Source organism: Hydractinia symbiolongicarpus, chromosome 1 (genome assembly GCF_029227915.1).
Source record: "Hydractinia symbiolongicarpus strain clone_291-10 chromosome 1, HSymV2.1, whole genome shotgun sequence".
Classification (NCBI taxonomy): domain Eukaryota; kingdom Metazoa; phylum Cnidaria; class Hydrozoa; order Anthoathecata; family Hydractiniidae; genus Hydractinia; species Hydractinia symbiolongicarpus.
Genome location: NC_079875.1, coordinates 4,023,962 through 4,289,942, shown reverse-complemented (window position 1 = coordinate 4,289,942; position 265,981 = coordinate 4,023,962). Strand labels below are relative to the sequence as shown.

At 33.2% G+C, this 265,981-nt stretch overlaps 21 protein-coding genes and 3 long non-coding RNA genes across 39 annotated transcripts in view; 10 read left to right on the top strand and 14 right to left on the bottom strand.

Annotated features, from left to right (window-relative positions):
• The first annotated feature begins 3,554 nt into the window (after positions 1–3,554).
• Positions 3,555–17,093, top strand: LOC130631522 (large subunit GTPase 1 homolog). Of its 2 annotated transcripts, none has more exons than XM_057444404.1 (16): positions 3,555–3,794; positions 4,872–4,998; positions 5,075–5,195; positions 5,374–5,460; positions 5,957–6,043; positions 8,253–8,313; positions 11,727–11,809; positions 12,450–12,531; positions 13,353–13,673; positions 13,752–13,853; positions 14,021–14,164; positions 14,337–14,460; positions 14,718–14,797; positions 15,207–15,344; positions 15,546–15,580; positions 16,047–16,157. In XM_057444404.1, exons 1-15 carry the CDS (start codon positions 3,684–3,686, stop codon positions 15,549–15,551), a joined length of 1,674 nt encoding a protein of 557 aa, XP_057300387.1. In that variant the 5' UTR covers positions 3,555–3,683; the 3' UTR covers positions 15,552–15,580; positions 16,047–16,157. The 2 variants fall into 2 exon arrangements, with proteins under 2 accessions (XP_057300387.1, XP_057300386.1); XM_057444403.1 differs by having other exon boundaries at positions 3,559–3,794; positions 15,542–15,580; positions 16,047–17,093.
• A 629-nt stretch (positions 17,094–17,722) lies between these two features.
• Positions 17,723–30,640, top strand: LOC130631725 (PWWP domain-containing DNA repair factor 3B-like). 2 transcript variants are annotated; one of them, XM_057444420.1, is made up of 13 exons: positions 17,731–17,896; positions 18,103–18,161; positions 19,088–19,161; positions 19,230–19,294; positions 20,258–20,352; positions 21,812–21,872; positions 22,147–22,216; positions 22,332–22,478; positions 22,881–22,959; positions 25,450–25,495; positions 25,827–25,955; positions 29,184–29,285; positions 30,442–30,640. In XM_057444420.1, the coding sequence occupies exons 1-13, from the start codon at positions 17,894–17,896 to the stop codon at positions 30,511–30,513; spliced, it is 1,002 nt and encodes a 333-aa protein (XP_057300403.1). In that variant the 5' UTR covers positions 17,731–17,893; the 3' UTR covers positions 30,514–30,640. The 2 variants fall into 2 exon arrangements, with proteins under 2 accessions (XP_057300404.1, XP_057300403.1); XM_057444421.1 differs by lacking the exon at positions 30,442–30,640 and having other exon boundaries at positions 17,723–17,896; positions 25,891–25,955.
• Positions 26,942–28,489, bottom strand: LOC130631851 (uncharacterized). Its single transcript, XR_008982125.1, has 2 exons — positions 27,590–28,489; positions 26,942–27,374 (listed from the first exon to the last, which is right to left on the bottom strand). It is a non-coding gene; the product is annotated as an uncharacterized LOC130631851 (long non-coding RNA).
• A 963-nt stretch (positions 30,641–31,603) lies between the features above and the next one.
• On the bottom strand, positions 31,604–34,165 carry LOC130631683 (uncharacterized). The gene is made up of 2 exons (XM_057444417.1): positions 33,338–34,165; positions 31,604–32,945 (listed from the first exon to the last, which is right to left on the bottom strand). Exons 1-2 carry the CDS (start codon positions 33,920–33,922, stop codon positions 32,154–32,156), a joined length of 1,377 nt encoding a protein of 458 aa, XP_057300400.1. The 5' UTR covers positions 33,923–34,165; the 3' UTR covers positions 31,604–32,153.
• Positions 34,166–49,258: 15,093 nt separating this feature from the next.
• LOC130643328 (probable ATP-dependent DNA helicase RecS) lies at positions 49,259–49,948 on the top strand. The gene has a single exon (XM_057449625.1). The coding sequence runs from the start codon at positions 49,259–49,261 to the stop codon at positions 49,946–49,948; it is 690 nt and encodes a 229-aa protein (XP_057305608.1).
• Positions 49,949–50,065: 117 nt separating this feature from the next.
• LOC130642058 (bifunctional 3'-5' exonuclease/ATP-dependent helicase WRN-like) lies at positions 50,066–50,840 on the top strand. Its single transcript, XM_057449439.1, has 2 exons — positions 50,066–50,076; positions 50,213–50,840. Exons 1-2 carry the CDS (start codon positions 50,066–50,068, stop codon positions 50,838–50,840), a joined length of 639 nt encoding a protein of 212 aa, XP_057305422.1.
• Positions 50,841–54,101: 3,261 nt separating this feature from the next.
• Positions 54,102–63,458, bottom strand: LOC130631651 (m7GpppN-mRNA hydrolase-like). The gene is made up of 9 exons (XM_057444415.1): positions 63,328–63,458; positions 57,791–57,942; positions 57,520–57,647; positions 57,219–57,317; positions 57,063–57,143; positions 56,209–56,280; positions 55,912–56,024; positions 55,205–55,470; positions 54,102–55,128 (listed from the first exon to the last, which is right to left on the bottom strand). Exons 1-9 carry the CDS (start codon positions 63,408–63,410, stop codon positions 54,587–54,589), a joined length of 1,536 nt encoding a protein of 511 aa, XP_057300398.1. The 5' UTR covers positions 63,411–63,458; the 3' UTR covers positions 54,102–54,586.
• Positions 63,459–67,117: 3,659 nt separating this feature from the next.
• Positions 67,118–96,958, top strand: LOC130631490 (early endosome antigen 1-like). Its single transcript, XM_057444401.1, has 38 exons — positions 67,118–67,325; positions 76,522–76,613; positions 77,154–77,295; positions 78,425–78,521; positions 78,800–78,912; positions 79,936–80,120; positions 80,514–80,556; positions 81,139–81,254; positions 81,833–81,925; positions 82,146–82,277; positions 82,637–82,729; positions 82,933–82,993; positions 83,793–84,129; positions 84,417–84,520; positions 84,933–85,057; positions 85,520–85,752; positions 85,889–86,019; positions 86,307–86,521; positions 87,234–87,479; positions 87,846–87,950; positions 88,416–88,541; positions 88,758–88,925; positions 89,192–89,257; positions 89,634–89,726; positions 89,997–90,062; positions 90,158–90,191; positions 90,459–90,553; positions 90,664–90,837; positions 91,249–91,347; positions 91,821–91,955; positions 92,351–92,514; positions 92,777–92,894; positions 93,421–93,618; positions 93,935–94,003; positions 94,337–94,460; positions 94,879–94,957; positions 95,338–95,416; positions 96,166–96,958. Exons 1-38 carry the CDS (start codon positions 67,193–67,195, stop codon positions 96,214–96,216), a joined length of 4,734 nt encoding a protein of 1,577 aa, XP_057300384.1. The 5' UTR covers positions 67,118–67,192; the 3' UTR covers positions 96,217–96,958.
• A 1,531-nt stretch (positions 96,959–98,489) lies between these two features.
• LOC130631548 (uncharacterized) lies at positions 98,490–100,509 on the bottom strand. The gene has a single exon (XM_057444405.1). The coding sequence runs from the start codon at positions 100,491–100,493 to the stop codon at positions 98,730–98,732; it is 1,764 nt and encodes a 587-aa protein (XP_057300388.1). The 5' UTR covers positions 100,494–100,509; the 3' UTR covers positions 98,490–98,729.
• A 111-nt stretch (positions 100,510–100,620) lies between these two features.
• On the top strand, positions 100,621–108,279 carry LOC130631699 (transcription termination factor 3, mitochondrial-like). Of its 2 annotated transcripts, XM_057444419.1 has the most exons (6): positions 100,621–100,862; positions 103,301–103,403; positions 104,075–104,359; positions 106,860–107,084; positions 107,375–107,424; positions 107,514–107,753. In XM_057444419.1, the coding sequence occupies exons 1-6, from the start codon at positions 100,771–100,773 to the stop codon at positions 107,599–107,601; spliced, it is 843 nt and encodes a 280-aa protein (XP_057300402.1). In that variant the 5' UTR covers positions 100,621–100,770; the 3' UTR covers positions 107,602–107,753. The 2 variants fall into 2 exon arrangements, with proteins under 2 accessions (XP_057300402.1, XP_057300401.1); XM_057444418.1 differs by lacking the exon at positions 107,375–107,424 and having other exon boundaries at positions 107,514–108,279.
• A 451-nt stretch (positions 108,280–108,730) lies between these two features.
• On the bottom strand, positions 108,731–114,722 carry LOC130641242 (uncharacterized). The gene is made up of 5 exons (XM_057448352.1): positions 114,607–114,722; positions 113,608–114,499; positions 112,905–113,544; positions 108,967–112,796; positions 108,731–108,799 (listed from the first exon to the last, which is right to left on the bottom strand). Exons 1-5 carry the CDS (start codon positions 114,720–114,722, stop codon positions 108,731–108,733), a joined length of 5,547 nt encoding a protein of 1,848 aa, XP_057304335.1.
• Positions 114,723–116,007: 1,285 nt separating this feature from the next.
• On the top strand, positions 116,008–124,141 carry LOC130631783 (ARL14 effector protein-like). 2 transcript variants are annotated; one of them, XM_057444426.1, is made up of 5 exons: positions 116,008–116,090; positions 120,968–121,130; positions 121,282–121,303; positions 122,721–122,866; positions 123,600–124,141. In XM_057444426.1, the coding sequence occupies exons 2-5, from the start codon at positions 121,096–121,098 to the stop codon at positions 123,805–123,807; spliced, it is 411 nt and encodes a 136-aa protein (XP_057300409.1). In that variant the 5' UTR covers positions 116,008–116,090; positions 120,968–121,095; the 3' UTR covers positions 123,808–124,141. The 2 variants fall into 2 exon arrangements, with proteins under 2 accessions (XP_057300409.1, XP_057300408.1); XM_057444425.1 differs by having other exon boundaries at positions 116,010–116,090; positions 121,282–121,594.
• Positions 124,142–125,595: 1,454 nt separating this feature from the next.
• On the top strand, positions 125,596–127,398 carry LOC130631809 (uncharacterized). Its single transcript, XM_057444427.1, has 2 exons — positions 125,596–126,219; positions 126,470–127,398. The coding sequence occupies exons 1-2, from the start codon at positions 125,596–125,598 to the stop codon at positions 126,539–126,541; spliced, it is 696 nt and encodes a 231-aa protein (XP_057300410.1). The 3' UTR covers positions 126,542–127,398.
• LOC130631825 (uncharacterized) lies at positions 125,763–127,924 on the bottom strand. Of its 2 annotated transcripts, none has more exons than XM_057444428.1 (2): positions 127,392–127,924; positions 125,763–125,893 (listed from the first exon to the last, which is right to left on the bottom strand). In XM_057444428.1, the coding sequence occupies exons 1-2, from the start codon at positions 127,922–127,924 to the stop codon at positions 125,881–125,883; spliced, it is 546 nt and encodes a 181-aa protein (XP_057300411.1). In that variant the 3' UTR covers positions 125,763–125,880. The 2 variants fall into 2 exon arrangements, with proteins under 2 accessions (XP_057300411.1, XP_057300412.1); XM_057444429.1 differs by lacking the exon at positions 125,763–125,893 and adding an exon at positions 127,266–127,288.
• Positions 127,925–131,373: 3,449 nt separating this feature from the next.
• On the bottom strand, positions 131,374–140,157 carry LOC130631464 (uncharacterized). Of its 2 annotated transcripts, none has more exons than XM_057444399.1 (2): positions 140,042–140,157; positions 131,374–132,534 (listed from the first exon to the last, which is right to left on the bottom strand). In XM_057444399.1, the coding sequence occupies exons 1-2, from the start codon at positions 140,064–140,066 to the stop codon at positions 131,420–131,422; spliced, it is 1,140 nt and encodes a 379-aa protein (XP_057300382.1). In that variant the 5' UTR covers positions 140,067–140,157; the 3' UTR covers positions 131,374–131,419. The 2 variants fall into 2 exon arrangements, with proteins under 2 accessions (XP_057300382.1, XP_057300383.1); XM_057444400.1 differs by lacking the exon at positions 140,042–140,157 and adding an exon at positions 134,057–134,581.
• A 5,544-nt stretch (positions 140,158–145,701) lies between these two features.
• Positions 145,702–148,089, bottom strand: LOC130647111 (POTE ankyrin domain family member B-like). Its single transcript, XM_057453226.1, has 5 exons — positions 147,738–148,089; positions 147,216–147,347; positions 146,885–146,930; positions 146,624–146,730; positions 145,702–146,393 (listed from the first exon to the last, which is right to left on the bottom strand). Exons 1-5 carry the CDS (start codon positions 148,004–148,006, stop codon positions 146,327–146,329), a joined length of 621 nt encoding a protein of 206 aa, XP_057309209.1. The 5' UTR covers positions 148,007–148,089; the 3' UTR covers positions 145,702–146,326.
• A 270-nt stretch (positions 148,090–148,359) lies between these two features.
• Positions 148,360–151,522, bottom strand: LOC130640148 (disheveled-associated activator of morphogenesis 1-like). The gene is made up of 5 exons (XM_057447184.1): positions 150,809–151,522; positions 149,589–150,394; positions 149,012–149,104; positions 148,567–148,620; positions 148,360–148,489 (listed from the first exon to the last, which is right to left on the bottom strand). Exons 1-5 carry the CDS (start codon positions 151,520–151,522, stop codon positions 148,360–148,362), a joined length of 1,797 nt encoding a protein of 598 aa, XP_057303167.1.
• A 2,510-nt stretch (positions 151,523–154,032) lies between these two features.
• LOC130631408 (fibrillin-1-like) lies at positions 154,033–193,733 on the bottom strand. Of its 5 annotated transcripts, XM_057444395.1 has the most exons (61): positions 193,681–193,733; positions 193,534–193,586; positions 183,710–183,976; positions 183,312–183,487; positions 183,003–183,107; positions 181,229–181,324; positions 180,467–180,787; positions 180,177–180,302; positions 179,927–180,076; positions 179,400–179,435; positions 178,958–178,999; positions 178,643–178,765; positions 178,090–178,215; positions 177,374–177,493; positions 176,628–176,750; positions 176,316–176,441; positions 175,341–175,466; positions 174,910–175,062; positions 174,487–174,687; positions 173,778–174,020; positions 172,058–172,195; positions 171,878–171,931; positions 171,678–171,800; positions 171,380–171,532; positions 170,916–171,218; positions 170,111–170,239; positions 169,850–169,972; positions 169,463–169,585; positions 169,063–169,314; positions 168,722–168,818; positions 168,135–168,286; positions 167,474–167,599; positions 167,041–167,169; positions 165,443–165,571; positions 164,939–165,112; positions 164,604–164,672; positions 163,926–164,054; positions 163,641–163,766; positions 163,376–163,531; positions 163,130–163,297; positions 162,831–162,962; positions 162,342–162,590; positions 162,073–162,192; positions 161,579–161,704; positions 161,114–161,236; positions 160,436–160,564; positions 160,140–160,340; positions 159,567–159,695; positions 159,310–159,435; positions 158,794–159,033; positions 158,310–158,438; positions 157,968–158,123; positions 157,707–157,742; positions 157,344–157,472; positions 156,901–157,023; positions 156,609–156,725; positions 156,164–156,286; positions 155,801–155,926; positions 155,364–155,477; positions 155,180–155,282; positions 154,033–155,052 (listed from the first exon to the last, which is right to left on the bottom strand). In XM_057444395.1, the coding sequence occupies exons 3-61, from the start codon at positions 183,853–183,855 to the stop codon at positions 154,425–154,427; spliced, it is 8,751 nt and encodes a 2,916-aa protein (XP_057300378.1). In that variant the 5' UTR covers positions 183,856–183,976; positions 193,534–193,586; positions 193,681–193,733; the 3' UTR covers positions 154,033–154,424. The 5 variants fall into 5 exon arrangements, with proteins under 5 accessions (XP_057300378.1, XP_057300381.1, XP_057300380.1 ...); XM_057444398.1 differs by lacking the exon at positions 193,681–193,733 and having other exon boundaries at positions 193,538–193,554; XM_057444397.1 differs by lacking the exons at positions 193,534–193,586; positions 193,681–193,733 and adding an exon at positions 191,921–191,974.
• Positions 193,734–196,530: 2,797 nt separating this feature from the next.
• Positions 196,531–211,783, bottom strand: LOC130631364 (G kinase-anchoring protein 1-like). The gene is made up of 11 exons (XM_057444391.1): positions 211,550–211,783; positions 206,434–206,616; positions 206,155–206,229; positions 205,930–206,065; positions 201,200–201,237; positions 200,718–200,879; positions 199,891–200,013; positions 198,794–198,857; positions 197,839–197,909; positions 197,441–197,518; positions 196,531–196,697 (listed from the first exon to the last, which is right to left on the bottom strand). The coding sequence occupies exons 1-11, from the start codon at positions 211,766–211,768 to the stop codon at positions 196,656–196,658; spliced, it is 1,191 nt and encodes a 396-aa protein (XP_057300374.1). The 5' UTR covers positions 211,769–211,783; the 3' UTR covers positions 196,531–196,655.
• Positions 204,042–205,047, top strand: LOC130631397 (uncharacterized). Its single transcript, XR_008982123.1, has 2 exons — positions 204,042–204,347; positions 204,904–205,047. It is a non-coding gene; the product is annotated as an uncharacterized LOC130631397 (long non-coding RNA).
• Positions 211,784–212,296: 513 nt separating the features above from the next.
• LOC130631380 (gamma-interferon-inducible lysosomal thiol reductase-like) lies at positions 212,297–213,484 on the bottom strand. The gene has a single exon (XM_057444392.1). It carries the CDS (start codon positions 213,467–213,469, stop codon positions 212,546–212,548), a length of 924 nt encoding a protein of 307 aa, XP_057300375.1. The 5' UTR covers positions 213,470–213,484; the 3' UTR covers positions 212,297–212,545.
• A 1,027-nt stretch (positions 213,485–214,511) lies between these two features.
• Positions 214,512–244,587, bottom strand: LOC130631298 (high affinity cAMP-specific and IBMX-insensitive 3',5'-cyclic phosphodiesterase 8B-like). 6 transcript variants are annotated; one of them, XM_057444385.1, is made up of 28 exons: positions 243,662–244,587; positions 230,511–230,567; positions 230,035–230,169; positions 229,808–229,863; positions 229,420–229,476; positions 227,811–227,865; positions 227,350–227,438; positions 226,685–226,772; positions 226,382–226,483; positions 225,097–225,138; positions 224,248–224,336; positions 223,999–224,089; positions 223,797–223,860; positions 222,623–222,675; positions 222,004–222,075; positions 221,799–221,897; positions 221,030–221,069; positions 220,218–220,374; positions 220,045–220,138; positions 219,203–219,307; positions 218,739–218,869; positions 217,723–217,809; positions 217,475–217,610; positions 217,045–217,221; positions 216,720–216,800; positions 216,339–216,387; positions 215,970–216,046; positions 214,512–215,729 (listed from the first exon to the last, which is right to left on the bottom strand). In XM_057444385.1, the coding sequence occupies exons 1-28, from the start codon at positions 243,968–243,970 to the stop codon at positions 215,685–215,687; spliced, it is 2,637 nt and encodes an 878-aa protein (XP_057300368.1). In that variant the 5' UTR covers positions 243,971–244,587; the 3' UTR covers positions 214,512–215,684. The 6 variants fall into 6 exon arrangements, with proteins under 6 accessions (XP_057300368.1, XP_057300372.1, XP_057300373.1 ...); XM_057444389.1 differs by lacking the exon at positions 243,662–244,587 and adding an exon at positions 242,293–242,316; XM_057444390.1 differs by lacking the exon at positions 243,662–244,587 and adding an exon at positions 234,588–234,765.
• Positions 244,588–254,016: 9,429 nt separating this feature from the next.
• LOC130631271 (RIIa domain-containing protein 1-like) lies at positions 254,017–260,634 on the bottom strand. Its single transcript, XM_057444383.1, has 4 exons — positions 260,499–260,634; positions 256,266–256,342; positions 255,847–255,893; positions 254,017–254,775 (listed from the first exon to the last, which is right to left on the bottom strand). Exons 1-4 carry the CDS (start codon positions 260,577–260,579, stop codon positions 254,681–254,683), a joined length of 300 nt encoding a protein of 99 aa, XP_057300366.1. The 5' UTR covers positions 260,580–260,634; the 3' UTR covers positions 254,017–254,680.
• Positions 260,635–264,380: 3,746 nt separating this feature from the next.
• LOC130631287 (uncharacterized) overlaps positions 264,381–265,981 on the top strand; it is a 10,930-nt gene continuing 9,329 nt past the window's right edge. Inside the window, exon 1 of the long non-coding RNA XR_008982122.1 lies at positions 264,381–264,710. This is a non-coding gene — a long non-coding RNA (uncharacterized LOC130631287). The remainder of the gene's footprint in view (positions 264,711–265,981) is intronic.

Genomic DNA, 265,981 nt, shown 5'->3' with positions numbered 1-265,981 from the left:
ATTTTATATATTTTTTTTGTTTTTCATCATTTTAAGTGACAAGAATAACTTTAGCGAGAAAAAGTTGCCTCAAGACCGACCACAATGGTTTTGTTATTTTAAAAGTATGAAATAGGTGAAGGGTCTCCTTAAGAGACAAGAGAGGAGTTGAACGTCCTCCACCATACCTTAGTTTAAAGGGGCGATTGTGGAAGTCCCATGAAATGCCACATAGTGATGGTGTCACTTTAAAAAACACCCAGTCCGGTCTGTGAACGGTTGGCGCTAGGAAGGGCATCCAGCTGTAAAACAATGCCAAAACTCTTTATTAATGGCCGTAAGAATAGTTAATCAGACAAACTGCGTAAACGGGGCTGGAACTCTAAGGAGTGAAGGTGTCGCGCACGGTAGGACAGATGTCAGATGTGAGCATCGTCAGACCGTTACCCAGCTATCACATCACAAGGTAGATAACACTAGGTTGAGGATGGCTAGTGTAAATGTTGGTACTCTGAGAGGTAGAGCAGGTGAAGTAGTTGAAATGTTAGAACGTAGATCTGTTGATATGTGTTGTGTTCAGGAAGTTAGGTGGAGAGGAGCTTCAGTGAGATTTGTGGAAGGTAGGAGGGCAAGGTATAAGCTTTTTTGGATTGGTAATAGTGATGGATATGGAGGAGTTGGCATATTCGTTGCAGAGAAGTGGGTAGAAAAAGTAATAGATGTTATGCGTGTTAATAGTCATATTATAGTGATAAAGTTTTTGATAGGTAATAGGATTGTCACTTTTCTGTCAGTTTATGCTCCACAGTGTGGACTCAGTGAGGAAGATAAAGATAAGTTTTATGATGAGTTAATAGCAGTCACATCAAAGTTTGGAGACACTGAACTTGTCATGGTGGGCGGCGACTTTAATGGTCATGTTGGGAAGTCATCTGAAGGTTATAGAGGTGTGCATGAAGGCTATGGATTTGGGAGCAGAAATAAGGAAGGGGAGAGATTGCTTGAGTTTGGAATGGCAACAGACATGGTGGTTTGCAACACATCATTCAGTAAGAGACAGAGTAGGCTGATAACATATGAGTCAGGTGGTTGTAAGACACAGATAGATTACTTTTTGGTTAGAAAGTCAGACAAGAAAGTGGTGAAGGACGTGAAAGTTATATCGGGGGAAGAGTGTGTTTCCCAGCATAGGTTGCTGGTTTGTGATATTATCTTGAAGAGTGTCAGAGAAGCCAAGAGAAAGTACAGGCCCCGTCGAAAAGTCTGGAAGCTGAAGGAAGAGATTGTAGGAAGACAATTTAGTGCAAAAGTTCAGCAGTTAGCCTACAATAGTCAATGTGATAGTGACAATGTTGAAAGTACTTGGACTACTTTGAAGAATTGTCTTCTAGAAGCTTCTGATGATACCTGTGGGTGGACGAAAGGACCAGCTAGACATAGACAGACCTGGTGGTGGAATAATGAGGTTGACCAGTGTATAAAGGAAAAGAGGAAACTTTGGAAAGAGTGGAAGTCAGGTGGTAGTAAAAATATTTACTTAGAAGCTAAGCGTCAGGCTCGTACAGCAGTGTATAAGGCAAAATCAGAAGCAGAGAGAAACAGATTTGCAGATGTGTTAAGAAGGGAAGACCAGCGCAATGAGGTATTTAAGATAGCAAAGCAAATGAAGAAGACTAATCAAGATATTGTAGGTGAGAAGTGTATACGTAATGATGAAGGTGTTTTGGCTAGCACAGAGGAGGAGAAAAGGGTAGCTTGGAAGAATCATTATCAGAGGTTGCTTAACACTGAGTTTGATTGGGACGAGGATAATTTGTCTGATGATGATGTCGTAGAAGGGCCAGCCATGCAGATCAAGACAGAATGGGTAGTGGAGGCTATTAGGAAAATGAAGATTGGCAAGGCTGCAGGAGTATCAGGTATTGTTGCAGAGATGGTAAAAGCATCTGGATATATTGGAGTTGAGCTTATTACAAGTCTTGCTAACCAGATTATAAAGGATGGTGCTATTTGGAGTGAGTGGCAGTCGAGTGTAATAGTGAATTGTTTCAAGGGCAAGGGTGATGCATTAGAAAGGGGTAACTATAGAGGTTTGAAGTTGGTTGATCAAGTAATGAAAGTTATTGAAAGAGTGATTGATAAGTTACTTAGAGAAAGAATTGATATAGATAAGATGCAATTTGGTTTTGTTCCAGGGCGTGGCACTACAGATGCAATATTTTTACTCAGACAGCTTCAGGAAAAGTATTTAGGAAAGAGAAAGAATCTCTATTTTGCCTTTGTAGATTTAGAGAAAGCTTTTGATAGAGTGCCACGTAAAGTTATTTGGTGGGCTATGAGAAAATTAGGTGTGGATGAGTGGCTAGTTACGATGGTTCAGTCTATGTACAGCAATGCTAGAAGTCGTGTCAGGATTAACGATTCACTTAGTGATGAATTTAGTGTAAATGTTGGTGTACATCAGGGTTCTGTACTTAGTCCTTTGTTGTTTATTCTAGTCTTAGAAGCGCTGTCGATGGAGTTCAGAACAGGTTGCCCATGGGAGTTATTGTATGCAGATGATTTGGTTCTCATAGCAGAGTCGATGGAAGAATTAGTTGAAAAGTTTGAGAAGTGGAAGAAAGGACTAGAAGAGAAAGGGCTGAAGGTAAACACAGCAAAGTCTAAAGTCATGATAAGTAGCATTGCAGCCAAGTGTGACCTTGTAGTTGGAAAGTGGCCTTGTGGAGTTTGCAGGAAAGGGGTTGGTAGTAACTCAATTTTTTGTCAGACTTGCAAGCATTGGGTACATAAGAAGTGCAGTAGTATTAGTGGAAGGTTAAGAGCTGGCATACAGTTTGTATGCAAGCGTTGCAAAGGTGAGATTATAAAGAATGAAGTATTTCCAGCTTTAATGATGTACAACAGTGGCTCGTTAGAGATAGTTAACAACTTCTGTTACTTAGGTGATATGTTGGGCAGTGAAGGGGGTGTTGGAAGAAGTGTTACTTGCAGGATAGGTTCTGCTTGGAAAAAGTTTAGAGAGTTACTTCCTTTATTGACTAGCAGAGTCCTGTCAATTGAGGTAAAAGGTAGGTTGTATGAGGCCTGTGTAAGAAGTGTTATGTTGTACGGTAGTGAGACATGGGCAGTGAAGCAGGAAGATCTTGGCCGTTTAGAAAGGAATGATATGAGAATGGTTAGGTGGATGTGTAATGCCAGTCTGAGAGACAGAAAGAGTTCAGATGAGCTAAGAAGCAGGCTAAGTCTCTGTAGAATTAAAGATGTTATCCAGATAAGAAGATTGAATTGGCTGGGGCACTTGGAAAGAATGGAGGAGAATAATTGGGTAAGAAAGTGTAGAGACTTGATAGTTCCTGGGGCAAAGCCCAGAGGCAGACCGAGAAAGACTTGGCAGGAGGTTATAAGGACAGACTTGATAGAGAGGAAGTTGAGTTTAGATCTAACACAGTCTAGATCAGATTGGAAGAGGGTCATTAATATACCCCGTCCAACCCATGCTAGCATGGAAAACGGACGTTAAGCCGAGAATGATGATGATGATGATGAAATAAGCTGAAGCATTAATTTGTTTGAGGTTGAGATTATGTTTGGTATAAAACAGCTAGTCTTAAAATATAATATTCTGGAATAATTACCTATTTTATGCTGTCAAGTTTTTGTTTTACCTGCTCTGTACGTTGTAGCACTATTTTAGTTAAAATATGGGAAAAAATAAGAAGTCAAACACGAAGCATCCAGATTTGGGTAGAAGCTTAATCAAGGGAAAAAACCAAGCAAAAAGAAGTGTGCAAAGGGCTGGTAAAGACTCCTGGGTATGTGTTATCTTTCTTTATACTTTGTAACACTTCTATGTAATAAAATACCAATTCTGCCTTATTTCTGTGTTTGTAACTGTTGCATAGAAGGTCTTGTTTGTTAAACAAAAACTTTCCTATTTTTAGCACAACCAACAGATTTATTAATTTATTTAAAAACATTCAAAAGTGTGCACCTAAACTTTGTTAACATGCAAAAACCGTGCATGTAAAATCAATGCTGTCAATTCCATGTTATTATTAAAATAATAGTGCGCCTTACAAAGTTTAATGGTCAAATCAGATTTTTATTTATTCAAGATACTGTCAGATATAAATTTTCATCAAGTGTATATTTCACATTTTCAAAATAGAAGGTAAAAAATAACTTAACCAAGATATTTAAACTATATAGTAAACTATTGCGAATTGAAGATTAAAAAAATGAATTTTGCAACATTATTGTGATTTTTGCAATTTCTTTTGACATTTTCTAATGTTTTTTACTCATTAAAATGTTTCTTATCTGCTTTTTTTGGTTTGGTTTGGAATTGTTTCAATAGAAAAGAGTTTCTTATTCCATTAAAAATAATCTACAGTCAACATTGCAATTTAATCGTATGGATTACTATTTATTTATATTTTTGTCACATTAATTGCGAACTGCAAAAATTTATGTTGCAATAATTTATGCCACAAAAAAAAAATTTCTAAAACAATTTATGTCCCTGGGGGAATATTTCCTTGATCAATTTACCATAAACAAAAAGTGGTGCTTAAGAATAGAATCCATATATTCCTCCTTCGCTTTGTTACAAATAAAAATCGATATAATTAATATCAAGGTGCACAAATGGTGTACAGCTGTGTGCATGTGATGTGCGTTTTTATGTGCACAAGAATTTTATGCACCTAACCATTCTATAAGGCACTTGAAAGGATGTGCACCAAGATTTTAGATTTTTTGTTAACGTGTCAATATTTGTGCCAGCAAAATGCCAATCTGTATTAGAAATATTGAGCTGTAGAAGTCCAAAACAATTTTCTGAATCACATTCGGATAATAACATTGTTTTCTTTTCTTAATTTATTAAGCTGCATACTAGTGAAGTTCAAGATGGATACGATTGGAATAGATTAAATTTACAGTCAATAACAGAGCAAAATACACTGGATGAGTTTTTAGAGACTGCGGAATTGGCTGGTGTCGAATTTACTGCAGGTTTGAGATATATTGTTGGATAAAAATTTTGTAGCATAATAAAATATCTTACATGTATTATTTTGTTGTTTATTAGAAAAACTTAATGTGAAGATAGTTGGAACAGGTAGTGTCACTGGTGTGCTTGGTGATGCAGAGAAAGAATCAGTGAAGAAACTTCAAGAAGAAAATAGAAGCTTTGTTACGATACCACGACGGTTAGTGTTTGTGTTTAAAAGGACTCTTTAATCCCTTAGATAACCATGTTGAAAAGTTTTTCATTATTTCACTATTGACAAAAGTAATTAGTTCTCTTTTTCAAGAAATGTCTTAAATAAATAATTATTATTTGTTTATTGTAATTAATAATATGTAAGTTGTTGCAATTCTGTTTAGGCCAAAGTGGGATGTAAATACATCTTCAGAAGAATTAGCCCTACTTGAGAGAGAAGCATTTTTGACCTGGAGAAGAACCTTAGCATTGTAGGTACTTTTTGATGATTTCTCAGTAGCAGACAACAGTAATTATAGTTAAGCATAATATTTAATTTTGAATTTGTGGAATAGTCCTCTAATGATTGCCCCTCAGAGCACTATTTTATTAAATAAGCACCCTTTTTAAAAAAGAGATGCAAACCGAGGGGGTGCTGTGTTTAGCAGAGGTGCTGTATTATTTGCAAATATTTAAAAACATGGCATGCTGATTTTGCTTTTCAATGAATTTCAGCAATGTTTAAGCCTGTAATATGGTTGTATTACACTTTTTGTCCACTGTTAATCAACAACCATACCATGTCTAACCATGTCTCTAGGCATGTTAAATGGTGTGCATTTCAATTTTGGTTTGATTATCACAAGTCTTTTATAAGCCTATTAAGCAAAACTCTATAAATCTTAATTTTTTTAATAGACTGGATCAAAAGTATATTAATAATTTCTCTTCAATAATTTGATGCCCTTCTTTTTTTGTTTTCATCAGATTACAAGAAGAAAAGCAATTATTGCTAACGCCATATGAAAAGAATTTAGATGTGTGGCGGCAATTATGGAGGGTTATTGAAAGAAGGTAAGAAATGAACTTTTGTTGTTCAAACAAGTTTAAAGATTATTAACATTATTTTCTCTAGATTATTTTTAATACATAAACAAGCAGACAGATTTTTTGGCAATCTAGATCAATATTAATAAATTTTCATTTTTGAAATGTCTGGCTAAATTAATTTCAATCAATGTAGTAATAATTTAATGTATTTTGTGTATTGAAATTGGCACTAAAATGAGTCACTATTTAAACATAACATTTGGCTACAGCAAGAATATATCAATGACCATTCGTATTTAAACAACTGCAATAATCTCTTTTTTATAATTGCAGTGGGCACATTTTTGGACTGCATATTTAAGTTAAAATCAACGGAGTATGTAGAGGCCAAGTGGTACTTTCTAAATTGCCAAAAGAAATAATTCGGCTTGAAGACTCACACCACACACGAAAAAACTTGACCCTGGATTCTGAGCATTAGTTATATGGAAATGGCTTGTGGTTATGGTCATCCAAAATTTTTTGTTTCTTTAGCTTTGTAAAGGTTTATAGCTAGCTAGTTACAACCCTGGACATAATATATTGAGAAAAATGCAGAATTAAAAGTATCACAAGCAGATGCAATTAAGAACGCCTTTTCTATCTAAGTGACACTCACTGCAAACTTGTCAAATTTGACCATAGAGCGAACTCAGGACTTAAAAACATCCATATTTAATTAGGTCCAAAAGTATTTCGGACCTTCAAGATAGTGGAGTGGTTTTTTCCAGTACAGCTAATGGAAGTTTAGCCATGAGCCAAGTGATGGGCCACTTACACAGTCAAATGTACACTAGTAATTCCACTCGCCCAACTTTCACTAAAGCATTAAACCATAGCAGGGCATGTTACTTTTAAGTCTACCTTTGACTGTTGAAACATAGATCTAGATAATCATTTATGTTTATAAAAGGTTTTTTCATAAGTTTCATAACCATGCATAAAACTCACAGCTGTATACCTCAACTGCCACTGTGTTTGCAGCCAAATTCTAGAATATATGGTTGTTGTTAAACTCTACTCCATTGTGATTCTATCATGGATCAATTTCACTACCTGAGCAGAAAGCGGTATAAGAAACAAGGCCTGTGCGTCTGATGAAGCCCTTGTTTCTTAGGTCATCCCTTTGCCCACACAACATCCTTTCCCTACATACGATAATTCGAATCCTCCATTGGAGAGTAGGGACACCCAATCAAAAAACATTTTTATTAAATAGATTTTGCATATGTGTTTTTATTATAGTTTGTTACAGAAAGAAATGTTTCTATATGTTTGTTGTAACACTGTTATGCTGTTTTATGTTCTGTTATTCTTATCTTTTAATGTTACAAGGTTGATTGAAAGGTGATTTTTGTGAATTTTTGTTAATTTTTTTCTTTTGAAAAAATATGATTTAAATTTAATTTTTGAAGTCCCAAGCAGAGTAAACTGAGTTTAATGGTATTGGAAACAACAAATGAAAGAAGAACGCTTTACTATAACCCAAGTAATGAGTTAATGCTAGATAATGATTTAAATCATTTAATAGTGGTGCATCGTTTAGGTTCACTGCTCATAGAGCTTGCTCTGTGGTTGATCTGTGAATTGCTGTAGCTTTGCGTGTTGCACAAAGTAATAGAAGTATTCTAGCGTTTGGAGGATTCTAGATTTGGAGGGAAAATTGTCAATTTTTTTATCAAATTTTTTTTTGGTTTGTAACAAACGTTCATGCAAGCGCTTCATGCTTGCAAGTAATTGCTCATGATTAATATCAAGGCCTGAAGCATACTTTTGAAAAGTAGAACTTTTGCAGGCTCCCAGATGCAGGTACTCGCCAAGTAATGTTGTTTGTTTATTTCAAGAAAAGAGCTATAAAAAAATTCCCACACATTATTTTCACAGTTGTGGCTACACTAAGTAAAGTTTTAAAACTCACAAAATTATTAAAATTTTAAAGCATATGTATACTTCAACTTTTACCCTAAAATTTCAAGCAGCTAACCACCATAAATGTAAAACGATAAAAGTAACTGTGTAATAGCTGCAACCAGCCTGAAATTGTAAGTACTTCTGGATCCCTCCTAAGTCAGGTCTGCCTTAAGGTAGTTCATAAAAAATGAAGGAAATTTATCTTGGGTTTTTGGTAATTTTCTTCCTGATATAAAGCAATTTTATTATGAAAATGTTTAATGTATTGTTTATTTATTTTTAGTGATGTCATCTGTCAAATTGTTGATGCACGTAATCCACTGCTGTATAAATGTGATGATCTAGTAAGAAAACATGTTATTATGTTGGTTGTAATCTGGTGTTACATTATCCCTGATTGTTTTAAGGATACGCTATATCTTGCGAGCAGGATTTTTTAAATTACGTTTTAGTAAAAGTAAATCAAGTTTATTTATTCATACATCACTCAAAACTAGTATAAAAATAATTTAAAACTTTTAACTTCTAAATGATATAGAGATATCCTTTATTCAAAAAACAAATTCTTTTACAAAACTACTTCATTACCAGTTGTCATTCAATGTAGGCTTGTAAAATCTCTGGTGTGCGGGTCATCACATGGCAAAATCTTGTTGTTCTATTATTCAAAAACTGTACAGAAGTGGGACCTCTGGATTTCTTTATCTCACAATTGATGCAAGACTTTGGCTATTTTATTTGTAGTCAAGATGACAGCAATTTAGCTAGCTAGCTAGCTACACTAAAACAAAAGGCGAAAAATTAGAAAAAAATGTGTATGAATCAACTTTCATGGGACAAAACTTCCGGTATATTTCCATCTTGGTCAGACACTCACATTTGCTTAGATCTCAGATTTATTGAATAGTCCTGGTCCTTTAAATCCAGGAGTAAGCCTATCCATAGCCAACCTGACCATCCTAGTTGATTCACCGACTCCTGCCTTAGTTAAAAGAACTACGTAGACATAAATCTTTATTGTCTGGCCCCTTCTTCGTTGGTAACCAGGTCTTACACAAGAAATTAGCTGTGCGGTTCTTAATTAATGCAGAGGTGAACGCCGACAGAACACTGATAAAGCAAGTCTTCAAAAGACACACAGACACACATAATTATTTTTGAGCACAAGCGACTTTACAATTAATAATAATAATACAAACTTAAAAATTTCTTTTATATGTTTTAAGTTTTCTTTAGTGACGGCATTTTTGCGATTTAATTGGCTTATTAAAATGCGCAGCCTTTGTTTTTTAACAGCGTCTTACACACATTTATTACTTGTGGTAAGTGTGATCATGATTACGAAAATTCCATGATGGCACATGGCATATAAAAACAAAATGAAATAGATGCCAAACGAAGGTTGATTAAATGAGACAGATTATATTTGAATTATCTAGTTATTTTGCATATTTCGATTTTTAATTTTTGAGGTCAAATAGGGGAGATCTACAGAAAAGTGTTTTTTTTTGTTTTAAATGTTTAAAGGCTTTTACAGTCTCCAGTGTTGGGGCTTACTGGTTAAATCATTAAACCATTCCTTTCCAAGCCTGATGTTCTTTAGAATCGTGATAGCTGTATGTGTAAACGACTTCCTAATTATTTTGTCATTGCTGTAGATTTTTATCTTAAACTTTTATCATTGGGATGTAATATCTAGAGAGTGGTTCACTTTTTGGCGATAAGAGAAATTGCTTAATAACCAAGTAGGCTTTAACACAATAGCCCTATCACTTGCAGAGCTTTTAAAGTTTTGTAAATAAGATATAGAATGTAATAGATGGTTTACAAAAAAACAAAAGTAAGGAACGCATCTCAGTCTTTTTCAGGAATATTTAAGTAGGTGTGCGATGAATCGCACGTGCAAATCAAGTAAGGCGTGCTATGTAAAACGCACATGGAAAGGATGTTACACGTGCGATACAGGCTCCGGGGTTACTCTTTGCTGCGCATTCATTTTGCGGTAGAAATGTATGGGACGTTTTAAATCGTTAGGGTTAGGGTGATCGAGCGTCAACGTACAGCGACTCTCTCTATCTTAACTTCCTTTTCAACATGTTCGAAATAATAGTTTGCATGACTATACTGTCATTTTCATAAATTTATTGTTTATTTTTCAGGTCATCACTGTTAAACTCACAATATGTGTATGACTAACCTGTAGGTTATCTTCACAGTTCTCCTAATAACGCAACACCAAATAAACTCAATTGATTTACACACAACACAATATATACCACTATTATAAACACAATGATTTCACCAGCAAGATTGGTTCAACACAAGTAAACCCCACCACCAATTGATTCTTATTAGTAATCGCCTGGAATGGAAGATTACCAATTACAAGCAAATAGGCAAAAATATGCTTCGCTTTTGTTTTTAAAATTATTTGAATAAAAATAACACTTGCGGCATAAAGAAAAAACTCAATTAAATTCGGACCTGCTATGGTTTTCAATTGTTTGTCAAATAAAGAAATTATTTACAATTAAATCCATGATAAAATGTCTATTCCGCTTAAGTGCAGTTTTGCAGACTTGCTTTATCCGTGCTCCGTCAGCATTCACCTCCGCATTAGTTAAGAGACGCATGGCTAGATTTCTTGTGTAAGACCTGGTTACCAACGACGAAGGGGATGGGCAAAAGAAATTTATGTCTACGCAGTTCTTTAACTAAATCAGGAGTCAGTGAATTAGATAGGATGGTCAGGTTGGCTATGAATAGGCTTGCGCTTGGATTAAAAGGACCAGGACTATTCAATAAATCTGAGATTTGAAAGTGTCCGACCAAGACGGAAATCTATCGGACGTATTGTCAGACAAAAGTTCGAAACGAGCTACAAGCATGTCCGACCGAATTGGAAATGTGTCGGACATTATGTCTGACAAGACTCTAAAAATTATTTCGAGGCCTGCCATCGCACGCTGCAAAATGGATTTTATGGGTTGATTTTCTAAACTCAATATTTATTTTTCATTCGTGCGATTAATCACACGCCTAAAACTATTTAGGTGTGTGCCAAGGCGTGCGCGTGCGATCACACGTCCCTCCTGAAAAAGCCTGCATCTTAAAAATTTTTTTAAAATATCTTCAAAAATCTTCATACCTTTCAAGCATGTGAAAATTTAGAAGGTTGTCCTTTTAAATTTTATATTTTTCTTGAAAAAAATATGATCATCTAATTTTTTTTAAAAAAAAAACAATCATATAATCAAACGTTTTTTTTTTTTTTTATTTTGAAAATTTTTACTTAAGAGGGTGATAACTGTAAAAGAAAAATCAGAAAAAAAAGCTATTTAAAATAAGTCAACTTTCCAGTTCATAAAATAAATTAATTTAAATAAATTAATAATTTTAGCATTGGAAAGTTGTTTTTTCTGTAATATTAAATGGCTAATAAAAAAATCAGTTTTTGATACAAAAACGTTATCCCATATCTGTAAGCTTTATGGTTATATGTATTTTTGAAGGTGTGATCAAAGACCACAACATGCGTGGCACCACAAAATAAAGGAATAAATGCCTTTGAACCTTTTTTTATTTTTATTCTTTGTATAATTTACAAGAAACCATCTTCACACAATGGATAACCAAAAACTTTTGAATGTTCAAATTTTAATTTTCCATTACAGTGTTCTTTTTCAGGATTGTTTTTTAAAGTGTTATATTTGAGGCTTTTTTCTTTGCCTTTATATTACACTTTTTTCTTATTTAGGAATCTTACATAAAAGAAGTAGATCCATCAAAGAAGTTTATTATCTTGATCAACAAAGCAGACTACCTTACTGAAACACAAAGGTAGTTACATTTAAATCCTAACTGAAAAAAAGTACTTGGTACTGCACGGGGTAGTAATAAATAACCAAGAATAGTTTAAATTTCAATGCATCCTGGAATGCCTTTTCAATAGATATAAAATTTAAGGAGTAAATGTTTCATAATTTGCAGTTTTTTTTAAAAAAACTAACTGCAAATATTAAATTATCAGCAGTTTTTAAGCATTGTTAAAAAAACATCATAGTAAAATGAATAATAATAAAATGAAAAATCCTAAAAATATTGAATAAATGAGATAATGAGTATAAGTTTATGTTTAACTGAAACATTGGAACCAAACTTTACCACCTGTTTAATGTGTTCTCCTTTATTATTTGGATTCTAGTGACATGGTGTTAGAAACAGATTTTTTTCAGTACTTTTGTTTTACAAACCCTGTACATATTTTATGCAGCATTTTCATAAATCAAAACAAAATGTTCTCACAGATGATTTAAATAGATAGTGGTGTTTTTAATGATTTTGCAATTGCTGATGACATTATGCAAACAAATCCTGACTTCAGCAAGAAAATAATTATGCTATCTGTCTGTCTCGTATATTTGAAGGCCTTAGAAAGTCTGTACTAAACAAGGTTAATGATAATAGCTTGTACATTTAGATCTTATTGGTTAAACTATTTTAATACGCAGAGGTCTAAAGTTATATTTTGGTCAGCACTGGAAGAAGGTATGGTGGATGAGGTAAAATTTTATTCAAAAATATCAACTTTCTAAGGTAATCTAAATTCACTGTCAGCTTCATATAACAAGGGAAAAGAGATTTTATGTTTTCTGTGTTCTTTGGTGGTAGAGTTTGATGTGATACTTTGTTTCATTAATGTATACATCTACTGTTTCTTTTTTGGTAATTTTTCATGTGATGACTACACTTTTAGGCAATAAATAATTTTTAAAACAAAGATAATTTAAAAAGTAGTGCTTGTTATCTATAGATTTCAGTCGAAGTACATAAACCGTTAAAATATAATTAAAAAACACTCAGTTTTCAAATAATTTTTGGAAATTAATGTTTTGTTGTGTCACTTTCTTAAACAATTTATGGAAAAGGTTTAATACCTTGGGAGCATTACAAGAGAATTTCACCTCACCTGAAATGAAGCTTTGTTTTAATTCTGTGCTCAAGCAAAAATCACTTCAGTCCTTTCGACAGATAAGAAGTTTCACTGAAGGTGTTAAAAACCTTACATGAGGTTAAGCCAATGCGCATGTGCAGTTATCAAATATGGTCAGCATAAAAGATGACTGCAAGAAATTTTGCCCTCATGTAAATAAAACAGTATTTTAATTTTTTTAATATTTTCTTGTAAATAATTCCTTTAAAAGGAACCTTGATCCATGAAAAAGTTGGTGGGTGTTTGGTAGGTGTTGCGCCATGTCTCATTGGCAACCTAAATCGTTTGGTTTCTTTGTTTGTTGCACTAACAGTTACTTTGTAAATTATTATAGGGATCTGTTACATCAGTCTACTGTAATCTATAGTTTAACATAATTTTTCAAAATAGGAAACAACTGACATACAAGATAGAGAGCTTTCTGACGAAGTAAAGTCATTGCTATTAACACAATCGATTAATCAAGATGCAATATCAAAAGAGGAAGACTCGAGAATCGACAAGAACGTTAAACAACATGAAGAAGAAAATACTACAGCTTTCATAGACAGTGTTGTGGAAACAACAGAAGATTGTGAATGTCCAAAAAGTGATAACATTTCTGATAATAATAATACAGAACTTTTATCTCGTAAAAGACTTCTAGATTTTTTCAGATCCTTTGAACAAACTGATGCAAAAAATAAGAAGAGTTATTTAACTATTGGCTTGGTAAAAAATTAACTTTCATTTTTTTGCTATAATCTGATATGTTTCTTGTTACTTATACCTTTTTATTTGGCCATTTAGGTGGGATATCCTAATGTTGGAAAAAGTTCAACTATAAATGCTTTAATGCAGGAAAAGAAAACAGCGGTTTCGGCTACTCCAGGGAAAACTAAACATTTTCAGGTACGTGCAGAAATGCAAAGTTCTCTGACCTACTATGACTTTTTAAATGGAAACTTGGATATACTTGTTATATTACTACTAACTAGATAAAAAAACGAGAACTAATTTTCGTAATTTTGCAGCATTTTATAGCAATAAAAGGACTTTTGTCCTTTTCATTATTTTAGACATTATTCATCGATGACAACCTTTGTTTATGTGATTGTCCCGGCTTAGTGTTCCCAACCTTTGTTTCTACCAAAGCAGAGATGGTTTTAAATGGAATTTTACCAATTGATCAGCTAAAAGATTATATTGCACCATCAACAATAGTATCTTTTTATTTCGATATTGCTGTTTTTGTTGTTGTTGCTGTTGTTGTCATTTGTAACTTTATAAAATAACACCTTTTATACATGTCTGAAATGTAAAAAACAGCCTGGATTGGGACAAATATTGTTTTTGTCCTAACAGAAAATATTACTGTTCTTAACGTAAAACTAGCTTGCACAAATGATACCAAAAAAGATTATTGAAAATACTTATGGAATCAATATACCAAAGCCAAAAGAAGGGGAGAATCCAAATCGTCCACCATCAGCTGAGGAAATGCTGTCTAGTTATGGACGTAGGTGGTTTTACCTTTTTAAAATTGATAAACTAAAAAAGGCATTTTTAGTTTTTATAATCACAGTCATAGAACGCAGACAGTTTTTGGGGGAGGCCAAATCAAGAGAGTGGTAATTGTAATTTCCAGCGCATATATTTTTCCTAAATTTTGGGGGCTGTTGAAGGTAAATCGGGTTGCAATTTTCTCCTTTGTTAACCAACCATGTTAACAACTAGCACTGCTACATAATTGAAAACGATTTTTTACAACATTAGGAATGAGAGGTTTCATGACTAATAATGGTTTACCTGACTGTCCAAGAGCTTCCAGATATATTTTAAAAGATTTCATTAAGGTATGTGTGGAAGTTACTATTATTGTAGTGGTTTTTTAGATAGACAAATGTTTTGTAATGTGACCTGTTGGTAGTGGAGTACAATTAAAAACAGCAGTACATGGTGAACAAAAACGCGAATGTGAAAATAAGTTTTGTATCACTTGTTAGGCTGGAAGAATATTCACATGCTATTTAAATGTGTGACAAGTTGTATCAAAAAATCTTTATTCCTTCCCATTTTTTCATATTTATATGCCAATATGTAAAGTCAGCCCTTTTGCACATTTTTACACCACTGCCAGCGTAAGTTGATGGAACTAACTTTAGTAACTAACATGGTGGAGCTTGCCATGTATATTGTCAAAAATTGCCTCGCTGAACTTGCTAATAAGAATACACCTTCATTCTTTATTTTGTATCTTTATAGGGAAAACTTTTGTATTGCCATCCTCCACCAGATGTATCTGAAGACAAATATCAACCATGTACAATAAGTCAAAAATTTGTCGACAAAATGTTAATGAGAGAGGAAAAAGAATCTAAAAGAAAAGACAAAAATAACGAGGTACGTTTTGTAAAGACCTCTGTTAGTATTTCGATAGAGTTTCCTTAAAAAATCTGCTCTGTATCTGCTCTAAAGAATATATAAGCTAAGTTGTTGATAGTGATTCCATTGCAGTGTCTGATAATCTCTGATGCGAACAGCATAAGTTTTGTTTTATTTCGCCCTGAAAGTGTTACCTATTTTTAAACCTTTTTTAGGTAGATATGAATGAAGTTGACAAAGATTTCTTTTCAGAGGTAAATCTTTCATTTTTAAGTATTATGGAATTTGCTACATTTCTTGTATACAAATTTTTTTTTTACATTAATATGTAATTTTTAAATTTTGAGATAAAGTCTTTTGAATAACTTAAGCAGAGACCCAAAAACTGTACTTAATAAGACAAGGTGACCTGGAAAACCTCAAATATCTTTGATTCCTTGCAGAAAAATCTTAAACCATTTGAGTTTAAATATTATAGTTTAAATAAAGACATTTCTATTTATTTTTAACACATTGCCTTGCCACAGCTCACTGTGTTTGTACCCTTCTAATATTTGACACTGCCATCTTTGAGTCTTTGCCTGGATTGTACTTAATGGTTTTCCTGGTGTTTATGTGTGCAGGAATAACTGTAGGAAAAAGCCTTCAAGGGTTAGAAAAAACTGTAATGGAAAAATACCTTTTCAACTTTGTTTGTTTATTTTATCTTAATTTTTGTAGAAACCACCAGCAGCACATTTTAAAGCTCCCACGGGAAGCCAACATGGACCACAACTTATCATTGGAAATGACGTCATACAAAAACCTTGGAAGAGACATGGTAATAAAAACAAAAGAGAAAAGTTGAGAAGAATTTACAACAATAACAACTGATGCAAGTTCATTATATATCAGCACTGTAAATAAGTGAACCTGGACGTCATTTTGAGAAGTGGTGCTACAGGAAACGAAAACGAACATGAAGCAAACATATTTCTTTAAAATTTAAAAAGACTCTTTTTTTTACTTTATATCTAATAAAATAACGAGGGAATTGTTATTTTTAACATTTATTCAGAAAATACGGCATGCTATTTATTTACAAATATCAAATGTTCAACGACTTTGTTCAGTTGTTGAACTTTGTGGAGTTTTATATAGCTACCAATATGAATATTTCAAAGGGAGTTCTGAGTACAATAAAACATATTAAAAACTACATCAACAAAGACTTGTCACTTGAATAGTCAGCGATTTTTACATACTAAAGAGCTTCTTTTTTATGAAAATAGAATTGTTGATAAGTTGATAAACTTTTTGGTAGATATCAACTTCACGAACATAGAGACACCTTGCCTCGATTATTCAATTTAAATAAAAATCATGTTGGCTCAATATAAATGCATCCCACCTGCTTACTTAGGAAACTATTTACACACTAAACTCAATTCCTTGCTTTCCAAAATCTTGCTTTTCTACATCTGCAATCTTGATAGGCAGGGTTTTTTTCTTCCTATAACACAACAAATAGAAATTTCAGTGTGAAAAACCTTCAAAGTACAGAGCAATATTTTTTTTTACTACCAAGGTTGTAAAGGTGTCAAAATTTGTCCGTTATTTAGTAACATAACATGTTTATTGTTTAAGAAGAAACATGAAAGTATAATACAATTATAAATATCAAAATAGATTTTTACATTTGACAATACTGTATGTTTTGTTTTTCAATCTTACTTGTGATACCATTTATGTATGCTAACTAATACATTACATGCTGACTGTGTATAATACATTGCCTCTTTTTTTTGGAAATTATAAAAGAGAAATGAATTAAAGGAACATCTGATCCTTTATTTAAAAATTTTACCTTAAAAATAAGTAAAAACAAAAAAGTTATTGCATTTTTTGTGCTTTTTTTCAAACGATTTCCACCTTTGTTTTATTGATCAATCAAGTTTCCAAAAATCAGTTTCTTTTTTTCCTTTGGAAATGGTAAGAGACTCAAATTTTTATTTATCAGATTACCAGCTCAGTGATCAATCTTTTTGAACTGGGATGTACATTGTAAATTTTTGGAATGCTAAAAATTGTTGGCATCTACAGAAAAGTCTCAAATGACATTTTTTTGTTGTGATCTAAACATTGTATTTTTACAAATCAATTAAGGGATTAAAATATTGAAACTGAGACTGCAGGTGGTAAACTGACATGTTGGCTATGAATATAATGTTGGTTGAGTTTTAAAAAATTACAAACATTTATTAACCAATAAATATTTTTTAATGTAACTCAAAAATTTAAAAACTATATGTGGTGGAAAAAAAGTGTTTGTTTTATTTTAAGTATGTTCTCTAAACAACGATTTATACAGGACTTAAAATAATTGCAAAGTCAGTTATTTTCAGCTTTCCTCAGAATTAGGTACTTCACGTGATACTGTGTTATGATAACAACTAATTGATACTTGATATATGGGAATTTAACTAATTATTAATTACTGGATAATGTTAACATAGATGGCATTACTTGCTTCTTTAGTTCAAACAATAATTTAGCATATTTTATTGCTTTTCTGAAAATGGAGAACAATGGTAGGTAAATAATTTTATCTTTAGCTTTTGTGCTTTTCTATTTTGTATTTTAAGGCATGTGGCACAATATTATACAGTCCTACTACTCTACCAATACCAATTAACGTTTTGCTATTACTAATAAATTTTATTCGTTGCTATCAACTTACTATAGTGGCTTTAATAATAAGTAACATACAATTATTTTTTGTTTGTTTTTTGTGAAGGGTAAAAGAAAAACAAATACGTCAACAGAAGATGAGATACCAGAGAAGGTTGCCTGCAGGTAATCTGTTTGCTTGTCGAATCGTTATTATTGAAGAATCTTTTAAAAGTGCCAGTGCTGTGGTTTTTGATACGACCACAAAGGTGCCATCATGGTGAAAAAGGCTGTAAAAAATTTGTCTTGTAAAATAATTTTAAAAACAAGAATAGGTCAAGGGAACTATAAAGTCGACATATAATTTGTCAAGAATTTAAGGATACTGTAAGGGAAAGTAAGCATGATTTTTTAAATCACGACATCTTCACATGAATATATTATATTTAAAAGTATGAATATTTTGAAAGATCTTATCATTTTCTATAGGTTGATATAAGAAATGAAAAATACAAGGATTTATAAAGAGATAAATAAACATTAATTAATCAAAAGGAAAATTAACCGTTACATTGCATTTCTGTGTGTTCACAAAATTCCTTCTTTCGTCGACAGGAGTAAATTTAACTTTCTCATAAAAAAATTAATGGCAACTCCTTTTGATAAAATATAACTCTAAAGTTCTAAACAAAGGAAAACAAACTCTAATATAAATACAAATTTTATTTCTTTGTCCCTATTCTTTGACAGTGTTAAGAATTAGCATCCAAAAATAGGTACAAACACATTAATGCATTGTTACTGTTATGAATAGGTTGCGTATTAGAAAGCTCTCTTACACTCCTAAGTCCTAAAAGTTATAAAAACTTGGTATGTTATTTCAGTTGTTCCTACACAACACTAGGATTCTGAGTTTCAACCGCTTCCCAGTAAAAGAGGAAACACCCATATATTTTGTAAGCTTTGTTTTGAACTTTAGACTTAAGAATAACTGTCGTACTGCCAAAACGTCTATATAAATTTTTAGAGATATTTGTCAGAAAAAATGCTTGTGTTTAGGACAACCTATTTCACAACGATTGCTGACATTTTATTATTATCTATCTTTCCAGTGATGTTGAAAGACTTCAGGAGGATGAAGACGAAGATCTACCAAATCCATTTACATCTGTTAAAAAGCAACCCAGTATGTGTATATTCTCATGAATTATTACGTTTTCTAACAATTTTTAATTCATGTTTTGTTTAACTTAGGTGATTTTAAGGAAGGCGACTTGGTCTTTGCCAAGTTCGAAAAATATCCGTTCTGGCCAGCTGTTGTAAGTTATACTTTTCATATAGCACCCATTTTAACGTTATTTTTAAAATCGACAATCTTAACTACAAATACAGACTGAATTAATCAAACATTTTGTGCACAATTGCAGACATTAAAAATCCTATTTCCTACTAAGTAGTGTATATAATTTTTGTCGTAAAATAATGAAGTTGAATGCCTATTTCGAGTCGTTTATTCTCGAGATTGAATGTAGCTACAAGCATTTAAATTTTATTAACGAACAAAATTCTTGCTATGAAAAGCAGTTGCAGGCTGAATGATATCAGGTTTTCAGCTTCTCATGCATGGTTCAATATGGAATAAAACCGAATGTAAAAATACATAAAAAGCATTTAAATACTAGTAATCGCACTCAAAAACTGTAAAAGTGTTTAAAACATTGAATGTAATCCGAAATCTTAAAAATAAACCTCGCACAAGAGTGTTTTGGCATGTCAGATTTAATGAGCATAATTTTTAATCTTTCTTTTTATGGAGAAGTAGGTTTTCTGTTGGTTTTAAAAGGAAATATTTTTTATATAGGAAAAATAAACAAGTTTTGGGACAATAAATACGTATCTTATTTATTCACAGTCCCTTGTTCCTGATGTTATTAAATCCAGGTTGTGATAATTTTTTCCCTACAATATGCCGGAGTACTTAGTTAGCTAGTAAATTTAAAAAACAGCGCAGTACGTTGATAAGAATGAACTTTACATTTTTATCGTAGTGACCACTGTACTGAAAATTCACCAAAAAAATAGAATTTTTTTGCTGGGAATCTTGGAAATGTCCTTAGCCAAGACATTTATTTTCTTACAAACCTTATAAAAAAGACTTTTCAGTGGTTTAAACACTGTTTAAAGTCCAGGAAGTTGACATGGTTATCCGTTTTTTTCTTGGAATTTGAACTGAAGAAAAAGAAAAAAATGTCCTGAGAAATCTCGAAATTTTGTTTTTTTAGTTTTACAAATATATGAAGAGAAGAAAAAGAAAGCCACCATACGCATTAGTTCATTTCTTTGAAAGTGCAACTGAAGACAACACCAATAAAAAAGTGTATGTTTATTACGTCATGTTCTATTAATATATTTATTCAATCAATATGCAATTCATATTATCTCAACCCCAAGTACTAGATGTGGCTATCCAGTTTAATGGATAAATTCTATTACTCTTTTTGCTATGTTGTATAGTTATGATGCTTCCTCAGTTTTCATAACTATCTATCTAGACACCTGTCTATCAAAAATTTAGTTCTCATACCTCTCAAAGCCTTATATATTGGCCATTACTCGAAACTATCTATCCCTAAGTTTATATAAAATAAGAACTTCCGTTAGGGTTATGCTGGAACTTAAAACTGACAACATAACTTTATTTTATCAAGAGAAATCGTTTTGAAATTTTTTGACACGTGATTGAACCGGTTTACCGATTTACCCTAAAATAAAAAAATCATTTTTCAATAAGACATGGAGACAGCCAGGAGTTTTGAAGAAGGGTAAGGGCGGTGACATTCGTCTAAAACGCTATCGCCAATAAATTTAGGGGTCCAAAAAAATCACGATAAGTTAACCAATTTGGGAATTTTTATTCTGGAAGTCATAAAGGATGATTTTTCAAAAAAAACTGAAAACATTTTCACGTCACCGTGTAATGTCTTGCCGTGTGAGAAATTATGTACACATAATTAACGTGTTTTTTTGCTTTCTCCATATTATTTGATTATGCCTTTTGGAGATGTTTACCGTGTAACCTGTAACCTTATTTTCCCGTTTCATTTAAGTTGATGTGTTTTTGTATGACCACGTCTATTAGCAGATCCAGTCTAGATATATTGCATTCGTCTGTTTAAAGAGGAGTGTATTGGTATAGTATTTTTTCCGTTGTGCAACAAAAAAATGTAATATTTCGTGTATTGGTGTATTAAAAGATCCATAATGGCGGGTTTAGGCGATAAGAAGTATATTTACATTTTTGCGATGTACAGTTATGAGCGCGTTGTTTAAAGCGTTCTTCTAACAAAATATTTGTATTGTTGATCTGTCCAAGTGAAAATAGTTTTAATAAAACCAGGACTCTCTCTTTCATGTTAAATTGGATTTTAAATGTTCTCCAACTTCTAAAAACAGTGCTTTAAAACTTTCGCGCGTATCAGCAATAGTGTGAAAATTTTAGAACGAGGATATTTCAAAAAATCTTATAAGCATTTAGAAAAAAGATTTTGAAAATTCAAAGAAAAACTTATTTGTCTTGCATAGATTCTACTCGGAACGAGTGTTAAAACCGCAAGGGTGTTCTTGTTTTTTATCTGAAAAGCATGAGAACCCATATACTAGTTTTTATATTATTTTAAAGTTCCAGTTTGTTAGAGTTTCTCAATTTTTTCACTCCTAAGAACCCAACAATAAAAAAAGTTGTTAAATTTTAAACATTTTTTATTTTCACATATTTTTACATTACAAACTTTGCATTTGAAGATTAGTACATAAATGATCAATTTTATTTCTTTTAGATATAAAATTTCTCTTTCAAAGTTAAAATCATACACATGCGAGGAACGGGATGAGTTCATTGTAAGTTCGTTTTTATATATACAGGATGGTCACTACTTTTGGGAACTCCTAATAAAAAAACCTTACAACTGTGCAAATATGAGTGGACGTGGAACGGTGCAAATATGGTGGGGGCTTGGAAGACTCCTGGATATGAATTATTCTAAATCTATTCTCTTCTTTTCAGTCTTTTCGAACTAGCTAACTGCTGAAGACTGTCGATAGATGAGTGGCAATATTTTCAATATTTAAATTTTTGTTGAACAATATCAAAAATTTGTTAAATTTTTTATAGAAGGCTGGTGAATCCGAATCTGATTTTAACTATGGAATGGAGAAATGTGGTGATTATTTAACGAAGCGCGGTATTTATGTTCGTTGCGTTTGTTTGATCGTTCGTTCGCTTTTTTTCCTCCTCAATGGAATGAATTTTGTTATGGTAAGGCGTGTAACTTTCAAAAATCTTCTTCATTTATTTAGCATTGGGAAAAATTACAGATTTCTTTTACGCCGTTGACGAAGAAGAGGATGATAAAGATGAGGATGAAGAGGGTGATAATCAGGAGCAGAAGAGTGAAAATGACTTGGACGAAGCTAAAAATAATGAATCCGAAGATGTTTCACAAGGTATTCACGTCGAAGCTTTATTATCTGGACTAAAATGTCATAAGCTACCTTTAAATTTTGTCCTTGGGACGTGTCAATACAGTAGAATTATACCAGAAAATGTTGTTCGAGGGGGAGTTGTTGTTCTGTGCATTCATCATTAACTTATATCATGGCCTGCCTCTGTTTTCCATTAACTGATGTTGGTGTATAAAACGTGATCCATTTTATTGTGGTGAAGCTATTACTTCCAATCTTTTAAAGTAACACTTACATTCTTTTTTTCACTCTACTAGTCAAGGATGTTTTGAGTTTGCGTCTAAAAGCCAGGAAAGGCCAAAATTAGTTTTAGAAAAAAATATGCAAATTCTGTATAACAAGGCATTTGAGCTTACTTGCTTAAACAGAAATATTTGTATTTAGAGATTAAATCGACACAAATGAGTCCAATAAAAGCTATCATGTCGTATGATTCGAACCACAGATCGAGAAGAAACGCAAGGTAATACTAATTGACGAAACATAGCTAGAATATACATACTACTCAAAAAGTGTGCGGAATTATGCAGATCATTATCATAAGCAATTGAGCTGTTTCTATCTAAGTAACACACACACCGTACTTGTCAATATACACTAGTCGGCCTAATTTTTTTCTTTTCTACTTCTTTTACTGCTAAAATACTTATCATAAAAGAGAAAAGAGTCCGGCACGCCCTTCATAATTTATTTTAGCTGTTAGAAAAAACGATGCTTAAATTTCGCGCATAATCACGTAATTACACATAATTATGCAAATTTTTGATATATTTTTAAAAATGGTAGTATTTAAAACAAAGTCGAACAGCCAGCGTGGTACCAAACTAAAGTAAAGAGAACTTAGCTGAGTGTGCTCGCTAGTTAACTAATGTTTTCTACCACAAATGACATTGTGTAAAAATTTCTAAACCGAAAGTAGAGAAATGTATGAAGAAAGTAGCGAATTTTTAGCATTATTTACTTGGTCTCCACCACTGCCGAACTCATAGTTAGTACTTGCTAAGTTGATGCTGTTTTCCACTCAAACGACTACCTTAATGGCGTTATTTTCCACCCTTTGTCGTAATAAGGGTCGGTTTTTTAAAAGAAATTTGCTCTGACCGGCGTTATCTTCAAATTTTTTACGCGTTTTTTTTTTTTACTACCCTAATGCTTTTTCATGAGCATGTTTATGATATGAATGAGAAAAATTATGCTTTATCCGCTTTCAATTTCCTTTACCGGGTTTTCGCATAAGTTTGTAAGTGCTTCAGCTTCTTTGGCTGCTATAGAAATAAGAGCCTTTTGGAATCTGGACTTAACTCTCGAACCAACTGCATATAGTACAATGGATTGGTTTCACCGGGGTTAGCTGGACATTATAGTGCTTAACATTAGGGTAGTACATTATAGATACTCTTTTCCATTTTACTGAAAACTTCTTATGGTATTTTTTAAAATGAAACATTTTACGCTTTTGTTGATTAAGTTGAAATAATTTTGTATGGTCATTAGGTACATGTTGGACAAGACAATCATTCTTTTCTAAAGCCTCATTGATTTCAGGTTTTTTTTACCTCTAAACACATTAAAAATAAGCAAGGCTTCCGAATAAAAGGACATATGTTGTTTAGAATTTCCCTGGTAGTTCACAGAATGACTTATATCGACACCTTTGAGAAAATTAACTTTCAGATGATAACTGTTAGTTTCCCCTGTATATATTAAGTGGATCAGCAAAAACTCTCCAGAGAGTTTAATAGCAGATGTTCTATTAATTTGACGTTTATTATTTAAATTCCCAATTGGTACAGTTTCCGCGTTTTTCTCTGGGAAAGTGGTTTTTGCAAGACATGCGACTAAAGAGGCGTTTAATCGAAGTTGATGACAGGATCTTTGTGTTGGAAGGCTTTTTCTGCTATCTTTTTCTTCCCTGTGAAAGCCAAGTCGTCATACAGAGCAGAATTCGTTGATTTTTTCGCAGTTGTACCCCGCCGTTTAACCCAATTTATTATTTTGGGAATGTCTCTTGCATTTAATTGTAATAGTTAACTTTCCACCATTTCTGACCATTTTTCTGAACAGGTTGAAGAAAGCACACCATTTCCAATTGATATCACAACTTTCATAGAAGTTGTACAACCAGCTACTCGTAGATGTGTCAGAACTTGTTTGATTTTCGTCATCAGTTCTTCTGATACTAAAAATAGCTTACTCTTATGGTGACATAGCTTATGGTGACATAGCAGGTAAGAAGACATAGCAGTTGTTGCTAAGTTTTCGTTACAAAACTTTTCGTATTTAATTTCCAATCCCTCACTCTCGTACAGAAGCTTTGGAACAGAATATATGTAAATCGAACAGTTTTTGTGGCAACAGACACAAACGCAATTTCTCTTCAATTGAATCCGTATTGCTGTGCGGTAACAATAACACTTTTCGACAGAATTTGGTGCAGTGACAGTTGGTCATATTTCACGCGAGATTTCTCGATTTGTTCACTTTTTTTGCACGAGGGAGGCGCAGTGTCTCTCCCATTTCCGAAGGCGGATCAGAGATCAAGCTACTGTTACATTTTAATTATCCATGTAAGCGTATCTCAAAGAGGACGGAAGAATTTGTTATAATACCGAAACACAAGATGATGCAGTTGATAAAGACCTTTAAGATAACGTCGAACAAAAAAAATATTATAATTGATGTAGATGAATTGTTGTGGTGTTAAATGCGGCTCTTAATAGCGGGAACGCAAAATTCCGCCTTGACGAAATACGGGCCCACGTTAAAGGGGCTTGTGTTAAATCAGGGCTAGCGTAATAAGGGCCAACAAGGTATTTCCACTAATATAATGTCCAGAGTTCTCACTGAGTATGTTTTTTGTTTTTGTTTGTTCATGTTCTTATTATTTTATTTTGATTCAGTTTACAAAACAAACACAAAAATTATCTGAATATTTTATTTTATATTTGTTTAGTTCTTGTAATAAACAACTGTTGGAGTGGGTGAAACAGTCCAGCAAGGTATGATTTCAACAATAGAAATAAAAGATTGCTAATTTTGATCTTAGAGGCTTACACGAAAATATGTTATGCAGATGGAGAAAGTTTGTAAATGAGTCAAATGTAGATCATTTTAATATGACCATCTTTTTTTTTTGCGAAAGCTCATTTGAACTAATTTTTATTGAGTATAGTACGACCTAAAAATTTAGTATGGAACAAGCTAGACGGATACATCCTTTTTAACGTTATTCTTGTAAAAATAGGCTCCGTGTGTAACATAAGGCCGACAGTTTATGTGCGACCTAAAATGGACATGATGTTGCCAGCTGTAAAACTAATTATTTTTCAGCCATTTCTTTTCGCTGTTACACGTGGTGAGCAAACTTCTAACAGACATTCAACATTTATTAAAGGAACACAAAAAGAAAAAGATCGGTTAAAATGGTCATCCGGGTTCGGACCACTTGATGAAGACCAGGTGAGAAGTTTTTTGCTTATTATAAATTGGATGTGTTTCAAATTACGTTGGATGATCAGATGATGTGATGATTAGTATGTGTCATTGTCTTCATCCTCATCACTATCGACGTCATTTTTTTTATTGTACCTTTGAATAATTTTTGCAAATTTCATCAATATTGCGAAGATTTGGGTGGGCGAAATGACTTATTCGCGAAACTTTTGGAAAATTAAAAAAAGGGGATGTTTTTGTTTTTTCTTTTGTAGTTTTTAACAGTAAATTTTCTGTCCAATTTAAAGCTTCCTTGTCTTAATAAGTTGGTCTGAAATAAATTAAAATTGCAAATTAAATAAAAACAAGAAACCTTGACGGTTTAAAACACTCGTCGTTTCTGTATATGTGCATGTTCATGAGTATTCTATTACTTATATTTTGCGAAATAGCGACAAAATCGCTAAATGGACATATAGCTTTACGGCCGTAGTTCAGCGGGGGCGGGTTCAACTACCAAGTGAAAAGTTTTGTTCATCGGACGGACGATCATATATATTGCGCAATATCCTCAGATTGCTCAGAGCGCGCGTTCAAATACCCATGAACCGGCTTCGCAGCTGTGCGGTTCGTTAAGCACGGTCTCACGTCTCCGTAACACGTGACTATCCACACATAACTGTCTCACACTACGTTTCCCCGAGGCGACTATCCATACATCACCGCTGTCTTCGCGCTACACTTTCCTAAGGCTGAGAACGTTTCAATGCGTTGTTTTCACGACACATCGTGATCGAGATTTTCGAAAGAAAAATGATTTGAGAAATTTCAAAACAAAATGCGCATACCCGAAACTTTCTCACACCAATGTGTCATGGATTAGGAAATAGAAATAATTAAGCGAGTAACTTATTGCATCAACCAATCACAAGACTTGAAAACTTATCCGCGTAGAGAGATTTACCCATGGTTTCACAAATCGATTATAAATTTCATGATTAGTACGCAAATAATTTTGAGTCATAAATATTGTTTCGAATAATGCATTAATACATAAAAAATTAATACAAACATTGTTCCGCTGACGTTTTCACGAAGTAGCAACCTGCTCCACAAGATTGTTCTATAACATTCTGCAAGTCAATCGTATATGTCCCAGCATAGAACATAATGCGTTTTCTTTCCATTATAAGATTAGGCAAGTCTGCATGTGAATCGTATATGTCCCAGCATGGAACGTAATGCGTTCTTTTTCATTATAAGATTAGGCATGTCGCCATGTGCATCGTATATGCCCCAGCATAGAACGTAATGCGATTTCTAGATTACCTGATGGATTAATGCTCACGTGATGGTTCAGACGAATATAAAGGCTGCATACGATCTGTGTAGTCTTCAGTTGCACTCGCGTGACTGTTGTAGCAAATGACAAGCATTAGAGAAAAGCTATGAATGAGAACAAACAATTTTCAAAACAAGAAAAAGTATCGTTTCAGCAGTTTATAGGTTTAAATAACAACAAAATACTTTTGAGGTTCATTATTGCAAAACAATGAAAAAAAAATGAAGCTTATCTTAGTGTAAATATGAACTAAATATTTTCTAGCCAAGATAGGGTCATTCGTCGGAAACTTTATTACGAAATAATTGATATGGCTTACCCAGAACTTGCAATTTTCCTTGACAGCATGTTGTAAAATGTCTGCAGATGACTGTTAACTTTTCTGTAAATAACAATGACATTAAGAACATCAGATGAAAAGGACAGTTTGCGAAGTGAAACAGAACTGACCCCAGGATTATCATGAACATTATGAACCAATATATGCTTTCGAAAACACAATGAACTGTTTCTGAATTCATTTGTCCATGAGCTAAGAAGTAATGTTCATCACCCAAAAGAGCTGACGTAATACTCAGGAAACTTATAGCAATTTGAAAACGATCAATATTGATGTTGGTAACTCATAACATGCCAAGGGTCTGTTGAAATTTGACTGCTTAAAATTAGCATCACCATGTTCTAAGATGTTATCTAAATCAAATGACTAAATCAAATGATATTAAAAAAGAAATTCTTTTGAGTTGGGACCAACATATAGCTAGAAGAGCATTGCACATACACTGAATACCAGCAGTTTCACCAAACTTTTTGTCGCCTTGATTAAATGACCCATTAACTGATTTAATATGGTAAGCCGGACCTGGATTAGATTCAATATCCCCGCACAATAATAATAGAAGTTTGTGCAAGAAAGAAGATATCGTAAAAACATGGCAGAAAAACATAATTAGCTAGTTACATGAAATAAAATAATACACTAAGTCAATGGAATGATGAATAATATTCAGCACGACGTACCTTGGTACCTAAAGCAGCTTCCCCAGGTATTGAAAGTCTTCTCGATCTAGCAGTTTTAAATTTCAGTGAGTGAAGGCAGACTTTGCAGAACAACAACACACTAGGCACACTTTGTACAACAACAGTAGGTCAGTAAGTCTAGCAAGATAGCAGATTGCATGAAAGCAAGATAAATATTCCAGCGATACTTCATTTATATTCCGCTACTAATTTTTAGAAAAATTTCGTAGAAATGTGAAAACACAGCTAAGAGTGCTTCGATTCTCAGCGGGCAGTGCGCATGCTTCGACTTCAGCGGTAGCGATGCATAAACGACTGGTCTGTGGTCTGCAAACTACGGGTTAAGACACGCACAACATGATAAGAAGCGGGAAATAGGGTCGCGGAAAAAAAAAAGAATTATGGCGCGGGGGAGCGGGTAAGTTACGATATTCGGTCAGATCGCATGTCACTTTTGGTCGCACAAGCCGAAACCAATACACTCCTCTCCTCCGGGACGAGTGTAAAAACTAAAATTTCGGGAATTGTGTTTTTGGAGCTTGCAAAAAAAAATCAACTCAGGCATTTTTCAAGTCGATTTAGGTATTTTGTCAAGGACGATTTAGACGATTCAAAATAAATTATTTTTGCTATGAGCTTAACGCAAAAAAATTGGCTAATGTTGCTACCATGCTCGGCATATTCACTTTACGTAATTGGTGTAAAATTTAGCAAGCTTAATGTCAAACTAGCTGAATAAATGCTCACATTTTAGTTGTGACGCGACGTCGAAGTCGAAAGCAGTACCTAACAAATAGTCTTTACTTATCTCGTCAGTATTAAAAAAAGATATTTTTCATCTTCCACTCGATTGTGAAAGCAATTCCTCAGTAAAATTACCTCTTTGTTTTTAGTCTGACGACCTTCTACGCATGCTGGTCACGTGGTATCAGAAAGAATTTCCAGAAAGTAGCTTTAATCCGATCACGTACGTCTCCGAAGTTTGGTTACCCGAGGTACCCATTTCAAGTTAATTGTCTGTTTGCCTGCTAAGAAATTGTCAACGCATTTGATACACATGCAATACGCACTCGTTGCGCACCCGATACATATCAGATACGAACTCGTTGCGTACTCGATACATATCAGATACGAACTCGTTGCGCACTCCATACATATCAGATACGAACTCGTTGCGCATTCGATACATATCAGATACGAGCTTGTTGCGTACTTGATGCACATTCAATACGCACTCGTTGCTCATTCGATAAACGTTCGCTACGTACTTAATGCACATTCGATAAACATTCGCTACGTACTTAATGCACATTTAAAAAGCACTCGTTGCGCATTTGGTACACATCAGATGTGCACTCGATACACATTCAATACACGCTTGTTGCGCATTCGATATACACTCGATTTAAATTCGCTACACTCAGTACATATTTTATATGCACGCAATGCACATTCGATACGGACGCTTATTGGCCTGTATTTTACGTTAACCATCCTTTCCACATTAGTCGTAGATACGTACTGTTCAAGTTACTTGTTACCAGTTTTTTTATGCCAAACTATTTTAAATAATCGATAAACATTTAGTTAATTGTATTTTCATATTTTAATTTCTTTGGTCGAGGAATGCGAAATAAAAACGGGAAGTGTCAAGTGTTTAGTAAATGATTCTAAAATGCACAGAAAAGTCTCAAGGCTGTTGGCGCGTAAAAGAGAACAGAGATCGGCCAGTGTCATTTAAGATTCTTTTCAGGAGCAAGCTGTGAGTCAGCCATTATAGCATCATCGTTGCCGAAAAAGGTTACTAAGGTTACAATGTAACAGTTTGATTTTCATCTCTTTAAACGCGTCTTCTATATCTGACTAACAAAATGTGCAGAATAATGTGGTTTTCATGAACGGTTACAAAGATGACATCATAAACCCCTTCCGTTCCGAAACGGATGGATTGCCCCAGCTTCAGGAAATTATATAAGAGTAGCTTTTTTACAGGCAGCTTCGAATGTGTAAATTTTCCGTAGCCATAAACATACCCTTACTAGTTGCACGGATTCACCCGTTTTATACCGCCTTACGTGCGTCTCCTTACTTGCGGTACCATTTTGTGTAAGAGGCAGAGCTATACTGGTAATAAAATTTAGTTTCTTTTAGGCTATCATTCGTGGAATAGCGAAAACACAGCAGATTTCGTTAAGTGAAGCAGAACTCAAATATCTGAAATGAAAGAAGGTTTTTATCTCTAAAAAAACTGTAAATAAAACTTTGTTAGTAGGTAGATATAGTTATAAATTTTTTTAGGATTTCAAGTAGAAATAGAATTTTAAAAATAAAGATTGTATATTTAAAAAAATATCTTCTCTGCGTATCCACCCTTTTTTGTGCTAATTTTCGCGCATCAAGTAAATGTTGTGTGTGTAAAATTTAGAAAAACTACATGAACTTTGTATTTTTGTAAAACGTGTCTTCTCTCTGCAAGATTATATACAGTCTACAAATATAAAAAACCCGTCTAAAATATATTAAAAGTTGGAGCACATGGTAAAACAATAGAAGAATAATTACAAAATAAACAAACAAATGAAATATAACACATTATTTACAGTAAAAAATACACGAAAATTTTGCGTAAATGGTTTTCGTCTCAATCAGAAAATCTCGAAAGAAAATGTTTTGTCCGCTTAGAGATTTGATCTGAAAATTTTTCAAAGGTAATATGAATCTGTTTTGTGTTCTGCAGGCCCTCCTGTTCTCGCCATGAAGAGCAATTTTAGGTAAACCCTAAACGCCTGATCCTGGCGAACTTATACAACCATCGCACAATGTACACGCTGTTATTCTTCGTTGCGTTCTACGTTTGAAATAGTATAAAAATTATCGAGTAAAAATATTTCCTAGAAATTATAAGCTGTAGCTACATTCCAAGATGTAGATTTCATAGTATCGTATCATATATTTTCCTTCAAGGTGTGATATAAATTTCTGTTCTTATTATTTCAGCAATAAAAAAAATGACCGCAAATTATTACGCGCAAATCGGGTATGCACGAATATTTCTTCTATTTAAAATTTACTTTTCTAAAAATTTTAGATTTTTATGTTGCGATCATGATAACAACGCAATAAACTTTCGCGAAAAGGTCTAAAAATTCGCGAAAATTTTTGGCTTGCGAAATTAAATAAGAACATCAGCACTGATTTTAAGATGAACAAGACGTATGATATACGTAAACAACCTCGCCAATAAAGCTTACAAAAAGCTGTCTGTCAGATTGGAATGTGTTACGAAGTTAGACACGACATATTTTGCTATTCAGATAGGCAATAATAGTTGTTACGCACTATGCAGTTATTTTTCAAAATTGATTTGTAAGATCTTCTTTAGTGGTCTGCAAATTTTTGCAGACTACTTTCCAGGCATATTTGGGAGACCCTAATTCTGCCTACATTCAACTTTGGTGGAAACACCTTTACTTTATCGGTTAGTTAAATGATGCTTTTAAACACTTATATAACAGCAACAAAAAAAGTAAAAATAATTACCAAGGTGAGATTCGAACACACGACAACTCCCGTTTCGGTGCTCAGAGAGGCAAAAATTTCCATTCTTGTGGGACACATTTGTGTTTTAATACAAGCTCACGAGCTTGTAAAAAATTTCCATTCTTGTGGGACACATTTGTGTTTTAATACAAGCTCACGAGCTTGTAATAACAATTACTGTTTCGTGGCGACATCAGCGTGGTATTTCTGTGCTAAATTTTGAACTTTACATTTCTTTTTTTGGCACAAATGTTTTTCACCAGTTAGCACTTCGAGTTATCGCGCGTATCTTTTATAAAAATATGTATACCATCCAATCCATTTCACGTTTTCTTTTGTTGGTCTTCTTCTTGCCGACCTGAATATGTACCGTTAAGTACAAATTGTTTCGAAGTATCCCAGGAAGGGTTTAAAAGACATAATTTTGGCTCGTATTGCCATATATAAGTAAATATTTGCCAGTTAAACGGGTGTGAAATATAAACAACATATGCATTGTCTTTTAAGGTGTTCTCACTCAACTGCGCACCTCTATGTTTCCAAAGTAAGTTCATTTCTTCTGGATAAGCTCCATGAACCGCTATATAATTTTCACAAATGTTGACCTTATATTTTAAGCTGGGTAAGTCACGCACCGGGGGGTGATGGTGTACCCGTGCATCGTGTCGAAACAAGTCATTCATATCAATCTCTTTTGACCATGCAGCTATCATTTGATCTGCCCATGGATGACATAACATTTTGTTAGGGTCTTGTGATAAAAATAATTCTATAACATCCCTTGAAAATAAAATTATGCTTTCTTCTGGACGTGTTATGCCTGGGACATCATGTACCCATCCCCAGTGGAAATATTTTTCCATTGGGACTGGAATTTCATGAAGAAATTTTTTCATGCATATGAAGTAATCGTCATCCATTCTCAGAAAATAATCGAATTCATAATTCGTTACTGCATAGACCATATGATATAAAAACCTTTTACCAAATTCTATACCACCAGATAAGGTTTGGAAATGCATATCATGGTATGTATCGGATTCATTTTTGACGATGTCATAAAATTCTTGATTTTCAGTAAGTTCATCTGTCATGAAGATACATTCTGGTTTCACCTAAAAACAGAAGATACACAAATGAAACAAGGAATACACTGCAGAATTGGGAATACACTGTAGAGTTGGAAATACACTGTAGAGTTGAGAATACGCTGTAGAGTTTGGAATACACTGTAGAGTTGGGAATACACTGTAGAGTTGGGAATACACTGTGGAGTTGGGAATAAACTGTAGGGTTGGGAATACATAAGACTAGTTGATAGCCATGTGTTATTTCGTGAATCTTTATAACAGAGTAGCGATCCAGCTACCTTTTAAAATGGAATACAACCCGGTCCTCTGATTACCCGTGGCACATATCTCGAGCGGTCGCTATTTCGTGCAATTTAAGAACAAAATATTAAAAAAGTAGAAAATGCTTCTTGTGTGACCAAAATTGTTATCCTTACCTCTCCTGTAGGTTTGCATTGCTGCCACCATGTGTTTCGTATAGTTGCTCTTCTGTCGTATCTTCTTGGTCCAGTTGATACAATAAGTAATAATGTTACCTTTTTCTTCTTTCCTTTCGGTTTGATATTAAAATTAGCTAAATATGGATTATTTTTAATATAAACAGATTCTCTTGTAGGTTTCTTAAAGTTGGTCTTGGTTTTACTTTGTTGAATGGTATTTGTGACGTAACCAGGTTTCTTTAAGTTGGTTTTGGTTTTACTTTGTTGAATGGTATTTGTAACATAACCAGGCTTCTTTAAGTTGGTTTCGGTTTTACTTTGTTGAATGGTATTTGTGACGTGTACAGTTTTATTTGTAGGTTCCTTCAAATTGATTGAATTGTCTTTGCTTTTACTTTGATGCACGGTTGCTTGGCAATTCATAAAAAACAATAATGGCTTATTCATCACTTGCAAATACTGACGCCATGATGATAGATAGTGAGAATACTGCAACAGTAAAACAATCTGCATTATAACTATGGCAACTGCAACTCTTCTGCGACATATCTTCTCTTTGAAAGGTGTTATGTTAAATCGCATTTTTAGTTTACTATGTATTATACAATCTAAAAAATTATTGTCTGATAATTAAGTTCCACAACACGCATCTTTAAACAATACCGAATATATGTTTACTTAACTTAGGGGCTGTTAATATGGGAAATATTTCCTTAGGAACCGGGTAAATGTTTCAGCATGATATCAAGTCGAGATCTCGGGCTGTTAACAAACTCTTAACAAAATTTAGTTGCGTTCATATAAGGAAAAACATTTACCCGCCCACCGAGTTTTCGGGTGCGCATGATCGAGATCTCGGTAAGCGAGTAATGCATTTTTCCATATGAACAGAAGTTTCCTCGGTAGGCTAGTTAAATTTATGTCGATAAGGCATAATTTTCAAAAATAAACAATAGATTCTTATCACAATAAACAATAGAAACTTATCACATGGTATTTTTTCACCCGAGGAAAAGTTCTCTCGCCCATGCCATATGAACAAAAAGTAAAAATTATATATCATGCTGAAATATTTCCGCTAACCGAGGAAATATTTCCCATATTAACAGCCCCTTAAAAACAAAGTCAAAAAGAAGAGTACACAATTAAATAAAAGTCGATATTTTGATTTATTTACTAAATTATTATAAAGACACGGTAAAATGACAAGTCTAAAAGTGTAGTTTATATACAGTGTAATTTTCTCGATGCTTTGATCCCGTTATTAAGAATTGGTCTCTTTTTATATAAGTCTCTTTAAATAAGTGTTTTCGAGGTGTCCATATCTCGTGTCTCGTCTTGTGCTAAATTAAATTCGACTTGTACCATATCGACGTCGTTTGAAAGGATGGAGTTGATGAACAAACGTTCACAATGGTCAATATGTTTTTCCACCTCAGAATTTTGGCTGGAAGAATATTCTTTTATACGCTCGTATAACTTTCGTTCTGTCTTTGTTTATGTACGAATGGTTACTCTTTTTTCTCACGTTGATTTTGAATCTTCAGAAGATATGCATATATTCCTTTGTAATCTTAACATATCGGCAGGAGAAGGATTTTACATAAGTAACTTTAGCTATAAAATCATACAGAAAATATGTACTATAAGAAACTTCTAAAGAATAGTAAATATCACACTTCCTGTTTCAGCACTTTCCACTGCAACACGCTTGTTGAGCAAAAAAATCAAAACCTCCAACGAAATTTAAACTCTTACCAAAAGAATAACAAAGATGATGGTAATCTCTTTGTTTTGTTATTAAACGCATCTAATATTTCAATGTTCATTCATACTAGAATCTAGTTGTTGCTGAGAAGAGGATCAACAGTTTGCGATTAACGTTTGATTTGTACATTACTTTAAAACATCGTCAAAATTAATCTGTGTTTACCCTTAATAGAATAAATTCACGAAAATGTGTTTTCACGAATTTTTGTCAATTTCGTTATTCGCAAAATCAAATTCTCTCGAAATTCAGTATTTCAAATCCTGGTTTAGGGCAAATTGGAGAACAGTAAGTCGTTGTGTTTGCGTTAATTCACCAATTTTTCACCCTGTCCACTCTTTGTTTGTCTTAATAACAAGAATAATATTTTCTTTAGCTGGCATAGTCCCATCTGTATAAATGTGGAGAGTCGTAAGTTGATGACATCCCACTCAAAAACCCTTACGTCAATGACAGAGATGACGAGTCCTCTGATAAATTTAAGGACATACACATTGATGTTGATAAAGGATGAATTACCTTGTTTCCATGAATAGCCGTAAACATGTGCTACAGGTTTTTTCTTTTATAAAAATACCAGGCTAGAATTTCAGGCTAAAAACAATAAGTTTATTGTTTAGAACAACAGTGAAACAAGAATAATAGTGGGGGTCAACTTGCCATCCCGTGTGCATAGACTTGCTAGAAGCAAACTTTCGATTGAAATGGATTCATTAGGTGGTAAATATGCAAAAAACCATGGTGGCATTTTTGGAATCGCCCCTAAGTGGAAATTGATGATGTAAGCAATTTTACAGTCAGCAAAGTAAAAAATTCAATATTTTACAAACCAGTATCCTAAATCTGCAATAACTCGATAATGACATGTGATTAAAGGTTCAAACTTGTACGTTGGTAGATCTTATCAATTGGTAGTGTGCAATACTTAGAACGAGACATAATTATTACCATAATGGCATTGAATGTCTGAAAGTAAATACAGAACAAAAAAGAATTAAACAACAATGGTTAAAGGAAACAGAAGATTTGGAAAAAGTAAGGATAACGAATAAATGGATACAGATGTACATTGAAAAGAAGAACAGAATAAGTATGGAGGGAAAACAGTAAACAAAAATAAATGGAAGACTAGCCTTGCACCTTCACCACAGTAATTTTTATGCTTTTAATTGCTGCTAAGAGCTTGTTGGAAACGACAAAGAGGGAGAGCAAAAGAATCAAGATATTTAAATTACCATTGGAAGCGACGATAGCACGATATATTATATTGTAAAACGTCAATTTTCTTCCGATAATTTTTTCGTTTTGTTTTTGTAAACCCTTGTTAGAAGTTACTTGTTTGATATGACATCAAAGAACATTAGCTAGTAAAGCTTAGATGAAATATGTGCATAATGCGAAACAAAACGTGAAGAAAAAAAAGAAGATAAGAAAAATCTAAAAATCAAAAAGAATTCATTTACCTTATCGGTAAAAAAAAAGTCGGCAAAAAGTGACCAAATTTTGGCTAGGTGACTAAATTTTTTACCAACCAATTTTTTTACCGACCTTTTTTTTTGCCGACCGAAAATTTTTACCGACTTTTTTTTTACCGACTAGTAATATTTGCCGATTTTTTGAATTACTTTTTAACCTCCAATTTTTTAGTTTTTTGACTTTCCAAAGTAATTCCAGGGATTCTAATCAAATTTAGACTTTGTCGTTTTATGAAGCCTCATCCGCAATATTATACGGAGTATACACCAAATAGCGGAGCTCCGCTATATTATGTCTTTGTATACACTAAGTTTGAACCAATTGAACCAATAGCTTTCTCTTAAACCCACGTGAGATGATAAAAGCAAATAATTTCTCGGTTAATGATTGGTTCAATTATTTATGACCTTATTTGGTGGAGAGCTTTTTCACAGAGTTAGTGTATAATTATCCTGTAAAACCAAACCTGGTAAAGGAGAAAGAAAATTAAAGAAGTTCTTTTGAATTCCTACTGTTTAATTTAATGCTAACAATGGTATCTTTGTAATATAAACATCAAAAACAACATAATCAACAACAACAAACTGTTCATACAAATAGCAGAGAAAAATAAGTAAATATTTTAACAACGAAAAGGGTTTTTAATTCTTTCCAAGACAGCATTAGCAGATTCCACTGCTTCTGTTATACCAGCAGCTTTGAAGCCATTTAATATCATTTTATCTTGAGCACATAAGAATTCATAAAGTTTTGAAATCCATTTAGCATGCATCACCTTTAATTCGGTTAGATTAAGCGACACTTTAATATCTGCAGGTCTTATGCCTTTCTCCAACTGCTGGGAAACTTGATGAGAAAACCATTCATTGTAACAATTGGAAATGAACAATTTTGCTGACTTGTTCAAGGTTATATCCAGTGGTTGAAACTTATTTGTTAGGTTGTGGGGCACTATTATAACTCTGCAAGAATTCTGGACAGTTTGCCTTGACGACTCCATTACCAATTGCTATGACCATTTTTTCTTGAAATAGCACCTCCAGCCAGACGTACTCCAGTTATCACATCTCTCACTTTAAGCATAAGTTCGTCTGGTAAGAGGTTTGGCCTACCTTTCTTCTCGTGTACAGTAGATGAAACAGAGTGATTTTTGTTCTTCTGAATCTTTTTTTTCCAATTATTCACTGACGTTCGGAAGAAAGTATATTTTGGATACTTTTTCTTGAATTTCTCCAGTGCTGATTTGGTACGATTCAAAAGAGCGTATTCTCCAACTTTATTCTTTATGTTGCTTGGAACTGATGAGTATTTCTTTTTGGTTTTTGGTTGAACAAACGCTTTCATCTCTTTATTAATCGCGTTGATTTCTGCTCCATTAACAGTGCCAGATGCAGAAGTTAAAAACGTTGGTACTTTCTCAGGAGATTTCCCATTACAGCTTCTCGATGAAGATTTATAAAAATCTCTCAAATCTCGTACTTTAGCCATTGTTGCTATTCTTTTTTATCAATGTTTTGATTGATAAAGTGATGAAACAGAAAAGTTACATAATTTGATTTAAGTCCCTCCTTCGCTCCTTGATTGTCTCTTTTGTTTTTATAACGTAACAACAAAGGTGGAGAGCAACTTATTATGTCACGATAGATTTCGAAAGCATTCGAATGTTCGAACGTGTTTTTTTTGCACTCATTTTTTTCACAAGGCAAGTTCGTTGATTCATGTTCGTAGAAATATGCCTTCATTCGACAGAAAGATTGCAGCCAGAGGTTATCATGTTTACAAGAACACAACGTGGAAAAATGCTGAAGCAGGTCAAAAAGTCCAAGTACAAATTGAGACTAACAAATCGTCCAAAGAATGTGATCCTTATGCATGTGCCATTAAAATAAAGAATAATTTCTTGGATGACTGTTGGGCACATTCCAAGGGAAATTTCACGCCACTGTTTTTATTTCATCAAAGAAGGTGGAAGTATTTCTGGTCAATTGCTCTCCACCAACTACAAAGTGTCCCCGATCCCTGCAGGAGGACTTGAAGTACCGCTTCTACTTACTTTTACAGTGAAAGAAGACAGAATTTTTTTTCTAATGAAAGACTTTATCAACAACCTATACGACTATGATTACACTGGCGAGAAGGAAGACAAAAAAAACGACGGAGTGATGACGACGGCGAGAGTGACGACGACGAAATTGATATTGTTATTAACAACGATAAGGCAGAAGGGAGTGTTGAAGAAGAGAAAAATGATGAAAATGAAGAAGAAGATAATGCGAAGGAGCCGGGAGATGTCCAAAATATTATTGATAAAATCATTAATAAAGATGTTATTGAAATAGATTAGATTGTTGTAAAATCTTTGTTCTCTTTTAATTCAGCTGTGTCAAAAAAGTCGGCATTAAGTGACCAATATTAAAAAAATTAACCGGTAAAAAGTGACTAATTTTTGCTAAGTGACTAACTTTTTTGCCGACTAAATTTTTTGCCGACTTTTTTTTACACCGACTTTTTTTTTACCGATAAGGTAAGTTGAGTTTCAGATCAAAAAGCAGTTGTGTTGTAATGACCTCGTGTTTGAATTTATTGTCGACGCAAAATAAACTTTTACAACAAAACATAGGGAAAATAGGTATATAACGCATATTCAATGAAAAAAAATTCAATGATTTGTTAGTAAAATGTTTGTCTAATTTTAGCTTACACTTGTATTGCATTGTTATAGGAACAATGACACATAGGAACAGCAAGGATGAATATTCCAGAAAAACAAAACAAAATGCATGGAAAAATATATATCTGAAGGTAGTATTGTACAAAAATTTCACATCACAAATATTTTAACGTCCTGTTGAATGAATAAAGAAATGCTTAAAAAATAAGAACAGAAAAAGAACAATATCTAAGCATGTGAAAAAAATAAAAAGAACTTCAAAAAAGGGTATTCTTAATAGCGAAAAAAAAAAAAACCAGAAGACAAAGGGTTGATTACGGAAGAGCTTGATTATTACTTCCGACTTTAACGCAACAAGAATAACATCAGTAATGTCACAAAACAAGAATTAAAACAAACAAAGAAACAAACAAGCAAACAAAAAAACACAGATCAACCTATACATACAATTCTCGATAGCAATATTTAAGGTGCATGAACGTACTTGTCAAACTAAAGGATTGCTATCCTTGGGTTTAATGATAGAACAAACAAAATTCTTCGACCATCAAATTTCTCATACTTTAAGGAATACAATCTAAAAAACTAAATTTTGTAATTTTTGATTGAGTGAGAACAGATCATGAAATGAAACAATGTTATTAGCCTACTAGTCGTTAGCCCGTGAAAATATCCACGGGTTCGCCCGTCCTTTATATTAACTCGTCGCGGCAAAATGGATAAAAATATATCGCATTTGATATTCGTGTTTCCGTAACACCATTTTCTAACTCAGCGGGGGGTCTGCACAGAGACAGACAGACGGAATACGGCTATTATTAAAGAGACTAGTCGTTGCCCGTGGAAAAATCCACGGGTTCGCCCGTCCTTTATATTTACCCGTCGCAACAAAGTGGATAAAAGTATATCGCATTTGATATTCGTGTTTCCGTAACATCATTTTCTAACTCAGCGGGGGGTCCGCGCAGAGACAGACAGACGGAATACGGCTATTATAATAGAGACTACTATCACGTTCCAGAAATAATAAACTTTCTACAATAATATAAATACTGAACAGACAAACCGAAATAATATCTTCAATAATGTTATTATAATTATAATAAATAATGGTACAACCAAATATAATTAAATGAGACATATTAACTGTTAAGGAGCAATTAACATTACTTTGTTGTTCATTTATATTTTTCTGCGAAAAATAGATAAATTTAATAACCCTATTCTGTTCAAAATGGTTGCACCCAGAGCAGAGTAATTTTGTCACTTCGTGTTGACGGATGGACAAAAATGCGCGAAGTATTGATGCGAAAAATTTGTACGATGGGCGTAAATCTGCGGACCGGAATATGAACGATGGCTGAACTGGTGGATTAGGGCTACAGAATAGCCTCTATATTATTAATTCTGTTCTTCAGAGTCTACAAGAAAAAGGTCGTGCTACGGAAACACGAAATGTTATATTATAATACTCGCCGCATGTCTGTAAGCCAACTTTAAAAAAAGAGGTTTTATAATCTCTCATATATCAAAAAGACAAAAAACCCTTGGGGCGAGGGTGCGACGTTAAAAGATCATAGGTGCGATTATAATGGCATTAACAATTATATAAAAAATTTGAGCCTCTGATATATCAACAGAAGTACCTTATCGGTTAAAATTTCGTCACTTTTAACCGGCGAAATTTTATAACCAACAAAATGTTTTGACCGACAAAATTTTATAACCGACGAAAAATTTTGACTGACGAAATTTTTCACCAAAATTGAATTTTTTATTTTACGTGTTTTTATTCGTGTTTGAAGTCGACAGACCCTTTTAAAGTCATATTTGAAGCCATAAAAATGAGGTGTTAGAAAACTAAAATTTCAAAATAAATAAGTAAGTTTTCTCTCGAAGAAAGCGAAAAAATGTGTTGAAAATGAAGAAAAAAACACTTTATTATTATTGATAAGTATTTGTTTTGTCAAATATAAGTCGAAAAACTAACAAACTGTTTTCTTCTGAAAGGGGGTTAAAAATTTTCGTCGGTTAGAAGTGACAAAATTTCAGAAGTATTTCGTCACTTTTCACCGGCGAAATTTTATAACCAACGAAAATTTTGACCGAAGAAATTTTAACCGATAAGGTAACTGAAGGAGGTGGTGCTCTTTGACGTTATTAAAGATTTTATCTATCTGATGAAGAATTTAAAATGGCAGGTATAAATAAATAGTAGATTTAAAGACAGGAAATTCGTAGAGTTTTCTTACATTATTGTTACACGTCGACCACCATGGCGCCTACGGCTTACTTCTCTTCTAATTTAAAAGAACTTCTCTTCTATAATTCAAACAGCTCTCTTCTGTATTATCACACTTCTCTATTGACACTTCTGAGTTATCCCACGTGAATACTAGACAACTTTTTCAGGCGATGGTAACAAATTTAATTTTGTTACTATCGCCCGAAAATTTTATTTCGTCGCCACATCTGTGTAAGTGCAACATTTCTATCAAAACCAAACCAAAATATGTTTATTTCCATGGTAACACTTTAAAATGAAGATGGAGCATACCATAAAATATTCCAGGAACAAATGCGGGAAAACTCGTTTGTTTTGCTTAAAATATTTTTTGCTACAAGATGCTCGTCTCCAAACTAACATCTCATGAATATATGATTATATTTTTACGTCGGTGTGTCATGCCGAAAGTTGCTATGTCGAAGTATAAATAGTATTGTGAAAGTTCAGTTTAAATTTTTTACCCCGAAGATAAAAAGAAAAAGATCGCATAAAACCTTCATGCCGGCATGAGATCCATATCGCTCCATATCAATATAAAGTACGGGAGAAAGGTGGGAATTTAACCCACAATAATGTTTCAAAAATTAATTTTTACTTCAAAAAAAGAATACATATAACAACATCATTTCCTTGCCATTCAACAATACAATCCGTTGCACAAATTGTATTGAACCTAAAAGAACACTACGCTACCGTGGTCACCTGTAGAGAACATTCTAGTTCAAAATATTAAAGAAGAAAGTATTTTTCCATAATGATCATGTGAGCAAAGAACAATGGAAGTAACCGGACCGAAGAAAATTCGTTTGCCGCTCAGCGTAGTTTTTCCCACCGTACCTTCCAATTTTTCATTGGTAAGGAAAATTATGCTAGGTCTCCCCGTTATCATATCACATGGTTTCTGTTCATGCATTTTGTTCAGAAAGCGCAACCATGGCTAGTTTTTAATGTTTGACTGAATTTGTGCACAAAATGTGTCCGCAAAATGTGTTTTTAATAATTCATTTTGCAAGGAAAGGTGAAAACAAACCAACAAACTTAAAAAACATTTCATAAACGTAAAAAATGAGCTAAAGTTTGTAAACAGTGCATACAAATAAAACTTAACCAACATAAGATATTAATTAACCTTCAACGTATATCTCTGCGTCATCAATGTATTTTTTCACAATCTGGCTGGATAAAAACCCAAACAACAACAGAAAAACTGGGTTGATGATAATAACGTAGTGAAAAATAGATCACTAAAGTTGGCAAAGAATAAACCTTAGTAACGCTAGTTGTATAGTTAATATTGGAAATCAAACTGATACTAAAAAGGGTAATACAACAGTGAAAAAATAACAGATTCTGTACCTTTTATCGTGTCACAGCGCTCAACAACTTCTACACCGCCGCATCAAGATAGACTGGTACCACCACACTGCTACCACTAGACTTGAAACACTAGATTATTACCATTAGTTACACTTATACCGCTACGATGGAGATTTTTCTACTTAAAGAAATTAAAAAACAACTTTTATCTGAATATGACGGTGACACAGGGCCCTACGATCTTAAAAAAACAAACTTGTACTCAAATTCATAACTTATGAAAAATTAAAATTAAACCCTACGAAAATTGTTCGAAACTTAATTCTTTTTTTTTTTCATTAATTCCTTATAGCCAGGAGACCCAGTATAATTTTTTTTACCATCAGGAAATCGACTTTGCTAAGTAAGGTGCAGGCGCGAATCCAGGGTTAGTCAGATAAGTCGCGTGACAAGTGTAAATTTGACGAAAAATGCCAAGCGAATAATGTCGACGATCCAGGTGTTCCAGACGGAGCGCGTTAAAAAATCAGAAATAAATTTATTTACTGGGTTCTTAAACGATTTTTCTGCAGTGAGAATAGTGATCGCGTTTTTTGATTGGTAATTTTATTGTTCTTTGCTCATGTGGTTAATATCGGAAAATTTAAAGTGCGAATAGCCTCACTGACCTAAACAAATATAATCAATTCTTTAATTCCTTAAGAGGGTAAGACGTGACCTAGTCAACTTTGTGTTGATCCAATGATTGTAATTCGGGGTTTGCTATAAGTTGGATTTGAATTTTAGGATTTGCTCTGACATTTTGAGGTTAAGCTTTTGTTAGAAATATCCTCGAAAAAAGCTTAGTTAACTAGGCTAAATTCTTTAACGCCCTAAATATTCTTAAAATTTTTGTCTTTTTTTTTTGCCATGTGGCAACATCGAACAGAAAGAATTTTCGCTCTTTATTCTTAATTAGTACAAAAAAATTTGAGGTGACACAAAATAAAACATATACTATGTGCAAAGATCTTTTTTATTACTCTAATTTCTTTGTTCCCACGCTTCAGTCAAATAACATGACTATACTTGTGAGGTCCGTCTTGGTTCGCTTTGTTTAGTATCATCTATTTTTACCTATCGTATACCAATACAAATGATCATCCTTGTCTACAGAGTGTCTTTACCCCAAAGCTGTCATAACGGAGTGGTAAAAACGTCAGAAGTTTCAATACAATCATTTCTCTTCTCAAAACGAAACGTCAAACGTTCCTCTTTCTGTCAGACGATACTTTGGGGAATTTACTTAATTTAGCTGATAAAATTTAGGCTTCATTTAATAGACCTTTCCCGAATTTCCTAATTATGTCAAACTCAATTAAAGAGATCGATACTAAAAATGATTCTTATCCCTGATTCCTTAGCAAAAAGTAGAACAAATTACCTAATCTCGTAATCACTTCTATTTCTTAAGTGCCCCAAATGCAAATTGAAAGTTACGGTCAAACCCTTCATATAGCCGAGCTTTCTAAGAATTGGCTTGGTTTAAAAATAATTATTTCCTTTAAATTTAAATAAAATCCAACCAGAATATTATATTGCTCTAAAAACTATCTAAATATACTTACTTGAAGAGCATAGAACCATTATAAAATTTTGAATGACGTCATAATTATTATAATTTGTAAAATTCGGGAAAGGTGTATTCGACGAAAAAAAAACATGTTATCAACACAATTTCACATACAACGTTTTTAAAGGGATTCCTGCATTGAAAATGATATATATCTTTGTTTTGGAAGATAAAAAGTTATCAATCAAGTCCTTTGTAATTTTTTAATAATCTTTTTTCCTTCTTAAGTTATTCAAGATTTAAATACTAAAAAACGGAGAAGTTATGGTGTCATAAGTACTTTTATAAAAATGCTGACGTTCCATTTCTCATTAAACAAGAAGCCCTGGGGGCTCTAAGAATTTCCGCGCGCTACCTAAATATTTGATGAAAACCTGCTAATTCGTTGTGCTATTGTGCCAAACATTCGAAGGGGTTTGGTGCATGAATCTCTGAAGATAAAGCACACCAGTAACATTATATCTTACAACAAACGCAAACAAAACGAAACGTGTCATTAAACTCACATTTTAAAAGAAATTGCTAACAAAAAATACAGCCTATCATTCATGATTGAAAGTCTTGCGATTGAAACGTTTATGGTCTTAAACGGCATTAGTTGACAAAAAATCAAAATTTTGATGTGACCATCATTTTCAGCATACTTTTTTATTAACTGTGTTAATTTTTGTCGAAAATAAAGCAGTTTTAATTTTTAGATAAATTTTGGCCTAAAATGACATTCAGGTGACAAAAAATCAAACTTTTGTACCATCATCATTTTCAGCATACTTTATTTGTTAACTGTGCCAGATTTAGCCGAAAATGAAGTGGTTTTAATTTTTGGACCAATTTTGGCCTAAAATGACATTTAGGTGACAAAAATCAAAATTATTATGTCACCATTATGTTGAGCATACTTTTTTTGTTAACTGTGCCAAATTTTGTTGAAAACAAATACCAATTTTGGCCTGAAACGTCAATACGAGACTTCCCAGTAGTTAAGGAGCTTGGGTACGAAGTTTACATCTGTGACGGAGCAACGTGAAATCCCAGGGTCGATTTTTTCTCAAAAAATGCTCCGAAAGAAAAAAACGACGGATTTAAAGAATTTCCTACGCCTTCGGGCGCGGAAATTCAATTAAAGATCACTTTTAAGCTACAAAACTTCACACATGTCAAGATATCATCAAGAGCATAAGCCCACAACACACTGCTAAAAAGTTTCAATATTTTGGGAGTTTGCAAGATATTTAAAATATTAATTTATGGTTACTACTTTATTACATCATCAATGATGATGTCATAAGGTCTGATGGAAATCTTTGAAGCTGAATATCTGAAGAACAAAAAAAAGATGTTAAAAAAATTTCAAAAGACTTGATAAACAACTTTTTATCCTCATTAAGATACAAAAATATCATGTTCAATGCAAAAATCCCTTTAAACCAACCTCTTCCTCATGGCAGCTTGTATCTTTTCTAACAAACCGTCCGGAGATAAAAAAGAAAACAACAGGCGCTGGGAACAAGGTTGTCTTTAAACTACACCTATTACGCAAACGACAAGCAGTGCATGTTATTTTTTAAACAGGCTTCTTTCGTTCTTGCTCGGATAATTAGCATGAATTATCCATCAAGTCTACAATCGTTGCCAAAAGTGTTGAGACATTTTTGAAAATAGCAATAATACACAGATCCCCATCCTCGCACCCCCAGTAAAATGTTGATTTCCGAGTTTGTCACGCTCGTAGTATGCTGCTATGACCTGCAACATTGTGTAAAAAACGTAACTGATCCTTGTTCCCAGGGCTTTTAAAAACTTAATTAATCCTTGTCCCCAGGGTCGTAAAAAACGTAACTGATTCTTGTTCCCAGGGCCTTGAAAAACTTAATTCATCCTTGTCCCCAGGGTCGTAAAAAGCGTAACTGATCCTCGTCTCAGGGTCTTAAAAAATTATGAGAGTATTTGCACAATTGCAGCCTCGTTGTGACAATTACAGCACAATTAAATTTTTCTTCTTCTTATATGATTTCTTAAAAATATTAGTCAAAGAGACTTATGCAACCGAAAATATGTCTCTTACCATGTCATATATGTCAGAGTGTCATTCCATTGACAAAACAAGATAAACCTCGCAATTATAACTTTCGATCAACCTCCTCTTTAATGGTTACCGAAAGTGTAACGGAAATGTGCCCTGAGCGCTTGATCGGTCATTTACGGTATTGTTATGATCAACGTCTCATCCTTGTCCTCAGAGTCTCTCGGCCCCTGAGCTGTTGTTACGGAGCGCCCAATATTGAAATTAAAGATTGCCTCCGACATTTTAATGATGCCACCTAATTAAGTTCTATTCATATAAGTATTTAAGAAAATAACATTTGTTTTTTACAGAAAAGTTTAGTACAGCAAATAATTGTGAATAAACTTTCAAATTTTTTGCTGCCTCTATGCGACTTTATAAGGCTCACGCTTCTTCTCGAACTTTGAAATTCATAATGGCTGCGTAATTGACGTCACAGAGGCCAAAGGATTATAGGATACCTTCTATCGCAATCTGGTTCCCAGGACTTTTTGCCTCTTATTGGCACTGTGCTTATTGATTGATAGCCGTTCAATATGCAAAAAGAGACAACAAGTCTTAGGATCTAGGTTGTCCTACGGTGATAATCTGCGTGTCTAGAATCTTCTTGATATGTTTCGAAGCATAAAATAAAAAATATAAAAATATTTATGATAGATAGATAATTCAGTGTAATATTTAAAGGTTTTACCAAGATATGATCACTTATATATGTTTTTAGCCATTTAGGTTTTTTTGAGCATATTGAAATGAATGTTAATATTTAATCATTAAAATTATCATTGGTAACAGCAATTGTCTTTCAGAATCAGGGAGATGATGTCATAATTTAACGTAATCAGCGGTACCTCTTAGTCTGAAATCTTGACAACCGATCAAACTTTTTCAAAAAAATAAAATTCATTCCCAGACAACTTTCCAAGGTCTTTCATATGAAACAAACTTGTTTTTGAGTGTAAGCTTTAAGTACTGCAACAGTTATGTAATCCTCGGATGAATCTGAATGTTCTAATGTTGTACTTCGTTTCCAGTTTGCACCTAAACGTAGCGGGGATTTATCTGATTTATCGTGGGTGACATATGACAGTGATAGAGATGGGAAAAAAGCAGAACTAAGAATTAACCTTGACGCTTCGTCGTAGTATAAATGCAACAATTGCCGTCAAATGAGCACTAAAACTGAATGATTTTGGTGTCACGAACTGGAATCAAGTCATAGATATAACCTACACGGTGTGTACTTTTTAGCGGGATGTACGTAACATTACAGTAGAGTCTCCATAACTCGAACCTCTATTACTCGAACGTCTCCTTAACTCGAACGAAATCGTTGGCACCGTAAAAGTTTCCTAATAAACTCTTATAAAAAAACCTCTACTACTCGAACCTCCATAACTCGAATGTTCCCTTAAGTCGAACAGATTATTTTGTCCCTTGAAGGTTTTTGACTCCATAACTCGAATTTTGTGGCATTTTGAAAAAAATTGATAAGTTTTCCTGATCATTAACTCTTTATCATTTTCATATTTTAATGTTTACGTGTGTTGTGGGCCTTATATTGTTCGAATGCATGATTTAATGTTTTGTCTGTGTTTCGAACGACAACGCTTTCTCAACCAATTTTCAAAAACAGAATTTCATAGCAATCTGACAATGGCGTCTGTGGCAGGGTCAAAAAGAAGTAGAGCCGATAACAAGTCCTGTAAAATAAATTACAGTACCCTCAAAGAGCTTGAAAAAGGAACTGCTTCAAAGCGTTTTCTCGAAATTTGGGGAAGAAATGTTGGCTTCCCTAAAGGACTTAAATAAAAACATCAAACGAGATTATGATGATACTTGTAAACAATCAATTATAACTGATTTTTTTCAAAAAATTTGAGCAAAAAGCAACTAAAACGCTCTGTTTTTGTATTTCACCAACCCAGAACCCCCAATAAGTAAGACTAGGTACTTAATATACTGTTTTTGTTCATCTGGTAGGCAAATAAGGGAAAAATTTTGAAAAAACTTGAAAACCTCTACTACTCGAACGTCTCCTTAACTCGAACGGTTTCCTTTTCCCCCTGGCCGTTCGAGTTATGGAGACTCTTCTGTATATTTGCTCATGCCGATTATTGAGTTATCAAAAAATATATTCTTTAAAAATAATAATAATCAAATGAAAATGCGTTAATACCTCAACCTCGTCCCCAGGCCCATTTTTCTCTTTCTGACAATCTCGGACGGCGAGAAGAAATGATTTCTTCGCGCCGTCTCGGATATCAAAAAAGCGAAAAATTGCCCTGGGAACGAGGTTGGTTAATACCTGCATCACCCAACAAATTGCATTGGATTGATGGACCCCTAAATTTTTCCTATTCCTCAATTTCTTTCGTGCTTCGTTTTAGTAACACATTTGAACACCGTTTTTTTTCTTGCTCATTAAATAATACTTTTTTCTGTAGTGTTTTAATGATCCCTTTAGATTAAGGTCAACCTCGTCCCCAGGACCTCTTTTCGCTTTTTTGATATCGGGGATGGCGCGAAGAAGAAGGCCCTGGACCCGGCCGCTTTCTACACCCAGAAATCTTGGGTGTAGACTGCAGCGTCAGCACTTTTGCTAAATGTCGACAGTTCTTTATATGGATATGTGACATCCATATATGGGGTAAAACTAAGAACTTAAAATTATTTCAAAAAGTGAACGGCGAGTTAAAGTGTTAAAAGGGTTCCGTTTTTCAAAATGGACAAGATATTGCAATTATTTTGTAGATTGCAACAAACTTTTTTAATTAATAACATAAATAATATTATCTTAAAGCCACAGCAAGTTAAATGTTTTGAGCATCTTTTAAATGGATATGATGTTATTGGTGTTTTACCTACTGGATTTGGGAAATCCTTGTTGTTTCATTTGTTGGCAGACTTTTTGCCAAGAAAGAGTGTCCAAAATATAGTATTGGTGGTGTGCCCTCTTAATTCTATCATAGAGGACCAGTTGAAAGTTTTAGAAGTGAGAGGTACTGGTGCTGGGGTGCTTCATTTGGAGCTAACAGTTGTGCCTGAAAAATTGTTTTCGTGTGATGAGAATGGTGAGCCTGAAATACCAATTTCAATTAACAATGGCGAATTAAAACTAGTATTTGCTCACCCAGAATCTCTGCTTAGTGTCAGAGGACGAGAATTGCTAAAAAGTTCTGTTTACCAAGAAAATGTTGTCAGTTGTGTTATAGATGAAGCACATTGTGTAGCTAAGCATGTGGTAAGTAAAAACACTCCAGTGAATCATTTTTTTTGTGTTTTTTTTAAAAAAAAGACAGGGCTGGCGAACACTTTTATGCCAGAAACGAATTTTAAAATGTTTGTTATGCGACAATGTAAAACTTTATTTTGGATGTTGTCTCCACTTCACGAATCAATTCGCCTACCCTGACTTTGTCAATGGTGAACTCAAGCTTCCAGTGTGTATTTTTAATTATTATAAACAAAATATTTTTTCTCTCTCTACTTAAAACTACATACATACATACTATATATTATAAATAAAACTATGCCGTTCAAGTAAATTCATAAATTTAAAACTTTGTATATTGCTACATAATAACATATATTATATATAATGTGTATCTTCAAAAAATATAAACTTTTAATGTGCTTTATTTGATTTATAGGGGTGAGGATTTCCGAAAAATTTTAGCGAGTTGTCTACGTTAAAGGCACTTTTCCCAGATGCTGTTACATTGGCTCTAACCGCTACTGCTACACCAGACACTGTAGAATATTTGATTAAATCGCTCACCCTTATTATGTATAAAGTCATTGCTGTATCGCCAAATCGAAAAAATGTGTATTTAAACATACAAAGACGCCCAAACTCTAACTTGGGTTTGAAAGGATTTGAAGTTATTCTCAAACCGTTGGCTGAAAAATTAAACGTGCAAAGAGAACACTATCCCATGACAATAATTTACATGCATTTAAGATATTGTGGGTATGGGTACAAATTATTTGAAAATGTTATAAGAAATCATTATGTTGGTGACAATATTTGTCCTAGAGCAAGATTGTTTGCACAGTTTTATGCTTCTTGTACTACACAAATGAAAGAGGATATATTGAAGGAGTTAAAGAAGTCAGATTCACGAATTAGAGTAGTATTTGCTACAACTGCTCTAGGTATGGGTGTTGATGCTCCAAATATATCTAATATTATTCACATAAGTCCTCCATCAACATTAGAGTCATTGGTTTTTTTTTTGAAAGAGACAAACAAATGCCAAGCTTGTTTAGTCGGATTTGCAGCTAAATGCAAAATGTATGCATGAGATAAATTACACCTTTTTTATATATAAGCCTAGTGTATTTTAAGCACAGCCTTAACATATGCTTACTTTTTCTTATATATGCTTATGATGCTTACATTTTTGACACACCAAATCTATTTTGGTTTGGAAAGAGACATTGGTGTTCTTGATATTTTGTTCCTTTTTATTTTTTTATTGTTCTGTAAACTTTTAGGAAAATTTTATGTTCTATAATTTTTTTTACATAAATATGAAAGTATATATATGTTAAACCTTACCTGTTTGCTGCATCCACCTTCAATCAGCAAAACACTATTGATTCTCTGAATTAAACTGAGTTCATGCCATCTGTTTTTCATCAAGATTGCATATAAAAAACAATACTGTATTTTTAGCTCATTCGGAGAGTCAGCAATATCACATGATTTACCTGACAAAGTATTGAAAATGTCAACAACAAAAGGAAAATTACCACTTAATTCCTTCCACAATTCATCTGTTGTATGGCTTGACAACTGTGTATAATCCTTACTAAGTAATACAGATGAGTTGCCTTTACTTTTACACAGTTTCTTGCCAGCATTATTGATTTTAGTTGTTATGTCCTTTTTGAGTAATATATCCATTTGCGGTACTTGTGTGATAACATGTGATAAAGCAGATGGCTGATTGGTATGGATTGCTCTCTCAATAGCATTTTGCTGATATATATTAAAAGGTTCAGATGAAAGTTTGTCACTGTCTTTATTATATACAGATTTAATATTTATTGTTGATGTGTTGTTGTAAATATCCTGTGTTGCTATACTGTTGTTTGATTTTTCTTCAGATTTATTGTCAGAAACAGACATTTTTTCTTGGTTGATTTAAACATTGTGTAGTGTCCAATAACACCTTTTTTTTGTCCTGGTCTTTCCTGGGTGAAAAAGTGTTCAGCCGCTTAATGGAAACTTTTTGTCGGAGCTCGATTTGATTAGTTTGACATGACCTTCGAAATTCACACATTTTATTTATAAACGTGTGACAGTTTCTACATATTAACTTTGTTAAAAAATCCTCTTGTGTAATATCAAGTCCACATGTTCTAACAATTTTTTGTTGCAATTGTTTTTCTTTTGCTTTATTTGAAAATATAATCACCATATGCTTTTTTTCAAGGCTTTGGCACATACCCTGCAATGACATTCATCGTATTCTTTTCGTACATATAACTTCTTTGGTGTAGTTTGTACCTAAAAATATAATAAAAATTTTTTCCACAATTTTAAAAAAAATGTAAGCTAGTTATAGCCAAAAGTATATATACTTTACCTTGTTATTTTCTTTGTTCATTCAGAATTAAGTTTTTGGGATTACCAATTTGAAAATACCTTGTAGAGTACACAAACCTACTATTTCCCGCTATATTACTCTTAATTATTTTATAGATATACTATCATCTAGCTAATCACAACACCTACATTGGCAAAATATTTTTACTGCTAGCTAGTACTGAGCTTGCCACATAGTGTATATATATGATGTATATATTTGCAAAACTACATATCAACAACAAACCATTATTTTTCTTGTAAATAGCTAGCTACATAAATATCTCTATTCACTTCTGTAGAAAAACCAATTATAACATTTTATTTTATATTTTCAGAATGAAAAAATTGCCTCTTCTTTTTATTTTATTTTCCATCCAAGTTTCTTTTCCCATGTGCGCACCAGACACTCAACCAGACAGAGGGGCTACCATTTTTGTTTATAACTTGATGATACGGGCGACTCGTCTCACTCGCGGAATGTTTATAAATTTTAAGCATAATTAGTGAAAGTGAGGCTACCAATCATATTACAAATCCGACCGGCGGGGACCAGGGCCTTCTTCTTCGCGCCATCCCCGATATCAAAAAAGCGAAAAGAGGTCCTGGGGACGAGGTTGGATTAAGGTTAACTTGTTGTCGGATGCAACCTTTAAGCGCCTATATTTCGCTGCTATTACATTAATCAAAATAAGAGTGAATGCTCTGGAAATGAGGTTACAAATGCCTTAATTGTTTTGCATCAAAAATTCCGCTGATTTTAATTTTTGCGGATGATGTTAAGATGTTAACAAACGCTTGGTTTTTTAAGAAAGACTTTTCTTAATATGACTTTCATGCAAGTATACTTTAAATGATATCTTTGGTTATGATTTTTCGATGATAAAATATACATTTTTAGCGGTCTACCTGACTTGATTATTTTTTACGTAGTTTAGCGCTAGTTTTATTGGTTTTTACATAAATAGGTGCCAGAATTACTTTGAAGGTTGTAATTTGTGATGTAATTCGTAAGGAGTTTTAAAAGATTACTCATTGCAACAAAAATCAAGGTATCCTGGTTCATAGAAACTTGTTAGAGGGCGGATAAGATAAGAATAAGAACCACAATCATTACACTGCTCCCTTCTATAACCACGCAAATTTTTTTATTTCATGTGCCTATATAATTCTGTGACACTTAACCCAACTGGGGGGTTAATCGAACACTGGAAGGTTATTGAGAATATCATGCTCATAACGTCATCTCATTATCATTATTTTTACTGTTATCGGGGAGCATGTTAGCGTTATCTCTAATACATTACCTTCTACTACGACAATGATTTCAAGAGAACAGGGCGGAGACGAACAACTTTTTTTATAGCTTCTTAATGTCCTCCGTTACATGTGGCTGGTGATAAATCAAAATCGGATAAAGTGTAAGCCAGTTCGTATTCTTTTCTAATTTTTACGTTGCTTGCAAATGCGGCAACTTATGCAAGTACAGTAGAATCTTCTTAAATCAGACAAAGTTTCTCTATTTATTTGAAGATAACTGAAATGTTCAACATCTTTTTATGACTGTCTGCGCACGAGAGAAGACGGCGTTCTATGGAATATACTTTTATCCACTCGTTACGGCATGGGAACTCCCGTGGAATTTTACGCACGGGCAAACCCGTGGATTTCAGAAGCGAACGACTCCTTTCATTCGTCTCAAAAAACCCTGGTCACACCTAAAAACTCTTGTGTTGCTTTCTTTTTTTTGCGCTGACTTTTCTTCACTTTCATTTCTTCCACTTTCACCTCCTCCCAATCCATTTTTTAAAATGAGCGCGCAAAAAACTGTTGTTTTGTTTATTTGAAATCTTCAAAACTTATGCAAACATAAAAAACTTGTGGAAGTATTTTAATGTTATTTGCTATTGTAAATTTTGCTACGTGTAACGGGACCTTTATATACAGATGCAAGTAAAACTAATATTTTTTTTAAAAAGTAAAACTTTTTTACATTTAAAAAATAAAAAAAAAGCATTACATTATTTAAACTATATATAGCTTCAATTCACAACGGTGGAGAGTATAAAGCGAGGGCTATGAGAGAGTAAGTATGGAAGATAAAGTAAATCGGAAAATTTTATTCCTTTCATTCCGCCTGAAAAAAGGTTAAATAGGACAAATAACAATTATAATTTTTAGGTCATATGAAAGCAGCCGTTCGAAGCATATTTGGCGACATTATACTATTACATAAGGAACACGTACAATAAAGTAAAGCTGCACGAATGTTAGAAATAAACAAGAAAATTATAAAATAAAGTATAAAACAAAATAAAACCAAGAAGCAAAAACTAAGCTACTGTTTAGAAAGTCACATACACAGATGACGACCAAAATCCGTCACGACGTCCGACAATAAACAAACAGACAATGTCAGACAAAGCTACACTAAACGTCGTGACAAATTAAGTATGGCTACGTCAACGACGCTAAAATCTCGTCATAGTTAAATTTAAAATTTAAAAACGCTGACGAATCGAAACGAAAGTCACTCAGCCCACCGGGTTTAGTTTTTATATTGGTTTTCGTGTTGCTTCGGTTTTTACCACCTGTATTTTGTTCTGTAGAATACAGCAATTTTCGAGAAGGAGTACTCGCTGGCGAGTTTTTTGGCGAGTGATATGTATATACATTTTGTTGGCTTCTCGACAGAGAATCTTTTTGGTAGCCTGTATTCCGACTAGCTTTTTGTGCATATGATTCTGCCGCTGAACGTGAATGTCTATTTTGGTCTTTTTTGTGATATCTACTATGCTCGTCATTGTCTTTACGATGTTCTTTGTTGGAGCGAGGTGAAGCAAACTCGCTTGGGCTGGCATGATGAGCGCTATAGGCCTGTCCTTTAGAAGACATAGGTGAAAAATTCGTTTTGGAACGCTTTTCGGGAGTTGCTACTGGAGACATGTTAACTGTACCTGTCAGTAATCTCTGGATGGCTTCGGGTTGTGACTGAGTAGCTAAAAATAAGGGGAATTGAGGAGTATTGAGGAGTTTTGAGGTGTAGGGACAAAAATTAAACAAAAAACAACTTACAAGCCATGCCAAGCATACCCTTTAGCATTTCCTCATTACTTCTCTGAGAAAGTAAGGGATTCATCATAACATGCATATTTTTGTACTCTTCTGCTTCTCTCAATTTTCTTTGTTTAATCAATTCTTTATGTTCATCACTTCTTGGGCTACCATCTTTAGCCTGATAATAGTGTTGCGATGTATGTTGATACAGCATGCTAAGCGAAGAACTCATTGACAGACTTGACATACTTTTCTTCTTGTCAGATATCCATTTGCGTAGTGGTCTAAAACGTAATCAGAACCTTGCAGGTTGTCTGTCAATCTGACTCCTTTTTAAGCACATCTTACCTAAGGTTTTTAAGCACAGAGAAGCAAGAAAACACGTTTTTAAACAATACCATGGTTATTTGTAGGGTTTTTAGATTTTTCCTTTAGAAAGTGATCGATAATCATGGTTTTCTCAGTAGAGCAAAAACCCTGGATTACTTTATAGCCTTCTTTTTAACAGTTCCACATTGTGGTGAACTATTCTTGTGTTATAAAATCTTTTTAAGAAACAGCATCACGTCTTTATAAATGGAAGTGTACAGCAAAAAATGGATTTTATAAAAATTTCAACAGGAGAAAATTTAACACTATCGTAAACACAAAGTTTGCTAACCAGATATTTTTTAAATTTGTGCGTGCAAACAAACAAAAACAACGTCATAACAACGTCAACATACTTGATAAATGTATGAATCATGAAGAAGTTGTTTGCATTCAATCCAATTTCATCTTTGGGTGTCATATCTTTTTTATGTGTGGGTAAGTGAGACACGTTGAACCAACGGATAGCCTATAACAAACCCACAAGCACTTTCGACAATTTTGCCAACAATTGGTTTGATTGCAGCTTGTGAAAAGTGGTTTGAGAAACAACAAGAGAAAACTATTTCTTGGTTACGAACTTCAGGATAACATTGTCTCTAGTGAATCTATTCTTTAGGAAGAAAAGTAAAACAGAGCTGTATGATAGTTACCTTAATTTCACCTCTTGTATTCGGCTTGAAATTGTAGAACTCGTCTACACCAGCAACGATGTACAGCCGGACCTAAAACATAAACATTCCAAAAACATATGGCAGAAAAATTCATGAATATACTGTGAGGCAATAAATTTTTGCAACAAGAAATTTTTGTGGTTTTGCGGTCGAATCCCAGAAACCGCGAAATTAAAATGTCGCGAAAAATGGATTTAGACGCGAACTGCGAAATTAAAATACACTAAAAAACCCTATCTTTTAACACGTCCTGTTCGGGTTGCAGGTCAAATAATCAGTGTGGAGTTACCCAATAAAATTCATCAAAGAGTGCTTCCATACATCTACTGAAACGGTTATCAGCCCATTCTTGAAAATGACAGATGACAAATGACAAGCGACAAATCCTGGGATATGGTCCTTGCGCATCCGATTATAAGTGATAAACTTCACCGACTTATTTGCTGAATTCACAGAATAATTGTTATAATAACGAAATAAAAAGTGTACGACAAAAAGTAGATGTATTTAATTCTTTTTATGCCTGTGTTAACTAATTTCGACAAATCTAAATCGCGATATTAAAATGTCGCAAAATCCATGTTTTTTTCTCAAAATGCGAAATTAAAATGGCGCAAATTTCATGATCATGCTTCAACCGCGAAAATAAAATGTTGTGAAATGCGATTTTGACAAAAAAAACCCACGAAATAGAATGTCCGCGAAATTTCCTCCTGTGAAAATTTCTTCCCTTAAATAATACTCTGTTGAAATCCCTGATTTTTTTGTTAAAAAAAAACAATTCGCAAGACAAACAAACAAACATATAACCAAACAAAAAAACTTTTTCAAACCTGGTGATCATGTATATTATTTTCTAGAAATTGATTGGAATGCGCCAAAGGTGTAATATCATATCCTACTTCCTCGTACACCTACATAAAATGAAAAATCGTCATTTACTAATCACCTAACCAAATTATTGCTCCAAGAAAAAACAATTTACCAACCTCTCTAATTGCACAATCTAAATCACCCTCGTCTTTGTTGATTTTACCTTTGGGAAATCCCCAACTGGTTTTACTGTGGAACCCTTGAACCAGTAAGCACTATATAAAACAAACAGGTATTACCACACACACTAAGAAAAGTTTCAGTATAAGTACACAGATTTTATTTTATCACATGTCGTATATGATAAAATAAAATCTCCTAAAACTCCTAATTTTAAGTTAAATTTTATCCATACTATCTCAGAGTAAGGCCTCCTGAATGGAGCCTCCTAGCAAAGAAAATGGTGCAAATCTATACCTTTTCTAAAGATTCGTCAAGTAAGATGGCTCCAAACACAGGAACACGCACTTTGTACTTCTTCCAATTATCGAAGATTGTTTGTACGGATTGTTTGCTTTTGTTCAAAAACTGAAATTCAGTAAATACTGATAAAAATTGTTAAGGTGACAACATAATAAAACGCCTGCAATTACAACAATTTCATTATGGAAGAATAACAATGTGCCATCCATTTCATTTACTTGTTTTAACGAATATTCAAGAGGATATGGATTAATTGAAAAGATACTTATTGACATAAACGCTTTCATTCCACAAACAGGTAACTCTGTGTTGTCTTGACGACAGAAATCAATATAATACCAATGAGCCAGTTCAATTTGAAAACAAATACGAACCATGTCATTTTTTTCATTCTCGGGAATGTTGATCAAGAATCGGCTAAAAAAAAATTAGGAGAACTTTTCATCCTTTAAAACAAGACAATAAAGAAAGCTAATGTATATTTGATAACATGAGAAATATTAAGAAATATTTTAGAATTTAGTGAATTCACTGAATTAGACTGAACTTTGAGGCCAAAAACTTGGTGGGAGAAAACAAGGGGAGCTCCAATTATTTCAGGGCCCAAACTAAATTAAATGAAATCTCTGCAAAAAAATAGCCAGTTAGACATCACATTTTTTTTTAACAAAAATCCAGAATTATTTTTGTTGTCAAAAGTTTAGAGATAAAGTTGCTACTTGTTATAAAACACTGTCAAAAAAGAATTGTCAGTGTCCTAAAGATATTTAGGGTGTATTACAGAAAAAAATGTTGTAGGTGGAAGTTATCCAGGGTCAACAGACAAGTTTAAACATATTGAGTGGTTGACTTTTATAGAAGTTTATTCTTTTATCTTTATTTTTTCTTGCTCTAACATGATTTAATTTTTTTTGTATAAGCCAACCCACCCTTAAGTTATTTTCTTAACCATTATACTATCATCATCATTATCATTCTCGGCTTAACGTCCGTTTTCCATGCTAGCATGGGTTGGACGGGGTATATTAATAACCCTCTTCCAATCTGATCTAGACTGTGTTAGATCTAAACTCAACTTCCTCTCTATCAAGTCTGTCCTTATAACCTCCTGCCAAGTCTTTCTCGGTCTGCCTCTGGGCTTTGCCCCATGAACTATCAAGTTTCTACACTTTCTTACCCAATTATCCTCCTCCATTCTTTCCAAGTGCCCCAGCCAATTCAATCTTCTTATCTGGATAACATCTTTAATTCTACGGAGACTTAGCCTGCTTCTTAGCTCATCTGAAGTCTTTCTGTCTCTCAGACTGGCGTTACACATCAACCTAACTATTCTCATATCATTCCTTTCTAAACGGTCAAGATCTTCCTGCTTCACTGCCCAAGTCTCACTACCGTACAACATAACACTTCTTACACTACCTTTTATGCTAAACTAAATATAATATATAGCAACGAAATTAAAATTTACTGATATTAAAAGATCTATATATTGACTTGGCTGGGGCACTTGGAAAGAATGGATGGGGATAATTGGGTAAAAAAGTGTAGAGACTTGATAGTTCCTGGGCAAAGCCCAGAGGCAGACCAAGAAAGACTTGGCGGTAGGTTATAAGGACAGACTTGATACAGAAGAAGTTGAGTTTAGATCTAACACAGTCTAGATCAGATTGGAAGAGGGTCATTAATATACCCCGTCCAACCCATGCTAGCATGGAAAACGGACGTTAAGCTGAGAATGATAATCTTAGCAAAAGTATCATTCACTGGATTTCTTTGATCATAGTTGTCTGTTGTTTATATTTTTTGCACATGTGCATACATGAACATGTCTATGTTTTCAACACGAAATCCTAACATTGTCACACAGAAAACCATCTATTTACTTTGAAGAGCTTGATGTCCAATATAACAACAAAAACACACTTCTCATAAACTTTTTGCACCACTTGGTCTGTTTGTTATTTACTACTACCACAATGAAAAATAAAACAATAATGACAGGTTGTTTTTACAGTATTTATTATTAGGGCACCAATTTTCTTTTTACAGTGGAAAGTTTTTGAGTCTACTATTCCAATCATTTAGTGTGGGTAAAGAACTATTGGCGAGGTGGTTAGAGGACGAGGGTGTCAATAAACCGCATACGCTGTAAAAAGTGCGGGCGTTTTTGGACAAGTTTGGCGTTTTGAAAGAAATTCAAGTATTGGCCGTAAAAAACCAACATAGACCTGAACAATGCCAGAAAAAAATAATTAAAAACAGACACTACTGATTCAAAAAACTATCAAAATTAAAATAAACTTACTATGTGGTAGCAAAGTTCTTGAAAAAACTGTTGATAAGATTTACTGGATAAATAACTTATATATAAACTTTTTTAACTCTCTCTTCAAGCGCCTTCTTCCAACTATTGTCTGTATGGTATGTTAGAAGGAATTGCATTTCGGGAATGATCGGGCCAAGTTTGGGAAAGTGTGGATGCTTTCGGAGGACAACCGCCAATTTAATTTGAAAAGTCGCCCAAACTCGCCCTTATATATGCGGCTGTTTGCAGCTTATCGGCACCCTCTTGTTGGAGGACAGCACCAAGGCCGTCATTAAAAATATGTTGTGTTCGTGTCCTCCAACCGACCCACTTTTAGTAATAAAAACCGGAGTCGGTTAGTTGAAAAAAAACAGAAAAAAATTTTGCGAGATATTTTTCAAAAAGAAATTTTTTTTCGCCAGAACTAATTTATGCAAAATTCACATAAAAGTCGCGAAAATTATTTTCTGTAAAAATTAATTCATTTAGGGAACTCCTGTGGTTACTGACAGTTTACAGCACGGCTGTTTCGCTACGGTCAAACCGCGGACAAAATTAAAACGGCTTCAACAATTTTTTTTGAAATTTTGTATTTTTATAATTTTTTAAGTTATTGAAACTTTTTTTGTATTGTTTTAATTTAACTGAAATAAAAAAGTATTAAAACGATCTACTTTTCCACTTTTTAAATATATAAATATGTTATACATGTGTGTTATGGATTTCGAGTTATTTCCTCGAACAAAACACACAAACTTAAAAAAAAAAACATTATTTTTGGCGAAAGTATACCATCTTTCCAACCTCTTGGCAACGCCGCGCTACTAGCTACGGACTTGACAATTGGAATGGGGGGCCTGGAAACAAGGTTCCATCGGCCAGTACCGTGCATCGTTTGTCTCACAAACTATAAACTACTTAAATTTTAAGTTAAAGTCTTCTTCAGGCGCTAAAAAAAAGAAGAAAAAGTTTATAAAGTGGTGCACGGGAATTTGGTTAGTGTGATCCCTTTTCTGTCTAATTAAATAAATATCTAAACTTCTAAGAGAGTCATAGCGATGCTATTTAATGTTTTGTTAGGTATGGTTTTTTTCAAAAAAATTACGGCGCGTGGTGTTTACCTTGGACTTAATTGCTCGACCCTGGAATCCTGGTTTGAAACCGGAATTTAAAGAAAGACAACGGTGTCTTTGCATTTTTTTAGCTAGCTAAAGTTTGGCAGAGCACGAGGTAAGGGACAAAACAGTAAACTACTTTATTTTGCAGGGATTTTATTATTATTTTTGTGCTATTAGAGCACCCTTAAGTTTAAGAAATTGTTTTACAGCTTGTAAAACTTTAAGCATGGCTAATTGTTATCTTTTTTAATCTTGCTTCTCCTGTTTTATATATTTCTGTAAAGAGTAGCTATTTTTTGGTCCTACAGTTTTGCATTTTGCACCGTGTTCTGTAGCTAAGTAACTTAATACTTCTTTTTTATATTTAGTTAAGACTTTGGTGGGCTTTCTCAAGATGAAATTGTTGAATTTAAAGATGTTTCTAGCTAGCTAGCTGGCTAAACTTGGCTTTATCACAAGATTGGGTGCTATTTTATACAATTTATAAAGAAACAGAATGATTGCCTTGTATATATATAATAAATAAAATATTTATGCACAACTTAAGGTATTTTCTTCTAGCATGATAAACTAAAATGTTGAAACCATCGACTCTGAATGACGTTTTATTTAATATATAGATGTCACATATTTGGCCTGAAAAACCTTAGGACCAAAAGTGACCCTTTGGATAATTTCAGACAGTTTAATATTTCATCTACATCATCTTTAATGGCCTCAGAATCCAAAGTAATGTTTTTTATTCAGTTAATAAACAAATTTTCAGCATACATTCAGGCTCTATAGGCCGTTTTTCACATATTTCTCACATTTGGCTTAAAAATAACCCTTTGGACAATTTCGGACAGACTAATATTTCATCTACAACATCTTTAATGGTCTTAGAATCCAAAGTAATGTTTTTTATTTAGTTAATAAATGAACTTTAAGTATACATTAAGGCTCCATAGGCTGTTTTTCACATATTTCACACATTTGGCTTAAAAATAACCCTTTGGACAATTTCGGACAGACTAATATTTCATCTACATCATCTTTAATGGTCTTAGAATCCAAAGTAATGTTTTTTATTTAGTTAACAAACGAACTTTAAGCATACATTAAGGCTCCATAGACTGTTTTTTACATATTTCACACATTTGGCCCAAAAATAACCCTTTGGACAATTTCGGACAGACTAATATTTCATCTACATCATCTTTAATGGTCTTAGAATCCAAAGTAATGTTTTTTATTTAGTTAACAAACGAACTTTAAGCATACATTAAGGCTCCATAGACTGTTTTTTACATATTTCACACATTTGGCCCAAAAATAACCCTTTGGACAATTTCGGACAGACTAATATTTCATCTACATCATCTTAAATGGTCTTAGAATCCAAAGTAATGTTTTTTATTTAGTTAACAAACGAACTTTAAGCATACATTAAGGCTCCATAGACTGTTTTTCACATATTTTACACATTTAGCCCAAAAATAACCCTTTGGACAATTTTGGACAGTAATAAAATTAAGTAATTTTCATTCCAGATATTTAACCTTAGCTGTGGACCATAAAAAACATGTTTTTTTTAACTTTATTCCAGAGATTTTGTGGAAGACATTTATCTAAATGATAATTTTTAAGTCATTTTTAGACATTTTGGCATAAATTTACCAATTTCGGACAGGTGCCAAAAAAAAATTTCTTTTAATAATATCCTGTTTTAACTGAGAGGGTAAATCGAATTATTTTTTTGTAGCATTTTTGTCCGCTCTGAAACAGCTGTGGAAACAGCCGTGACAGGGCAGCGAAAAATGGTCTACAAACAATGTCAAGTGGCGCTATACTGTTTTTTACATATTTACTTGCTCCGATCTGAAAATCCCGGGAAAAAATATGCCTGATCGCCCACCTGACTCAGTTTTGCGGGGTCTTCAGGACGCAAACACAACATATTTTTGATGGTGGCCTAAGTATGTAATTAACTCAGAGTTAATTAAATTTTTACTATGCGTAACTTATTATGAGAGTTCTTATTGGGCAATAGCTGTATGTGGGCGAATCCACTATAGCTTAGCAACTCTTTATCTAAAAGATATCATTTTAAAGCTTAGCTAACATCCCGTGACAAAATAGACTCAATATAAGAATTTAACAATATGTAACCTTTTTTTAAAAAAATTCATATACACTTAAACTAGATGTATAAAACAAACATTTTTTGTTTGTTTGTTCACTCACTACATTTAAATGAGGTAACTTTCAGCATATGTGAAAAAACGAAACTCCCTAGAAATATTGTGACACAACTAGCTATGTACTTTGAATAAAAACTAGTGTTGTTTCTTTATGGAAAACTCTATGCTATATTGATTCGAAAGAAACGCTATTTACCTGCACAAATCTTGTAAGACATCTTTGGGAATTTGTGGATATTGGCCACTAGAAAACTCACTTCCAAAATTTTCGTCAGACATCTTCGGCAAAAGAATAGCTTTCTTATGCTAGAGAAACACGAATTTTTAAAACAAAAGTAACCGGAAGGTGCCCAACATAACAACAAGAAATTTTTTTTGCTAAAACGTATTTTTCTTTTAAGTACTACTAATTATCCCACATAATTTCATGCATTTTGAGAATTTATAATTTAAAGACTCGATATCCATAAGGTAAATCTACACATTTGTTCGAGTGTTAGAAAACCAGACAGGCACATATATTGTTTACTTTGTAGCTATGGCCAGCAAAAATTTTTTGTATAACCGAGAAAACTTATCGAGTCAAAGAAATCGCAGCAACAAGACTGACGGACTGACTCTTGGCCTATAGCTATTAAACTCAACTTAAGCTAGTTGGGGCCTAGTAATTTTCCTTTTTACTTGATGTGGTTTAAGAGGAACATGTTGTGAGCATTGTTAAAGTAGTTTTGTAGCTAGCTAGCTCGCTACAAAACTAGGTTCGATGACTCTTTCGTTATTTTTTGGAAAACCTTTTTTTGAATTTAGGACTTCTCTATTTTGCATTTATTTGTTGCCCTGAGTTTTTTGTAACATTTATCTTGCTGTAGCCTTCTTGTATGTTACCATATTGTCATGTTTCCATACCTTTTTTACCTACTACCTCCTCTTGACGGCGATTCAACATGGGCGAGTGAATGTTACCATAGCCCCGGGTTAACCCAAGCCATGTGAGGGAAATTGGGCAGATGGCACACTGTGTGGGCCGTTGGATGTTGCCGGGAGTTGTCTAGTAGAGCGCGGGCTCTAATTGGGTCTGCGTAGCTCAAAATGAGCATTAAATACTCTAGGACTCTCCATCTACGCCAGGGCCCCTCCTGGAAATAATAGACAGGGTATATTCCTCGATATTTGTGAGGCTAGCCATGTAAAATATGCACATCTATCTAACCTGTGAATCATAAAAAGATGTTTTCTTAAATTCATTCCAAATATATTGTATTGAGAAAGACATTATTCTTTAGCTAAGACATTTTTGACATTTTGGTATAAATTTATCAATTTCGGACAGTTGTCCAAATTTTTTTTCTCCAATAATAATATATGTAATGGAAAATTTATCTGACATTAATATTCTTTTTACAGAATATGAAAATCTTATTTTGTTTTTGAGATATTCTGTTTTAATCTGAGAGGATATATAGCTATATTAAATTATTTTTTTAAAACATTTTTGTTCGCTACGAAACAGCCATGTGAATTGCATCATTTTTTTATTTAATTGTTTTGCTATTTCTGAAGCTTCACCTCATGGCCAGTCTGCATCATTTTCAATATTGTCTTTTTAAATATATTACCTTCTTATAGTTGTACTTAGTGTGGCTCATTCAAAATAACTCTGTGGGATGTAAAATAAACTTAATGCGCAATCACCTTGCTTGCCTTGACAATTGCTGAGATTCCCTCACCTAAGTTTTGATGTCGTAACATTTGACTGTAAATGAAATAATAAAGACATTTTAACCTCTGTTTGACAATATCTACGTAATCAAGTCACTTCTCTGTATTAACAATACCCGAATTTTGCCTGGCTTTAAAAAGTGGGTTGTGCTAACCATGCATGAATTATTGGGGGTGCAAATCACAAATGTGGTATGTTTTTATTGACCTTGTTGTAATTGCCAGTAAACTAATCATGAGCCCTGATTTTTTAAAGAGCCAGATTTTTCTCGCCACATGCAATGATCAGAATTAGAAGTTATTGAATTCAATGTTAGGTTTTAGGTTTGTATATAGGTCATTGTTTGACCTTTTTATCCTTTTAAAAGCGTTTTATTTTTGTAATTTTTGTTTTCTATATGTTTTCACATGTTAAGTTAAGAATATAGTTACAATATTTAGCCATGAGCAAATCTTAAGACACACCAATTTTAAGATTTTGACTACGAAACATAGCTTTTAAGAGAACATTCTAAAGTCGGCTAGCCTTTATTTAATTTCATATATAAGAGTTTTTTATCCTGGTCAATATTTTTAATTCTTGGATCTGATTCTTATTTAGCAGCAACTGTGGTTGTTGCAATCTGGCTGTTAGCTACCTCTGACTACAAAGTGAAAGTAGTCCATTTTTTGAATTTCCGCGCCCAAAGGCGTAGGAAATTCTTTAAAGCCGTCATTTTTTTCTTTCAGAGCAATTTTTGAGAAGAAATTGACTCTGGGATTTCACGTTCCTCTGAGAGGAGGATAGTATTGGTATAAATGACTAACTAACTAACCCTGTTAGTGATGGTCAATTGCAACGTCACAGATTTAAACTTCGTACCCAAGCTCCCTAAGTACTGGAAAGTCATCTAAATGACGTTTCAGGCCAAAATTGGTATTTGTTTTCGACAAAATTTAGTACAGTTAACAAAAAAAGCATGCTGAACATAATGGTGACATCATAATATTCATTTTTGTTACCTAAATGTCATTTTAGACTAAGATTGGTCCAAAAATTAAAACTACTTTATTTTCATCAAAATTTGGCACATTTAACAAATAAAATATGCTGAACATGATGGTGACATCAAAATTTTGATTTCTTGTTACCTAAATGTCATTGTAGGCCAAAATTGGTCCAAAAATTAAAACTCTTTTATTTTTGGCAAAATGTGGCACAGTTAACAAAAAAAGTATGCTGAACATGATGGTGACATCAAAATTTTGGTTTTTTGCCACCTTAAATATCATTTTAGACCAAAATTGGTCCAAAAATTAAATCAACTTCATTTTTAACAAAAATTGGCAAAGTTAACAAAAAAAGGTATGCTGAACATAATGGTGACATCAAAATTTTGATTTTTTGTCACCTAAATTCCATTTTAGGCCAAAATTGGTCCAAAAATTAAAACCACTTTATTTTCGGCCAAATTTGGCATAGTTAATAAAAAAGTATGCTGAAAATGATGGTCACATCAAAATTTTGATTTTTTGTCAACTAAGACCATAAACTTTTCAATCGCTAGACTTTCAACCATGAATGATAGGCAGTATTTCTTGTTAGCTATTTCTTTCAAAATGTGAGTTTAATATGACGCGTTTCATTTTGTTTGCGTTTGTTGTAAGATATAATGTCACTTGTGTGCTTTATCTTTAAGGCTTCATGCACCAAACCTCTACGAATGTTTGGCACGATAACACAAAGAATTAGTAGGTTGTTTATCAAATATTTTGGTAGCGAGCGGAAATTCTTAGAGGCCCCAGGGCTTCTTGTATTTTTTTAAAAACTTTGGCCAAAGTTTATTGACTCAATGAGACAGCAGTGACTCAATGAGATAACAGACTTGATTAACCTGTTTAGGCTTTAGGCTTTATTTAAACTGGCAAATAATTTTGCTAATTTCATAAAGAGTTATTCCATAAAATAAACGTGGAATTTTAATTGCAATATAAATTGCACATGATTGTGATTGTATAATGTAATAACTTGTATAATGTGCTTTTGATGTGTAAATATAGTATTATCATCATGATGTGTGTCCTGATAGATTTGGAACAGACTTTTGAAAATTTTGTCTTGACAGAAGTGAAAATTAATTTTTTCAGGGAGTAAAGATTATTACTATTTTTGTTTTGTTATGCAGGGAATTCTACTGTCACATAATTTTAAAGCGTGTATAAAGGTGTGTGGTGCTAGATATGTATGGGATTATGTAGGGGATTTTACTGGCAAATAATTGTGTAATCTCTCCAAAAATTATCTTTTAGAAAAAAATTTACAAATATTGTCAATGAAACTCTAAAAATAACAGGTTTTTGTCATGTTGGCATCAAAACCAAAGAAAAAGAGCAAAGTTGATCCAACTCAAACTGCTACAGAATTAAATGAACTTGGCCTGCCACCTTCAACATCTGATTTGGCAGAATTATTTGAAGCAGATTCAGAAGGAACGGGTATGTTTAAACATTTGCTTACATAGATTTTTACAATGTTTAGTGTCAAAGGCTTAGTCAATGTGAGGAAAGGTTTTTGGTGTCCCCTCCTTTAAATGTCAAATACGAAAAAAGCCCATTAAACATGGTTGTTCCATTGGTGTTACTAAAAGCAGCCAGAATATACAAGAACCACATTGGGCGACTTCAACTTAATTATTTGTTCTACAGGTGAAGGCGAAGTAAAAACAAACAACAACAACAAAATGCTTGTTACCACAAGCAAATTTTTATATGTATTTTTGCATCACGAATGCTATTAATATTTTTTGTTCTGAAATAAAAATAATAGTAGTGTCACTAAAAAAATGTTTGAATAAATTTGTTTTGTTGTTTTAAATTATTAAAATACTAGCTGTCAAGGTGAAAAGATAAAAATACTTGCATGCTCAAAAACTTGTTTTTAATACAGTGTTGATCCCGAGTAACTATACAGGAGTATACGAGTACGGGTACATTAAATGACCAGTACAGTGCAAGACGAGTATGAAATCGGTGAGTATACTACTCTGTACCCTCGAGTATAGCCTCTTGCCCATGCGAGTACAATAAGTGAATGATTTGTGAGTACATGTGCGAGTATAAGATAAAAAACGGGAATTAGTCGTAGCATAATTTTTATTGACTAGTTGTTAGCCCGTAAAAAATCCACAGGTTCGCCCGTCCTTTTTATACCGCGTTGCGTGCTTCTCGCTTTTGCGCAGCTAAGCTACCATTTTGCGTGACAGACAGACAGACGTATACAGGCATTATAATATAGAAAGCTTACATTTGTCTGCTACCTTATACATACATTATATTTTTTTATGTTGCAGCAAATTCTCTTTAGTTTACATAAAAATGCTTAAAATGAAACAAAACATTAAATTGTTACAGATCGTCTGTAATAACGATATACGAAAGATTCTTTTTCATGTTTTTTATAATTTTATTATCCATTTTTATCTTATTAATCATATTGGCATAATAAATTGAGTGGCAGTAATGGGTAGGACAAAGTTTCATGTGTCTTATTAATTGTATTTTAATTTTTTTCACATTTTTTGTGGTGACCTGGTGTTTGAAAGTTGCGAATATAAAAAAGAAAAGAAAGAATAAATAAATAAATATCATTAAACTAAATTGTTACATTTTTTTACTGTTTTTAACAGCATTTATCAATTTAATACTGGACACTATAGCTTGGTAAAAATACATGCAAATAACACCTAAAAATGATACCTGCCATACTGCTCTATTACCAGAAGCAAATAATTTTTATATACTCAATATGATTGCAAAGTTATAAATAGATTAGAATAACATTCAACACAAAAGAAAAATTAATCTTCAGAATCATGTTTTAGAGAGAGCGAGGAAATCGTTATTGAGAGAAAAAAATAAAGCACGTAAGTGCAGTAAGGTCATAAGTATTGGGTTCTTTTAAAAATCAAAAACGAAATGGCTATAATATTACTTAAACGTATGAAAACATTGTTCTTTCTTTTAAAAATATGACAACGAGATTGTTTGAAACCCAACATTGTCCTGATTAATTAAAAAACAAAAGAAATAATAACGTAAACACTGAAACACATTTTTAGAAAATAATGTAAAAGTTTATCGTTTAATTTTACCGTTTCCCTTCCATGCACGCTAGCGAGTACAGTTTGAGTACAGTATCAAAAATGTGCAAGTATTTTTGAAGTACTCGTACGCGCAGTATACTCGTCGCGTACTGGTGGAATACCTACAAAAAAAATTACTCGTACCCGTAGTTTATTACTTGTGTATAATTACTGGGGACCGGCACTGTAGTTATGCAGTAAAAAGTTCTCTTGTGTTTTTTCAGAAAAATTATTTTAATAAAAAATTTTAGTGTTCTTTAAATGTTCTTTGCACCATCTTTTAAAATCTTTTTACATACTATAGTTTAGTTGACAATATTTAAAGTCTTTCACAGCAGTAAAAATTATTTTAAAATTCATAAAGGAGGAAGGTGTTGCAAAAATCGTATTATATCCTGTTCTTATTATTTTTCCTGAATGGTATCAAATAAGTCTTTCAGTATTACATTATAGCTAACGTATTTCAAGATATTAATTATAATGAAGAAGTGTGTTAAGACAATCATAATTTGTCTTGTTTTCCACTTGTATTATGACTTTTTTAGCTAAGGTATCTAATTTTTTTTATAAATCACAAAAATTATGTTTAACTTTTTTTGTGATTACAAAATTAGTTCATCAAGCATTTTAAGTTCATCGTGACAAATTTCATGAACAAAGAATCCACTGCAAGTGACCTTAACAACGGTTGTCCTATGGATTTACCTTTTTTAGTATAATTGTAGATTGACATTCAACTAACAAAAAAATAACATTATTGATAATTTTTTTTTGCTCGTTACATTTTTACGAGATGATATGAGAAAATGTTGTTGTTTTTAAGTTTTTTCCTTTAAAATTTTTTTCTTGATATTATTATTTTTATGTTTTCGTCAAAATTAGAGTTGGCTATAGGCCTGTAGAACAACTAATTAGGTTTGAGTCGCCTTAACCAAAAAAAATCCACGTCAACCTTTTCTTCCCTCAGGTCACCCACCAGGTTTCATTCAAATTATTATATTCTTTTTAAGTTTCATATACAGTTTAAAATATTTTTTTTACATTCTAAGAAGTTTTAGAAAGTTCTCTTGTTATTACAGATGTTTCAATAGGAAATTTTGCATATAATTTAAATTATATATATAATAACCGAATGATTAGTTGTGGCAAAACACAATCAATTATATACGTGTTTTGGCGGTTTAGCATTTATTATTTTGTTTTGGATGAATCTACCAATTATGGCTGGTTTGTGGAGATTATGGGTGATTTTGGCTGGTTCTGGCTGATTTTCTATAGTTGTATTATCAAATTTATAAACATATTTTTTGTCTTGTTTCATACCTAAGGCCATCCATAAAGTATGTATGCAGAAAATTGCTCATTTTCTGCCCCAAAACTGCTTGCGTATATGTGCATATATTCATGAAAATTTTATCGAAATTTTTATTAAAGACATCTTTGAACAGAATTATTTGAGTCAATTTTTAACATCAAAAGTTAAAAAAAATGGAACTATAGATGGTAAAAGTATGTTCACACTTATATAATGCTTTATCAAATAAAGACATTCTCAACCTCAAGCCGATTAGTTCTTCCTTCACACGTATATACCAAGCTCTTGAAGCATCAGCAAGGCCGTATACAGCTTTATTTAGTTTCTAAAACACACCTGTTGTATTTGCTTCCTTTGGGGGCTTTATGATAACCTTTCTGTCAATCTGGTTGCCTTGAAGAAATGCTGTCTTGACATCTAAGGTGTGACGTTCCCATTCGTAGGTTGCTAACATTGTAAGCACAATGCAGAGACTTTCTTTTGAAAAAGTTGGGGAGTCCTTAGTTAGATTTTTGACCTCTTCTTCTTCGAAACCTCTTATGACCAAACAAGCTTTAACTGTTTTGTATCCCTCTATATTCTTTGTTGTGACCACCCATCTTGTGGATATTACAGATGGACCCTTATTTTCTATGGTGGAGAAAACTTTGTTCTTCAGTTTCGTTTGTCTCAACAACAGGTTGCCAGTCACTCACGCATCTTTTGATCTAACGGACATTTAAACAGCTACCATACTGTCTGCCTTCTTTTCCTTTTCTGCTCACTTTTCCCGCTCTGCTGTGGACTAATCCCCTTGTCCATTCACTGTTGGGAGTTAGCTTGTAAATGATTTTGTCTTCAACTTTGGTATTCCTTGGACTGTTGACAAATTGCTAACATTTTGATCTTGTGTCTTGTTATTTCATTCATTGAGGCACTGTCTGATGTTGTTTCTTTCGTTGTTTGTAAATTTGTTGTTTTTGCATTTTCTGGTTCTTTTGCATTGTTACTGTCAAAATCATCTGCACCAACACATTCACCAAAAACATCATCTGCACCAACACATTCACCAAAAGCATCATCGCGTTCAAGTGGAATGCAATTGTTCACTTGTGTAGTTGTCACTTCAGTACTTCTTTCCGTGTCTTGTGAAGGTTTTTGTGAATGCAAAACTTGGTCAAACTTTTGCAAGCGACACATGTCTACTCTAACATAACTTCCACCATGTTTTACAAGGACTTGCTTATTCTCAAATTCTATGATCAGTGCGGATGCAGGGATAGTGTCATGATTTTTACCATAAACAAGTTGATTCGGTGAGAATCCCTTGTTGTTTGAAAAAGAATTCTTTGCACTTACAGCCCAGAATAGTGCGCGATTGTGTGTACATTTTGTGTCTTCAATATTTTTTTCAGCATTTCCTTAATCATACCATTGTGTCATTCACATAGTCCATTTGACCAAGGACTTTCAGCTGCAGTTGTCGAAAACTCTATGTTAAACTCCTCACACATTTCTTTATCACTTTGTTGACAAATTCTTCACCATTATCAGCTAGAAACTTGGTTGACCAAATCTGGCTAACCAAATTTAAAAAATAATATCTGTTATTACATCTTTGTCTTTCGTCTATGTCAATTTTGCTGATGAAAATCTGGTAAAAACATCTATGATATGGATAAACCATAATGATTGCGAAAGTTGCACAAGATCTAGAGCTACACATTGGTTAAATTACGATGACATTGGTAAGCCAACAATAGGATGCGGTCTTCTGTATCTGATGCACACTTCACAATTTCATGACTTTCATAACTTCACTTTGGTCATTTAAGAAGGAATTTGATGCTTTGATGAGAGATTTTAATTTTTCAGCACTTGGATAGCAAAATTGACGATGAAGTTTAATAATCTTACTTTTTCTTGATTTTGTACTTGCACAAACAAAGGCAACCTGGGGTAACAAGTGGTCATGTCTCTTTTCATCCATCTCTATTGTGTTGTTGTTCAAAGGTATGCAATAGTTACCTGTGGTGGTAAATTTAAAGGATGGTATTCTCCAAACATTGTAACCGAATCGTTGCTAAAATCTAAAACTCCCTTTGCTTTTTTCATGGAAGCTTGACTCAGCAACAAAGGAATTTCGTTTGGGACAATTTCCGTCTCCAGATAAACTTCTTTTGAGCCAATAATTACAGGTAAGAACACTTTTTTCATAGAACAAACTGCTTCACTATCTCCAAATTTAAACCTTATTTGGCTGGGATGCTCTTCAGGCAATTTATCATTTTCAAGATTATCAATAAAACATTGATACCAATTATTACCACAAATGCTCTTTGTGCAACCACAGTCTAAAACTGCACATGGTAGGGTTTCACCTACCAGAGATTGCATTTCATCTTCTCTGATTTTTGCAAAAAACGTAACCTTTGAATGACTATCATCTTTTCTAACATCCTCAGGCTCCTGGTTCTCATAAGAGTGTGGACAGTTTGAAGCCCAGTGATATATAGATTGGCAAATATTGCATCTTGCAGGACTTCCAGATTGATCGCGTGGATTTATTCTTCTATTGTTGGCACTTTGTAGAACTTTATATGCCAACACCCCATCAGGAAGTACCATATGATGTCCTTGGATCTTATGGTATAACCGTTCAAACTCTATAAGATAGTCATTCATACTCGTCTTAGGTGGCTGCTTAAATCTTTCAAAGGTTTCACAAGCTAGGTAAGCAGTTTGATTCTCATCTTTTAAATATATTTTGTCCAATCTGTCAGTAATGGTTTTTACTCCAGTTGCTGCTGTTAAATGATTCTGACCTTGATGAGGTAACTTGAAGGCTTCACTGGTCTCTAATACTATTGTATTGGTTACTGAAAGATAACATCAGAATTAACACATATCGTAATATCAATATTGCCACCAGTAACACAATTTTAAAGCCAACACAAGGAGAATATCAAATTGCATGCAGCAACTGTTTGTCACAGTCAACATGAAAAACAAATTAAAATCATCAAAAAACAAAACGGTAATCACTAGAATCAATTATTGTAGAGATAGTTGTAGTTCCATGTTTTGTCAAGCAGTAGGCTGATTGGTGTTTTTCTCAACCCAATTGACAGTAATCTCATCTTGTTCCACCATCTGCCTCAATCTGGCTATATCAACTCGCATTCTAAAATCCTTTGTGACATTTGTCGTTTTCAAGGTTTCAAATAATGACTTGTTGTCGATAATACAAATGATCTTTGGAACCTTCGTCAACTTGCAGATTTGTTGTATGACATTGGGCAAATAAAAACTAGCATCAGCTCCTTCACTCAGAGCAAGTGTTTCCGAAGCAAATGGGCTTTTGGTTACCCTTTGTAGTTTCTTTGATTGCCAGCAGATTGGTATAACTTCGCTTAGGTGTTTCACAAATATGATGAATGCACCTTATGATGATCCACACTTCAAACTGGCATGAGTTGCATCTGTGTAGCAAATAATTTCACAATTTTTCATATTTGCAATTTTGGCAATGGTTATTGCAACATGCTTGCTCTTAATTTTTGGAGTAATCTTGTTGGCATCTTTCAAATTTTGAACTGTAGTTTCCTTGCCATAATTAGACGTTTGGCAACTATCATAAGCCACATCAAGGCGGGTTTTTCCGGCCACCCAAGCAATTTGCCCACTCAACGATCTCAGCATGGTCATTTCTTTGCTAGTCAATTTTCGTTCATTGTTAACATCATTTTCAATATTAACAGTTATCTCTATATAGACTCTATATAGCTCACTTGATTAATCTTACTTTTGCTTTTAAATTGATTTACATCTAATCCTAGATACTTAGGTTGAGCTTGATTGCGTAGTGATTTTGAACGTTTCGAAAAGTTTAGCAATAACATCTTTGTGGAAAGCTGGACTACCACCATACACAAAGTCATCAACATGGCAAACAAGAATTCCAGTAATTTGCTTTACCATTCCAGTAATTTGCTATACCAGTAAAACACAGCAAGATCGTAGGTACACATTTCACCACCAAGTTTCAACATTTTACTTCTCACTCGTTTGTACCATACTCTAGATGTTGGCTATTTGTTGACACGTGTGTGTGCAAACCAATTGGGAAGTGGTTTGTTGAACAATGGCAGTAACAACATTGAAGGCTCCACCAGCGTTTAAAGAGGATGATGACTATAGCAGTTGGAAGAACGATTTGGAGATCTGACAGATGTTTATAGAACTACCAAAGAAAAAGCAAGGTCCAGCTGTATTCCTGTCACTGACTGGTCAGGCATGGGAGGCAGTGCGCGACCTCACACCTGCAGAAGTGGGATCAGATGATGGCTTGGACAAGAATATATCTAAGCTAGATTCAATATATTTGAAAGATGAAAGCACAAGAGCATTTTATGACTATAAGGGAAATAGTGGAGACAAATTTCCTGATTTTAGTTTTTGAAGCTCTACAATAAGATATCCAAATATGATATGGCATTGCCTGAAGCTGTCAGGGCATATTTTCTTCTCACAGCTGCGAATATGTCTGAAGAAAATGAAAAACTGGCTTGTACAACTTGTGCAGAACTTAAGTATAAGAATATGAAGAACACAATCATAAAGATATTTGGAGAACTGAACACAGCAGAAGACGCTGCACATTTGGGAGCTCTTCCTGTGAAACAGGAATGCTTATATGGAAATGTTCATGCTGATACCAAGGACAGCTTGTCAAGGAATACACGTTCAAGAATGAATCTTGTTGAGAAGGATGGGAAACTCATGAGGTGCCATGATGATCAAGAGCAAAGAGGTTTCAGATCATGGAACAATAGACCTACAGAAAAGAAACAAGATGTAAAAGAGATCTATATCACCCTTTTTGAGGCCTCTTTAGACCAAAAGCAATATTGTCTTGTTGGAGAATCCTTTGGTAGAGGTGTCTTGGATTCTGGCTGTACAAAGACAGTGGCTGGGGAGAAATGGATGGATGAATATCTTGTGACTCTCTCTGAATCAGATAAAAATACTGTAGTTTCAAATACTACTGATTCTATATATAGATTTGGTGATGGAAAGGAAGTAAAAGCTACAAGAAATCTATATTCTGGGTGGCAACAAGTATAAATTGTCTCTTGACATAGTAGAGATTGAAATACCACTACTGATTAGTCGTAGTACCATGAAGTCTCTCAGTATGAAGTTAGATTTTACCAGTGACTTGGCCCTTGGAAGGAAAGAGTTGACTTAATATATACCACATCAGGACACTATTGTCTACTACTAACACATTGTGATCTTGATGCTCAAAAAGGAACAAAAATCATTCTACATGGAGAAAATTTGAATAATATTAGTAAGGCAGAGAAAATGAAGAAGGCTATGAAACTGCACCGCCAATTCGCTCATGCTGTCAAAGATAAGCTACTCAAACTTGTAAAGGATAGTAATTTGTATGACAAGGAATTTTTGTCATGCATCGAAAAATGTTGCAATGATTGTGAAATATGTCACAAATACAAAAGGCCATACAGTAGACCAGCTGTGGGTATACCTCTGGCAAACGCTTTTAATCAAGTAATATGTATGGATTTAAAGGTTTATGAGCATAATAAACAACACATCTTACATATCATTGATGCTACAACTCTGCTGGATGTCTTATCAAATCGAAACATAAAGATGTCATTGTCAGTATAGTGTTCAGATTTTGGATTGCATACTTTGGAACACCAAGTACAATCTTGACTGACAATGGTGTGAATTTTCGAATGAGGTTTTACAAGACCCAACTTTTTGACATTTCACTTTTATTCCTCTGCTACCATTGTTAATCTGGAATATATATATATATATATATATATATAAGACTAACCTGTAGGTTATCTTCGCAATAGTTCTTTCCTGTGTATAACGCAACGCTAAATTAGTGTGATTGATTCAATGCGTACACCAATAAAGTACTTGTAACCCAATTCTGGTCCGAAAACATCTCACAAAGGATCTCATACAACATAGTTTTAAGAAACATGTTACCATAAGCAAACATACAATGAATAAAAATGATTCAAGATACGTACATGGGGAAAATATACTTTGTTGACCCCCTGTATGTCATGACCATGGTGGGCCTCCTTAGTTACCCAAACAAACAAATCTGAAGATACATAAATTTACAGTGTTCCACCAACGAAAATATTGCCTCTGAATGCTGTCAATACCAGAAAACCTATCCCTATTATTATTTTTTTTAAAGGGAGAGCAAATTCATCATTTGTTGCATTTACTGAAGAAACTGGACTTGGTGACTCAAGGGCTAATTCACAAGCGCAATCTACATCTCAGAAGGTGAGTTTCAAGAAAAGGCATGAAGCACTTCTTTTAATTTTGTGTAAAAATTTCGAAGATCACTGATAAAAAATAAAGGGAATAAAACATGCTGCAAGCAGTGACGACATTTTTTGCACATGATTGCAAAGTTTAAAGTCTATTCCTACAAGTAGTAATTCACGCTTGATTAGATGTACACAATTTGAACTTGTCAAAGTTCACCTGTCAATGTTAACAGTAGACTTATTTGGATCTTAGATTATTTGAAGTTTTTAGGTTATTTGGTTAAATTCAAAGTCTTAAGCTATGTTAATTGTTGCAAATTTCAGCATAAATTTTTCCCCAATATTTCGGCACTTGGTGGAACTTAAAGAACCCAATAATTTACAAATGTTATGGGATCATTTTTTTTAAAGTGTAAAGGCAAATATGAGCACTTAAATAATCACACTTGCATCAAGAAGTTAATTACATTAAACAATATGCTGAGTTTACAAAAAAATCAAATTGTTTTAATTAACAAATCATCATGTTTATTTCCTATTTTGTTTATTCTAGGAAGGGGATGATGCATCTTCTCGTTCCAGCACCCCATCAAGTTCAAGTGGATTGAAAAGGTTGAAACGAAATGTTGTAACTCCAATACATGAAGAAACTTCATTTGGTGTTGATAACAAAAATTTCGAAAAGGATAACACAAGTATGTATATTTTATGAAGTAGTTGAATATTTTTATGTTGCTGTTATTATTTTTTTGGAGGAAGGAAGGAAGGAGGGGGAGGGGTGTGGGAGAGTTTCATGCCAAAAAATAATATTTGAAATTTAACCTTTTAAAAAAGGAAAAAATCAAACCACACTTTTATTTGGTTAAGTATATATTTATATATAATAAAAATGAAATTTGAAGTACGCAAAATAAAATATTCCAGGTGACTTTTACCAACATAGAATAACTAATATACTATTTACTACCTGCTTTAACCAATGTGTTTTTATTTTTTTAAGATGTACCATACATTATAGTATGACAGGGCTTTAAAAATTTTAAATCCTGATACATTTTTATTTAATTTATGTGCTCCTCAAAACATAGTTGAGATATCCATGTATTTGTTTTGCACCTTAATATCAGTTATACTAATTTTTAATTGTAATAAATCAAACATAGAATATACATTAAATCCTGCTTTAAGAATCACCAGTTTGTAAACAATCCTTTTTCAGTAAAATCCATGCCATATTTGATTCTTGTCACATTCTACAAATCTGTTTGTCCACATGCAAGACGTATGATGTACTTGCTAATGTTGTCAGGGCTGGCGAAAACAGTGGGGAGCCAGGGAGGCAATGCGACAGTAGCAGCAGCAGCAGCAACAGTGATCAGTCTGAGACCTTATTTTGAAACTTAAGATATAAAAAATGGCATATGAGCCATAATTTGTGACTGCATGTTTTTTGTAATAGGAGGATGAGTATGACACCAGTATCATGGCACGACTGCTAAAACATCCCTCTTGAATATGCTTAATATGCAGAATTTGGTTAAAGTTTACATCTTGTTTATTAATAATGAGAAGACAGGAGAACTCTAGGATCATTAATAAAAATCTTCTTTCATCATTGAACTTGTAGCTAAGATTTGGTATCATGAAATTTTTAACAGGCATTGTTTTTCATGTATGTCGAAAAAATTTAGGCTGCTTCTAAAATGTAATGTTTGTAAAAAATCACCAAGTTTTGTGTATTTGAAATCACATAATATATCACATTTCTCCTTATTCAAAGTAATTCAATATTTACTTTGATAATCACCACTTGTGTTTTTACAGTTCCGAAAGCATGGGAAAATTCTGACAATGAAGTAAGTAATAGACCTGGAACAGCACCATCTTATGAAAGCCCTAGAGGAAAACTTGAAACTCCAAGGTTTGAATATTTATAAATTTTGCAACATTCTTTATAAACAGTTTTGTTACATCGGTCTTGAAAACCATCATTGACAGACTAAATTCATAGAGCACTCATTATTAACTTAGTAGTATACTTCAAAATTTAAACTTGAGGATCGTGTTTGTTTTTCAGACTGGTTTATGTCATTATGTGTTTTAATGTCATGACGGACCCAATATTTGATAGTTTTTATCATGTATCCACTCATATCACATAGTATTATTTCTTCTAAAATGTTTTTCACATTTACTTAGACCACAGACGGCTCCACAAGGGAGTCCACGGTTGACGGCTAGAAGTAACAAGGTATCACCTGTGTCATCTCGAAGTTCAACACCAGTTGAAAAAATCCATACAGAAAGTGAAGGTATCATTATTTTATGTGCTTTATTTGACTATCTATTTATGTAAGTGTGATCATTGTCAAGCACTAGAGTTGGTAAAATCACCCTGTTTTGCTTGGTTAACCAAAAATTTCATTTGTGAGGCAGTGACCAGTTTAACCATCAATGAAAATAACAGCAGCAATGCAATCAAGTTGAAAACTACAGCATTTTTTGGTACCTACAAGAACAGTAAAGTTCCATAATTCACTTCATTTCTTATTCATGTTTAAAGATGTAAAATGACGATGAACAAACTTTTAAATTGCCTTCACTACATTTTTCTGCCCCTGTTAGTCTGTGTTTCTAAGTGTTTTGAATATTGCCGACCTTTTTGTTTTTTGTTTTATACTTATTTTGTGAAATTTGGTTTTTATGAAATTTAAAAAGAAAATCTTCTTTGAAGTAATAAAATAAATATTAATTATAGTTAATCATAATTAAACTGCTAATGTCAAAAAAATGCCTGCACAATTTAAACAAAAAAGATGTACCAGAAATATCTCGCTAGCCAGCTATCCATCTTTTTGTGTCTTTAAAAAGTTAGCAGTTTATGGAAAGATTTTTTAATGAATAAAAGTTTAATATGTGAAGTGTGTGTTTAATCGATTTATGTATACTGTTTTGCTTTTGAGGAAAACTCTTGTGTGTTTGTTGTTGTTTCTCTTGCTGTGGATGACACACATTGTCAAGTAATGGCTTCCTCATACTGCCTTAAAAAAACTTAATTTAACATTGGGATGTTCATTGTCTTTGATATGAAACTTGTCTTACTGCTTATGTTAATCATTACAACATTTGTAAAATTAATGGAAGTTAAGCGTTCATTAGGGTATTTAAAAAGGAAAGATTACAAGTTTTACGTTTTTAAAAGGGGTGTTAATTTAAACAGGAAAGTTCACATGAAGTATTACGACATTAACTAACATTAAAAGCAGGTTAAACGTTTATCAAACTAATCTTTGCAATATTGCTATGTAAAATTTTAATATTTTGTGTTAAATTAGTTCCAAAAACAGAGTATGTAGCACAACTCGATGACACTGCTGAGAAAAAGTTAGAAGACACAACTAGACCAATGACTGCCGAATCTATTAAAAGTTCTGGCTCACGCAAAGGATCAAGAAAAGAAAAGATGTCAGTGTCGACAAGAAAAAATTCATGGACCATACATGAAGTAGAAGAAGAAAATGTATAGTATTTTTTATATTGTATGTTTGCAGCTAGTAAACAATAACATTCACGTAAATAATTCTTCAATGCACAAAGATGTTGATCTTTCGTTCGAGAAATATACTGTGTCGTTAAGTATCTTGAATCTAATAAAGTTTTGCAAAAAGAAAAAATCACATGGGAAAAAAACTTTTGTAAATAAATTTTTTAAACACAAACAAATCTGTCCAAAATGTACTTCTAAATTTGCTAATTCATAACAATTTCTACCTAATTAAGGTGCTATATCATTGTAAAAGTGGTCAGTTATACTGCAGTTTGATCAAGTTTGAAAAAACTAATTTTTATAAATAAAACCACACCTTTTTTTTAAATTTATTTTATCTTCTAAAGTTGTGATAATTGTTTGCAGGATGAAAAAGCAGATGTTCCAGAAAAAAGTGTAGAGGCTTCAGGTATGTTGTCAGACCTTTTTACTTTAATAAGTAATGAATAATATTAATACTGCTGTATGTTACATAAAACAATGCTTTAAAATTTTTTTAATATGTAGTAGAATGGGTGCATGATTATTCTTTCAAATGTCTAGCTCAACACCTGTTTTCTATTTCAAAATACATGCTCTGTGGATATTAGCAGCAATAAAATAATAATTCCAAACTCCCAAAAAGTGTAAAAATATTTTGTTATTATCAATCAGATACAAATTAATTTACATTGTGTGCTAATTATTCATTAATATGGGCATTATTGACTTTAAAAAAAGTTCTGTGACTTTTGGTATGCTTTCCTTTGTATATTTTTAATATATCTCTTTCTTTTGATATCTGTTTCTACATTTCTCACAAAAATATTGAGACAACGGTACTTTCATTCATTTTACAAAGTTGGCAAAAAGCCTCGCGAATTCTCCGCAGCCTGCAAAGATGATATATTCTGTCGTTAACACATTCTATAGAATATTACATTTCTAGAGTAAAAACCTTTTGCAATTATGCTATACTCAGTAATGCTTGATGTCCATTATATCATTATAGATGATAAGAAGTCACTTGTTTCCATTGATGCGGAGGCTGTCCTAGCTCCTCCTGTTTCTTCTGGTGATCAAGAAGCGTACATTCCCGTGGAACAAGCAAAAGCTTGTATACAAAGGGTAAGCTCATAAATTACACGTTTAAACATTGTAGTGTGTTTTGAACTGGCTTAATATGCTTAATATGCTTATGGGAAATGAATTACTGGATTCCCAGAAAATAACATTTTTAAACAAATTTCACCTTGGAGGTTTATTTGGCATGTTGACTATATAAAGCTGAGTTATGTTTTTAAAAAAGAAAACACAAGCTTGTCTTGTACACCATATAAATAAGAAGGAAAGATTTTTGACAGTTTAAGTTGTCTGTCTGTCTGTCTGTCTGTCTGTCACGCAAAATGGTAGCTTAGCTGCGCAATAGCGAGAAGCAAGAAATGCGGTATAAAAAGGCAGGCGAACCCGTGGATTTTTCACGGGCTAACGACTAGTGCTTGAAATTTCGCAGCACAACCAGTATAGTATCTGCTGGAAATAGGTCCAAATATTTCCCTCTTGATATTACCCTGGGTTGTAATTAAGATGAATAGATATATAGGCAACCCAAGACTTATTGATCATAAGTTTTATACTGTGAGATTTCTACAAAAAAGCAGTGCATACTTCAGTTGTGAAACATTCTTATTTTTGTTTTTTGTTAGGTTATTGAGGACATGAAGAAAATGAAAGCAAATCATTATGCTGTAGTGGAAAAAATTCAAGAGCAGTACCAACTTATTGAGGAAGAATCTCAGGTATAATAACTTTTTGTTATTGTTAAAACTTTAATTTTAAGCTTGGCATAGAAAAATGTTTTAAATAAAGTACTTTAATTATCCCTGTTAAGTTGATGCAGTTAGTAATGGAAGATTCCAGCTTGCTGTTAACAATAAGATTTAAATATAACATTTTTTCATAGACTGTCTTCATCCTAAATAAAACCAAAAAATTTAACTTTAATACTTTATTTTTTAGGCCCAGTTTAATGCTTATGTTATTAAGCTGAGAGGAGAATACAATACCAAAGTATCTACCTTTCGACATGTGTTGGAATCACACCAAACTGAGTTCACTAATAAACAAAAATTTTATGAAGAAGCAATTAGGGTTTGTATTGTTGCTTTTCCATACAGAAGCAAAGTTTTAAAGTTGCAAAGTCACAATGATCTAACTAATGTCTAAGTAATAAGTTAAAATACAACAAATATTGTTAAATTCACACTGCCAAATGTGATATCTCAGGAGATTGGTTTCTGCGTTTATGATTTGCTATAAATTTTGAAAAGTCCTATTTGCAAAGATTAATATATAACTGCGTAAAAATAAAATACTTGCGTAATCAAACACTCATCCACCTCAATCTCTTTTTTGTTTTTGTTTTTTGTAATTACTCATAAAAGAATCTTTCAGTCGTCAATTTGTAAAAATTTTTTTAAAAATTTACCCCTTTAAACATTTTCCTTTAGAGTTTGCGGGATAAAAACAGGCAACTGCTCATTGAAAAGAGACAGATGTTGTTAAAAGCAAAAGATAGCAATGCTAGTCACGAACAGGAGAAGGTAAACTTCACATAATCTATATTTGTTTGCAAAGACTGGGTATAATGTTACGTCTGGTTAATCCTCCGGCCCTATCAACAGTCTGCGTATATTTTAAATAAAAAGCTACCAATTTTTTTAAAACTGACAAAAACACAAACAACTTTCCTGGCTTTTGTCAGGTTATTCTTAAAAATGCACACCTTTTTGTTTGCTTTTTTTAGAATACTATTGTAACAGATTTGACCGGCATGTTAGATCAAAAACATAAAGATCATGTTCTATGTAAGTTCCACTCTTTTTACCAAGTTCCTTGAAAAAGAACTGAAAACTATTTGACATGATTAATGTAGTACCCAGCAGTATAATGTCTTCTTTACAGCTGACGTTTTTACTAGCTTATATCGATCATATGACAGATTGCTATTTAATAAGTCACTATTTGATTTTAGTCACTGTGTTCCATCTGGGTTTTTTCGTAGTAACTGGATAAATAGTTTTTTAGCCTTTAAACTACTGTTTTATGTGAAACTCCGAAAGGTACCTTGATGACTTCTACCAAAACTTAAGTTTATTTTGTAAATTACATTTGGTTTGAGTCTAATATTTAATGAGTAAAGGGTTAAATACACGGTAAGTTTAAAGACACCTTTTAGTTGTAAGAAAAAACTTACAAGTTTAGTTGCATTTAATACACATGTCTACACGTTAAGATAAAATGTGTAAGTTTTTTTAAAAACTTCCTGTTCACAATGAATACCAAAGAAAAAACAGGTAAATCTTCCGTTTTGGTTATTGCTAAACAGCAGCAAGGGTAATGGTAGAAGAAAAAAAGCTATTATCATTAGAAACCGAAAATCTTTAGTATAAACAATAACTCATTAGTCATTCTGGTAATTTCACTAGAAAAAACTTAGCAAAAGTTAAACATATCCATTTTTTACAAACACTGATAAAACCAAAAAAGTTTTACATCTTTCCAGTTTACACGGTAAGTTTTTTTATCTCAAACTTACCATGTATTTTAGCCTTAAGTTTGTTACTTTGTTAAAAGAAAATAACTCACATTAAAAGATCTTTTTAGTGCACTCCAAATACATTGAGGAGAAGAGTAGCAAAGAAGAATCACAGAAAGAAAATATTGATTTGAAGAACGAGATAAACAATTTGAAGTCCCGATTAGAATTATCTTCAGGCGAAAGTCAGAAAGTTTTTGAAGAGCTGGACACATTAAAGAATGAAAATGAAGAACTAAAATCAAAACTAGAAGAAGTAAGGAATGAAAAAGAAGTTGTAACAGAAGAAAAGGGTAAATTAGAAGAACAGTGTAACGAAAAAAGTTCGACCCTAGAAGAAAAAGAACAACAATTAGAAAGTAAAATCAAAACTATTGAAAAACTGGAACTGAAAATTAAAGAGCTGTAAGTTGATTTAATTTTCCTGTTTTAATTGGAAAGGTTAAGGAGACTTATCAGTAACCCAAAACCAGAATTTTACTACATGTTTTTAATCTTATACCCGAACACAGCAGCTCTAAAATATTCACAATAAAGTGTCAGCTGTTTCTTTGTAGGAACCAGTATGACATTCAGTTTTCCAGTAAACCACTAGAAAGTTCACCGAAGTTAAAGTAGACCTAACCTTTAAAGGAACTGGTATATTTAGAGTGCACTCGTTGTTCATGTTGTGTTAAAATTATCTACCTTAGCGACGAAAGGGAACCAGTTGTTGTTGCTTCAGCTCCAGTTGTGCAAGAAACAGTAGCAACATCAGAAGAAGTGCAACTTTTAAATCAACCTGTAGTAGTTACTGGTAATATGGTTGATTTAATACTTTATATTTTAGTGTACATGATGTACTTCTGTATACATACATAAAAAACATTGGGAAAAAATTTTGTAAATTTACATGGATAATCTTTAAAAGTTTGCTCTAAGCCATTTAATAACATCTTTCTTTTTGATCGAACTAGTGTTGTTTGAAGACTTTCATCTAAAAAGGTGCCAGTGTATTAAATTAAAATTATACAAAAATTGTAACATTTAATAAGTATACTTTAAGAGAATGAGTTAATAGGAAATTAAAGATAAAAATTATTAAACATAACTTAAATAGAGCTTAGGTGAATTGTATCAAAAAAGAAATTTTAACCACGACCGGAGCCTGGCACGGTTAAAAGATTACCCTAAAACCAGCTGTAATAACTTAAATATTTATCCTTTAGATTCAAATGTCAGCAATGAAGAGCTTTTAGAATTAAAAAATAAGGTAAATGAATACGAAGAAGAAAAGGAAAAACTTTTGAAGGAAATGAAAGAAATAAGAGACGAGAAGAATATTGTCAAAATGGTAAATAAGAATTGTTTTTGTACTATTGTCCTAACTTTTTTAAAATTAAAATAAATTTTAAATTAAAACAATAGTAATCACACCTTTTAAGGATCTTTAATTTACAATTATGCCTGTTTGGAAAATTTTAATAAGGAGATTCCAAAGTGATTTCTGCAAGGTTTCTACAACTCTTTTATGTTGGAAAATTTTAAATCTATATCTTATTACCTATCAAAATTAATGACAATAGAAAATATTGATAATTTCTATGTGGCCAACATGACATCATAATTTATGCAGAATAATTAAATGTCAAAATTTTTAAATGTGAATGAAAAGAACTTTCTTTAAATCTAAAATTGGTAAACAACTTTTGGAATTTTACAACACAAGTTCAATTTATTTATCATCTCGGTCTCCCTTTAAAAGTGGAATTGCTTTCCCAGTATTTACACAGGATTCATTTTTTAAATTCACTAGGAGCTCATCAACCTGCAAGAACGTAACAAGATATTACACCGGCGCCTTGAAACAATGTTAAATGAAGTTACTGATTCCGTCAACATTGACAATACACAAACTAAGCTTTCAGAGTTGCAGGAAAGAAAAACAGTGTTGCAAACTGAAGCAGATGAGATTAATAAGAAAATTGAAGAATGGAAAGAGAATTATCGAAGTGAGAATAATGGCGAAGAACCTTCAGATGGCGACTAGTAAGTTTACCGAGACATCACATTTATTTATTGTGTGATATTACGAAAGCTAACTAAGGGTTGTCCTAAAAAATGTTATGGATATTACAACAGTATACCTTATTTAACTGAATTTTTTTCAATGTTTGCTTCTTAGCCCTGATGATATAAAAGATTTTCTTGAGCAACTCAAAACTAAAAATGAAAATATTTCAAACATTGATAAAGACATCATTGTTCTGAGCATGCTATTGGATGGTACACTGCCTGATGATATGAAACAAGAAAGTGAGTTTTTTATTCAAATATCTTAAAGTGTGGCTATTTGATTAAAATCGCCTATAATGTGTATCTGTTTTGAAAAATAGATGTTATGTCTGCTTTGCTAAATAAAGTTAAGTTTGATTTAGAAATTGAAAAATGTTATTATCTTGGTGGTAAAAATTACTTTAGTATAGGAAATATTCTTTTTAACTCTACTATTTTAAGGGAAAAGATACAGGGAAAGTTTTTGTTTCTTCAATAAACATATGGAGGAACACTATTTTGCTGTATTTCTTTTGATTTCTATTTAGGTAATGCTGAACAACTCCTGGACTCGGCAACAGATCAGTTAAAACAACAGTTTGCTGAAGAAAAGAACAAACTTTGTACTGAAATTGAAAAGCTTAAAGCTGAAAATGATACCTTGAGACAGAGAATTGAGGAATTGGAAGCTCGAGAACCAGAAAAAATAGTGGAAACGGTGACTACTACTGTGCCTGTGGTTGCAACTGCTGAAGTTTCTGAGGTAATTTACATGACATTTTTGATGTCTGAAAATTTACTTTGCCAAATTTGCGTCATGAATTCTTTATGCAAATTCTTTATACTTTCGTATATATCATTCTTTATCAGAAACTTTAGATTGCCTGCAAATTCTCCCCTAACCTTCTGTTGTGTCCTTTGCTCTGAATAAACCGAAATATATTTTTTCAAACCTTCTGATTTAAAAGAACTTTGAATCTACTATGAATCTTTCCACAACTCCAATTTTTACTATAAATAAAGACATATTTTTGTACTATTTCTTTTTGGATCAGAAAATTCAGATGGGAGAGTCGTCTTCATTATCTGAAGCAACAAATTTGTTATATAAACATTTAAAAAAATTCGTCAGTGGACATTTACAAGTAATAATTTGATTAAGTATCCACCTAAAATTCCTAAAAATCATAATCAGATCAAAAATCACGCAATGAAAAGTGATCTTCAAACAACAATAAGTATGTGATTATATCGGCAAGGCAATTACATAGGTGGTATTAATTTTTTTAAACTTTTTAGCTAAAATTGTTGAAAGTCTGTCAGTTAATCATAATTTTACATTACCAATTACACATCTTGTACCTAAAAAAGAAACGCCCTTTAAAATATGCAGGGAACTGTACCACCATGTGTCACATGTTTGTTTGCTATGACATGTGAATGCTAGCGTAATTATAAAAATTACTTTTGTTCAGAACTCTTCTGCTGATGTAGCTGAACTAACTGCTGCTCTATCAGAAACCAACACAAGAATACAAGAACTCGAAACAGAGCATGCTGCAGAGCTGGAATCACAGAAAAAACAAGCTCATAAAACAGATAAGAAACTAAACAAATTGCAAAGCGCTTATGATAAGCTTGAAGCTGAGAAGAGAGATTTGGAAAGTCAACTAAAGGTTGCCAAGGAAACAGCAGAAGCAGAGCTTAAACAGAAAGATGAAGTTAGTAATTTCTATTTTATGGTGATGTCGACATACTGTAAGTAAGATTTGGTTCAGCGATAGAATTTCAACCTTGTGAGAAAGAGGTTGTGGCTACAATACTTTAATCATAACAGTGAAAATTAAAATAATATGTTCCTTCTTTGCTAAGCATTCAGCGTGGTAATAAAAGCAGCAACTGTCCAGATGCTTTTTGACATTGTGTCTGTTGATCAAATTGTTGGTGTTAAATGCACTGGTAAAGCTGATTCACGTCATATATGGATCTACATCCTTAGGAACTTCTGTAATGAGAATAGGTTGGATGTTAAGTACTAGGTCTCAGCTTTTAGTGTAAGTTAAAAATATGATCTATGTTTAATTTAGAATCTCGAAAAAGCGAAGAAAGAAATAGATGAACTAAATGAAGCAAAAATTTCTAAACTTCCAGTGAAAGCAAAAACAGAAATTAAAGCTCTACAGGAAAAACTGGTACTTTATATTTACTGATGTATTTTTTGTGATGAAGAGGAAGATAACCATGTTTTGGTGTTTATAACTACAATAACTACAAGGCAACTACAATGCTAATGTTGTATTTTGCATTGAAGCAAGTTGAAATTGTTATCACACAGTAATTGTATTTTGTTGTGTACGATTTACTACAGTTTTATAGAATCTATCACAGATATATTAAAATTATTTTTCTACATTTTGAAGGATTATATTATTACTGACTATGACAATCGCCATGTTAATAATTATTGCAGATGATCTTTTCTGACTGCTTGTTTGGAATCAAGAGTTTTCTTTTTCAATAGTTTTATTAGTATATCTTTAAAATCTTCTCTCTTTAAGCTGATTGCTCTGTATTGATTTTTTGTTTCAGTGAATATTTTTGTAAAACTTCGTATATTACATAATCGTATACTACGTACAAATATTTTGACTTCTTAGAAACAAGCAGAAGGTGAAAAAGATGGGAGAAATCAAGAAGTATTGGATTTGAAATCACAAATTTCTAAGCTCAATGAAGATGTGACAAATTTAAATATTACCATCAAAGCACTGAAAGAAAAAGAGGTATTAAGGGTTTTTATGTTGACCAACTTTTTTAAAAAAATGAACATGAAGATCGTAAAATTGTACTGAGCAAATCTTGTGTACTAAACAAATTGATACATATTGTTAACTTTCTGTGCCATATATTATTAAGAACAAATAGATACGTGTCACAAACCAATAGCGTTATGTTATTTCTTGTGCCATATCAAACCATATATTTTCAACTGTTCGTAGGCGGAATTACTAAAGTTACAAGAGACAGACAAAAAATATAAAGAACTAAAGAAGAGATATAAAGCTTTAGAAGCTAAGAAGACAGTAACAAAAACTATTCCTCAACAAATTGCAGCGGCTGCTGGTGATGGAGAAGATCCACAACAGATAAAGAAACTGAAAGATAAAGTAAGTTACTAGATACAGTTGAAATAGATATTGATCCCATACAATAATACACACCTCTTTCTCAACTTTATTTTGAACTACTATCTTAATTTGTGATTCGCAGATCTTTTTTCTAGTAAAAGGTCTTTTAATCAAGTCTAGTTTTTACTATGCTTCTATCTTTTATTTTTATAAAATTTTTGTTACCACTTTAATTATTGAAATTAGTTATTTGGTTCATGACCATTTTCGACAGAATTTAACGTTTAATGACAACTTCATTGTAGATAGCTGAGCTAGAGAAACAAATTGAGGAAGGAGCTGGTGCAGCTGCACCTGCAGTATCTAAGAAGGTAGGGCTGGCCTGTTTGTTTTAAAAACACTCAGATTTGTTGACCTTTGTACAATGTAATTTTATTGGGACATAAAAAAGATTAATTTTAAAAGAACTTATTAAAAACATGTTGTGGCAGTCTGCAGAAGCTTTTTGATTTATTAAAACATTTAACTTCTACTAACTCCAACAACATTCCCAAAACAATTTTAAGGAAAGAATAAGTATTTGACATATCATACAAAACGTCCTAAAATATATTCTTAGTTTCCCACTGTACTTGTTATTAAAAAATGTCATACGAACCAAACTGTTTTATAAATAATCTTACTATGTGAACATCCAATTGTGTGTCACTATTTCTACTTGATTTTTATTTGTTCTTGTTTTGTTAGGATTCAAAAGTTGACTCTAAAGCATTATCAAAATTGGAAAAATCAAATGAAACTTTAAAAGAAAAAGTAGAAAATATGAAGAAAGCAGCACAAGTAAACATTTGTAGCCGTTCTTTTTTTGTTTGTGAAATCTGGCGCTATTTTTTTCTAAATAAGGACGTCAGATTCACTCTCTAAATGCTCTTAGGGATCCGGTAATTTCATACAAAAAACAAATTCCATATAATATTGTATTTCAATTATGTTAATCGCAACGTGATGGATGTTTTTAAATAGAATAATATATTAGTTGTATGATTTTATAAAAAAGGACCACACAATTTAGTTTGGTTTGTGTTTATCTGATTTTTTTCAATTTGTTAGACCGATGCTGATAAGATTAAAGAACTGCAAGAGAAAATAAAGGAAGCAAAAACTAAAGGAGATGAAGTATGCTTATGTTAATTTTTTAATGGACTGTTCATTTTAGTCCCCATGAGGACGGCGTTGACTCTATGTGAGGTAACTTTCATTCTTACTTTTAGAAAGCTGGAAAGAAACAAGAAAAAGCAATGAAAGGTATGTTCTTTTTCGTTTGGTCTTTGAATATTTAGTTTTCTTGTTTTGGTAATTTGTTTGTTTGGGTACTTTGTGTGCTGGCCTTGGTGATATGTTTGTTTTTAGAGGATTTTATTAGATCGTTTAGTTGTTTGTTTAATTGTTTTTTGTTTTTTATTGTTTGTTTCGTAGAGTGTTTCCTTCTTTTATTTTTTGGGAGTTTTTTTTGGCTTCCTTGTTGCGATCTTGATAAGTCATTGATGTTTAAATTATTTTTTCTTTCTACAGACTTGCAGAAGAAGTTTGAAAGTGAGCAAAAAAAGACAGCCAAGCTAAAAGAAGATCTTGAAAAAACTAAAGAAGAATCCACCAATCTTAAGAAGGTTTGTATTTTGATTTTCTATGTTCATTTTTTTGATTTCTTAAGAAATATGTTTAAGGGAAGGGTTATTTTCTAACTGTTGCATTGATTAATACAACTAATGTATTATAGGAGGTGGATGAACTTACTGCTGATGTTAAACGAGATAAAGATGAAATTGCAAAACTGAGTGTTGCAGCAAAGGAGGGAATTGAGGCAGCTGAAAAGGTGGCTGACCTGAGTAAGAGTAATAAAGAATTAACAGAAGAAAATAAAACTCTTGCAGAGAACTTTAACAGCGAAAGGGTAAGAGAAGGTTCGACTTCATTCAAATTAAGAAAGTTGAATAACTAAGGCTCAAATTAATTTGAGTTCAGCTTGCACATTTTATATGATAACTGCACGTGCCAGTAGCACTTATTTTACTGATCTTCACTTTAAAGCGTCGGGAAATTTCACTTCGGGTATAACAACCACTAGAAAAAAATCACTTGGGGTGTAGTGAAACCCTAATGTAATCGCTGAAAACAAAAACTGGAAATATAGTTTATGGAAAGCGTACGATATGCAGATACATAGAATACTATGCAACTTGTTGGATGTGTTTTTTGATACACCATTAACCAAAGAATTTTGTAATCATGTTGAAAATATACTATGTATATCTCTTCACCTTTATGTTTTGTAAAGACATCCGTTTATCTTCTTCGATTTTAGATTCTGCGAAAAAAATATTACAACATGGTTGAAGATATGAAGGGTAAAATAAGAGTTTATGCGCGTGCACGTCCCTTGAGCAGATCAGAACTGGAACGTGTAAGTATAGTTTTCTATACACAGTAATCTGTTATGAAAGATGACGCATTCAAATGAATTCACAACAATATTTAATAAATAGTCGTTAACCTGTGGAAAAATGCGTTCGCTGTCAGCATATTATTTGCTGTTTGCATCCGCAATGATCCTATGCTTAACCAAACAGATTTTGGCTATTATTATAAACATGTGTGTATCGTTACGGGGTCTACCTCGCGCTATATCAGGAGCGCAATATTGCTGTCATAGTGTCAGCACACACATTTTCAGGTTCCAATTTTACTGCATTGATCAGCTTACCCAATCTGTAGTACTTTAGGCTAAGCTGGCAATATCAGGAATTAAACCCAGACTTTTTACGCGTTACACACTTTCCGTTGACTTGTCTATCAACTAAACTGTCATTATTGGTATGGCATTGTCCCTTCAACATATTTGCATACTTTTTTTATTTACATCATTTTCTTTTGTAGGGTAACCACAACATAGTATCTTCACCAGACGAATATTCTCTTGTGATACAGACGAACCGTGGACCAAAAGATTTCCAATACGATGCTGTGTTTACACCAGATCTCTCTCAAGAAAAAGTGTTCGAAGACACAAATGTAAGTTCATTCAATTTGTCTGTCTCGTTTGTCGTTTCTGATGTCGTGTAATAATCTTTGGAAAGTAAGCAGGCAAGTATAGGAATATCTCAGCCCGAAAGTTACGTAAGTGACAAGTCGGAAACAAGTCAATTTGTAAGATTAATGGTGTTCATGTTGTTTTATAGTTTTGAAAAATTCAATACACTAATTCTATTGAAAATAAAAGAGCTTTTTAAAAAATAGACTTGTTAACCAACTTTTTAAACTCTATAATATAAGTCCAATGTAAATTTTTATACCTCAAGTTCCCTTTAAGTCATTATCTAAGCATTTTTTCCTTACTGGCATGATAACAGACAGTTCTACTAAAATTACCTCAAAACACTTTTGTACGGAAAATTTCCTACTTTTAGAATCTTATCCAATCAGCTGTGGATGGTTATAATGTGTGTATTTTTGCATATGGACAGACAGGCTCTGGTAAAACTTACACCATGATTGGTGATAAAGAACAAAAGTCGCCTGGTATCGCTCCACGTGCTTTTAAAGCTATCTATGAACTAATTGAAGAAAATAAGTATGAAAATTAACTTGTTTGTTTGCTTGTAGGTTTTTTGGCTTGCTTGTTTGGTTGCTTGTTTGAGATCAATTCTGATGGGTATTGGGACCTTAAAATGACGTCCGCTATAACTTTTCCGATACGTAGAGGACTATTTTGATTTTGTACATTTTTCTTAATCATCTTAAATGTAAAACAGGAGTAAAATAAGGGAAGGTTAGTAGAGAAGACAGACAGCGACTGTATGCTTTTCATTGCATTTTCTGCATAATTTTTTCAGGAAAAAGTTTTCATTTACGACGCAAATGTATATGATGGAGCTGTATCGTGACAATTTGATCGATTTGTTTGGTAACAAGAAGGATCCTGCTAGACTTGACATTAAAAAAGATAAAAAGGTTTATTTATTTATTAATTCAATAATGATTTACTCAATAAAAATTTTCATGTATTTTTTTACATTTCTATCATCAAGGGTTCTATGAGATGCGTATTCTTTAGAAACGGTAAATTTAATCATCTGATACGGAGAAGTTAGTTTGGATGATAATTTTTTTAACCAATCAATTGTTGTTGTGTTAAAGTTTTGACAACGTTGCACTGCAACTTTAGTATACCTTCTTCTTTTGAGCTTCCCCAATTATTTTTTTTATAAAGATAGCGCATGTGCACTAGATTTATTATACAAAAGGCAAGGAAAACTTCTGGCCAATCAGAGTTGTAGAATATATTGCAATGTTATTATTATTATATTTACACTGCTTTTGTCGAACAAAACCTAAAACGCGAAATTTGCAAATTTAAAATGACGTTTGCACACCAAGACTGAGCGCAGACACCATGCCACTCCATCATCTATTATTTCTCTGCATTCTTTACATGACTGTACACTTACATCATGAGTGAGATAGTGTTGTAATTTAGGGTATGGTCGTTGTGTCAGGCGCTGTCATCAGAGACGCTACTAATGCTGAAGAATTGATGCAAATATTTGAAGAGGGGTCATCATCAAGACATATTGCTTCAACTAAAATGAATTCGGAAAGTTCCAGGTCTCACTTGATTTTAAGTATCATCATTGAAAGTACAAACTTAACTTCAGGCGCTGTGGTAAAAGGGAAGGTAATGGTGATTTTTAATTTTTATGTATATCTTTTTGTCTGTCTGTCAGTCAAAATGGTAGCCCCGAGTAGCGACGGGCGAATTCCCGTGCATTTTACCGCAGTCTTTCGACTAGTAATAATAAATTTAGCCTTGATTAGTCACCGTTTCATCGACAGTTTTCTGCAGTAGAATGGAGTCTCAGAGGGTTTATTAGAAATATGTTTACTGTCATCTTTTAATTGTTTAAACAAACGTTCTTGTAAATTTGCAGTTTGCACTTCTAGTCAACTATCTCGGGTTTTTTATAATTAATTTTTAATTTATTTATATTTAGCTGAGTTTGGTAGATTTGGCTGGCTCAGAAAGAGCTGCGAAGACAGGCGCCACACCTGAGCAGTTGAAAGTAAGCTTGTCTCGATGTTTAACAATTCTGCTGTTGAATCACATGAAACTTGTATATAAATACTTCAACTATACAATTTAATACATGCAGACGTATCCAAGAAGTATTGTTATTCAAAAAAGAAATTAATTTGAGGAAATACTAACGTATATTTCCATTGTATATTATTCTGCTTGTGAACTTTTGAGCTTGAGTGGTGATTTAAAAGCACTAGTTTATTACTATGTTATATTCAAGAGTAAAGTTGTGTATGAAAGATAAGGGAATACTACAGCCATGATTTTGAAGTTTTACTACTGTATATTCGACACCGTCTTATATACGTATTTTTAGGAAGCTCAATCAATCAATAAAAGTTTGAGTGCTTTGGGCGATGTGATTTCCGCGTTATCGAGTGAACAGTCGTTTATACCATACCGTAATAACAAACTCACGTTATTGATGCAAGATTCTTTAGGTAAACACGTGCACTACTTACTTTTTGTACCGATCAATGATGTATAGTCTGACGTTTATATTAACTTATATCGATCACGTGACCGGTTTGACCAGCTAAAATGTAAACAAAAGAAGAAGAGAAAACAAACATTCGTAAAACTTGAGCACTGTAAAATGTCCAATTAGTTTTATACTAGTTAATTAAAACTTGTGGAAAATGATTTTTTAGTTATTATCTGGAATTGTAGAATTTTAGTCGCATGTTTTATATATGTACTTCCACCGATTCGTTTTTGTTAACTTTCGGTAAGCTGCCTTTAGTTTTTAGTTATAGTTTTATAATAGACGTGCTGTTTCCTTAAATCTCTATTGAGCGGATGATGAAACCTTAGTTCTTATTAGCCTCTTTATATTTCTCTTTATTTTTGTATTCACAGGTGGAAATGCGAAAACGTTGATGTTTGTCAATATTTCACCTGCTGACTACAATGCTGATGAAACTGTGACATCACTAACGTAAGTATGAATTGCTAGAAGCAACCTGGAAACAAAGTAGTGTAGTGTGGTCTGGCTAGCAGGATTTCCGTCTTAAACAAAACTAACTTGTCATTTTTATAGTGTTGCCTTCATAAACTCGTGCATCGTGCAATGTTTCGTAGTTCTGGCCCTTAGATAGATTACATAAATAACAGTAACTCTAAAATTAAGTTGTGCAACGGAGCGTAGTGGCGAAATTATTGTGAAAAGTATCAGTTTTATTTTCCCAAATCTTTTCCCTTGGTGGAAATCGAACTGTTTTTTTATAATACATGGGTAAGAAGTCTTTACAGGGATCCCGTTTATCTTTTTTTTTTTCTTGCCTTAAAAAATATGCTATTCGCGTATGTTTTATTTAGATATGCTTCGCGTGTGAAACTTATCACAAATGATGCAAGTAAGAATTCTGATAACAAAGAAATTGCAAGATTGAAAGGAGTAAGTTTTTTTTGTAATAGACCAGATACCGTTAACGATTTGTGATTTTAAAAGCTACGTTCCTGTAACGATATCTTTTATGTGGACGATATGTTAACTAGCAACGTTATTTTAGATTCAAGGCTTACTACAGTTCATCAGTTTGGTCATTTTGAACTGACAATATACCCTACGATCTGTACTCTGATCACGACGTTACATTTTGCCCGACAAATTCTTTAAGGTCTAGCAACTGCGTGGCAGGAAAAAAGATGCTAGAACTTGCTAAAGGGAGGTCTATTATCGAATGTAGATGGATACCTTCTGATAGATGGTTATTTGTTTGCCTTCGAAAAAATCTGCTAAAAAAGACCTTGCTTCACCTAGCGCCGATATCTTTTTGCCTGCAAATTAGTTTTTATAACCATCTGTATATAGTGAAATTGAAACAGTGCAGTTTTGTGCATTACAATCAAGGTCGTCAGAATTATAAGTTGCAAACGAACACACTATGTGTGACAAAAAGTTACCAACATGCGATTACACACGCCCCTATTTATCAGAATTCTGAGTTGAACCATGCACAGTTAGAATAAGTTATCCGACGAGCCATGACAAAATATTGCATGTACATGTTAAATTGTTATTTGTTTGTTTTTTAAACGTATTGCCGAATGGTTTGTTTGCGGTTGCAATTCTTTTGACAGTGGAGTAAAAAAATATATAGAATAGATAGTGACGTTCGTTGATTATTTTTTGTTATTTTGTAGATTATCTCGAAATTGAAGAAAGGTGAAAAAGTTGATGACGAAGACGAATAAGAGCGAGGTGCTTGGTCACACTACCCTTATTTATTTATTTAAAAACCACATGTTTATATTTAACCATGGTAAACGCACGAAATGTCTATGATGCATGCATAACTTTATTTTTTGTTTGGCGGGGTACAGGTAATGTATTTGTAAATTTTTATCAAAATAGTTAACAGTGTTAAAAACTGAATTTCGGTACGTTGACATAACGTGTTGTAATGGTTTGCGATAGCCTCAATATATTTCACCAATACGCGCTCATTTTCTTAAAACAGAGCTTCTAAGACATGTCTTTTAAATACAGTAAGATATCTACTGGTTTAAGCATCTAAATTATTTGTAGCATATGATTTCTTTTTTGGAAAATGAATATGTTTCTAGCAGTATGTTTATAAAAAAAATCACACAACGAATGATTTGTTAGAAGCTTTAAAAAATTTATAAAATATAAATTTTGATATAATTATGTGTATAAATAGAAACCATTAATATATTTTTAATATTTTGATCTTATATATATTTTAATCATGATAATTTATATTGTATATTGTAATTTTGCACTGGGAGGATTTTTGATCGTTTTGAATGCTCTTAGAAATTCAAATCAATAAGTAATACCGAAGCTTATCTAGTTATCCAGTTCTGATAACCTTCATATCTCGATTAGTTAGTTACTCTGTATGGCTTCATGTACACATTTTGGATATTTATATCGATATGATTTAGAATAGTCATCTACACATGTATTGTTTGTTTGTTTGTTTTTCCTCAACACATGGCCTTTTTCACCCCCTGACATATGGAACGTTTTTTACTTTTATGATTCTTAATATGACAGCGTTATTTGAGTTAATAGAATTTTTTTCTGAACACGTTGATCAAGTGTAGCGAAAGAGAGAGTGCTTGCTAAAACAAAGGGCGCGGTACATCTGAAAGTGGATAGATTAAAATGATACCTAAAAATGGTGGAACACTAATATTGTTTTTTTTTTGTATTTCCGCACAAACTTGTCAACGAGATAATTTATTTTCATGACGTAATTGCATAATTGCAGTAACGGCTAAATCTAAATAATGCAAAATTTAACGGCATACTCCACAATATACTCCGTGCATTAAATCCAGGCTACCAAAATCTTTGAACGGTCTAGGTTAATTCATCGAATATTCTAGCTCATTGAAGTTCTCGTTAGGTGGAATACAAAACAAGTTTTGAATACATGCCGTTCATACTAATGTTTACGTCATCAACGTATTTCGCACGCAAAACGCTTTGCGTTTAATTTTCGTACTAAATCTGTTTTCAATAAAATGGCCGTAAAAGGTTTTGTCAATAAAATCAGACTTTTATTTTAATCACAATTCCGTTATAAAGCAGAAACTTTTTTTTCGTGTGAAAAATATTTTTTAATTTTGTATGAAACTTTTTTTTACAAGGGATGTTCCAAAACATACTTTCGCGAAGAGTATCCTTCTACCACAAAACGCTAGTCCTGGGAGGGAGGTTAAAATAAAAGTAGAAAAAAATTGTTTTGACCCTTACTGTCTGATATCTTTAAGGTTGAAGGTTGTTGGTAAATTTTAGCTTTAAGTGGTAATATCAAAAGCGTGAAAGAAATCGTATAGAAAGATTCAAAATTTCCAGTAGTTTTATCCAGAAATTATTTTTAGGGAAGAAATTGTTTGCAAAAGAAAATATTGCAAGAATTTGTAAATATGATTTCAAGAATTGTGCAAAACGCGGAATAAAAAATTGCGAATGCGCACATTTTAATTTAAATTTCAAGATAATAGATCGCGAATTAGTACCTTAAATAGCTATTGTTTTGCTTATATTCCATGTCTAAAGTGAATTTTGTACTAATTTTACGTGAATATTGCAAACAAGTTGAAAAAAAGTAAAATGCAGAATAAAACATCTTTGTTTGAAAAAACCAGGTATCAATTATTTCTTTCTTCCGAATTCGTTTCTTCCGGTAAGGTATTACGATTGTAATCGAACTTTCAGGATTACATGATTTTTCGTATATACAAATTTCAAGAAATGTTTTCCATTTATTTATAAAAATATTAGCCACAGTGTTATAAGGATGTATACGTATAAAAACTCAAAATACTCACTCTATATATCGAATTGTCGTGATTTTATACTACTGAGCATATAAAAATTAAAATACTTTATTTAAAGTTCAAATGCACCCTTATCATGCTCGGAGTTAGTGTTTCACATGTTCAGTGTCGAAATGTTGTTGTTGTTGTTGTTTTAGAGAGAAAAAACTTTAAAATTTCTACGAAAGTTTGTGCTCTTCAAATAAAAAAAAATCAAGGTGAATTAAAATTAGGTGGATACGAAAGATAAAAATTCAAGTTATAATAGACGTTGAAAAATCTTCAATAAAAACAGTCATATTAAAAATCAGTTGTTAGTCAAGTATAACCTAATGGCATTCTTTTTAAGCAGAATCAATGTTATCTACTACCTGCTTGATGCTTCTCTTCAATTTTGAAAAATGAACGACTCTTTAATGATATCCACCAAAAATATTAGGATTTGTTTGGTTCATAGCATTGTAGCTATACCCACGAGTAGGAGGCTTATTGTAATCGACACCTGAAAATGTTTTCGGTCTATAAGGATCATTGCTAAAGTTATTATTACGTTGATTTGTTTTTACTCCACGTTTCGATAAGGGTCTGTTTTGATTGTTATTCATGTCTCTCGGTGACGTGTATCCTTCATATCTCGGACTAACATAACCTGTCGTACTAGCAAACGAATTTTTTGTTTTACTGCTTGGCGTTGAGCGCCCATATGATGAGCCCACTCTGTTATTCTGTCTGCTAGGTGCATTCCAATATTGACTTACGTTTGACTTAGATTGTTGCTTCTTAGGCTGGGGCGATTTATATGCATCTAGAGCTTTCTGTTTTGGTGGCTTAGGTCTGTTTACAATTGTGGCGCATCTTGGAATATGTCTTTCTGCTACTTCTGGGTTAAATCTCCTGTCACAATGTTGGCAATAGACGTAATCTGGATTCAACGAGGGGGGAGGTGGTGGCAGATCAGAAGCTTTACCGCCCTTTGCCATATGTGCAGTAACCTTTTTAGCATTTCTGATTGATTTTATAAAATCCTCGTGTGTTTGCCTCCAGTTAGATTTGGGAGCAGCAGGTTGGCTCTTTTGTTTATTTTTGGTATAGAACTGAGCTGCTTCTGTTCCTGCCAACCTTTGCTTTGAAGCATCAAAAACCTTTTTTGGTTTTGTTGCTATTTTTTTGCAAACAGTTTGGTGCTTAGCTATGCGGTCTGCAGCAAAACGACGATTACAGAGAGGACACTCAACCAAATCTTCCCTCTCTTGTTCATTTGGGTCAACATTATAAGTGGGATAGTTTGTGGTTGCAGGGGGCTCTTGGGTATTTGTTTTGGATAATTTTCTATTTATTGATTTCTTGCGATGTTTTTGAGGTGCGGCTTCATCGGGTGAATCAATGTCATAAGTGGCATGATTTACATTATTCTTAGAATCAGCCTCCGCATCTTTTTTGTCAGAATTTGAAGGACCTCTTTGTAAGGTTCTAGTTCTAGGCCTTTCTACTTTCTGCAGAGGGGGATCTTTATGTTGAGCTTCGCTTTGAACTAATCTTTTTGTCATTTCTTCATTGCATTGCATTAGGTGAGCTTGAATATTTGAAACAGATACTTGTTTCTGACATAATCCACATAACATTGTAGGACCACCATTTGAGTTTTCTTTTGAGGTTTCCTTTACTTTTTGGTTAGAGGTGCGGTGCTTAGACAGAGTTTCCGACTTAGCATTAGAAGGCTGCTGCTTTGGGTTAATTTGTTGATTAGTGTGAGCAAGAGGAGCAGTTCTACCCTTTGTCACCGTTCTTGGGCGAGCAGCTGCAGGTTTATCCGCTGTGCAAGAGCGTTGATGCACAGGTAATCGTTCAGGATAAAATGTCCTACCACAAAATTCACAAGGAATTAGCTGTTCCTGAGCTGCCTTAAATGCCATTTCATTCATCTGATCTACTGCATTGCCATCTCCAGATGATAAAACACTATAATCTGGCTTTGTTGGCATTTTTCGACGCAAGTGTTTTGGCAGCTTTTTGTTTTCTGCTTTCCACTTTTTAATACAGGATGGTTCATGTATACTTATGGATTTAGTCCCATATTTCCTTCCGCATAAATAGCAGATAACATACGGAGGAGGTTTCGGAGGACCAGATCTATTCTTGTTAAAGTTATTATCGTTATTAATTGCACCAAAATTCATCTTTTCTTCGTGTCAGGTAAAATAAATAACTGCCAGGTCAAGTTATATTTCTAATTAAAACTGAAACTTTACACTTTCAACACATGTATTAAGATTTCTATATTTAATCTATGGTTTTCAACACAGGCTAGCTATAGATACATAATCTATAATTAATCGTTGGCTGATATTCAATGTTCGGGAAACTTAGGAACCACCATATTTGTTTACAAAAGTTTTCTGTCTCCGTTTGACGACGAAAATTCGTGCTCCCCAGTACACCAGAAATCAAAACAAAATGGCGACCACATGTGTTTTTGAAGGAAGACTGATAAAGCAAGCTTGGTGTTTCCAACAGTACTTTTTTCGAGCATTTCGTAGCTATAATCGGTAACATTCTTTTTTTAACTCATATTTTTTTAAAATTATATTAACGGTGCATCTATTTGAGCTTTAAAAAGAGATAGCTACAAGCTCAGAAGCACATACTGACAGTCAGGTACAGTCAGAGGGAAATCCTCTTAATTAGGTATCGCTTAATTTGGAGATCTCCCTAATAAGCTATATCATACAGCTTAATTAGGTGACATACATCTAAATTAATTGAATTAATTAAAAAAATTTTCTCCAGATTTCTCGAAAAATTTTAGCAGAATCACCGCTGCAGCTCTTATATCGCCAGTTCGACCACTAGCTACATACATTATAAAAAAGAAGAGGGTGCCGATAAGCCACAAACGCCCGCATATATACGGGCGAGTTCGGGCGACTTTTCAAATAAAATTGGCAGTTGTCCCCCGCGAAACCGCCCGCACTTTCCCAAACTCACCCGGAACATTCCCGAAATGCAATTCCTTGTAAAAAACCATGTGGAGGATGGTTGGGAAGAAGGCGCTTGATGAGAAAGGAGTTAATAAAGTTTATATGTAAGCTATTTATAAAGTAAACTTGTTCAAAAACCATCAAAAACAGTTCTTCTAACAACTTCGCTACGAAATAGTAAGTTTATTTTAATTTTTATAGTTTTTTTGAATCATATATTAGTGTCTGTTTTTTTTTTCTTTCGGGCATTGTTCGGGTCTATGCGGGTTTTTTCGGGCAAATACTTGAATTTTTTTCAAAACGCCGAACTCGCCCGAAAACGCCCGCACTTTTTACGGCGTATGCGGCTTATCGGCACCCTCGTTAAAAAAGAGTGGTATTTCCAGCACCCCAGGGTAAAAAAAATATGGAGTAAAAACAATGTTTCATCGTAGAAATAGTCTATTTAAGCATCCTGGCGCCTGGCAGGCGCTTGAAGAGAAAGGAGTTAGTAAAGTATATATATAAGTTATTTATAAAGTAAACCTTTTTTTAAGAACTCGCTACCACATAGTAAGTTTATTTTAATTTTTATAGTTTTTTAAATCATATTAGTGTCCGTTTTCTTTTTTTTTGGGGGGGGGGGCATTGTTAGGGCGTATGCGGGTTTTTTTTGGCCGAATACCTGAAATTTTTTTTAAAACGCTAAACATGCCAGCACTTTTTACAGCGTATTCGGCTTATCGACACTCTCGTTAAAAGTTGTGTACATCTTAACTAAGCTGTAAAACTCCCAATTAGACAGTATCATACATCCTAATTAAGCTGACATCCAAATTAGGCTACAGGATTTCCCTGACTGACAGACCTGCAAGAAGACTGTACTTTACAGGGCTGTGAATAAATTTACCCGATGCTGACTCTGTTTCTTGTGTCGTACAGGGAAATTTTTAATAAGGAACAATATTACGATAATCCCTTATTTGTATTATTTTAACCCCGGATTTGTATAGATAACTTGCCAATGTTTACAAAAGTTAAAAAAGTTTGCGTTTTTGTTGCACATGCGCAAGCATTTCTGTAGGTAGAAAATATAAACAACAGACCAATGTAATTAAATAAATCCATCCAAAAAAGAAATATTTGTTTAAAATTCTTGAAATTTTTTTTATAAAAAATATATATAATAGAGTGGGTTCAATAGCTGACAAAATATTTTTTTAAAAATTCTTGGAACCCTCATAAAAATTTGTTATTAAATAAATTTTAATCAACTCTGTGTGGATTACATACTTGGTGCTGTCCTTTAAGTACCTCGTTAACAGTTTTTTATCCACACTAGAGGTTTGGAAATAGTAGACCTAAGAAATCTCTACATTAAAAAAAAATGGCACCTTAATATGGCCACAGACATTTTTGGTGGGTTTTAATGCTTTAAACACTCCAAAGTTTTAAGAATAAATATTGCAATAAACAACCCGTCGTTATTGTTTTCTTTGACATTGTTCATTTGTCTATCTTTAATAGTGAGAAAACAACCACATGGTTGGTCACATGATAAAAGTGGAGCCCGGGTAGTGGATAAACTGAGCTAACAGGGTTTAGAGGACTGGAAATAAATATAAAGCATTTCAGACATGTTATCTGTTGGCATATAAGAACGTTCAATTACCCCTATTGCAGATTATACTATTGATGACCATAAAAATGTCTATTAAGCAAAATAATTATATAGTGGCTGTTTTAGGGCAAAGTGGCCGGGAAAGGGCGATTATGGCTAAGTTTTTGTTTTCTCTGTGTACCCAAGGTTTATTTGTGCCGTACACGTGATAAATAGCCATATTGGCGCACAAACATACCTTTTCTTATCAAGACCAGACGATAGTTGTTTGGTAACTATTAATAAACAATCATTCTCCATAAACAGCCAAGCTTGCACAACAAATCTTATAGAATGGCTATTTATTTACAACAGGAACAACACATTTTGACCCAGGTTGTCCAGAGATATTGTTTATATTTTTTAGAATATTGTTGGCAAAAGGAGAGCATGAATGCAAGAATGATTCTGCAAAGAAACCAGTTTGGTATTACAATAACAAGGGGATCAGACGTAGGAAAATCAATCAGGTACAGAGATATTTTGATTTTTAAATTTTGTGACTTTTGATTCTGGGAAGTCTGCACAGGTTGAACAGAAATTGGCTACTAATAGGAGGCAGTTGTAGTTTTGTGCAAGAACAATTTTTAAAACTGAAATGCGTTTTTGAAAATTTTAAATTTGCAAATTATAGAACTCTTAAGTATAAGTAACAGGAAGTGTTAACGTCCTTTGGGGATTCCATCCAAATGGCTGGCTTTTTTTCCTCTCTGCTAGAAATACATATAGAATATTATCTTGCTTGCGTGCTTCAAAGACAACTGATGATTTGTAAACAGTTCCAAATCGGCTGACCACACCACATTTAAAGTGCGCCAGAGTGGAGACTTAACCTGTAACCTTATGATTACAAGTTGACAGCAGTACTAGTATACCATCTCTGGTTGGAAAATTTAAATTAATTATTAAAAATAAAAAAATTATTTATAATAGTATAATTAAAATAATTATTAATTTGGACTAGGTCTTTTATTGACTTTGGTCTTTCTGTTAACATTTATGATTAGTTCTAGCTGTAATCATAATGAAGTAAAGAGACATTTTATACCTAACTGCTGTATTTCTTTGCTGGCCAATCTATATTGTTATTTATATTATTATTATTATTTATACAAACCCATTATTTTTGATCAAATTTTAGTTGATTCGAAATTCATTGTCAACTGAATCTGAAAAAGATTTATCAACAGACGAAAACCACATGAAAAAACTGCTGGATTTGTTTAGCTCGTATGATTTCACAAAAAAAGAAATTCAAAAGATGCTCTACAACAAACCAAGGGTTCTTCAAGTTTCTAAAAATAAGCTACAAAACCGTTTTCGTAGCTTTATACGTCTTGGAATTCCTAAAGATGTTGTGAAGGAGATGGTAATGGAATGTCCTAGTTTGTTGTTGCTGGATGATCAGATAACCATACAAAGTCGAGTATGTATTTCGTTTTGTTATTAAAGGGAAACCAAGATATAAAATGTTGTTGGACTTTTTTTTATAGAGCTTAAAAAGTTAGCTAACAAGTCTTTTTAAATTTTTTAAAAAGCTCTTTTCGTTTTCAAGATATTCACACTTAAAGAATTTCAGATTTAATTATGTTGCATAAATTATGATGTCATATTTAAGTAATAGCAAATTTTGACATTTTTTGTTATCAGTAATTTTAGACCTGTTAGGTATGTGCATTCAAACTTTATCAAATCAAAGATATTATGAAGGTGAATTGACTAACACAATTTTTTTTGCCAAAATGACACTGGTTTGCTCGTCCTAGGCCTCCTAATTTTTTTTCCAATGACCCAATAACTCAGGATCTACAAAGCTTGTATAACCCCTATATTTTTACTCACAAAATTTGATTGCAAGCCGACATGCAGGTCCCAAGTTATGGTGTCGTCAGCCAAGAATAAAGAGGCCTGGGACGATCAAACAAGTGTCATTTTCGCAAAAAAAAATATTGTAATCAATTTCTCAACTTTTTAAGCTCTATGATATAAGTCTAACATCATCTTATGCCTTGGGTTCCCTTTAAGCCACGAAATTTAATGGTAACAATCGTTCTGTTACTTCTAACTTTCAAATAGCTGCCAAAATGAAAACAAACTCAGGCTTTGAATTGTTTTCGAGCTAAGAACAACCTGAGTTTAAATTTTCACATCAAACAAGAACAAATTAAGGATATAATTTCTCGTACTTTTTGCATAGATTTTTTTCTAAGTTAGAGTAACTACTAAATGTTGCTTACATTGAGACGATTAATCATTATCACAATTACTGTGGAAAGTTTATCATTTCTTGAACATGATAGTTTAGTAGGCGACGTTTCGGGAGATCCTTCTCCCATTATCGGGCAAAGTAAAATGATGTTGTGCATGTATTTATATAATTGTAGAGGATCGAAATTCATAAAAATTAACCAATCAGAAACGAGCTCATAATTGCAGTTAATTACGGTCATTAACATGTTCGGACCTAGATGTAGGCAACCACTTCTTCTTCTGTAAGGCTGGTAACCAAATTTCAGGAAGCTGATACGAGATGCTGTTTATGTGTTTGTTACGTTCTACACTGTTGATGGTTTCTTTAATCTTCCTGGCCGTTGTTCTGGATTCTCTGTCAATGATTTTCTTCTCGTCCCAATTAAACTGATGACTTCTGCTCCAGCTGTGGTCCGCAATTTCGTTTTTCTTCACATCTCCGTTTCTCACTGCGCGCATATGTTCTTGTACTCGTTGCTTAAACTTTCTTTTTGTTTCGCCTATATACACTGCATCACAATCTTTACACGAGATTTCGTAAACAACATTGCTTTGTTCTTCCAGGTGTATTTTATCTTTCGGTTTAGACAAAGTGCTTCTTAGGGTGTCTTTAGAGTTAAGAATGCATTTGATCTTGTGTTGCCTTAAAACTCGACGAAGGATCTTGCTGGTACCTGGTACGAAGGGTAGAAATGCTGATGCGACAATTTTCTCTGATATTTCCTTGTTGTCTCCGTTGCATCTTCTCTTCATTTTATTTTCTACTTGCGTGATGGCTTTATGACTATATCCATTTGCGATTAATGCATTTCTTACACGTCGAATTTCTATTTTCCTCTCCTGTTTGTCACTGACTACGCTGTTGGCACGATTCAGTAATGAAGATATGACACTTTCATTTCAAGATTCCTGATGGTTGGATCGAAGTTAAGGTGTGTTGGTTTACGATACACTGAAACTGAAATGGAACCGTTCTTGCGTTTGACCAAAGTGTCCAGAAAAGCGATACTTTTATCGTGTTCAAGCTCAATTGAATTTGATTTGTCGATGTAGGCCGTTGATGTGTTCATGGGACTCTTCTAGATTAGATCTTTTGATTATGACGAATACGTCGTCAACATATCTTTTCCAAACCTTTGGACGTCTGTCTGATGTGACTAATGCTGTTGTCTCGTGTGCTTGCATGTATATTTCTGCGACTACTGATGATGCAGGGCCCCCCATGGCAACTCCGTCTGTTTGAGTGTAGAAGTTCTTATTAAACAGATACCATGTTTTGGTTAGAACAAGTTCTACCAAACGCAGTAAATCCGGTACTGGAATCTCCGTCTTTTCACCGAATGCAGCATCGTATCAGCATTGTATCAGTAATATTTTTCATCTAAACAAGATAGTTTAATCTTGAACTTGCCGACAGTATTGTGATTATTAGTATGACATCTACTTTATAAGATAGTGTTACAAAATTGAAATCAAACAATATTTTTCCAGTTTCGCTTAATGTAATCTCCTCAAGGATATACATGCGAAAATTTAATGAATTAAAATACTTCTCTATAACTATCTATATTCTCTATGGCCATCTCAACTTTAAAGTTGCAGCTTAAAGACTATAGGAACAATTTATAGTATACACACTTTTCATCTAGCTAATTAATCTTTTTTTTATATTTCAGTTAAATAACTTACAAGGGCTCCCGCTGTTCCCACGGCTTGATCAAAACAAATCGATCTACCTTGCTCAAAAGGCTCCACAACTTTTGCTTTTCTCCGAACGCGCTGAGTTATATGCAAAAGTTAAAAATCTCCTTCAGCTCGGGTTTAACCAGCAACAGTTGTATGAACTAGTGATGAAACATCCTGCACTGCTGACATATAGCAGCGACACTGTGTCACAGAAGGTAGGTTAGAAGGTGATCAGAAGAAAGTTTGTTGTGTATTATTGTAGTTTGTTTGATTCGTGTGGTTTGTTAGAAAGTCCTCATTTTCAACTTCTCTTCAATGGTCCATAGAAATGAAGTAACAAAATAAATGCATTAAGTCCGAAGGAAACAAGTAAGAAGAGTAAAATCTTGTAGCTATTTATGGACTTGACTGTACATCATCATCTTATGTTAATGTAATTTTAGACTATGGATTAAGAGAACGTTTTTTTGAATCTTTTTCATTTTTTTTTTTTTTTGTATTTTAGCAAGGTCACAACTTTTTAAAAGGCGTGGAAAACTGGTGCCAAACGAGAATGTAATTTTTTTTTACACGTTAAAATTGAACAGCAATATAGTTATTACATGCGTGATGTTATCTTCATTAAGTTTTTTTTATTACTTCAGGTCAATTACGTCACTGAAAAGATGGAAGGCAGGCTTGCTTTATTCACAAAATTCCCGCGAGTCTTTTCAGCTTCTCTGCAACGCATAAAAGAGCGTCACTTGTTTTTAGTGGAGGAGGGTTACATGAGAAACACAACTTACATATCGGAGAACAAACTCCGCTCGATCGTATTAACGACCGACAACGATTTTGTTTATCGTGTCACAAAAACGAAGATGAAGGACTTTCGAGAGTTTCAAAAACTGGTTCGAGCCAACGCGATAGATATTGAAGAAGAGAAAGGTGAGAACTTCAGTGATGTTGAAACATACCATGATACAGAGGATCAAAGTGTTGATGAAGAAACAGAAGTAGTTATCTAAATAAACAATTCAAATAAACGCAAGTGTAAATATTCATATAATTATCAAAGATTAATTCAAGCCCTGTGTTTCAACTTTGTACAAATTTCTTTCCTACCAGTCTATGTTTTTTTATATAAGCCAACCACTTTTTCAACAACTGTATTAAAATCTGCAATTTCTAAGCAACTTGCAGTACAATATTGGACTGAAGCAAAAAAACTACTTTTTGATACATGTTTTTTCAACCTCGACCCTGGGGTCCCAGATGTCATAAAGATGCAAGGTGCCCTGGGGACAAGGTTGATGTTTTTAAAACGCATTACCGAATTAAAATTCTATTCAATGATACCACATGTCAAAACATTGTTGTTAACCGCTTTGTAATGTTCTGAGAAGAAAGAATTATTATTTTTGCTCTCAATGGATATCCCAACCTCATTGTCCCCAGTGAGTACTTGTAGGTGCTTGGAAATTATAGACACGATTCCAACGGAGTAGTTAATAATCTTACTCGCTAAACAAACAGAATACAGGGCGAAGTTTAAGCAACAAATTACACATGTAAGATGACATAAAATATAATAAGAAATAAACACTTACTAGAAATATAGTGGCGTAAGCCAAGCCAACTACAAGTGAGAGAAAACTACTGATAATGTAACTGAGATACAGGACAACTCCTGTGATTTGCGAATATAAATTACTGATTCACTCAACAGCGAATGTATTCCTGAAGTTTATGTCCGACCTTGTCGCTACATGCTGAAGACTGCTAGCACAGAAAAAGGATGTGCAAGATGTGCAAAAAAACAGACTCAAGGGGAAAATTTAACTAAAAATATTACCAAAATTACAATCATTCTTATACATAATTAACACGGGACATCACAACACAAAACTAACGAATATAATGCATCTCGTACTCCACCGCAGAGCGAACTCTACAGCAGAGCACAAACGGGACAACACAAGGACAACACAAATTACATAATAAATATAAATTTCAATACGGCAGGAACACATGGCTCCTCTCATGTTCGTGCATACAACATAACCTAATGGCTCCTCGTCGGGAATCGGACTATTCGTTTTCCAGAAGCAAAACTACCTTTGATATCGGCCGTTGCATTACGACTCGAGATCCGCTCATTCGAATGTTCACAATTCTCACTATTCCATGCTTATCTGACACGACGCTCACAATTCTTGCTAACGGCCATCGATTTCGAACCGTAAACATGGTTGAGTCTTTTAATATGACGATGTCTCCAACCTCAAAATTACGTTTAATCGTGTTCCAACGTCGACGTTCCTGAAGGGTTGAAAAAAATTCCTTTCTCCATCTAATCCAGAATTCATTTGCTATGTGTTGAACTCTACGCCATCTTTTCCTCGAATAAACATCAGGTTTCGGAAATTCTCCCGGTGGTGGCAACACGACATCTGACTTCATTGTCAAGATATTTGATGGAGATATTGGTATGAAGCTATTCGCGTCACTGAGGGTATCGACTGTTAGGGGTCTTGAGTTTAATATGGCTTCCGTTTCAATGAGGAGGGTGTTTAATGATTCATCATCTAAACTTGAACCGTGGGTCTTTAGCAATGAGGTTAGAATTTGTCTGGCTGATCTTATCTGCCTCTCCCAGACTCCTCCCATGTGACTGGCTGCTGGTGGATTGAAGTTCCATATCCAATCAGTGTTTAACTCGTTTAGAAAAAACTTGATTTTTTCATGATCCATTTCTAAAAAAGCTCGTTTTAATTCATTATCACTTCCAACGAAGTTACTCCCATTATCAGATCTTAGATACCTTACGTTTCCTCTTCTGCCAACAAAGCGACGAAGGGCCAAAATAAACGTATCAGTTTCTAAACTGCTTGCGATTTCAATGTGTACAGCTCTGCTAGACAAACATGTAAACAATACACCATACCTTTTCATCTCGCTTCTCCTTACCTTGATCAAGAATGGACCAAAACAATCTAATCCGCAATAACTGAATGGTGGTGCTTCGTTGAACCTTTCTTTTGGCAAATCGGCCATCTTTTGCTCTCCAGCACGTCCTCTTAAACTCCTACATATGGTGCACTTATGAATGACCTTTCGTGTTAAAGCATTTATATTCACGATCCAAATCCCATAACTTCGTACTTTGTTGATGGTTATTTCTCTGCCCGCATGTGCGACGTTCTGATGGCAATATCGAATAATCAACATGGATGTCTGGCTCTCTTTCGGCATGATGATAGGATGCACATGTTCTTTATCTAGCCCAGATCGTTCGATTCTTCCTCCTACTCTTAACAGGCCTTGTGAATCAACAAAGGGATTAAGTTTCGACAATTTGTTTTTAACATTGATTTTCCCAGACAACAAATTTCGCAATTCCGTTTCGAAATACTTTTCTTGAGTCAGTTGCATGATTTTTCTTTCAGCGCATTTCAATCGTTCTACGTCGATGATACCTTTCGTGGATGCATCGCCGGGTTTTATCGTTTTGATTCTATCTGCAAACAGAAGGATCCACGCCATTACACGCTTTATTTTCTTCCAGCAAGACATGCGTTCTTCAAGCGTGCTCATCAGATCATTTGTGACTAGGCAAGCGTTTACTTTCACTTTCTTAACCTCCGGGTCGTTTTCGTCTACTTCTGCGGCGTGTTTGGATAGTTTCCAACTAGACTGATCATTCCACAAGAACTCTGGTCCTCTAAACCACATTTTAACTTGTTTGTCTTTGGAAGCATCTGATCCTCTTGACGCTATGTCGGCCGGATTTTCGTTCGACGGTACATAATTCCAATCGTCGATTTTGCTGTTGCTTCTGATAATCTCGATCCTAATAGCCACAAAAACTTTGAATCTTTTCGTTTGATTCTTTAGATATCCTAAGACGACTTGACTATCAGTCCAAAAATATTCATTAATACATAGTAGTCGCAATTCTTGTCTCAACAAAGAAGCTATCTTAACAGACAAAGTAGCTGCTGTTAATTCTAATCGAGGCATAGATACGAATTTCAAAGGAGCGACTCTTGCCTTACCCATAACCAAGCAAACATGTACTCTGCCACTTTCATTTACTATTCTTAGGTACGTAGCTTGGCCATATGCAAACTCTGATGCATCAGAAAAGTAGTGGATCGAGGAATGAACAATCTTACCAAATTTTTTGGGCTTGAAGCATCGCGGTATTCTAAATCCTTCAAGAGGCTGGATACAGTCTTTCCATCTGTTCCAGTCATTACAATTGTCTTCAGGAACTGGGTCATCCCAATTTAGGCTCATGCTGCACAGTTCTTGAAGGATTATTTTTCCTCTGACTAGAAATGGAGCTATAAATCCCAAAGGATCGTACAACGTGCTCAACATAGAAAGCATACCTCTTCTGCTGTAGGGCGTCTTTTTCAGTTCGATCTTAAATTTGAAGCAATCCATTTCGATATCCCATGTGATACCTAACGTACTATCGGACGGCAGATCCGTATCTCCAGACAATAATTCACAATCAGTAAACCCCGTTTTCCGATCATCTTCAGGTATAGACAATAACACTTCTTTATTATTGCTGACAAATTTTGTTAACCTAAAACCTCCCGCCTTACACATAGAAGTGACGTTTTTCATTAACGAAATGGTCTCACCAAGATTATCTTTTGACTTCAGCATGTCATCGACATAAAAATTCTTCAATAACGTTTCCGCTGCATCAGTTCTAAATTTGCCTTGATTATCTAAGGCAGTTTTCTTCAAGGCATAATTGCTACAACTCGCAGACGAAGTCGCTCCAAAGATGTGGACATTCATTTCGTATTCGACCGGTTTGGTCATTTCTTTATCGCTTTTGTCCCACCAAAGAATTCTCTGAAACGATCTTTGGTGTTCCGTTACAAACACCTGGAAGTACATAGATTCGATGTCAGCCATGACTGCTATGGTTCCTTCTCTAAATCTGTTAAGCACACCTATAAGATGGTTGGTAAAGTCTGGTCCAGGGATCAATTCCTTGTTTAATGATCTACCATGGTATTCTGCTCCACAATCGAAGACTACTCTGATCTTATTCTTCTTTTCATTATAAACTGCATGATGGGGGATATACCAAGACTTCTCAGGAGATGCAGGTAGCACGGCTTTTCTTGCATAGCCTTTATCTATGATGTTCTTCATGAACCTTTGGTATTCAGCTAGGAATTTCGGATTTCGTATAAATCTTTCCTTTAAATGCATCAGTCTTCTCAGCACAACGTTTCTGTTGTCAGGCATCAACAAGTCTTTGTTTCGGAATGGCAAAGGCAGTTCATAATGACTTCCAACCTTGCCTGCTTTTGACTCCATTATGGTTAGAAATGTTTTATCTTCTATTGACATTTCTTCTAGATTAAATTCTATGTTGCTGCGAGGCGACAATCTTGCCTCCGTAAAATCTGAAAGGTACAACTTTTCAAGCATGTTACTAATATGAGTTTCTTTCACACTACTTTTTGATTCAAAATGATGCTTAGCAATTCCGTTGTTTCCTATGTCGTTCACAGCAATTTTATGACAAGATTTGATAGAATAATTATTTTTACCTTCTGACTTGATTGGTCCTACAATGCACCATCCAAGTATGGTTCGGTATGCATATGGGCCACCCTCTTGACTGGGCAGCACATCCACTGGTTCAAGTGCCTTTGCACAATTTGCGCCAATCAACAAGTCAACATCAAACTTCTGGATTCTAAAGTGTGGATAAACCGGTTCCAAGTATTTCCATTGAGATAACTTATCGGTAGTTGCTATATCATCTTTATCTACGGGCAGTTCTCTTCTTGTGTATGCCTTGGGTAACATGAACGGGATATTTTCAAATTGTGTGCTAATGCCTTCAATTATCAAATCTTCTATTGCCTCAGATTTAACAGTTTCTGTTCCGTTAATTGTTTTAATGGCTAATGATGTTTCAGCACCACTGACGTCCTATCTCTTGACTAGATCTGTCGTTACAAACGAAGCTTGGCTGCAATTATCCAGCATGGCTAAGGTAGTCACACTCTTACCAGTAGATTTATGTGATACCTTTACTGGCACTATGCAAAGACTGATAACTTCACCAACGTTTAAAGAATTGCATGATTTTGACAATCCAGTGACATTGCTCTTAACAGATTCCTTCTCTTCGGTGCTTTCTTTGTTTTCTTCCTTATCCTTGGAGTCACTTCTTTTCCTAAATCTAAAGCCATGCAAACCAGTAGGATGGTTTCCTTTACAAATGGTACATTTGCGTCGATGTGGACAGGATTTTGCGTTGTGTTCGTCGGTTATTGGATCGTAACAGCCATAGCATAATCTTTTTCGTCCAAGAAATTTGCTTCTGTCCTCTATGGTATAACTCAGAAACAGTTTACAGTCATCTAAATCATGCTTAGCAGAACAAGCAGGGCACAGCCTTTTAATGTCATTTGACGATCTATAGTTGGTATTCATAGCAAAGCTTTTGTAAGATTTCCTCTTATCAGGTAACTTTTCCTTCGTGTTAGTAAACTGCTTAAGTGCGTTCCTTGAAAATAGCGGATCATTTATCAAGGTAGACTCCTGCTCAATAAAGTCAATGAAATCCTCTAAACTAGGTTCTGAAAGGTGCTTATGACGTTTTATCATAACCTTGCGGTTCCAACGATCCGTCAAAGAACCTGGCAACTTGGAAACGAGAGCACATATGGTATCAGGGGTATCCAACACATTTCAGTCCCTCCCAATTACAATGCTCTGGCACTTTATTAAGAAACTGAAAAAATCTCTGAACCCTTTTGCGTCGTTGAACTTTAACTGAAGCCAATCTCTTATTTCCTTTCTGTAATTAGCTAGAATAATATGGGGATTCCCATACCTTTTTGTCAGAAGTTCAATAGCGTTTTCATAACCAACCTCAGGGGGGTGCTGTATGCAATGTCGAATAAGTTCTCTAGGTTCACCTATTGTAAACTTTATAAGTCTGGTTAACCTGCCTCTGGGATCATCTACCTTTGATTCTACAACCTCCTTAAACATAGCCATAAAATAATTAAAATTTAGTGGGTCTCCATTAAATGGCTCAATGTCAACTTCTGGTGCAGATTGTAGTTTCAACAACTTAAACAAGATACTACTTTCATCATCAACTCTCGAATTCATACCTTCATCTATCCTGCGTTGATACCGCTCTACATCTGGTTGGCTGCGTTGACATTTTTGCACGCGCTTCAGATTTCGGTCCAGGACACCCAAACGTGCTTTGAGTTGAGACACCTCCTCTAAGTTTTTTAACTCTTCCAATTCCAGAGCAAATCTTTGTCTTTCATTTCTGAAATCTCCTTCACTCATACGTTCGGTTTTCTCCACTTTCTTATTAAATCCTTCTTGAAACGATTCGGATGACGCCTTTGTGTGGGACTTGCTAGACGCTCTATCCTTTCGGCTATCGTGCGATTTCAGACTTTCACATTCTTGCTTTTCTTTCAACTCTCTAATTTGGTTGATGGCACGATGTTTGAAATCAAATATTTTTTCGTCTTTGTCGTCGTACCAATTTTGATCATCGCGCCTCTCTTCATCAGTAAAGAGTGGGACGCATTGTTCGTGAACATTTTCAAACTTTTTTACCAAGTCGTTGAATCTTAATAGCGTTTCTTCTATCGTCGTTATGCTCCGAAGCCCACTAAGTTGTCTATTTCGGACGACCTTCTCATCAATCGCCTGAATATTCTTTCTCGTTCTTCTAACAGACACTGAAGTTTAAAGGATTTTCCTTTTTCTGTTAGTTTGACAACTCTTCTTTCTTCGTCATCATTAACGGGAGATGCTTCAATCTCTGGTCGAGTCTCTTTCGTTACTGACATCCTTTTGAATAGCGATTCCAACGAATCCAGTGTTACTTATATTTCTACTTTTGTAGGTGCTTGGAAATTATAGACACGATTCCAACGGAGTAGTTAATAATCTTACTCGCTAAACAATAAAATTACAAGACGAAATTTAAGCAACAAATTACACATGTAAGATGACATAAAATATAATAAGAAATAAACACTTACTAGAAATATAGTGGCGTAAGCCAAGCCAACTACAAGTGAGAGAAAACTACTGATAATGTAACTGAGATACAGGACAACTCCTGTGATTTGCGAATATAAATTACTGATTCACTCAACAGCGAATGTATTCCTGAAGTTTATGTCCGACCTTGTCGCTACATGCTGAAGACTGCTAGCACAGAAAAAGGATGTGCAGGATGTGCAAAAAAACAGACTCAAGGGGAAAATTTAACTAAAAATATTACCAAAATTACAATCATTCTTATACATAATTAACACGGGACATCACAACACAAAACTAACGAATATAATGCATCTCGTACTCCACCGCAGAGCGAACTCTACAGCAGAGCACAAACGGGACAACACAAGGACAACACAAATTACATAATAAATATAAACTTCAATACGGCAGGAACAGTACTGTTTCTCGAACCGTTTAAGTGGAAAAAATAATGAAACGTCAGCCTCAAGTATTGTCCTTGATGTAAGAAAAAGGAAAAGAAGGAAAGTGCGCCGGTTTTTCTCTTTGCCGATGCGATATGGTAATGCCTCAAAATATTTGTAGTTGACAAATGCGAAAGAGTAATTATTATTATTATTCCGAATATTTTACAGGATAGCCATTTCAGTGTTGGAAACCTGTTATCAATGAGGGTCCTGTGTTCTAATGCATACAACATTGAGTATACACCAGCATTGCCTACCCAATTTCCCTTATATGGCATGGGTTGACGAATTAACACAGTTGATAATGTTACTTTTACTCTATTAGTGTTTTCGATTAATGGTGGTATAAGCAGAGAATGTAGTACCTTCCTTCATTAGCGACTGTCTGATATGATTGCGGAAAAATGAAATGTCCACAAGTCCGTAACATCATCAGCTTGGATTCGAAACAAAAAATGTTTTTCCCTACTTTATATTCCAACTTGCTTGGTTTATGTGGCTCAAAGGGCATTTGGTAGGCCAAAATAGGTTTCTTTTTTCTAACTAACGCGCTGATATTACTTCGTGTGAAACTTGTCTCCGTTTTCTTTACGAAAATAAAAACAACGGGTAACTGGGCAAATGCGGTACGATTGTTTCAAGATGGCTGAAGAAGAGCCAGATGACAATGTTGCTGCACTTCCTCCCGTGGTGAATGAAGAAGTATCACCAGGAAGTCAAACGGTATGCGAGTTCCGTTAAATTATTCTCACTTGATTTTAGTTCGCTAGTTTATCTTTATATCTAACCATAAGTTATGCACCTATAGCAATATTGTCGTACTGAGCTAGCCTGATTTACCTTTATTTTTTGGGCGAGTAAACACACACTAGCCAACTAAATCCCTTGACTTCCCCTTCCACTTTAGCATAGTGCACTAGTATGGTGTCCCCCCAAACTTAATGTATTCCCTCTCCTATATCCTATACCATAGCCATATAGCAGCCCTGTTAATCTTGTAATAATGATAAGGAGGGGGTTGCCAAGAAAGATTTTTGTCTTTTTTATCAACCTCATATGGCTTAAGGTTAACCCAGGGCTATGGTAACATTCACTTGCCCATATTGAATCACCACCAAGGAAAATTGAACCCTGGTCTCCTGCACAAAGTTATAACCACTAAGCTGTGGGGAAATAGATGTGCATATTTTACTTGGCTAATCTCACAAACATTAAGGGATATACCCTGTCTATTATTTCTAGGAGGGGCGATGGCTTAGAGATGGGGAGTATTTAATGTGCAATTTGAGCTACGCAGACTCAATTAGGATCAGCGCTTTACCAGACAACTCTGTGCAACATCCAACGCCAACACGGTGTGCCATTTACCAAATTTCCCTCACATGGCTTGGGTTAACACTGTCTGTGGTAACATACACTCGCTCATATCGAATAGCTGCTAAGGGAAAATCGAACCCCGTTCTCCTGCAAAAAGTGCGAGAGTTAAAACCATTAAGCTATGGCTCCAGTTGAACCATCATTTAAATTTTAATAACACCAGCAGTGACCTGTCCATATGTGAAAAAGAATGTTAGAAACTTGTTGACATGTTGTCCCTATTGTGTGAAACGTTGATAAAGAAAATGTATACCTTACTGTAATTGTAAAATCTTAAAACACTGAAAAAAATGTATATATAGGATAATATACTTTTACGAATGGTTGCATAGGTATTTAGGTTTAAAAGTTTGTTTGAGACTTCATCATCCTGTCCATTCCCAAAGGGATTTGGGGCCCAGGTTTGGAAACTTACCCAATTTGGTCCATGGTCCATTGTATACTTCGTTAATTTAAATTAAGATATTGACGTTACATTAATGTTGTTAACATTGTGCTGAAATGTCAGAAAATTTAACATTTAAGACATAACTTTTGTGGGAATATCAAAGGAAAATGAACACATCTCCTTTGCCTGTCAAAGACAGACGCATTCTTCGTATTATTATAGGCAATGCTTTATTGACATACTTATATTCTGGGGACTGGGGATCGAATCCCACCCATTGCCAGGCAGTATGTTAGTGATGAACAGAGTAGTTCTCCTTCAATATGACTTACAGGCATTATACTCACCCGTCATGATCAGAGGTCTGGTCGGGGTGAAGCATTCTCTGTTGAGAATGAAATACGGATGTGCTATGATAAATATTCACCTACGTATACTTTATCTATACATTATGCTTTATCATTGTTGCCAATATAGGAAAAAATCTAGGGAAATAAATTTTCTAAATCTACTTTACTTTTCTGGACCTGCCTGCTGCATGTGAGGTCTGTCTAGTTCGAGCTTTTCTCAGAGTTGGATCATTTTGCACAAAGATAGAGATAATTAACCCTCAAATTAAAGTCAGTTTTTAAGAATCCGTTTTTCTGGCCAAAAACAGTTCAAAAATACAGATTTTTGAACTTTTTTGAGGGTTGGATTGTTAGTTTTTTCTAATGTTTTAAATCCAAATAGGTCCATTAGATTTTTGCTTGTTTTTTATTGAAATTTCCGTTTTTGTCAAACGAAATTACTTCTAGGAAAAGGTCAGAAAAGTCCTGATATTTACTTCTGGAAAATGAATTCTGGAAAGGCCACTCTGAACATCTGCTTTTGTCAGAGAGCTGAAAAAAGTTCTGAAAATAAGGTTTTTAACGAAAAAAATAGTAGCCAAAATAGTAGCCCAACTTTGTTTCTAGCATTTTTCTCATTTCTGATGGGAATTAAGCCCATAAAACTTTAAAAGCAGGGACTGTGATTAAGGTTGCTATTTAAAAATTTACTGTTTTGCTTGCAATTATTGTTTGAAAAGAAGTCAAAAATTGGGCAATAACATTATTTTTTTATTGTTTTTCAAGGGCTTTTATAGTAGAAACAATTATTTTCAAAAAAAATTAATGAGGGGTAGTGTTAGTTTCTGCAAATTTTATGAATGGTGCGTTCCAAATTATAACACTTTATTCTCCTAGATTTGACAGTTTAGGAAGATTTAAGTACAATAAGAATACCAAACTGTTACCAATATTACCCTTCAAAGAAAACTTCTATCTTCACAAGCTTCTTGTTTGAACCTCTTCATCGTCTGTGTAAAGTAACCCTTGTAGTAGTTGATTGAAGATTTCCAATTGCTTACTAAAATGCCACAAAATATGAAGGGATTTTTTTAAACTACAGCATTAAAAAAAATATGTATAACAAAGTTTGCCAGTAAACTTTACTGATTAGTAATAAAGTGAAGTTTAAAATATTTCAGTGATTTGTTTCTAAGTGATAAATCTTCATATGTTGGGATTTTTAATTTCATAATATGTATGTATACGTGAATTCCTAGCATGGACAGAGTAAAATCATTTTCCTAATTATGAAGTGATGGGAAACTGTGTCAGGTTGTCCAATCTCATTCCGCATATTGCCAAATGCTTTTTGATTGAGTTTTAAAAATATTTTGAATAAAGTTACCCAGTTTTTATCCTGACGAATTTATAACAATCCTTAGCAATTAAAAGCAAAAAATACATGAGAAAATTTGAATTTTCTCATTACAAGTACGTCTGTGCGAATGTTATATGTTAGTAGTACGATATCTTGAGCGTGTTTTCATTTTTACTTTGCAATTTTTTACCCGTTATTTTTCTGTTGCACAGCCATTATGCGCTGAATAAATGGCTGTGGAATTTTTGTAATCTTGATATTGTCGCCACTATTCCTATGTTGTGGATCAAATGAGAGATCCTGGACTATATAATTGCGGGAGGGGAGAAATGCATACAGCTCTATCCTTATTAACAGGCAGTGACACATTCTCATTCACAAAATATAAAAATACCATATTAAACAAAATTTTTAGTTCACCACAAGAAAATTTAGCCATATGTATTTCACCATAATCTGCAGTATTCTGTGTAAAAAGGGTTTGTGCTTGTACACATGGGGAACTCTTTCTACATCCAATCTGTGAAATTGCTTCCTTACATCTGCTCTATACATACTGATCAGTAATTCCAGATGTATTGACTATACCTTTAATGCTGACTTTTTTCCTAAACTTGAATCCCCCTTCTAAATTGTAACAAAATGTTTCACCCATGCTGAAAATCTTCCGCGTGTGTTTTTAGGACAATCAAGAAAAAGGAAAAAGTCTGAAAACTTTTACCAGCATAAAAAACCCTTTTATAGAATAGGGTTGCCACGTCTCCTCAAATCTCCTTAACTTTAAAAAAAGAGTGGCAACCCTTCAGAACTCTTTTCTGTAAATTTCTTAAAAGATTCGTTTCATTTCATAGTTGTCATTGTATAAAGTCTAGTACTAAATTTTTATATTTTGTAAAATTATTCTTTATAATGTTTTATTAATGGTATCTTTAGTGTCTGTTTCTTTATGTACCAACTTTTTAAAATTTACACCAGAGAAAATAGTATGTTTTTAAACTTAATCGGTTAGACTTTCGGTTTTTGCACAGGCCAACTTTATTTTCCTGCATGCGTGGTCTTGTGTCTCAAACATTTTTTTTCTGTAATGTAATAATAAAATAAAACTGCATTGCTTCACATCACTTCTTTCCGTGTTGTCAATTACTTTTTTTTGATATCAAAACTAATTTAGGCTACTAACTTAAAATAGCCTTGCCAACTCCCGTCCACTTTACCTAAAAGCAGTTTCATTTCAAATTTTTCATATAATTTAGTTTTTATTATTTGTAGGAAAGTTGTTCACGTTTCAAACTTGGCCTTGTCATTCACTATGTATGTTTACAAACCATAGGTGTCTTAGGGTGGTACTCTATCATTAATAGGATGATTTTGTGTCAATCTTTACTATACAATGACTTGTAGTAAAGTGTTTTCAATAATTTCAATGTGTGTCAACTTTTTCAGAGAGAGTAAAGAGATAAAATATGCTACCGAAATATACGGTTTTAATGGATTCCTTAATGTTATTTAATTATTAGCTGGGGAAATTTTTGTTGCAGTATCTAAAATTTAATTTGCTAAATTGTTAAAGTAGTCAGTTATGTAATTGGGTTCATATTTTGTGTCATAAAATCTCCACAGTGCAAAACAAATATCTTTTAAGGTAGAATCAAAATGGTTGCGCCGCAGCTTTATTTCGAATTTCCGCGGATGAATTTTATCACTTCATGCTAACAGGCGAACGTAGATGCACGATACACTGAATGGTGCGTTTTTTTTACAACAGGCGAATTACAACATACTAACTAATAACTTACACGTATCTAATTTCGTAAACAATTGATAGACCTATGTAGTAAACGTAATGTTTTATACAAGTACGCTTCTATATATTATTAAATTTTATTAATTTTTAACACAAAGGAGATGAGGCAAATGAGATATTTTTAACTATGTTATTTTATCATGGGAATTGTTGTTTTTATGTTGTCATGGTTACAAATGATGTTTGATAATAGAAATTAAAGGTTAATAACATGTCTTTTGTTAAACGGCTGCAGTTATATTTAATTGTCCATGGAACTTAAAGTGCTTTCGACTCGACAAGTATGCAGTTTCATATCTTCTAATCAACAAGTGCTCATACTTTCTCCTCGTCTTAATTTAGTGCAGATAAATAAAAAAAGTATAAAAAAGACAGAAGTAAAATAATTTAATGGTTTACCGCTGAGGCACTGAGCAAAGGAGATTTTTTGTACGCACGTTATATTAGCTTTCATCAGTCTTCAACTTGCTATGGCTGAAGAAGAATCAGTCGATTTAATGACTTGGTAAGTGCGTATTTATTTATTTATTTTATTTATTCCTTTTTGAATCGTCAAGAATTTCATTTGTGTAGAAAACCATCTAATTAGTTTCCAGTTTAAAAATAATTTTTTTCCCGTAAGTAAATCTTGAATTACGAGATGACTTTCTTTTTAGGTTGTTATCTATATTTCGAGAGGTACTGTGCAATGGTCTTGATCATTCAAACTGTCTGTCATGTCAACACGTCTTCTCCTATGTATGGGATAACTTCAACAAATCTTACTCCCATCGAGACATCACGCGCTCCATCAAATTAAATTTTCCTAGCTCAAAGAAGTTACAAATTGGTGACGAGGAGAAGACGAGGATATTTTGTGGACTTGGTTTTCAAACCGATAATAAGACTAACTGTAAACCCTCTGATATTGCCGGCCGAATTTTGTGTTGTTTTGAGTTATGGAAACAAGCTCGTGATAACGAAGTCAAGGTAAACCAAAATAAAAATTAACGTTAATAAATAAGACAATAACAGAATGTTATCTGTTAATTTGTTCAGGAAATCGATGAGGGGCAAAATTTACACGAATGATCCTTTCTTCTCGTTTACTTCATGTCTCGTTATCATTTATTTCCTGAGCTTAAATTTCTTTAAAAATATATAATAAGGTGTATTTTAAAAGACCGTAACTAATGATACATATGATGGGAGCTATTCAGTGGAAATAAGGATTTTTGAGGAGGTTATCGCGTTAAATACATGCGTCCTTGATTAACTGATTCGTTAATTTTGTTTGTTGATGTGACTGTGTACTGATAAAATTAATAACTTTTATACAGCGTACGATATTTGTAACGACGATAATAATACAGACTGATTTATTTAACCCTTAAATATTATAAATACAGAAATTACTATGTTTTAATCAACTTTAAAAAATTCAACAATTTGCGCAAAACCGTTTATCTTCAAAGTGAATGTTATGTAAGCTAAAGAAGACAGTAAATTACTAAATTTTGCTTTAATAAAAGTTTCTGAACGGAACACGTGTTCCAAACCCCATTTCACCAGACAACCGCTATACACCTTATTCTCTCCCTCCCTATACTATCCTCACTTCTCTACTTTACCTTCCCCTACTTTACAACCGATCCTTTTCCCTACCCTACAATATCCCTTCTTTTACTTCACCTTCACCTCTTTATTATTCCTCCCCTTTTACAGCCCCACCCTTCGTATTTTCCACTCTTCTCCATTCTCCTTTTTACCTACTCTGTCTAATTTGCTCCCACCCTTTTCCCTTATTTTACCTCACCACAGACTTTACCTGGACTTCCCGTGCTAAAAATGGCACTCTTCTTCTGACTGTAACTTAGTTAGCTGACATAGAGTGCTGCCGTCACTTACTTTTTCACACAACGGTCCTGGTGTCAGATAATGATCCCAACATGTTGACAACACTTTGATGGTGCAAACGTATGGCTTTAAGCCTGAAGCCATATGTTCACAGCCGCCACATCATTGCTGCTAGCGCTGTAGTTCATCGTTTTATTTCTCATGATGTCGTTTCACTGCATAATGTTTTATATTCTATTATTTCTTGTTTGATCTGTAGGAGAAGCTGAAACGTGAAATGCAACAATTGGTTTTCCACAATCCTGGACCGTCCACTAAAGATCTACTTGGATTTAAGCCCGAATTTAGTAATCGGGAAAGACGGAAATTGAATCGTTTATTAGGCGATAAGTCATCGAACCAGGGGTAAGGCGCATTGCATAATATATAATCTCCGGCGGAAGAAGAGCCTTGGTGCACACTTTGCAGTCAGTAACATCTAAGAGCATATTAAACGTCTAAGTAGCGGACATCTCTCTATACTTTTTTTAATGTTGTGATAGGGAGGTTTCACTGTCTATATAAATCATTTACAAACCTCACAGAAAGAATCTTCTCGAATACGTAAAAATTAAAGTCCTAGATTTTCTGGAAATTTTGCATGGTTAGCCGTTGTAACCTGGAATTATCCCAATGAATTTTACGTGGAAAAATAACATCAATGTCCTTAGGAGTCCGGGAATTCTATTTTTCTGTGGTCACCATTTTACGTTTAACTGGTTATAACTACCTCTCTTGTCGAAACTACCTCTAACTGGTTTAAACTACCTCTAACTGGTCAAAACTACCTCTAACTGGTTTAAACTACCTCTAACTGGTCGAAACTACCTCTAACTGGGCGAAACTACCTCTAACTGGTTAAAATTACCTCTAACTGGTCAAAACTACCTCTAACTGGTTTAAACTACCTCTAACTGGTCGAAACTACCTCTAACTGGGCGAAACTACCTCTAACTGGTTAAAATTACCTCTAACTGGTTAAAACTACCTTTAACTGGTTGAAACTACCTTCAACTGGTTAAAACTACCTCTAACTGGTTTTCACTTGCTTCAAAGTGCTTGTTTTGCTTTACTTATAATGACATTTCTTTCTTTTCAGAAAGCGTGGTAAGAAGACTAAAAAAGCCACACTTCATGACAATAACGGTTGTTTAAAAAGCACTGGTCAAGATTTATGTGACTGCATGATTGCTGACTGTCCAGGATGTCACTATCCATGCCCACAATGCAATTCGGAAAAATGCGGCTCAACATGTCGCTGCGATCGTAAATGGACGTACGATTTGGTTGTCTACGATACCAAGTAATATGGTGGCTATAAAAATTCGTAGTTGGAATGGAAAAGATTGCCATAAAATAAAGAAAGAATACATTATTGGAAGAAAGGAAACTTGCTTACTAGCTCCTACAAAACCATAGGCTAAAGTTTAACGATAAAGCAATAAACTTCAAAAGTGAAAATTGACAGCAGCGCGCTTCTTGAAAGTAAGGTGAATTTTATGAAGAGTGAGTACACGCATTTCGGTTAGAGATGTCTGATGGTATATTTTTATTGTGTATATATGTTAAAAAAAGTGTTTTATATCGATTTAAAGATTAGCTTTATATTCTTTATAAAGAAGAAATTTTTGATAAAATATATTTATAAAATTTTATAACCTGGTTGAAAAACGCAAAGATGAACAATAACAAGCCGACAGCTAATGAATACAGTTTAAGAGGTACTTGTAAGTTTTTTGAAAACTAACATCGGTATGTTACACCTAGATGACACGATGCTAATCTTTACACATGATGTTAGAAGATACCTGCAGATTATATTTTGGTTGAAAGTTAAAATTTTTTAGGTTATAATTCTCATGTTTAAGTAATGCTATCTACAACCCCCTACTAGAATATTGATACAATGACATTTTTTCGGCGGATTTACAAAATGACAAAATCATCAACATGCCATTGCAGCCGGTAGGGTCTGAAGGTGCGTTCTTTGAAGTCGCGTTTGAGTAAGCAGTATTTAGATGTGCTAATTGCATTTAATAAACGCCAGAGTCTATGAAAGGACGAAACTGATTTAAACGAGGGCCATGCTGACGTCAGCTACAATCAGCTGATTTTAAAAATATAGTATAGATTAGCCAAAAAATTACACGTGGGGATAATAATTGTCTTGTGTAGATATCTTTTGTGGTTGTTCTAGGTAGAAAAAACTCTTAAATATCAACGATTTTTTAATAAGAAAATGTTAGGCATTCCAGGCTTATCAGAAATAAGAACTATATATAAATAAATTTTGACTTTTTAGTTTACATTTTAAATTTATGGCTGTCAAAGACATCAAGTTTTTATTGTTTCAGCTTTAAACTGTCTATGGTTTAAGGAGATTATGTTGCAACAGAAAAATCTAAAAAAGCATTATTGTAGCAAGTCTATTAGCTATGCAAAGGTTTATAACAACTGGTTATTGGTATGATGGTAGGTGCGTTTAATATCGTTTTAAAGACTACATAAACAACGTGGTTTTTTGTAAGCTGAATAAATGATGTAGTTTTAAGATTTTTTTATGTTACATGGCTAACTTATATAGCTAGCTGTGGCTAGATACATTAGTTGATATTTTTCATCACTGTTAATTTAAAAAAATTTGGAATGCGAGAATAAATGGTACAGAACCAAGTACTTTGTAGGTAACTTACTTTAAAATTATTTGATGTGTTTATTACCAATTATATAACAAAGTAAAAAAGTTGTGACATAGCTATGAAGCTAAAGTTAAGATAATTTTCGTTTGTTCAAGGTGATGAATCCAACACAATCAACACCAAAAAAATTTTATCAACGGTCTGGTACGGCAAAAGAAGGCAAGTGTCCCTTGTGTAATTCGGACACCCTGAAAAATCATCTAATACGTATCTATTCAGTGCAAGGAAAGCAAAAGGAAATGGCGAGAAATATATTACGAGCTTGTGGCATAGGCTTGCAGAAAATGATGGCTTCTCAAATTGTATATGCCGAAAATGTGAAAGCTTTGTTAACAAAATTTGGGAATACGCAGGTCGCAGTTACAACAAAGACAGAATGTTTCAGTGAAAAGATGTATGAAATCATCACCCTGCTCCAAAATATCACCAAAAAAATCAGCAACAAAGGAAGTGGAAACTACCGCTAAAAAGCAGTTAAATTTTAATAAAACTCTATTACAAGATATAACAAATATGCCAACTACGAAAAGTTCTACAGCAACATTTTCCATATACAACAAAAATTTGACAGACAGCTTACTATCATCTCCTTTGTCAAAAAAACAAACAGAATCTTTACGTAATGCGATAGATACATCAGATCCAACTGCAGTGGCACACATGATAAGGACAGATTGCAAATCAGTTTATGTTGCTATAAAAAAAATATTGTCAGACGATTTGGCCATTTCGTGTGAGCAGTTATGTAAAAGAAAAAATACAAGCTCTGTTCTTTACAACAACACCTGTGCTGGAATAACAAAATTCAAATTTAGTAAACTTTGGGAAGAAATGGTCCAACATCACTGTTTTCTAACAGATATTTTTAATGCTATCTCAGGGAACTTAATTGACTTTACAGAAACTAAAGAGTCACTGAAAATAAAACACTCTTTTGTATATTCAGTTCTTATGAATTCCAGATGGCATGAGCTTAGTTTACTACAAAGAATCAACACAGATGGTGGATGCTCAAAACAGGTATATAATCTAAAATAAAGTTTATAAAAATTAATAATATATATAACAAAAACTTATTATAAACTTACTAATAAAATCCTACAATGATATTAAGAGTCCTTAACAGAAATATTAATGCTAAAAAAAACATATCTTATATATTAAATATATATATATATAATGAAAAATATTGTGCTCTGTGCTAAGAATCTATAATAAAGGTCTCATTGTGTTCAATATACATATTTATATATAAACATATTTTTAATAGCTTCAATGTCGTCTTAATCCTTGGAGTGTGTCTATCAACAAAATGCAGAGATATCCTGTTAAAATTATCTAGGGGACATTTTATTGACACTGCAGTGGCAAAAATTAAAGATGAAAGACATTTCGTGGTACAGGAGACAACTGGGACCTCCGCATCATGAAAGGTCACATGAGAAAGGACGTACAAAATAAAGACTTACACTTGTTTGCTTCTATTCTAATAGAAAACAGAATTTTATCTTCCCAACAACATACCAAGAAGTCTAGTTTCATCATTACCACGATCTGTTTTCTCGCTATCTATAGTGGAATGGAAAACTTACATCGAAAACACAAAAGTTTTAGTTGGTAGAATAATGGTTCAATATTTAACAAAATTCAAATTCCTGAAATCATTGATACCAGACCACATATTACATGAATACAGTCCAGAAATGTGTAAAAAAATCTTGTATAGTGTCTATGCCCATTATTACTGCGAACGAGGCTAACCATGCTGATTGCGTTAAAATTCTTCGTCAGTATGAAAAATGGATATGAGAAATCTACTACAAAGCTGGCAGGATACCAAATTTACCCATGCTTGAGGAACCTGAAATCCCAGATCGGTCAGCCAATGTCTCATGTGATAAAAACAGCCGACGATCCAATGGGTAATATGAAAATTTGTTTTGCTGGTGACCAACTCACACGTGTCAGGTTTTCTGGTGCAAAATATCTGTTATATGATGCACATACCCCTTCTGATAGATTTGAGCACTGTTCACCTTTCAAGCCAGTAATGTCGCATACAAAGGCCATTTAGTCTATTCACCAAATTCTGTAAATGAAAAAGGAACACTACAATTATATATTTGTTGATATTTAGTTAATATTTTTGAAATTGTGTTCTTATAAAAAATAATGGTAGCAAAATGTCTTACCATCCTTCTATACAGTGTGCTTCATCAACCACATATGCAACCACATTTTTTTGAAAAATATCAGAATTCATCAATTTTCTGCCAGATTCACTTAATATGTCTTCTGGATGGGTAAATAAAATATCCAAAGCTCCAGACCACACATCCACAGAAACACCCCAGTAATTTGGTTCATTTTTATCAATATCATTATTAAACAAGTCAACCTCCTCCTCTTTATGACAATGTGTTGAAAAGACATTGACAACAATGCCACGATTTCTCAATATTTTTATTTGACCTTCAATTATCGAAGACAAGGGAGAAACCACAATAACTATATTTCTACTCGTCTTTTTGGGTAGGAAGGAAGGGAGAAGCTGAAATATCATTGATTTTTCATAGCCAGTGGGAAGGACTGCCACTACGTCAATATGTAGGAAAAGACTTTGCAAACAAATAATTTGCTTAGGTTTTAAATAATCATTTTCCAATCCACCTTGATGCAATGCGATTTGCAATCGCTTGAATAACGTTAGTATATCTTTATGCATTTTGAAAACAGTAAAAAACTGCGTTCACGCTTTGAATTTTAAAACAACAACAACTAACTCGCCATATCTTTTACGTTAAACGCCGATCTCGCTTAGCTCTGCAAGGTTATATATAAAACTTTGGTACATTGAGACAAATCTCCTTAAGTATTACACACAGAAATACTGTGTATTGGAGGGTCATGTGACGAGGCCTCCTCCAGGGCCATGTTCGTATCGCCGTCCCAGGATCAGAAAAGATACAAGATGCCTTGGGGACGAGGTTGGTCATTAATATTTCGCGAGAATTAAATTTGGTAAAAAATGAATTCAACGACTTGATTCTCTCATTTTGTACCGTGTTGAAAGAGCTTCTGGGTAGTAAACTTCGAAGAACAAAAGATTTAAAAATTCGTTAGAATTGATTCTTTCGAAGTTAGTCAATAATTTTCGCAAATTTCACAAAAACTAGCAATAAATTAAATCTCTTACGTCATTTGCTTGAGTAACGGAAAAATTCAACAAGGCATAAACTGCATGCATGCTGTCATACAGAATGTGACTTCGCGAATGTAATTCTCAAGCTGGATCAAGATCTTAACTCCCGATTTCGTAACAGTTATGGAAATGATGGTATCTGGAACAATATCGGTCTCACTACAAAGAGGATGTTTCTGACTTCATACTCTCTTTACACATTGAGACTGACACAATAAAAAGACGTATTACGGCTTAATGCTTGCTGATTCAAACCGCAGCGAATTATTTCCAACTCTTCCCCTCCCTAAGTTCTAATCTCACTGCGCATGCTCTCTACACAGTGGCGTCTGCTTTAAAAGCGTTAGGAAACTCGTTGCCAACTATCTGCGCATGTTTGAAGTTATATTTCCATAGAAAAGAAAAGAAACTTCTAGAAGGCTTTAACCGTAAAAATTTTTAAACCATGCGCGTTAATAGCAATTTTTAGTTTGCCAAAATTAACTCGTATTCTTATTGGTAGCCAGCCAGTCAAGAATTGAATATTCTTGTCATTAGCCGCTCGTTATTGGGACCATACACAGAAACAAAAACAGCAGATGTTGATAAGAAAAGTGACGTTATACATCTAGTTGTATGGTGTATTTTATGTGTACAAGTTTATAAATTGAATATATTTGTATTTCTTCCTTCTCGCACGTCTTGTCTCCATCACTTTTTTGTAACCTGGAATAAAAACCTTCCAGGCTTCCGAGGAGTTTTATTTCATTCTTTTTAGGATAGGAAAACCATGGATACAAAAAAGGAGCAGGCGTTGGTTCTCTAGAAAGACCAGTCCAAGTTCGGTTTGAGTTGGTATGATGTAGTCCTCAATTTATACATAAATGAAAATAAAATACATGTAAACTTTGGTAACTTGTTGATTAAGTATCAGAATGCGAAGTAGAACTGACGACAAGTCTTCATTTATAACACATAATAATCGAGACAAACTAAATCTTGCTCTATAATTGCCAGAAAGCAATTATCTTTGAGCAAATCTGAAGAAAATATCAATACTCAATGACTCGATTTTTATTTTTGCTAACCTTTTCAAAATGTTAGAAGGTTCCGACCGTAAACAGAAACATATTACTATTGTGCTCATTAAAGTCGTTATTACGTTACAATTTGTTAACCTCAATACCAGGGCCTGTCGCTTTCTTTGATATGAGGATGAAACGCCTGCGAGTGACAGACCCTGGGATCGAGGTTGAAAAAATCTTCTATTTATCTCTTTTTGTTTACTAGAAGTTTGGATTTTTGGCTGCGTAAAAATATATATTTTTGTTTTTCGCAGTTAAATATTTAGGGTTATGGTACTCATAATTATTCTAGAGATATAACCTTGTTCCTAGGGCTTTTCGTCTTTCAGTGGCGCTTTGTCAACGGATTTAACGAAAAACGGTGTTAGCAGCGTTCAATTTGTCAAAGCAGTACATCTAATGATTCTCCACAATGCATGTTGAAATATTATATACATTCGAGAAAGCAAAATCTTTATATTAATAATACTCGTTTTCTGTTGTCACAGAACCTTTGTTAAGAATGCACGACATGATTTTTACCGAAATAGCAAATATGCGACATACTTTTAATAATTCCAATGGATTTCGGGTTGTCCCAAGTCTTGTCCCAAGTTTTATCACTTAAAGAAGCTACGATCCGGTTAAAATCCTCAAATTCCGTATATCCTGCGCACATATTAAAAATCCGGCAAACGCGTTTTGCGCAATGAACAGACCAGCGCACTTTGCTTGCTGGTTTAAATTTTTTTCGAAAAGTATATTACAAAGAAATATTTTAGCGCGACTCATTCTATAATAATTCTAGATATATCTATATGTCCGAGTCTGCAAATTACATACATGCCGGAAAAATAGCCAGTTTGTTTTTCGCCGCCATAAGCTCAACTTTTATGTAAGTCACTAAAATCGAAAACCAACAGCCGTTCCGTAGCATATGGCACAGTTGTAACAAAACTGATGGCTAATTTATTATTATAAGTATACACGAAATAACCATGCCCGGAACATGTACAAATTTTCCATGAACTACACTGACTAATTTCTGTATTAATGATGCCGGTGTTCCGTTTGTGAACGAGAAATGATCCTGTTACGGACACATAAAACAACAAATGCGATGTATGTTTGGCCAGCGGGTGATTTTCTGTGGAATTTTGAAGACGGGCGAACCCGTAGTTTCTCTGCAATAATAGCCGTATTTTGTCTGTTTGTCCAAGGGGATTTAGTTTGTCGGTTAAAATCATGCAATGCAAAATCACGCACAAAATCTTTAAAATACAAACAACAAATAAGATATATTTTTATCGACTTTTGCGACGAGGGAGCTTTCCGTCGATTTTACACTGGCTAACACAATAAATTTACACAACATAAAGCAATTTACGTTTGTATCTTCCTGGGATTATCAAATAATGAAGTATGCATGTTCGTACCTATCTGTAAACTTTTCTTTTCTCATGGGATAAGTATAGGCCCCAGAACATTTTAACATAATAACGTTTGCAAGGCGTATTAATTAGGCAAAAGTGTAGTGATTAAGAATTAAGTTTGCACAGACAGAAAAATACTTAGTTACGAATTTTGACCGAAGTCCTAATGATTAGTAATCTAGATATTGGACAGAAGAGTTGCGTCGAATTCATGTTTGTTGATAGAGAGATCAATTTTGCTACAAGCAGGTATGTACGTTGTTCAAATGTGTTACACACGTGTCGCATAAAGCTGTCTGAAGTCTATAGAATCGTGGGTTAATTGGTTAAACGTGAAATCCTAAAGAGTGTTTATTGATCTTTCCGAGAAAAAATCATACTGATGTATAGTATGATCCTTTAATAAGGTTTTTCAGAAACGTCTTCACCGCTGTGAAGTGGTTGCTGGCATGTCAGAAGACAAGCATTTTTTTCTTCTTTTTGCTATAAAACTATCTAAGATTAACAACGTATAAATTTTTCTTTTTTAAATACAACTAATTTTAAATACATGTGGAATGTATTTTCGACAGTGTTTTAAATAAGCTACCATTTTTAACATTACGTAATGCTTTAGCGGCCCAGAAAAACTCAGTGTTATGTTTCGTATTGCGTGTGTCTTTGAACATAAACGTTCCCAGCATGCCATCTGGATTCTCATCGTCAACTTCTAAATTTTCAGTTGAACAACTTCCAATAAGAGAAACGCTACGTGTTGCTACGATCAATTGATTGGTTATGTTGCTTTTTCTGCAGGGACGAAGTATCAATTCGAACTCCAAATAACGCAACGCACCTTCGATATGATGTGTAAAATGGCCGATAAATTTTATATTTTCTGTACTCAACTGCACACTTTTTGTCTGGCCTGACCATGTAAAAGCTCTTACGAGTCTTGGTTCCGTATTTTCAGTTTTTTTATCTTGGTCACCAAGCGTAATTCCAGCTTCGTAAAATTGAATCTGCGCTTCCCACATTTGACCAGTCTGAGCGACTTTTTTCATACTTAGTTGTTTCAATGTAATAGTCATCAAAAATTTTGTTATCAATTTTGATGTGTCGTTTACATGAAAAAGTGGTTTTAAATTTATATATAAAGGGACATTTTCTTGGATTTCATAAAGGTCCATCAGTTCACTCTCGCTTGACAATATGGAGGCCAATCTTCTTCTTCTAACTCGTTTGTGCTTTTTCTTCATCACAGCTACAACGTCATCACTTTCAATAATATTATTATTTAGTTCCGTTTCTTTATGTTTTGGTTCCGATTGGACTCCCCGCAATGATAAAGTTCGGATTGTATTAATTCTCGGTGAATTTCTTTCGTGGGAAATTGTTGACTTACGGCGTTGGTAGCAATACTCCTGAGATAACGACGACGCCGTCGAAATGTCGTCCGACAAGTCGGAAAGCGTCGAAGATCCAGACTGAATCGATGTAGCGGAACGCATAGACGCGTTTGACGGCGTGCCGGGTGTAACTACAGCCCTTGCAGGCAAAGGGGAAGAGTGTTCATAGGTACATGCTCTCCTTCTGTGTGGATTTTTAGGCGAACCATATTTAAATGAGATTTCGTTGCCCATAATTTTGTACTTTAATCCTCGTGTTAGCGAAAAATCTAAAAGATAAAATATACAAAGAATATAAATTGTGACAAAAAATAACAAAATATGAGATGACAAATTTCCATTTTTGTCTGGAAATATTTTTCTTAACCTACCAATGCATTTTTGCTAAATTTTGAATTTTCACTTAAAAAGAGTCCTATATAAATTGTATGCAAAATCAAATTCTTAAAAAAGCTTCTTCTTCAAAATATACTTTTTAAGCTTTGCAACAAAAGAAAGTCTAAAACTTAACATAAAATCTTTTTTGCTTCATGGTGTTGTGTTGATCAAAAACAAGATTAAGTCAGAAACGGCAGAAGCAGTAAATAAAAAAATAACACGAAGATTTATAAACAACGAAATCCTCTTCCCCACATCCATCTAATGAAATGGTTAACCTAAACCTACTGCAATCTAACTAAGTACAAAACATTATTTGTATTTGACAATCGCAATAACATCAACTAGATGAGATATCACCAGACAATACTGCAGAATTAATTATATGTCCTTTTAATGTCACGTATGCCACCTCCCTCGTATACTTGTCAACATTGTTGTCAACTTGTGTCATGAATACAAAACTTTTGATCTAGCATGATATACTAGTCGATAAAGCCCGTGGAAAAGTCCACTGAGGTAAGATAAAAATCAAAAAGATGCGTCATTGGAACTTTGATGACGTCAGCAACCCATCCATAAGAAAAATAATTTAGAACCTTGTTTTCACAGTGCCTCTGTTGTGTAGAGCTCAAAATTCTGATCAAAATAATGTATAGAATCATTTGCTTTGATGAACGGTTAAGGAGATATAAGGTTTTTAAAATTTTGCTGACGTCAGCAAAGACCTGCGAAAAGACAAAAGTTATTTTTATTAGAAATTTTTATACCCATTGCCTTTATCGTATAGACCTTGAAACGCTGATCAAGAAAATGTATAGGATCATGTATCTTTGACAAACGGTTGCAGAGATATTGGTGTTTAAAAGTTTTTTGATGACGTCATCAACCCGTCTATTCCAAAACGGATTTGGGGGTCGGTGAAAAATCATTGACGTCACCGCCGTCTTTTCGTTTTAGAATGGACGGGTTGATGACGTCATCAAAGAACCTTCAAACCCTAATAACTCTGCAACTGTTTGTCAAAAGTACATGATCCTATACATTTTCTTGATCAGCGATTCAAGATCTATACGATGATAATAACAGGTATACAAATTTATAAAAAAATAATTTTCGGTCTTGATGGGGCTCTTGCTGACGTCATCAAAATTTTTATCCTGCCTCGGTGGATTTTTCCATGGGCCTTATCGACTTTTTATTCTTAATGGTAGAGCAACAGCGTTAAGCAAGAAATTCAAACTTTATTAGTGGCCTGAAAGCTGTTTTTTTGAATGAAACTTAAAATGAATTTTCATTTGTGTTGACTATACCATGGAGTTAGAAATAGGTTTCTAACTCCATGGTCATACTTATTAAAGATAATTATTTACAACTATTTACAAAAAGAATTTTTCTCAACGAAGTACTTACGGTTTGAAAGCTCCATTGATTCACCCCACGCAAAATCTGCAGAGAAATTTTCAATCAAAATTGGTTTCAAGTTCGCTTGACTTGTCAAATAATCGTGACATATTTAAGTATAGCATAATAGGTCCACATTAAAAATACTTTTTAGATCAAATGTTTTTATGAAATCTTGCTTTAGTCAAATATCCAAAGTAAATACGGCAAACAATGCAAAATACATGATTAAAATCAATAGTAAAAATACACCCTCTGAAGTTGCATAATGTTTCTGAGAAAGATTAATATACGATGGTCTACGTGAAGACTCATTTAAACAATTTCTTTCAACCTCGTTCCCAGTGATAGTTGTAAAAATGCACCACGAAGCTTTAATGACCTAATGGTTATACACAAGCTAGTACCGCCCCATTGGTTCCGCCCTTTGATTACAGCCTTACTTGACACTTGTTGCGCCTTGCCTTTTTTACGATAACATATCTATAAGCTTTAATCATACACTGACAGCTCTGTAACTTAAAAAATAAAAGTCCGTACCATTGGATGTTCTCCAACTTATTGTTTTTAATTTTTAAAAATCGGACAGGGTTTTTTTGTTGCAGTTCATATAAACATGTTTTCATGCATTATCAAAAAAAACATTTTTTTAAAATCAATTATCCAACAAATATTGACAAAAAAATATGTCATCAAGAGTAAACAAAAATAAACTAATATATGTATCTGTTGATGTTGTATTTTGACCTGTTCGTCATTCATATAAATAATACGTAAATTGCTAGCAAGTTGCCAGAGGCGACATTGTCAATAGTCAAACTTCATCAATTGAATATATCGTATATACTGGATTTAACCCATAGGACTTAAATTTAGGTTTGGAGGGAGGAGGGAGGAGGGAGGAGGGAGGAGGGAGGAGGGAGGAGGGAGGAGGGAGGAGGGAGGAGGGAGGAGGGAGGAGGGAGGAGGGAGGAGGGAGGAGGGAGGAGGGAGGAGGGAGGAGGGAGGAGGGAGGAGGGAGGAGGGAGGAGGGAGGAGGGAGGAGGGAGGAGGGAGGAGGGAGGAGGGAGGAGGGAGGAGGGAGGAGGGAGGAGGGAGGAGGGAGGAGGGAGGAGGGAGGAGGGAGGAGGGAGGAGGGGGGAGGTAATTTTTGAATTGCCAAGCTTTTCTTTAAATTATTTAAACGTTAAAATATTGCTTGACTGAATGGATGTAAATTGTTGTCAGCCGGTAGCTGCAACAGTTATTGATAAAAAAAATTGATGCATGGCTATAAAATATATCACTTCTCTATCATACAAGCTCAAGTAAACCTATGGAGGTGGGGAGTTTATTTTAGGATGGCTGTTCATTTAACAAGGAGCGTTTCTTTTTCAGGGTGGCTTGTTCCTGGAAAATTTAAGAAACTTTTAAAAACATTGATTTAGTCTAAATGTGAAACATCAGTCATGTTAGAAAAAAATTCTAAAAATGCAGATATTCTTATTGATAAACCTTCAAAAAAGACATTTTAATTGTTATATTGTTACAGCCTGAATCAGCTGTTAATTTACCAGGTTCAAAACATATTTTAAACACTGTTCTTGAACATAGGGTCTTGTGTTTTTTTATACATTGAAACACCGGATGCTTCACAGTAGAAATGACGCCAAATATGAACAAATAAAGTCTAGAAATATTTCGTGACGTTGGTGCACGAAACCATAATGATGACAGCAACTGCTTAACATGGGATAATCTGTAATTATAGCAGCACAAGATTTGTATGATGATATTTGAAGATTATTCCACTCTCAATCAGTAAGGTTTAACTCTTTTAAAGAAAAGTAAACCAATAGTCAGCCATTGTTTTTAAATCTGTTGAAGTTCTGTTCATTTTGTTGTCACAAAAATTAGTCTGTTGTTTATTTCTTGGACACAAAATTGTAATACGCAAATTATTTTTGCGCACGCTAATTTTAGCACTTACGAATTTTCGCGCATCAAAACAGAATTTTACTTTCATCAAATTAAAATATTGGAGAGGCTTAGTTATTTAGCAACAAAACATACGACTAAAATTGTTGTCATTTTGAAAAAAGTAAAAATAATTTTTTACTGTTTTGATGTTTAAAAATACGTTCGAAATATCCTTTTTACCAACAGCTGAAATCTGTGAACGTCATGAGAAGTTTTATAAGAAAATTTGGAATGTATTCAGTCGCCTGAAAAATAATTATATCTGAATCTAATTATACCTATCTGAATGATGTCAGGAACTATTTTTATAAGCATGTTAACGAACAAATTTGGAATGTTGCCCAAACTACGCCCCCAGTATGGTGGACAATAAATGTTGCTATATAATTCTCCACAATAATGTTAAAACTGTTTGCCCTCCCCCCTTCTAATTTAATTGTTGATGTGACTGATATCACACAAATGAGCGGTGTTACAGACAGGTTTAATGTGTGTTCATATTTACCATTGAAGTTGAGGAGGAGAGGGGACGTCACGCAAACTGAAAGAGAGCTTTTCGAATTGCAGTCTTAAAAATTATTGCGAGAGATTGTAGCCCCATGTTTGCCAACATCTGACATTTTACTTAATAAGTAATTGTTGGTTTCATAATAAATAACGCGCCATCTTTTAAATTAATACTCCAAGATATCTCTGACACCTGTCACTGATAATTTAGCTTCTTAATTTACGGCAAGATATCAAGAAAGGGGAAGTGAAATGTTACTCACAATTCACACAACTGTCAGTTAATACATCCCACAATCACAACAGTATTGATAATAAGGAGTTACACTAATGAGATCTGTGTCTTCAATACTTCTTAAAAGACAACACGAAGTAAAATAGCTTCGTTAATTTAATGGGATGAGACAGGATAATACAATCAACGCTGGATTAATTAAAGATAATGTAACACTATTCAGACATTCAAAAGTGGATTAAAAGCTTAAAATCAATCAACAAAATATATTATCAAAGTTTTATCTCCTGAGGTCAACTATTTTTTGATCACACTCGGTATAATTTACTTTGATATAATTCTCTTCGTTTATTCTACAACAATGCAAGGTTGTATAATACTTTCCGTTTGGATAATCCCCGCGAGTTCTAATAAGCTTTTTGTTTTCTTAACACAACAAAGGAAAATGCTGATACAGCAAATATTAAGATGATTCATTTGATAATTTAACGGGAGTCTTCGCTTCTTATCCTCACGTAGTGTGCAAGAAAACTGGAATGGAAAAGATGGAAAATACACGTTTCATTAACTTTCAAGGAAGCAGGTTAAATCACAAAAGAGCTTTAAAAAATCAATGGTATGAAGTCGATATTTCAATCTAAAATGCTAGCAACATCAAGCTTAATTAATACTTTTCTTTCATCAGTAACGATGACCTTAAATCTAAATTATATGCATCGATCCAGTTATAAAGTAGCCAAACTTGGTCCTAAGCTGTTTTGGGGGTGTGGAGTATAGAGCACGCAACAAACAATGGATATTTGAAAACAATGTATTTTTGCAAGTATAATGAAATAATGTATAATCAACAAACAAAGTAGCCAATGAAGACTTAACCGAAACAAACAGTAAAATATAATAAAGAATTGAAACAAGAAACAAACAAACAAACAAACAAACGAAACAGAATTTAAAAAAACCATAGCATTTATTTTTACTTTGCATATTTCATATTTTATTTTTATTTTTAACCAGTTTGTCAAAAAACAACTCACCGTGATCGCTTCATATTTTTTCGCTTTTGTATCTATATATTTTTTATTTATTTATTTTTATTTGGATTATTTACAAGGAAAAACACATGTTATGACTTAGACAGCTAATCACTTTAAATACACAAACTTCCAAATATCTCAAACAAAATAAACAGCTAGTTTAATGGATTCACATTGAGTTTCTAGCTTCAATGGATTCACACTAAGTAGCATCAGCTGGAAGGAATGCTTTTAATACAATATGGTTATGGGTCCGTGTTGTTTTTAATGAGAAACACAAAATCCGATTAAAGAAACTTTACGATCAACTTGAAACTAGTAAATTAAGGTTTATTTACATAAAACACCCTTTAAATAACAATAAAACCATCAAGACGTTTGTTTTGTATCTAAGTAAAAGAATGATGAGCTAACGTATTTATATCCGTGAATGTTTTAGGCTTTAGAAGGAAAACATAGCAGAAATAAAATAATTTAAAAATAGGGGAAATGTGAAAGAATATAAAGAAAAACTGCTTCTGTAAGGTACCATAAGTTCATTGACATATTAAAGTTCATTTCCTTCTATTTTTACACGTTATTTTTTACATATGTATTCGTACACATCGCTCAATGAAAATCTGGTTTAGTCTGTTTGGTTGTTGCTCCTTTGTATGAAAAAATGTTTAAAATGAAATATGATACTTTCCATTGGTTAAAGTAGCCCTGTTGAAACTAAGTAACAAACACACGCATATATCACCATTATATCATCACTAAAGAACGTCTTATGGAAATCCTTACACGAGCGCGAAAGAAACCCAAATTAATAGAGTAGATGTGAAGCTGAAGACTTCAATTATTTAGTCACCCAATAATCCGATTCGGAAGCACTCAGCACCAGTTTGGTTATGCGATAGACTAGTGTATTTTTTTATAGAAGAAGAACTGTTTATAAGAGATTAAGAACTATACCACCCAAAGAAATTCAACAAAGCTTCTAGAACTACAATCTTAACTATTTTTTTAAACATAGAACAACCTTGTCCTCAGGCCTTTTATTTTTTCAACGGTGCTGTGGTTTCTGATAGTTCTAGCAAAATCAAGCTATCAGAAGGATTTCGTATTTGAGTAATTTTTTGTAATTTTTTATAAATACATTTTTTTCAAATAAAATGATAAGAATTATGTTTTGGCACAAACCCACCTTTGTAATCACTAGGGCGCGATAATACATAGCAACAAGAAATGAACACAAAATCAAAGATTTTCTCCTGAAAATCACGATTTGCGCTGTTTTACGATTAATAAACAATTCGTGAAATGAGTGATGGGATGTATATAATATTTGGGTGGTGTATTATTGTAACTTCAGGGAGTTTTAACCAACAGGTCTACCACTATATAATTGTGTTCAGATATCGTGATACACAAGATATTATGATACACAAGATATCATGATACACAAGGCAACGTAACTGTCACGCATGTCACGTATGTCAATCATGTCCACGTCAATCATATATACATTAATCACGCAGACATCTTTTATCCACATGTTAATTGCTACTTGTAAACGAAGCTCCATCGATCAAACTGATTTGAATTGTTGGTTTTAGTAACAACAAAAATCAGATAGGAAGGTATTATAGAAAAAAAAATGATTAACAAATGATTTTGTGTGATAATTTATCGAGGTTAAGTTTTTAGACCTGGTTTTATACTGGTATTTTGATTACAGATTTATTTATTAAAAACTTTTAACAATACGCGTATTTTGTCTGTTTATCGGCCAAAACCGAGTCATGCAAAAGTACGCATGAAATTTGAAACTACAAATGAAAGATGTGATATATTTTTATCAACTTTGCTGCAATGGGGCGAATTTCCGTGGATTTCCTACGGACTAATTCTTATTAAATTATCCATTTTCTCAACTAGATAGTCAACTAAGATACAAATCATGATATCGTACTTATTGTTTAGCATTAAGAAAGGACTCCTGCTTACATTATTATGACATTTTATCTTTTGAAAACTCCAACACTCTTCTACTGTATTAAGCATATATGTATTTACAAAAGAATAGACAAAAAATCTAAAATCAACGGCCTTAAAGACACTTCGATGATGAGAATGAGGCGAAGGTCTGACTGACATAAAACAGACACCACCGACATAAAACAGTCAAGACCGACATAAAACAGACACGAGCAACATAATACAGGATCAAAACCACAGTTTAAATGATCAACACTTTTAAAACATAAACTCACTCACCAAAATTTCTAGCTTGTTCCAACATACTTTAATTCTTTCTTTTTCTTCAGAACAGTGCAGCCTACCACATTCAGTGTGTTTAATCTCTGAGTAATATCTTCTACTGTACAATTTATATACCACACAGAAATAACTCGCATATTTGTTGTGGCGGCGTGCTATGATAGAACGAAACATTCATAATGTTGTATTAACCCAGCTAATTGAATCATATATAATGAACTTCACAAAAAGGCTGGCTTCAATTGATCAAACTCCTAATATGGTGAGTATGCTGACTGTGCTGAATTTTGTCTGATATGTTAATCGTACGTGTACGATCGATATCCACAGTAAATAATTTTTGATATATGTAGACATTTTTCAACGATTTTCACATTTTTTTTAGCTTATGCTTTTTTAGACTTGAATGTTCTTATTGTGTTTTCTTTCAAAAAATAGTGAAATATAATGGTCTGTATCACTGATGATGCTGAATATTTTTTATAGTTGAAAGTAGTATAAAAAGGATTGGAGAACATATACATAGCATTAAAAAGAAATGTTTGAAAATAATTATTTCTTAATAATTCAGGCTGACTATGTTAATATGTTTTTAATCTTAGTGTCACCATTCTTATAAACTAAGTAGTTCTTATAAATATATTCTGGGCCTTTTTATAGGCCTTTCTACAGATCCAAGGATTCTGTTCTCCTGTAACAAGTTTCTGGAAATTGTAACAATTGATTCTGTAAAATTGAAAATTAGAATTATAGATATTTTCCCATACTTGTTCAGGGCTAGGTTTTTTAAATCGTCATTACTTGGTTTTTTTGCAAAATGAAACTGCCTTTTAGTCCCTAGGGAACAAACCCACGTGGAAAAATTACAGTTCTCCTTAGCAATTTTTGAAGGGTTTAACTAAAAATTAAATATGCACAATACAATTGCTTCAGTTTTCATTATTAAGCCATTTTTGACGTCAAACAAACGCTGGCTAATTTAAAGACATATTTTTTGTTGGAAAAACGTTCATTCTCCTTGTAAAGACGTGTATACTTGCACAATGACGTATCAAACAAAAACTGCTTTCATGATCAGAATCAGTATTTTTTTACATAATTCCTGGTGTGTTGATTGTCATCTCCAGACATAGATTAAAAGATAAGAGATAAAGCGGAGTAACTTACAGGAAAATTAGTATCTGGTTCATGTGTAACATAACAAGCTCGCAGAGTTGAATTATGGGCCAGATATAAAAAAAAAGTGCCTATAGAGTGGAAATTTTATCAAAGAGTTTATCTGTAATGAAGAAACGTTCAGGTTGGTGCTCTTTTTTTATTGGTAAGCTATATTTATGTAGGAATGTTTTTTGTTAAACATTTGCTAGCAGAATCATGTCAATGGAGGGGGAAGGGGGAGTGTTTAGCTCTCACAATAATGTTTAAAAAAAATTTAAAAGAAAATACGAAGTAAGAGGGTTTCTTTCCCCCTTTTAAAACCAGGGGTTCTTTAGTACAAACAATAAAGGGTTTACCGACAAATATGATTTCCATTGGCAGCATTTATGCAGGAAAAAAGTAATGAGAAAAAATAGAATTCGGAGGTCTGAGTACATAAACAATTTCTATCTGTTTTTTCTTGACATACTGTAAAAATTTAAGAAATTAATAAGGATGCAATCTTGGGGTGTTTATTTTAAAAGTTTCTTGTCTGGCAAAACAATGGTTTGACCTCGTAGAGACACTAAATTTTTAGAACAGACACAAGTAAATAAGGGGCGTTGGGGCGTTACAAGAGGATTGAAAGGAAGTAGTTAAAATTAAATGCAGTACTTTGCAGATTTCCTTAATTTTATTAAAGATCTCATTAAATTCCAAAAAAACCTAAATAGGCTGACATTGTGAAATTCACTGGCAACTGGCATATCTTTTGCATCATAATACGTCAAGGGTGTTTCTTCCTTAGTCATCGCTGCTTTAAAATTTTGTTTACAAACCAAAACAGTCGGTTGTGCTATCTTTGAAATCAAGAATCGTTAAATAAAATTATGTAAAATTATTTTAAATGAGGTGATTGGCGCCGTAATTTTGTTTCCATGGTGATTAAGTGACACTTTTTGCTGAGTAAACAAGAGTACAATCGATCAATCAATCAATTAAGTAAAGAATTCAAATTACGTGAGAGTTTGATAACGATGTGCGTTATATCACTGGGCTTGTCCTTTTTCTGTCCCGATTTTCCGATTTTTCTTCATTTGCTCAACGGTTGCTATAGGAGCAATATTTTGCCCATTTGATGTTGTTTGTTTTGTGTTTGCATTGCCTTGACATATTAGTATGAACAACCGAATGTAGTTTAATTTAACGTCGGCCTTAATTTAAAACTGGTCCTGATTTAACGTAAGCTCTAGTTAAATGACGTCCTAATAACAACAGCTCTAACTAAACGACAAATTCTCTTGAATCATAAACAAATATCCAACGCCGGCCTTTTTAACCTCGTCCCCAGGGTCTTGTGGCCCCTAAGCAGTTATTACGAAGACAAGGCAAAATGAGGTCGCGGCTTTTTGTGTGCTGTGTTTCCAAAAATTAATGTAAAACAATACAGCAGCCGAAATGTTGTTTTCTTTCCTAACTCTTAAGAATGTTTCCGCGTGTAGACCAAGTGGCACGCACGAAGTATGTTAAAATGTATGAAATATCAAGGCGGGAAATATATACGACAGGCGAATTCTAAGTGCTATACAGAATACACGTATAGATAAATGTACTTTCAGGGCTTAGTCAATGGAGTGCCGCCGCTGCTCCATTCAGAAAAAATATGTATATCAAACACGAAAAATGTCCCTTCTAGACTTAACATGATTGCTTCATACACAATGTATTTTCTTTTGCTTTAACTTCATATTGTAGTTCTAAAATTTCGAGTTCATTTAAGCCAATTTCGAGGATTAAAGTATCTAAAATTATTGTCTCGATTATCTGCTTCTATCCAACCACTGTGAGGCCTACATACGCAAAATAAGTTTACAAATTTACAACAATGTCTCCCCAATAGAAAACATGTAACTGAGATAATAATTAATCTAAAAATTCAAGAAAAAAGTACCATTTGCCGTGCTTTTTCCACGTTATACTTTTCGTTCATAACACGTTCCAACGACACGACACAAATATTTGAAACACGTACTATCAAGCCAATGCACAACATTACGTCACATGAGCTATTTGTTCATAGGTGGAGAACATTTAATATATGTTATCTTTTTTCTAACTACTTTTTATTGCATTTTTGATTTCCGTCGCCGCTATACGGGGCGGAATCTTTAAAATCGCCTGATGGGAGATAGATAGAGAGAGACAGCACAAAGGCCGGACGCTGTTAGGTTTTTGTCCATGCTAAAGGCTCGGAAAATTCCATTTTTGCGAAAGCCAATGAAGATGCTTTATTTTAATCTCTGTCAATTCTGAACAGACCCTGTCTTGCGTAGTTCTTCCATGACTGGACACTCAACTCCTGTTCTTATGGGAAAAAGGGGGCTAAAAATAACTTCCAAATGACACTTTGTGGGACTACTTCTATCAGATAAAAAGATATATATACCAGCACAGGATTTTTTTTATTTTTTGCAGAAAAGTTGTCGAAACGTGACAAAAGTTTATTGTTGCTTGCACTGAGCGGTCGGTGAACTGATAATTAACCTTTAACAATATATAGTTAGCCGATGCAGGATAATTAGATGTTACGCCTAGTATAATTAGCTGTTAAAAGCTTCTTTGTATTCTTTACAGCTAACTGTTTCTTTTCCATGTTTTTTTCTTGAAATCAGAATAGTTTTGTTGTTTAATAATATAGACGATATATGTACTGCTAGCTACAGTAAAATTATATCTATTTTACAAAATCGTTTTTCTTGGTTTTAATTGAAGCACAATTTTATGTTGATCTATATAAATATAGATGGCTATGGGGAGATCGATAACGAAGAAAAGTTAATTTAACTAAAAAGTTATATATCGTATAAGTAGCTGTAGAAGCGGCTAATTATACTGTACGCACCGTATATATAATTATTCTGTATAGATAAATAGAATGCCTGTATATTTTATATGGCTAGCCTTACAAATCCTGCCTATTATTTCCAGGAAAGTCATAGCTTAGATAGGGAGTTCTAGTCCGAGGGTATGGTAGCATAATATTGAATTTCCGCCAGAGGGAATCGAACCCCGTTCTCCCGCACAAGTGGCAGAGTTATAACCACCAAGCTATGGCGCCATTGAAAACGCCTAACTATTCTGTTACTGGCTAATTATCAGTTCTCATTGTGCCTAATTTGCTTGAAAATCTTTCTTGAGATCAACCCAAAGTATCACAAAATATTTTTCTAAGATTTCTTAGAAATGACTTGATTTTTAAAAATCTCACGAAATATACCTGTGCATCATATCGCATGGATTTGTATCTTTGTATTAAATTCCCTTTTTAAATCAAAGAGGCAAAGAGAAGTTAAAAAGAGACAATATTTAAACAACTTGGTTTTAATGCAGTTCATGGCAAAATTGTATTATTGTATCTCATTTTTAAAACGTACTTTCTCTTTCAGATCAGCTGTTATCAAACCATGCACCATCACCATTTTCAAAACCTTTTCAACAAGAGAGTAAATTTTGAAGGCCTAAATACTGAAATGCTATTATGTATTTATTGCTTTATTAATAAACAATGAAATACTTCATCATTTAAATTGAGCTTGTTCAGAAGTTATTATAATCGAATCGTCAAGTTTCTACATAGCAAGATTTGTATTCTGGAATTTCCAGAATTTTCCTTATCACTTTTAAAAATCTCCAGTTAAAGTTTTAACTGTTATTTTAGAATACTTCATATAGCTATGTAAAATTTTTATTTTTTATTTATTGAGCTGTATTTTAACATTGCAGGTTAGTTAAAAAAATAGTTAAGAATCGTGATACTCGTGATTTGTTTATCCATAATTCTCCGTTTTCAAGGTCTACTTTAAATTTCAAAATCTTTTAGGCTAATGACGGAAATCTTAAAGCCACAGGGCTTTTTGGTCTCATTTCGAAATCATGCGCAATTTCTTATGAACCTCAATATGCTATTTCTCAATCACCATGCAATAAGAAGAATTATGCAATCCTGGAGTTTAAGTGAGATTGCGTGATCTCAAAAGTTGATTGATCAATTTTCAGTTTTGCTGTAGCGAATGTGGCTTACCACGTGATTGTTGAATTTGATTGGGTTCCAGTAGCTTTACTTCACAGAATTGTTACCAAAAATATCAGCATTGAAGCTAGAAGTGAAGCGGGATTGTAAATCCCTAATGCCACAATTCTTCTCTATCGTTTTTTAAGATTTTCGGATTTTATACTAACGGAAAATTTTCGCTTTATTAAATTTAACGTTTTTAAAAAGGGTGACGAAGCATATTTGGTGTTTTTCTGTAGTGACCCTGTGATGACTTTGTGAAAGTCACTCTGTGATAACAATGTAGTGACTTTGTGACAAGCAGCTTTGTACAAAGTGAGCACATGTTAGGATAAACAATAACTGTTGCACTGAATATAATTTGAAAGCAAAGATTAGAATGATTATGTTCCACCAACTGGTGGCTTTGTGGTAGAGCGTTCGCTTACAGTGCGAATTGTGGTAGGGAAATTCGGAGGAGACTTAATAAGAATGCATTCTTTCTACTTAGCGTTCAGCATGAGAATAGCATTGGTATCTTAAGCGGCTGTCCAGTTAAACGGTTGTTGTGATTGCATGGCTTGTGTACCTCAATTTCCATGATTTAAATACTGTAGGACCCCTTTGCAGGATTCTCATTGACAAAAGTACCATTAAGAAGTAAGAAAAGGTTTTTCTTTGAAAATAAAATAATCGTAATATCGAAAGCTTGCTGCACAGTTGTACAAAAAATACACAATTTTTATTCAATTGTTTTTTATTAGCCTAAGTTTTAGTATTTTTGTCAACCGGGTGAGACTCGAACGCACGTCTGACAGTGTCATGTTTTAACTGCTAAACTACCGGTATTCGATCACACATCAACGATTGGCATAAAATATTTTTACAAGGATATACAACAAAATAATAATAATAATAGTAATAATAATAATAATAATAATAATAAAAATAATAATAATAATAATAATAATAATAATAATAATAATAATAATAATAATAATAATAATAATAATAATAATTGAAATAATAATAATAATAATAATTGAAATAATAATAATAATAATTGAAATAATAAAGGTATTTATTACAAGAAATTATTTAAAAAGTATTGTAGGCAAAATTCTGTTCTTGTGTTTACCAAATGGATCTGTGACTTTTACCCTAAAAAATTCAAAAATATATCATTTGGTGTCGTATTTACTTTTCAATAACAAAGTGTTTAATTTTTCTGTGTTCGCATTGACACGTATCAAAAGGGAAACAAACGTCCTCCTGTGAAAGAGATTCAGGAATTCAAGGGTCACCAGAAGAAAAGTCATGGAAATGAGGCTGAGAAAAAACAGCTCACGGTTAACAAACACTAAATAAATAAGTGATTAAGATTGACATACTCGACACCTGTAGCAGTCTTGACTGTCTTAGTTGAATCTTTATATTTTTGTTGTTGTTTTTTTAACTGTTCAGAAAGTTCTTTCTCCATTTGTCTAGCGCGAGCTTTCTGAAAACAAAAAGTGAAATTTATTAAGACCAAGTATTGAAATAGATTAACTAAATGAATACAAAATTTTTTTTAAGCGTTTGCTGTTATACTCTGTCATTATTCAACCTCTGATGATATGAAAGAGACACTTTGATCAAATAGGTGCACATACTTTTCTTGAAACTTTCAACATAGCACTGTCCAACATTTTGTAAATTCTAAATAAGAAAAATACACATTATAATCACTACATTTTTCTTTATTTTTTAATAAGTTCTACAATTTGCTTCAAAATTCTTTTGTTTATGACTTAACAAGGCAGGCTTAACTTTCAGTTCCTTAAAATTTTTCCCAAAAAGTTTAAGGCTGAGCCTCGGTCCATCTTAAAAATATTGCTCATAAAATAAGTGATTATAGTGAAAATAATGAATTCTAAGGTTTTGATTATCTGCCTTTCAAGTCAGAACTAAAATGATTTTCTTCCGAATAAAGTGATCACTTACTCTGAGTCAGGTTCAGCATAACCTTTCGCTGTGGTAAGTCTCATATCCAGATGCATAACATCAGCGTGATGCTGAAGTAGGAGTCGAACAATGTCTGGACGATTTGTTCGTGTAGCAAGCATTAATGCAGTTCTATGGTAGAAAAAGTTTCAAGGTAAGCGAGTAAAATCTACTCGTGCAAGTACGCAGGTGAAGCAGCTCGAATTAATCGCAGGGGATAAAGAACCGAGCAAAATTCCTGAAAACATCTCACATAGCTTAACATGTGAGAAAACGCTGAAGGAAGTCTAGCACTTTTAAATTTACTTGTTACAAGCGACGTAGGGAAAATAAAACTAGTTGTACGCCCGTGGATAAATACATTGAGATTTAACCGGTGGTAAAATCCACAAAAGTTCCTCCGTCGCTACTTGTTGCTACCATCTTTGGTTCATTGACGGATAGCAAAGTCGGTAAAAATATTGTAGTTTTTAGCTTTACGATTTCGTGCTGCTATTATATAGATACTGAGTTTTAAAGTACCTTCCCATTCCTTCTGTAGCATTAATGTTTTCTCTCACCAACAACATCTCTAAAGTTTTCACCACAGGAACATTTCTTCTCGCTAAGCATGCTAAATGAACGAATGTCATTTTTCCTCTCTCCTTTCTCAAGTCTTTCATTCCACAATCGTTGTAAAAATACTTGATCATCTGAATACTATTGTCACCCAGTTCTTGAAGGGCGTATTCAAAGGCGTTCCGCCCATCACGTGCTTTCATCAGCAAGTTTGCGCCTTTTTGTTGCAACATCTTTACAGCGTTGTTACTACGAATTTCCACAGCCTAAAGGAATCCGCCATTATTGAATAACTAGAACAAATTCTTTGTCACCAGCCTTTGGTAGTTAGGCCTTTTTCAAAATAAAAAGTTTGACTATGTTACGTGGCAGGTGTATAATTATACCATTCCGATGTAATCATAAAGTACAATAAATTTTAAACACATTGGTGAATTATTAAACTTTGCCAAACTAATCGTTAGCCCGTACAAAAATCCACAGGAATTTGCGCTTCACTGCTCGTAGCTACCGTTTTTATCTTACAGACCAACAGCACTGTAGCGTATATATTTTGGTCTCCTGTCTATTTAAGTTGATTGTATTCTTAATTCAATACCTTATACAGAGGTGTTTTTCCATCTTCGTCTCTTCGATTCAAACTTATGCCTGGTACTTCCAGCAACATCTTCATTATTCTGCAACAACCCCATGAAGCTGCGTAATGCAGTGCTGATCTGCAACCAAAATATATAAAAAGCGAGTTATAGATATCTCCTTTACTACACAAAAAGTGGAGCGATAATCTTCTCACCGTCTGAGATAGTCAGAAAGGAAAAAAGTGCTATCATAGTTGTGAGTAGTTAAGCTGTGTTTATATTATGGATTTTATTATGGAAAAAATATTCGATTACACGTTTTTTTTAAAGAGACCTGGTTCTAGTCAATTTCGTTCCTAGAGCCTTTTTCACTTTCTAATAGAAAATAATAATAGCCACATATCAGAAAGCAAAAAAAAAAAGCCGTGGGAACGAAATCGGTTCATTTCCAAACATTTCTTAATTTTCACAATCATTTCAGCTCCAAGACCTTCTTGATGGGTGAATTCCGAAAAAATTATTATGGAAACGATTAAAAATGTCGTCTTCAGCAATGAGGCATTTTGAAACAAAATTATCAATTTTTCTGGCTCCAAAGTTTCTTCAATTTTGTGTAAATCTCTTTATAAACTACATACAAAACTTGTAATTTCAAATTACCTTCCTCTGTGATCTCGTTTGTTGATTTTATCATGATTATGTTTGTCAGCTAAATATTTTTCTACTTTCTTTAATTTACCTTTCCACACATACCTAAAGCGAGACAAATTTTGAGATGATAAGCGAGACAAATTTTAAAACTTGTTCAACCATGTCACTAAGAACTTTTTATGATATGAATATGGCCAATGATGTTAAAAGACGTACTTTAAGTGCAGAAACGTTTGCGTGCAATAACTTTGGCAGATTTCGTAAACTTTAGCTAAATTCGCTATAATTTATGTCGTGAAATTTGTCAAGAGTATCTAGTATCTCAGAAGATCTTCCCTAAATTTTTATGGAAAGCAAGTTTCGTGATTTTGCGGTTTTAGTTAAAATACGGAAATTTTTAAAACCAGACGTCCACGAAGTTAAATGCCCGCGAACTAGCAGACGATTGATTCATGGATATTGCAATCTATCAAACAAATTCTTCAAAAGAGCAAGAATTCTTCCATCAGTGAATTTAAATTTAATTGCAGAATTTATCAAATTGCAAAAATTATCAAAAATTTACTCATCTGTTTCACAAACATACCTTAACAAACTGGGTAAGTCTTCCTCATTTACAGATGCATTGGGATAGCTTCCTTCTGCAATTCTTCTTCTTATCCTAAACTCCATATTTTTTCTTTTCTTATCTTCTTCGTATTCTTCCTTAACTTTCCCTTCACATGCATCCCGCATATACCTTTCAGCAGTCTCCCGGTTATATTCGATAAGATCATCCGGATTTTCAGGAGGATTCTCTTCTGCTCTTTTCTTCTCTTCTTCCAATCGATCTCTATAATCACAATCTGAGCGGTATTGTGAAAGTCTGCGTATAATTTCAGGACCATCAATCCCGTTTTCAATGTAGCAATATTCAATACCTTCAGGAAGAGGATCTACCCAAAGAGAATTCCCGTAGATGTCAAATCCATAAAGCCTCCGTTTAGCAGCGGCCTTTAGTTCTCTCGATCTTGTATCAGGTCTTAATGTATTAAAATCAATCCAAGAGGATGTCACACTGGATGGTAAACCAGGAGATATTGGTGGTGGTGTCGGTGGAGGAGTGGGAGTCGGCTGCGGCGTTCTTTTTGGTGGCACCCATTTTGGTTCTGGTTTTGGTGGTGGCGGAAAGCACTGTTCTGGAAGGAGCCCTTGACACTGCTCCTCTGTGATCATGGATTGAACAACACCAATGAGCGGTGAAACGTGACGTAGTCTCCATCTTGGAATGGAGAAGATTTTAACTGGACTGTAAACTTCACGAATACTTGAAGAAGTAGAGTGAGTGGATATAACTTGATTACGGCTGCATGAAGATCTGTTCAGATTTCTCAGTCTCTCTTGTTCCTTTCGCTAAACGTTTTTTATACTGTTTTAACTTGGATTTTCTTTTTTTTATTTCATACACTTATTTCATTAACTTTTAAAATTATTTAATGAATGATTTTTTGTCAAAAAATTTTCCTTATTTAAAAAGCTTATTTAAGCAGCCGCCAGGTTATTTAAATAACAGTTTTCTTATCTGACAATCGAAACACAACTTTTACGTATTTACAGATTTAAATTAGCATCAAGAAACATGCAACTTACGCAGCAAACAGGAGGTTTAATAGTTTAATTATTGTTATTGTTTTTTATGAGATCTTAATTCTCTTAAACGATAAAATTGTTCCTATCTTAGCTAATAGTTACGATATTGACAAATAAACAAACAAACAAACAAGCAAAAAGTAAAAAACAAACAGAAACTAACACGAGTGTACTTACCTCTTTTTCGTCTCTTTTATTCAAACGTTTCAACACAGCTCTTCTTTCCTTTTTGATCTTCTCAGCCTCTCTCATTTCTCTCTGTACCCAACCTTTTTCCTTCTTTTGTTTTACTTTCTCTTCATTACTAAGTTTCTTCATCCTATTCTTCAATTTCGTCATCAATGAAAATTTCTTCATTTCTGCGGTGGCTTCCTTATCTTCCCTATCTCTCTCCTTGCTCTCGTTTGCATATCTTGCGTTGGTTTTGAGAAAATATCTTGAAGAGCCCATATATAATTGGGTCACCGAGACATCATCATTATCTTCGCTCTCACTGTCATCATTATGCTTATATTTGACAGCATAATCATCGTCATCATGACCATCATCAATTAACTCATTTTCTGCATCTAAGTCTTGCCCGTCCACATAATCAACATTCCGGATTAGCCTGTTTCGAACTAACACTTGTGAGTCTTCTGAGAAGGCGTTAACGGAGTTATCTTCACTTGCATCTGTAGCGAAGTCTGCTTGCGATGCATTTTCATCCACAATTACCACTGGAGTTACTTCAATATCATCTTGTGATATATCGCTGCAACTTGCATCACTTGATCGATCTTCTAAACTGTATGTCGCAGACGCACGAGAAGATGGTCTTGAGTTATTCTTCTTTCTCTTTCGAGTTTTCTTTTTTGAAAACAAAGCGGCTATTGTTTTATCAAACGCCATTTGTTAAATTTCTATTCCAATTGTTTTAAAAAACAATGAAATAAAATATATCACTTTTTTTCTACTTAAGTCAAAATCGTCTTAACCGTAGCAAGAGTTTAAAATACTCTGACATAAAATTTCATATTTGACGTCATATATACATATTGTAAACGTCAGTTTAAAAATCAAGATGGTACAATTTCGCCATGGTCACCGCGCATTTCATCAAAACAGGTTTCCAATGGTTGCACAACAAAAGCAAAAGCACTTACTTGTGAAGGGTTATAAAATATCAGATGGTAGCTAAGCGGTTGGCATTTTGACTTTTTGCAAAATTCTAGTTTGAACATCGATCAATCAAAAACTACGCTTTATTATTAACCAAGGATAGCTTTATCAGTTCTTAAAAGTACTGTTGTCAATCATCGTCCAACGAAGGAGTGTATTTAAAGCTCCCATATGAGCTATGAAAGACATGCACGTACAACAGCCGCTCAATTAAACAATCGCCTAAGATATTATTCTCATGCTGAACGTTGCGGAAAAGATTGATTCATACCGATTGAACCCACGGTCCTCAGATTTGACACAACGGCGAAGCAAATCTTGCCCACCCTCGTTCCAAAGGATATTTGTCTTTTTGATATGAGAGAAGGCGGCTAAAATATACAAAAAAAATTATCTTGGTAACTACAATAAACGTTCTTATAAAGTTTTAGAAAGATATTGTGCTTTTTTACTAACAGGTCATGGAAATAATTACTTAGTATAGCTAAATAAGTATTTCCTAAATGAAAATTTTGTTTTCAAATTTGTGATGACCAATAATTTTAAGAAATCTTTTGGATCACGTCCTTACCAAACTTTTTATGCTTACCACTTATACGCCAAAAATCCGTGTCTCAGCATTCGAGACGACAAGATGTGGCAGTTTTATATAAAAGAAATTGCAAGTGTTAAAACAGGGGCGGCGCCACCAGGGGGCTGGAGAGGGGGTTTCAGCCCCCCACCTTTTTTGCTAAGTAATAATTTTTTATTTTCTGCATGAAAATTTATGTTATCCAACCAGAGAACCTGCAGGTTATCTCACTAAATAGTGTTTTAGGACTCTAAATATGCGCTGGCTTCCAGGGCCTTTGCCCCTGGACCCCACCAGGTGGCTTACAGCGCCCCCTGGAACCCAGCTGTTTCGGCAACTCGCCTCGCTCGTTGATTGTCACTAAAATCTCAAAATCTACCACTATGCCTAAGACCCCCCCCCCCACTTTGGAAATTGTGGCGCCCCTGTAAAAAAACATTCCGACACATCTTTATTTTTCAAAACATCATCATTAAGCAAGTGTGTGTGTCTGAAAACTTCATAGCATCCTATAAATGGAAAGTTTGAAAATCAGGTATCCCTTTATTTTATTTACAAAATTTTTGTACATGCATATTTATTCTAGTAGGTTAAAAGCAGGACCAAATATGGGATACCTTATTTTCGCAAGAACTAATTTTCGTGAGAAAATTTTCGTCCTAAAATTTCGCGAATTGTGCAAAAAACTCAATAAACACCATTTTTATGTCACAAATAAACAATATGCGTACAGTATGTATTAACTAGACAATCACAAGTTTTGCTTGACTTACAATTTTCTCTAAAAAACAATCACACTTTCATGTTGACAATTGTGTTAAATGCAAGTTTCAAATTTTTTTTCTTTTTTAATACTTTGATAAAATTTATATATATATAATCAATTTTCTTCACTAATCAATGCTTGATAAATTTGCTGGATTTATTTTTAGAAAAATAAATATCGAACTTATTTTCGCAAATCTTGTTGTGAATGTTTTCAGGAGAAATATTCTGGGAAATAAAAAGGAATAAAAAGTATATGTCCTTCTTTTGCTAAATTTATTTTTGTGAATCAAGCTAATCTCGAAATGTTAAGACAGGGCTGTTCGTTATTCCACCTGTCTACGTTTTATGCCACTGTCGTCTTTCTTCATGTCCAACGCAACACCATTACCTAGTCATCGCTACTTCATTAAATCTAAAAAGTGCTGATAAAGTTATGTTTACAAAAATAATCAATTAAGGTAGGATGCGCTAATCGTGACCTGAACTAAGGAAAAAATCGTCAAAATTATGCAAAAAGCTGGAAGCCAATCGTATTTTAAAATCCGGCCAGCGATACGGAAACAGAAAAAACATCCGGAAACGAAGGTGAGGGGTACCACACAGATGATCTGATTGTGCCGTCTTGGCTTGACTGAAGCATGCAGCTGAGCCAGGCTGAAACATGCGTACTGCTCAATTGGCTGTTGTTAAATGCATGTGCAAATTTTTGTGGTGTCCAATTCGGCTTTGCTTGACTCTTACGGAGCTGAGCCGGCGTGCTGAGACTTTTTGTGAGCTTGGTTCAGCACAAAACAGCTCATGGCTAACGTACTTTCTCCTACTTTTTACTTCATTAAAGCGACCGTAGTCTCCAAAAACCTTTTTTACTAAACAAAACTTTTCAAAAACAAGACGTTGTCCAAAACAATTTTTTTTCCATTATCTTAAATATAAACTGTTTCTTGATAATACATGCTTTATCGTATACACAAATATCTCACAAATCTCTCATATCTATAAAACGTATAGAAGGAACTAAAAACTGAACTTCATTGCGAGACTTTTAATATTAGGGAATTTACAAAAAATATGCTTCTAAAAATGTATAAAAATATATCAAAAATATTACATAAATATAGGATCTGAGGTCAAGGAAGACATATCTTTCAATTCGTTTATAGCATACTGGGCACCATTTTGAAACTTCAGCCAAACAATAACAGAAAGTGCGAAAACCAATCTAACTGTTTTACACACTAAATTTTTTTTGTTGCATGTTCTTCCTCATGAAGTAGAACAGTGTGGCCACGCTGTTTATAGAACACGAACATTCACTTTTAATATAAAATTTCCAGCATCGCGATATATAGCTTTTAGTTCTTCTTCTATTTCTGAATTATCCTTCTTAATATCTCCTTTAATCGCAACGTTGTAACTTCCCGGAATAAGATAATCAGTAGACTGCAAACTCGTCCTTCCGTTCGTACCCGTCACCAACTCAAATAAGCTTGCATTCCCTTTGATTATATTATAGTCCATATGACCAGTCATATCTTTAAGTTGCGCCACTAGTTTCATGAGAGAAACATGTGGCTTTGTTTTATGGCTTATCACAACGTGAACTGGTTTCGTGTGCTTGCTTGTCGATCTTCTCCTTCGGTACGCAAAACCGCCGTATGGTTTGTATTGCTGTTGCTGAAATCCACCTGCAGGGAAGCCGCTAAACCCACCAGTTTCTTGCCTTCCCCCTGTGTAAGGAGGAACGTAGGGCTGTCGGGGGTTGTATGCATTCGACCCTCCACTCAAAGGAACGGAGCCACCACCTATAGCACTTTGATGACCTGGCTGACTCTGTGTAGGTTTACCGCCCAACGGAACGCCTTCTTTCGGTATATCGGATGTATCACAACTGAAACATGTCGCTCCAGTTGCCACGCAGTGTCTACAGTGCATAAACAAATAATGAATAAAAAACAGCTCATATAAACACAAGAAAAAATAAAGCAAGTCAACTCTCGGTTGCCGGTTAAATAAAAACGTCAAATTTACAGACGTGAACGTAAACATACCCTCCAGTAACTGGGAAGTAACCTGGCGGACATTGACATGCAAACCCGCCTCTGTTATTCAAGCATCCAAAAGAACAAGGCGATAGAGCACACGCGTTCGTATCTAGAAGATAAGTTTTAAAATTCAGTGACAGCAAATCTGGGTAATTATTAAAATGATCTCAAAACACGTAAGATATATTACCTTGGCAACGGCCTCCTTGATATGTGTAACCAGTCGGGCATGTGCATTGGTAGCTACCAAGAGTATTGATACATGTTGACTGCCCGCACATATTCTGACGACATTCATTCACGTCTAAATATAGATGAAATATAGTTTAAATGCATCGTAAGACGAAATGTATTCACTTATGTGTAACTCAAGTTACATTTCGCAACACACTCTTGCTGATCTTGCTCCTTCCTTCTTTACTTAGATTTTAGTTTGCTTGCCGACTTTGTCTATATTTTTGTTAACTGGCACTTTTTCGGAATGGAAACATGCTCAATTGGCGCTAATACTATTGTATTTTATTGATGAAACAAAACAGTACATCATCGTGGTCGTCATGGCAACAGTTAGGTAAATTCCGAACATCATCAGTAGTAGCAACAAGTAAAATATAAGAAGCAACCTACCTACGCATTGGGTGCCGCCAAACTGATTATAATATCGATAAAACCCTTGGGGACAAGCTGCACCACAGCCTTGTGGGACACCAATACATCCGCCAGGATTTTTTTTATCTCCACCGTCAGTGATATCTGCAATGAAATTGATCATAGGGTGACATTGTTTACATCTTAACTAATTGTACAAGATCGAAAAAATCTTTAAGTGGTGCTTATATAAAAAGAAGGGAAAAACCGCAGCATTGTCCACCCGCACGACACGTGGTCAGCTTACGTTCCCCGTAAAGTTTAATTACAACAAAGAAATGTATGTCGGGAGTAAACTTGAAAGAAATACGTTAAAAACAACGAAAATATATCAATACTTACAAACACATGATTTTTTTGTTTTATCAAACTTTAAACCTCTTCCGCATAAACATTCGTAACTACCGACAGTGTTACGACAAGTGCCGAGTCCACAAATTCCAATCTCGGTACACTCGTCGGTATCTAAACATCAGTTCATTAAATATACAAACTTTTGAGACCGGCACATATCAAATATGTGAATGACACGAGCTCGAAGAATTAAATGGGTTCAGGTAGGGAAAATACCCTATCGCATAAAACTGTCAGATTATATTTTCGTCGTCGCATAAAACTGTCGGATTATATTTTCGTCATCGCATATAACTGTTGGATTATATTTTCGTTAGATGCTACTAATTATTAGACACATATGCGTTATTTTTTAAACATTTGTCGGATTAGAATTGTCGTCACGTAAAATTTGTCACTCAGTTTTAAAAAGGAAGTGTAAAGGGTTACATACCGATGCATGTTTTCCCAACCATTCGAAAACCAGCTGGACAGATACATTTATATCCTCCCACAGTGTTTTCACATCCATTTTGACAATCGTGGTTACCAGTGCTGCACTCGTCTTCGTCTAAGATAAAAAGTAGTTGAGAAATATGAATATAAGCGCGCGAACAGTTACCACGCTCCTCCACTGATCTCCACTCCTCCGCATTTCACTTTGAGTTGTACAAAATCAAGAATTTATTGTGTCTGGGTAGAGTCGCAATTAAAAAAATTCAGCCGCCATTATGAAATGAACTCACCCACGCATTGTGTTTTACTTTCGTTGATGACGTAACCTTTAGGACAGATACATTCGTAACTACCATCTGTATTTCTACAACCGTTTGGACATTTTGATGTACCATCGTTACATTCGTCCTTATCTAGAAAGAAAAGAAATACAAAACATTGAAATGGTATCATATACGATGAGCAAGGCTTACGCAGTCGGAATTTACCTTAACTTAAAACATCCCCCATATTCTGTTTTTACCTAACCGAACAGAAGTGGAGTAAAAATATAAAAATTGTTGTTGTTTTTTCTCTGTTATAAAGTAAACATGGATATCAAAAGATTTGATTTGTTGCTTTTTTTACTGATAGTTATTGTAGCGCTCTTATATGGAATAAAGGACGCGCGGGCTTATGTAAGGGTGCATGGTCTTGAAAATGTAACTATCCAAAAATGAAAATCAAATCACACCTTCGCATTTTTTTCCATTTATCGTAAGTTTATATCCAGCATTACACATACATCTGAAACTATCTATAGTGTCCATACATTTTCCGTTCTTGCAGACTCCAGCGATAAATTTGCATTCGTCAACTGTTCCTAGAAAATCATTTCCAAGCGTAATTACTTTTAATTACACATGATTTTAACCATCATTTTGATCAGCTTTTCAAGTTGATGGCGTCATTAAAACATATATCTATAACTGTTTGCCGCCCTAATCAAATTTATTTATCGACGATCGTGACAGCTAGTACAAATATAATGCATTAACTGTCAGGAAAGATTTTCATGAAAATCTTCCGCTGACAAATCAAATGCAAAAATACTTACTATTCTTATAACCTGTACATAAACTCCTTCCTTCAGCTGCAAAAATAAAAATAACCAGTTAATCTAGCTGTCATTCTGACAGTAGAAGACAGACGGGCGAACAAAAATGACAAACAGATAGACACAGACAAAACAGGTTATGACACAAATTAAGAAAAAAATTATATATTTATTAACAAAAATGCTTTTCTTATACACAGGATATTGCAAAATGATTTTTTACTTCAACGAGAATCAAGGACACAAATAAAAAAGACTTACGTGTATTGAGACTAGGACATGTTCGACAATCAGTACCCCACGCAGCTCCTCCACCACTACAACAACAATCGCGTTGAGAAACTTTCTCCATCTTACCAGATGACGCTTGACAAATATTATCAACCACGTTGGAGAAACATAGTCCCATACTCTTGTCTAGAATGCAATCCAAAATATAACAAAAGCGTCACACACTCCTCAGAGGTCTATTAACTAATTCACACATGCAGTGTGTTATCAAGAAATTTGAAGAGGGGCGATAGGGCCGTAAGCTGAACTGGAAATTTCGTGAAAGGTCTTTAGCTGAACTGGAAATTTCGTGAAAGGTCTGTTATTTATTACCTTGACAAAACTTTCCATCATCACTTCTCATATAGGGTGGAGTGCAATCACATCTATATCCACCTTCAATGTTTTGACAAAAACCACCAGGTCGGCATAACGTCGGGTCGTTCAAACATTCATTTATTTCTGAGAAAAGAAAACGCATTGTCAACTCATCCTCGCTGTAATGCGAATCATACGTATTTCATTACTTTGTCAACATACATTAAAGGACAACATTGAAACAACTAATAAGAACAGCGAAGCATTCCTGGAATTAAGAACTGGCAAACTTTGATATTTTTTAGTTCTTAAGATATTTAGGTTTTTTACATTTGAAATATGGAAACTGTCATGTGATGGCTCTGACAAAAAGCTGATATTACAGTTCTACCTGTTACATCGTTAACACACTTTCAAACATATATCAACTAGAGTACAAATCCACACCTCAAATTTTATTCTTGTAAAACAGAAATACTTCCGATAATCATCTACATACCTATACATCGTCCACGTATATCTCTTCTATAACCTTTTGGACATAAACATCTATACCCACCAATGATATTCTTACATCTGAACGGACAGATTTGAGGTGTTTCGCATTCATTGATGTCTTCACAGTGTTTTCTATCACTTCCAAGCTTAAATCCTTTTGGACAAGAACATGTGTACGAACCGAGTTGGTTGACACAACGGAAAGCACATAATCCTTTTTGCTCAGCACATTCGTCGATGTCTATAAATGGAGAGTTTATAACTTCCATACAGATTCCACTATATGGGAGGTAATACCCATATAAAAAATGAAAAGTATGCGTCAATTTATAAAGGTTTTCGTTTTTAACATTTTATAACGATTCGACTATTATAGCTGGTGATATGTGAGTTCAGCCAACTTTTAAAAAGAGTGTTCAGGAATTAGGAAATCGCGTATAGACAGTCAATCCGTTAGCACTTATTTTGAATTGTAATACCAGGTAAGCATGTTACATGAGCAAAGATAAAGACGTACCAATACACGCTGGCGAGTCAGTACCAGACCTAAAGCCCTGTTCACACGAGCAACGGTAAGAACCAATCAAATTAGTACAATTTCCATTTCCGCATAAAGTTGAACCAGGTGCACATTCATCTTTATCTAAATAATCGAGACGGATAATTGAATAATCGAGACTGAAGATATATAAGAAAATGCAAAAGAAACTTGCACTGTCAGAGATATATTTAACAAGAATGTAAAGAAACACATAATTGTATGTGAGACCATACCAATACACTCTCTGGGATTCTCTGGGTTTAACACAAATCCTTCATCGCATGCGCATCTAAAGCTACCATCAGTATTGACGCAATTACCATTGATACAAGTACCAAGGTTGGCTTCACATTCGTTGATATCTGTGAAAAGAAAGGTACAACAGTCTACAAAAACTGCTAAAGTAATGAAATATTAGTTGTTATTTTTACATATTTATCAACTTCGTATGTAACATCAGGGATGTCTCTATAATAAAATGATTGGCATTTTTCGCAAAAGTCTAAGAGAACAATTGTTTCAGGCATGGGGACATAATGTGAACGAACAGAAGGAGATTTGCACGCTTAGATATGAAGGAACATGGTGTGGAATACATTACCATAAAATTTTTTATTTTAATTACAAACAAACACAACGGGATAGCTGTCAAAAACAAAATTACTTTCGCGTCCAGAAACAAGATAAATAAAAAAATTACGATTGGTAGTAACAAAATTAACTTTTACCAACACTGATTTCACGAATCAAAATAAAAGCTTTTTGCGCGTAAATTGCCGGACGCGAAAATTCTAGCATTAAGATACCTGTGTTATTTCGCGTCAAGCCAACTCCATTAGGACAATAATATTCAAATTCTTTCGTTCCTTTCTCGGGACAAAGTTCACACGGATCTCCAAAACCGGCTCCCATACTACAGCAACATACAGATTTCGTGATGTTCAATCCATTCGCTCGTGTGCACTGGTTATTCTCCAGTGATGAAAAGCAAAAACTTCTTCGGATATCTAGAAATATTTTTCGTACATTTAAAAAACCCAAAGTTGTCAAAATAATAAACTAAATAATGCATTGACTACAAATTTTTTCAGTGTGTACACACCTGTACATTCACGCCCACTCTTATCAGAAACAAAGCCTGGATTACACAAGCATCTAAATGTACCGACAACATTTACGCAGGTGCCGCCATATTGGCATCTATTGTCTTCGTCTTCACACTCGTTTATATCTGAAATAGAAGAGAAAAAGAATCGGTATAAATAGCAAAAAGGGCCAACATTCTAGAAACAAATGTATTCTTATCGGCAAATAAGTTGTGATTAACCATTTTTTACACAGCTTAAATAAAAAAATCTTATGACATAACTGTGAAAATATTTGGAAAATCACATGGCATTTTCGTGCTAATTTTATCGCCAATTTATGATAAAGAGAAGGTCTAAAAGTTTCTATCTAATTCGTTGCTACAACATAAAAAATATGTAGGAATCCAAAAAGGTAATTCCAATCAAACATTTATGTATACAGAATCCAGTGACATTCCTAGGTTTATCAACACCTCATTTCGTACTATTGTCATCTATACTATTCACTAAATTACGATGAAGAAAGGGTCAAGATTTTTGCTGAAGCTTCCACATTGATAAAAACTTTGAAGATGTTACAAGTGTTGTTAGTAAAATGTTAAAATGAATTTTTACGCATAAAATTTTCAAATTTCATGGAAATCCTTAGGTTTCTCAGGAATCTCATATTGCCAAGAATCCTGACAACTCACCTTCACAAGAACGACCATCTCTTGTTTTTTCAAATCCAGGATTACAAGTGCATGTAGCACTTCCAATCGTATTTCTGCAACGACCATTTTCACAAAAACCTGCTTCTCTGCATTCGTTAATATCTGAAGAGAAAGAAAAAAAATGTTTTCAATGCTGTACTCTTTTACTCTTTAGATCGGATAACTCAGTCGGTAGAGCACTCGCTTGAGAATCTTAAGATTCCGGGTTCGAGACCGGTCTCCTCCAACTGCGCACGTGACAGTACTGCAGCTTGGGTAAACTGATTTGTGGAGTAAGAAACTGGGAGATGAAATTAGGCGTGCAATCTCCCAGCTGTAGCGCAAACAAAAAGGAGAGAAACTCCCCCGCTTTTTGACCGATACCGACAATACGACCCTCTAACTAACGTAAAGTTAAGGGGTATCCTTAGCTTTACAGCATCAATGTAAACGTAAAAAAACTACCTTGACAGGATTGTTTGGTTGCATCCTGTTTGAATCCATCATCACATTCACACATGAAACTTCCAAACAAATTATTACACGAACCGTGACGACATAAGTCTGGGTAATCAAGACACTCGTTAACGTCTGAAAATAAAAATTCATTTATTCTTTATATTTTGCAAATATAAAAATCATTTGAAGTCACACTACGGAGGACTTTATTGCATCACGTACAAATTAATCACTGGTGCAGTTGAATAATAATGCACCGGTATAAATCGTACAATTAAAAAAATGTACCGGTATAAATCGTACAATTAAAAAAATGTACCGGTATGAACAGTACAATTAAAAAAATGTACCGGTATGAACAGTACAATTAAAAAAAATGTACCGGTATGAACAGTACAATTAAAAAATGTACCGGTATGAACAGTACAATTAAAAAAATGTACCGGTATGAACAGTACAATTAAGAAATTGCTTTTTTATAAATGGTACAGACAACGTACCGACACAATCTCCAGCAGCGTTTTTCTTGAAGCCATTGTTACAATCACATCTGTAACTCCCTGGTAAATTGACGCATGCCCCGTTCTCGCAAATATTCGCTTCCGAACATTCGTTTTTATCTAGAAAAGAAAAGTTGTCCGAGTGAAAATCAATTCTAAATGAACAGTTTTGGTTTAGCAGATCAATCGAAATAAATATCAAAACCAACTGACAGGAGGAGACGTTCAGGAACTTTAAATCTAACCAATAAGAAACACGGTAACAATACCTTCACAAGTTTTTCTATTAGCGGATTTGACATAACCTTCATTACAATCGCACAGAAATCCTCTTCCATTTGGAAGATTGGTACAACTTCCATGTTCACAGTAACCTGGCGTCTTACATTCGTCCATCTCCACGCATTTCAAATTACTACCATCTAGCTGCATCCCCTCAGGACAAGAGCAAAAGAACGCACCCTCGATATTGTTACAAGTACCTCCATCACAGGGATTATTTTCACATTCATCAATATCTAAAGAGAAAAATTTTCTTTAGCAACATTTTGCGTAATCAAAATCTTGAGGTTTTTTCTTATTTAATAAATTCCACCCGCGATGAAGTGTGACTTTTTACATGTCCCACATTTCGGGTTAAATTTAACTTCGCAGACGGCCCATAAAATTTTACTTCGGTCTTTTAGACTAATCTAATTTGACCCTACTCAAACTTACTATCCAAAAATATTACTTAAAGACATACTAAAGAAACTCACCATAACATTTTCTTGTGAAGTTAACAATTGCTTCTTTAAATCCCTGGTCACACTGGCATCTATATCCACCAATAGTATTTATACATTTTCCTTTTCCACAAATCTTTGGAGAGTGAAAGCATTCATTGATATCTAAATGCATTGTTTCATTTTTAAAACGTACACTTAAAGTCCGTATCTTATTTTTCTAAAATAAGGTTTTTCTAAAGTTTATATTCGAATTGTACTTTGCTATGACAGACAAGACAATTCTATTTAGTTATTAATATGGTTTACATATTGCTTCTGAGGAAACATACCGTTTTTAGGGTCAATGGTAGTCACTGGTTTATCGGTAGCTCCAATATTGCCAGTTCCAGTTCCATTACCAGGTGATTGGGTTGGTGGTTTTGATGGACCTATGGGCGGTTGACCGGTGGGGATGGTTGGTAAAGTTGGTTTCCCAACACACAGAGCCTGTCGCTGACCTAAGAAAAGGATGTCATAAAATTGTACAACCATCAAAAGTATTTTAAATGTATTCAAACTGACTGTTAGCTATGTACCTGTTCCTGGCGCCGGACAAGCTTTGCAGTCCGGGCCATATCGTGAAGCGGAATTACCACAACAACATTGACCAATGGTATATTGAACCGGTAAGGCTGTCACACATTTTCCAGAAGGATTTATGGAGAAAAAATAACACGGGTAGTTTCGGTTGTCTAAAAGAACAGAAAAAGCGGATGAAGCAAGAAGATACATTTGTACGAAGTTAGGATCGTTGAATTATTAAGCATGTGGTATGCAGAATGATGCAATTTTAAACCCTACCTTGACAGAACTTTTGTTCTGTATTATACGTGTATCCAGCTGGGCAAACACATTCATAACTTGGCTCGCGATTGATGCAGCGAGCGCCAAAACCACAAATACCATCAGTTTCACACTCATCGATATCTACATAAAATTTAAGATGAGAAGTAAAGGAGTTGTAATACAAATTTAGTTCCAGTGCAAGAGAGAGAGACCGTTTTTAATCTGACAAGGCAATAAAAAGAGTGAATAATTGAATTACGAAAACAATATTTTATTTGTAAGGCGTTCAAATGCACCTACCTTCACAAGTCATTCTTTCTTTGTTAAATTTATAACCTGCATAGCACGTGCAAGATATTCCCTGTTCTCCTGTATCCACACATTCACCATTTCTGCAGTAGTTTTCTAACACATCGCAACCGTTGTGCTCTAAATAATCCATGTGGAGGAGAGTTATGCAACCAAAATTTACATTAATTTACATTAATTTTTTTAATTTACATTAAAGTTACATTAATAAGAAATAATCCTAGCTTTGTTAAAAAACATCCAAACCACAAAGAATATCGAACACGTTCATGTCAATTCAATTAGATTATTTAAAACCAGGGACATAAAAGTAATTGGACAACGTTTTTGAAAACTACAAGCAGTATATACTCACCAACACTCGACAGATTGGTAAGATACACAGGCCACTGATTACCAGTTTCTAACAAGCCCGTATTTTAAATTGACCCACACTGTGCTGTGAAGCTTGTATGTTCGTGAAAATTGGGCAAAAAACACAATAACCATCAGAAATTTAGTCCTTAGTCTGCTATAAATATTGTTTATCTTGACAAATTCTAATTGCATGCATCTAATATAGCAACGGCTTGTGGAGACGATTTTCCCCATTTTTTTCTGTTTAAATATGTTATTTCCCTACATCGAAGATATGATTTTTCGTCACTGTAGTGTGAATGACCGACTTACTGTTAATTTTATTGGTTGTTTCATTAACATGGGTTGAAGGACCACCAGGACATAAGGATTTGTAGTCAGCTAAAACATTCCAAAGAAATATGTTAATAATTTTTTGATTGGATGAATTTTAAAGACACACGAATAAACAATAATTTTCAGCAGATGCTCAACTTGCAATGTTAAACCAACTTCGTGACATTTAGTAAGGATAAATTGCTAATTCGGTAAGTATTCTAGGTCCTGAATATGCAACCTTATTTTTTTTAAAAAATTACACCATTTGGTACAAAGTGGACTAAAGTAGATGATACATCGCAACCTTTTTGTGAACAACAAAACCAAACCTGTATGCATGACCGGACAAGCCTCACAAGCTTCATTAGAGTCGTCTTGCCATGCTGAACCATCTGGTGCCGAACAACAACAAAATTGCTTCATCATTTGTTTTGATGATAATTGCGCCCCATTACAAGTACGTTCGTCGACAAACTTTGAATAACAGTAGCCCATTCTCATATCTATCAAAAAAAAGGAGACTGTAGAAAATTTTGCCTTCAAAAAATTGTAGTAAACATGATGTGGCTAGCACAAGAGAATTTACACAAGAGTGTTTAAATCTTTGACATTAAATAGAGACATGTTGGAAGTCAAGCTGAATGATAAACTTCATATTCCAGATATTTCCTCTCAACACACCTCACACATTACCTATACAACCTGTTTCATTGGAAATGGGCAAAAATCTTTTGGATTTGTCCCCAAAACCTCTCACACATGACCATACATCCAATTTTACTTGGAATTAGGCCTAAATCTTTGGACATTGCCACAAAAACCTATTACATTACCTATACATCCAGTTTCATTGGAATTGGGCATGAATCCTTTGGATTTGTCACAAATACACTTGTACATTCCCATCATGTTTTTACACACTCCATTTGTACACATGCCAGTAAATTCACATTCGTTTATATCTGCAGAATGAAAAAAATCTCGATTATACAAAAATGGCAAAGGGAAAGTTTGAAACGTAAAAAACATGAATTAGTTGTAAAGCCAGCTACTTTTAAAAGAAAAATAATTAAAAAAATAAATAAAGTTCTGCAAGAGTAATCAACCTTCATGTCAGTGAACTAAACAACTAAATATATTTTTATACAATATATACATATATTTCTTGATGTTTAGCATACGTGGTATTCTTAACCCTATTTGGTATGGGGGGCATAAAGAGCCCGCAGCATTTTCAAAGTCTAATAACTTTTTAAATACTGGATAAAATTACCTGAAATTTTGTGACTTTTCCTAACTTTTATTGGACTTACGGAAAATAAAAAAAAAATATTTCCAAAAATTGTCTTGTCAATGTCACTTTGTTCTTTTTGACAGGTGGTCATATCAACTTTTTTATTGTGGCACTAAATATAAATGCTTTCTAAACTAACCAGTTGTATGAATATGGGATTATGTATGTGATAGTGACCAAAAGTCATCATACAATATTGACATGCATACTGTGTAATTTGCAGACCGGGATATTGGTAATTTACAGACCAGAATGTTTGTAATTTCCTATTTCTCTATTTCTACTGCCATGTGATAACGTCATAGGTCATTTTGTCCCATGTCAATCCAAATTGTCTTTATTGAGTAGCTACTGACGTAAGTGCTAATAGATATACCAGGTTTTATTCCATGACAGCTACTAACACTAAGGTTCTCAAACATAGTTTTTTTAAAAAAAATTCTTGAAGATTTGAATTCTGATCGATTTCCATTTTCTCCTTAGAGAAATCCTTTGTTTTTATACCACCTGTTAATGTTGCTAATAACATCTTACATTCTTATATTACTTTTTTAATGACTAGTACTAAAAAATAGTTTTTAATGAGATAAAAAAAAGAATTTCCAAGAAAGACATATTTTCTTCAACCATTGTCTCATTATGACGTCATCACTTCCTGTGATGACATGTCAACCTAAATATTTTGTCACTAATTAAGTCACAACATATTGATGCTTCTTTGTGTCAAGTTTTGTCACTTAAAACCAAACTGAACAAACGTTACAGCCCGCGGGCACTTTATGCCCACCCCCCCCCCCCCCCCCTCATACTTACAAGGGTCAAAAAAGCCCATACCAAATAGGGTTAACACAAAGAATTACATTGTAAGTGATCCAAAAAAATAAATGCGATAAATATAAAAAAGGGGAAATCTAGGATATAGTTACAAATTATTGTTCCTTTTTTTTCAAAATTACACCCGCATTTCTGCTTTTCCTTAAAACTCCTGTATACATTACTGATGCACAACAACACAAGGTCAAGAGAACAAGAACAAGAATTTTCACCTATACTACAAAATGTCTGGTTTATTAAAAAAAATTGGATACAAATTTATAAAAAAAAGAATAACAGTTTAAACAAAGTACACACACTTACCAACGCAGTTTATCTTTGTTTTATCCAACTGGAATCCAAGTTTACACTGACAAGTATAACTACCCTCAGTGTTTATGCAATATCCGTGGTCACACACGCTAAGATTTGGATCAGTACATTCGTTCTTATCTACAATAAAATTAAACTACACATAGAGATTCTACATTTTGTTAATGATATCGTTGTTATGCAGTGGGTACCAGCACAAAAGTTTTGTCGTACTATGCTACTATATTATGAAAGTATAATTTTCAAGAGAAGTAATAGCAACACTAGTAATTTTTTAACTCTTTTGGCTTTAAAATTATCAGCAGCAAAATAAAGCATAAAACTTTGATTCGATGCATAGCTCCTCAAATGCTGTAGGTCTATATGATTTGAAAACTTAACATTCTTCGTACCATAGAGGGAATAAATTGACTAACAAACCTACCAAGACATTTGCGTCCATCTGCTGAAGGTTCGTAGCCTTTTGGACAATCACATTTGTATCCTCCAATTGAATTCATGCATGTACCAGGTCTACATAATTTGTCATCAGCCAAGCATTCATTGACATCTAATAGCAGATAGAATTTTTAATTTGAAATAACCAGACAACTTGGTTGGCAGACTTGTATTAAATACTAACTCTTTTACCCCGAGATTTCATTTAACCCCAACTGCTGATGGATTGATCCTTACATTTGTACACTGTATATATTACTTATAGGCTATTAGTACAGTCACAATTGGTTGTTTAACTAATTGGGCCAATAAGATTTCCAAAGTTCGAAATTTCGTGGATTTGCTTTAGCATTTGCCAACCATTGAAGCCAAACTAAAAAGCTGATTTATATCCTACTCCTACCGTAAAATTACCTTTTCTTGCTACCAGGTTCTTAGTTTAGAAAAGGGAGAAAAAACGTCTGGCTCATCCAAAAACACAAGCTTTTAAAGGACAATTTTTTAATACCATTTAGATAATATTCAGACTGCCCAAAGGTACCAAAAACTGGGAAATATATGATGCTTTTAGATCCGAATCTTGTGTATTAAAGAAATAGCCCCTTGACATTAGTAACCAAAGTAAAAATATCTTTATTTAAATATACCTAAACAAAGTTCTCCGTCGCCAGTAAATCCTGCTTTACATTTACAATTAAAACTTCCAACTGTGTTCACACAATCTGCATCTTGTGCACAATTAGCCAAACCTAACGCGCATTCATTTGTGTCTTTGCAAGTCTTACCATCCCCGTCATATCTGTAAAAATATGTTATCATCGTGCGTTACAATTGCAAAGTGAACAGAACTTAGTTTAGTTTTCTGTACTGTTGCCTTTTTTTTCCTCTTTAAACAGCACGAGTCAGAATAAGTCATGTACTTCTTTTCTCAAGTTAAAAGTTTAACCAAACAATAATAATAAAATTTGATGACCAATCAAATCCCACGAAAGAATTATAGTGTTAACACCCTTAAACATATATTGACTTCAACAACTTGGTGCAAAATACAGTCAGAAGTAATGCATTATTATTTAGATAAACGCATAGACTTTTCTGGGTAGGATTTTATTTTCTCTTTAATTCTTTTTATTTTTTAACAAGAATAAGAAAGTCATGCTGAATAAATAAACAACTAAATTCTTTAATCTTTTGGCAGCATACAATAACACTGCTTGTGACGAAAAACACTCACCCTGATTTACATTGACATCGAAATGATCCAACGTTATTGATACATCTTGCATCGGCATGACAACCACCATTTTCTTCAAGTTTGCATTCATCAATATCTAAACACAACACAATTTTTTTTTCTTAAGAAAAACAAATAGACAAGAAAAGGTAAGAGAGATATTGGGTAGTTTTATTGGATAGTTTAAAAAATGCTAAAGCAGACCTGTAATAAAGGATTATTTCTTTTATTTTAGAAAAGATGTTGAGTCCATCAAAGTGGTATTATAAGTTCTTGTACAAAATTGTCATTGTGGATAGCGGATACGACACATTGATAGGCAAAATTAGTATTCATCTCACCTATACAAACCATTGCGTTTGTTTCTAATTTATATCCACGTCTACAGTTGCAGAGATAAGAACCGGCTGTGTTTAAACAATCACCATTTTGACAGGCGTTAGAATCTACTCGACATTCATCGATATCTACGCACGCCTTTCCATCACGTGACACTCGATAGCCAATGGTGCAACTGCAAACGTAGCCACCAACAGTGTTTGTGCAGCGGTTGCCAACACCACATGGTGTTCCACGTGCACATTCATTAATATCTAAAAGATTTTTTAGCAGTTTGAAATATTAGGGACTGCAGCCTTCAAAACTAGCTTAACCATAATATAAAAAATATATTTATTTGTACAATGTGCGATTTCCAATTTATATGCATTATATTTTCATAATTAAATAAGGTTACTGTACCAGTACAAGTTTTTCTGTCTGCTCGCAATTCGAAACCAGATCGGCAACTACACCTGAAACTCCCATCAGTGTTGGTACATGAATACTCACATCCACCATTATTTGTAGAACATTCATCAACATCTAAAAATAAAAAAAATAAAATTTACGTGGCGCAGGTTAAATGAATTTACATTTAAAAATGAGGTCCCGTGTTATGCAAACAGACAAAGCGCTGGTAAAAATTTTTAGAAAACTCTAAGCTACTAAATCTACCATACAAAAATTTTTGTTTGTATGAAGTCTGTGAATTAAAGTAAATGCTGTGATGGTCTTGTAAAGTGATTTCTTGCCACAGGACAACCACAATAAAACTATCACACAGAAATTCAAGTTATTCTTACTCACCAAAACATTTTTTCATGTCTCTACTTGGACGGTAACCATTCAAACAACGACAATGATAACTTCCAATGAAATTTTGACATACACCATTTGGACAGATTCCTGGCTGTTCACACTCATCAATATCTGTTACAAAATTTGACTTCAATTAAAACTTTATTCCAGATATGTTATACATCAGCAAAAACGACTCATTTAGGAAAGAAAATTTTTAATTTTGACATATCAATAAATTAAATTTTGAAAAAAAACTTCAAGACTCACCCTCGCAAGCATTTCCATCACCCATTGTTTTCAAGCCTTGTGGACAAACGCATCGGAAAGATCCGGCAGTGTTTACACATCTACCACTTCGACATGGCAATGGATTCATTTCTACACACTCATTAATATCTAGGAGAAGAAAACTCAGAATTATGGCATATATTTTCGTGCATATTTTACATGTTACTTTTCATACTCTTAGTAGCATAATTCTAAAGTTGGGGAGGGTGTTAATAAATTCAAATGGCCGAATTTATATCTTAAAATTTAAAATAGGGGGGATGGGGGAGATAATTGGTTATAGCCAGGGGAAGATAATTATATTTTTCCTTTTCAAACATGTCATAATCCTTGGGAAAGTTTTTAAGGGCTTTTATTGAAAAATGACACATTATTGTACTTTAAATTTCCCAAATTTACTGAAAATTCTTTTTAGTGCAGATAGATTGGGGAAGGATTGTAATTAAAGTGAGGTAGATTTTCAAAAGGGGAATTTTAAATGGGAATTGGTTAACACATTAAAATAGGTGGACATATTTTCCAACATTTGGCACTTTTTCCTACAATTAGGTTACCAAGAATAACATTTCTGCCATTTTTTATGTTAATTTACAAAAATTAGCTAGTTTAATCTTATTATCAAAATAGGACATTTTGTTTTTACAGAAATGTACTCTTACTTTCTGTCAATTCGTGCTGTTGGAATACAACATTTGTAATTAACATTTGTAGATATTAACCGTTTAATGTTTTTCTACAGTTTTTTATTTGTTTATTCTTTTTTTCACATGTTTGTTGTACTTACCAACACACATTTCCATCATCATGTCATTACGGAAACCAGATTCACATCGGCAACGAAATGAACCATACGTATTTATACACTGTCCTCTACCACAGATAGATTTTGATATTTCACATTCATTTATGTCAACACACATCGTGCCAGTTTCATCCATATCAAAGCCCGCATTGCATTCACATTTGTATGCGCCAGGCGTGTTAATGCAACGACCATTCTTACAAATACCTGCTACTTTACATTCATTCATGTCTTCACCATTCTTCTCAAAACCTTCACCTTTTGGGCATAACTCTTTGTATGATACTAAAAATGAATTATGAAGAAAAATGAGGTAAATTAGTATTTTATTCATAACAAATATCCAAACACTGCTAACTTTATGAGATCCTTTTAAACTCAAGAAAACTTAAGCAAAAAAATAACCATAAACATCTTAACTAAGACGTTATGAATACTACACTTACCAGAATTTTTCAGTGGGCATATTTCACATGGGCTTCCCCAAGCTTGTGAGAAGGAAGAACAACAACAATTAGCTTTCATGAACAACTCTCCTACGAGTGGCATACCACATTGTCCACTTTTTACACTTCGGTAGCATACACCAACTCTGACATCTAAACAATGAATTATCATATATCATTATTTGTGAATCTTCCTTAAGAAATACAAATTTTTCACTTCAGGCAGGAATTAAAATTCTGTGAAAAATCAAAGAACAAGGAAGTTTCACTTTTTGTTTAAAAAACATTTTTCCTATACCTACACAAGCTGAACCTGATGCATCTAATTCATAACCGGTTGGGCATATACATCTGAAACTACCAATAGTGTCAACACATCGGCCATTTTGACATGCTGTACTAAAAGAACACTCATCAATATCTAAACAGAGATGACAGTGTTATATAATTTGTGTTATATATAGATATTTCATTTCCCTTGGCTTTAAACTTCCTTACTTTGACACTGTGCTCCAACTCTTTTGTATCCTTTCTCACAACCTAAACCAGCATCTAACAAGAGGAAAAGAGAGAGAAAAAATTAATATAGACAAAGGAAGAAAAATCTCAAATTATAGTTTAAATTTTACACACACAAGAATTCTAATTGAATAATTTCGATTTGTAGTTTTGACTTACCTCCAGAACATTTTTCACAGTTATTTCCCCATGCTTGTCCAAGACCATTACAGCATTCAGATTTACTGACATAAGATGCAATGTTTTTGCTACATTTGTTATCTGTAGCTATAGCATAACAATTTCCCTCACGTTGATCTAAATAAAAACATTGATCCTACAAAAGAAGCTGTATAGTGAAAGTAAACATTACAGCCATGTTATTCCATATTGAGGCAGCTGTTAGGTTGGAGCTTAGCCACAAATCCTACGTGTACAGCAAAAAGATATAACGTTTATCAGTGCTAATCCTGATCAAATAGCCACCTGCTCCTGTGTCAAAAAGCTTGGTTGGAAGTGAAATGTCCTTAATCTGTAATTTTTTTTCGCCTGAAGACATAAGATTCTCCTTGCCTTACTTAACCAAAATTGATGGAGAGTTTGAGCTCAAAGATTCAGATAAGCACTTCACTTAATGTCAAATGCAAATGGGTGTTACCTTGGAGGAAAGAATACGGAAGGAGAAACAACTTCATTTCTGTACGCTTTAAATGTATTGAATTTTTTATTGTTTTTAATTTCAAAAGAATCAGTGCGTGAGGTGCTCGACCGAGTCTTTTTCGCAAAAAAAAATGATCAAATTCCATATTCTCCTTTAATAGGGGCTAACTTTTTTCTATTGAAATCTGACTGTGACACGCTGCAGGCACGTGATTTTTGTATGGAAAGTTTGCCTAATATAAGTCAGTAAGTATTGCTGTTAAAAACTTTAACAATACGTTTGGAAATAAGCGTTTAACCATGATAATAACCTATTTTTGCAGGCTTGAGTATACCACTTTGATCATGAAAAACAATATAGATAGATATGCGCCGGACGAGTGCCGACAAAATGTGTGCTGGATTAATGTTTATTCTAACTAAAGAAATAACTTCTTATAACATAACGTCGTTTTAAAAGGAGATATAAACTTTTTTTCTTTTTGTTTACAAAAGTTTCGAGCATGTGCTTCTTCGCTAATTATGTTAACATAAGAACAAAAGATATTTTACCGATTTCAATATGGCTTCTTGTTTTGATAATATTATCAAATTCATCATCAAATTATCTAATTGTTTTTATAACCAATCATAGTTGCGAATTGTTATTCACGAATAATTTAGTCACACAACCGCCAAAATTTCAAATTACGTTTCTATACAGACACCTGCTAGAACCTCACGCAATGTTTCAATAGAATTAAAAGAGTTGTTTCTCCTTCCGTATTCTTTCCTCCAAGGTGTTACAGATCGCCAACACTGTTATTTTTTTATCTGGACAGTGCATCAATACCTTGTGGTCTAATGGTATGATCCCCATGAAGAAATACAATGGTGACAGAATAGTGTACGTTGCAGATTTAGTACAGCAGTCTGCTCTTATTTTCCCAGAATTTACATCTGATTCTGAATTCAACAACTAGTTAACATTGTGATAAGCCTATACTGAAAGCAACTACAAGATAAAACAAACTGCACCAAAATCACTTCTTTTACCATAAAATGGCTTTTCCTAAGCCTTCCATCTTACACCAGACCAAAAAAACTTACAATGCTCTGAAATGGTTACATGAAATCCTACCTTAGTGGGTAAAAATACACACGTTATACACGTTAAATGTACCGTCTGCTATGGCAGAAATATACTAATATAAAAATAGCCCACAATGACTAAGATGAGTTTAAGTTAAAAAATATTAACCTTTGCAGAGTCTGCGAGCAGCATCATAGATACTACCACTTGGACAATCACATCGGAAGGAACCAGCTGTGTTGGTGCATGTGCCTCCTACACATGGATTGTTATCACATTCGTTTTCATCTTCACAGGATTTATTTTCTTGGTTGTATTTATGTCCTTGTGGACAGACACATCTGTAACCTCCTGGAGTGTTTGTACAAGTACCTCCATTGCAGAGATTAAATTCTGTGCATTCGTTAATATCTAAAAAAAGTTAAAACTGGTAATCAAAAATGTAGCAACAAAAATATAAGTTGTGCTAATCTCTATTTATGGCTACTTACAGACACAAAATAGAACTGTATTTTGTTTAATGGTGATAAAACTTTTACTTGGTTTGAGTCTCATGGTATTAAAAAAACTCACTACCTTTTTCTCTGCAAGTCGTCAAAACAAGTTTTTACAAGAAAGCTTTTAGCATCCCTGACCCCCCCCCAAAAAAAAAAAAAAAAATCAAAAAAATCAATACATCCGTTTTCCTTAAGCAAATATGCTAATGGGAAAAGATTTGAATTAGAAAGGCTAATGAGGTGAAGGAATTGGAATAGAAATTGCTTTAACAATGTAATACCCTTAACCATTGCATGTAGCAAATACCATCCAATTTCATTTTTGACATTTTCCAGGTTTTTTGCAATAGCGTAGAAACTAGATGTGGTAAGAAAATTACCTTTACAAAGACGATTTGTATCTGATGGGTTTCTAAAGCCACTGTTACAAACACATTTATAATCCTTCATCATATTGACGCATCGGCCATTATTGCAGATTCCTAATGTCATACCAGCATTGTTTTTACATTCATCAATATCTTTTCCGTTTTCGTCCACACCAGGACCATGCATACATATACGTTTGTATTCCTTGGTTCCTAATTAGATATAATATATAATTAAAAAGGTTTTTTTTTAATTTAATAGTAAAAGGTGTTTGTATACATTATAACAGGCATCAAAATAAAACACTGGTTGAAATAATTATTTTTAGTAGAATCATTAAAAAATAAAAAAGCTCTATTTTTTGCAGAAGCACATAACTTAATTTGTGATTAGCATCAACATAATTCTTTTCCTACCCCGTGTTAAGTACATACCTTTCTTCGGGCACGCCTTGCAAGGATTTCCAAATGCTCTTGTGCCAGTGTTTTCCATACCACAGCAACACTGCATTGCTGTCAGTTGTTTTGATAATGGCATAGAACATTGCAGTCCATTATATTTTGCATAACAATCTTTTACTCTAGTGTCTACAATAAAATGTCTGAAATAACTACTGAAAACAAATCATAAGAAAGCATTTGGAAAACTTTTTTGACACATAAAAGTTCACAAAGGTTGGATTGGATTGTTTCGTCAAGTAACTGACAATCTCATCACAAGTACATTCAAACTTTTATAGATCACAAAGTTTTAAAGATACCAATAGATGCAAAAGTAATGTCAAATGGAAAAACACTTTCCTTTAAAAAAAGCCATTTAAAATAAGTGTTTTATTTGTGTAAGAAGTTTTAAATTCTTATCCTACCTATACAATATGTCCCATCCTCAGACACCTTCCATCCATAATCACATTGACATCTGAAGCTACCTTCACCATTGATACATTTTCCACCATAACAAATATCAGGAATGTAGCTACATTCATTTCGATCTAGAAACAAATATTTTAGTCCTCTTTATGACACTAATATTAATTTGTCATTCCTATAGTATTTAACCAAACTTGTTAACCCAGATTTTAAAGATATTTCACAAAAAATCAAGAGATTTTTAGGATTTTCTAAGAAATCATAGGAAGATATAAACAACACATCCATATATTGTAAACGGAATCAAAAAATTAAGGATACAACCTAATGTAAGTGACTATTGTAATGCTTCGAATTCTAGACCTGGATAAACTGCATGTCTATTATGCTTTGCCTTCGCACTCATTTTTTAAACAAGGCTTTCAGACAATATAAGTAATGGTAAAGATAGTTTAGAGAAAGAATTTGAACTACCCAGGTTTTGGCTGCAAAATATTTTTACTTTAAAAATTAAAGAAAAAATGCAAATGGGTGTCCCCAATATTATTTACCTAAAAAAAATCCAAATATTTTCTGCTTTTACAAGTATTTTATTATTGAGATAAGCTTCCAAATTTTTTTCTTCCTGAACTTATAAAACATTTTTTAATTTGAAGTTATATTTAACCTTTTTAATTTTTTAAAATGTTCTTTAGGCATAGTTTCCTTTTCTAACTCGTAGGTTAACCTGGTCTTGGAATCAAATATTTGTCATTTCAAGATAGAGTTAATTTTGTGAGCTGACCTGGGGTAATTTTTTTCTACGCATTTTCACTTAAATTCGTTTAGGTTAAAATATTAACTCATGTTAACACATAATTGAAAGTAAGATTTTTAAATAAAATTCCTTGTGCAAGTATCAGTAAGAGCCACGTTTGCATTGAGTCCCAAACTCTATGTAGTGATGCAAAAACATAATACAGTTAGGCAACCTTTGCAAGATCTTTCGTTTGCTGCTAATTCAAAACCAGCAGGACACGTGCATTTAAAAGATCCACCAATATTTACACAGTATCCACCAGCACAGATATTTGGTACCGTTGAGCACTCGTCAATATCTAAACAAAAGAACGTAACCTCAAAATATTTTTGCGTGTGTGTTGTCATATGTGGTTTTGGTAATGACAAATACTTTTCTTATTGTAGAAAAAATATATTACATGTTGAATTGTTTCTCTGCTACTCGTGTATAATTATATATACTTGTTCAATGCATATCTAGTGATACTTATATAAATTCTTACCCACACATATTTTGTCACTGTTAAGTTTGTAACCATGTGCACATTCACACCGGTAGCTACCATCAGTATTTAAACATTTACCATTGCCAGGACAAATATTCGGAATCAAACATTCATTATTGTCTACAAAACAAAAAGATTTTAAATTATTTTGGTCTTATAAAGAGTAAATATTAAACACTTGTTGTTGCAACATACTATAAATAATTCTATTAATGTATAACAATAGAATGCACAGTATTTTTACTAATGTTCAAAAGATTTAACATAAGATCAATTTTGGTCTGTTATTTGCCTTATTATGACTAATGCCATAGTTCTAAAATAAAAGATCTCACAAAATATATTGAGACCAGGTAACCAATTTCAAAGTTCCATTTCATACATAACTACTTCTAAAATAGATCGTGCATTTTGAACTTTTCAATGTTCACAAAAGATTTGGATTTTATTTGGTTAGATTAGATCCAAATTCTCAAAAAATGCTATTTGTTGTTAAAAGTAGCACTTTTCAGAATTTTTGCATTGTTACAGGCTGGAAGTTTCCATAATTGTGGCATGTTAGAAGTGTGACTAGCACACCTATGTACCTGTAGATGTAGCGATTTTGCAAGTACAAGGTTTAAAAATTGAATGAGAACATGTTCTTGTCTCCATATTTCAGTAAGTGCTTGCAGATTTTCTCTTGTAATTTTAAATTGACCACACATACTTATTGAATTGCTACAGTACATGGACACACATACCTATACAGTTGTTATTAGGTCCTGATTTATATCCTCTGTTACATCTACATTGATAGGTTCCTGGAAAGTTTTTACAAATGCCATTTGTACATGTGTTTGGATTTTTACATTCATCAACATCTATAATAAAATGGAACTTAGTAATGGTAATAATTTAGTTACAAATTTTACTTGTAAAGAATCTCTTTCTTCTAAGGTGAACTGCTTACACTATAAGACAACAATTAAAGGAAACTCCAGGTATAAAATGATGTTTGACTTATATTATTGAGCCTAAAAATTGTTTAGCAAGATTTTTAAATTTTTTAAAACACTCATTTCGTTCTCAAGATATTCACGTTTAAAGAAATTCAGATTTAATTATACTGCATAAATTATGATGTCATGATTAAGGAATAGCAAATTTTGACATTCTCTGTCACCAGTAATTTTAGACCTGTTATCAAGGGATGTGCATTCAAACAATCAATGCATAAATATTATAAAGATGAATTGATTACCATAAGTTTTTTGTCAAAATGACACTTATTTGCTCGTGCCACGCCTCTGATCAGCATGTCAGTTTGCAAATAAATGTTTTGAGTAAATATATAGGGCCTACAGAAGCCTACCTACAAATTTTTATTGCAAACCAAGTTGCAGATCATGAGTTATTTCGAGTTATATTGACACTACGACATTCGTTGCGATTCTTAAACAGAAAAATCACCACATACCCACGCAACGGTATCCATCAGTAGATTGTGAATATCCTTCTGCACATTTACATCTGAAACTTCCAGGAGTATTGATACATTTGCCACCATGACACATGCCAGAAAATTTGGTACATTCGTTAATATCTAATTTTGTAAAGAAAATGTATTTATAGAAACAGTTTTTTGAAAAATACTTCCTACAGAAGTGTGTTTAATTTTGCTGCAAATTCATATTATATGCTTTTGGCTATGAAAGTGTCAGGAGGAAGTGTCATTAACAATTTGAGGAAAGCATAAAGTAAAATGTAATAGGGCCCAAAAAATAGAGCTAGTTTAGAAGTTTTTAATAAAAAAAGGTTGTATTAAAAAGCAATATCTGGAGACATAAGAACTTTTAATAAAAAGTGGATATATCATTAGGAGGTCAGTGCAAATAGTAAACGTACTTCGGGATCTTCTTGAAAAAATGTGTGTATAGTTTAACAGAAATACAAATACTACTGTAACAAAAGGTGATCTAAATAAGCACCCACGATGCTAATTCGAATTATAACAGCAACATAGCCAGTACCTGCACAGTAATTATCTTTATCTTTAGTAAACCCAGGGTCACAAACACACTTCTTTACACCACCCATAGTTTGACATTTGCCATTATCACACATCGAAAACATATCTTGACATTTTTTATCACCTACACAAAAGACAAAAATATTAACTAACCAAAGAAACTTTTTTAAACCAAAACAGATCTTTGCTGTGTAAACGACTAATGTATTTTTAAATTCTTTAGATAGAAATGAAAGACTTCATGGTTAATAATTTTTAGCCTTAATCACATTTCCATGTAAATCATAGAAAAAAATTAATTTTTCCTGGAGCTTACCATCTCCTCCAGAAGTATTATTATTGCCTCCATTATTTTTGTCTAAAAAAAAATTTTGACATTAAGAATTTGAATATTACTAAGAAATTAATTCATAAAGGTAGGCCCTTTCATAAAAGGTTTTTCATTGCTTGTAATATAATGTATAGATATTTTGCAAAGCAAAAGTAAATATTACACATCTAATTGGGCATGTGATAATCTACAGCACGAAGTGGAGCAGAATCGTTTTAAAGAGTCAAATATATAGTTTATCATCCAACCAATTTATGAAGAGAACAAAGCTTAATTTAAAAAGTTTGTATTTTCCCATTTGGCAAACTTTTTTACAATTTAACAAACCACTTAATATCAACTATTATTTAGCTAAAAACTTTTGATCATATGTATTATTAATTTCATAGAAACAGTTCTCATATTTATTTATTTTTAGTAATTATACCTGAATCATCATAGCAACCAAGTTTACGATACTCATCTAAATAGAAAATACCAAGGAAAATTTACCCAACAATTGATTAAGGGGAGGCTGATGCATTACCATGTTCAGGGTATAACCTTAAACAGGTACTTCTTAATCGGAATTTAACTCAAATTCCTAATAAAGCAAGTTATTTGCTACAGAATATTGTACTTGTATGACCCTTTTTGGAGGGACTACAAGCACAGAAATAGAATATGCAAAATCTTAAGGCATAGGTAATGACTGGCTGTTGGTGACTGATGGTGTGTGTGTGCAAGTCTCACTATATTCATTCTTGAGTTAAAGTCTTTAATAAAGTGTTTAATTTAGATTTGATCACCGCTACATTATATTTGTGGATGACACCCTGATCATGTTCAACAGTAAGAATCTGAGAAGATAGTGTGTGTCATACTAAAAACATATATGTACTTAATTGATTACAGTATCGGTAATATTTGTTTAACCATCTAAAATATTAGAAAATTGTTCTTATTAATAATTACCAGTTCCTTTAGCAGGACACTTATTACAACTTCCAAATGCCCTATCAAAATTTCCACAACAACATTGTTTCTTTGAAACTTGATTTGGGGTCGGTGTTTGGCATCGACCATTGCTGTATTTCGCATAACAAGTTCCTTTAACATCAGCAACTAGGAATTGTAAAAAACATAAGATCGTTAATAAATACTATATTATTTATTTCTAGTATAAACTGTAAAGGTGTATGTCCAGCAATGAAAGTACTCCTACCAACACATCTTCTTCCATTGTCACTTGATTTATAACCTTCATCACATATACATTTGTAGCTTCCATCAATATTTACACATTTTCCAAATTCACACATACCACTGCTTGACGAACACTCATCAATATCTGAGATATAGTAGATAAGGCAGTTATGCATTTTTGCATTTATTATCTCTGAAAAAAATTATCTCACAAAATTTGCACTTCCAAAAATTTGCTTGTGTTGTTCATGGAGTGTACAATGTCCTAAAATTGTGTAAGAGCTGCTACATAACAAACTATTATATTACCTGTGCATTCAAATGTTTCTGGATTGTATCTGCGTCCTTCACCACATTCACAGCGGTAGCTGCCAAGGGTGTTTATGCATGTTCCCATTGCACAAATATTTGGAATTCCTCTACACTCGTTAATATCGCTACACTTTCCAGTACGGGGGTCTTTAAAAAAACCACGTTTGCAGTCTAGTTTTTCTGGGCATTTTTGACATGGAATGCCCCATGCAGCTCCCACAGTGGCACAACAGGATTCCCTTGAACATTTTACACCAACAAGTTGGCCTCTGCACATGTTACGTTCAACACGGGTAAAACATGGACCAGTTCGAAGATCTATGGTTAAATAAAGTGATTTTACGTAGAACTTGGATGAATATTGAACTGCATATGGTACATTTTCTTATGTTTAATCACGTTTTTACAGTTTTTATTATTTAAATTTTATCCTTTTATGTCAAGAAAAAAATTCATTCTTCAAAAAATATGTTTAATTTCCCTGCTAATTTTATTTCTTGTAAAATTTTGTCCTGTCAAATATTTTTCCTTATAACATAAAGTACAGAAAGCACAAAATTATGACAACAGCGTTGGTGATAATAATGTTAGAAATGATCACCTTCATTAAGAAAAGGAGTAAAAGTCTAAATATATACACATTATTTTTGTTTTTGTGAATATTCCTTCCCTTGAAGGTTTAATGACAAGCTGAAACTAATTAAATATTTATAAAAAAATAAATGAATAAAAAGTATACACAAAGTAATCTAAACGTACCTAATTCACATCTTAATCCAGAATATCCAAATGGGCATGCACATCTATTTGGTCCAATACATCTACCATTGTTTAAACATGGTTGTCTACAAATAGCTAAAGCAATAAAGTTTAAATTGTGTATAGTTATCAATGGTGTAAGTTTAGTCATTTGATTTTCTTTGGTAAAGTGAGTCATTTGCAATTTTCATGGTACACAAGCATTGGTTTTGAACCAAACGTTTGCCATATATTTTAATGAAGCATAAACTAAACAGTTTAGAGCTGGCTGAAAATAAGATAAGGCATTGCAAAAATATTCTCTTTATCGTCACATCTTGTTTCAGATGACAGGGTAATTGTGTAATTGTGAAAGATCTTGATAAATCACAAATGACTTAGAGAGTTGTGAATTTGAGGAGAAATGTGAAGATTGACTTTTGAAATTGCAGCTATCTGACCAAGAAACTGTACTTTTATTTCCCCAACAGAAACACTTACTCAAAAAAAATTAATGCAGAAGAAAAAAAATGCTTACCTAAGGGGAAAAATAATGTGAAAGAAACAAATGCAGAAGAAAAGAATACAGAATTAATTTTTGGTGAATTTATTAAAAAAGAACAGTTATTTGCAATCTTTCAGTAAATTCAGTATAAAATTTAATTTAACCAATGAATATAAGCAAAATAACAGCTATTTGTGGTTATTAACATTCTTTAATTCCCATGTGCGTATTCCCAATTTTTTATTCCACATTTTACACAATTATTGAGGTCCTATTGGTAACTTTAATTATTCATATATGCATAATGCCTACAGTCAATGCCTTATTAAATTCACTCTGTTTACTTCCTTTTTATAATACAGAAAATAAGTTTCTATCCATTGGCAGGTTAATAAAAGATAATTTTTAATTTTTTTCTCTGCTAATTTTTACATTCTATTTTACACCCAATTATGTTTACCATATTTAAAAGATAATATTTTTTATAGTTAATTAGAACTATAATAGCGGAAAATTTTCAATTTCGAATTAATAATTTCAAAATAATTAATTTCAAAATCTCTCTTTACAGTTTACATGCAGCAAAACTGCAGTCTGTACTTTTTTGCTTTTGTGGCTTCATAAAGTATCCTAATGTTTCTACAAGTTTATGAAGTGTGTTTTTAATGCTGCATAAATGGCAATCGAAGCAGAAGGTTTTATGAAAACGTAGAATAAAAAAAACTGTTTTTGTGCTTGTGTAATTTTTTAATGATCATTTTTAAATAAGATTAAGAGGCCTTCGAATATTTTTTTCAGGCCCCATTAGCGGGATATCGCCGCTAAGATTCAGACCCCCTCCCCCTCTTTTAGCGGATTTCCATCCGCGAAACACACACATTTGGATAAATCTTGGAAGGCTCAGGGGCGTGTTTTGTAGATAAAAGTTATCGGAATTGATGACAAGAGGAATTATGCTCACGAACGACAAATAATTTTCAGGTCACAAACAAATGTTTAAAATTTCTCAATCCCTAGCGGATTTTTTTTTCAAACTGCAGACCCCCTCCCCCCTTAGCGACGATATCCCCTAACTTGTTACAAGGTCAGAGGTAACCTTTAAACTGTGAAGAAATGTATGGATTTCTTTGAATACTGTGGTCTGTTGTTTATATTTTCTCTCTACAAAAATGCATGTGCAAAAAACCACAAAATTTTTAAACTGTTGTAAACATTGGCAAGTCATCAATAGACACATTTTCTAAATTATCAAATAAAACTTTTAGCAAAATTTATCTGAGGAAAACTTACGTTTCTCGCAGTTCAAACCAACATAACCTGGAGCACAAATACATTTTTGTCCTTGACACTGTCCTCCATTCATACAACGTTGTTGACAACCGCCAGTATGAGTACCTGTAAGTACAACCAAAAAATTACTAGCCAGGAGGGTTACAGAGCGAAAAAAGAAGCCCACGTGAGAACCATGTTGTTTGTTTTGGTTCTGTGTAATAAAAGGCACAAATATATTAAATATACAATGAAAATAAGGACCTCGAACCTCGGACGGAACGTTTTAGAAACGCTTTTTAAGAACGTTTTTATAAGAACATGTAATACCTCCAGGTCCAGGACATATTGCACCAAATCCACCGGACATACATTGACATAAGTTTGGAGTTCGGCATATCCCAAATCCACAAGGATTTCTGCAGGTTGGAATGGTACACCACCTCGTGGAAGGGTTCATATTCCATCCAGGGCAACAGGTGAATCCCCCTTGGCAACGGTTTGGACTATGAAAGAAACGGACTTTTTGCCAGAATCATAAAGCAAACTCGTATAATATGCACAAAAGAACGGGCCGGTTAAAGCGTCCAGATGTTATATTAGTTTTTAAAATGGTTGATTTTGAAGTGGGGCATTTCAAAGGAAGATAACGTAGGCGTTGACCAAAATTTATTTTCGTTTTTTTACACGCTTAAGTACTTAGCAAAAAAAGGCAACAATGTTCATACCCCGCATTTGTTGGACTAGCGCCAAAAAATCTTTCCTTAGACCTTGGATTAAAAGCAACACTTTTTGGTCGTGACGGATCAAATCTTTGTGATGATACTGCTGCAGTCATAAGGATAAGAGAAGTGTATAAACCTCTAAGTTCCATCCTTTCTGTTTTTTTAATAATTTACAATTTGTTTATTCTAAGATTTTAACACTTCTTTAAACGTCTTCATGCGTAGTGAAAATGCTTGGCGGTTTTTCGTAAGCGTAAGTACCTCCCGGTTCTAAAACACACAAAAGAAGTAGCTATAACATAAATGAAAACATCAAAAGAGATTAAGCGCATTGATACATCAAAACTAGTTTTCATTGAGAATACTGGAAGTATGTATGTTTTATGTAGGTATATTTAAAATAAAATAAAAAATTCGAGCGGGTTGATTAAATAAAAATAAAATTCCGATCTTATTCGGAAGACGCAATGTTGCAAGTTGGATTTAAAGCGCATGCGCCAACCGTACGGCACCAAGAAAGCTGAAAAAACAACTGTGCCATTGTTATGCAACCTCGTTCCTTAGTCTATAGCGAAACAGTCCCGTCAGTATGGTATCATAGAAGTAGAAGAGCCTTACGAAGTTCATTTTTGTTATGACGTTTTTGGATAAAAATAGCCCCTCTCCTGTTTTTTAATAGCGGATTCATTTTAACTTGAAAAAAGCTATAACAAACTTTCAAAAACAAAAAGTGGAACCTCAAAGTGATAGATTGTTTCTAAGCTAACCCTCTCTTTGTTATCCTTGTACCTAAGACATACAAGGAATAAAAACTCATTCAGTGAAACTTAAGATTTCACTAATTCTTCACTAGTTTATTACTAGATCATCCTTATCCTTGGAATCTCTTGTTGTTACGGAGAAGCTGTTACCAAATTCAACAAAAAAGGCAAAAAGCCCTGAGGTTGATACTGGACTAAACTGCATTTTTTGATTCTTTAGTGAAAAAAATATCTTTTAACGAAACTATTTTCAAACTTTCTCTACACTTGCAAAAGCAAAAAAAAAAAAAAAAAAAAAAGTTGAAATTTCCCGCCCGTGGACTTGAAAAAGGTTTATCATACATATTTCAGTTCTTTTAACTTATATCCTTTAAACACCTATTTCCAGCATTTGTGGTGACATTGATGAGGCTTTTGAAAGAAGTAATTAATAGATTGTCAATCTAGCTACTTTTTAGCCAATTGGGTCAGTAAGAAAGACCTCTCCTCTATTTTTACATGATTAGGATGAGTTATTATAGATAGGGATTAATTTCCCATAAAATCTAAAATTCGTAAGTGCAGAAAATCTTTAATTTCTTTAAAATCCTGTTTTTTCTTTTTTATGTTTACTTTGAAGTTATTATTTGTCAACATTATAAACATGGCGGATTTATATGTTTATTTTGATCATTAACATATTGTTGCGATAAGATCTTCATTAAAAAAAGAAAAAAAACGTAATATTTCTCATAAAAATCTAAATTTAAAAGATGACAAATTCAATTATAATATTTGCTCAAGCTAACTGTTTTTAAGTCAATGGAAAAACATTGCATTATTTTATGTAAAAGGTCAATTTTCAGATAATATATAATGAGGAAAATTTGCATGCAAACCCAGACACTTCAAAGTCTTTATTTTTTTAGATTTAGAGAAATTTTCTTTTTCTATTGTCTTATCTAACTTCCATAAAAAAGTAGAGGACCGTAGCCTCCCTTATCAATAGTTGATATAAGAGATATTTGTGCTGATTCTTTTTTACGTAATAAAATTCCCCTATTTTCGTGACTGTCGTAAGAGTCAAAATCAAGTTGGTGATAACTCTTAATGGATTGACATTATTTAATATCTCAAAGAGATAGCCACTTTTATATCCATTAGATAATGGATTAAAAGACGAACGAAACAGATGTAATTCATTGAATTTAATGGCGTACATAAAATAAACGATTGGCAGCTAAGTGGTAGAGTGTTCGCTTCCAGTGCGGAAAGTTTTTTGGTTCAAACCCCGTACGATGCATGCCAGAAACCACAAAGGTGTGAAAGCCTTCAGCACTAAAATAATATTGATATCTTAGGCGCTTCTCTAGATGAAGGATTGCTGTGTTTGCACGGCTTTCGTAGCTCAAATGGGAGCTGTAAATAGAACCCCCATCGTAGATAGGATAGCCATATCAATAGAAAATGAAGATTATATCCTGAGTAAATAATTTCAGTAATAAGAATTTAAGGCGTGTTAAAAGCTGTTATGCCTGAAAACTCGAGTAGAACTTTTTCTTTTAGGCAAGAGCTGATATTTGTGAATTATCAAAACCTTAGTTAACACTCTTCTGTTATGTTGACATTATGACATAATATTTCATATTTATTTTGTTTTGTTTTATAAAAATGATATGAATAGTACATAAAAAATCATAAAATATAACAAAAAAATAATTATGACAAGCACAGTTTGTTTGACATGTAAATAACGATGAGTCACACTCTCTACATTTAATATTAGCGTTGATGAAGAAAGAGTCGCCCATTGGTATTTTTTTATTTCCGTACTTGGGTTGTCCTGTATCTCCAATTACAGGTTGTGGTGACATAAACTTAGTTCCCATGCTTTTATAAGACGATAAAGTTTTTATTTATATTGCTTTTTGTCATCTTCATCCTGAATGTAAGAAGCTTAAAAATTATTTTTAGAACTTCTTAACGTAATCTGTCAAGCGATTTCTTTTTTGCTGTTTTCACACCGCAATTATTTGATTTAGCGCTTGTTTGGAGAGCGCACTAATTAAGGGAGTGCAATAGATGATGGAGTGTTCTAATTTAGGGGTGCATTAATTATTATTTCAGGTAGCTATCTGTATTTAAATATGTATTTGCACAAAGAGTTCATCGCTACTTGATTTAATAACACTAGCTTTATCACATTCTTAAATACTTGTATTAGCAAAGAGAAAACTTTCTCTTTGCTGTTCCATGAGAATAAAGAAAATATCTACGCAGCTCAACATTTAGCCTTTTATTTTTACTAAGAAACTCAGCAAAACTGTATTAGATGGAACATGTTCAGGATAAAAATTGTCAAAACACATAATTCCACCAATCTCTGGATTGTCCGAATTCACATGACGTATACAGTTGATTAATCTGTCGTTTCTCTGTAATTGATGTTTTGAAATCATTAAAGTGGTGAGAACAAATAAGCAAAAATAAATGTGACCTAAATGAACTCCTTGTTTTTTATCCTACGATTATCTTTTATCTACACGAAACGTAGGAGCAGTTTAACACAGCCGAGGTTTTTTCACAACAATCTTTAATGCCTCTCTATCTCTGTTTATCTCGAACACTATCCGTCTCAAACTTCTTTCTGTCTCAAACAGGGACCTCTCTCTGTACATTTCAAGCTTATTTTCTCTCGAAGAAAAAGTTATATAAGACTCACAGAAGTAGTGTCTATCATCCAAGATAGTTTCTATTTTAAAATTAGCTTGTAATTTTTTAAACAAAGAGAAATTTTACCATCCGACTTAAGACGTCCTTTAGAGATGTCTTTTAGTTGTTTTGTGGCGCAAGGAAACCTCTTAAAAATGTTGCATCCTGCATGGTTGCATCCTGCTGTATATCTCTTTGTTGTTTTTGTCTTTGTTGATATTATTGTTGTTAGTATTTGGTTAAGTGACGAACTTTATTTCATGTGATATCTTTAATACCCGTATACGTCTGTCTGTCACGCAAAATGGTTTTTCTACGGACCTCCGACTAGTATTCTATTAAAGTTGCTAAGACAACGCTTTTTGAAAACCGATACAGTAATAAGGTGGAAATTGATTTTGGGATCAGATTGGTTCAACTCAGAATAAGATCCGGTCCTTTCTTTTCAGAAGTTTAAAATCAGCTTTTACTGGAAACCAGACTTTCTTCACATAAAAACAAAAAAAGTTTTTAGTTGATAAATCTGTTAATGAACAAACGAGTCGAAATATTTGTTGAATTATTTATTGGGATTAAAATTTAAAAATTATTAAATTGTGCATTTGCATTCTTTAGACACATCACCAGTTTCAAAAAATACATTCTTGTTTTTCCAGAAAAAGAACAAGCCCAAAAAATGACGTTGTAATTGTAATGGTTAACATTGAACAATAAACATCAAGACAGTAACTCAATAAATAAATAAATAAATAAATAAATAAATAAATTATGGAAGTAGGGCTTCGTATTCTGATGGTTTACCTTCCATTTTGAATCTTTAGCAGTTCTGATGATGTTTTTGGAAGTTACAAATAACAGCTCTATTTTATTAGTACTTTGTAAAATTTGTCCAAAATACTAATACTTTGTAAAAACTTTGCATTTCCAGAACAAATAATGGCATTCTGTTTGAAACTTTTGGTAGCTAAATCAAAGTTACTTAGTATATCTCCCGATTTTACATACATAATTCGAACGGCAACATGTTAATAAATAACGGAGTCCGACCTCCTCTCTCATGGGTCGAATAGGGATAAAACAAAGTCAGATATGGATCAGAATAACCTTAACCTATTACTAAATTTATGATACCAAATATGCGATAGATAATTATTAACGGAAGCAATCTGTATTTCCTGAATTCATTATTTCGCTACATACCTTTTGTTGATTTCGACACATGCGCCAGCGATTTAATACGTCTTCATGAAACAAACTTAAATCGTTCCTTCTCTCAAACTACAGTTGACAAGAATCTAAATGTTTTCATACGGATTTGTGTTGTTTGTTTGTGAAGTCTTTACATATAGAAAAGCTTATGTCATCGTCATCTGGTTTTTCTTTCATCATTAAAACAGTGCTTTGTTATATCACAGTTATATCTCGGTATGTTTAACCATGACAAAGTGGTAAGGAAAACAAAACGTTTTCAAAGGGTCATGTAGACATCATTTTCTTCGATCTACCGCCATTGATTGATTTTACCGGAAAGTTGTTTTTACAAAGCGACATTTTTACTGTTTTTCTTAGCGAGACTGCCACAATGTGTTAACATTAGAACAAAAGATTTTTTTTTAATCTTGTCTAAAGGTCGATTTCCATTTAAGCGTTCCTGGCCGCAATGGTCAGGTTCAATATATAGGCGTTTCTGAATCTCTGGCCGCGGAGAATATCAGAGTTGGTGTTTAGGGCGTCAACTGTCAAAGCGTTTCCAACTTTTTCAATAACCAATCAAAATTTCGAAAGCGATGCCATTTTTGGTGTTATAGAAAACAAGCATATTGAGTGTGGACGTCCAAACCTTGGGTAGCTGCGGCTAAAATGCTTTAATAGAAACCAGACTTTAAGCAAGCAAACATTTTGTTCTAATGGTCTTAAGTATAATTTGTTTTTTATCTCTTTGAATTTCCGCGCCCGAAGGCGTAGGAAATTCTTTAAAACCGTCGTTTTTTTCTTTCGGAGCATTTTTTGAGAAAAAATAGACCCTGGGATTTCACGTTCATCTGAGAGGAGGATAGTATTGAACTGACTAACTAACCCTGTCCCAAATGGTCAATTGAACGTCACAGATTAAAACTTCGTACCCAAGCTGCCTAAGCACTGGGAAATCATCTAAATGATGTTTCAGGCCAAAATTGGACAAAATTTGGCACACTTAACAAAAAAGCTATGCTGAACATAATGGTGACATCATAATTTTGATTTCTTGTTACCTAAATGTCAATTTAGGCGAAAATTGGTCCAAAAATTAAAACTACTTTATTTTCAACAAAATTTGGCACAGTTAACAAAAAAAATTATGCTGAACATGATGGTGACATCAAAATTTTGGTTTTTTGTCACCTAAATGTCATTTTAGGCCAAAATTTGTTCAAAAATTAAAACTTCGACAAAATATAGCACAGTTGACAAAAAAGTATGCTGAACATGATGGTGACATCAAAATTTTGATTTCTTGTTACCTAAATGTCCATTATAGGCGAAAATTGGTCCAAAAATTAAAACTACTTTATTTTCAACAAAATTTGGCACAGTTAACAAATAAAGTATGCTGAACATGATGGTGACATCAAAATTTTGATTTTTGTCACCTAAATGTCATTTTAGGCGAAAATTGGTCCAAGAATTAAAACTACTTTATTTCTGACAAGAATTGACACAGTTAACAAAAAAAGTATGCTGAACATGATGGTGACATCAAAATTTTGGTTTTTTGTCACCTAAATGTCATTTTAGGCCAAAATTTGTTCAAAAATTAAAACTACTTTATTTTCAACAAAATTTGGCACAGTTACCAAATAAAGTATGCTGAACATGATGGTGACATCAAAATTTTGTTTTTTTGTCACCTTAAATGTCATTTTAGGCCAAAATTTGTCCAAAAATTAAAACTACTTTATTTTCGACAAAAATTGGCACAGTTAATAAAGAAAGTATGCTGAAAATGTTGGTCACATCAAATTTTTGATTTTTTGTCAACTAAATGGTTTAAGACCATAAACGTCTCAACCGCAAGACTTTCAACCATGAATGATAGGCTGTATTTTTTGTTAGCAATTTCTTTTAAAATTTGAGTTTATTATGAAGCATTGCGTTTTGTTTGCGGTTGTTATAACATATAATGTCACTTGTGTGCTTTATCTTCAGAGCTTCATGCACCAAAACTCTTCGAATGTTTGGCACGATAACACAACGAATTAGTAGGTTGTCATCAAATATTTTGGTAGCGAGCGGTAATTCTTAGAGCCCCCAGGGCTTCTTGTTTCGTTTTAAATAGCATTCGCGCGTTTTGCAAGCAATTCATGGCATTGGCTAGAACTCACGTGATACGATTTTTGTAGCCAATCGAGTTCGTGCTAGCATGAACCTATGCTAGTTTATGTGTTATTCGCGCGTTTTGTAAATAATCACCTATTTCAGATAGAAATAATTCCAGCACGAACTTCATTTTAGAAGATTTTTGTCATATGAACATCTAAGAAAGGAAGAGTAGGAAGAGCTAAGCTTAACGTGCACTGTTACTTGGTGAGTTAATTTTTATAGATGGTTTATTTTTACTTTTGAGATTAAAAAAGAAAAAAACGTTAACACTTAGAAACAAAAACAGCGTTTTATATCATGTTTTTTAAAAAAAGCGAAAAGTTTCTTTTAAAAAAAAATCTCACAAGTAAATAACAAAAAAATTATATGAAAGTTCTCATGTACAACCGGAAACAACTTCCTAATATTTTAAAATAGTGTACACATGATCACTTGGTTTCTCCATAGGATATATAACACGCAACCATTCATAATTTTTCAAAAGACTATTAATATCAAATGTCTAATAAAAGAAACACTCCACCCAAACGTAAAGTATTGAATCATCGTAACTCGAAATATATCAATTTCGAAGTAACTGAAACAATCTTGGAATATTTGATAGTTAGGATGAAATTGTTGTAGAGAAATTTTATTAGCTACAATAGCTACAAACAATTTTTTCGTCATTTTTCAATTATGGACAAAAGTGTCAAACATATTTAATGCTCTGCAGACGACAGACTGCAAAGTCGATACTTTTGCACACACGTAGGTCAGATATAAAACGGTTAAGGCTTGCTAGCATTCATTACCACGCCTCCACGACAAAATAGGGGCCCAGGAAGGCATCAATCTTTTGGGAAAATGGCCATATGCATACGTCAGAAACAATGATCACATTTCAAGAGTTTCGATTTAGCTAAATAACCTTAAGATCTAATGTCCTAAGTCCACTCTTAACATTGATAAGTTTAAAATGAGTGACTCTGATAAAGAAATTGGCCTAACACAGCTTTTCATTCAAAATTACCTGTTTAATTTTAGTATATTTTGACCAGAATTGTAGCTGTTTTAGAAATTTTGGTCCTAATATATTTATTCATTTCATCTGACCGCTGTAAAAAAAATTATATTTACCGTCTGCTTCACATTGCCCACTAATCTGCAGACAAGATATTTGTCTACTTTGCTCAATCTGCTATAATCGGATCAAATGAAAATGGAAATGTTTTTTTTTAATCAAGTTTGCAATGATGAGAAACACTTTGAGGTAGTGATGATTTAACAGTGCAAATTTTGTAAAAAGCCATGGAACACAATAGTTGCTAGTTCGCCTAAATTTGTACTGAACTGGTTTGACAAAACTGGAAACCTATTATTTCGTCAATATGCCTAAAAACAGTATAATATAAAAAAATACCTTAAAATTTTCATACACGCTTCACAACCATGTACAGCTCCATGTCAACACTGGTCAATTCTCAATACGTATGTAACATAAAACTTGAGAAAGAAAATCTAACAGCGGTTTTAAAATAACATATTTTAAACATTAGATCATCAATCTTTAAATAAACATTGGAACAGTGTATTTGTTGTTTTTACAACATAAAAGATTTACTTCAATTATTTAACGGTCAAGTGTAAACAATATTGCAAAAACAAGCCTCACGTTTTCTTTTTTATACAACCAACCTTATTTCTGAGATCCGGCCTTAGGTTAGGGTAGAGGTCCTTTTTTTGGCTTCGAGCTGGTTGCTTAGCTAACTCGTGACTTCTGTTTCGTTTTCGTTATCCATTTAATCGTAGGATTTAATACAACCCAGTTTTCTTAAGAATGCGCTATAGTGTTGTAAAAAGGTGTTGTATAAAATACTGCTTTTAAAAAGACTTTAGACACAGTGTAAATGGAAAGGGAAGGTTGCTGAGCGAAGAAAAGGTTTTTAAAGGACGGAAATGAGGCTTGCTAAGCAAGTTATTCATTTTAGGTCACATTTTAACTTTAGATCTTAAGCAACTGGATTGAAAAACAAACCGTGCATTTGTTTACCCCTGCCACGAACAGCGTTTCGTTGAAAGGAAAAAAAAGCTCCGGGAAACATTATGAAGATACTGCAATTAACAAAAAACTGCAAATTTTCATAACAATAGTAAATGTAGGCATTATGAATGGTTCTGAAATATTCTTAAGACTTCTTAAGTCAAGGCTAAAAGAAATAGACTTTATTATTATGAGAAAACGAGTCAAGGAAAAATAATATACACTTGAATTGTGGTTTAAAAAGCTGAACATTGTTTTGATTGCAGTTGTTGTTGTTGTTGGGTGGATAAAGTATACTTTTATTAATAGTAAAACAGTATACTTAAAGATGTCAAGGTTTTAAAGGTTGTGTTCAAAAGACTATTAATATCAAATGTCTAATAAAAGAAACACTCCACCCAAACGTAAACTATTCAATCATCGTAACTCGAAATATATCAATTTGAAATTGTGTTTACATGAAAATGTCAGTAATTTTAAGATGAGTGTTATTTATTTTTCAATCTCTCTCAATTTTTTTCTAAATAGAAGATAACTTATTTTAGCAACTTTTTCGCTTTGACGCTACTTAAATATATGTAAAATTTAATACGACTAGTAAGGATTATTTGTAGACTAAAAATGAGACAAACATATTGGTTAAATTCGAAAGTATTCGAGCTGCACTAGAAAAATGGTGGACCTATTTCTTGAGAGTTTTCATTGACCTTAACATTACAAAAATAGTTTATATTAGTATAAAAAGGGAAATAAAAGTATAGCTATAGTAGTAGCTATAAAATATAAAAAACTTTCCTTTTTTATATCACAATCTCAACTAAAAAAAAGAAAGAAAAACAATTTTTTCCTCCTAAGCTATACTATAAAAGATAAAGGAATAACTGGGTCAAAAATTAAAATTAGTGAAAGGATTGGTGAATACAAAGACAGTACAAAAATTCTGTCGGTACGAAGTATAAGTCACCGAACCAGAAATTTAGTCTCTTTTTTACCTACTTTCTTGCTGACTCTTTTATTATAGATCAGGTGTTCCACACTGAAAAGTCTAAAAAGGAATACCGCATATTACATATTGCATGTGCCTAAAACAGACTTGCTATGTTTTGCTAAAAGATGGGGACACAAAGCTAGTATCTTACCATAGAACATTAGAGTGTACAACATTCGCTTCTACTTCATACAGCTTCAATAAAATACTAAGCATAGATAGAAAGAAAATCTAACAGTGGTTTTAAAATAACATATTTTCGACATTAGATCATCAATCTTTAAATAAACATTGGAACAGTGTATTTGTTGTTTTTACAACATAAAGGATTTACTTCAATTATTTAACGGTTAAGTGTACACAATATTGCAAAAACAAGCCTCACGTTTACCTCATTTACGGTCAATGTTTTTGTGAAGAGGAGAAGCAGCTTCGAATAACTCCCTCAAAGCTAATAGCTTAAGGTGGTAAATATAGAAATAAATAGCCGAATTTCAATAATCTGTTTAAACCCGTTTTCAGACAGCAAATTCATCTTAGAATACCGAGGCAAGTAGTGCTTATGACAAATTTCGGTTTTCATTGCGCAATCTAACCGCAAATATAACTGCATAGCAACGCCCATGGCAACCATTTTCGCATTTTTAGATGATTTTTTTTGCCCCTCAGTCGATGTTTAATGCTTTGTAATTGCTAAATGATACTTTAGGGCTTCCTAAGACAATAAATGACAGCTCTGAATATTAAATGTGGTGATCCACACGCAGTCAAAAAGCTGTCTTGCCAATGCACCCTCCAAAGTGAACTCATCAGAGTTTACTCGTGATCAATTAGATTTAGAACTTGTGCTTTGCAGGTCAAAATACTGCTGTCGTAGTCCTTTTGTCGATCCGCAGGGAAATATTTTCCAAAAACAACAACTTTGAACTCGTTTTGTGCCGCTTAACTTCGGAAACCAGGAGAATGAACATTTCTCAAGATTAAAACACCCATACTTACAACTTCTTCTGTCGCTGCTGGTATTAGTACGACCTTAATGCTGGCACATCCCGCTTCCCAAAACGAACTTCTGCCTTTCAGTTATTTTGCTGAGAAACTGACGGTTTTTGTCGGAAGACGTTTGTCCTTGAAAGACGAGTCACGCTCCAGAATTGTCGGTGCTACCATCCATACACGTGACCATTGCGAAACATACGCGACCGAAAAGGCACTTGTAGGAGTCCTCGTTATTCAGCTATTTGGTTCGTCGTTGAGCGTCGAAATGTCATATTTTGCCTAGCAACCAGTAACAATGGCAACTAGTCGATTAAAATTTCGACTTAATGTCGCATACTATGATATACTTATCAAAGAACTTTAGAAAAGACAGTTCTTTGCGATATAGTTTATTTCTGTAGTAACCACCTTAAAGTAAAGGCAACCTGCAAGTAACGAAGGTTTTGAACATGAATAAAACAAAATGTAATTAATTTTGTTTTGTTTTATTTTTACGCCCTGTTGCAAAAATTAACGCCCTCGTTCATTATTTTCGTGCGAGGAATACAAATAAGGTGATGAATGAAATATTGTATAACATGGTTAAATTCTAAAACACAAGCTAATGATATTGAATAGATTGTGGCTATCTATCTATCTAGCACTTTAGCTACCTCTAGCTAAAAAGTAACAAAATGTAGTTTGGCTGCAACAATCTTAGTGAATAATTCTTATGCTAAATGGAGTTATGTACATCTTTTATTACTGTTATGAAAACTCATTTTACAAAATAAAATTCCTGAGTGATTTTTTTAGCTGGACGGGGTAACTACGGGCTGTCTCCTGTGTTTTTACTTTAACTGAAGTTGCGATAAAGCTTTTGTAAAATGGTATTACGCCTATACTCATGTGCGATACAATTTACCTGTTCTAAGCGCTCAGCCTGGTTTTAACAACAGGTTATTCCCTGTTTTTATTTAAACTGAAGTAGCGATCAAATTTTTTAAAAAATAGTATTACGTCCGTACTAGTGCTCAGGCCTGTGTCACAGAAACTTATTTTGCAAAATAAAATAATATTGACCAATCGTTTTTGCTATGACGGGATAACAACTGGTTGTAAATTGTGTTTTCACTTTAGCTAAAGTTGCTGTAAAGGTTTTTTTGAAAAATTTATTACACCCTAAACATTTGCTTCACTTAATCAGGGTGACCACTAATAAAACGAGAACAAAAGTAAGGATATTAAGGATTATTAAGGAGACAAATTTACATTTTTTAGGGATAATTTGCTGTGAACGAGAATAAAAAAATAACAAAAATAAGGATAATTAAGGAGAAAGCCAATTTTAGTTCTCTATCTTTAATGTTACAAACTATGTTCAATGATAGAAAATTATATATATTATACAAAAATACATATTAATTATGCCCTGAAAGATATAAAATATAGGATTTAAGGTAACAGAAAAATATGTCTTATTTTACTGGTCATGAACAATCCATGAAGAAAAAATAAGAAATAAGGAGAAATTAAGGAGAATAGCTAAAATTTCGATTTTTTTAAGTATATTTAAGTACTTTTAAAGAGATTTTCTTTTTCTAAGGTTATTTAAGGAATTTAAGGAGGAGTGGTCACCCTGTTAATTTAAGACAGACTGCATACATTTACTGCAGCGCTTCACATGGATGTCTACGGCTCTTATTAAGCACTTCACCTCCCGGCGTTCGACACTGGGTCAAGCAGTAACTTGTGACTTAATGTCGAAACGCCCGGTCCCCAGGCTAGTCTATAACACCCGTATACGTCGGTTACGCAAAGTAGCACCGCAAGTAGCGACACGCACGCAATGCGGTATAAAATATACGGGCGAACTAATGGAATTTTTCACGAGCCACTGACTGTTAAGCATAATTTCCCTTATTTATTTTTTACAATCACAAAATATTTGAGATAAAGAAGGGGTTTTTTTAATGGTGTTTTTATAAAAAAAAAGCGTGCAAAATTAAGAGAAAAGTCAACGAAATCTAATATAACGCTATTTTTATGACTTTCTTTAATCAACAACATTTGTATAAATATAAACTTTGCTTGTGCAAAAAAAGCAAACAAAAAAACGTATATACAAATATACTATAGAATTACTGTTTCTTATTTTTCTTCTGATAAAGATTTTGTCTTTGTGCGGGATCCCTAAAAAACGAAGTAAATTGCACTCTGACTAGAAAAAAATATCAACAACAGGTTATATTTCTTTTGTCAACGCCTTTCTATCTCAAACTCTTAATGGACAGGACAAAAAGTTCGAAAAGCGCAATCGCGATTTTCGTGATTGGGCGAGTTCGATATAGCAAGATTACACCAGAAGAAAATTTGAGATAGCAGAGTTTAATTTTGTTGACGAGTTGAGGTGTTACTCAGAAGGAAAAAATGTCAAAAGAAAACAACCCTACCATCAAAAGGTTAAAACATTAAAAAAACGTACAAATTTCAAAAATAGAAACACAGCTCAAATTTTAGTTGGCAAAGCTGTAAACGATGACGGTATCAATGTTTTTGTTTGAGACAGCGCATGTTCGAGGTAACAAGAGTCAACTGTAGTCGTAAAAAAATCTAACATTCAAATTACGGCGTTTGCCAAAAAGCTAAAGGTTTGTCTATGTTTAGCTGCTGCCACATTCCAAGCTTCTTACGTACACATGCACAAGCAAGTACTCAGGTACAAACAAGGTAGATAAAAAACAACCCAAATGTGGCGATTCAAGGCTTTTAAAATAATTAAAGTTTCGCAAAAGTTCATTGTCTTGAGGACTAAAAAGGTCTCTAGTGTGGATTCAAGTTAGTGATTCAAGTTAGCTACAAACACAGATAATATCACACAGTATCGCTTGTGATGTCCGTTTTTTCCACTTTGACGTACAAAGTTGTTTACTTACCTGGTATTTCGCCAGTTCGTCTTTTAACCGAGTCACTTTTGAACGTTCTTGCTCTAGCGATGAGTACATACCTGACAACTAAGAAAGAAACATTAGATACACTATGTATAAAAATACTGTATGTATTCTTTTGTTATACAAGTTGAGTGATGTTGTTAAAACGTAGCACTATTTTAATTATTTTGATGCACCCTTGTAAACTAGAAAAGTTAATCTTCATCCAAATCACAAAACTTTTTACTGGTTTTCTATCAGTTTAAAAAATATCTATAACAGTATGACAGGACTTGTTACAACAAAACACAAACAAACAAACAAACAAACAAACAAACAAACAAGCAAACAAACAAGTAAACAACAAAAACAAAAACAAACAAACAAGAAACAAAGGTATTCACCTCCTGTGATAACTCATTTTTCACTTTTGTCATCTCGTCGACTTGTAGAAGAATATCAGCCTTGTCTTTCACTGAAAATATTAAAAAATATATATATGTAAAATGAGCATACGTACGCTGGCAAAAAATGCAGCAAAATATTCCTCAACGTATAAAAAAGATTTAGATTTCCTGATTTTCCCTGGCTTAAGCATAGTTTTCCCACCCCCTTACCTCCCCCCCAAAAAAACAAACAAACAAACAAACAAACAAACAAACCAAAACCCACATTAACATTTTAAATCTTAAATTTTTATTTTCTAATTTTTTTAGCACGATTAATGCATATTATGCATATTATACAAATATACATATAAATTATGCCCTGAAAGATAAAAAAATAGGATTTTAGGTAACAGAGAAAAATGTCTTATTCACTTGTGATGAACAATCCATGAACACATTTCCAAAAAAGTTACGATCAGAAAAATTAAGAAATAAGGAGAAATTAAGGAGAATAGCTAAAATTTCAATTTTTTAAAGTATATTTAAGTTCTTTTCAGGAGATTTTCTTTTTCTAAGGTTATTTAATAACCGTTCGTTTGTTCTGCTTGTGCGCGAAAAAAAAGCCGTGTTGCAAAAAGATGAAATGAGATATATAAAGGATGGGCGAACTCGTGGATTTAACCACAAGCGACCGTATTTCGTCTGTCTGTTTGTGGACAAGAAATACGTTGTGATGGAGAAACTCGAAATATGCGATATATAAATGATGGTAGACCTCATTGAATTTTCCACGGCCTACCGACTAGTCTATATTATAACACCCGACTTTTCCTCTGCAAATCAAACATAATAGTTGGAGTAGCTACAGGCGAATTCCCATGGACTTATCCACGGTTTAAGGATTTTCATAGTATAAAATAAGTCACCTTGATGCAGTTGGAGAGTTTTGTAAAAAATGTTGAAAACTTACTTTCTCCCTGAGCGAGAATAAAACACAGTTGCTCGTTTCGTTTTTTCACTTCTGACAACTCCGTCTAAACAGAGGACAATTAATAAATATTTTACTATTGACATTAAAAAACGTTAGATCAAACCTCCCAATGGCAGACACTTACACTGTATATGTTACTGCTTTAAAGGAGGTGTGACCACACAGTGTCTACTGAATTACTAACATAAAAAACGGTAAAAATGACATTAGGAAAGTCAAAACTAATATTTCGAAGACATTAAGGAGTGTGTCAAAACTCATCACCAGGAATTATTTTGTATTTCTTAACCAAAGATGTTTTTCTGGTTGTAGGCACGATTGCAATTTCTCTGCTCCGTACTTTTTCATTCTTTTCTTTTCTTATCTATATTATAATACCCGTATACGTCTGTCTGTCACGCAAAATGGTAGCTTAGCTGCGCAATAGCGAGAAGCACGCAATGCGGTATAAAAAGGACGGGCGAACCCGTGGATTTTCCACGGGCTAACGACTAGTTATTTTCAATTTTATTTAGTCAATTAAAATTAAAAACATATATTCCGTTCTTTGTTCCGAGGTTTTTACTCAGAAAAAATAATACATATAACCTCTCTTTCCCAGGAATAAAAAGTGATCAGATTAGAAGAATTTGATACTTTTTTGATTTGATTGATACTTTTCCCTCGTAAATTTACCAGATAACGATATCTTTGTTTACACATACAGAGATGAAAAATTTGTAATCAACCAAAGAACTTCCAAATGTATAATGGGAAGAATACATAATTAAGAATTCAAGAACATTTTAAGAAAACAAGATGTGTTCAAATCACGAGAGAATCAAGAAAACATACACCATTATATGTTCCCCAAGGCATTATCTGCATTGTGAACAATTTTAAATTTTCTTTAAGAATAATTTTAACGAATTTTGTTGATGGCGAAGAGTAGTTAAAATGGACTTAGCATGACCATAGTGTACCCTGACCTATAGTCAATATTCTGTTACTTCTATTTATTGTGTTTTGTTTTTATTTCGAAAAGATGTGTGTTGCATGATTACCAACCTACAAAGTAATACACTCGCCATAATTACCTTTAGCTTGTCAACTGTTTCATGCAACGTGGTTATTTCTTTATTCTTCTCTTCCAAATCATTTTGCCATGATGCAAAACTTGCAGCGTCCAAGCCAGGTGGTTGAGTTGATACTTTTGTTACCTGAAGTAAAGTGTTGTAAACATTAGAATTAATCAAAACTACCTATGTGAGTGGAAATTCAAGTATTTAAAAAATGAAGGTATAATTTATAGGAACCAGTATGCGTGAGATATACTGAAGTATTATGTATTAGTAGAAAGAAATGTTGCCACTGAGGACATACGCCTTGCCCTTCTTGCAATTAGGTATAGTGTCCTCGCATCGTTTAACAAAAGTGGTAGGCAAAATACCATCAGACCGATAGTGTAGTCGGTAGAGCAATTATTATTTTAGCATCACTTGTAAAGGTTATGTATAAATCTAAACTACAACCAAGAGCGACATCCTAATGCCTAATAATCTTCATAAGATATTAGAATTAGGTGCTATGATCTAACGTGCTAGAATCAGAGAACAATGCAAAACCCTTAATACATTGCATGCATTCTGCAAAAAGATGTTATGAAGTTTCCTGAAGATCTCTAAGAACAGACAAAATCTTGTAAAACCTTTTTTTTGTTTTTAACTTCGTTTTATTACATTTATGTTTAATACATAATAATTTAAGTTAATAAGATCTCCCTGTTTTTCCTAAATCAAAAAAAACACAATAGAACTACCATCACTAAAAACAGCACATTATATCAAATCAACATTTTCATGCTTGCAAACATGATGACGACAAAAGGTGCAATTGGTTTGTGACAACGTGAGAAACTGCTTACACTTGGGTTGGTTTTTTCATCGTGTAACTCTGTCAACACATCTGATAATGGTTTATTTTCAGTTTTGTTTTTCTTCTTCTTTTTGTTCTTCTTTTGTGAAGTGGATGGCACTGAAGCAGCATTGTGTATCCTGTTTGGAGATTCATCTAAGGGTGTTTCATACTAAAATATGATAAACATAAATACATGACTGCATTACTGTTCATTATTTACTATTGTCACATGTTCAATAGATAAAGAAAAGTCAGGGTTGTCTCTAGTACATAAATTCTCATGAAAACTACATTTTAAATAGCCGTTAGTTTTTTTAGTTTTTTTTACACAGAAAATTTACTGAAGGACAGGGTTGTCAAATCAGTTCTTGCAGTATAATGCTAACATTAGAAATAAATTCCCAGATCGTCACAAAGAATTGTGGGGAAGGGGGGGGGGGGGGGGGGTCATTCAGTTTAGCATAGAATTAAAACATTATTAACACATACTGTATAATGATTAGGGTCAAGCTCGTCAGGACAGTAACCTAAAAAATATAAAATAAAAAAATTTAAACTGATAATGATGCTGATGAAGATGCAATGTTTGGACTTTGCTTCTGTAAACGTGCAGACAACAAAACATCAGTTTAAAATAGTTTCTATTCTCCAAAAAATTGATTTTTCATGGTACGAAAGGACTTAACTCCCTCCCTATCATTGGACCCATGCAATTCACCCCTGAAAAAATTAAACTTTTAAATTTTTTTAGTTATAATTTTTATCAGCATTCAGGGTGCCACACAATTTTCTGTTTAAAAATAAAAGATTTTTGAGAAAAGAAAACTTTTTTCCATTGTTTTAGAGCATTTTGGTTACAAAATCTAAAAATTTTAAAGGTAACTAAAGAATTTTGCAGAATTATGATAAAGCAGAAACAATTCATTAAAGACAGAACTAAAGAAAAGAGTTTTAAAATTTTGTATAAGACAGAATTTACCTGTTAAAAAGTGTGCTAAATAGGATTTTATAGGACCTTCATTTTTAAGTTTAGGCGAATCCGATTTAATTAGTTGTTCTACGGGCCCGACCGACCCTAGTTTTCGGACAAAAAAAATAATAACAATATCAAGCAAAACAGTTTTAAAGAAAAAAAAAGGAAAAAAACAAATTCTCATCCCATCTCGTGAAATTGTAATGATCATAGAAGATAATCAATGATGTTATTTTTTGTTGGTTGAATGTCAATCTACAATTATACTATACAAGGTGAATCAATAACGTTACTTTACTTAGGACCACTGTTGGTAAGGCCACTGGAAGTTGATTCTCTGTTCGTGGTAATTTGTTGCAATAAAACTAAAATGCGCGATGCGCTAATTGTGTAATCACAAAAATATTTACGTGGTTCAACAGAAGTTTTTAAATTTTTATGTGATTTATAACAAAAATTAGCTACTTTCGCTAAATTAGTTATAATACAAGCGAGAAACAAGACAGATTATTGTCGTAACACCCTCCTTCGTAATACAGTTGATACCATTTAGAAAAAATAACTAAAACAAGATAGAATACGCTTATCGTAACACCCTCCTCCGTTATGAATTTAAAAAAAATGATTTTACCGTTGCGAAAGACTTTAAATATTCTCAACTAAACCACCATAGTCCGAAAAAGAATTTGCACTTAAATTAAGATTTTCCTATAAAACTGTGCAAAAAACATTAAAAGAACACAAATTGTTTGTTTTATTATTTTAAGTAGGAGAAGAGTAACTTCCTGTATAAGTTTGGAAACAGCGCAAAACCTGCTGTAAGACTTTCAAGCAATACAAGTACATTCTGTACAACTTTCAAAACAGCACAAGAATAATTCTTGCTGCATAACTTTTAAATACAAGTTCTTGAGCATGCAAGTATTTTTGATTTCCGCCGCGTAAGGCGGAATCTTTAAAATCGCCTTGGAAGATAGAGAGATAGGGACCACCTATAGCCTGGACGCGCGGTGTCCAGAATAAGGTATTTTACCCTGGGCCTGGAAGTTGTTTAATTTCTTAAAAGCCGATAGAAATGCGTTATTTGATTTTTTAGCCAATAGGGTCTCAGATTGTCAGAACCTGATATCGTGGCTTCCTGTGGTGCTTTGTCTCGAAGTTCTTCGAGTTTCAGGTCCCACAGGCCAAAGTTTCTTGCCCAAAACAATCGGTTACCGTTTCTCTTGATATGTTTGAAACTCCAAATCAATGTTTTGCAAAACAGGATTTTTGGTCGATGAGACTTCTCAGGTAAAAATGCTGTATGTTCTAGCTAGTTTGTTACTTAGCTATGTTAAAGTGATTTACATTTGCGATTATTCAGAGTGTTTAAAGCACTTACTTACGCTACGCATTTCCCTAGCATTTCTGTCCAACTATAAAATGGCCTTCCTTATATGTAGTGAGGGATCAAACCCATTACCTGACTTAACAGTTTGGGAACCAAAACTGATGATTAATAGCCTAAAAGGTGCAGTATTTTTCAGGAACGTTTGACCAATTTAAGCTACATTTGCATGTCATGTAGCTAACTAGCTACAGACTGTATTGCATATAAAGTTTCACATAAAGAACGTAAAATAAGTGTTTTCTTATATTTAACACGACCATCGTTATAATGCAGTATCAGCAGCAGATCAGAATTACAAACTTTGACAAGCAAATCTACAGTGCAATTTTCTGATAATATTCTTCATGAACTTTATGAAAAGGGCTGTGTACTTTTGTATTAAGATAACAAGTCCTTTATTAATTGCTATTTTGTTTTGTACACAAATATTCAAAAAACATTTTTATAAATTTGAATCCTAAATCGAACATTTTTTCTTACATATTTTGGCCTATGGACTACATTGTGTTACATTGTGTTACAAGCAAAACATTTTGCTCCATAAAAAACCTGACATACGAGCTTAATTTGTATGTAAGTGTGTCGTAACTTACATAAATGAGGTTATGAATAAAAATTCTCCCTGATGTGCACAAAAACATGTGAATGTAGCTTTAAAAAAGCATCAAGTATACTGTACATATTTACTATATTATCCAGTTTCCCTGTTATTCAAGTAATCCTGCCTTTTTTGCCATGGATTGTAAAAAATATTTTCAAAATTAGCATACACTATCTGTGGAAGAAATTTTTGTGGAACTTTTTTTTGCAGAACTTTGGGCCAAATCTGCAAAAATGTTCCACAGAAATTTTAGAAATCAGTCAAATACGGTTCTAAAAAATTATTCTGCAAAATTTTTCATTTCAGCTAGCCACAACAATTAAAAAAATTTTTATTTCTCCATACTTTGATTTCTTTAGTTATTAAGTTCTATGTTGCTCATTTGTAAATGTCCTAACTTCTGAATACTATGTTAGACAAAATACTGATTTTGCCTCTGCCAAAATAATTGAACTTTAGGCAACCAAAAATTTATACTGTACATTTCGCATATTCTGCAAATTGAAGCATTTTTGTGTACCACTCACCCACAAAAATAAGTTTCAGGAAAATTTATTGTGCAAATAATTTGTACCCTTGGTAAGTTTAGGCTCTTACAACAATTTTGAATGCATATTGAAATTGAAAAAAAAAAGTTATAAAGGTATTGCTTATAGCCTGGAAAAGATTTGAGGTAGGTGTTTATACTTCTTATGCTTCATATTTTCAAACTTTGTTAAAGAATTCCTAAGTTTTGCTAAAAACAATACTACACTCAGGTTTTTTACCCAAAAATAATTCAACATATCCGGCCTATATATCCTGCAATATAGGATTCCTGCTAAACCCACCTCTATTTGTTGGTTAAAACACTAATCCAGTGGTGAAGTAATAATAGACTAGAGTAAATATGGTATTATTGGTCATTGTTGAATATAACTTTTTAGGGATGCTTTTAGGCAAGTTTAGGAACTTTCAAAAAAATTAAATATTTATAAAACTTCCAAAATTTGTCTTTGAACACGCAGGTATTCTTTTTGGAAAGACAGACATCAAAAATACTTGGCGTTTCACAGTATCACCTGATTTTTTTATCAAAACTTCATAAAATGGTGAAATATTTTATTTTATCTTGCATTTATACCTGTCATCTTTAAATATATAGGGCACAGAACAATATCACATTAATGTGCTAAGATTATTTTGAGTTCTTCATATATGTTTTTTTAGTATTTTTCTTTCTTTTTTAGGTCAGCCATAATCTAACACAGCCATTATCAGCATTTCCAAAAAAATGTTGACAGAGTAAACTGCAAACATTAATTTGTGAAAAATGAATCACTAAAACTAATATATATTTATATAATTTATTTTAGTCTTATTTTGGTTAATAGTATTTACTTCACATTATTTTTAAGGGAAACTAGACGTCTATGGTTCTTCTATGATTTTACAGAATTTGTATCATGAAAATTTTTAGAACTTTCTAGGTAGATCCCAAGTTTTTATACTTTTTATAACTGTGTGTAAATCTGTATATTTTTGTTATTTATTCAGGTGTAATTAAATGGAAGTATATCTAAATTGCGTTATTTGTCGCCCATATTTAATACTTTTCAGACCAGGTTACTTTAACCCCTTTTTTATATAAGAACAATGTTATAAGAACATGAACCTTAGACTCACAATCCCAGACTCAAATCATTGTTTTTACAACTAAAACTACTCCAGAAATGGAATAGTAAAAAAGCCTCAAAAAGCGGTTAAGTCACATAGTTTTGCGCAATTATTCAATCATTTATCCTGTTTTTAAATTGGAAATCTCAGCCTTGGGTCGACCATTGGACGTTTTGCTCTGTGGAAAGTTTCTCTTGACAAGGCGGAAATCTTCAAGCCTTGAGGCTTCTTGTTATCTTTTCACCTTGAGAACTAGTTACATATTTTTTACTGAGACAATTATTTTTTCTTTGCAACTAAAAATTTAAACTGCATGCGTTATGCAAAAATACATAGAAAAAACGGTTGTCGTAACACCCTCTTCTGTTGTTATTTTTATTATTTTTTTGGTAGTTCCGACTATACATTCCTTATAAAAGTATTTTTATTTCGCTGACCGACCGACTGTAAGCTACTATCGACTTCGCCCGTAGAACAACTAATTAAATTGGAGTCGCCTTAAGGAGAATTTAAAATTAAGAACTTTAAGTGTTTTACAGGAGGCTTTGTTTTAGTTGAAAAAATTTTATGCAGAGTTAATATGCATGTATATGACTTACCATTTCTTGTAGATTGCATGTTAATGACTGCTTCCTTGGCAGTGTTATTACCCAATGTTGTTAATGAAAATTCTTCAAGAGACATGGTTGGCAGTTTCTTTGTCTTTTTTTTAGAATTATTAGCTGCTAAATTTTTCTAAAGCAATTTTTTGGGAATATAATCACATATATTTTAATAGCATTGCTTGCAACTCATAGACTGTGTAACGAATACTAATAACACACCTGAGCTTGCTTGATGTCCGTCTCACTCATTCGAAGTGCTATCTCAAGGTCTCTTTGAAATTGATCCACCACATACTAAACAGCAATTGTTAATTGGTTACTATTATTATTATTATTATTATTATTATTATTATTATTATTATTATTATTATTAGAAAATCTTTAAAGAGGACATACCATTCAGTTATTTACAAAATGACTGCTATCAATATGCGTCCATCTTTGTTTATCAGCATGTCTTATGTAAATTCATTTAAAGGTAAAAAAAAATTGTCTTACGTTTTCATCTTTGTTTTTCCATTCCACCCAGCTAGGATCAGCATTTTCTATTGGTTTCTGAGGTGGTTGTGCTGGCGTTGGCTTACTGACTGTTGATGCTTTCATAGAAACCTGATGACGTTGTTGATGAATGTTTTGTATCACTTTTGCAGATACTGGTTTTGAAAATGCTAAGTTTCGTAACTAAACAAAAGAAAGCATTGGCACACTGAGCTAGCCTTCAAGCTTGGAAAACCTTCTTTGTATCAGTAAATAGGCACACGATACTTTATGTCAGCTTTACCCATAACAGTAATATTATCTACATACTTTATGGTAGAAATTTATGTGGGAAATTATCGTGTTTTTTTTAACTTGTGTTTTTTTGTCACTAGTCTATAAAATAACATTAAACAAGTAGCTTTGACTGTTAGTATTAACAACCATGCCTTTACCTAGTGGCAGAAGCGACTATGAATAGTAGGAAATCAAGCCTTGTGTTCCAAAAAGACTGGCAGTTAACTTTGATAAGAAACACAATACTTATTTGAAAGTCTGTTAGTTTAGAGGTCTCAAAGAGACCATATTGGAAACAATTCGCTCAATTAATGTATTCAAATTCACCCAACTATGTTTAGCCACTTTGTGTCGTTCTTTTGTGGTCGAATCAACAGAATCAATCAACTTTGGAAATAATTAATTTTTTGAAAAGTCATCTGAGCTCGCTCTTATGTGTGAAGTTTACAGAGAGTCAGCAGCCTTGTTTTTTTCAACTAATATATTTAGCAAACATGTGTTCAACCAAATATGTTCGTGTTTGTTTTAAAAATTAACAAAAAGTGCTGTATGCTGCAATTATCGCGTTTAAAGGATGCTACAAAACCCTTAAAATAATCAAGGAATTTTAGCAGTTGTGTACTAAATAGCTATCAGTCTGTAAACCCAGGTGAAGAGTGTTTGTAACCAGAAAAAAAAATAGTAAAGTGAAATTGTTATCCCGATATCCAAATGTTCAAACTAAATAAATTAAATAACAATAAACGTAAAATTACTAGATAAATTACTAGCTAAAATTTAACGAAGCTTACAAGAGTCTCTTAAATATGTTGGACAAAGTTATATTGATTTGATGTAGTTGATAATTGTTAAAGTGTTATAAAAAGGTGTGACCTGTTGAAAATTACAGTTAGCATAAAAAGATATGTAGTTTTAAAAAGTAATTAATTTTTATTACAAAATCCCAAGTGATATGAGTTTTTTACATACAAATTAAAATATATAAGGCATAAAGATTAAAATAAAGACTAATTTAAGTTTGAGTGAAATATTTTTATACATTATAAATTTTTGCAATAAGTAAATCATGTAAAACTCATCTTTGTAGATTCACCTGTAGAATACAGCACAAAAAAGAATTACATTGTGTTTGACCTGGTGATAGTTGACTGGTGCCAGATCACATAATGATGGCCATTTGAAAAATATTTATCCAATAAAACGTGAGTGACTTAAAAGCCTACCACACTAGCACGAAGGGTTAAAGTTGGAGATAGAACAAACTAACAGAGGATTTATGATTGTGTAGCTACACATTATTCTGGAGAAATAATCCAACCCACTTATCTGTCAAAAAATAAATTTAATCAGAGAAGTTTTAAAAAGTTATACAATTTTTTACACCTGAACAGGACTTTGAAACTACAGGTTGTCAAATGACATTATTACTAAAGCGCTGATAGAACAACAAAGCTGGATGTCAATCTTTTTTGTTCTAGGAAACCGTGCAAAGTTACTGCACACTTTAGAATCTCTTTGAGAATTCTCAAACTCCAGAAAGAATTTTTTTCTAAAAATTGCATATATAAATGTTTTGTCATGTATCCAGATGAGGTCTCTGCGTTATATACATCGTTAAAAAAGAATTAATAAATTTTAACCAGCTTGACAGGAAGAGCCAGTGATATTCTTAATTGTTGTTCTTTTTCCTAAGAATATGTAGTTTCAAATTGGTTTACAAATATTATAAAATGTGAGTCCACAAAAAAGAAAAAACATAGTTTGATTTGCCTAACTAGGCATAACCTAAATCCAATAGCATAAGCAAACCTTTAAAAATATATATAAGGATGCAAATCTAGCCAAATCCTGTCCTTAAAAGATTCTTTGTAAGCATTTATTCTAAAGATATTGTTGATCTTCTATCCAGGTGATATTGCTTATTATTTGTTTTTTTATGAAAGCTTGGATGCCGTGTGCAAAAGAGTTTAATGCCGGCTAACACAGTTACTTGTGACTAAACCAGACATTTTAACGCCAGGTCCCCCCGTCTAGTTAGTATATGTGTGCTGTAAATCCATAAGCACATATAAAAGAAGTGTAGTGTCCTCAAAGAAAGTGTTGGAGAGAATGATAGAGTTACCTCATATAAACAATGCCTCGCTTGCAAATGGTCCTCGAGACAAACCATTAAAAAGGTTGAGAGGAAAATCAGGAACAGAACAGATAAGAACAGTGACAGGGAGAAGGCAGAAAATGAACCAGTAGCTACAATTTGTATGCTGTATATACCAGAGACAAGTAACATACTTTGTCGGGTATTAAAAGATTATAAAATAAAGCCAGTGTTTCAATCTAAAAAACATGCTACATAGGATAATGTTGCATCTGAAAGACATAATATGTCTAGAGAGTCATAAAATATTGTCTACGAAATCCCGTGTAAGGATTGTGATGCTGTTATGTCAGTGAAATGAAACGAATGTTGAAACAACGTATGCAAGAGCACAAAAGAGCCTTACACAATTGCGGGCCATAGCTGGAAGGATGATCATGTTATTGACTGGGAAAATGAAAAGATCATAGACCAAGAGTCTGGTTGGACAGCAAGCAAAGTGAAAGAAACCACTAATAGTATAGTCAGAAATACTTAAATCAATAGTATTTCCTATCAATTTGCAGAAATATGGTTACCGGCACTTCAAAAAGCGATTATTTAGAAAGAAGTGCATATTGGTGCGGGACAAATGTAACATAAAGCGAAGTTTTAGAAAAAAGGAAAGATTTTAATCAATCTATTGCTTCCATCTGGGTCTGTGAAAAAACTACACTTTAATTGCTTTGATGTGATTGGTTGATTTTTTAATTTTTAAATCCTCGAGATGTTGATAATTCACAGAAAACCAATGCTCTACGACAATAGAAAAAATGTTTTGTGCATATAATATATAAAAATAGGTCTTCGTGAACAAGTTTACACAATGACAGTGCCAGATCCTGCGTTATTTCTTGTTGGGGTACCCGTGCTAAGCAAATGCATTAAAAACCTACTATAGCCAATGCATTAAAGCTCTTTTCCTACATGGTGAATCTAAGCCAAGTTTTCAGTCTATGGGCTAATGAGGAGGTAGCACTTGTTGCTGCACCAACAAGGACTAGCTTTGTCAGACAACTGAGATGACTTACTTTCTTTACAGTAAGATTTCAAAAATAAAAAACACAAACACTGAAATGCTTTCTTACAGTTTCATTCTTAAAAAGGAAACAGCTGTGAAACACATACTTACCTTCGCTTCGTAAATTCGATTTACTCTCCCTCAAGAAAAAAATCACTTTGCAAAAAGGTGGGGTGTCCATACCCACTCACCCTCCTCCCATAGAGTAGGCCCTGGTATATACTTTGATTATAAATAATAACTTATTTAATTTTTTGATAAAAATTTTTTACAAAATAAATTATTTCTTTGCGGTGTACAATACTCACTTTCCTTCATAACCCTCTAATCAGGTAATTTTTGGATTTGCAAAAACACTTACACACATTCATTATAAGGCCAAAGGAAGTTGTACCTCAGTTTACTGTCGGCCGTCCGCATGTATATTTACCACCGCATGAAAAATGTCATTATTTAAAAAAATGTCATTATTGTCTTCACTTTCCCTCCAGAGAATGAAAATATGAAGTAATCACTGAAAGAATATCTTAATAAACCCCTCTGACATGCTTTGCACATCACCACACCATCATCACTGAGGATTTCCAACAACAACTCGAATCACCGCGCATGTTGTCATGCTTTATTTCCTGACCCTCCGATTTTTAGTCGCCCCTCAGCCACATTCTTTACCCCTGCATGAAAAAATTAGTGAACCTGTATAGTAAAACATATAATAAAAAAATAAATAAACAAAAAAATAATTAAATATTTAATACACATAAATGATGAACATATTCATCACAGTTCCACAAAGAAAGAAATGAAATATACTCAATGAATCCTATTTCGAAAAAGCTATTGTGTAATTTTGATTGATGTCGCAATCGATCGAAAGTGTTCTTTTTTTAATGTTTTCAAATGTAATGTAGTGTGTTAATTTAAATTTCGAAGGGCCTTTGTTCCAATGCGTGCCATACAAAGTCGTGCGATCAAGCCTTGGCTCTTTGGATATATGTCTCAGTCTCCAGAGGTTGTCTTTCGGCGTTGTAGTTCCGGTTCGGGCTCCGAGGGTTTTGGGTTCAAGCTAGCTATGCGAAGGGGCAAAATAATGAATAATGAAAATTTCCTGCATGGTACGCCTGAGATACAGAAGACGGTAAACTAAGGTACAAATTCCTTCGGCCTAAGCATTTCAAAAACGTTCCTGCAAAGTGGTTGGAAAAATTGCATTTGACATAATGCAGGACAAGCTTTGCAGGTCAGATCAAGCATCTTCAAGATTTATTGTCAAGCATGCAGTACCATAGACACATCATTTTGAAAAAAAAACTGCTTTTGTAAGATCTCCCAGTATTTTCCCTGACTGAAATAGCTAGCTAGCTATAGATATGCATATTTCAAACTGAAACAAATACATTGCATATACATTCAGGCTGAAGCAAGCAACCAGAAAGCCTTCCTACATAAAATTCAATTTACAGAGGCAAAAAATATCAAAGGGTACAGAAAGCTGAATTTCAAAAAATAATTAGAATAAAATACGTATAGTTAGCTAGCTACCAAAGTACCCAGACCTAGAGTTATCACACTTAGAAATAAATACTGTGGGATTACTACGACTGTCAGACTAGCCTTTTATTCGTTTGCAAGTGTGTGTGTGGTGTATAGCTAAATCCACATTTGTACTGAATTTTACACCTTACCTCATTAGTTGCAGCACTATCAGCAGCAGCCTTTTTCTTTTTACGAGCTTTCTTTTTCGCATTTTTAGAAGCATTAGATTTTTGTTCAGAGATTTGGGCTTGTTTCCTAGTTTCTTCGTCGCTATCAATCTCTAGTGCAGCAAATCTACCAACCGCGTGCGACGCCATTTTATATTTCTGAGGCTGATTCCGAGAATCGTACAAAAACATCTGTGACATTTTACAGACCTGGCCAGAAGTCGCGGCAATACTGTTATTTCTGAGTTTAAAATAACCATAACAGACTAAAAATGTAATGCCTGTAAGGGGAAAAATAACGTCTTTAAGAGGAAAAAAGGGAGTTTGTTTTGAACTATTTGCTACCAGACTCGATTTGAGACAGGTTTTGAGTTACTAAATGTTTTTGTGCCATGGCATATATTGTACTTAAAGCAGACATTTTAAGAATAGCTTTCCTCAGATATTCCATGGAAACAATCCATCTTGTTCCTAAAAGCTCGCTTTATAGTGACATAAACCTTGTTGCATGTGTACTACGTTATTAACCTAACAAGGTGTCCAGAAGTTTATTTTTTTATTACTTTGTGGGGAAAATAAGGGCACGAATATACCACATTTTGTTATATTCATATTAATTTTTAGCAAAAACTACTGAGAAACTACCCATCAAAATTTTTTAAGCATTTTGTTGTTTTGATATATTTTTCAAAAAACACACATCTTAACAGCACAGAGAGAATAAGTTGGTTGATCTAGAGAACAATTATATTTCAGTAAACATATAAGATACAATGCATATATACACATGATCAACATAAACACAGAAAATAATATTTCGATTCATTTCAGAACCACCATTTAAAATGATTCAAACACAAGAGGGTTTAAATTTCTATCATAATTTCTAGTTCAAAAATCTTTAAAGTTTTTTTTCGTACAAATTTCATTTAACAAATTAAAAAACAAATTAAAAAAACTATGAGAAAAAGATAAGTTCTAATTTTTGTAGCATTTTGTTGCCTTAGGTGGTTGTGCATGGATTCGACAGGCATGAGGTTGAACACCAGTGTACGTTTGGCAAACGAGATGCATCAAATCAGTTTGTGCACTTTCTTGAATATCATTTGTGTGAACACCATTCACAACGATCCATGGTACATATTGGTGTGGAGGATTTAACGCATTTGTTTTTGTAGCCATCTCATGTTCCAAGTGATTACCTTGTGTTCCATTAGAACAGCTGCCAATTGGTCCCCATTCAATTTTGAATTGAGCTGCACAAGATTTAGCATTTTCCATACTAGGATTTGACTCAAGGCAATGAATGTATGGCATAAACTGATTCTGATGAACAAGCAGATGTAAAGCACATGTTTCAACTAAGTTTAATGCGCACTCTTCTTCGCCATGTTGACAATCGAATCTCCAACTTTGTCCTACTTGTGTTTCACGTGCATTACCATAAGGATACAATCCAATATCTATGATTTGAGAAGCAGCCAATTTTTGAAATGTGGGAAAAAGTTGTTGCATAATAAAGGCTCTGCAACCTCCACATAGACTTTCATAATAGAGTTCAACCTTTACTGGAGCTGCAGTTTTGTATGCTTTTGGTGTTTCCAATCTCATTTTTTCAGGGTATTTGAGTTTACAGAACTCTAATACACCACATCTGGCTGCTTTTTCCTCATTTTCACACCAGTAGTCAGGTCCCTTATCGCATGGATTAGGTTTACCTACAGACAAGGCAATCACTGCAAACAAGACACACAAAAACAGCCTGCGATGCATCTTGCAACCTTTAATTTTCGAATCTACCACAGGACAAATGTTTACAAGCAAAAACAGCCCTGATTTACATAATGCAGGCGATTGGTATTTACTGAAAAATTGTTTTTTCAGTTTCTTTTTTAGAAGCATGGCCTGATGCCCAGAGCGTTGGGGTCTTAAAGATCTAGATCACATGCACATCACTTTTTTATAAACCTCCATCGTTATGCATGTTCTCCTGCGTAGATATTCTGTACATAAATTGCCCCTTTTCCACGGCGAATCTCCACGGAACGATTTTTACGACGATCGTCATAAATACTCGAATTTGATTGGTCGCAATTTTTGTCATGACGAAAAGTTAAATTGGTTTATACTTTTCGTCACAAAAATCGTCGCGAATATTGTCCAGTGGAGATTCAGCTACTGTGACGGAGAGGGTTGTTGTTCTAAAAGTTGCGAAAATAGATATTTCAACATAAAATAGAAAATATATGCCAGCATAGAGATATAATAAAATTTTATCTCTATGATGCCAGAGTGTTGCAGTTGAAGGGATAAAATTGTAAATTTATGAACCTTTTTCCGTATTTAGTCACTAGATTTACGGAGGGCTACTGAAATTAAATCAAATGAGACGAAATTTTATTATATAATAATACAGTACAGATACAGAAGGATATTTTTACAAAATGGATTGGTAATGTTAAGTATCAAACAAGTGATTACCTTTTCCAAATCGTGCAAGGGAATTTGCGATGTTATGGCAGTGCACACCCGCAAGATACCTAAAAGTTTCCTTTTTTTGAAGGGGGGGGGGGGGGGTGGGAGGGGTAAAAGCTGCACTAGAAGTTTCGTAAACTTTTAAAGTTTTTAATACTCAGTTTAATAAAACATGTTCCTTACGTATAATTTTTGTATCGAACGTCATTTTCCTCGTTTCCAAAGTGTGCTTTCTCTTTTTTATATTGAGGCATGAAGGAGAGACAACAGGCGCTGGGAATTAAGTTGCCAGAGTCGGATATAGAACTGGAACTCAAGCAAGAGTCACACCAATTCCTAACAAAAGTCAGAGCAACCTCGTCCCTGGGGCTTCTTTGGGTTTTTATATATTTGGACAGTAATAAATTTTATTATAATAAACCAACAAGCCCTGGGAACGAGGTTGAAAGGAGAGCAGAAAAACGCATACTTTCTTTTATACAGCGGTGCATATTAGCAGATAAACATATACATAATATCCACACGATAAAAACACCGACAAATTCTCTAAAATACCTCGTTAAACCAAACTGATAACAAGCAATACCTTAGGTTAGATTGTGAAAAGAAAGTAAATAAGCGAGACAACAGACTAATTTCAACTAACTTTCTCATATTAAGCTTTCTGGCAGGTATTCTTTCTCGCAAAGCATCATAAACTTGTAGGAGCAGTAGAACAGAAAGGTTTAAAAGAATCGCAGTAAAATAATTTACAATCATCTGATTCGTACTAATTTATAGCCTATCAAATTCAGTAAAGCAAGAACGATTCAGCGCGCCGTCCCATTATAGACATAGAAGAGCCCTTGGGACGAGAAACAAACGAGATAAATATATCTACTAATTTTTACGCTTTTTCAGATTTTTATGCGAATTTGAAAATAGTACGCGCTAAAAATTAGTACGAAAAGCTACTTAAAGAGAATGTCGAAGTTTGGTGAAATCTTTGGTGAAAGGAAAAGGTACACATTTCTCATCTTCTTCAAAAAAAAAAAGAACTACAAGATTCAATAACGACTTTTCTACAAAGGACCTCTTTCAGAGAAAATCAACTACTCTTTTGGTGGTAAATTTTATCAAATGGATACAGGGGAGATAATTGTACATTTTTTGAGCATATATAATAATGAAACAATTAACAGACAAGCTTAGTATTATAGAGATAAAAATTTCTATATACTTTTTATGTAGGGAAGGGGCAAATTTCCCTTCATTTCTCTACACATTTCAACAGATAAATACTTTTTTTTAATAAAATTTTATTTCCGCTTTCTCGTTTATATCTTTAGCGATAATTTAAATTCTCTGCACCACGTGATACCAAGACGAGCCATCAAACGTTTTAGTGTGACCAATCACGCAACGCTCTCATATTGCATAAATTATCCTTTTTCTCTTTATAGCGTTCCATGTTTGTCAAGTCTCTTCTACGCAGCAGCTTTGGCTTCTCTTTTACGGGTTTTGAACCCGCTGAAGAATACTGAGACGCGAATAAGCAGGAGAGTCAGACTAGAATTGAGCCGTCCGAAAAAATGGCGAGCCACTTAGCTTAATGGTGTGTTGAAACGATGACTGCTGAATTAAAAAGCAGATCATCTTCTGTTTAAGAATCGCTGTTACCGTTTCCAACCGATTCTTTCTCTTTTTCCTTCATAACAAAATTAAAAATCATTACGACACTGATATTGATTTAAAGCAAATTTGGGGACGTTATACAGACTACGAAATATGGAATTTTAAGGATACGCCTGTGAAAAGATCTAGAAGAATTCTGTGAGTCGAAGATGGTAGCAAGCAGCTGACAGACATACACACAGAGAGACAGACTAACAGACAGGGATGGACGGTCGGACAGACAGACGACAAGCATTATAATATAGATCTTTACCAGCTTGTCTGCTTCATCACTCCAATATTCATAGTTTGCACGGAGACATTCCATGGCCTCTGGCACTTGCGCAAATTCTAAAAAGCATTATAAAAATTTTAAAGCAAACGAACCATAAGGGTGAAAAATTGGTTTCTATGTGTTTCTCACTATATTAATATTTTCAAATTTTGCGAAATTCGAGTTTTCTGGTTTTGGAGCAACATTTGTTGTTCCGAACGCAAACCAATCAGAAAAATAACAGTGTTTTTTTTTAACATTTATTAGCGTGATTAGCATATAAATTGCTTTTTACACAGTATTTATTTTTGAAGTTCTTATGGTAAAAGCTGACATGTTTTAGTGAGCATATAAAAACACGTTACTTACTATCCCATGCACTGTACAGATTGTTTACAAAATAATCGATAAAGAAGAGCTAAAATAAATAAAAATAAAATAACAGTTAAAATAACAATGTTACATGTTTATAAACAATCTTTTCTTATAAACATTCCTAAATTTAGACAATCATCCCTAGATTATTTAAAAAAAGACAAGTAACTCTGGTAAGCAATGACTAAAAATAATTTGAAATATTTTTTCTAAGTATCTAAACAATGTTAACGGTCAGAGAGAAAAATCAATTGTTTATATAAGAATATAAAAAATGTAATTATTAAAGCAGTAACAGTTGACATAAAAATTAGGAACTCAGGACATGTCAACTCTTTTGTCCTTTACTTAATTCTAATCGCTAAATTCTCTTACTTGTGATTTTGGGACGTTGCACGTGTTTCGATCGAAGACAGGCATGACAATCGGTAAATTACGCTTCTTTTCTTCTTCCGTCTAAACGAAAAAAAAGACGAACACGAATATACTTTAGCAGAGTCATTGTTTTGCGGACACTTTCTGCAGAAAATAAATATTTTCACTTAATTCTCGACAAGACTGCAGATAAATAAGAAATATAATAAATCAATAAATTCTTCCCTCAACGTAACAAAGTGTTACACCTTTCAAAAAATTGACGAAAAAACAACAACATAAAGCCTTACCTAAAAACAAATAGTACAAAAAATAGAATTTTTACCTGTCTAAAATATTCTTCAGCTATCCTGTAAGCCCATTCACGACATAGTAAGGTAGGCCGAGCTGGATTTGCAATGTCAGCGCATTTGATAATCATTCGCTTGACAATGGCTCGATTTTCCGGTGACTGAATATTTAAATGAGACGAAGATATGGACTCTGGAGTGGCACGACCATTCTAAAAATTTTTGCAAAAAAAATTAAGAGGAACAGTCATTTATCGTATCTGAAATCGATAAAATCTAATCAAGAAGTTCTAAAAATATGCATCAAATAGATTTGATCTGAAATATTTGTTTTTTATTTTTAAAATCTTAGAAGGTTAGCCACACCAAAAACAGAGGCCAAACATTGGGGCCTAAAAATCTTGCAGGTGGAAGCTAGTACGGTTTTTCTCTAACAATAAATTCACATTAAAATGGAATGCTTACAGCAGAACCGTCCTCGTGCGAGGTGTGTCTTTTATTAAAATTATTTTCAAATTTGGCTAAATGTTCAAAATGTTGTTTCATTTCTGTAGCCATCACCATATCAATTACTGATTGTCGAATCAATTTAAACTCATCTCTAAAATGAATAAATAAATAAATAAATAAAAAACCTTAGAAAAGACGCTTAATTGCAATACAAGGGTTAGAAAGAGCAGAGAATATAGCGACAAATATATTTAAATACGTACGGCTGCAAATTTTGAAAGATATTTGACTTCATGTCCCTGGACGTTAATTTGAACGCCATTGCAGCATGATGGCTTTCTAACACAGCGCTAAATAATAAAAAGTTAAATAAACATACAAAGATGGCGTAAATAAACATGCGAAGTTGACGTAAATAAAAATGCAAAGTTGACGTAAATAAAAATGCAAAGATGGCGTAAATAAAAATGCAAAGATGGCGTAAATAAACATGTAAAGATGGCGTAAATAAACATGCAAAAATGGTGTAAATAAACATGCAAAAATGGTGTAAATAAACATGCAAAGTTGACGTAAATAAAAATGCAAAGATGGCGTAAATAAAAATGCAAAGATGGCGTAAATAAATATGCAAAAATGGCGTAAATAAACATACGCAAAGCAGGCGCAATTAAACATGCAAAGTTGGCGCAATTAAACATGCAAAGATGGAGTAAATAAACATGTAAAGTTGGCGTAAATAAACATGCAGAGATGGCGTAAATAAATGCAAAATTGGTGCAATTAAACATGCAAAGATGGCGCAATTAAACATGCAAAGATGGCGTAAATAAACATGCAAAGATGCTACTCGCTACTCGCAACTGCAAAAGTCGGATATTAAAATATAGATACAAAGCGCACGTGAACTGTCTAACAAATATGCAGTCTGCTTTTCTGATCCTTTATCTGTAATAGCACAACATAGCAATGCTCGAAATATCTATGACAGGTGAATTTGCGTGTATTTTTCCACGACTGTGTTAAATTTACGTTATATATTGAAATTTCAGAAGAACACAGAAGCGAGTCAAGCATTTTTAACTTGAATTTACCGAGATGATGCCTCGTTTACTATTCACCTCAAGACAAACACATATCGCCGAACCTCTTTACAAAATGTGTAACTAGTATTAACGCCATTTACAGCAGGCGCAAAAAGAGCGAAAAAGAAACTTATGTAGCATTTCAAACATTCTCACTTCATTTCGTATTTATCAACACGTTCTAAACCACTTACATATCATTGTATAGAACAGCCAGTTCGCTACCAGCATTACATAAAAATGAATTTGTAAACCCTGGATGGTCTACATCGTGTACTACGGCTGCAATTAACGCAGCAATTTCGTCAGATCTCTCCAGTGTGTTCTATGAAACAAAAATAAAGAAAATAAAATTTCGTCAGATCTCTCCAGTGTGTTCTATGAAACAAAAATAAAAAAAATAAAATTTCGTCAGATCTCTCCAGTGTGTTCTATGAAACAAAAATAAGGAAAATAAAAACTCCGAATTTTTGCCATTATTTGGTAGTAAGTTTCAAATGTAGCAACACGTTATTGGGGACTGAAACTATTGTATACAAATCTTGAATAAAAATTTAAAATTAAAATAAAAACATTTAACTTGCAACTAAAGATGTTGTTACCATGGGTTTACATTAAATCTCAAGTACTGGTTTATAAACGCAATATCTTTGCTTACTTTAACATCATCTCGTTGTAAAAACACTGAAGTTGCGTGCAGAACATCGGCCGCGTGTGTTGAATTGTGGTAAGCGTTATGCATATGATAATTTGCTTCAATTAACTAAACAAAAAAAAAACAATAAGCAAGTCAAGCACACAACATAAAAAAGCAAAATAAATCAGTGGGAACATTACGGAGAATACTATGAAGTAAAGGTTTCCGTGAAAAGAAATTTTCGCGAATTAACATCACACTCGCGAAAAGAAATTTTCGCGAATAAACATCACACTCGCGATATTAAATTGCCACAACAATACTTTTTTATTAAATTCGCGAAAAATAAATTCTTAAGAAACGTTGCCTGATTTACGAAATTAATTCTGATATAAAAAAAAATTGTTGAAGCTAAATGCTACGTACATAGTAATATTTTGAATGCAAGGTTCGTTCAAAAGCTTATGTGAAAACAACTGGATATGTTTTCAACTAAATTTTTTTAATTTAATTCCCAAGTTATGAAAAGTGCGTATTCGCGAAAATTTCTACTCCCGAACATTTCTGACATAAAAGTAGTCACTTCCATATAGGAATACATGTTAATATCTAAAGTATGGAACACAAGGAAAATCGTTGCTCTCGAAGAATCGCTTGCGAAGTTTTTCTTTAAGCATAGAAGAACACAAAAATCGATAACATATATAATGATAACTTTTTACGCGCAAAGGATAAAGAGGGATAAAATTCGTTTTGCGCTGATACGAAAACAATAAAAATAGATAAGGTATAGTTTGAGAAAGAAAACCTAATAAAGAAGGGAGTCTGTGCACCAAAAACTATATATTTCAAATGACACGTACCTGAAGCCAATTTCTAACTACGGTATCTGATATTGATAAATAGACCCCTACGTTAAATCGATTAAATATCGTTTGACCTAAATAATATAATGGCCTAAAAAAAGAAAAACATAATTATTTGCAAAACAAACCATTTAAGCAGACATAGAAGATTTGAAGAGCATGCTTCATACCTTTTATTTGAGACTCTTTCTAATTTTAAAATATCATATTCCCACTTGTCGTCGTTTTGTAACACCTCTTGAATATCTGGAGGTGCTTGCGTAACTTGAAACACTTTCTGTCCATGTATCAGGCTGGTGCTTAAATTCGAATCACGCTGTACAAAACCTATGACGACAAATGAAATGTCACACATATAAGCACTTACCACAATAGAGAGACATGAGTATTTTTTTATTGATAATACCCGTTGTCTTCGTGTTCAAAATGGGCTAATTACTAGTCTCTTTAATAATAGCCGTATTTTGTCTGTCTCTGCGCGGAGTCCCCGCTGAGTTAGAAAGACGTGCTACGGAAACACGAATATCAAATGCGATATAATTTTATTCACTTTGTTCCGACAGGTAAATTTAAAGGACAGGCGGACGCGTGTATTTTTCCACGGGCCACCGACTAGTTCTATATTAATAGCCATCATCTGTATGCTCAAAATGAATGCACGCAGCTTTAATTTAACATCGATTTCCGACGAAATTCGTAATTGTACTGTCACAGTTGTTGCAGATGTATTGTATAGATAGAAATAATTCTACCACTACAAAATTTGCTGTTTAGCGTTTCTTGTATCGCTTTGTTGTACATTTCTTTCCAAAAAAAGTCTTAAGGGTAACTATGTTATTGGTAACATGCCTTTAAACTCCACGCATAGTAAATCACCAGTTGTGTTAATAATAAACAAAATTTCGCTGTGCATTTTTCGATGGGAAAACAACTAGTCTTAAATATTTCTAATTTGTAAATATACACTGGTAGCTTTACGTACCTTTAACATTGCTATCAGCGGAGTGTCTCCTCTCACGGAACTACAAAAAGAGACATAAATTAACTAATTGAAAAATCATACTGAAATTAAAAAATTCAAAAAAACTTTTTTCAGGGCCGTTGATAGATGGATAAAATTTAAGGGGTGGTATTTTAGTGACGTATGAGGACTCACCATGGTTGAGGACTCACCATGGTTGAGGACTCACCATGGTTGAGGACTCACCATGGTTGAGGACTCACCATGGTTGAGGACTCACCATGGTTGAGGACTCACCATGGTTGAGGACTCACCATGGTTGAGGACTCACCATGGTTGAGGACACACCATGGTTGAGGACTCACCATGGTTGAGGACTCACCATGGTTGAGGACTCACCATGGTTGAGGACTCACCATGGTTGAGTCCGACACACCTGACCTACTTGAATGTCAAACTGACTTTAAGTGTTTATTTTCATTCATGTAAAATATAGTAAACAAAGAGTACAATAACTATACCTGAATTCAAAAAAGGTGGTAGGGTAACGCCCCTCTAAACAGTATCAACGATCCTGATTTAATTGTGTACTAATTGGCCTTTATCATGGCCTGGAAACCTAAGAGATCTCGAGGAAGTCGTAAATTTATAAAGATTTTACCGAGGCAATGCTACGAAGACAGGTGTACTCGGTACAATAAACTTGCATCATGTGACGATAAAAACACAATTCTGTCGCACATCAATATATTAATCATACACGTCTTATGTAACTGTCAACTCTACTCACGTTCCACATCAGTCCTTCAACTAAATCACGTTCAATTCCTTTCTCTTCAACCTGATCGAGTGACGACGGCGTATATAATTCTGTCGTCCTCAAAATATCCTAGTAGAAAAGATTGGCTACTTCAGTGTTTAAAGATGGCGGGCTATTACAAAGACAGCGTTTAATCAACGGAACTTAAAATTCTAGAAACAGCGTTGTAACTTACAATAACTTTTTCTAGAACTTGCACCACATTTAGCGGACTATCTTCTTGTACTGCGTTCAACATGTTGATGACCTAGAGAAATCGTTGTACATTCGATGATAACAATGTCTGCAAGGACAGAGAAAAAAAATTAACAACGTTGCGAGTATCCCTAAAATTTGTTTTGAAAACCCCTTGTGATATTTTGACCCTATTATTAGTTAGCTCTATCTTACATGGAATTTCAAGGTCACATAGACACAATGTAAGTTAAAGTATATCACTTATTTTAACTAAAAGGTTCTGTGTTTACCCTTTCAAAAAGAAATGTCCTAACACAAAGTTTGCCTACTCTTAGAAAACCGCGTCAAATTTGTGGACCTACAGAAGGGCAGTCACATAATCACATTTAAAAGGTTTTAATTTTTTTTTTAATTTTTTTTTTTTTTTTTACTAACTAGTTAATTAAAAAAAGAAAATCCTATAGCTAAGAACACTGATTAAAAAAGTTAAATGTTTTTTTTAACTTTTAACAAGCAATTTTAAAAGCGCGTTGTCTGAAAATAATAATAAATAAATAGTATTCGCAATAACTAAACATACAAATAAAGAAGTCATTTTAAGAAGCGTGTAATCTTACCTTAGTGATTGGAGCCTCAGCTTTGATTGACAACGAGTTTACTGTAACGTGAGCTAAATATTTGAAAATGTCATATATTTATTCATGTAGAAATGACGTCATGTATTCACTATTTACATTCGTATGAATAACATATTCAACTTTGATAATTCAATCCAAAAAACACGTAACATACGTTTAAAGTTTTTTTCTATTATGTCTTTTATTTTATCTTTATAAGTTATATATTTTTATGATATGAATACCTTAAATATGAAAGCCTTAACACGTGTCTGTTATAAAACCACGAGCTACTGCTACTGTCGACTTATGAAATAAGAAACATAAAAACTCCACACGTAGGTTTAAGAGGAATTTTAATTTGCGAACATTTTAAAGTCATGTCAATAGGCTAAAGTAAGTTTGCAGCATATCTCGATTAACTATCTTCAAAGTCTAGAATAAATTCACAGCACTTTTTGTCTCGATTAACCATGTCAATACGCTAGGTAATTCTCACAACACTGTTTGTCTCGATTAACCATGTCAAAAGGCTAGGATAAGTTCAAAGTACTTTTTGTTTCGACTAAACATGTCAAGACGCTAGGGAAGTTCACAACACTGTTTGTCTCTATTAACCATGTCAAAGGGCTAGGATAAGTTTGAAGTGCTGTTTGCCTCGACAAACCAAATCAAAAGACCAGGTAAGTTGTCTCAATGAACCATGTCAACAGATCAGGTAGGTTCATAGCACTGTTTGTCTTGATAACTTCTTATATTGAAGCTTCACAAAGACCTTGATCTTTAATCTCTTTCTACCTTGGGGGCATAGCAGCCATAGAATCTAACGGTTGGGCCTCAATGATGTTTATCTCTTATTTTCCTGTTTGCATTTTCACAGGTAGCCATTGTTCCTTTCCTTCGGAAAATGGAATTTCTCTTTTCTACATTGGGATTATCAATCTTTTTAAAATAAAAAAGGTTAATGATAAATCGCTGGCTCCTTTAAGATGATAAAAATAGCTGCTACGACTTTGTTTATATTATAAGGGCTCTGCCACGGCTCTGTTAACACAATAAAAAGTCGCTGCTAAGCTATTGGTTTTACTAAAAGGCTCTTGTACGGCCCTAATTACAATAAAAAACGTTGCTACGACCGCGCTTACATGTTAAAAGTAGAAGGTAGGTATCTTACCTGTATTATGTGTGATACTGAAGGTAGCAGGTACAGCTTTATCTGGACCACGTTCTATTCGAACCTAGCCATTTATTAGAAAAAAAAATAAAATTGTTAAATATGTGAATAAAAGAATTATTTAAACAAAAAAACAAACATTATCACTAACACACAGGTGCAAACTTTTTATTATTAAAAAATTATTCAAACAAAAAGCAACCTTTCGTAGTTCCTGATGCATTTGTTGTATCTGGGTATCTTTCTCCATGGCTGACAAATCACGCTTCACCACAACATAGTGTGTGACACGACTAAAAAAACAAACTCATAGTGTATACTAGGCTTTAAACGTAAATCTTTCCTTATACTAGGAACAATTACTATTAATTCGTGTCTTTCTTATATTTTTTTATTTAGCACTCTTTCGTTTTATTTATTTTTTAAAAAATATATATATTATATAACTTACCCAGCATGCCCTATTATTGGAACAATCTTTAAACTCTGTACAAACTGTTCACCACTCTTTTTGCGTGCAATGCACACTCCCTCCCATGTCTAAATAAAGTCGTGAAAAAATGACGGTAAAAGAAAAATACAATTCAACGCTGTTTAAAAGCTACTTGCGGAATTTTTAAAATATTCGTACGAAACTCTCACTAAAGAAAAACAATCAAAAAAAGCAAAAGCACTCCTTCTGGGTCAAAAGTGATGTAAATGGTCACCACATGACGTGCAGAATTTACACAAACTATCATACTTCATTGAAGAGTTACAAGACAACAAGTCTAGCATATGATTAATTTATCAAACCTTTTACTTCTCCTCTACTACCATTTTTTGTTTGAGTAAACATAATGTTTTTTCAAAGAAAAATTTGAATACTTTTTTGTTACAATACAGAAATTAAATATATAGTATAATAATAACAACTTAAAAGAACCAACAGAAGAAAATAATAAAAAAACCAACTTCTCGAGAAAATCCTCTTTTTTGTATTTTTTTGTTTCAGTTATAAAAACTTTATTTTGTATTATTAATGAGTGGCAAAGAGAGAGAGAGAGGAGAGGGAGAGACGTGGTGGGTGATATTGTGTGGTGTGAAAAAAAAGATTAAAAACAGACAGAAGTTAATTTCAACATGGTCTAGTTTTTTGACACACATTTTGATAGCAATTAACATAAGTATTCAGGCTATGTTCTTTAGACGTTTTCATTGAACTGATCTTCACAGTAAACTTTCAAAAATCCTCCCTACAAATCATAAGTAAATAATGTACACTTCCCATTTCAACGAAAATGAAATTGATATAGCTTACTTTGCCTTTACTCAAGAGTTTTGATATGTTTTCATGAGAATCCTAAAAAAAATATTAGAAATAGTTCATGCCACACTTTTCCACAGCAATTTCTTTATGAGCCAGGCTAGTGTGCTGCATACAGAGAATTAGGTTAGTGCGCTCATTAGTATTAAGAAGTCTGTTAATCAGAAACTTACTGAGAATCAGGCTAGTGTTAAACTTTTAAGAAGTCTGTTTATAAACAACTCAGTGAAAATCAGGCTAGGAAGATTATCAGCAACTTACTAACACAGGCTAGGGATATAGCATTTAATGAAGACTGAGAATCAGGCTACCAGTGTAACAAAAAGGGATATAATTCATCAGGAGCTTACTGGAAATCAACCTCGCAAAAGTTGGAACTCAACCTACATAAAGCTTAATAAAAGATCCACTCTGGACCAGCTTATACAAACACTGCATTATTACCATTTTTAATCTTAATGACATATGGCAATACATATTAAACTGAAAATATCAAAATTAATTCAGAATGTACATATCTACACATATCTATACACTGGTAGCACACAATGGCTAAATAACAGTTTCCTATTCTTAAAACAATAAACAAGGAATTAAATGTTATTTTTAGACATTAAAAATTATCAGCCACTTAACAATGATTGCACCAAATCAATCTAATTGAACGAAAATGTTTGTTTATAGACTGACAACATAAAAATGGACATAAAACCTTAAATACAATGTTTTCATGTTTTTCGTTCATTTTTTTATTACTAAATTGGCCTATGTGAAGTAGAACTCGTTATTATTATCACCAGTGCATGATTACTCCTATTCTCATGCCGAATGATAAGCAGCACGGATAAATTTATACTTCATCGTCTCTAGCATGACTTGGCCAGGGTTTGAGCACACAACCTTTTGCACTTGAAGCAAAGATTTGTCGTTTTTAGTTAAACTTTTGATAACACGTTTCTGGAATAAGTTTTTCTGTTCTCTTAATGGGATTAAGTTAGAAAGACCGATAAAATAATGGATAGGATCAACCCATCCAGTTTTAATGAAAGCATCAGAAGAGTAGGTTGTTGTAAGCAGTTTCAATATTTTTTTCCAGTTAGGCACATAAACTTAAGCTCTGATTTTAGCTATGGAAGCAATAAAAGCGCAAAATGTCCATAACTAGATAAGAAACAAAGGTGAAGTAAATCTTTTAACATCATCGAAGCAAAGCAGAACGTAATACTGTATAAAAAAATAACTATCAAACCACAGTGTTAGCAATGGTTTTACAACTTACTGGTTTAGGTACTTCACAGTTAGATAAAATATTATTTTTTGAATTTCCAACTACTTCATTCCGCCAGTAGCCAGTAACTTTTTCATAAGCTGGGTTAACATACTAAAATAAAACTTATAAAAATAGTTGTTGCCCTGTGGAAAAATCCATGGGTGTATCTATGGCACATATTTCAGTCATCAGATTTCTTCACCACACAAATCCTGGTTATTGCTATTTCGTACATACGTAACACATAGTACTGTTTAGGCTACCATTTTGAACAGAATACGTCATCCTTAGGGATAATATGCAATAGCATACCTGGAATTCTGTTTTCTCCGGATCTACACATTGTATTTCGATTGCATCGTATGCATGCTCGACAGCACTGAATAAACAGGACGTCGCCCTAAATAATAAGGTGCCACAGTTGCATCAAATTTAAAAATTGTAACATAATGGTTTGAAATCCATTGTTGCCTCACCATTTTTGGCTTAATGATGATGGCCGAAAGCACAATATTGAAGATAAAATGTAAGACAAGTTGTAAGATAATAAAATGTAAGGTTTTTTTACTACTAAAACGGTAAATAATTAAGACACAAATATTGAAAAATGGCAACATATTAGCTGCTTTAACGATAGTGACAATTAAGGCTCTCCTATTTATACTGAAATTTCTTATTTATATTGGAATTAGCATAAAATTATACAGGAAAAGAAATTAAGTAATATTAACTTTGTTTGAAAATAATAATTTAAATGATTTTTTTTAAAATGCCACAATTATACAGTTGTTATAATAATTATATTAATCAATTAAAAAAATTATTTCACTATATTTTCTTAAGTATTGGAGAATGTGGGTGTCAAATTTAACAACTATAACCAACAAGTTTATTTATCTACCATTGTTACTATAAGGTTTAATTATTAATCTTTATACTGTTATAAATTTTGTAACAACAATTCTAAACTAACGCACCTTAATTTACATTGTGAAGATACCTCTCCAGTATCTAACATTATTAATTCATTAAGACATGTTGTAGTGTTATGATCTTCCACAAATCTCTAAAAAACAACAAACACTGATTTGATATGAACATGTGTGGCCACTATAGCACTAAATGCACAAAATAAGGCTATCTATATTTTAAAAGTTATCATCATCAAGCAAAAATGAAAACAACTGAATGTGTGAAAACAATTTTTGATGCATCCCTGAACTGCAACGCAGGGAAAAATAAAGTAAAAAACTCAATTTTTTTGGATAGTATTTTTGCATCTACTGCAAAATAACAATGAACAAAGTTGAAATATAAATAGCCTTAAGAATTCAATCGGCTAAACCAACGAATCTGTACAACAGTGTCTATTTTATAAATGAAAATTTAAAAGTAGTAAATCAACCAGTTAATCAGTCAAGGTATTTTTTACCCTTACCCTGTTGAAGCCACATTTTAGAAGGGAAACTATGGATATATCTTCTTGCTCATTTCTAAGAAGAAAAATGCAAAATGTTTGCAAAAGTATGTTAATAAGGGGTAAAATCTCTTATAATAATACAAAGATCTGTAACGGCCAAGGTGGATAATATTCTTGATCGACGTTTCACCTTCTACACAATAGAGGCTATGGGTAAACAAATTTTTTAAAAAAAACACTTTTTTACATTTGTTAGTCTTTGCTGACGTCAACAAAATTTTTGAACACTAATATCTACTTAACAATTCGTTGAAAGTACATGATCCTACACATTTTCTTGATCAGTGTTTCAGACTCTACATTGCAGAGTGTAGGAAATTTGTTTACCTATTGCCAGTGTATTGTGTAGATTTCAAACTCCTAAAAACACTTTTTGTATATGCACTGCTGACATTATCAAAACTTCTAAAACATACTATACATATATATATATATTTTTTTATTGTTTTTCTGCCCAAGCGGATTTTTCCACTAGTTGGAAAGTAATATTAATTTAGTTTATTTTGCCAAAATGAAGCAAACGCTTGTGCAAACAATTAAAAATACGATGTAGTAAAAGTTAACATGCAAAGTTTTTAGATGGCATAAATGATTAAAATCTTAGAGGAGACAAAAGATATTTAAATACATTAAAATTAAAGTAAATAAACTTTGAATTTTATGTTGTCATTTATTAATTTAAAAAAAAATCCAATTGCAATCTTAAGGGGTATGTCAACATTTGCTATAATAAAAAGATCTTATATAGCATTAAGGATCCCTATCTATTTTTTTATTAAAAAACTTCAAAAGAGTAGAGCAAAAAATCACACAAAGAATATTTTTCAAATTTAAATCTAGACAAAATTTCTTACTGGGTATTTTTGGAAAAATTTTTAAGAAACACATTACCCTGAAAATTTTTGTATTATAACGTAATGCTAATTCTTTATGATAAACAACACAACAATTTGAAAGAAGAAAAATGAGTGATGATATAAATTTCAAAACAAGCGTAATGTAAGGTCAACTTGAAATAATTACAGGATGTTATTAGGTGTTAAGACAAAAACAATAAAAAAATTTAACTAGGGAAGGGAAACGTCAACTCTTAATATATTTTCTATTTACCAACAAAATAAACGAGCTAGACAGTTGAGCTAATGAAGCAATAAACTGGCACAATTCCAAGAGCTGTACCAATGACCTTCGATTTTTCAGCGGAAGTCATTATTGTTAAAAACACTTTATTATTGCGTTTGGGTGTTTATACAGGTTAAACAGTTCAGTGTTTGAAACACTATAATTCATGCAAGCCAAACAATCCAAGCATTTCACAGAAAACACATAATCAAGAGAAATCTTGCATTTAAATTTTCTTCATTTTCAAACATCTTACATAACATTACTATGTGGAATATGAAACAGGATTTATTGTTGGTAATAGATGATTAAAAGTTGTCCTTCTAATTACTGACAGGAAGGATGAACTGATTATGAGACAACCAACTTAAGATTATCACTCACTCACAGAATTGCATTAAGGAGAGCAAAAAAGAATAAAAAAGAACACGTAAATTTTACATACTTTTTTGTCACACCAACAATAACAGTATTAACATTGGGTCTAGTTGATCTAATGTTTCTATAAAAAAAGAAATCAAACAAACATATACAAAAAACAATTTAAAACATGTAATTTAACAGCTTAAAATTTCCTCAATATTATAATGGCAATATATAAAGAAGGAATTATTAATTTGCAACTTTAATCTGCATTGTGTATGGGCAGATATTGTCTGCAAATTAAAACTGATGATCACTGTGAGATTGCAGTTTTGTATTTTACAAACATGTTGATATTGCAGATACCAAATCACAATCTTTTAATTCAATTATTTTAAGTTCTCATACTATATTATTTGTGACTCAGCATATAGCGATTTCAGAGTTTATACGCTTAAGAACATGCTTACCGACACAGAGTTTCGCCATCAAAATACACATTTGAACGCAAATCAATTATAACAAGCTAAAAGAAATAGGTGAAAAACTGATAAAGAATGAGCCCCTGAAAGAATAAAGCCATTTAATGCAAAAGTAACCTAATTTCTGTTTGTAATTATTATAAGAATTTAAATTTAATTAACTAAAAATTTAAAAGTAAATTGAAGCTAAACTTTAGGTAAAATAGTTGTTTTACTTCAGGTAATTTCTTTAGGTAATAATCCATAGCCGTCTCTGTAGTATACTGCAACTTGTATTTATAACCTCCTCGTTTGGCACCAGATATAAAAGCATCTGATTGACCATCGTCTGAACCAAATATTAGTAAAACCTATTCAAAAAAAAGGTGAGTATAACAAGATATATTATTTTTCTGATACATTTAATTACATTAAAAAATTTTTGAATCTGAATTTAAGTTCAACTTTAAGTTCACGTTTGTTAATGGATTTCTTAATGACAAAGATAACAACTTAACTTTCATAAAAAATGTGTTTAATAAGAAAAAAAATCAATACAACCTATGTCTCATTATACAATATTTCTAATCTTTGGTGTATTGATTTATGTTTTTATATATCAATTTACTTTCTTACCAATTGCACAGGTATAAAAGCTTTCAAATTCTAACTTTTAAAAAATGCAGGCATAATTGTAAAAATAGCACATTACCTCCATAGGATGCTTGTATACTTTCATTGGTCCAAGCTGCAGTTCAGACTTGCTGGCCTAAAATAAAATAAAATTTGTGCTAATCAGATATCCCTGTCCAACTTTCACTTAATCTTGGACATAACATTAACTGTGAAAAATATTCATGACCGTCATGAGATTATCACATATACTGTTACTGCTGTCCACAACATCTGATTTTGTTAATTTGGTTTGTTGTTTCCTGACTCGCTTTCTTGCAGCATATGTTGGTTGGCAGATTATGTCTTATCTAGTCTTATCTCCTTGTGACCCTCATTTTACTGATTTCCGCTGGCTTCAACAGATCAGAACACCTAATTCCAATAATCTTACTTTTCTTATCTAACAGATCATCAACATCCTTACTAACTTGAAACATGCCAGGATAAATGCACATGGTAGTGATATATATAAACAAATATGGTAGCCACTTAAAGTGTACAGTCGTGACATACTCTGTTGTTTTGATTATTTATTTGTTTATCTGTATGTTTGCATCATTTTTATTTAGCTATACTTGTACTTACAATTTGGGTTGTAGTGTACTCGTATTTGGGTCAGGAATTGGTGAAAAAAAAAATCTAAAATTTTTGTCGTCTTTTTAAGGATGAACCAGACTTCTAAAATAATACTGATAATTACTCTATAGTTATTTGCTGACTGTTCTTGCGACCGAGATAACTGGAGACTAGCTATCAAACAAAACATACATGGTTTTTGCTATCTTTAATTTATCCAACACATTTTTTAGAGAATAAAAAAAATTTCAAGTCATAAGCCTATTGTGAAGATATATGCATACCCTAATATTTTCAAACACAACATTGGTATTGTTGTCATTAGCCACATTGCCATTAGCAACCAAACCAGACGGATTTGTCTTTCCTCTGCTTATGCTGCGAAAACTAGGAACTCCACCCCAGCAACAAAAAAGTTTTTCACACTTCATCATGGCATTGGTCTCTATTCTATATCATTTGTTTTCATTTTTGCCTTAATCAAATGTTAGTTGAAGTATAAAAATTAATGGCTAGATGTTACTAGTAGCCTTTTAACCGAAACATATTTTCCTCAGAGAATCACACGCAAACTGTACTATGCCCTCTAATAACAAACTCCATTTTAAATGAATAAATAAATAAATTAAAAAGTTGAAGAACAACAAAGCAGGTGTTTGATCAAGACAGATTTTGAACTATTGAATTGATGTGTTAGTTGTGTTTTCAGCAATCATAACAACCCAGAACTTTTTTATATTATTATTACTATATTTTCATACTATTATTACTACGTTTGACATTTTCAAAGTAAAAAAATAAATTAACTAAAAGAAAGACTTGTTTACAAATTTTACACACACAATGTGAACAAATTTTTTTTACTGCACAATTTTAATGCTTGTACTTATTTACTGATGAGAAAACACATGTATTATAAATTTCAAAATATAGAAAAAAAGGAGAATGACATAAAAGAACAAAAAAAAACCTTTTTAAATGTATACATAAAACATTTTTAAGTGTTATATTTAATATTTTTTCACCTTTGAAAATATCACAAGCAAATAGCAGAAGAAAAACATGAGAGTAGAAATTTACAAATACACAAGTGTAAACCATGCTATATATATCAAAAACGATCTCAAAAATCATAAAAGTATATCAAGTATCTTAAAGGATTCAATAAGCAGCACATTGTTATGAAATTACCAACATGATATCATTCTTTTAACAAAGCATTACACCACACAATATTGTAAATTTAGTTTAGAAGAGTTGAGAATATCATTGTGCTTGAGAAAAAAACTTCACTCATACACATTATGTACTCCTCACATTTAAATTAATGTCTTTTCAAATCAACACAGTTAATTTTCCTAACAATGTCCATTTTAATGATTGTATCTAAGCAACAGGAAGAATTTAACAAGCCTGGTTTCTCTCTTACAACAAACAATATGAAAGTGCATATGTTAGGGAATGATTCAGGAGGCTTTAAAAGTAGCATTATTTATTCAGCTGTTTTAATGTTAAGCAAAAAAGAAATCGAAACTACAAACCACTATAGAAATATAAAATAAAAAAACTGAAGAAAAAACACAACCTAGTTAGCTTAGAATTCAATTGTTATATAAAAAAAAAAACTTTGACATATCAAACAATAAAAATAAAAGACAAGTTTTGTCAATGTAGAATAAAATATGCAGTTCTTATGAGCATGTAGAAACCAGGTGTGGATATGCAGCTCTAATAACTTTTAATTAATTAAGAACAAGAAAATCTACTTAGTCATTAAAATAAAATTTTTCATCTACAAAATCCAACATTTCTCTCCCTCTTAGCTGTATCTCCTCTCTTATGCAAAAATTTACAATCCTTGTGTGGTCTGAACATCCTGTGTTGGATGTTCTTTTCTAAACAAACCACAACTCAGCTGGACACTTTTGATCCAATAAAAGTTTAATTAACATCTTTTTACTTAAACATCAATGCTAATTATTTTCTGTAATAAAAGAATGACCAAGGAAGCTTTATTATGCAGATCACTACTAACAACCTGCTTAAGGATACAAAGTACGCCATTTCAGTCTCATTTATTTCAAAAGAATATAGTGAATTAATTCCCTACCTTACGTACCATATTTAATTGTTTCATTGTATATTAACATCTTATAAGCTTTTGTGAAACAATTCAGTGACAAATATTCATACTCCTCCAGACATATGCGGGGTGATAATCCATGTTTAATAAACTTTAAAGATATTATAATAATTGAACTACAACAAATCAGATATGGCCTTAAAAGGAGTTCTTTTCATTTACTATGCGGTAGGTAAAAGTAACCAGTGCAGTACTCTTTCTATAAAACCTTTGTGCATAGTCTGTGGCTATAAAATCTATGACCTATACTACTATATTTTAGTTTGTAGTATTTAAAAGGTGCTTTAACACAAAGTAATTCATATCCAAATTTTCTCTACTTTTTTAAAATAATATAAAAAAAATCAAAGCATTCTACATGCTTTGCTAATTTTGCTTGTTAATTCATTATTTAAAATCTTTCATTTAGATCGGGCAAATATCTATCATTAGGCATTATGCTGCATCACTTAAAATTTATGATGTGTGTTGTTCTAATAAACACCAAGAAATAATAACATACTGATAAAACAGAGTTTATCTTTCAAAACAAGTGTAAATGACTTTAAAATTGTCTGTAAATTCAAATTTAGAATGAATAGATAAAATTAATAACAAGATTTATGGCTGATAAATAAATAAACTGATATTCTTCCTGAACTTTAACACACCTATTATTTATCTCCGTAAAAATAAATGTTTCAATGCTGTTACAAGGTGTACCTTTCACAGAATATTGGATTGCATAAATTCGGTGCTACTCTTGACTGGCAATCGCTTTAAAAAAACACTTTTACAATCCCTAACAGACTTGTCATAAGATCGATTGATTGTATTTTGTAAAGTGCATAAAACTATTTGTGTTAAACCAATACACAATTATATTACAAAATACTCATGTTTGTAGTACACAATTATAAATGCTCTCTATGAATTTGAATTTGTAAAAGCATAAATATCACTCTTTCATAAAACCAAAATGTTCCTCACGTAGAAACCAACACACTCAAACTGAGCTTAGTTGTGCATTACTCAACAGGAGAATAAGTTATTACAAGTTCAGCTCTATTTATTAAAAAAAAGCCAAGGTTTTTTGAAAAGTAGTAAGAAATAATTCCAATATATCATTGGGATAAAATTTTGAGTTGATAAAAAAAATTATACAAGTCAAATCAGTTTTAATTTTTTATTTTTTACTCTAAATCAAAAAAGAACGTATATCTAAGTGTTATTCTGATATTCTCAAAGTATATTTCATCATGTCAAATGTTAGCAAATTACATAGTTTCTCTTTGTGTAATATGACATACCTTATAGGGTAAATGCTCTCTCATTTCTTACGCAAATCACTAAACTCTAATTCAAAGTACAGATGATAAATAAAAGATAGCAAGCTACTTGAAAATATCACTTTACCGTGTGATCTCTTCAACTCCTTTTGTCATGTTTACATTTCTGTCAAAGAAAACATAAGAAAACAAAGCTCACTAATTCTATTATTAAGAAGTTGATATTAAACATGGAGTTTTGCTAGTTTTATGTTTTTTACTAAAATCATGACGCAGTGACATCCTGAGACACTCCACTCAGTGTAAGCCTTCCTGCTTTATAAACAACTTTCTGATGTACAAATGTTGATAAAAAAGATTTTTGTCAAATGTGAACAATACATTAATCATTTACAACAAGATGTTTGTAGATTGAAATGTAAACAAGATAAATAAGCAAAGCAAACATGGTTAAAAGTTTTGACGTCATCACAGTTGATCATCACAGAAAGCATAATTTAATGTTTTTCAGTTTTATTAAGAGGGCAGACATAAACATTTTCAAAAAAGTCCTTATGCAAAACCTTTTCTCTTTAAATTTTATGCTTCTTGTTTTTTTGGTTTGGTTTTTTGGTTAAATTTAATGATAAAAACATTTATACACTTTTCCCTGTGTTTGGAAACACAAATCAAATATGTCTTAACTGCATTAAAATTGATGAGTTTAGATCTGTTTGACACTAAGAAAGTTAATAATTGTATGACTTGCCTTCCTTATAATTCCCTTATTTTAAATGATTCCAGCTACTTCAGTACAAGTTTAAAGGGTAATGTTATTTTATGTACAAAAACAAATAGAAACACTTGTGGTATAAAGAAATTTACATGTTGTAAAAGCTCCAAGTCTCATCCTGCAAGCTAGGTTTGAAACCTGTTTTTAAGTTTTTCTGATACAAAACAGTAAGTTCCAGCCTCATCCTGTAAGCTAGTACGAGAACCTGTTATTATGTTTCTGATATAAAACAGTAAGTTCCAGCCTCATCCGGTAAGCTAGTTTAAGAATCTGTTACTATGTTTCTGATAAAAAATAGTATGTTCAACGGTATGTTTAAGAATTATCCTGCAATCTAGTTCTTGAACCTGTTATTATGTTACTGATACAAAACAGTGTGTTCAAGCCTCATTCTGCAAGCTGGTTTTGGAACCTGTTATAACGTTTCTGATACAAAACAGTATGTGCAAGCCTCATCCTGCAAGTTAGTTCTAGAACTTGTTATTATGTTTTGAAAGAAAAAATTCACAAATTTTTTCAAACAAAGCTCTTCAATGTTTTGGTTGATTGCTTGCCTAGGATGATACAGATTGGTTAATATCCTATCCTATCTGGTCTCCTGAGAGAAGTCTGGTGGCTCTGGTTATTGAACACAGAGATCATCCACTTTAAATCCTATGATATAACAGTGCAACACATAGAAATGCTGAATTTGTAACAAATGTCAACAAATTTTTAATTAATGACTTAGCTATTATCTTTTTTCTTAAAATTAAATGTCTTTGAATGTGTAAGAGTGGTTGCTCGCCCTTATTGTTAGCCCTTATGTTCCCTGGAATGAAAGTTGGAGTGTTTACTTAAAACTTAGTTGCAACAGCACAGGATTTTAAACATTGTGCATTGTGAAACCTTGTGTATATTTTGCGATTTTTTGATTGCTTTAGGCATCTTATAAGAATAAATGTTATACTCAAGAAAACTGATTATAATCAAATGATGCTTAAAACATATTCTGAACAAAGAGTCTTTTTTTATTGATTTGTTTATTTGCAGCAGTAATTTAATTAACCTAAATGTGCAAAATGTACAAAACATAAGGTGGCATTTATGTTCTGCCATTACTGATTACATTAGCAGCCAATTAAAAAGTTGTAAAAGATAAATTTATATTATTTAGAAACTGACATCTCTAATTTTGTTCTACAAACTGCTACTGCTATCACAGACATAACTTTTCAACTCTATGACCAAAAAAAAAAAATTTTTGGTGGTTTTCAGTTATCACAATTTGATGTCAAACAGAGACTTAGTATTACTTACTTATTTACCTATTTATTCAGGCATATGGCTAAATATAGTAACAAATATATATAAACGTGCAAAGTATGCAATTTCTTTGGTTGGTTTGGGTAATCACAAATAATAGCTGTGTTTGATGTAAAAAAGAACAGATCTAAACTACTCAAGTTATTAAGCCAATACAGCAACCACAAAAAAGTTTGAAAAAGCTTTTTTAAAAAAAGATCATGGACGGGATCCAAAAATAAAACAAAATTTACTAAATAATTTTTATTTTGTTTTTTATTACATTACTTAATCTTTACTGCATTTCATTACATACCATACCAATGAAAAAGATTTTCCACTTTTGTTATCATTTCAAAAAAACAATGATGTATTTCATTACTAGTTTAGTAAAAAAATAAAAAAAAAGGGTTCAAAATGAAGTTCATAATATAATGTTAAAAAAGCTTAGAAAAAATAATTATAATTAAAAAAAAAGAGAAAGAGAAATGAACAGAAGCCACATAAAAATGAATCAAATAAAAGGTTATATAATAAATAAAACGTGAAATAGTTGAGTCATGAGTCAGTAGAAAAGCAAAACAAATCTGAAAAAAGTTATACACTCTTTGACAATCAAGATTTTTATTATAGTCACTACAAAATTTGCATTCATTCATTTAATTTTGAATGCGTGATGCCCAAGAACCAACACAGGGCTGAAATATTTGGACTAACAGAAGAATTTAAAAAAATTATTGTAAACTATTGTAAAGATTTAAAAAAATCCTAATTTTAATAAAGGCTCTATTTTAGGGAACAAGTTAACTAGCATGAAAAAGCTACTTCACAATTTATTTTGTGTGCACAAAAACTGATTGAAAGAAGTTCAAATACCACATGTAATCACAAGCTTAATTATTAACAAAAACTAGTTGAAAAAAAGTGAAAAAATCCAGTTAACAAGAAAAACAGTAAAAAAGATCTGTCTTTAGAATTTTGACATAAGCAATGATCCATTGACACGAAAAAATTTATTTTAAAAATTTGCTTACCCATGGCCTACATTGTCTAGAGCTTGAAACGCTATCAAGAAAATGTATAGAAAAATGTGCTTTTAATGAATGGTTGGAGAAGAATTGGGGTTCAAATTTTTTTAAATGACATCATTAACTGTCTGTTCAAAAACGGGTCCAAGGTGGTCCCTAGTTCCCCATGTAGAAGATAACATTACTGAATTATTATCACATTCACATTTAAGACCAATTTGACAGTCCTGGTTATTGCCCTACTTCAGTACAAAACTAATTAAAAATAAAAAGATGTTTTGGATTTCCAGTACATCTATCGAGACCGTAACGGACGAGCTCAGTTTTTACTCTGCCCTCATAGCTTTGTTTAGGTCTTTTGTCCCGCTGCATCTAGTTTTTAAGGGATGCTGTCTTGTTTAATCTAGGTTAATTAACACCCTTGATAAGGGTTTTTTTAGTAAAAATGTCTGGAACAAATGCACTTTCAAGCAAAAAGGATTCCAAGAAAAGTTACAAATCTCTTGAAAGAGCCTTTACATTCTGGCACTTTTTGTAAGCGCTGTTAAGAATAAAGTTTTGAAGTCCAATTTGCTCTACTACGCTAAAAAATTAAAGATGGTATCCTAAACCTGAAATCGCGTATTAACGCAACTTACTATCAGATCAGCAGATGTTCTCCCAAACATCATACGTATTACCTCAAAGCATGTTTTTCAGGTTTGCACACATTCAGCCGTAAACATTGCATTTTATACTGTTTTCTACTCATTCCTTTTAATGTTTCGTTATTTTCTGTATGCATTTAAACAATGTTTTTATTACATATTATTATAGAGTAGTTTTTATTTCTTATAAATATAATAGTTTTCTCTAGCTAATAAGAAAATCAATGTGTTTAGAAAAGCTAAGTCACTTTTGATTTAAAACTTAGGGGGTAGCTAAAACATAAAAACTCCCATTTTACGATCTAGACATTTTTTTCAGAAATTTTGCAACTTTTTATGCGAACTATAAAAAAACCTGAAAAGTATGTTTAAGGTTACTGTAAAGGATTTTTGCAAAAAAATTCATGACATAAAAAAAAAATTCTCTTTCGAATGACATATTTTATATTCCATGAAAATATTTGGAACATCCCTTTTTTCTGGAAAAAGCCTTTTAGAGGTGTTATATCCTTCACACCTTCAACAAAATATGTGCAAAATGAATTGAGCATATTTTTTGTGAACATTATGCACGATATGGAACTCCCGTATAAAAATATGCATAATAATATTTTTTAGATAGTTTACTTTCACCATCAATATCTATATTATAATACCCGTATACGTCTGTCTGTCACGCAAAATGGTAGCTTAGCTGCGCAAGTAGCGAGACGAACGTGATGCTGTATAAAAAGGACGGGCGAACCCGTGGATTTTTCCACCGTCTAACAACTAGTATATATATAAATGTTGTCGTATGGATATGAGCTTTCTCTTGTAACCCTGACTTCTGTCTGTTAATAATTCTGAACGTGTGCACGCATATTCAGCATAAGGAAAAAGTTCACACTTTCTGCATACTCAGAACACCTACGGAAATCTTTAAAAACAAATATCTTGTTAGTAAATTTTCGCATACATGCCTTTACGTTTGTGGTCTCTTTTTCCAAAAGCTTCCTATTGGCTCATTGAAATTTAATGGAAAGCTGCATAAATTATGCACAAAAGGTTCCCGGATTTTTTTGTAAAAACTACTGATTAGCGAATTATGACGACAGAAAGAAAACAATATGCATTTTTTTGAATGATTATATATAATTACAAATAATTTCATAACGACGTTGTTAGAAAAAAAAACACGGGAACCTTTTTAAATTTAATTTATGCTGAATATAATGGTGCAAAAACGAGAAGTCTGCGACCACACGGTCGGAAAAAGAAGCCAAGCCGTGTTTATTTCGTTATATTTTCTTCTTGGAAAATTAACATCTCACGAAGATGAACTTCAAAAAAGTCTTTCATCAAGCATTCAGAAACAAAAAAAAAATAAAAAAATAAAAAAAAATATAAAAGTATTGATAAATTATATGGGTTTTTCTGAGACTACTCATAAAGTGATTTTTTTCCTTTACAGTAACCTTAATAACTTTTATTTGGCTTTTAGAAAATTCAAACAAAATGCAAAAATTTACTCTAGAACGAAAGTAATTAAATTTCGACCAGAGTGTGGTATTTTGAACAAATTTTGATGACGTTATATATAGAAGAAGTGCTGACATAAGAAAAAATTTATATCTGCCATTTTATTTCTTTTGGGACATGCTATAAGTGTGCTAAGTTTGATTCAATTTGGAAAAGCCTATAAAAAGTTATTAAGGGGGGAGGGAGCGGAGTTCCCCATGTCATGATATGTTCGGAAATTCCTGGACCAAATAGGGTTAATATAAAATGAGAATACTAGAAATTTGTTGCTATACAAAATGTGTAAAAACATAAGTTGCAGATGAAAGTAGTGGGATTGCTAAAATGTTTTTTTATGTTGGCTAAATTTTGCCAAGGTCACCTTAATTAGTTGTTCTATGGGTGAAGTCGATATCAGGTCAGGCAGCGAAATAAAAATAATATTATCGGGAATGTATGGTGGGAACAATAACAACAAAAAATAATAAAAAATGACAACGGAGGAGGGTGTTATGACAACCATTATTTTCTATGTGCTTTTGCATAACGCACGCAAGTTCTATTTTTTAGTTGCGAAGGAAAAATAATATTAATTTGTCTCACTAAAAAATGTAAATAGTTCTTAATAAAAATACTTGCATGCTCAAAAACTTATTTTTGAAAGTTATGCAGCAAGAATTTTTCTTGTGTTGTTTTGAAAGCTAAACAGGAAGAATTATTCTTATGCTGTTTTGAAAGTTGTACAGAATAAACTTGTATTGTTTTAAAAGTTATACTTGCGCTGTCTCGAAATTTATACAACGAGTTATTCTTCTCTCACTTAAATTAATAAAACAATTTTAGTGTTCTTTAAATGTTTTTTGCGCAGTTTTATAGAAAAATCTAAATTTAAATGCAAATTCTTTTTACGGACTATGGTTTAGTTGATAATTATTAAGTCTTTTGAAGCGTTAAAATTATTTATTTAAAATTCATAACAGAGGAGGGCTTACAACAATAATAATCTGTCTTTTTTTCACTTGTATTATAACTATTTTAGCAAAAATAGCTAATTTTTGTTATAAATCATATAAAAATTTAACTTCTGTTTAACCACGTAACTATTTATGTATTTATAAAATTAGCGCATCGCGCATTTTAGTATTATGGCAACAAATCTACTTCAGGTGGCCTTAAGTAAAATTATTTATTCACCTTATTTAGTATAATTGTAGATTGACATTCAACCAACAAAAAATAACATCATTGATTATTATCTATGCTCTACTTTCACGAGATGGAATGAGAAAATGTTTGTTTTTTACATTTTTTTTGCTTAAAATTTTTTTGCTTGATATTATTATTTTTTTGTTTTCGTGAAAATTAGGGTAGAACAACTAATTAAGTTGGATATGAGTTTTATACAAAATTGCCACATTGTTTCAATACGTGCAGAACTTGTTAATAACACACCATGACAGAGCTTATGCAAGCAAAATATATATAGCACATAAATTTAGGCATGTCGAGAGGCATGCGTGTCCAATCCAACATGAAAAATTATTTTTTATAAACTTTCTTATTTCTTGAGATATTTAAGATTTAGATATTTAAAATATTGGAACTTGTGATGTCATATATTATAATGACTGAAGGAAAAACTGACATTACATTTCTACCTGTAATTAAAGATAATTATTAAAGATCCAAATATTGGCTTATGTCTAGATGGAAATCTTTGAAGCTAAAATCTTAAAAACGAAGTTATATATAAGATTTCTAAAAAAAATCCAAAAGACTTGATTAGTAACTTTTTATCCTCTATAGCATGTAAAAAATCATCAACTGCTTTTAATTAGGCGTGCCATATACGAAACAACTTTTTCTTTTAACATCTTGTCTTTATACAGTGAGGATGAAATAAAAGCAGCTGCGGTTATCTTTTCAAAGCTCGAAATATAAAATAAAACAGGGCATAAAAATGGACAAAACCATGGTTTTAAAACAAAAATATTTTAGAGTTGGTCAGACACTTTTGTGGGGATTTTGACTAGAAAGCGAAATAGACTACCCTAACTTTATAAGCCATCTTTTAAACCATCCATTAAATTTCTGTATAATCTTGGTTTTTGCTATGTTTGTTTTCTTTTGTTTCTAAAAGTCTCGAAATGTTTCAAAACAACTACAATTTATTATAGATATGTCATTTATATTTGTTGTACAAAAATAATCATTAACATGCTTGAAACTTTTTTTGTTAAAAGCAACCAGATATGCAAAAACACAGATTTTAATGTTATACACAAGTTGATCTGTAAAACATAACTCTTTACCAGCAACTAGTCGCTTGTGTATTATCAGCTTCAGGGTTCCTTTAATAGGCACAAACAATCTTGTGTATGTCTATACATTTAATTTTCAGAAACCATGCTGTTTAACTCTTAGAATTATGTTTATTGCAATGGATTTTCTAAGAATGTGAATGCAGGCCTGCAAATTTATCAAGTCCAGGAGAACGATTTATCTTTATGGCTCTTCACACCCTATAGTAACTCTAAAACAATTTTGCAATTCAAGTTTTGGAGAAAACATAACGAACGATAACGACATTTTCAAACTTACCAGAAGCATTCAGCAACATAATGCGAATATAGATCCTAAATACATTTGACTGATACTTCTTTACACACTTTAAGATCAACAGACATTCGAAGTTTAGCTAACAATAGAGAGATGATGTTTTTGTTATTTATCAATGTTAAACTTCTCACAGTTTCAAGTGGCAGCTTTTCTAGGGTTAACGCCGCAGACTAATTTGTCATGTTAATGTGAATTTTGAGGCCTGTAACAGGGATAACTGTTGTAATGTAAAGTTAAAGTTAAGTTATGCCATTTAAGATATGCCATTTTATCAACACCTTTTTACCAAGTAAAGGAAATCTCCAGACAAAAATAATAAATTGACCAAATTCATTCAATGTCATTCACGAAAACAATGACTATCTGAAGCTACCAGCTATTGTTTTTTTCACTATCTTTAAAGATGTTTCCATGAAATTGACAACCTAGTTTGTACACAATTAAAACGATATGGCAAACAAATGAGATTCCAATGGTTACAAAATCCAACAATGTACACATGTGCGCCAGGAAAGCAAGAGCAGAACCACATAGGAAAATATTGTCTAAACCTTAACTTATACATTTTTTAGAAACAAGATATGCAAAGGAAACTGGAAATACTTTTCTTAGTTTTTTTTTCTCTTCTCAAGAATAAGCTGTAGGAATTTCAGTGTAAGTGCCTTTTTTTACTAGATTTCCCTGATCATGGCACTTGTTAAAATTTTCTGGCCCAATGCTAAATCAGAACATTTCTCCACACATAAACTAGTCTACATATATATATACCCAACAATATAAATATATAAAAAAATATGGCATAAACATTTTATCTGAATAAAGATGTCTTGTATGGTAAAAGTTAGGGACCAACCACAAAAAAATTTTGTCACACTTTAAGGATGTTTCTATGAAAGAGGTTGGGGTCAAGCATATGTGACAAAAATTTACATTGTCAGACAAATTAAATGGTAATAAACACTGTTTTACATAAGTTAAACAATCTCCTGCTTATAATGTCCTGATGGTACCACTCTTTGTTAAGGAGAAAAAAATATGTTACAGAGAGATATATTTTACATTAGCTAGCCACACAAATATTGAGGGTTATACCCTGCCTATTATTTCCAGGATTTCCATGGCTTTGGTAGAGAGTCCTAGGGTATTTAATGCTCATTTTGAGCTAGGCAAACCAAATTAGGGTCAGAGCTCTACCAGACAACTGCCTTCAATATCCAACAACCCACACAGTGTAAGAATTTTTTTGTAATGGAAAGGGGTAGGGGGTTTGATCTTCATTAAAAAAATTGTGTAAAGCATAACAAAATTTGTTTCTCGCCGGCCCCTAATACCAGTAATTTAAAAATAATACCTTGTCCATTCCTTTTAGCATTTGATCAGTTTGGGTTTGTTTTCCTTCAGCAGTAACCCAAGCCTGTGTAGTTGTTGTGATTAAAGAATCACCTTTGCCTCCTTGATACCGAGTAATACGAACTTCTGTAGTCAATGATTCCCTATGAGATCCAGGTATGTGACTGACAACTTCTGATATACTCAAAGAAGCTGAACTTAACTTTTTCGAAATACACACAGGTACTCCACTATGGGAATCTTTGGAATCGTCTCTACAGTAAACAACGCCAGTACTTTGAGAGACGTGAATGCTAGGTGCACAGCCCATTTAAGCAAGACATCGAGTCCATGGGCATTAACAGGAATATTTGTTACTGTTTACACGCATATGATTCCTTTGTAGTTTTAGTTTGTTTTAGCAAAGTTAGCTAACAACTTAAAAACTCTGTAGCTGTATCAAAATACCTAAAGCTTTCAAGAAAGTGCAAAACTGTTGTCATACGCTCTTCAACTAAGATAATAAGACGGGATTGATGATGATTTTTCCTTCGTTTCGTATTCAAGAACAAAACCAAACTCAATATCCTTCTTCAATTTGCAAAATAGAATAATGTACAGTTACTGATTCGCACAAATCGAGACAAAACCGTGGCTCCCAAGCCGTGAACTTTTCAACCCATAAACGGAAATGTCTGTGTTTACAATATTTCTCCCATTATTGGAAAGAAATCCACTTCTGCATAAAGGTATCGAAAAAATAATCTCTTGTAAACAACACTGGAATGTTAGAAAAAATCCAACTAAATCTGAGTAATTGTCACGGAGGGCAAACAGGAAATTTAGAAACGAGGAAATAATAAATAGTAGCTAAATTTTATGAGAAATACTCAGTAAAAATTTAAGCATCGTCAACCTGCTTCCCTAAAATCTCACCGTTTGCTTTTTTAGAAAAATACATTGCGACTGGCAGCTTAGGGGGGGGGGACTTAACACCGATTTTAAAATTATATTTGTAAATTCTGTTTACTTTATTTCTCATTTAAACTAAATCTAGCTTTTTGAGGCTTAGTAAAAAAATAATCACTTGAAATAACTTTTACCTAATTATATTGACCGGAAGGGCAGCAACGTAACAGTAATGAGGCAGTTAGCTGCCATTTTGAAATCAGGCACTACCCCCGTTACGGTCGTTGGGAAATGTTTTTTATACGCGCAAGCTGATTGGAACCTTAGCGATGGCTGAAACAAAAGTACAATTAACCTCTTTTGTAGTTCGATCTCGACCATTTATCACCCTTACCAGATGGTAGACCTTATTTACTTGCTTGTAAACAATAAAATTTAAAAAAATGACTTGTTCAAAGTGGTTGCAAAAGAAGAAATTACAAATAAAAGCTTTGTTGTGAAAATATGTTTTCGCTGTTTTTTATGTTAAAAAATAATGAAACAAATATCATCAATGAAATAACTACTTTCCTAAAAACAAGATTGTTATTCCCTGGTATTTATTCAAGGCCTGTATAAACACATTCTAACAGCCTCGCGGTTGGTGAATAAGCCTATGTAAACACAAAGTGCCATCGTAAAGAAAGGAGTTATATAACTTCACGCCATGTTCTTCACTTTATAATATAGCAAGTAAAACTTTGCTATATTTCAAATATTATAAATTTCTTAAGCACTCTTGTTTTCAAGCTGTGAAAGTAATTTTAACTATATCTCGGGGTTCCAACGAGAAAAACAAACTAACTTACTAAAACTTTAATTTACATTGTTTCCCTCCCTTTACATGGCTTTACGTTATTATGCTATGCTAAACTTAACTTCTTTTATTTTTAATTCGCTTTTCTTTATTTTACTTGACCTGACTTTACTTTACTTTATTTTGCTTTACTTTATTTCACTTGGCTTTACTTTGCTTTACTTTATATTGCTTTGCTTTGCTTTATTTTGTTTCACTTTATTACACCTTACTTTGCTTTGCTTTACTTTATTAAACTTGACTTTATCTTATTTTGTTTTGCTTTGCTTTGCTTTGCTTTGCTTTGCTTTGCTTTGCTTTGCTTTGCTTTGCTTTGCTTTGCTTTGCTTTGCTTTGCTTTGCTTTGCTTTGCTTTGCTTTGCTTTGCTTTGCTTTGCTTTGCTTTGCTTTGCTTTGATTTACTTCTCTTGACTTGACTTCGCTTGACTTGACTTGATTTGAAATATTTTTTTAGTTTGCCTTCATCTTGTTTTATTTTACTTTTCTTTGCTTTGCTTTATTTTGCTTTTCTTAACTTTGCTTTGTTTTATGTCACTTTACTTGACTTGACTTAACTTTACCTTTTTATGCTTTGCTTTATTTATCTTTGGATCGTTTTGTTTTGATTACAACTGATGTCGCAGTCTTTTTACGTCATAAGGTTGTCTGTGGTCGTACGGTGTCACTTGATGGGAGATACACACCTTTTTCTCAAGTGTCATGATTTAAAACGTAAGATCTAAATGCACATACTTTTTACACGCAACCATTTTGTGTGCAAAAGCGTACTTTTTTGGTGTGGAAACGAAAGAAATGACCAAAATTAGGTCAACAGCTTTTGATACAAAATATAAAAAATAAAATATTGAAATATTGAATATTACGTGTAGAACGTGTTTTCGAATATCTATCTTTTTATTTTTTCCGGTTTTTTAAATACGGGTTGATTTTAAAATTGAAGATCCCAAAAATGTATTGAGTGAAATTTAAAATTTTCGGCCATCAAGGTTAAATTCATTACAACTATTATTGTTGACATAAAGTAGTCGGTAGCCCTCGTCCCCAGGGTTTGTTGCCTATGCCAAAGCCGCTTACTTGATGGTAATTTCGCCGCCCGCTTCAATGTCAAAAAGGCAAAAACCCTGTGGACGAGGTTGGTAGTGGGTAGCCCGCGGATAAATTGACTTGTTAGCCTTTCCTTTATATATCGGATTTCGTATGTCTGCAACACAATTATAAAATAGCGCAAAGAAAGACAACAGGAGAGATTTACAAAGGATGACAAGGGATGATGAATTTTTCACATTATTTTGTTTCAAATCACCTTTTTATTCTTACTAACTGTGTGTGTGTGGAGGGGAGAGGGTGGGAGAGTCCCATTGTCACCACAGCCCCTTATCTTATACCTTTTAAACAAAATTTAAAAATTACATTACCATGAGTTGGTGCCATACCATAAAGTCTTGACTCATTTCGCTTTCAGAAATATCTTTGCTTGAACACCTGCATTCCATGCTGGACAGAACGCAATGAAGATATCGAGAAGTATCTAACTTTATTAATACAATACTGATTTCCTACTACTTACAGAGAAATATGGATTAAAAATTTTAATTGACAGCTCTTGCGGACGTGGACGTTGTGTGTTTCTTTTATTTGTTACGGGAGGAAAATTCGGAAGGAAAAGACAGAATAGATGAAAGACCTGATTGTAATGACACAGTGCTCCCTTAACCCAATACAGTTCCTTTTAAAACATAAAATCAATTTGGAAAATTAGTTTTTGGAATTAAAATACACTAGATAAATTTGTTTTTCGTTCGCATTCACAAACACGAAGAAACGTTGACCATAAAACGTTGATGTTCTAAAATTCATGATATATGTTACAAAACTTTATTTACTTTGATTTGTATAGAAAACAAAAAAATGGTGGCCTAGTAATTCCGTTGGATTCTGAAGAAGACAAAATGCCCGAAAACAAAGTTTCGGAGATGTTGATGACTAAAAACTCATTCATTTAAATATAAATATGAAAATACTACGCACGAATAAAAAATATGTCTTCGTGTTTCACTCAACATTTCGTGCGTCACACTTGCAGTTTAAATGACTTCTGTAATTAAAAGTTCATACCGTTTTGCCAAAGCATTGTAAAAAATATAATTTTTATTTCCTATTTTTATTTTTTTTATAAAATTTAATTTCATGTGCTGTCCAATTGTATAAAGGTGAATTTAAATATTGTCTTTGCACGCTATTATGCTCTAGCAGCAATGATGATGAGGAAAGTTAGCACCGGTCTCCTACCCAGATCTTCTTTACTTTGCTTACAAATAATTATGCAGCTTCTTTCGCCCCAGAACCCACATACTAGAACGTAAAAAACTCAGGAGACGAGGTTGAAAGCAGCACTGAACAAGAAAATTTGAAAAACAACTTTTTTTTTCGAAACGTAAACAGCTGGTATGCGATCTTGCTTTAACCAAAAAAAGTTACCCAAAACTACTTAATATCTTTTAACACTAAGAAGTTGCTTATTCTCTACAACCTTTGCTCGTACACTGTTTTTGTGTTTCTCTTGGATTCTGAACTTATACTTCCTACCTCAACAGATACTGGTCAACTGGAATTCTGTATAACGCTATCTAGAACATTTTTCACTTTTCTTAAGAAGGGCTTTGTCTAGTCTAACCTTTTTTACAGGTTAGTTCAACAAATCTTGTGTTGTTGCCCCAGATTTAAATTTAAAATTACTTTCAATGGATTAGCACGTGCCACTAGAATTAAGTTTCGTTTTTTACCATTCTTGACGTGAAGGTAAAATTTCCAACTAGAACTTTCATTTTTCATTATTCAGACAAAATGCAACCAAAGACGTGGAAAACTCATTGAGAACACAAAAACACTACAGTGAACACAATGCAAATTTGAAATTTTGAATTGTTCGATAAACCTTGATGAATAAGAAAATCACCTTGATGTGCAGGGGCAGTTGTAAAAAATTTGTCGGATTTCCGTAAGATTCTTATTATTATATGCAGCTAGTATAACATTTTGACAATGAAAAAACACGTTTAAAAGGAGATATTAGGCGTGGAAGAAAACATTTAAACATAGCAAAGTGAACATGGCAATGTTTTTATTAAGCTTTTGACTCTTGTAATGGTGTTTTTTTTGCTTGAATTTTTTTCCTGAGGGAGGTGTTAAACGAGGTTTAAACACAACGTCTTCACACATTTTGTGAAACAATTTAACAACAATGTTACTCAGTCCGTTATGTCGCAGCGAAATGAATACTTCCTTTTTGCAGCATAGAAAATGTTGGAAGTCAAAAGAAGAACCACACTCGCACTTGAATGAAAATCTTTCAAGTGCGAGCCAGCTGCCAACCATATCTGGTGCAGTCCATGTCACAAAACAGCTGCTTGTTCAACATGTAGCCTTCTTCTTCAATTGGAATTGTCAACAGCCAGTCTTTCAATGGAGTTTTGTTTGTCCATTTTGGTTTGTCCCCTTTTTTGTCAGAAGATGAAATATATATTTTTTCTCCTCATTAATTGCATGAATTATCTTCACAAAAGAAGTGTCTGGTATAGTTTCTCAGTAATAAGATATCTTTAAATAACTTAATGAAGTTCATCATCTCCTTTTGTTAAAATGCATGTGCCATTGCAGCGTTTTCTTCCGTTAGCCTAGGGTTTAAAAGAGCTTTCTTTTGTTAGCATATAAATGGTTGATAGCTAGTTCTTCCAGATTTTATAGTAAAGCTTCGCTGACATCCAGTATTAGTACCAGTATTACCCAGTCGCTATTATTGCTCGTCCAGCCGTGTCATTTTTTTTTTTGTATTATTGGGTAGGATTGGGTCCAGCTTTATGATGCATGCGAACAAATTTTCCTTTTGATGAAAATACATAGTAGAGCTCGGCAATGTAAGCGACACCGTGAGATAGCTATATATCTGCAGTTTATAAAATTTAGAAATAGTTTTCTCCTTTAGGGTAACGACTCTTTCATGGTTTTTCCTGAAAACATGGTTACACGAAAAGTGTAAGAGGCTTGGAATAATATGCTGAGCTATTCGATTATATCGGACATTTTCAGTCTTATTATGTGGTGCGCTTATAACACGTGTGTTTATAAATCAGGTGTGACTTAACCACACGATATCTGTAAATATAGTAATGGTAGATATTTTCAGATTAGTAAATACCCACAAGACATAATTTTAATCCGTATTAAAATGAAAACTCTAGGTTCAATGTAAACTTGGAAAACTCCCCTTACTTCATCATAGATATACAAATATTTAACCTCGTCCTCAGGGCTCTTGAAATCGAGACATGAAAATAACACCCCTTTAGTAAAAAAATAAAAGGCAACACGACACAAAAAAACGCCTGGAAAACAATTAGAAAGTACTCATCACAGGCGTCTAAAAGATTTTTTACTAATGGCAATGTGGTTAGATTGTGACTTCCTATATTATTTTTTGCTGTAAAAAACGGAATACAGTGCATCAAATGCGAGCGACATATCATGCACTGTATTCCGTTTTAAGTTGTCCGATTTTTTTCCGATTAAACTTAAACATTAATTTAATTGTTCAATTAATCAATTAACCAACCTAAGAAAAACTAAGAAAAATAGTCTTACCAATTTCTCATCGTTTTTATTTTCTTTTTTATCGGGTGTTTTGAGAAAAAAATTCATTTCGTGGGTCATCCTTTGAATCTAGCGTGTTAAAAATTGTATAATGTCTCTAAATTACTTACAAAAAAGGCTCTCTGTGTTTATTTTTAAAACAGCACGATATACTGCTGCCATTAATATTCCCTTATCTCTTTTCACTGGTTACAAAATTTCTCCTAAATGCTGACGTCATTTCATGCGAACAGTGCTAGTTATCATTTTATCTTTAAGCAATACACTGAGATAACATGAATTTAACATTTATTCTGGAAAGATAAGAGCCTTGTTTAAACCGTTGCCATAGTGATAGCACGTCATTATAAAACGTGGGACGTAATGGGGCATTTGTTACAAGAAGCACAAGTAATTTTAGGGTCATATTTCGCAGAATGAACCCGTGGCGTAACCTCTTATGGGGCCTTAAAAAATTCAGAGCAGAGCTTTCGGATTTGTTGACCTTTCTGAGATGTATTATTTGCTTTGTTTTAATCTGAATAGGTTACTTAAACAAACAAAAAAAGGTCTGGACATGATGGAAAGTTAAGGTAATTTTTTGCGATGTATTTTTTTCTAGTTTTATTTTAAGTCGACCTGAATATGTTACCTATTTATTCAAATGCACTTTTGATTGTCAGGCTTTCCATCAAAGTTAAAACTGCTTTCAACACGGTAAACAAACAAAAAAGTTTAAACCAACCTCGTCTCAGGGTGTTGTCGCCCCTGGGCCGTGATTACGGAGCGACCTTTTCGTCGCTATCAAATTCATCAAAAAGGCGAAGTACCCTGGAAACGATGTTGGGTTTGAACATAATAAAAGTTTATGTTTATCATCTAAATAATAATTTAGGCCAAAATTGGTCCTAATGTGAAACCACCATGTCTTTGTTAGTAAACAAACATGCAAGTGATTTTATTATCTCCTAAGTACTATTTAGGGCTACAATTATTAAATATTTGCATTCGTCATATGCAATATATCGCCTAACTCTTTCACAACCGACGGGCCGAATTTAGTCCTCGGTAACAATGACAATTAGAATTACACGCAACCACCTGGAATTCGAATCAGTAGGTTTTAAAAAGAGAAACTTCGATCCCAGATCTCTGATTCCTTTTTATACCCAACCTTTACCTCTTTTTAATTGTGCAGACAGTTGCTTTAAATTAGAAACATTTACATGCTAAAAAATGGAAAAAAAATTCTACCCTGTCGGGAAATTTTACACAAATTCTTGTTAATCAGTCACTAAGACAGATACAAGATAATATCTTTGACAACTTTTTTTGTGTCAAAACATGTGACATTTGTTCGATAGCTTAACAGTTTTTCTGGAACACCCGCCATTTTGAAGAAAATTGTCAGCCCCTGCATCGTAACCTGTAAACTTGCACTCTCCAATTCCAATTAGCTCCTCCCCTAAACTGAATGTATGATACTATGACTTTGGTTTTTTAATATTTTTTTCTTCTAACAGGTAAGTTAGAGAAATGTTTCTGTTATAGAATATGGAAATTATAGTTTCGTTTCCTGGTTGAGTTATGGCAACGACATGTTGTAATGTTGCCAACTTCCTGCTTAAAAACACATTAAACGACTGTCTAGCTATACTTATTACAGTTAAAAGACATTTAAATAAACCGTACAATATCACTGCCTGAAAAGAAGAACTACCGCCAAACAAATGAAGATAGTTTATGCTATTGTGTCCAACAAACACCGTTTTTGAGATCTTGGATCCTCTGAATAATTTCTAATATAGCGCAAGTTCCGCAAAATAAGAACATGATTATTTTTTTTTCTCATTTTATATCGCATTTAAACTTATTCAGGTTAAGGTTTGAGTGACCCGTTTAAAGGTTGGATTGAGGGGGGGATGCCCTACCCCTATTATTTTATTGAGGCGCTAAAATGACTATTATTATCTTATTATGTTTTGTCGACTATAGAAATTTCAAAACAGTTTTTATATAATACTTAGCACATTTGTGTTTCAATATTATTTAGGCCAACACAGCATGGTGCAAAATAACATGTGAACACCACACAAAAAATATAAATTCAATATATTGATCGCATATCGTAAAATGCGCTTAATATTCTAAAAAATATTTTCATGTTTAACTTTTGCATAAGGAACCTTGGAAATATGGGCGTAGCTGGCCACCTGTTGATAGCGCAATTTTAATTTTTTTTTGCTAAATCAATTTAATATAGATGGAAACTTATCTACTAAAAATTTCAAAAATAAGCCAGGCAAACAAAAGTTACAGGTAAAAATCGGAAGGATAGACATTTTTGCCCAACCTGAATAGGGTAAAGGGTTTTTATTTAGAAAACATAAACTAAAAACTTCTGAAGCTGACATTTACATATGAATAATGTAAATCGCTATAAGAATTAACGTAAATCGATTTTTGAATTTAGAGGGAATTATTTTTTTGAGAATTTTTCAATAATTTTTTTGCGGGAAGTAATTTTCGCGAAATTGTCAAAAACTTTATGGACTTTTTGATTCCTCATAAGTTTTGTAATTTCGTTAAATCTACATCAACCTTGTGCTATTTCTTTCTACATTTATACAAAAATGTAAAAACAAACAAAAAAAAAACAGGCGTAACAAAACACTTACTTAATTAACATTTCTCGTTATATTTTACTTCTTGGAGTAACGAAGGTTCGCGTGTATTGAAAACTGAATTTTTAAAATTGAATTTTCTCCAGCACAATATGGGTGACCCTGATAGTCACGTAACTAAGCGCGCTGACAATAAAGAATCAATACTCTATTGTCAGTAATTGTAGTCTGATAAAATTATTAAACGTTAAAAGATACACAAAACTCTTTATGAATCCTTTAACTTGCTAAATACCTTTTACACAACGAGTGGGAAGACAGCAGACAAGTTTCTATCACGCTAATCAGACAATTGCACGTTTTTTTAGTAAACAACTCAAAACTTTGTTTAGAACTTGGGCTGCTAAATATTTGGACCAAAATTAATAGCTGTTGCATAATTGGTTTAAATTTTATTTATATGTGAAAAAAATTCACTGGTAAAACATAACTAGCAAAAAGAACATATCAACAGTGCTGTGTTTACGATAAAAATCCGTCTTTTTGATACGATACAGGCAAAAACCCCTTGGAACGGGGTTGTTCAACCTCGTTTCCAGGGCATTTGGTCTTGTTGATAAATTTGGCCACTTCGTAATAACAACTCAGGGTCCACAAGACCCTGGGGACAAGGTTGGGGGATGGTCCAAATTCTTTAAAATGATCCAGTATAAATTAATCTTATCCAAAATGTCCAAAACTTACGCAGTATGTCCGAACTATTTTTTTTCGCAGATATATAATAATTCTGTGAAATGAATAGTTCGGACATTTATAATTTATAAATTTCGTGGATGACAAACTGATAATTTTTCGCCTTTAGGCAACCTCGAACCCAGGGCCTGTAGCGTTTTTTGATATCAAAAAACGCTACAGGCCTTGGGTACGAGGTTGGCCTTTACGTTAAATTCAAGCTTCCTAGGTTCATGTTTAATCGAGTCAAAAGACTATAGTATATTTAGTTTTCCTTTGTAATGTATCCAGTATGAACTCTTCGCCCAAAAAAGCACCCATAGCGGATAACACGCCCATTGATGTTCTGTAATGACAACAACCTCGTAACCAAACCTAGTTCCTTTGTCGGAAATAAAAAATTAAGCTACAAGTTTGTCTCGCCGTCCTGATATAAAAACGAAACACCAGCCGCTGGGACGAGGTTCCCTTTCTGTTAGTTTTTGAACATCATCATCACCATACAAAAAGTACAAAAAATGATTGTAATAAAAGTTTTGCTAGTTTCATAGCATCCTCGTCCCCCAGGGTGCCCTGATATCTAAGCCGCTAGCGCTTACCTAACAGCAAGGCATAACCCTTTGGGAGATACTTATTTTTACTTTTTTAGAAAAATCTCTTTTTTTTTATTAAAACATCATATACAGCGAATACAATGATTTTCGTTAAAATATAAACAAAATAAATAAAAACTAAATAATAACTATATATAATATTATTAGTGAAATATATTAAATACCGTAAAAGCTGGAATAAAAACATCAGCTAAAACAAACGCCCACCCGAAAATACTCTGGTAAAAACCTCTGTAAAAAACCTTTATAAACGCCCACTTAAATGAAAGCGCCCTCTCCCTTACAATATTTTATGAATTCCTTTTACTCCTGTATTTAATAAAGAGTGTTCAAGGACTTTTTGAAAGGTATTCTTCGAGTTTTCTGACATTTTCCAAAGGGTAATATCGTTCGACAAAAACAGAAATTTCAATGAGAAAAAGTGTAACGGTCTCAACAACCTGACGAATGAACTGGGCAAAAAATTGATTTGGAAAAATTACATTCCAGGAGTTTCTTATCATTGCAACGTTATACAGACACAGGAATATTTTTAAAGAAAGAATTATGCAAAATCTCTGGAATATAGCAACCTTCTCTCAAATGCTAAGTTATAATTTTAGAAAGGTGAAGTTTTAACAAACGCGCATTTCAGCTTTTATGGTATATTTTTTGCTTAAACTTTACATCTCAAAACTTTTTTACACCTGCTTATTCTGTGAGTTCTTCACAGCGGATTGTTTCTTTTGAGTCATTGCTTTAATTTTTAGAGCAAGTTCTGGGTCCGTAAAATAATCTAAAAAGAAATAGATATCCAGTAAAGTTATATCAGTTTAAATTCAAAAAAGTTGCAAAAGAAAAAAAACAACAACAACAAGGAGAACATCAACAACAACAACAACAACAACAGCAACAACAACAACAACAATAACAAAACCAAAAAAGAGGGAGAATACAGTAATCTAAGCACTTAACTCGAATCTCCAGGGGGATTTTAAAAAAGTTCGAGTAAAGCAAAAAATAATAAAAAAATAAACAGATGCTTCTCATTTATTAAACAAACATAAAACCTTAAACATGGTAAAACAATAATGTATAATTGTAATATATATGTCAACCCTTGCAGTATTTTTCATGGACTGTGCTTAAGTTGGGTTATCCACTCTCTGTGCAACACAAAACACAATATGTTGACATCAATAAAAAAATAATCTAAAAAATTAATGTACTTTGTACTTTTTAGTTATTTTAAAGCAATTTTTTTTTAACTTTGTTTTATTTCTCTCGCCTTATTTCTTGTAACATGACTCAACTGAGGTAAATACGCTCTAGGGAAGCAAAATATGGTTAGAGTTAACAATTCGAGTTGAACGGTCTTCGAGTTATCCAGAGGGTTCATGCGGAGTTTGTTAAGCAAAACCCCTTGAGGAACTGCAAATAGTTCAAATAAAGGAAACTTTAAGATAGGCGAAAGGGTACTTTACAACAGATTTTGAAGAAATAATTGTATATACGATACGAATTCCAACTGTACAGAGTGGCCGCACAGTTCCAAAATAAACCGGACGACATTTCTTCGATATTTTATAAAAAATATATAAGTGCTTAAGTTTGTAATTTGAATAGATTCTTGCGATAAAAAAGGTTATGCAAGTCACAGATTTTAATTTCATGATGGCTTTTCGAAAAGTATTTTTCATGACTTTTCTATATCAAACTAAATTCCATGATTTCTCCTTCCCCTCAGGACATTTTTGTGCCCAAATCAACGATAATGTCATTTTTAGTTTAAATGCCGTTATACGATACGATTTATCAAGCCAAAGTATTACTTGAGCAGAATACAGTGTCAATTAAAAAAATCTACCTGCAGCAAATTCTCGAACGTTCTGAGGTCTTTTATTACACACATCACTACATAAAAAAAGAACAAGAAATTGCTTTATAACAAAAAATTGAACGTGAAAGACTAATCATGATTTTCTATACACGTTTTCTTTGTAAGAACAGCGTTTTTTCGTTTAAACATGAATATTCTTAACTTTCGGGAAAAAATTGACATATTAGCATATTCATAGCACAGTTAAGATTAAAAGATTTAAGAGTGCAAACTGGTGTAACATCCTTAAGATGCTGTTATTTAGGTAGTTTAAATTATTGATTTTGTAGAAAACCATAAAAGAGGACCATACATTTTAGGGTGTCAATTGCATTTGCATCATGAAGCAGATTGACAAGAGTGGTTACCATCTTGATTTCTAATAATTACATCATCGTTATGCTTACCTTACAAAACTCTGGATGAGACAATCAACTTCTGGATGATCTCTCAGATACTTTTCATTGCTTATTCTTGTTTTAACCTAATAAAACAACAAGATAAATAACACATTTAGATAAGTGGTAACTTGAGGTAATGTAAGATATTAATTGTGCACTGTATAGTGAGTTCCTTTGTGCTCCACAGTTCTGAAAATCATGCATTAAATTCGGTTCACTGCTACGTAACATATTAACAATGCACAAATGTAACTTTTTCAAATTATCAAAAAATATCATGCTTATTGTTTTCGTGAGAATTAATTTTTACAGGAAATTTTTCAACAACAACAAAAAAATAAATATTGTGCAAGAACTATATTACACAAGTTAATGGATTTTTTTCCCCAATTTATATATACCTTTTTAATATAAGAGACGAAATAACTGCTGGAAATGAAATTCACATATTTCTTATAAATGCTACGTAAAACAGAAGAAAACAAAACGTATATCATTCAAAAAATATTAAAAAAAAAAATCCGAATTTTCACAAATTTAGCAAACAATGAATTTTCTAATCACTTTCAAGCTAACTTTTGAAATGGTGACGTTACAGGTTTGAATATTGAAAGAGGGCAGGATGGTTGGAACGAAGAAATACACAATATTATTAAACTATAGACTTCAAGTTGTATATAGTATTTATTTCCATAATAGTTGCTTTAAAGAGGATAAGAGAGTATAAATATTAAAATATAAATGTTGAAGTCTGGACTATGAAGTACAAGATATGCATTATTTTTTGCAACTTTACAAGATGTGAGTTGCCCAGGTTGGCCTGTATACCTGATTCACCTATTTCTTTTATAACAGGAAACACGTTAAAGAAAATACTACTTCAAACTCAAACACTTGCAAGTTTTTTGCCACAGAAGCAGGCAAACTAAAGAAAATCACGTTCCTGTTGAAAAAATTTGTATGGAGTGTTCCGCGTCCCAGTAATATTAAAACAAAAACGGTTATTGCCTTTGGGTATGTTTTAAATTTATTCGTAAAGAAAGAGTTAAAAAACCTGAAACGTACAAAAGCTACCGGCATAGATGATTTTCCAAATGAAATGCTAAAGGATTGTAGGGAGGATATAGCAAAACATTTAACATACATCATCAACCTTTCCCCTAAAACAGCAACTGTACCCAAAGATTGGAAAACTGCACAAATAATTCAAGTACACAAAAGTGGAAACGTTGCAGATGCAAATAATTATAGACATATCTTTACTCCCCTTGTTTCTAAAATACTAGAAAAGGCTGTTCAACACCAACTTATGAACTACCTGGAAGAAAATAACCTCCTTACAGATAAACAGTTCGGTTGCAGGAGAAAGCATTCAACGAAGCTAGTGACCACTTTATTTATTGACACCATCAGAAAAGCAGGCGACAAAGGACTATTATCAGGTGCTGTTTTTATTGATTTATCCAAGGCGTTTAATACGTTGAGTCATGACAACTTATTATGGAAATTAGAAAATTATGGAATAAAATGGTTTGTTATAAAATGGTTTGCTGACTACATGTTTGAACGTCATCAAGTAGTAAAATTTTAAAATGAAATGTCAAACCAGTTGCCACTGTTATGCGGCATTCCGCAAGGATCAATACTGGGACCAATTTTATTCCTTATATTTTTTAATGACTTTGAAGACTGCTTCATCAATTACAACGTCATTGCATTTGATGACGATACTGTAGCGTTTGTTTTTGCAAAAAGACAAGAAGTAGTGCAGAAATTGTTAAACAAAGATCTAAAAGGAAATGCATCTTTCTTCCAAGCAAACGGATGAGTTATAAATTTAAAAAAAAATAAAACAGAATGCATGCTCCTGGGAACTGCAAAACATATCGCTAGTGGGCCTAGGAAACTTGATATTTTTTACAACAGAAATAAAATTAACTGCACAGATTCATACAAGTATCTTGTACTTGTATCGACCAAAACCTTAACCTTGGAACGAATTTTGATGTTAAACTGAAAAAAGCCACATCTAAACTTTACCTTCTGAAAAGGTTGAGACAGTTATTAACACCAGAAGCTACTGTTGCAATTTACACAAGAATAATCTTATCAGCATTAAAATAACTGTATTGTTCAATTTAACTTGACATCGACTCAGAAAGAAAAACTAAAAAATTTCGAAAGACGCGAGTAAGATCATGATGATAAAAACTGTTTTTATATAAAATGACTTATATAGGCATGCAATCAAGCTTGTGAGAAAATGCATTGAATGCATGTTCAAATTTTCAAGATTATTTTAAAGTAAACCGTCATAGAAAAAACAACAAGAAACAAAGATATTCTACTTGTTGTGCCTAAGGTCAGGCTAGAGTTTGCGAAGTCAGGCTTTTTCGCCATGGCAGCAAAGCTTTATAACTTGTTACCTAGACAGATTGTTAATTGAATAATCATAGTTACTAGCAGCAGATTATTATAAAAAAAAGGTATTCTGTCATTGTAACAACAATTGTAACAATAACACAGGAATGAATGTTGACACACACTGCTCAAAATTGTCTTGCACAAGTGACGTCACATTTTTACTCATTAAAAACTGCTAATTTTTAGTTATACATTATCAATTAAAGAATTGTATTTTTTGACTTCAATTATCCTTTTAAAATAAATTGGATGGAGCTTATAGCCATACTACAGACCCACCAGTGTAAGGGGTTCTTGGCTATATTTTCCTTGATCACTTTAAAATTCTTATTTTAACAAATTTTATTGTTAGGATCACGCCTACAGGCTTATGGTGCATGATTCGTTATTTGTGACGGTCCAGAGGAATTTGATAACAAACACTTAGCGTTAAATTTTAACGTTATATCACAACGAAAAACAAAAGAAAAAACGCTAATAACGCTAGAAAAAGTCCACTTTAACGTTATAGCGTTAACATCAGATAACACTGCAGTGTTAATTATCATTGCAAAAAAGCGCTAATGTTGGCTAATAACGTTAATAACGCTAAATTAACGGTAAAAGCGTTAATATAATTTAACATTGTCTACATATTCTGAAGCTTAAGAATTTTTTTAAAAAAATTAATAGGGACTTGGTATAAGGATTGATCTTTGTTGCACATTTATTTTGTGGTAGAAAAGTGGGGGATGTTTTGAATTGTGAGCCCCAAACACAAAGATCGAGCGTCTACTGGTATAGCGAAACTCTTAACCTTAACTTCCTTTTCCACATGTCCGAAATAGCATGCATGACTATACTGTTATTTTCATAAACTTATTGTTTATTTTTCAGATCATCACAAGTGAATAGGCAAAAACATGCTTTTTTTTCAAATTAAAAAAAATCTTTATCTACGTGACTTAAAAAAATATACCCAATGTGGGTTTCATTTTTAAAATTGTTTGCTGCACAAAGAAAAAAATCCATTAAATTCGGACCTGCTATGGTTTCCAATGAAGAAATTATCTACAATTAAATCCATGATAAAATGCTGTCCTGCCTGTAAGCGTAGTTTTGCAGACTTGCTTAATCTGTTGTTGGCGTTCACCTCTGCATTAGTTAAGAACCGCATGGCTGGATTTCTTGTGTAAGACCTGGTTACCAACGACGAAAAAAAAAGAGATTTATGTCTACGTAGTCTTTTTAACTAAGGCAGGAGTCTCTGAATTAGCTAGGATGGTCAGGTCGGCTATGAATAGGCTTGCTCATGGATTAAAAGGACCAAGACTATTCAATAATTCTGAGATCTAAAAGTGTGCAATCAAGACGGAAATCTATCAGACGTTTTGTCCAACGAAAGTTCGAAACGAGCTACGGGCAGTCAGTCGTGCAGGAAAGTTCTCAACTCTGTTCGCATTATTTGACATTCGCTGAAAAACAAATTTTGCTGCCACACGTAAAGTCAAAATAGCATACTCACGCTTTTTAACGTTAATAGCGCTATTCTAACGCTAATTATTATTATCGTCTTAACGTTATTATCATTGCAAAAAAAATTGTATTAGGTTTATTAACATTATAGTGTTAAATGTTAGCGCTAAAGAGTTAATATTAGCGTTTTAAACGCTAATTAACGATAAGTTTTTGTTATCAAATTCCCCTGGACAGTCACATTTATGGAACCATTTTTTGTATGGATACATACGCCTGTAACACATGGAGGTGATCACACACTTTTCATAAAATCATCAGGTAGAATGATAAAAATAACAAAAATATTGCATGAAATACCTTAAAACTGTTTAGTTTTGTTTGTTGGTCATCAGTGAGTGCTCCGATATCGTTTTTTTCTGTTGCTCTTTTGTCATCCATTACCTTATTATTTAGCTATTTTCTAAAGAAAAGAGAATTGTGTATAGTTTAATACACAGTGAATCCCATGGAGGCATAATGTTTTTTGTGTTAGTGTTAAGAAACAAAATAAAACACTTTTTTGAGACTTATTATATGAAAATTCAAGTTGAAAACCTCAACAATAATTCTATGATAAAAAATTCACTCTCCCTCTTCATCATCTTTAGCATGTTTTTGCCTGCTATGTAATGATAAAGACAATTAAGAAAATCTCCTGATCTCCAACATTTCTAATTTTTTCCAAGATTTAAAATATCAAATAAAAAATAAAAAAGCTCCAGTGTTTTAAAAAATAATTATTAACAATGTTAAAGAGCAAACTCTACCATCATTAAAGTCTGTTTCTGCAGCTGTTTATATCAGTTTTAAAAAACAATAAAGAAATTAACATTTTCATAAGGTTTTGTGGAATTTGTGCATTTTTACCATTTACACTTATTTTTTTGTTTACACATGTTTTTACAAGTTACAATGGCTTGATTGATTGATTTAGCACAGTCACAAGATCAGAAAACGTGTTTATTTAATTGAGCAAACCTAGCATTTTGCAGTTGTTTTCTACTTGTTTTGCAGCTTGATCATCATCAAATATTGCAGGTGAATAAAAAAACTGGCAAAAATTATTGGCTTGTATATAGATTTAAATTCCAGTAGAGGAAAATTTAGTCATGTCCTTTTTACTTTTTTAAGACCAACACCGCTGAGAAATTACTTTCTCTTTTTTCACTAACCTTACCATAAGTTATTTTGACTTGCATTACATTAGAAAACTTAAATGGATTTAAGCAATTCAACAGCTATTAAAATTAGCCAAAAATATGTTGGCATTAAATTGTGGATGGCAGAGTTGCATGCAATGTCAATAAGTTGCCATTAATTTTGCCAACACAAATATATAATTCGATTGCAACCACTAAAGTGTTTTTGCATAGAAGAAAAAGTCCACCTCTCTTTACCATCTCTACAGTAGCATGCAATGTTAAGACAATTAAAAAAGAAAACTTTACAACATACAGTAATTTTAAAGCTTTAAACTTAGTCCTTTGTTGTTTATTCTAGTCTTAGAAGCGCTGTCGATGGAGTTCAGAACAGGTTGTCCATGGGAGTTATTGTATGCAGATGATTTGGTTCTCATAGCAGAGTCGATGGAAGAATTAGTTGAAAAGTTTGAGAAGTGGAAGAAAGGACTAGAAGAGAAAGGGCTGAAGGTAAACACAGCAAAGTCTAAAGTCATGATAAGTAGCATTGCAGCCAAGTGTGACCTTGTAGTTGGAAAGTGGCCTTGTGGAGTTTGCAGGAAAGGGGTTGGTAGTAACTCAATTTTTTGTCGGACTTGCAAGCATTGGGTACATAAGAAGTGCAGTAGTATTAGTGGAAGGTTAAGAGCTGGCATACAGTTTGTATGCAAGCGTTGCAAAGGTGAGATTATAGAGAATGAAGTATTTCCAGCTTTAATGATGTACAACAGTGGCTCGTTAGAGATAGTTAAGAACTTCTGTTACTTAGGTGATATGTTGGGCAGTGAAGGGGGTGTTGGAAGAAGTGTTACTTGCAGGATAGGTTCTGCTTGGAAAAAGTTTAGAGAGTTACTTCCTTTATTGACTAGCAGAGTCCTGTCAATTGAGGTAAAAGGTAGGTTGTATGAGGCCTGTGTAAGAAGTGTTATGTTGTACGGTAGTGAGACATGGGCAGTGAAGCAGGAAGATCTTGACCGTTTAGAAAGGAATGATATGAGAATGGTTAGGTGGATGTGTAATGCCAGTCTGAGAGACAGAAAGAGTTCAGATGAGCTAAGAAGCAGGCTAAGTCTCCGTAGAATTAAAGATGTTATCCAGATAAGAAGATTGAATTGGCTGGGGCACTTGGAAAGAATGGAGGAGGATAATTGGGTAAGAAAGTGTAGAGACTTGATAGTTCCTGGGGCAAAGCCCAGAGGCAGACCGAGAAAGACTTGGCAGGAGGTTATAAGGACAGACTTGATAGAGAGGAAGTTGAGTTTAGATCTAACACAGTCTAGATCAGATTGGAAGAGGGTCATTAATATACCCCGTCCAACCCATGCTAGCATAGAAAACGGACGTTAAGCCGAGAATGATGATGATGAGAATAAAACAACTTGTTTTTTTTTATACAAATATTCATGTGTGAAACAGTAATAGGTTTCACAGTTTACATGAGCTAAAAAAAGTTTGTACGTGTGAAACAAGAACGCTGTTTTTGGCATGTAAATATAACTCATGCATTGAAAGTAAACAATTTTTTTTTTATCTAAACCAACTCTCAAACCAATGTGTTGATTAAGTAAAAAAATATCTATTTTGCTCAAAATTTGCAACCTTGCTAGAAAAATCCCCTTAAAGTTGTGCAAATAAGCCCAACCCATGCATAATATTTCAAATTAAAATACTTTTGTATATGTTCTTAAATTTTTTTTATATATTTTCTTTCTTATTTATCATGTGTGTTTACTTTATACTTTACATGTATATATTTTTAGTAATTGATTCACAAAGGAAGATCCATGGAAAAAGCGTTTGCTAGTTATATAGCATGTACACCGTAAAGTACTACCTATACTTATCTGACACAAAAAAGAAACTCCATTGCACAGTAGAATGATTTGCATGGTAAGGAAAAGTTCCCTGTTTACAAAAATAAAATAAAATAATAATAAAATCCGAAAGAGAAAAACCAAGAAAAGAGTATAAACTTACTTGAGGTGACGAGAAGAAAAGTGAAAGCAAAAGCGAAGAGTTTTGATGTTTTTAACCAGTTTAATGTAGCACAAACCCAAAAAGAAGAAAATAATGTATTTTTTTATTATCAAAATATAATCAGACATATTTAGCAACAAAGTGAATCCTGATGGTTTTTTCAAGTACCCATTTGCTCTTATTAAATGGATTGTTCATAATTTTGGGTATAGTTTTGTTCCAACATATGGCCACTTGGGATAGTAGAGTATGTTCCATACAGTGTTGGTCCTTGGAACAAAAAAATTGAGACTGCAGTGTTTTGTATTATAAGTATGTTTGTCACTAATAAAACTATCAAAAACAAAACGCTGATTTTGTTTTGTTGACTATGTGCAAAAAGACAATTCTCAACTTAATGTGGTCAATGAATTTGAAAAAATTTTTTTTTGTAGTAGATGGGATTTAGATGATCAAATCTGTTTTTAAGGTGACAATTTTTAAAGCTTTATTTATTTATCAAAGCTTGACTGGCCCCATACCGCCATTGATGTATAAGCTAGATGAGAGTAAAATAATGCAAAGTAAACATTAAAGGTAGTGTTGATGTACAATGTCTTATTCTTGCCAGTCTAAAAATGTAAACAAAGAAAGCCAGGAGTCCCAGTTATTATTGTAAAATTAGACCTTAGATTTCAGAACGAAATCGTGAGAAAAAACTGAGGTTGACTTGTCGAACTATATAGCCAGCCACTGTTGTGTAGACCACATTCTCCCTAAACGCCCACCTTTACAAGGGGCGTTCATTGGTAACAAATCTTTGGGTGAACTCGACCCCAGGTCAACATGAGCAGGCACGCGTTTTTTGATTAGAAATGCACTAGGTTGTGAACATTATTTTTAACTCCAGACCTGTTTTAATATATTTATAGCTAGCCAAATTTTTCGAAAACTGTCTGACAGGAACTATAATCATATAGTTTGTCTTATGACTATGCTATCGTCCCGTTTTTGCTGAAATTTGGATCTGCGATGGAGTAACTTCCGAAAACGAAAGTCATGCCAAATTTAGAGTAAGTGTGTGATAAATTTTTCTGTACCCCTGATTTTTTCTGTACCCCCTCGGGTTTTGGCTAATGGTTTTTAGACTTGGTTATATGTCCGGAACTTCAAAAGTCCATAATGGTAGATTGACAGTGACTATACTTTTTTGCAAAAGAGAAGAAGAACATGGCTTTTTCATATGTTGCACAGAGCATTTTCCATAATAAACTTATGTTTCCTTTGTGCAGCTTGGATTATTCTAATATCACTAAATGGAACAGACACTAACTAATAACAAAAGCAATAGACGGTAGTGCTTGCTCCAGCTTTCTTACATATAAAAACTAAGAAGGTAGGATGTTTTCACAGTTTTTATCTAGCTTGTAGTTACGTACACAGTTTAATCAAATAAACGAGAGACATATCTTACTCCTAACAGTTAAATCGATACCTGTATATATATATCAAAGTAAGTTTTATTTCCATATGAACTTAATTGCTTTCTAATAATTAATATCATAGCTACACAAACAAACAAGTGCACATTTTCCCTTACGATAGGCCATAACCAATGTAACATACCACAGTATTTCCAATAACTGTAATAATACTCTTTATTGCCTTAACAGGCAAAAGTCCTAATCTGAGGAGAACGTTGTTTTATTCAAGTAAACAAGTTTCAAGGTTGGATACATATCCATACACAAACAGAAACAACATTTTGCAAAAGACACTCTCGCAAAAAGACTTATTGAAATTCCTAATATCAGCCAATCTGAGGGAACACGTTGTACTATGGAACAGACAAGCATTGAGGTAGAATACACATCCATACACAATTAAAAACAATAAATTGGACAAATGGCGTTCCAAGTAAAGGCATATTCAAGTCTTAATATCAACCAATCTAAGGAAACATCTTGTTCTATAAAATAGACAAGGTTTGAGGTTGGATACACATCCATACACAAACAGGAACGATATTTTGCTCAATTACCCTTTTGCAGAAGTATGTACATATTAACGGCCTTATTGCAGGCTAAACAAAGAGACATTTTTATACTATGCATTGAACAGGCTGTAGTGTTCCTTACTTATCCATACAGCAGTAGAAACAAGTATCCTCCCTGGAAATGAAATATCGAAAGTTCTAAATCAGACCAATAAATGCAAAGACCCAACACAGTAAAATAAACAATCATTAAGGCTGGACACACTTTCATACACCAATAGAAATAGTTTTATGGCGAAATATTCTCCTGCGAGATGATGGGAAGCCTAACATGCTTGCATGTACGAAGATTGAAATGGGATTCAAGAATGCATTGTAGAAAATTATATCATTTTCTTCGTAGCCATCTATTGTACGTATGCAAAAGTATTCTTGGGGAGATCTCAGATAAAGATTAGATAAGTGACGAAGCATTATGTTTTCATTAGGAGCAATCATGCAACATAAATGAAAAAAAATCAATAGTGTCCCCTTTTAAACAGCTGTCCTTCGATTCTTGTGTTAATACTCTTATGCTATTCTGCGCAGTAGATATTATTATAGATTTTAGATTTGCATGTCAAGCAGGGAGGGGCACTTGCTCGTCTGTACTGGAATTTTGTTACCAGCAA

Bases quoted from the DNA above. Each gene is read 5' to 3' on its own strand.
- LOC130631380 (XM_057444392.1), bottom strand. From the start codon at position 213,469: ATGCTTCTAAAAAAGAAACTGAAAAAACAATTTTTCAGTAAATACCAA.
- LOC130643328 (XM_057449625.1), top strand. From the start codon at position 49,259: ATGGACAAGATATTGCAATTATTTTGTAGATTGCAACAAACTTTTTTA.
- LOC130631271 (XM_057444383.1), bottom strand. From the start codon at position 260,579: ATGGATGACAAAAGAGCAACAGAAAAAAACGATATCGGAGCACTCACT. The intron at 255,894-256,265 runs GTAAGCATAACG...TTTTTTATGTAG, and splicing joins CTCATCCAGAGTTTTGTAAG to TGATGTGTGTAATAAAAGAC. The intron at 254,776-255,846 runs GTAGATTTTTTT...ATTTCTTTTTAG, and splicing joins CGTTCGAGAATTTGCTGCAG to ATTATTTTACGGACCCAGAA.
- LOC130631464 (XM_057444399.1), bottom strand. From the start codon at position 140,066: ATGTTGGAACAAGCTAGAAATTTTG. The intron at 132,535-140,041 runs GTGAGTGAGTTT...TTTATCTTTTAG, and splicing joins GGAACAAGCTAGAAATTTTG to ATTTTTCGCTAACACGAGGA.
- LOC130631651 (XM_057444415.1), bottom strand. From the start codon at position 63,410: ATGTCTGACGAAAATTTTGGAAGTGAGTTTTCTAGTGGCCAATATCCA. The intron at 57,648-57,790 runs GTATCTTTTCAA...AATTTTTATCAG, and splicing joins GAAAGCGTTTATGTCAATAA to TATTTACTGAATTTCAGTTT. The intron at 56,281-57,062 runs GTTTGAAAAAGT...TTTATGTTTTAG, and splicing joins ATAATATACATGATCACCAG to GTCCGGCTGTACATCGTTGC.
- LOC130631490 (XM_057444401.1), top strand. From the start codon at position 67,193: ATGTTGGCATCAAAACCAAAGAAAAAGAGCAAAGTTGATCCAACTCAA. The intron at 85,058-85,519 runs GTAAATAAGAAT...TAAATTCACTAG, and splicing joins AGAAGAATATTGTCAAAATG to GAGCTCATCAACCTGCAAGA. The intron at 89,727-89,996 runs GTAAACATTTGT...TCAATTTGTTAG, and splicing joins ATATGAAGAAAGCAGCACAA to ACCGATGCTGATAAGATTAA.
- LOC130631548 (XM_057444405.1), bottom strand. From the start codon at position 100,493: ATGAATTTTGGTGCAATTAATAACGATAATAACTTTAACAAGAATAGA.
- LOC130631783 (XM_057444425.1), top strand. From the start codon at position 121,096: ATGGCTGAAGAAGAATCAGTCGATTTAATGACTTG. The intron at 121,131-121,281 runs GTAAGTGCGTAT...CTTTCTTTTTAG, and splicing joins TCAGTCGATTTAATGACTTG to GTTGTTATCTATATTTCGAG. The intron at 122,867-123,599 runs GTAAGGCGCATT...CTTTCTTTTCAG, and splicing joins GATAAGTCATCGAACCAGGG to AAAGCGTGGTAAGAAGACTA.
- LOC130641242 (XM_057448352.1), bottom strand. From the start codon at position 114,722: ATGTCAGTAACGAAAGAGACTCGACCAGAGATTGAAGCATCTCCCGTT. The intron at 113,545-113,607 runs GTAATTGGGAGG...CTCGTTTCCAAG, and splicing joins TAATAAAGTGCCAGAGCATT to TTGCCAGGTTCTTTGACGGA. The intron at 108,800-108,966 runs GTAGTTTTGCTT...GCTCTGCTGTAG, and splicing joins TGCAACGGCCGATATCAAAG to AGTTCGCTCTGCGGTGGAGT.
- LOC130640148 (XM_057447184.1), bottom strand. From the start codon at position 151,522: ATGGCGTTTGATAAAACAATAGCCGCTTTGTTTTCAAAAAAGAAAACT. The intron at 150,395-150,808 runs GTAAGTACACTC...AAAAACGTTTAG, and splicing joins ATAAAAGAGACGAAAAAGAG to CGAAAGGAACAAGAGAGACT. The intron at 148,621-149,011 runs GTAATTTGAAAT...ATATAAACACAG, and splicing joins AAACGAGATCACAGAGGAAG to CTTAACTACTCACAACTATG.
- LOC130631825 (XM_057444428.1), bottom strand. From the start codon at position 127,924: ATGCATAAAGATATACTAACGTTATTCAAGCGATTGCAAATCGCATTG.
- LOC130631699 (XM_057444418.1), top strand. From the start codon at position 100,771: ATGGCGACCACATGTGTTTTTGAAGGAAGACTGATAAAGCAAGCTTGG. The intron at 103,404-104,074 runs GTACAGAGATAT...ATCAAATTTTAG, and splicing joins GACGTAGGAAAATCAATCAG to TTGATTCGAAATTCATTGTC. The intron at 107,085-107,513 runs GTAGGTTAGAAG...TTATTACTTCAG, and splicing joins GCGACACTGTGTCACAGAAG to GTCAATTACGTCACTGAAAA.
- LOC130631809 (XM_057444427.1), top strand. From the start codon at position 125,596: ATGAAATCATCACCCTGCTCCAAAATATCACCAAAAAAATCAGCAACA. The intron at 126,220-126,469 runs GTATATAATCTA...TATTTTTAATAG, and splicing joins ATGGTGGATGCTCAAAACAG to CTTCAATGTCGTCTTAATCC.
- LOC130631522 (XM_057444403.1), top strand. From the start codon at position 3,684: ATGGGAAAAAATAAGAAGTCAAACACGAAGCATCCAGATTTGGGTAGA. The intron at 3,795-4,871 runs GTATGTGTTATC...TAATTTATTAAG, and splicing joins GGGCTGGTAAAGACTCCTGG to CTGCATACTAGTGAAGTTCA. The intron at 14,461-14,717 runs GTAGGTGGTTTT...TTACAACATTAG, and splicing joins AATGCTGTCTAGTTATGGAC to GAATGAGAGGTTTCATGACT.
- LOC130631683 (XM_057444417.1), bottom strand. From the start codon at position 33,922: ATGCGATTTAACATAACACCTTTCAAAGAGAAGATATGTCGCAGAAGA. The intron at 32,946-33,337 runs GTAAGGATAACA...TTCTGTTTTTAG, and splicing joins AATGCAAACCTACAGGAGAG to GTGAAACCAGAATGTATCTT.
- LOC130631298 (XM_057444385.1), bottom strand. From the start codon at position 243,970: ATGGGCTGTGCACCTAGCATTCACGTCTCTCAAAGTACTGGCGTTGTT. The intron at 221,070-221,798 runs GTGAGTAGAGTT...CTCTTTTTGTAG, and splicing joins TTGAAGGACTGATGTGGAAC to TTCCGTGAGAGGAGACACTC. The intron at 215,730-215,969 runs GTAAAGATCTAT...TTTGTTATGAAG, and splicing joins GTGATGAAGCAGACAAGCTG to GAAAAAGAGAAAGAATCGGT.
- LOC130647111 (XM_057453226.1), bottom strand. From the start codon at position 148,006: ATGTTGCAACAAAAAGGCGCAAACTTGCTGATGAAAGCACGTGATGGG. The intron at 146,731-146,884 runs GTATGTGCACCT...TTTTGTTTTCAG, and splicing joins TGTTGAAAGTTTCAAGAAAA to AAAGCTCGCGCTAGACAAAT. The intron at 146,394-146,623 runs GTATGTCAATCT...TGAATTTTTTAG, and splicing joins AAGACTGCTACAGGTGTCGA to GGTAAAAGTCACAGATCCAT.
- LOC130631725 (XM_057444420.1), top strand. The intron at 19,295-20,257 runs GTAAGTTATACT...TTGTTTTTTTAG, and splicing joins ATCCGTTCTGGCCAGCTGTT to TTTTACAAATATATGAAGAG. The intron at 25,496-25,826 runs GTATGATTTCAA...ATTATTTTTCAG, and splicing joins GGGTGAAACAGTCCAGCAAG to CCATTTCTTTTCGCTGTTAC.
- LOC130631408 (XM_057444395.1), bottom strand. From the start codon at position 183,855: ATGGAACTTAGAGGTTTATACACTTCTCTTATCCTTATGACTGCAGCA. The intron at 175,063-175,340 runs GTAGGATAAGAA...ATTTTATTGTAG, and splicing joins GGATGGGACATATTGTATAG to ACACTAGAGTAAAAGATTGT. The intron at 157,473-157,706 runs GTAAGTATTTTT...ATGATTTTCTAG, and splicing joins ATGTACAGGTTATAAGAATA to GAACAGTTGACGAATGCAAA.
- LOC130631364 (XM_057444391.1), bottom strand. From the start codon at position 211,768: ATGTCACAGATGTTTTTGTACGATTCTCGGAATCAGCCTCAGAAATAT. The intron at 206,617-211,549 runs GTAAGGTGTAAA...TCTTTTGTTTAG, and splicing joins ATAGTGCTGCAACTAATGAG to TTACGAAACTTAGCATTTTC. The intron at 196,698-197,440 runs GTAAGTAAACAA...TTCGTTTTTTAG, and splicing joins ACGAACTGGCGAAATACCAG to GGATCCCGCACAAAGACAAA.